This window comes from Agelaius phoeniceus, chromosome 5, assembly GCF_051311805.1.
Source record: "Agelaius phoeniceus isolate bAgePho1 chromosome 5, bAgePho1.hap1, whole genome shotgun sequence".
NCBI classification, from domain to species: Eukaryota; Metazoa; Chordata; class Aves; order Passeriformes; family Icteridae; genus Agelaius; species Agelaius phoeniceus.
Window position 1 is genome coordinate 61,107,123 of NC_135269.1, and position 288,358 is coordinate 61,395,480.

Here is a 288,358-nt window from a genome sequence, read left to right on the forward strand (position 1 = left end):
TGGCAGCTGAGAGAGCAGGAGAACCAAATTAAAGGGCGGCCAGATGAAAAAAGTGTTTGAGTATAAATTTGCTCCAGTTACAAGAATGTCTTCTCATCAAATGCACAAAAAAAGATATATGGGCACACAAGGGGTTTGCCATTCAAATTCTAATTGCTGATAACCTACTCATCTTCCCTTGTCTAGAGATAAATACAGTTTCACCTCATTAGAGCAGAACAAGACATTGTTCAATGCCTTTGGGGAAACTCATAAGGAAGAGTTTGTCCTCCTTCAACTCATTCTTGTCCTTTATATTAACATTCTAGCTGGTCTCAACATGTTTTAGCTTGGAATTAATATAATCAGTAGCTTTAGTGGTAGCACAATTTTTCTGCTGGCTGATTTAAACTTCTTTAAGCAAGTAACTAACAAGTCTGATGTTTAATTCCTGCTAGATTTAGAAAATTAATGAATTCAAAGTCTGAGTTTGCTTTCTTTTGAATATGGAACAAAGAACATGTTTTCTTACTATGTTCTCCCTTAAATTGCTGATGCAGCAGTCTCAAAAAACACAACCTTAATCTCAGAGGCTGACAGTCTTTGTATTTCAGGTGAGTAATGGGACCATTAAATGGATCCAATCTTGTGAAGTACCTACTACACTGTTTTCATGTGGTGTGAATTTTGAGGTACTTTTTTCACTTTGGCTGCAGCAGGGCATAGAAAACATTAGTTTCAAATATTTTTCTGGATATCCAAAACCATTATAATTTATTAATTTTATAAATTTTAAAAGTTTAATAATAACTCATACCTAGTAATATTGCAATGCCTTTAGTAAAACTGTTAGAAATGTTTTATATATTACTGTTTATGTTAAAAATACATATAATTTGTCATATGCATCCTGCCCACCTCATCCCAACAAGCAGTACACAGAACAATAAACAGGAAGGGGAGTTTTTAACCTCCCTGAATTACAGCAGATATGCTGCCCTTGACTCTTGAAGTCCATTAGCCAGGGGCAATTATATCTCCTGGGGAATCCTGTGGCAAAAGAAGTTAATTTCATAATGTACCATTATGCCTTAAAGAGCATACACATATATACAAAACATAAAGTCTGAATTCTCTCCTGCTCCTCACCATCCCCTCAGCTGGCAGGGATTCTGACATTTCAGCTTCAAACCCAAATTTCACTACTGCTTCTATAAGGTGCCATAGAGATGCATGGAAAGGCTTTTAAAAGCTGCATTTATTTTGCTGTGTGCTTGTTTTACAGTAACACAGAACCCTCCACAAAATCAGACCTGCCCTTGTGCAGCTTTACCTGCTTCCCTCACCTTCCTCTCTGCCTCCCAGGAGCTTTGCAGGACAGGGCTCTCAGTCCCTGCAGACAGAGCAAACCAAGAGATTCCAGCTCTCAATCCAAGGGAACACTTCCCTGCTAGGGCAGCTTCTCCTTCAGGGAAATGCTCAGGTGGAGGAGTGCTCCTCCTTGAAATCAGCCAGATCCATGGTACTTTTATTTATTTTAAAAGTTTTTTCTTTGCAGATGAGCAGTGGTAGACAGAGCTGGAGTTCTTCTTTCTATCCACAAACCAGAGGTTCAGGATGACACAGAGCAAGTTCTGCCATTTCACAGAAGTATTTTTACACTGTAAGTACTCATCACTCAGGCAGAAACTGCTCAGGGTTCAAACACCAAATGAGAAAACCACATAAGAACCACACTGAAAGTGATTTTTTCCTATCCATGATACAATTTGGTTGAAGAACATTCTCTGCATTTTGCATAAACCAGCAGAATTCCCACAGTATTGAGACATTTAATTTACAAGTAAACAGAGCTTGCAAAGCATGGCATCTTGGAAGTGTTGAAAACACTTTTTAAAATTTTTAAATGACAATTCCAAACTTTTGCTTGAAAGCTATCAGCTTTTAAACTGATATGGTAGGTGGGTCAAGTTACATGAATACTGAATATGTAAGATCATCTCGTTCCTAAAAGGCACTAAAAGTAAACCAGACTGTTTAGTACCAGCACTGTCACAGGCAAATCTTGGGTTAAAATTCTCTCATTTTTAATAGTTTCTCTTTTATATGAAGAATATTCATCCAAAAGTTTTAATAATTTTACAGAAATGTTCCTTTGTAGTTTCCTGATTTAATCTCTTTGGCCTATTTCACCTTTAAGAACTCTTCAGCTTGACAGACTGGATCCAGCTTTGGCTTTTAAGACACACTTTGCCATTTTGTGTGTCAGCCTTAATCCATTTGTCTGTTTCATCCCTTTGATTCATGTGACCTGGAAAAGAGAGTTGTCTTAGTTTAATTTGACACACAGTAAACATATCATCTTCACATTGTCATTTTTTTACAAGCTCCCTGGAAGCACTTTTAGCCCTTTGATTTGGTAGAATTTGTGTACTTTTAGCAGAGACATTTCCTTCTTGATACAGTTTTTTTTTTTTACATTAATCTGATTTCCCACAATATATCTTTACAATAGAACAGTGTTTTTTATTATATAGTACTGCACTTTTCATTCTAAGCTAAGAAATGTGTTATGGTGGGTTGACCCTGGTTGGATGTCAGGTACCTACCAAAGCCACTCTACCACTCTCCTCCTCAAATGAACAGGCCAGAGAAAGCATAACAAGAAGCTCATGGATCAAGATAAGGACAGGGAGAGTTCAATCAGCAGTTACTGTCACAGGGAAAACAGACTTGACTTGGGGAAAAATTAATTTTATTTATTCCAAATCAGCTCTGAGAAGGATAATAAAAAATAAAGCCAAATCTTAAAAACATATCCCACTCACCCCTCCCTTTGCTCCAGGCTTAATTTCACTGCTGATTTCTCCACTTCCTCCCCACCAGAGGCACAGGGGGACAGAGAATGGGGGTTTTGGTCAGTTCACACATCATCTCTGCCACTCCTTCCTCTGCAGAAGGAGAGCTCCTGATGCTCTTCCCCTGCTCTGCCATGGAGCCCTCCACAAGCTGCAGGAGGATCTCTGCAGCCCTGCACACTCCAGGGGCTGCCCCAGGGGAATCTCCTGCCCCTGCTTCTGCACTGGCCTCCACATCAGCAGGGCTGTTTCTCTCACATGTTTTCACTCCTTTCTCCAGCTGCTGTGGGATTTTTCCTCTTTAACTGTGTTATTCATCATCACTGATGGGCTCAGCCCTGGCCAGTGGTGGGTCCATCCTGGAGCAGGCTGGTGCTGGCTCTGTAGGACACAGGGGAAGCTTCTGGCAGCTTCTCACAGAAGCCAGCCCTAGAGCCCCTCCTTGTAACCTTGTAACCTTGCCACACAAACCCTACAGGTACTGGTAACCTTGCCACACAAACCCTACAGGTACTGGTTTTCTCTGGGACAGGGTTATTTCTTCTTAATAGTAGCTAGGATGAACCATATTTTAGATTTCTGCTGAAAACAGTGTTGACAATATATAAAATTTGTTATTTCTGAGTGGCCCTTCCACAGCATCAAGGCCTTTTCTTCTAATATTGCCCTGCCAGAGAGGAGGCTGGGGGTGCACAAAAAGCTGGGAGGGGACAGAGCCAGGACAGCTGACCCCAAATGACCAAAGGGACATTCTGAACTGTATGGAGTCATGTTCTGTATCAGAGCTGGCAGGAGGAGGAGCAGGGGACACTCACAGTGATGGCATTTGTCTGACCCAGTACATGAGATACAGTCCTGCTTTCCTGGGGATGGCTGAACACCTGCCTGCCCTGGGAAGTAGTGCAAGAATCCCTCATTTTGCTTGGCTTTTGTGCACAGCTTTTGCTTTATCCATCAAACTGTCTTAATCTCAAAGTCTCTTTATGCCAACCATGACTTTTCTCTCTTATACTTTTCTGCTTGTCTCCCCCATCCCATGGTGGGGAGTGAGTGGTGACCTGGTGCTCAAGAGCCAGATCTGGTTAAACCATGACTCTACATGAGATACTGATCTGGCTAAGTAATTTCAAAGATTTTAAGAGCCATGGTAAGACCTGATTGTCCAGATGCCCGGACATTTTGCAAGTATTACTGTTTCCTTATGATAATGGCCTAAAAAAGCCCCCACAAGCCTGAGGTATCTGTCTTCTTCCAGGTTTCACATAAACTTCAGGCTGTATTCACAGTCATGCTCTAAAAAGCTCACTAACAAAGCAGAGAGTTCAACTCAGTCTCATTTTATAATCAAAAACCGGAGACCCAGAGAGAAAAGTAATCTTCCAAATTTATACTAAAGATTTGTGTCCATATTGGGAATTAAACTGGGATCTTTAAAGTGCCAAATCAGTGCCTTTATCACAAGATCAACCTTCACTTCAGTTTATCTTTACAAAATATCATTTATTATTACTTCAGTGTTCATTTAATTGTGTGAATTCTAAGTTTAGAATAATTTGAGCTTGGAATAGCAAGAGGGATGGCAGGGAAGCAGATTCTGAGCCAATTTTGCAAACATGCTCTGCTCTAACCTGTAACACAGCTGAAATTAAATTCTGGCCACAGCAAGAACAGTGGCAAAACTCCAACTGACATCACTGCACTGGTTTCCACAACTCAGGCCTGTGTGCCAGAACTTTTCAATAGCATTTCAGTGCTTTAGCAGCTCTAAGTGAGATTCATTTAAGTTTATGGGCCAAACCCACAGCAATTCACAACAGGCTGAGGTATGGTTTGGAAGCACAGAGTTCTCAGAGAGGTCCAACAATGCCAGAGTCACTTCAGTGTGCCTTGTTATCAGACTACAACATGGCTTCAGGTGTCTCCATGGGGATGTCTTAATACAATTTCTGCACTCCTCACTGCTCCAGACAGCAGCAGTCTCAACCACACTCAGTGCCAGTGTCATGCCTACAGTAAAGCAGAATCCACAGATCTCTACTCATCATCTAATTGCAGACTTAAATCTGTGATGAATCACCAAGTTGGACAAATGTGTTGTATATGGAATCCATTAAAATTTGAAAGTTCAGTTCCTCAAAGCTTTCCTGAAACACTGATTTTCAATACTATTGTATGAGAGAGTATAGAACAAAAACTAAAACAGAATCTGTCTTTTAAGCATACATAAAACATACTTAAAACATTTCATCAGTCTGGTTTTCAAACAGAAAACAGCCTCCAGGTGACAAGAAATTGAACCAACAAAGAAGTACAAATGAAAATTTCAGCTGATCCTTTAACAGAACTGTAGAACACTAAAAATACATCTTTTTCTCCAAGGGAAATGCAGGGCAGAGATCTATTTCCAGAATATTGGAGTGCTTGGTCCCAGTTCCTCTCTCTCTCATGTTTTTGTGACTATGGCTTGTACTTCTGTACAAGAAACAAACACTGAAGCACAGAATCAGTGCTGTAAATAGTTTCATGCACAGCTTACACCTTGGCAAAAAAGTTAAAGCAGAGTTTAGGGAGCACAGGAACAAATTTACAAGAGCCATTTTAAAGCTGAGTTTCTGTCTGAGCTCTGTTTCTCATTTTGGTTTTGCTATGTGAATGTAGAGAAAAAAATTGTTCCTTATACTTCTGGAAATTTGCCTGTGAGGCAAGTATTAAGGTTATTAAGCCCATCACTAGTAGGAGGTTCAGTTATTTCCTATATTTGAATTCATTTGTGTATGAGGCACTAATCAAGCAACAAGGTTTAATTGGAGACCTTTTGATGACTGCTTTGGTCTTAACTGTACTCACTGCTTGTACTCCGAATACCATGAGAGCATGAGTGGATTTTGAGGAAGACTTTATTAGCCAGATTAAATCACAAAAGCACACAGCCTCCTGGACTGAGAATGGGGGGAGAGGTGAGGGAATTAATTTCAAAACCTACCAGCAGTCAAGACAGCAGCAGGAGTTCAGGAGAAGCCACAAACTATTATGCTGTGTGTACCTTTCAATTTAAAGCCCAGGAAAAAGGGGGTGGTTTTTCCCCACCCCAGTGTGTGGTGTTTAAAGAAGGTAACACCTTTGCAAAACTTTAGAGTCAAGTGCTGACTGTTTCTCTACTTGTCTTCCTGGAGAATGGAGGAGTTGAGAGCTCTATTTTCATAGCACAAAACATAAGAAGAGGATCATATTTTAAGTGTTGTTCATTGGTAGTGTTAGGACTGTGGTATATATCAAAAGGTTGTGAACAGCTTGAGTTGAATGCAAGCTGAAACCAATAAAAATCTGTAGGATAGCATCTCATCTAATGTGTTTAATAAAAGTTGGATGAACTTTCTATTTGACTCGAAGGAATGTAATCTTTTCCAGATACAACCTGGGTCTTTGTTTATTTTTTTTTAAGATATTGCTTAAGGATCAAGGCTTCACAGAGGGCAGTGTGTAGAGGGACATTATAAAACAAAGCTCTTCCCACTCAATTCTAGTGGCCAAGAGTCAATAAAAACTGCTTCTAAGAAAGAAGGAGAGTTCTGAAGTGCCTTGAGAACAGACTAAACAGGGGGGGCATGACAGCAGAGAGTGTTACTCCTGGGATTGAACTGCAATGCTGACTGCAACAAACCCAAGACAGCTGCACAGTGGGAGCACTTGTGCAGCTGGTAAGCTTCAGATAAAACCTGGAGTCTCAGCAGACTGACATAATACAAGCTCTTTCACTTATTTCCCTTTTAAAGGCAAGTTGCTTGTCTCATGTTATTCACTGCCCCTTCAGCTGTGTTTGTATTCAACCCTTGAACTCCAGGCAGCTAAAAAACACAGACATTACCTTGGAGCAAGCAATACAGAATTTCTCATAATGAAGACTCTTAACCACATCCATCCATGTGCTTTGTGCAGGGTACAAGAGACTGATGCAGTCAGCACCCTCTGGCACATTGGCCTTAAAGCAATCCTAAAGGGAAGGCCACAGCATTCCATAGGCTGCTCTCCCAGTACTACTGTGTGAGGGACCACTGGGGGAATAATCACAGTGAGAAGTGATTATTCCTGATGGCAGGAAACATCTGCCTAGATCCCCTTTGCTCCAGCAGGGAACATCAGGCAGATGTCAAAGTAGTAATATTTCAGTGCATGCCTGAGTGAATGACTGTTGTAAGGAGAAAGGTGCTTCTCACCACCACCTATGGGGAGAACCAGGCAGGATGAGAAGACCTGAAGCATGTTAGTAAGAGAAACCTGAGAAGTCAGAGATAGGACAGAAGTGTCAATGCCCATCTTTTCAAAGGAATCTGGTAATTACAGACAGGCTGACTCTCCAGAGGCACAGCAAGGCCAGCTAAGAAGTTCTGCAGTATTAAAAGAATAACTGGATACTTAACTCATAAGGTAGAGGCAATGTGAAAATTTTCACAGGGGAAAAGGAGTTAGAGGAGTCAATGGGGGATTTCCTCTGCATGTCCTGTTTACACACCTGAGGAAAGGCATGAATTAACATGGGAGATTTCTATTACCTGCAGGGCCACCAGAGGCATGGCTCAGGGGAACACTGCTCTCAGGTGGCTTAGCAAAGCTCTTGTGCTGTAGCCAGGATGGGATTAGTACCAAAACCTAAAAGTCCTGTTAACTGCTGCAATTGCTGTCATTCTGACAAGAACTGGGAGCAAGTATGTCTCAACTTGGGAGAAAACCAAAACTCTCAAAGCATATGCTCCTTGTGTAAGGACAGAAAACCACAGAGGTTTGCCCGTTGAGAAGGTAAAAACAGGGAGACACAGTAATAACAGCAAACACCCACAGCCTCTGAGGAGCACCTGGGACATGGTGGGACATTTACCATGGAAACACACAGCTGCTGCAAACCAGATGAATTGCCTGCAAAGTTAAAAGACTCCTCTGCACCAAGCAGATGGCATCAGGTGAAAGGTTGCTACTGGATATGAACTTGGCACTAGGACTGGGGCAGGGATGGAGAAACATCCAAAATCAGGTGAGTCCCTGGCATCACTCAGAGATGAGATTTACATGGTTTATTTTCCAGACAATTAGGTTTGGAAATTGACACCATTTGCTACAAGGATTCAAATAAAGTCTCTGAATGACTGCAAGAGTTTTTCCACCAAGTCACAGTGGTCAACACACAAGTTGGCAACCAAAGTGGCTGAAGTGATTCCAGTGTCTGCATTTCATTTAGACCCCATCCACCCACATGCCTGATAACCTTCCTTTGCTGCTGTGGAGTGGGTGGGAGCAGATGGTCACATCAACCTGAGACAAGAAAAAACAGGGCTGAAGCCTCTCCTGAGGAAGCACTGAATTTAGTCTGAGATGCTCACATCACCTGGTCTTCACAACCTGCAGTACTGACAGTCCTACTGCCCCCCAGACAAGTGCTACAATCAAGTTTACCTTGCTATTTAGATAAGTTTCCTTTACCATAAGGTCAAGTTATAATTTTTAGTCTTATTGCCAGTCAACAGAACAATTTATTTCCTTATTTCTCTGTGGCAACTTCTTATGCACTAGAAAAATGCATCTTCTCTTCCCTTTATCTTCTGAGACAAAACCAGAACTTTTCAGTCTTCTCTTGTTAATCATGATTTTAGGACTCTGCTCACATGTTCTCCTTTAGAGACTCTACAGTTTCAAAGCACAGATACTCAAAACTGGACACATTCCAGCAAAGTATTACTAATGCCATGTAAAGCCAAAGGATTATTTTGAGTTTTACAGAACAATCATGTTAACATGCTGTTTGTTTTCAATGGTGTAACACTATTGTTTCCTGACATTATTTAAATATTGCTCCTCTCAGGACTACACAGGTAATTGCTCCTACCTTTGTACTTAGAACCTAACTTATTGGAAAATGGCCTAAAAAGCATGTAAATCAAAATTATATGAACTTTAACCTTGACCTTCAACATGTTTGCAACCCCTTTGACATATTCAAAGTTTCTTTTCTGCTTAAATATTTGATACCTTTTAGCCTCCTATTCTTTCTCTTACCACATGTAGTGTCTATAGCTAATTACCTCCACAGGCATAAAATTTAAGAACACAGGCACACCTGTGAGACAGGGAGGAGGCAGACATTGAGCAGGAAGGGCTTCTCTTCTTGCCAGGGCAAAGAAAGAACACCTTGACATGATTACAATCAGAAATTACTGGAATTACTCAAGCACTGTAAAGGCAGCCAAACACTTCCACTGATGGAAGCTGGACCAGTGCTTAGCATGAACTCTGCTTTTGTAGCATTTCATTATAGCATACATACTGCTTTCCAGACTGCCAATGGAAACAGATGCCTTGCCCTTGAAAATTACTTCAAAGAATAAAAACTCCCTGTCACTGCTCTCCAGTTCCCTCCCTTTTTCAGCAAGTGTCTCCATTTTGCAGGAAAGTCCCTTCTTTTCCTAAAAGAGCAAACCCATTTCCCACTGTCATCCCTCTGTCTCTGGAGCACTCACTCCAGACTTCCATCATCTTGCTTTCACTAAATCCCACTCTCTGGCTGGCTGGCAAACCCTGGATGGGGATGCTTGTGGGGCTGTGGTGCACTGACTGCCCTCAGGGTGCAACTGGAGGGTGATGGTGCACATGGAAACTGCTCCAAAGCAGCAGGGAAGGATTTCCTAGAGCAGCAAAGTGCAGGAAGAAGTGACTGTTGACCCAAGTCTGAGTTACCCAAGAACTCTGCCCTGTCTTCCCACTGGACAGCCTTCTCTAACACATTCACATATTCCCAGAGGCAAGTACAACTTCCTAAAAGGTCACAGTGCCTGTGGTATTCACGAAAACTGGATTTTCTGAAAAATCATCTGGTTTTAAACTAATCTTTGAACTCAAAAGCATAAAACTCCTAAACTGCCATGCTCTTGTGATACAGTTTTTAACCACTTGGCAAAGCTCCTCTTCACTGTCTATTTTGCCTTTCTTCAGTCACAACAGCAGGACAGCTATGGACCTTGTACCTGAAACCTCAACAATGAATAATGGTCCCAGGATACAGAAATTGTATTAAATGATTTTCAATTATTTGAAAATCTACTTGTACAAGAAAATTACCAAATATCACCTTTAGGAAGAAGCAATTGTTGATAGTGAGGGATCAAGTGCAGAAAGAATACACTGTAAGGTGAAGAGAAATAGAAGGAGGAAGTATCTCTCTTTTTATGTAACACTGTAACTTCTTTAAACAACCGATAATCATTGGCCTACTGCTGCTGCCTCTGCATAATTCTTGATGATTTCTGTGCCTTTGGGACTTGTCTATTTGAGAGTTAACTAATCAGAGTTTCTGCTTTTGGCCTCAAGTGCCAAGATCATTTCCATACAGAACAGTGGTTGAAAAATTGCATCTGCTTCAGTGATGACTGTCCCACACAAACACCGACTGGGTTGTGAAACCAGAGAAGTCATTCAGCTGTGGATATTTGAAACACCATTCTTATCTTTAATGTTGCCAAAGTAGCAGATGATTAGAGGCTGGTGGTCCTCATTCACTGAGAAGTCTTGTTTTACTGCTGAGGTGGTTCATTGCCCCAAGTCTTGCTAGAATCTGGGGTCCTTCCACGGATTTCTAGCCTGACAACCTCTAATTGTGGTTTTTGTAGAAACTGTATTTAATAACCACTACTAAATTTAAGTGCTAGTTACTGTTCCTAGGCAGGAAGAGATATATAAGCAGGCTACATACTAAAATTATATAATTACACTTCCAATGTTTTCCTGACTCTGAGATCCCCATCTTACATGGGGGAGAAAGAGAGTTTTTGTGCATATTTTCTTAGGTTTAAAACTCCAAGCCTTACCCCATCTGCTGCCACAGCAGGTCACACTGACATAACATGTTCAAACACTGAGCTGGAGCCCTCAGACACACTCAGTTGATGTTTTCTCTAGGGCAAACTGTGTAACTGGTAAAAGCAACAGCCTTAACTTTTAGATACAACATCTGGAGTGGGGGAGAGAAGTACACACCCTGCCAGTGAATTGTAAAACTCTTTTCTAAAGCAGGAAACAGCAAGACCCAGGATTCTAAGCTCAGTTTTAAATGCCTTACAAGAATAGTTCCAGTAATTGCAGGTACCTCTCCACGTGCTGTCTCTATTCCTCCAGCTCCAGCTTCTTCTGCTCTTCTCATCTCCCCCCATCATTTCTCAGCCTATCCTGCACTACTGGACATTATTTATAAATATGCCATAGACCCCTTTTATTTCCCCCCTTTGACTCAGAAACAGACAGATTTTTAAAAATTATTATATTTTTAATATAATAGATTGCCTAGGAAAGTCTATGTGAGTTTCTAAGCCAACAAAGCAATGGGTCAAATTCAGCCCTGGATTATCTCCCACAAACTCACTGGACCAACACTAAGGAGGAATTTGGCTCTAAGGCTTTTGTTAGAAGAAGTTGATTACATTCACAAGTCATTTACCAAATAAAATTTTCAAGTTATCCAGTAACATGGGGAGTAGAAGAGCACAAGCAAACATCTGAAAGTGAAGCAGATTAAACAAGCAGCTGCCAAGGGCAATAAACTAATAAAGAAATGTAGATGCCTTTGACTTAAGCCAGACAGACATTTATTGGAAGCCAAGATTAGTAAGCCTTACCACTTAGTGTTACATGATCATCTTTGGAGGCACTTTGTGTTTCTTTTAACTGGATCTCTGAACTCACATCCACTTTTCTTCCAGACAGCTCTAAATAGGCTTTGAGAGATGCAGGTACCTTGACTGTAATTGAACCTGGTATAAAATTAAGTGCAAGCTAGTTAGTTTAACCCTGAAATAGTCCATTATTTCACTAACTTGATTCAAATCATCATTTGGCTGTGCTTGGTTGGTTTTTTTTTTAAAGTCTTCAGAAACAGTAACCTCTTTTTTTTGGTCATTGAAAGGATAAATGAAGGTATCTTCATTTATCATAAACAGAATATGTCACATTTAGAAAATGGTATCACAGAATTTCCTTCACAGACACGAAAATAAATAGTGACATACACTACAAACAATATCTTTTGGTAGAGGATCTTATTACAGGAATGACCAAGGGAAGCAAATATGATAGATCTCACAGGTATCATGACTTTAAGTTCATCTTCTAGTTGCATATTGATATTCCAGAGCAAGGACAGGGCATCAGACTTGACAAATCACCCAGTCACTGCATGGTGAATGAAATGAAAGAATACATGAAAGAACTGCTCCTCTGGAAGGATGGGGTGCTGCTCACTTGCTGTGAACACTGGCAATTGTCTTTGCTTTACTGCTTAGGGCCAGCTGTTCACATCCTCCAACAGATGCAGTCTCAAAACTGACTTACCAGTTTAGACTGTGCATCACCAAAATGTAAACTAGTAGCAAAACTGCAGCTTTGGTGGCCTGAATAATTCTACTTTGAGATTAAAACCAGAAATTCTGACTTCTGCTTCCCCTAGATATGTGCATCTATGCATCAGACCAAAGGCAGACACTGGGCCCCCAACCTGGCCACATTAGTCATTTTGGAATAACTCAGTCACAAAGTCTGAAAGCTCTCTCCTACACATTAGATCAAAAACATGAGAAATTCAGAATACACTTCCTTTTTATGTGTTGTTTAAGTTTTTGCTTAATTTCAACATTTACTGAGGAAAACATAAAACAGTTTCTTGACATCCATCCCAGAAGCTTCAGCAGAACATGGTAAGAATAACAGCAAAGAAGCACCAGAAAGCAACCCTGGTTGAGCAATTTACACACAGCAGAATCACTTGCCTGTGACAGCTCTGATGAACAAATAACTTCCAGTATAATTTAGGCCTGCATTTTGCTGGATACACAAAAGCCTTAGAATAAGAAAGGGAAAAGGTCTTCATCTTTGGGTCCTCTTTGGAGAGTTGCTCAGTGATGACTCACAAAAACCAGCACACATGCAGCTCATTTAGCACAAGTGGGACATTTTCTACACTGCAGCTGTCGGCAGTTATTCTGAATTTACAGGGTAAACAGAACCAGAGCTTCAACTTTGCCTTTCAACTAAACTGTGCTGCCAGAAGAGATGTTAGAAAATATTTTGAAAATAACATTAATTAGCTTTTATTAAATACATTCCTCTTTTCTTCTAGCTCAAAGAGACATTAACTTAGCAAAATAAGTGATACTAAAGGTAACCAAGAAATAATATAAAAATAAACTTCTTTGCACTAATGAAGCCAAAAGAGATTGTACAGAAAGATGCACAAATTCAATTTCAATTCATTGACACCATGAGTCCCATTTTGAGTAACTGTTTGGATTTAACAGGGCACAGGCTTTGTTTTACAGGAGACAGAAGTGGACCAAACCACCTGAAGTGTCTGACATGACATTACAGTCAAGTTTAGAAATGCTGTGTTGTGTTTTGGCTTGTTTTGGATTTTTTTTGTCTGTCTGCATTTTGGGTTTTTTGGTTTTTTTTTTTCCAAACTAGGATTAACAAGATCTATTCAGGGCTCTGTAATTTACAGTATCAAATCTTCAGAATAGCAAAACTACGAATTCAACTTTAGGTGTGAGCTTTTAACTGAGAAGAGGAATTTAAGTGAGTAAGCAGGAGAGAAAATGAAGGAAAATGGTAATGTAAAGCTCTCCCATCTTTGCTTTTCTGCCTTCAAATTTTCATAGTAGGACATTTCAGTCAGATGGCAAGAAAAATAAATGTATGTGTGTCAGTGATCACTGCACATACAGCATCAGGGAGAAAACTGTGCTCAAGGCAAAGGAACACTGTAACCCTAGTCAACCTTGCAGAATTCTGCTGGGCATATTGCCAGACCAAAAAGAAAAACATTGAAAAACACAAACACATTTAATCCATCTTAAGTATTCTTGTCCCTGACACAGCTTATTGTGTTTTAAGTATTTATAGATATCTTCTAATAATGATGCAAAAAAAAAGTAAATAACCAACAATTACAAACTATTCTTTACAGACAGATAAAAACCAAACCCTTATCTCCTTTTCTTTTACATCAAAATCTGCCAGAAAAAAAAAATATTTAATTTATTTTGCTAACCTTTCTGGGATTTCAGATCCACTTTTCTTAATTGACTGACATAAACATCTATTGTCCCATGATATGTAGAAGCTTTTAGACTTCCATCTGATGAATCTAAAAAACAAAAGAAAAGAACTTGTGTATCATTCACTCTTTTAAAGTAAACATTTGCCAGAATATTTCTTTATACCTCAAACTGATTTTTATCAATTCTTTTGTGTTTGAGAATAATAATTATATTTATTAATATTCATAATAATTTACAGATTATACATCATATACATAAACATAATAATTTACACACTGTCAGCCTTTGCTTAGGATTTTTCAGAAACCTCTTATTCTGTCTCCCCACTCCAGAACTGGGGCACACTCTGGTCCTCAGGCTCTGCAGTTATTCTACATTACAAGGGCCCAACTGCAGTGCACATCTTTCTACAGGAATGTCTTGATCTTTGTGTGAAAATCAAGCATGAAACTTGAATACTAAGATCTCTTTTAGCTTCCAAAAGAGTTCATTTGCTCAGACCCTGTGCAAGGAGAACTTTACCCAGGAAAGGTACCCCATGCAGAAACCAAGCAGCTGTGCACTGCAGTATCTGGTTACACAGAAAAACTGAACACAGGCTTTGTGAAATCTGATTCACTGCATCTGCACTATCAACAAATGTTTAATATGTGCAGGAAAGCAGCACTTGTTCTGTGCCCTGGAATGGAGAGGTCTAAATTTTCTTTTGTACCTTATTAGCAGAAATTTATGATCATACAACTTTGCAAAGAAACATTTTTACAAATAGAAAGCCTTTAAGAAGCTTTAAGTGTACACTTGAGTAGTCTTTATTTGCAATGTATTCCAATTTTAAACACACAGACTTCCAAAATATTAAGTGAAGTCCCAAAGAGTTCAACTACTTTCAAACTACTGAGTTCAAACTACTGAACAAGCTCATACCTAATAAGAATTGCAAAGAAATTATAAAAAAAAATAAATCTAGAGGAGCATAAAAAATTACCTTGGTATATGAGGAAAAGGCAGTTCCTGAGAGGTATTTTTAGAGACAATGCTAGAAATTAAAGTATTGGCAAGAAATCCTGAGACACTGACAGAGACTGGTTTCTGAATATGCATAGGAAAAAACCCAACAATCAAATTGTTAGAAGTAGCCAAAGAAAAACTGAATGAAACTTCCCATTTTAAAAAGTAAAAGCATTAATGAGAGAATGAACTTGATTAATTAACAAGGATGTCTCATATTACCATTTTGTGCTTGCCATACAGTTTTAGCTCTAAGTGAACTCATCTGGAGCTTTTCTGATCCCGGGTTTCAAGCACAGATGCCAAAGATCAGGGCATTGCTTACAACAGCAAAAACACAGAAAAGAATCTTTATCCCACAGCTAAAGCTGATTTCTTTGGAGGGGAAAGTGATCAAAAAAACCCAGCTAATCCTTACTTAGTCAGCTGAGAAACTGAGAAGGGCTTTGGCTAAAAAGAAAACATTAATAACTAGAACTGGATGCGAATGCTTCTGCCATTTCAAGACTGTACTAAAGAAAGTCTGTTCAAAATCTGAAAAAAGAAAATTAACTCTTCATTAATAATGGAGACTTTTGCTTGTCTAAGTAAAAATGAAATATTGATTTTAACTGGTGATTTTTTAAAAGGTTATTCATAATAGTTGAAAAGTTAAAGTCATTAGAACTGGAAAATTTGACATGCATCAACCTTTTTAATGCACTTTTTAAGCAGTGATCACTACAAGTTTTCATGCAAAGGCTGTTTTTGCAGGTATTCCCCATCAAATTTAGTAAGAGCCAATTACCAACTCCACATAACCTTGACAGAAATTTTGCTGGCAACAGATCCAGGAAACATCCAGCCTTTGACTCCTCTGCTTTAAACAGAACCTATAATAAGTGCCTTTATCTATTCTAGGAAGGAAGAAGAGTCTCCTGTGACAGAGGGAGAACAGCTACAAACAGCCCACATCCCACCAGCTGAGGGTGCTTCAGAGGGACAACATTTATCCACTGAAGCCTTTCTCTTTCCACTTCCCAAATGCAAAAGCAGCTCCTGTGTGATTCTGCCCAGCAGGAAGATAACTTTTGTGAATCTGCAAGACTGAACAAAGTGTTTTTTCCAAGATCTTCAATTAATAAATATAAATAAATTAATAAATATAATTATAAATATAATATAAATACATGTGAGAGACTGGACTGTGTTTGCAGAAGGCATCAGCACAAATAAAGGATGCAGGAGGAGGGCAGGAGGGACAGGCTCCCCAAGGCACAGATTTACCAGGAAAGCCAAGAACAGCCTGGAGGGAAATGGAACACTTTTCCATTGAGGAACACTGTTTTGGGAGGATGACTTGCCAGATTTTGCCTCCCAGAGTACCTCACTAATACAAAGTTTCCTGTGGCTGAAGAAACTTCAGCAGGGTTTCAAAACCACCAAAAGCTTGGCAGCACTATCCAAACACTAAACCTGACACTACAATACTGCACAGTAAACAACTGTTAAGCTTTGACCTATGGAAGTAACATGAAATATATTTTATGGAAACAAAAGAATATGATTTATGTAATGAATGTTACAGATTTGATATTAAATACAAGTGTGCAGATATCAAATTTTGATAAATTAATAATACCAAGAAACACAGGATCGTTCACCAGTTCTGCAAAGTCCATAAAGATCCTGTTTTAAGTTTGTGTCTCTAACTCTTAACAAATAAAGGGGAATAAAAGGAAAATGGATTTAAAAAAACCCAAAAATAAGTGCCAACAGAGTGCACAAATATAAATAAATATTTCAACAATGAAAAATTACCCTATACTAAGAAGCATAGGCTGATAGCATAAAATACATAACAAATAGCAATGGAGACAACACATATTTTATTGTTATGACAGATCAAACCTAAGGCAATTTATTTTCAAATATATACCCAGTGCTAGCTGATATTAATGTGAATAACTGAAGGTAAAAATAAAGAAAAAATGTATAGTTGAATTTGAGTTTGCTAAGGACCAACAGGGAAAAGGTTTTCTCCAGGTTTTTCAAGGGGGAGAACAAGGACAAAGCCTTTTACTGGAAATAGAACAGATGGTCAGTCTTGTGCAGCTTTAGCTGTTTAAGAATTTACTGGTACTAGAGAAAAAAAGATTTAAAAAAAGGGCACAGTGAAGCAAGATGTCCTTGGAAGGACAAAAGTCTCTGTTAAGTTTCATGGAAATAAATAGAGCTTGAAGAATAAAAGAATAAAATAAGTCACATAACTTGACTGCACAAAAAGATCAGTGAAAGGCCTACAAAGGTAATACTTAGCATCCCTTTATCAGCCTGGAACTAAAGAAAGGATTAAACACAAGTGATCTTTACTTAAATCTAAGCAAAACCATGCTTTTCCTAAGAACACCTAAAGACTGATTTTGGTCACTGATGTTACCATGAACAAGGTCAATCTCTATAGGAACACAAAATATCTATTATTATTTGATTATAGACTGGAGGAAGCATGAAATTCCAAGGTATCTGAAGTGTGATGAAGATTGAATTCCTGCTCAGCTAGCTATCTAGTATTTCTTATTGATAGTAAACTGGCAAAAATTCTTGGTTAATTTTTTGTTCTAAAACTGTGATATGAAAAGTATTGTAAGAAACTGAAATGTATTTACTAAATAGACTTCACTATTATTTATTATTTAGAATTCACTAAATTGCACACACAACTAAAAAATCCTTAGTGGTCCTGACCATACTTACCATGGGGACCTGGCAGAACAAATGATGCAACACAAAGCAAAGAAATCTCTCAAGAAAACAATTCTTTTCCTAACTAAATTATCCAGGCTATCCTTTTACCTATTAATGAGCTATTTTCTATCCCAGTTTTAAATTATACCCATTGGTTGTAAAGGCTCTTTTTGATAAATTACTCTGCTCCAAAAAAGCCCAACCAACCAATCAACCTGGCTTGCCTGGTTTGGAGAAAGGAAGCTGGGGTGAGCTCATTGCTCTCTGCAGCTTCCTGGGCAAGGGAAGGGCACAAGGAGGTGCTGAGCTTTTCTCCCTGGTGTCCAGTGAAACCTTGCATGGGAATGGCTCTTTTTTAGGAAGGATTTTTGTACAGAGAGAGTGGTCAAACACTGGAGCAGAGCTGGTGCCCCAAGCCTGTCAGAGTTTAAGAGGCCCTGAACAAGACACTCCAGCTCTTGTTGGACTGGATGGGCACTGTGGGTCCCTTCCAACTGAAATAAGGGATAAGGCCTTCAGCAAACTGGTTGAGTAGGAAGTGCTCTCACATTTTGAGAGTTGGAAGTCTGGATCTTCAAAGACTTCTACCTTTAGAAAAATCCATACAAATACCAGGGATATTTAGTGCTCTTTAGGAAAAGATGAAGTCTATCCAGTGCTGTCAGAATTGAAATCTGAAAAATAAAGTTTCTTCAACAGTAAGAGTGTCTCAATGCTTAAACTGAACCTGGTTAGTTAAGGAAAATAATCATCATCTGTTGATGGAAAAAGCTACCTCCTATATTAAGAAACCTTTCTTTAAACACTCTTCGTACCCTGTGAGTTTATTTAAGAGAAGGAAAAACAGCCTAGCAAGTTGAATTTAATTTTGTGGTTTAATGACTAACTCATAAGAATGTGTCTTGCATTCATTTTCCAGGAATGTTAATACAGAGCTCTTAGAAACATAAGAAGAGTTGTTAACAGTCTCTGAACACATCTTAGAGATGGTCCCTGAAACATGCTGAGTGAGTGACTACACTTAAAATCTTCAAGATCAGGGCCTGAGGAAATCCTTCTACATTCAAAAGATACGCTGAGCCTTGTCTAAGATTCTGTTACTTCAATTTCCTGCCATATCAATAATTAGAATCTGAGTTTCTCACTTTGTGTGCTATCAAATGCACTGCTATAAGGTACACCATAACACATAACTCTGTTATCCTGTCATATAAATGGCCAGGCTCCCAACAAAAGGTTTATGAGCTGTTTTCATTTCTGAAGGGAAAACTATTGGCATAAGAGTTTCAAAACACTGAAATTATCACAAGCCTTCCCATCACCTCCCCAAATAAGTAATACATCAATGATTAGCTTCCTGATATAAAAATTAAACATAGTTAATCACTGATAGCAATAAGTGTAAGAGAGAGAACTACAGTAAGGGCACAACTGCATTTGATGTAGACTTAAGCATTTTCTTGTGTCCTTTTATCCCAGCTATAGCTAAAAGATGACAGCTAGACTCAGTCTCATTTTGTGCAAAGTCCACTGAGATCTTGTGCCTTGCCCAACCACAAAAGGCTGACTTTGGAAAGGGTCTTATTCAGCCACACTTACCAGTGCTACTCCTGAAAAGGAGGCAAAAACATCTGTGTGAAATAACCTCCTTTTTACCTTACTTAAATATGTGAATATTTAGCCTTTAGCAAGGAGAAGGGAAGAGCAAAAGACACAGAGAGAAGGCAGAACCTACCTACTGTGATACTCCCTCTTTTGGTCTGAAGGTTGGTATTACCTATAATGAAAAGGGGAGAAATGTTAAAAACTATTATTGAAACATATTATTTATTTATTATTAATATTGTTGCTTTACAAACAAAAGTCTCAATATATATGAGTTATAATTAAGTGATTCCAGACAAGAAAAACATTGAGTGAATTCAAAGATACCAGCTGGATTTGAGGGAGAAAAAAAATGTAGAGAGGCATGTGCAAGGCTAATGCACAATATTACCTTAGTTTACTTTGGGCAATTGTTTGTTGATTGCTCTGATGCCTGCAACAGCACTAGAGATGATTTCAGTTCAATTGCATGAATAATAAACAGTTTCTATTTTCCTCTTTTATATACCTGTACTCCATCTCTGCTGGAGGGAATCTTGTGTCATCTGCAAAGGCAACTTCCTGGACCCACTGAACATTTCCTACTCCCTCCAAACCTATTCTTTTGTAAGAGTACACAAAACTCTTACATTTTGTAAGAGTTTTGTGCATGGCAACCCCTTGTCAACATTTCCATTAACTTCAGCTGGAGTATGTTGGACAAAGTGGAGAACATCAAACAAAGTGTGTAAGGCACAAAATGTAGAATGATCTTCCACTGAACTTGCATCACTTTAAACAGGCACAAGTGTTCCAGCCTTAAAATTTCAAAATACTTATTCTGCTCTTTCACCTACAACATCAAGAGAATCTGGAAGGACAACAGATGTACCTCCTAACAGAAGAGACATCTATCCTATTAACAGTCTAACTAAATTGTACAAACTTCTCATTTCCATGCATGAACGTGTCACAGAAAATGCCCTAAATTAAAAACTAAAGCACACCATGTCATCCCTGCCATTCTCTCATCCTCCCAAGAGGAAGGCAGAATGAAGACTAAGGCTGATCACAGAAACTGAGTGCAGTTTAGCAATACACAGTAACCATAATTTTCAGATCTTTCAGAAGAGGTTTTAAAAATTGCAGATGGATAAAGCTCTACCCTATCTTGTGTAATTACACCATAGTAAATAACCATTAGGGCAGAGTGCATTCCACTGGATATGACCTGTATTTTCCTTAGTGGTTCATGGGCTGAAAGCTAGAAAAGCAGCCTATCATCAACAGTCTTAAATTCATCTTTTCAAGCACATACTGTACAAAATACTTTGGAGTTCTAAAAATCAGAGCAGAAACAAAAGCATTTTTCAATGACCTTGAAAGATGTTTGGTTCACTCTTTGCTGTTTATAAAAGCCATGCTATAATCATCCCATCCTTTTCCTCATTTTATCACGACTGGCCCTTAGTTTGGTACAACCTACAAAAACACCCAGGGTTTTATCAGCCAGCAGCTCCCATGGAGCAGCTGAAGTTAGATCATTCTGTCAGCACACAGCCCCTGGGTCTGTTCTTTGTTTTTCTGGGGGTTTTCTTACCTGTTTTCATAAGTAGATCCTTGAAAAATATTCAACATATGGAAATCAAATTGCATGTAGATACATACTCATATGGCAGAATCACCAATGCTGCACAATGTCAACACATTCTGTGAGGCTGCACTTAGAATATTGTGTCCATTTTGTGCTTTCAAGTCAAGAATGACACTGGTGTCCTTAACTAAGGCCAGAGAAGGCTATTGAGAAGATCAGGGACCCAGACCAAGCTAGAGATGCCCTGAGAGCATGTTTGTTTTGCTTTAAAAGGAGACGGCTTAGAAGGAGTCTTCTTGTGGCCTTCAACTACCTAATGGGAGGGTATAGAGAAAAAAAGACATTCTTCTCATGGTGATGCAGCAAGAAGGAAGAAGTAGCAATAATAGATACCAGTAGTAATGGAAAGTATGATTAAAAAAGGTTTTTTCCCCATCAGAAATATAATTCAGGAGTGGACCAAGATGTCCAGAAAGTTCATACAAACTCTGGACTTGAAAATACCCAAAGCTCAACTAGACAAGGCCTTGAGCAAGCTTGGTCTAACAGAGCCTACTTTAAACATTAGTTGGGAAGGAATTTGATATCTAATTCAAATTTAAACTGGATTTATAAAACAAATTAATAGTTAATGCAACTCAACCCAAGACTTTGGGACTGCTGCCAAGAGGGGTTTCCTGTTCCTCCCATGTGCCCCTTGGTAGAGAGGCTTCACTGTAATGGTATTGGCTCTCATAAAGAAGAAATTCCTCAAGATCAATTTCTTCTTCAGGTGTCAACTCAAAAGCTTAATAGGGCACCTGACATCTCTAATGCCTGTACAAAGGCTGATGAAAATTACCCAAAACAAGCTTCTTTCAAAACAATGCATTCCCATTTGCCAGAGGAGCATGAAGCATGCAAATGAGCAGTTGTGAAAGCTCTACCAGTGTCCTGATATTACAGCCTGAGTTTCAACCACAAAATGTGCCTCAGACAGGTTTGTAAAGTCTGTGCTGCCCTAACTTCAATTTTCCCAGTGCAAAAGCAGTTAAATCCAGCTTAGTTTTGTGCAGGATGTGCTGATTTGATGCCACCTATGGTGTCAGCTGCAGGGAAATGGTGACTTCAATTGCCCAAGAAACAAATAATCTGTCCAGGTGTTTTCAGACAACCATTGCAATTGAGCTACCTCATGAGCAAAACTCAGAAGTCACCATTTTTTCCTAGCAGAAATTTATAGTAGGAGTTATCTTGTCTGCTCATACATGTTTGTGTACTTCAAAAGCCTTGGCTATTAAAACATGATATTGTACAGAAAATATTTTTCTCCTCAAAAAATAGGGTAAAATTACCAAGCAAATGTTAATGTGCAATTTTTTTAAAAAAAAAAAAGCTAAAATAACATTAGGTGTTCCAGGCCTATTTAGTAGAGAGGTCATAAAAATAATCCTGAAGTAACATAAGAAATGGCTGCATAATTTGGATACAATTCTATTTGTTTTCACATTGTTCTTCAGCTTAATGGCAACAGGCATTACTGAAGAAAGTAATTTATTAGCTACAGCAGTTAGGATTTCATTTTTGCAACAAGAAAATAAAAATTAACTCTTGAATGTGCACAAAGACTGGGCTTGCTCACAAACTGACCACTCCACAATATCATTATACTGTATAAAGTTAGAAAAAGCCAAACCAGCACAGTTTATCAGACAGAAGTTCCAGAAATAATACAAGCCTACATGTTAGAAAAATACAATAACAGGAGAAAAAGCAGCTTATTTCTCTCAGTGCCTGCTAAAATTAACTTTACCTAACAGGTTTAGAAACCATTCTCACATTTAATATAAAGGGACAGAGCAGTTGCTCCCTTCAAGGAAGAAAGAAGTAATTTCTCAAGCAAGATGACAACATAATTTCTTAGCAATTGTAGTAAATTCTTTTTAAGGGATATAGCTGAAAATCTGGAACTCTGACAGAGCTGAGTAATTTTCTTTGTGCATCTTCCAGTTTGTTTTACTCAATGTTAAACCACCACAAATGCATTATAGCACAGTCTGAATTCAGTGGGAGTTTTGTTAAATTAGAAGACCACACCAGATTTGAACCTCAGCTGCTGCTTGAATAAAATACTCTGTAGTTTATTAGTTTTTGATCTAGGGAAAGGACACCAAAGGGTGAATGGTTTAGAGACTGCTAAGAAGTTCTAAGAACTTCTTCTAAAAACAGAAACTGTCACCACTCTTAACATAAGATGCCAGCAAACACACAGGGTATTTCTAATAAAAACTTCTAATTACGACTCTCTCCTACAATAGCTCTTAGTAGATGATCTGTTTAAGAGTTGCTTTTCCTATGAAGCAAATAAAAGATGGAGAGAGGAGAAGAGAAGCCTGCTGACAACTTTTAGTATCATTTTCAGGGCTGAATTTTAGAATATTTTTATGTTCTTAGTATGTGTTATTATATGAAAGACATTTTTTTCAAATAATATATGCTTTTTGCTATTAATAAGTGTGCTTATGAAACCATTTTCAAAAATACAGTCTGCTAGGTGGCAAAAAATCAATTGTCTCTAAGAGATAGACCTGTTTTACTTGCATGCTGTGCACAGCTGATTTAGTGCTAGTCCACTGCAATGGTGCATTTGTTACTGTGAACATTACTGAACACCTTCAAAGCAGCTTAATTTGTGACAGACTTCCTTCTTACCATGAACACTTCCCAGCATAATATCACCAGATTCTGAAGAGAGAGATGCTGATTCTGCATAGAGATATTTCGTTTTCAGCAGCCCATCTTCAGTAGATATATTGATGGTTGTCCCCTGCAGCTTCTCTATATTTACACTCTAGGAGAAATAAACACAATCAACAATTTGTCATCACAGCTTGAAAAAGCAGTGGAAGTGACACTGTTAAGACACAAAACAAATAGAAAGCAGTTGTTGGTGCAGGAAAAATGGAATCAGGTTCTTGGCTAAAAGCTACACAAGACAAAACAAAAAAACTTTCCATCCAAGAGCTCTGACTTAAGAACTAATGATTCTTCACAACATTCCTAGGAGTTATTACATCCATAGTTTAGGTGAAGAACCCAAGTAGTCACAAACAGATGAAAGAAAAGCTTAATTTAATTTTCAAAATTAAACACTTCATTGTGAAAAGCAAAATGAATTATTAACTTTAATTATGAAGACTGAATCTTCATACAGCACTATGATGCTTGGAGCATTGATGATCGATTTTCTGCCACCACAAATTGAAACACCCTCTGTCTTTGTTACACACAGCTATTTATGAAGACTTTTAACTGGTTTACTTTGTAGATATATCTTTGGTGAAGGTTTGCAAAAAAGCTCCACCCAGCTGCCCTTTTTCTCAGCATAATTTTCCTATTACCTTGGTTACTCAGGCTTCTATTCTTGGACTTAAGCCTCAAGACATACCAAGCCTTGAAAAACCAGGGATAAGATCTCCATTTCTACTTCTTTGCAATAGAAACAGAAAGGATAGAATACAAAAAGTTGCACTATGGATTTGGGAAATAAAAGGTGACAGATGAGATTATCTATGTAAAAGTGGTGAGCCACATGATAAAACATCAATGTATTTGAACAAAACAGAACAATTGACATACTTGTGCAACAACCATATGAAACTGAATTCTGTTCTGTTCAGTTAAATTTGATTTATGATGGAAGAATGCAATAGTTCATACCTGAACCCCCACTAAATTTGCTTTTATTTTGCTTATGCAGACTTTCAGTGAATTGCACAAAATCCTTATTCATTACATGTAACAATACATGGCTTTCCAGATCAAACTGTGCCTCACTCAAATTATTTTGAAATCCTCCTTGTCATTTTAGCATTGCCATCTTTTGCAAAAAAGGTTGATATAAGAAAATAAGTCTGTCAAGCCTTCCAGTCAAATATTATGATAAAGAACAAGTTATAGATTAAGCACGAGATAATCTGACAAATAGTGTTGCACAAACTCAGTGCTGCATTGTATCCCAAAAACTGAGCTGAAGAGGCTGGGTTACTATGGACTATATGACAGCCAAATTATACTGTGGCCTTAGCCATCCATTCATACTGAACTACTAAATTATAAGATTACACAATGGACTACTGGCTTGAGACTTTTGCTATGATGCTACAATACTGATTAGATCCCCAATAATTTAGTAAGATACATTAAACTTTAAGAAAATCAAAATGCTATGCATAACCTATGGTAGAATTAGAAATATGTGACATTCAATGCCTACAATCACTGCAGGTGCAGTGCTACAGACAGAAATAAAATCCAGTAACAAAGGCACAACTTGTCACTACTGAACAGAAGCTTTTCATCTCATACTGCTTGCAACAAGATAATAACCAGAGATTTCAAACATTAAATTCCATTGCATCTGTCCTAGGGATGCTTCCCAAAGTGCTGCCCCACGCCCCAGCCCTGCATGGCAAAGTGCAAACCTGCTCTGACACGTGGCCACACAGCAAGCAAAGGGAAAAACACTCTTGTTTTAGGCTCTATGATCTCACCTGTTCTAAGAGTTACATGACTTGCAAAGAACATTTCCCATTTGAGGGACATCACTGATACCAGCACAATGAAAACAATGCAAAGCACACTTTCAGGGAGAGAAAGAAAAGAAAAATATCTGCATAGTTTGGATACAAACTGGCTGCCTTGTGGCAGTCCTAACCAGGCAAAGGTTACCTCTCTTCCTATAGAATGCAAGTTTTAACTCTGTTTAGATATATTACTTTGTTTACAATAAAGCACTTAATTCTTAAATAATCTCACATACCAACTCTTTTACCAGCCTCAACTGCCTTTCTTAAAATTGCACAGTAACAAAAAGAATTGTCTCAGCTCCAGATCAAAAGAAGTTACTATAAACAGTAAAACAAAAACTACCAATACAAAGGATGTTTGTTTCAGAATAACCCAAATCAGGGTAGGGGCATGGAGGAAGGGGAAGTCAGATTGCTCAAGTATAAGAATAAAAAAGTATTTTAGATGGGGAAAGCATGGAAAAATAGGATTGCTTTTCAATGAAAATAAATATGCTTTCAATCCCAAATTCTTTAACTCTTGTGGAGTTTTGGCAGAACATAGATGTCTGGCTCAACAAAGCCAAGTGTTATAGAAAAGTCTCCATGGCACAGATTAGCTAATAATTCCCCAGGCAAACAAATTTCTTTATTTTTGTCCATTGAACCACCAGATTTTCGGGAAAAAATTCCTTCCCTTGGGCATAGAGCCTTGGGGGTGGCAGTTCCTGAAACTGACCACATGCTCAGGTTTCATTGGTCTCATCTGCACAAGTCAGACTGAGAAGGTTTTACACCTGAACACATTTTCAAGATAAAAACTGACATCTTGCTATGTTTAAATAAGACATATATGGCTCCTTCTCCACATATTTCTGCTCTTGGCCTTCCTTTTTCTGCTATCATTGCTCAAAAGCTTTACTAGTGTCTTCTCCCACTTCCCCCCACTAAAAAATATTAATTTTCCAAGTGCTTAGTGCCTTTTACCACATCCTCTCCCTCCCCACCTCCAGGAGGGGGCTGGAAATGCTGACAGAGCCATAATTACATAATGATGACTGTAACTGATGGAAGAAACATCTCATACAAACACACAGAGGAGACATAAGGCTGACTGATTATTAACAGAAGTGGCCAGCTGAGAACAGAAATCTGTCCTTCCTAACCACACTACAAAGTTTGTTAGTGAGAAGTTCAGTAACATAAGCCAAAATATTGTTCTGTAGCTGTGAATTCGTGCTAAAATGACTCACTTCACTCAAGTTACTACAGCTTTACAACTCTAAGATTGACTTTTTGTAATATTACATACTACATACAAATATTTATGATCACAAAGAAGGACTTCAACTTAATCTGCATGACATTTGTTTTATTGTTTCAGAAGGATGATGTTTCTGAAAAGAGCTAATTTTTTAAAAAGCATTTAAAGCCTCAAAGTAAAACTATTTTCTGAACTATATTTTCCCATACAGATACATTATTACATTTATTACATAAAAGGCATTCTAGCACCCACTTCCACAGAAACACAGATAAATTAATGCTGGGAGTTTTTGGAAAATCCAATGGCAAGTTGCTTAGTTTCCAGCAGGACATCAAGAACAGCTCACAGCTGGCTCTAGGTGAGTGAGCTGACCTGGGAACCCACAAGGGGCACAGCAGTGCCAAACAGCACTTCACAGAGGTGACTTTGGGTGCCTGGAACTCACTAGTTTGGGCTCAAATCTATCCTGGCAAGGCAGGGTTACCCCACTCTGGTTCTTCCCAGTGCTGCTGGTTAAAGGGTGTCCATGGATTCTGCACACAGCCAAAGCCACCCCCAGCCTTGGCCTGGCTCCCCATGCTCACACAGCAACACCTCACACCCAGTGAATCCTAAGGCAATTTAGGTATTGGGATGGACATTACACTGCCTAAAACCAAGACTGGCTGTGAGAACTGCAGGGAGTTTGGCTCTACATTCCTTTAAACAAAGGAGACTTGCCTACTTCTGTCAAGAAACAAAAGCAGAGTGCAGTAGTTTGTGGTTAGTCTCATACTGCCATCTACTGAAAAAAACCAAGCTAGTTCTCAACAAAAATGTTCTCTTTGTGATTCTTCCCACTGCATCTCACAGCAAGATTACCTGTGATTACATTTCCTCAGCCACATGAAGTCTGCCAAACCTTCTACTCTTCCAGTCTTCCATAACACTAGAAGTGTGCAGCATTTGCAAAGATCAAGCCACTATCCATGAGACATTAAAACTCCTGAGCCTTCTGCAGAGTCCAAATGCCTACATATTAGCCAAGGAGAAAGTTTAAGAATGTCCTGAGGGGTCTATATAATTAAACTGATGGGTTGTATCAGTAGAACAATCTCTGTACTGATGGAATGATCACACACTTATTCCTGCTTTCTGTGGAGCCTGTTTATCCAAATTAAACACAGGAAAATATAATTTAACAGACAAACCTAAGAAACAGTGCAGTTACAATGAGAGTTATTTACATATTCTTCAGCACATTTTTTTAATTCAGTCCTTTTACAACAAATGAGGAGGATAAGCCATTGAAGAGAAAGTTTTACTTCCTACTTACCCCCTTTTCTGTTGCACAAATATCTGTATTTCCATAAAGTGTCCCAAGACCAATTACTTTGCCACCATTTGTCCTTATATCAATTTTATGGCTCTGAAAAAAAGTTTAAAAATCATACAGTTAGGATAACTGGTTCTCTAGTTATGGTTATCTTGTTTTTCAAGTTGTACCACATTAACCACTGGAAGCCTCCTTAGTCCTGCAAGCAGAACCAGATTCTACAGTGTTTCACTGCACACAAATTCTAATTCAAATTGTTTTGCTTAAGGCAAATCTCCAGTTTTTAACAAATTAGCCAGGTTTCAAGTAACAACTGTTCTATAGCCCTTATACCTTCCAGCTGTTGCTGCATACAAACAACAAGAGAAAAAAAAAAAGTACTGAAATACACATAAACCAATCTCAAAAAGCCAAAAAACCCCACCAGGTCTTGAGAATAAAATACAGCCATCTGTAAAAGAGAAAAAATCTTTAAAAATTAGATTTAAATAAATAGATTGTTCTCTCCTTATACAGTAAGATGATGAATTAAATGTTTCAATCTGCCATCACAGTTCCTTTGAGGCAGGTACACCATGCTTGTTTCAGAATAATGGTTAAACAGCAAATCCTCCAAATATGTAACTTGAGGAGAATATGGGGACTTGCAAGATTGGAAAAATTAGTGTATAGCAAGGGCTCACCAGTGTGGCCACTGATAGATCAGTAAAATAAAACCACAACATAGACACTAATTCTCCCCATCCCAAATTATTAGAATATCTTCCTTAAAAAAAAACCAACCAGGCTTTCAGAAGTAGATATCTCTGGAGACCCCTAACAGGCAGAAGGATTTGCTGAGAGAAGAAACCAGTTACAGTGGTGAAGCAGCTTTTTCACTAAGAGGAAATATTCCACCAGCTGAAAGAAAAAAGCACTAATTTTTCATAGGGCTTCTGTAAGCAAGGGAGAAAGGTTGGAATAAGGAAGAGGCAAAAGGATGTCAAGACCTTAACAGATGGCAGAGGAAAAGCAGAAAAATTTGTTCAGAAGAAGAAAAGGACACTGGTGCTGGATGAACCAGGCTCAGACAAGGTGTGTGGGGAGGAAGCATGGCAGGTTTTCTGCCAGTGTGAGTGAGATGCCTGGAAATTCTTGTTCTCACCAGCCCAGCCAAGGAGTCAGGAGTAACTGAGGAACATGGAAGCACAATTAAAGGGTCTCCCTGGTGGCATTGTCATCATAAGAGGCACAACAAAAAAATTTAAAAAGAAGAAGTACTGCCTTCTCAATCAAGAATTTGTGAATAATTCATACTCTGAAGAAGACCAAAATGCCATAACTCTGTTTTGGAATTACTATTGCTATCAGTTGATCTAGAGACTTGGAAGGAATAGGGTAAACTGGACTTCAGCCAATTAAAAAACAACCACCACCCAAACAAAACAAAACAATTTAATAAAATTACCCTCAACAAATCTCACTGGCTGGGTAATGTCTACCACAGCAAAACTGTGTGTAGTTTTAATTTAAAATCCATTAATAAGCCTCATAGAGACTCCTCCTTTCTGTTCAATTACTAGTATACATGGTTAAGCAAAGTAGAGGTCAAATCATTAAGTCTTTTGTAAAGACTCTATAGACTGTATATAAAAAAAGCTTTGTATATTGTATAGAAAAAAGTTGTTTTAAATTACAGTTTATACTAACAACTTCTTGCAAGTTAAGAAAATGAGCAGTTGTGAAGGTGTTTGCTGGTGCTCTTGAATAATACCTACATGACCAGATTTTTTCATTTCAAGTCATTTATCAATAATCTTTTCTCTCTCCTGTAAAGAAAGGCTCTCCTGCTTTGTTAGTTAATGAGGTTTGTTAGTAACAGCAAACCACCATTAAAACAGCTTTAATCCATCCAGGGGAGGGCACTATCACTTCAGTTTGCTCTGTAAAGCAAATTCCCAGAAAGGGAATCAGCTCTTATGCTTCTCTACAGCATCTGGTCCATAACATTTTTAGTAGTTTTGGAAAAAACCTGAAGGCTAATAATTCTGTTTCTCCCAAATAATTCTGCTTCTCTGATAACACAGATTATAATTCCTGAAGCTTTATTAGAAAAAAATTAGTTTGGTCACCTTACTAGAACTACAATACTTAAAAACAAGATTAGACTAAAATCCAGCTCTTAATTTTTAAAATTCAAGATATTTCACATCTTGGATTGCATTTGAGAGAAGATTCCCAGAAGATAAGTTAGTGGTCTTTCCTCAAAACCATCTTTTTCCATGACACCAAAAAATTCTTGATGTGATGGCATACCACGATTACTGTCATTATTACTGGCTAAAACCACTTTGTTTTCTCATACTATGCAGTTTCTCATGCACTGTTGTTGTCATTATTACATAATAGAATAATTTTTAATGCAAAGTTTAGGTGGGCATCACATAGTGCTATTAACTTCTGTAAGATTTTAGGTATCTTTATTACAGTAAAATGTTCAATTACACAGAATCTGGAAGGTTCAAGTTATCTATAGTTCCCCAGCTGCAGAGCACACCTACCTCTATTGTATATTACACCCCTCCCTAAGCTCAGTTTTCCCTACATCTAAAATCATCTCTTACCACAATACAGAAAAATGTTAAAAAATTTCTCATATCTCAAAAAAAAATTGACCCTTGTTTTGAATTTATACCAATTCCTGCAGGTTCAATCCCAAACAATCAAGTGAATTTGATTCCAAATAGCACCTAAGTCAGATAAAGTGTGATTAATTTTACAACAGCTTAAGTCAGCAAACTTGAAGCCTCAAGACTGAAAAAACAACCTCATGCCTATGATACATACAGTATATACCAGATATATTTCAGTCAGGTATTTTGGACATGTAATGTCTAACTTCTGATTGAAAATTAACTTAAAGGGATTGTCAATAGCTCTGATATAACAATTATTAAAAAATAAAAAAAAATCCCACACACATACAAAAAAAGAAATCAGCAGCAAGCTGCAAAGTCTTGATTGAGCAGGCACAACTATTAACCTACTAGACAGGAAATCCCAGTCTATTATTTTGCTTTGAGGGGCAGGGGAGACAGGGATCAGGCTCACTGCTGTCACTGTTCCTGCTGCCTTTGGCTATCACAGGTACATGGACTTCTGACTCCTCCTCATTCACTGGTTTTGACTTTGTGCTGCAGTTGTATGCAGTAATTCAAGGTGAGGTGCTGTATACAGAGCAATAGGAGTGCTGCAATGAGAATTCCAGAGTACTTCTCATCTCCAGAGCTGGTATTTAACACTATATCCCACCACACAATCCCTTCTCAAACAGTGGGGGAGGGGTCTTTGTACCTTTATTGACTGCAAGACACTCGTCCCCTTCTCTGTTTCTATTTTGCAGTTATCACATTCTATTTTCTGAATCTTCACACAGCCAGTCCCTGATGTTTTGATATCCAAATCTAGAATTAAAAGAGTTTTATCAGCAACAGAAAGAAAAAGTCAGATATCTTTAACATAGTATTTGATCATGTTACACAGTGTAAGAGCCTGAATGAGGGATATGGGACTCCCTGCAGCTCTCCACAATGCAGTTTATTCCATCCAAGAGTTACAGCAGCCCAGGGTGGTGGGTGACAGAGCCTGTGCCCACAGCTGTCAGCTCCAGCTGCAGGCAGCCCTGGAGACCCTTTGGTTTTGGTTACAATGCATTATAGACTTTTCTTTGCTGAGCATCTTAATACAGTAGAAGCAATCTATACCTTAACCTTTATCTATAGCCTATCATAATTACTATAATTACCATATTCATGTTACTATTCTCCAATCACTACAAGTTAGTACATTACAGTTTAAGCTGGAAGTTGTTTTTCAATTTTCTTGCAGTGGAAAATTCTGAGACCTTTTTTCTACTTGCAGCATTTGCTGACTTGTTTGCCTGGGCTATCTTTCTGCTTGGTAAAAACATTTTCTTGTTTGAGGCGGGTTTATCCTTTGCTCTAAGCCATAAAAACCCCTTCTAACTAACACACCCTTTGCCTCCTTGGTCATCCAGTAAGACTGGCTCAGCAATTCTTTTCTTCTATATCAAAACTTGCTTTCATTTCTATTCCTTCATCAGACTCAACATTTAAAAATCTTTCTCCTAAGCATACATATCTGTGAGACTTTCTTGTCACACTTTCATCCTTCCCAACAACAGAGTAACCAAACACAGTAAGGAAAAAAAGCAGCTTCTTTGTTACTAAAAACCTGCTTGCTGTGTCTGGCCATGCACTTTGAACAGCCTGAGTAGCCACTATCAGCTATGAACACTGAAAGTTTAGTAAGTCAGAAAGTTTGAGCCATCCAACTCCAAGAGAGAACATTAAGAAGAAGAATTACTGTAACCTGTGGCAAGGAATCAGCAGGGTGTGAACCTTTAGTGAAGTCTCATCTTTTTTCTTTTTCACTCCATCTCCTATCTCCCCTAGCCACCAATTCCATTAGAAATTCTACTTATGCACTTGGGCACCCTGACACCCTCTTTGGGGTAGAAGGCTGGCAGGTGTCTGAGGCCACAAGTGAGAATAATGAGGTTCAACAGCACAAATACCCAGGCCTTGCTGCTCCACTATCCAAAACCAGGCAGAGAAGTATTGGTGTGTGTCATTCTCCCCAGCCTTTGCAAAGCCTGACATTCCCCTGGCATGAAGAAGCACGTTTGCCTCTAGCCTGAGTCACCTCACCTTGCTACTGTTCATAGACTCCCACAAAGAAAAATCACCAGGTCTTGTGGATAGGATGCAGGGGCAGGAAAAGCAATTTTCTGCTATTTGTCTCACCCTTGGGTTTAAGGAATGGGAAGAAGTTTTGACAATGTACAGTCTGGGGATTCTGTCTATATTAATTTCTATTAATGACCACTATAGTGGCTGGCAAAAGGTAAAGGCAGGAGAGGAAAAATGTGATTTTGTTCTTCTAAGGATAAAAGGTAAAAAGAAGAAAAAGAAGAATTGAACAGCAATCAGAAGAGTTTGCTGCAAGACACAAGTGAAGAACTGACAGGATCAGATAGTGAGTCCCATCACTTCCTAAAGGAAAGGAGATTATTTAGTAAAAAAATCTTCATTTAACCAAATGTGAAAAGTGTTTCGTTCACTGCCACTGCCTGCTAAGGTTATCAGAAAGACAAAAAGAATAATCAGACTGTGCAAAACAAGCTCTGCCCTGAGGAGATTCCCAAGTCAGAGCTGTGAAGTGTCCTCCTGTCCTGCCTCCTGGAACCATGACAACAGTGAGCTTGCAGACCACAAAGATGAGAGACTGAGAGCTCCAATTAACAACAAGTGGAAGTTTTCTCACCTGACAAAACCTGACTAGGAGAATCCAAGAGACAGACTTGAAGCACAACATCTTTGCAGCAAGCATCCTCCTTATGGCTGCAGTAAGCCCAGAGGTTAAATTTAGTGAAGATGTAGACCACATTCAAAGGTTAACAATTCCTTAAGGAAAAAGGCTACAAGAGGTAGACTGGGAAGCAATGTTGTTTTGGAACAAGCTGTCTTGCCCAGACTCTCAGTTCATCCACTGGACAACTGCATGGTGCTTGGGAAGGTCTACAACCAAGACTTCTGCTGCTTTGCTTTCTGAGAAGAGAGTCCCAAAAGCCACTTTGCTTGTGCAAATCTTCAAATTCAATCAGCTTGAAACCCTCCTGCTCTTACAAGGGACAAGGCAAAGGCTTGAGAGTGCTCAGTTTAGTCATGATACAAACACACTGAGACTTTTACAAGAATAGAGTTAATAGAAAACCTTCTGATCCTGCAGAGCATACTATTGCCATCATTTGAAAAGGTGGGTTAGTAGTGTAATCCTAGCTGTCAAAGATGGGTGCTAAAAGAGGACCTGGAAGTCTGGAAATTCAAAAACAAGTCATTAAGAAACACCAGGGACTTCTGGAATATACTTTGTGCCTTGACTCTCTGCAGTCACACCACTTTGGTAGCCTCTATGTAACAAAAATTAGTGGACAAGGAATTGAGCTCCTCTGTCTCTTTCCTTCTGAGTTCCCAAACCAAGGATAAACAACTCCATAAAGAAGCAGACTGAATGCTGGATAATATTGCCAATGAAATTTTAACAAGGAGGAACAAGATACAATCTGTTTCAGTGCCAAAACTCCAAAAATAGCCAGTTTGATTCCTCCCTAGCAAAGACAAGGGCTGAAGCCAACTTTAGCCACATAAACCACAAAGAATGCATGAAGATCTTTGTGGTGTAAAAGACTTGTATCAGAAATGAAGGTATTTAGGAAAACAGAAACACTTTGGTATCAGAATGTAAGCAGGGGTACCCCAGGGTATTTAAGCAGCCCAGTTATCAAGCTGCCTTAAGCTATAATACTTGAAATAGACTGGATAATTATGTCTTTTCTGATGACTCAGCAGCCTTAGAATTATCTCAAATTATGGTTATGCAAGCCCTCAGTACAGTTTACTTCTGCATACTCATGCAGTCAATGTATAGTAACCAGAAATCAAAGGGCTGGTTTCAGGTTTAATTAACACATGCCAAAATAAATAAGCCTGATTAAACAGAAATTCCTTGACATCTGCCATCAGTGAAGGTTAGATGTATCAGAGAAGATTATCAGATCATGTATGGTATTGAAATCCTATAGAGCTCAAAAACAGACACTAAGACAAACAGAGGATCTTTTGGTACTTGCCCCACTAAGCTGCTTAGAGGTTGCCTTGGTTTAAAATGCATATTCAAGCTCAGCATCTTTCACACATGCTCTTCATTCAGGCTCTAAGGAGCTTTAGATAACTTGCAGCTTCCTGGATAAGCTCCAAGAAAAATTGTGAAAGCTGTTATGAAATGCCTTAACTTCCAAAGTGAAGAAAACAAGCAAAAGCTGAAAAGAGATTCACATCAACCCCTCAACTTCTTGCAACTAAGTGATTGAGAGAGCTCAGGCAAAACCACCTGAGCAGAACAGAGCTAACATCTTCCTCATGCATCCAAGGAAAGGCAGAGAAAAGCCAAAGTGTTTGCACAGCAACAACAGTTCCTTTCTGGTTTGAGATGTGTTTTTACAAGAGATAAGATCCTTTGTTTATGCAATGGAATTTAATGGATAATTATTTTCTAAATGAATAAACTGAGCTACTCAAGCACAAACTAATGCTCAGAAGATAAAAAAAACCCAAACTAGAGCTGAAAGGACACTTAAAAGTAGAATCTAGACACTTAAAAGTAAAATTCTACTTCACTGAGTAGAAACTTAAAACACCCAAACCCCACACAGTTACATTTCTGTAAATATATCTCTAGATGCACCTGGATGACAACAACAATACATCATGCTAACCATGGGGTGACAAAGAGCCACTTGTGGAAGGACATTACAACCCACAGATTGTCCAGGGAACCTGAATTGCATGAGCTTACCACAAACCCAAGTGGAACAGCTTAGAAACCTACAAAAAAAAGAAAACCTGTTTCAAGAAGAAAGCCCCTAAGACTGCCTGCAGTGTTGGCTGAAATTCAGAATATAGTAAGAATCTCAAAGACAGGAAAAAAGTGAAATTATTGTTTTCCATCAATCAGGATTTATTATCAAGACTTTCAGGAAGATTCCTCACATTGCAACCCTTTATGAAGGCTGAAATTCTTCACATCTTAACACAATGAATTCTGCACCTTGAGAATAACCAGCTCAGGAGTGACTTGTAACAGTCACTCAGAGATCCTGGAGAGACCAAAATAGTAAAGGACTGCAGTAACCAGACACACCTGAGAACTGAAGGGTAATAAATGAGACATTGGGTTTGTTTCATTCTCAGCAATTATGGGATGGACTCTGTGAATGTGCTACAGACAAGCCAAGGTAATCTTTGTGCTTGCCAAGCAAGGGAGGGGAAAAAATAAAAAGAAGAGCTGTAAGATAGCAACTGAAAATTCTCATGTAAGAGTCAAGGCTACAAGACTCTTGGAGAAGACAGTCCAGCTAGAGTTCAATGACAGAGTCAATGAATAAAGAGGTAACAGCTGATCTGTTTAAGAGAACCAACTCGGGTTTTCAAATGTCTTTAACAATTCCTTAGTTCCCTATTGTCTTTCAGCTATAAGCTGTGCACCACCTTCAACAGTACAAGAAGCTGGAAATCAGCACAAATAGCAAGGCTGAAAACTTGTATCAATGGCATCAAATTATTCAGACTAGTTAAAAGCTCACTGACAAATTGCAGGAGGACCTTGGAATACCACATACTCAAATGATAAAGTAGCAGGAAATTAAACTGTGGGACTCTGACAAGAGTTTACCAGGAAGCTCTTACCCTGAAACTGTTTCTATACACTCAGCAGAGACCCACTGAGGTGTTCAGCTGTATCAGGCTCTGAAAATCCTGTGATGAAAACAGTTGACAGCTAAGAGAGTGCTTAGATGAAATATCATTTACATTTGTTCTGTTCTTACCCTTCCCTGAGCATCTGTTTATGACCAGAGGCAGAGCAGTGGTTGCTGGAGTCATGGTAGGAATCAGCACAGCCATTCTGACAGAGCAAAGCACACTGAGGGCAGGAAGGCTGAGATTATATGCACAAATATTCTCTATTTAGTTACAGAATATTTGTGCATATATTAGTTGCTAGGAAACAAAACAGACCCTAAGTTGTGATAAACATATGTAAGAAACACCCCTTCAGTTATAAGCAGTGTTTAAAAAAATTAAATTATAGGGATGAGTAAGACCGGAAAATGTGAGAATGATGCTATGTCAAACCCATAGAATTTCTCCATTTTGAATTATGTACAGTTCAGGTCCTTGTAAAAGAAAACAAGAAGAGAAAAAAAGCACATTGCAGAACTTTCCCTAAGACAGAGGGTGGGAAAAAAATAAAGTAACATAAAAGGTGCAGAATGCCTTTGCTGTATGTAACATCCTATTCTACAAAAGTCATAGATTACATGAATGAAGTGTAAGTAGGGTGGGATTATTCATCATTTCTCATATCACAACTGCAGCAGGGCATTAAATAAAATAAAGCAGCAGTCTTCAATAACTTTAAGAAAACAACACACCAGATGCATTGTACATCAAAGTTCTTCCACCATGATGAAACATTCTGCCCTGTATAGGAAAATTGCCCAAATGCACAGGAAAAAACCAAAACCACATTAGTGACTGAACACAAATCTCTGAGTCTGTACTTCCTAAACTCAGGGAAACTGTCAGAACTTTACCATCAGTTCAGCAGAGATATTTATTGGCTTCAGCCACTATAGCTGCTCTCCCAAACTGTGTTCCACACAAGAAACCCTGCACAGATTATAACCCTGTGCCCAAAAAGATAATGCAACGTTTGTACCGGACAAGGGAGCCCTCCTTTATTTTATCTGCACCGTTACCTCCCAGGCTCCTCTTTCGATCCTGCGGAGAGCCCTCCACACACAAACCCTGCCGGAGCTGCTGGATGCTGCAGCCCTGCTCCGTGGAGCAGGCCCAGGATGGCAGGGGTGCCCAGGATGCTGCCCAGGGGCCGGGTCTCTCTGGAGCAGCCGCTGCCAAGCACAGATGTCAGCGAGCGCTCCGAGTGCCCCTCACCAGCTCAGGTTCCAGCACAAACCACTACTGGCAAAAAGGTCACCAACAAATCGCGTATCCCAACACCCAGGAACACTCCAGAGAGCTCAGGAACCACAGCGGGGCGTTCTGAACCAGCCAGGGCGCGATGCCGATTCCCAACACCGCCTTCCAGCCAGCCCAGGCCAGGCCCGCTCCCGGTGGGACCGCCGCGATCCGTGCACCTCCCCTGCCCTCACCGAACTTCACCGGCGTCCGGACGTCCACGGCGGTCTTGCTGTCCACGCCGTCCGCCACGATCGCCACCTGCCCCAGCGCCTCATCGTGCTCCACCCGCACCGGGTCCCGCTCCCGCTCCCGCCCGGGGCTGCCGCCGCTCACGGACACCAGCACCCGGTCCGCGCCCGGGTAGCGCTGCGGGTCCAGCGGGCGGACGCTCACCTGGCACGGCAGCCGCACCCGCAGCCGCCCCCGCGGGCTCACCGACAGCGCCCACTCCCGCGGCGGGGGCGGGCCGGGGCCGCTGCGACCGCGGCGGGGCACGGGCGGCGCCCACTGCCCGCCCGCCGCTCGCACAGCCAGGGCCGCCCAGCGCGGGGGCAGCGCCCTCATTGCCGCCGGCAGGGCGAGAGCGCCCGGGAGCCGCGTCAGGAGCGCCCGGGACCGACGGGACCGGACCTGACGGGACGAGGCCGCTCCCGGCGGGCGGCCGTGACCCCCGGCCGGTCACGTGGCGGGGCTGCACGCGGGGAGCGGCACCGGCACGGCCGGTAAACAGGCGGTGGCTCCGCCGCGAAGCCTCCTGGGAGTCGTAGTTCTACAGCGCGCGGAAGGAACTACAGCCGTGCCCACGAGCCTATCGGAGAGCGGGGAGGGCGGGGCACTGCCGAAAGCCTGCTGCTATTGGGTCACAGGGCGGACGCCGCAGCCAATCAGAAGCTGGGGTGGCTGAGGCGGGCGGGAGGCGGTGCGCGGGTCGCCATAGTGACAGGGACGCCACTCGGCCGGGCCGGGCCGGGAGGGAGCCGAGGGAGCCGGGACTGGGGCCAAGAGAGGCAAAGCCGCGGCTCCGACGTCGAGGGGGGAAGTAAGTCAAGCGGTGCCGCCACAGCCTTTTTTGAGGAGTCCCTGAGGGCCGGGGGTGCGACCCCCAGGCGGGCCCGTATCGTGAGGAGATGGGGTCCCGCGGCAGCCCGCCCCTCAGGGCACCTCAGCCACAGCCAGCCTGCCTGTGCTGACATGTCCCCGGCCAGCCCGGTGTAGGAGCAGTTTGACAGATGTGTTGGAAAACCAGTTATTTGTTGTTGTTTTTTTGAAGTGATAGCACAAAGCACCAGAATCGCTCTGTCAGTAACTTTTGGTCAATATGTTAGGTGTTGTACTGCTTTTTAGCAGTTCTGAAGCCAAGCAATTAAATATTTTCCTGAGATCTCAAATAAGCCATAAGACAATTGTCCTCATAGGATTTATAAACAAGCAGGGAAGCACTTAATTGAGTTTAAAAGACTCCTCTGGACTTCATACCCCACATTATCATCGTATAACAATTTTAAAAAATGAGGTGGGGCATGTGGGCATTGGATGATGTACAGTCAGGGGCTGAATTCTAGTAATAGTTGTTGTTTACTGCCAATAATGAGAGAAAAAATGTACAGCAAGCTGCATTGTTTTAGCAAAATTGCAACACAAGTAATAATGAAATCTGGGCCTGTTACTTAATTCCTGTCTCCCTTTTGCATTCCATGTGTTTCTTTTTCATAAATAACCATGCAAGCATGATACTTAGTCATCAAATACTTTTCATCTCATTAGCCCTATTTCTATTTCTGTCACCGTCTGGCTTTGATTATTTATGAATATGAACTGACATCTCAGTGTCCAAGAGGCAGGAAAATTGCCCTATTTTTTTGGTCCATCAGTAATTTTCACTGCGGAAAGTTTAATGAAGATTCACATTCATCAGTTAAATTATTGCATTGGTTTATATTACTCAGTCTCAAAAAATCATTAGGCTAAACACAAAAAGGGGCTAGCCTGTTTTATGACAGTCTAATATACAAAAATTGAATTCTAGAAAGTCAAAAAAGTATCAAAAATATCTTGGGACATGATGGAGGCTGCAAGGTTGTTTTTGGTTTTTTTTCCCAAGTCTTCAGAAATAGTGGATTTGGGGAAAAAAATCTACAAAATTCTCACCTTTGAGACCAATCCCAAATGTGGATGTCAGATTGTTTGTCAGGGGGAAGTTGTTACAGATGTGTAACAAGTGCGTTGCAATGCGCTATAACCCCGCTAGATGACAGCCAGTTCAGCCGATAACTCGCAGAACTCCGTGCTCCGATTGCTCCGGGGAATCCGGCCCCGGGTACCGTGGGGTCACTGCTGCCCCCTCTCTCCCTGGGTCAGTGCTGCTGCTCCTGACCCTGGACTCCCACCGCCTCTGAAGCGGCAGTGCTGCCTTCCTAAACTCCTTTCCTCCAGGAGCTTGGTATTTGGTGCTCCTCACACAGGCAGAGCTTTATCAGTACCCACAATCTGCACTAAGCTGGGCTCTGCATCGCCTTTAATGCTGTCAAGCTTTGCATAGTTGAGAAGTTAGTTCAAGAAACCATTCCAATATGTTTAAGCCTCGATTATGTTTATATTTCATTGTTGCTGCTGGGTTTTCTCATTAGATACAGTGTAAGCATGCATGGTTAAAAATACTGAACAAAACAGATTAAAAGTAATTGCCAGGAAGAGGTTCTTTCTCCATACATCTGAAACCTCATGTGTTTAATGTTTTATTTATGTCATCTATATTTTTTCCTATATTGATTCTGTTTAACTTTCATGCTTTTATTTGGATCAGCTGTATAGCATGTAGCAGACTCCAACAGTGAAAGAATATTTATTTATTCATTTATTCATTTACTTACTTGTTTCCCTTTTTCATTTTTTGACTTGTCATTTGCAGGAAAAGAAAGCTATATCAAATTTATAAGTGAAGATATAATTAGAACTCTGCTTTTGATAGCTACATGATTTCTTAGTGAATTACAATCCTTATTTGCCATTTTATTGGTGTTGTATGCCAAAGAATATTCAGTATTTCATGCAAAAGACCAAAAAACCCTAGAACTCATGGAAGTTCTATAAAGTGATTTAAAATAGATTTTAAGCCAAAGTATTATCAGATGCACTTTTAGGCTAAGGTGAAAGAGAGATTTCAAGGAAAGAGAAATTATTTACAGGGGAGGCTGTAGAAGGAATGCATTTTTCTAACTTTTGTGTTTATCACAGAATAATCACAAACTGCTGCAGGTACCCAGAGGGTATAAACTTAGTCTGCCTGGGCAGGATTAATTTCACCCATTTGCTATAATTGTAATGCAGAAATAATGTGACTTGACTTCTCAGGAAAATAGGGCCACCTGTATTTGTACTTTGAGGTTTTTTTAGTGGTGCATTTCTGAACTGCTTCCTTGAATCTTCTTAGTTCTTAAGGTCTAGAGTTCAGTAAGTAGGCAAATTATGTTTTGTTTGTTTCCTCCTCTGTACTTTAGCATTGCAAAGCACACAATGGTTTGGATTTCAGGGATTTTCTTGTTTGTCACACTACTAGAAGTTTTCTGAGGAAAGTTAGTTCCTCATGGAAACTATGTGAAATGACAAATCTTACCATTCAAATTCTCCTTATCTTAGCCATATCTAATTAGAACTCCAGCAGATAAAGTCTGTGTGTGGCTCAGGGTGGTTCTTTCCCAAATAGCAGAGACTTGAAAACAAGGGAAAACAGCAGAACTTACGAAGGAAATGTTGAGCAGTTTAGGTAGAAATTGTTATCAGTTTATGGTGTGCTCTCATTTCCCCAAAGTGGTGAGGTTGTACAGTCTAATCAAACAATCCATTCTGATTCACATGCCTTTGATAATGTCCTATTGTACATGAAGTAGTTTTAGATTCAATCATTGTTTAATATTGTTTAGCATTGTTGGCATGGCTTTGTTGTTTCAACTCATGCCCATTCATGCTGAAGCCAGACTCTGTCCAGTTAAAACAGAAGGTCTTCTACTTTAACATTAGGGAAAAGGCATTAAAAATAATTTTAGGGGGTGGAAAGAGGATCACTGTGTGATAGAATAAATCTATGGTGCTCCTCTTATTAATATTACCTGTAGGTCTCATCCCTTCTCTTTCAAGAGGATATGGTAGAACTGAAAAAGTTTTGGAGAAGGATAAGGACAGTGGAAGGCAGAGAAGGGCTTTCATGCCAGTGACAGCAGGTGGATTGTCTGCTTCAGCCTAGAAAAAGGATTATCAAATGATGATTCAACATTAGAAATAAACCTACTGGCACAGAAAAGTTGTGATTATTCAGTGACTCATCCAGTAAAAGGACTAGGTGACATCAAGGAGCCAGATTCAACAAGAAGTACCATGTCATGCCAAGATAAAATGAAAATCTCCATCCCCCTGGATTTTAGCAATACTGAAAGTTTTCAGTGAGTTCAAGGAGAAAGGGGGTGGGTTCATAGAAGCATCACCACACCATGACTGGTGGGTACTTCTCTCCCTCCCCAGGCATCCAGTTGTAGGCTGGAATTGTGCAGAGATGTAGGGGGATAGAATATAAGAAAAATAAAGATAGTGTAGAAAGTAATCTTACCCCTAAGGAGTTGCAGCTGGGCCAATTATCAAAGATTAGGAACAGGCCTGACTTTAACAGGCCACAGCTGTAGCCAATGAGAAGAAGATGCTATAAAAGAGTGGGGTGGCTGGGTGAGAAGGAACTGGAGTCAGTGGCTGCTTTGTGAGGAGGAAAGAGGGTGTGCTCTGAGGAGCTGCCCACGAGAAACACCAAGAAGGTATGGAACCTTTGTGCTAGGAGACAGCAGTATGGAACCCCTGCAATAACATGACAACACAGAGATAGGTGATTCACCTTCTTACCTGGACCTGCATCTCTTTATGCTTAGAATAAAATTTTACTGCTTTTTGCATCTGTCCCTCTGAAAAGAGTAAATGCAGCTAAGTGTCGACTACCTGAATTCTGCACTGATTTGTGTATGAACATTGCTGTTTGCTAGAGAGAGGCAGAAGTAAAGAAGCTGAAATTAGTTTGGGGAATCTGAGTTCAGACTTCTATTATTATTATTATTATTATTGCTGCCCTAAAGCTGTTTCACAAGACAGTTCTCAGCCTGATTTGACCCAGGTTCCAAAACAGCCTTGTAATTCCCGTTCTCTGCAATTCTCTGTCTTGGATCAAGGCTGTGATATTGTTTGCAGTTCTGCAGTTTGAAAACATCCTTACTTGTTGGGATATTCTGTGAAGTTAGAAATTATGACAACTTTCACTCCTATTTCAGTTAGGCAGTTTATTTACCAGATCCTGCAAAGACACAAATGTTCTGCCTTGCTGTTCGAAGTTTGTAGATCTAATTTTATATAAGCTGAATAATATATTTAGTAATGTAGCAGGTAATGGAAGACTGCTAAACTTATTTTAATGTCCCATAAACCTACATATGTTTTGTTTATGTCTGCCTCCTCTTAAAAAAAAAAAAAGCTGAGGCTTTTCTAATGGTTTTACTCTGTCTCAGATTCTTATAGTTGTGTCTTAACTTAAAACTATAAAAAGTTTAGTTATAAAACTAAATTTTTCAGAATTTTTCATATTCAGAAGGTTTGGTTTTTTTTATTGCCTCCCTGCCCAGCAGACTGGAGTCTTGTAAGGACTCGTGTACTGGGAGGAGGTATATTTTTGACTGATGTCAACTGTATGTTTCACATACAATTACTGATGAATACGCCTACACCCATGAAACTCTCATATTTTGGCATTGTTCTACAAAGAGTTTCCCTCTAAGTTCTAAGCTGAGAGGAGCAAATAAAGCAACAGTAGCCATAAATACAAAATGTACATGCTAAAATGTTCAGCAGTTCTTTACAGATAAAAAATCACTTGCTATTTATAAATGTGTGTACATGTTTATGTATAGTAACTTGGAGTTTATTTCTTGGCCTCTATGATGTTTACAGTTATTTCACAATGTTTTGACTCCTCCAGGAGGGAGCATGAAATTGCTTTTTTTTCCATAAGCAAATACAGACACTGAAAACTCTCTAGAAGTCAAAATGTTCCTGAAGGAATTCCAAACAGTACTGAAGAAAGTAATAAACTTGCCAGTTTAACTTTCACTGCCATTATAGACAAATAACTTTTCAAAAGGTGCATACAAACAACCCAACACTTTTGTATCCATTTTCCACCACAATTATAAAAAGCAATTATACTTTTCTTAACTGTCAGCTTTCTGGCTGTGCAATGCCAAATTACACTGTCTGTTTCATTGAAAAGATCTGGTATATGTTATAGAAGTAGTCTCAAAATTTCTTCTTAATTTTATTACAGTTTTAATTTTGGTTGTCCTTGATTTATAGTAAGATTAAAAGAGAGCACTCTTTTAAAAAAAGAGGAAGGTCTCCCACATATTATGTGAAATGCTAAATAATGTCAAGGCTGCCTAATTTGAAGAGGATTCTGCAACTTTGGCAGCTGGTATGGGTTTTATTGTGATGTGGGTCCATAGCAGAATACAATAGCCTCTTCATAATAGCTAATGTAGAAAGACCTGCTGGTATCAGGTGAACATTTGCAAAAGTCAGTTATCTTTCTCCCAAAATTTTGCACTAAAATACTGTGATACTGATCTGTCCTTTTCTGTCATCTAAAACAACTTCAGTGAACTTGTGAAGGAACTCTTGAACTCCTCCATTTCCACTTTGAACTGTTCCTTGCTCTACAAGTGCTCCATACCTCCCCTCTCTCACAAATGGCAAGATTTCTGTGTCCCTCTTCCCCTCTCCTCCCTCTGTAAGATGCTTATTGCCTCTGGTGGATCATCCCATGTCTCCTTTATCTTTCTCTTGTGATGTTTTTGTCACCTTTCACATTTCTTCATGTAAAAAGTTGGTATTTTACAACTCTTTGGATATACAAAACATGCTGTTATGCCAGAAGATGGGTTTTGCAGATATTAACTCACATTTGATGTAATGATGAAGACCTAATTGATGGACATTGCTGATTTATCAGGGTACCAGGAGCATTGTATCCCCTTGTATTCTGCCTCCTATTTCCCTTGCCCACTCTGGCATTTTCACACATCCCAAAGAGTTCTGATGATTGAAACTTGGGAACATAATTCTCAAGTGCTGGACCAAGATAGTAAACACAAAGTGAAATTATAGGAACTTTATGGCATTAAGTCCAATCTTGCTAAGTAAGTACTGAATGTCCTTATCTGTTTCTAATGGAAGTATCTTAGAGATTTCTATTCCTATATGACAGATATTAATATGGTATTTTTCTATAATGTAGATATAGCAAAATTGTTTTCCAACAACCCTGCTTGCTCCAACCTTCTTTAATTTCTCTGTCTGTGCATTTATTAAAAGACTGTGTTACCTAAATGGAATAAGAGCTTTCTTCAGGATATTTTAAAAATACTCAAGGGTATGATAGAATGATAGCGCAGCCTCTTGCATGAAGTCTTTCATGAAGTTGTAAGGGTAGAGTTATCTAATCTGCTCACATGGTTTGAATGTGGGTCTGACATGTTTATGTAGTGGTTTTTACACTACACATTTATCTTTCACAATCCCTGGATCTAATGAACTGTATTGGTGTTTTTGTTACTTTCTAGACCTTTAAACAATGAGTCAGGCTGATGAAGGAAGTGCTGCTGACACAGAGCTGGCAACTGAGAATGAGTCACCTACCTGTGAGGTGACTGCAGCAGCTCCTAGCCAGGAGGAGGAGGAGGGACCCACTGGCCTGACAGCAGAGGAGGAGGAGGGACCCACCGGCCTAAAGGAGGAGGAGGAGGAGGGACCCACCGGCCTAAAGGAGGAGGAGGAGGAGGGACCCACCGGCCTGACAGAGGAGGAGGAGGGACCCACCGGCCTGACAGAGGAGGAGGAGGAGGGACCCACCGGCCTGACAGAGGAGGAGGAGCAGGGACCCACTGGCCTAACAGCAAGTCCTGCATTTCAGTGTTTAGATGAGGTACCATGTGCCCCAGATTTCTCTGTCTGTAGCAGTACAAAGTAAATTATTTTGAGGTGTATCTTTTCTGTTAATAATTGAAGGTTGTTACCACAGACTATCTATATCATCCCCATTTCTTTGACTTTTTTCTAAGTGGCAAGACAATTTTGTGAAGCAGTGTCATATTCTTGCTGGGGATGCTGTGCTTGATAGAGAACGTTATTGTTTACAGTGATCATGGCCCTAAGGGAAATGAGAATACAGAGATCTTGGTTTTGCTCTTGTAGTATTCTATCTGTAGAGGTAATTGCATCGTGATTTTTAAAAGGCTTGGTAGCTTCAGGAGAAATCGCAGGTAAGTGGCTCCTGAGGCACTATTAATTGATGATGGTGATAGAAGAAGCCTTTTGGAGCTCAGTTTCTTTTGTGATTTTTTTGTGTTAAGGAGTCTTTTGAAATACTAAGTATTTAAAAATTTTAAATATAAAATATATATCAAATGGAATCCTTATATATGTAAGGCCAGAAGAGTTATTAAGAGATAATCTAATCCAAATTTGCCACTGAAGTAGATTCTTTGCAGATATTTGTCTTATTTGTTCTTAAATCTTTAATTGGTGGAGAGAGCTCTTTGTATATCCTTTTCCAGTATGTCATCATTGCCAGGGTTTTGTAAAAAGTTTTCCCTATATCCCAGTTTAAGTTTCCTTTGTAGTGAATAATGTAGCTTTCTTCTTGTCTTTCCCACATGAAAAAGGGAGACCTGCCAATTTCTGCCCTTTTTATAATAAAAATGTATATCTCTATCTTGTATCCTTATCAGGCTTTGTTCATACTTCATGGTTTTCTTGAAGTTCTTACCTAAAATTGCTTTACCTTGGACTCTTTCCATCTTGGATCTGTCAGATCAGTTTGCTACCCTGGCTCTCACTCTCTGCCTGCAATCTAAGGTCAGGAGAAAGGACGTGGCAAGAATTTGTAGTGAAGGGGAAAATAGGGCTGGACCTTTCGTATCCTGCTATTAGATCATACTGAACATAGTTTGAAGCTGCTGTTTTCAGTCCAGTGCCAGTGTATGGGGAGCCCATAGATTCCAGTATTGTTGCAGCACAAACCCCCTTTATTCTCAGTCCAAGGCAGCAGCAAAAGTGCCCCCATGCCCCTTCTAAACTGTATTCTGCATTTTTTCTTTGTTTTCCTTATTTTTAATCAAGGTGAAAACTAATTTTTCTGGACTTAATCTAGAAAATTATTAGATTATTTGCCTGATTTTTTTTCTCAAAAAATCTTTCCAAAGAGGTTATTCTGCATATCAAATTTAAAGCTAACTTGTTTAACGCTGATAACACTGTAAGCCGTTAATGGCAAATACAGGAAAAACTTAGTATTTAGAGTTGTTCCCAACTCAGGAAAAAACATGCTGTGGAAAAATAAAGTAAGAAATTTGCATAATATTTCATAAATGAGGTCTTCTGGTCATTTTGTCAATTTCTAGAAGAGAACTATGACTCATTTATTTTACCACAATTTTTAACAGTTTGCACTTGTACTTCACTTGTGAGTTTGGCTTTTCATCCCTTATTCACATTTCTTCTCTTCCACTGACGTATTTGTTTTCTTTTGCTGAACTTTATACATAATTCAGGGTATATGGCTTTGGTCACCACAGAGGTTTCTTGCATTGATGCTGGCTTCAACTACTTGGTATAGCTTTCAGGATTTTTCCACAGAAGAAGAGTTGTATCATAGTATCTCAGTTTCACTGACTGGTCCTTTATGCCTGCACAGCATGTACTTACCAGAAGGGACACCTTTTGTTATTATAAGATTTCTTTAAAAACAGATATATACCCTCTTCCCATCAAGCCAGTCTTGTTTTTCTCATGTAAGCAGCAGATACTCAAACATACAAAGAGCGAGAATTAAAACATGTATGCTATCTCTCCTTTATTTTTAATAAAACCTTAATAGTAACATTGTTTAGCTTTGTGGGTTAGGTAGAAATATTAAGAACTTGATAGAGTTCAAACAAAAGGCACCCAATTAATCATGACTTCTTTTCACCAAGTGTTTTTATTTATTACCAAGCAGCTATCTGTTCTGCAGAATAGTGCAGCTGTGAATGAAAAGTGCTTTGCTGCTCTCCAGATCCAGTGAGTGGTACCTTGTTTGGAAGGTACCACAATAATCCCTTCCTGCTAACAGACATCATCCATTTATTTGCTAAATCTAAACATGCAGAAGAATAAACTCCTTTGGGAGATTTTCCTGACTGGTCTATTGTAAACTGCTGCACTCTATATCCTATAAAATGATCAGTGTCCCCTTTCTGATACCAGCACCAAATTTTTCATTTGTGCTGCTTTTTTTGGTGGAAATTGTCACTATTATGCTACATTTCTTCATCTCTGATGTCCAAGTGTCCTATTGCCACCAAGAAGCAGAAAGAACCTTTCATGAATATTTTTCATTACTATGTTGAAGCTCAGAGTCTTTCTGAGATTAGTGGCTTTATACTCCTGACTGCCAAAAGCGGTTGAACTGCTAAAAAAGATGCTTGCCAAAATCTCAGTTCTGGTGGAAACACAGAGCAAAATCTCAAGAAATAAACTGTATGACAAAGAATTCTCAAGCAAATTTTGTTTCTGATTATCTGATGCTGATTCATGCCTGTCTGCTATCTGTAAGAGCTTTAATGTCAAAGAATGATGCATGTGTTTGAATGTTGTTTGAGGGGAGAAAGGTGCCTCTCATTTTTCCCCTTTTTCTCATCTGTGCTGCAGGAAAGAAGAGAAAGTCACATAAAGGTTGGCTACAACCTTCAAATATAAATATCAAGAATCAATATTTCATATAATTCTTCAGTGACATAGACACATCTAACAATGCTTTTCTAGAAATTAGAGTTGTTTTCAATTTCTTTTGGTAACAAGCTAGTTTTTGTCTCCTAACTTAGGTTAAATGGTGAGTGTAAGCAAGTTTCCTTTAAATAAAAAGTTTCTTTATGTTTAAATGAAAATTTCCCTAGAAAAGCTACCTAAAAGATTAAGATAGAACTTTTTTTTTTACATAATCACCAATTTTAATTTCTGTCCCTGTACATATTCTGTAATGTGCTTTCTGCTGTTATAAAGTGTGATCATCACTATATTTTTGCATGGTAACTATAGCAGTGCATAATTTGTTTTAGTACTCACCATATATGTATGTGCTCTATCAAAGATATAAAAATCTCGACACAGCTTAGTATGTTTAAAGCAAACAACATTTTTAACTTAAGCTGATCCTGGCACACTCCACATGACAAGCTTCAAAGGCTCCTGGCCCAACAAAAAAGCATATAAATATGTTGGCACAGACAGCTGAGACAGATGTTGTCTCCACCTCCATGCACAGGAATCTGACTGCTAATGAAATAAACCTTTTGGGAAGTCAGCTAGGGATGATAATGTTTCTGTAAGCTAGAGTGTGGTTTTTGCAACAGTTTCCAGCAAGTAGGAAATAGTTTGTATTGTGAATGTTAAAGCAAATCTTTGTTGCAGGAAAGTTGACTGTTCCTAGAAAAGCTGGAGAGGAATTGGGTGAATTTACAGGTGCTTTCAAACAGCAGGAATGGGAACAGAGCTGGTATAACATGCTCATTCTACAGAGAGGTTCTTTTTACCAATAGCAGGTGATACTGAGAGGGGACTAGGCCAGGAAGTGGTTGGGTGTGTTTGAACTATCACAAAGCAGATGGTATTTCTGTTCATTTCTGAAAAGCCTGTTTGAAAATTATGATGTCTTGGTTTTTTATGCTGTTATAAAGTGAAGTGTGCAGATTTCATACCATACGGAGGAACTAGAGCTCTCCATTGTGGGGCTAGGGGAAGGAATAACCTTTAACTGTAACATCTTCTTGCATTTTGGCCTTTTCTCAGCTGTTTCTGATACTCATAAAACTTGACAAGTATATTGCTATGTTGTTTTCCAAAGCTGTCTCTCCCTCATTTCTCACTTAAAATGTGTATTTGGGACAAGGCAAATTTGTACTAAAAACTGGGTCTACCTGGGATTGTATGTCAGCACAACCATGTGATGAGGAAGCCAGAGCAATGTGAACCAATCAAACATTCAGTAAAAACTTCATTGGTGGAGAATCATCTGTTACACACATGAGGTTACTTAAAAGGTTAAAAAGGGGGTTCCTGATTTACTTATTTGAAGCACCTGTGTCCAAATACTCCTGAATGAACAGAGCCTTAAATATCTACATGAGAAAGAATCCTTGTATTTGGATTTAGCATATGGAGGTTAAACTGGAGAGTGAGGTGGAGATGCTTTTGTACTCTGTCTGAAGAAAGGTATGAGAAGTTTTGTTTCTCAAAGTGTATCCTGCTTTTCCATAAAAATCATTCACTCCATGTAATTGCTTAAAAGTGTGTAAAGCCAACTATTATTTTGTACAGTGTAATTTTAAATGATGGCATACTATTCCTGCTGAAATGTAGTCTTAATTAAACTTCCAGTTTGTCTTGATTATATAAACATAATCAGGTAATTTATGTTCTTTTTTCCTGTTATTATTTTCCAAATGGATTACTCATTTAAGATAAGAAAAAGCTTATGGATGAGGACTTAAAAAATAATACTGCTTTCATAATTTCCATGTTCTCATGGCTTGTGTGAAGGTTGGACTTGACATACCAAGTTGCATTCTTCCTGCTTTGGTTTTTTTCATGACATGTAACTCATAGAAGCTAGGTAAATTTGGCACTTTTGTTTGATTTTGATTTAATTTTTCAACAGGGGTCTGGGTAGGGACTGGCAACCACCTTAAGTTCTTTTCCAAATAAACACATAAAAGTAATTTTTTTTCCCTGCCAATTTGTCAAACTACATATTGTTCTCAACTCACTCCAAGTTTGACTGCAGTCTTTCCCAATTATCACAGTTAAGGAAACAGGTATTTGCATTTAAAAGGGAAGGGAAAAGCACCAGTGCTTTCAAACCTTCTTTAAGTTTCTTCTCTGGTTTGTTTGGGGCTTTTTTTTTTTAGTTTTGGTTTGGTTTTGTTTAAGCAATGTGTAGAAAGCCAAGACATTACAGTCTGCTTGGCTAATCACACTGAATGGATGGGCTTGTGCCTTTATATTTTGGAAACAAGCCATAGGAATTTAGCTAGCAAACCCACTGTTAGTAATTTTTTTCCACTAAAATTCACTATTTAAATATTATCAGGATTAAAACCACAAGTGTCTTCATAGGCTAATCAGTGTTATATAGATGTTTTCCATAGACTGAAAGACATGTTTTGAATTATTAAGCCTTAGGCAGAGATCAAGGGCTTTTACTTTGTACAAAAAACCGCATGATTTAATTTGGGGTATGTATTTGTATTTGTGTTCACATGCTTTGGTGATTCTTGTATGTGATCTGAAAGGTCAAAACATTGCTTTGCTTCTCCTGTTTCATGTTAAAGATGGAGGTTGTGTAAACTCTTCATTGGGCAATTACTTTTTTCTCTTCCAAAATATGTATAGCTACAAAAAATATCTGAGATTTCAGCCCTTGGTATTGTCTGGCAGCTGAAGGCTCATAAAACAGATCTCTAAGGAACTGTCATTACTAGCAAGTACTCTCTTGGCATGACATAGTCATCTGTGTTGGTTATTGGTGTTTTCTTACTGCTTTAATTTTTACAGAATATCAATAAAATTGTTTATGAGTAATTTTTAATAGTCCTTATGTACATATATGACAGTAGTACAGCTTTAACAGTGGGATGTTCTTATTTTATTACACCAAGCAAAAACAAATAATGTTTGCAACAAGGAGATGGAGTTACACTTTGTAAAAAAAACTAGTGCATATTGACAGAGATTCAGCTACAACAGTTCCAGGCAGGTAATAATCAGATTTCTGTAACAGCATTACACTTTCTTTCTCTTTTTTTTTGGTTTTTGTTTTTAAAGTCATTAGACAAAGCTTTTGCAGGTGATTTTAGTCACATTTGCTTATTCTGTTAACATTTCTGTGTTTTACAAAGTTTCCTTTAAGTAAGATTTAAGAAAGGACAGTTTCTCTTCTTACAACTTTCAAATGGAATCTTGTCGATACCATAAGTCACACTTAGCTAGTTATCATATAATGAATAGGAACAAATTGTGCATTTCATGCAAAATGATTGAATGTAATCATATGCAATTAGATATTTACTCTTCTAACCAACACTTCATCAGTTGCTTTTTTTTGTTTGGTTTAGACAACTATTTTTTATCCCAAAATAAATATTCTATAGCTTCAAAACATATTCTCAAGCAAAGATGATACATCTTGCAGTTAAAACTTTTCATTGCTCTTTAAAATTGAAATATAATAAACCAAATTACATTTGAACTCTCCTTCAAAGTATTTACTTCTTTAAAATATATATTAATATTTTACAATTTAGCTATTGCCAGTGTTCATTTGCATTACTTATAGCCATAATACTTTTGTTGTAATCTTAAAAAAAAGTAGAGATAATATTTATAAAGTATTAGGTCAGATGTGTACTTGTATTCTTTTTTTTCATGTCTCTTAATCTAAAAAGCTATGCCAACAATGACCACACTTATTTGATAAATGCATAGAGTTTTAGTGTAGTTTTTCTGCATCTCAGGATTGGTGTAAGCAAGATAGTAGGATAGCCTCTTGCTAAGATAAGTGGCACCTCCACTCAATGTTGGTCACTATCTTTATAGAGACATGGTCTAAATATGTGCAGTCAAACTTGTGCTCACTATCTACAACGCGAGATTTAATAGCAGTATCTCTAAATTGAAATTCCTGCACTATTTGACAAGTTCATTTTTTATTTTTTATATTTTAGAAAAAAATCTTTGATCATATATTCTCTTTTTTGCTTAGAACTGACAGTATGTTTTTATGTTTCTGTGGCTACAAAATGTGTAGTCTAAAGGGGAGAACAGTCTTTTCTTATGTTACAAAACATTTATAATTTTCAGTTTCATTAGAATCTAATGATATGTAGAATGAGAATTATTTGAATGAGAGCTTGAGTCTCTACAAGAGCATCTTGTAACATTTAACTTACCTAAAGGATTCAGGAGAAAGCAAAATGGCACTGGAAACTCTTTGTATGTATTTAGAGGCATTAATGCAAAGAATATGGATTCTTATTGATGTGTCTTCCTCCTGCCTGACTACCTGCCTGCATAAATGTGCCACAAGCTACATAATGGCTCCTTTCTCCTACAAATGACAAATAGGACCTTGAGCTTGGAAGGAGGAACCAAAAAGAGCAAGAATGTTGTTGTTCAGTACATACTCTCTCCATGCGTAGACGGCTTAGTGTGGACTTGGCAGTTCTGTGTTAACAGTTGGACTCAATGATCTTAAAGGTCTTTTCCAAACTAAATGATTCTATGATTTTATAATAATTTCCTCAGCTTTTATTCAATTCTTCTACCAACTTTGAAAAACCTTTGATAAAGGGATGAAATTTGAGGAATCATTAATTTTCTGTTTTCTTCAAAGCCTTTTTTGTGTGTCTTTGGGCAAACCATGTGGCCCTCTGTTTTCTAATTCTTTAAAAATAATAATTTTCAGTAGTTTTCCTAAATTATATTGATGTTGCTGTGGTATACTTTTGAAGTTATGAAGGACATATGATGGAAAAAGACTGTTTTAGAGAAACTAGGGGGTTTTTTTGAAGCATTGACAAATTTCTATTCAGAGTTACCTCTGAATTATTTTCAGGTTAAAATGTAGGTCTTCATTCAGACACAACTTGTGGAAGACAATAGAAAAGTTTTAAATCATAAAATGTGGTATATCACAGTCAGTAAAAGCACCAAAAGCAACGTTTAGAATATTTACATAACAAAACCAAGACCTAACTGGTGTTAAGTTTTAGCAATAACTATTCGGATATTTTAATTCTGGTTTTAATACATTATATGGGTCAAACCATCTCTAAAAAGATTATGTGGAAGTATGTTGTTTTGTCTAGAACAATCTTTTGCCAAACATAACTGAATACTTGATTTCTGAGTATAATACTGAATAAGTACAATTTTGAGTGCAATCCAATGCAAACTAGTTAAGAGAAATGTGTAGAATTACTGCACAAAACTTTTGGGTCTGATCATGATCTTTACTGACTTAAAGGGTTGCCTGTATCCAGTGGGAGTATCATCAGAAATGCCATGCCACGTACCCCAGAAAATGCCATTGCGAACACCTTTGTACTTCTTGTGGTAGTACTTGCCGTTGAGATTGGCTGACAAGCAGGCATCAAACCACCAGCCAGAGCTGTAGTAGGCACCACAGTTTCCTGAGGGATACCTGTCATTGTCCTTGTCTGGGGTTGTAAAGAACTTCTGGTCATGGTTGTAGTGCCTGCTGTAGTGGAGGGCGTCTCCGGCAGTGCCGCTGTAGCCGTGCACGCTCAGGCGGTACTTGAGGTACTCGTTGGCCACGTAGAAGTGCTCGTATTTGGCATATTCTCTGATCCCATTGAAATCTTCCAGGTCGATTCTCAGTTGCATTTCCTGGCTCCTTGTCAGGAGGTGAATTTTGTCATTGCCTAGCCAGAACTCCCTGCTGAGGTTTCCAAAGCCATGTTTGTAGTCATTCCAGGTTCTGTTGAAGTTAGTGCTGCCATCCTGACGCCGCTGCAGCACTGTCCAGCCGCCTCCCTGCGTTTGCATGTCACAGTAAACTTCAAAGCTCTCGTTTTTGGGATCAGGGCTAATCCTGTAGATTCCATTACTTCTTCTGCCTGCTGTGTAATGGTCAGCACAGTCTCTCTGCATTATTTGTATAACTGGTGAAAGAACAAGTAGTGTTAGAATGAACATAATTTCAATTTAAAAATATAACAGATTTTTACCCAGACTGATATGGTGTACAGAACTTGCATTGGAGAGGGTTTTACATCACAAATAGTGTTGCAACAATTTCAGTTTTAGGGAAAAGCACCTTTTCCATCAGATTTACTTTATAACTGATATCATCTAGGATCTCTGCATCAGATAGCTGACTAAAAAACCCAGCTAAACTACATTTTTTAAGCAAAATGCCTAATACAAGGGTGTTTTGATTATTTGCTTTCCTTTTGTCCCTTTCTCTACTCTATCCTTTTATTTTCTCATGTAAATTCAACCTGATTTCTTCAGTCCATATTTCTAATGCTTTGTATTTACACACTTGCTGCCTTTTGTATTTAAATGTATAACTTCACAACCTGCCTAAAATTTGCAGCTCCATCTGGCAGTATGGCAAAGAAAGAGCTTTGTCCATATGGGAATGATGTTAACCTGGCTATTGTTAAGTAAACATCATTTGATAGAGAACATAACATCACTAGGAATGCTTTGTGTGTCAATGTTGACTGTACTTTAGGAAGCAGGAAAAAAGTAATAAAATTGTTGCATCTGTTGTAATTGTGTGAGTCCTAGGAAGATGAAGGTGATGGTGCTTTCCTGTGTATGTGGCATTGCTGGGTTTACAGAAAGGAAGAATGTTAGCATCTACTGTTAACAGTGCCTTTTTCTCACCAATAGCTGATGTGTTTTATTCAGAAGAAAAATACCCCCAGGTTTTTTCCCCAGAGTGAAAATCCATTTTTGATCCACAATGTCATCCATTTATTTCATTCTGTTCAACAGCATGGTATTTGAATTCCCTATTCTTACGAGATATGGAGAGCTCTCAGAAGTTCTCAGTTAAGAGTCAAAACTATAATGTTAATTCCTATTGCAGATTTGAATGTATGGTGTATTCATGTTCAGATTCTGTTGTAATTTTTTCCTAGAAAATTTAAACAAACTGCTTCTTGAAAGGGAGGAGTGATCTCAGGCTGCAGCAGGGAGCAAGACTCAGGACTTCTTGTTTGCCAGAAAAATGGACATTTATGGAACCACAAAGTATAGGCGTCAAAGGCTTTAAAGCAAATCTAAATCCCCAATAAATTCTCATTTATTTCACTGAGCTTTGTGCAAAATCTTTGGTGGACTAAAGTTCAGAGCAGTTATTAACAGAGAATATACATTTCAGATAAAATGCTGCTATAATCCAATTCAACTCCTATTTAAATAAAGGTTTACTATTACTTTCAGTAGATGCAGGAATGGCTCCTGAATAGGAAAAAGTTGTTTTCCTTGCTAGCTTTCATAATGAATATATTGCTGCTACAAATGCTTCTAGCATGTTGTTGTAAAATATAAGGAATATCTCTATGAGCATGTGTCCTGAACACTATCCAGCAATTCAGTAAATGTGAGGAATATGAAAAACTAATTTAGTCTGTTATTTAGTCTGTTTTGAAGTACTGTACTTGAATGTGATTTATTACTCATTATTAATATAACAAAAATTACTCATTACTTTTGTGAATGTTTGGTATCTTAATGAACATAATTTATTTGTAGTGATTTTTATCTGATTTGATTACTAATATAGTAAGAGCATTACCTTTATTATTACTTATTTCCTCTTTTCAATGAAGAACACTTTCAAGAATTTCAGCTGTACATACACTGTACACTTGCAGATCCATTTCCAATGTGTGTAGATAGAAGGACAATTATTTTTTAAGCTTGGATGCTAAGCAAGAGACCTAAAGATTAGAATGCAGCCTGCTCTTTCTATGTTTTGTCTCTCAAGAGCTTTATCTTCTTATGTTTGATATCTAAGTGGTAGAATACCCTGACAATCTAGGGAGCATTTCTTGTTTTCAAGGATTGCTATATGCAATATAAAAACTTTATAACTTTAAGAAAACCCCTCAGTCTTAAATAACAACAAATATTAGAAAGAGAGCATTGGTTCTATGCCTTTATTATGAGAATTAAATATTAAAAGAAAAAAGTGGATTTTTTCAGTGATAACAGCTGTTTTCTCTTTTATGCTGGTTATATATTAAATTTAAGCAAAGGGTTTAGTGTTAAAATGATGATACATATGTTACCCAGTCGAGAAGTGCTGTTAGTAAGCTTTTTTTTAGCTGAGCCTTTCAGATGTTTGCTGTGATAAGAAAATTATTATCCATTAAAAATGAAGCATTTTTCTAGATTCACTTGATGATTGATGATGCCTGGCACCCCTTTTCAGAGTATCTGCAGTTTTGCAGTGAGAAAAAATAAAAGGCAGTTTTCTAAGAAACACCTAGAGAAAATTTAACCCTTTTCATCCAAGGAGAAAATGTTTGTAGGTCACTGATGTTTCATATCTCTAATGAAGGGTATTATGGTGTAAAATAAAGTTAATTTTTCATGTTTATTTATTAAATTGCAAAAAATTGTCCTTTAAAATTTAATGTTACTAATCCCTAAATGAAGTCCAATCCTGGGAGGGACTGAACACCTGCAGCTCTCAGTAACCCTCTAGTGGCCGCTGAAATGTTTTACAGGAGTATAAATAAACACTTAAAGAGCCGATACTTGTCAAATTAATAACACAGCTATTTGGGTAAAATATATTTTAAATTGTTTCCCTAACATTAGTGAAATGCACTGAAAGCTTATACAGCAGTAAGAATTAACAAATTACATACCAGGTTTTGCTTGCATTGCTGGGCAGTTAGAAGAACATTTGTTATCCAGGTTGTTCACAGCAAATGTCAAATTTGCAACTTTGCTGTCAACATAATGTTCCACATTGTTCATGTTTATGAGGCTCAGCTTCTCTAAACGACCCTGCAGTGTCTGAATCTGGCTCTTTGCATTTTTTAAGCTGGTTGCCATTCTGTTAACTTTGCTTTGCAGTTCCTGTACTCTGTTATCTTGGCTTTCGCTGTTTTCTGCAGTGTTGGGTAGCAGGAATTCATTACTTCTGTCTCTTTCCTGGTTGTCATCTGCTTGCAGCTTGCAATCTTGGCAGCATTTTTTCAGCTTGTTTACTGATTCTTTAAGGGTCTGTACTTCTTTGAGAGTCTTCTCAAGCAGTTTGAATTCTTTGGGTATCTGGATGGTCATCGGAGGCAAAGTTATCTGATAAGGACAATCCTCTCCTTCATCACATTTCTGATTAGTTTTGAGCTTTATGGGACAAGCCTCAGTAAGTTTTGCTTCTTTAGCATTCTCTTCTTCTTCTAAAATAACTGCAAAAACATTTGTCAAAGCAAGGAGAGTTGACTTCAGCAAGACTATGTAAATGAGGAGCTTCATCTTCACTGACAAACTAGCAGTATGAGGAAGTATGCAGAAGTGGAACAACTTTATAAGGGCAGCTCGAAGCCTGTGAGTTATCAGACAGCCTACACTGTTCTCAGAAATGGGTGGGAGTGCTTGCATCACGAGTGATTAATAGCAGAGCAAAGTTAGGTAGTGCTTGCAAGAGTAGCACATTTCAGTGAATATTTCTGACTCAGAGCTAGTGTATGTAAGCCAGATGATGAAATGCATGTGTGCTGGTAAATTATGCAGTTTAATTTAATTCCTTGTTGTACATGGATTTTCTTTTTTTGGAAAAAAAGCAGGTAGGGAAAGTGAAAACCAGCCTTTTTCCCAGTTTGAAGTTTATCACAGCAATAGCTTTACTGACAGTTAGTCCCCTTTTCCTTATTTTTTAAACTTTATAGATATATTCATATAAATTATTTAAAACCCCAAACATGTTGAAACACAGGTATAGTTTTGGTTCCAAACATTTTTCAGAATAGAGTCACAATTTCAGGAGGATGAACACTACTTTCTTCTTACTATTTCACCTAGCCCACCTTAAAATAGTTATCTGGAATATTCATAATCTCTATGGCACAGCACAGTTAAAATTCACTATTATCTAATTTGGGGTACTTCTTATTGAGCCTTTTTAAATGAAGGGAAGTGAACTTAAGATAGTTTCCCCTTTGATATTTCAGATCCTACTTGTTAGACTAATTCAAAGAAAATCCTGATGTTCTGTTTAATGTCCCAAATTTTAAATCTACAGTGAGGCAGAGACCTAGGGAGGAACTCTCTTCTGTTTGAGGTATTGCTCTTCTTTTTATTGTGCCTCATATCAACTTTCAGAGTTAATCATATACTTTACATGACTGATTGCTCCAAATGAAATATTTCTCCAGGTGACAATTGCTGTTTGCATTCTACAGCCACCTTTGCCATTCTCATGTGATACCTGTACAGTTTTAATGATCTATGTAATTTTCCTTTAACCTCAAAACAAGGCTACATGGATATGCCTTTATGCATTCACAGCTCAGTCCAGAGTCAAATAACTTGCATAAGTGTAGGGTGTTTACACCAGTTCTTGTTTAATTAGTCCAACCTGTACCCTTTCTTTCCCTAAATACTATTTTAAATTACTCATAACACAGATTAAACATTAAGCAGACATTAGTCACACTTATAATCCACAAGTTCATGATCTCTGTAAGGTTACTAGCTATTATTCACACCACATGCTTATATTGATAGTACAGGAGGGAGGCTTGGTAAAAAACCCTACTTATTTAATCCCTGCAACAATTCCTTCAGATTCTGCATAGCACATAAGTTAAAGCACTTTCCTATGAGATGGGTTTTGAATATGTCTTTCTTGTGTTCTAAATGAGCATCCCAGAACCTGCCATGATGCTTCTAGTTATGTGACAAAACTGTATCTCCTCCTGTCAGATCTTAATAGTTCCCCAGCAATGAGGTAAAAGCCACTCCCTGCCATTCAGGTGTAAGATACTGACATCACTTTGGTTTTATCAAAACTGAAATGTTTGTATAAGATAAAATGTATGATTTTAATTTGCAATCAAAATTTTTAAATTTTTGATTTGATGCTAATTTTTCATTGTATCAGTCGAAAATCAGGTGTTTCTGAAGCCTTGTTCTTGTGTATGGTTGCTACTGTCAAATGGAGAAAAGCTGTACCAGCCTCTTTGGAGGGGCTTTAGAAATAGAATAGAATTCTTAAATCCTTGTTATTTGGGAAGCCACATTCCCCCCCACACTCTTGTTTGTTCAGTTTACAGTTAAGTCTGCTATCTGCCTTGTGACTTTGTACTGGAAAAACTGTTCTGTATCTGTAAAATGAATAATAATTATCCTTGATAGACCACATTCTATTATTTGCCTTGAAATATTTAAATGTATAACAAATATTGTTGTAATTTGTGATTGCTGCACTACATTGAAAGTCTAAACTATCTTTAGAACTTTGTAACATCTAGAAGGGCAGAATTTTTTGCCTATACTGAATGTAAAAAGAAAGTTCAGACAGTAATGTGAAGAATCTGAGCTTTTCAGATATCTCTGTCTTGAGACATCTATTCCTTAGTCCCATATACATCTTCCTTTTGGGATATTTACTTCCTCCTTTGGATGATACTTCAGTAATCTTGAGTTGCTCTATTATGCTCCTGATTTCATTCTTGGTGTGATGTTCTCCTCCTAAGCTGTCACCAGTCTGCCTGGAGTCCAGAAGATCCATTTCTCCTCCAGTCTCTCTGCTTCTCCTACCTGGAGCACCCTTGTAATTGAGTAGTGACTTCCTGTTCTGTCAGGGAGTGTCCATTCCCACCAATCTGTCACATCTCTTTTCTTTCTTCAGGAACCCAAAATAGTATGACATAGCCTTTTTTGTGTTTCATGTCTCCTATCCTTCTTGGAATAAATGAAGCAAAGTTTCAAATCTGAGTTTTTCAGCAAAGAGGAAGGACACTGAGTAGTCTTAAACTGATGCAGTGTAACTAATGGCAGAAATATTGGACCAGATTTAAACTAAGACTTGCTGTTTGTTTATTAAAAAGTTTCTTCCCAGATGGGGTCTCTCTAGATCTAGAGTGTTCTGCATAATACAAAAAATTTTAAATAAGTTAAGCAATCGCAAACCCCACAAGTCAATCTATTTCAACTGTGAAAAGATCTAACTGAATAACAGCTGATGACTGTAACTGAGTCTTTTCTGCTAAGGTCTTTGCTTTTTACTTAAAGCTAATTTTCTTTTCACTTTTAATCTCTTTTAGTCTACGTTTTAGGAATCTATTTTTTTCCTGTGGACTGAAGAGATATCTTTATCATACAGACATCTTCCTAAAGACAAAGAAAATAACTGACAGCTCTGAAATTCTACTGAAGTTTTTAATGCTGTTCACAGAACTTCCCAGTGATTGCAAGGTTAAAGAAGTGATATATTTAATTTTATTAGACTTGTCTGAGATTGTTTATCCAAAGTTTATCAAAACCAGCATGAACCATTTCCCATGAATTTTTAGAATAAGGTTTTTTTCTTTTTCTGGCAGATAATGGAATGTAGGTCAAGCAGAAAACAACAAGGCTATGACTGTAGGCAGATGTTAATTTAACTAGTGACTATGGCAATTTAAAACACAACAGCTTGGCATCTGTTTGATTTCTGGCTTTGTTCTGGGAGTCAACATCTCCTGCAGGAGAATTGCTGCAAAATATCCAGGTTTTTTTTAAGCAGCTTAAATGATTGGTATGTACAAACCTGAAGTACATTGGGACTCATTCATACAAACCATTTTGGTGGCAGAGATGGAATGTGTTGAGATTCAACTGCTGCAGTAATATTTCTGATGTTTTTGTAGACTTCAGTGATTCTGTGATATATTTTGACCGAGAAAGAGAATGACAAGTAATTAGATTAATTTTCAGGTTTTTCCACAATGTGGAATGCATACCAAAATTCCATACTAGAAACAAGTTTTGATTTAGAATTCTTTCTGATTAGCTAAGTTGGTTTTTTTAACTCAGTAGTCGTTCTTCATGCAAGCAGTCCTTATGCTGTCCACTGGATTGTGGGACTACCTATTCAACTTCCTCATGTGTCTGTAAGAACACACCAGAACACAAAAGAAAAGGCAGTCCTATTCCATTTGATATATTAAATGTTCTTGTTCAGATACAGATTACATAGAAGTCGTGGCTGCATGGCTTTCCTACCTGCTTAAATTGTTCATTGCTTTATTTATAAATTCTGGCAGCAGGCAGAAAGGCACACTGACAGACCATGGAAGCAGTGGATATGATATTTATATCAGAACTGTAAATATAATGCACATCATAAAATTCATATGGTCAAAGAAAATCACTCCTTCTGTTAAGGCAAGGACCATATTTGTAAAGAAGGAGGTCCACAAAACTATGTTCTTATTAATTCTATTTATCCCATGACATCTGATTTGCCAGCTCAAAACCTCTAGTTTACTGCTGACTATTTCCTTTATCTGTAGCCATGGAAGATGCTGTAGTTAGTTCAATATACAAAGAGAATAAACTCAAATGCACTTTCAGAGTGATGTTGTACCAAATACAAAAGCCTCTCCCTCCTTTGTGTTTTCAGAAAAATTCCTTTCTGATTCTGGCAAACCTGCTCCAAGAAAAGCAGCAAGTGTAAGACTGTGCTGGTTACTTACTATCCTGATTTGTAGCCAAAGGAAATTTGAGGACAGCAGGAAAGGTATGTCCTTTCCTGAAATGCCTGTCTTACCAGTCTGCTATGCCCTCTTTTCTGAGCCCTGCAAGCCTCACTTGGCCAGCAGCATAGTCTCAGCCACTGTACCATCTTGATTGTGGCTGATGTTGATATTTTCCATGTAGGGATTGTTTTTTCCCGTGAACTGGGCAACAAAACTACGGTTATGAACTATGCCTTGGGAAAGAATTTGGGATATTATTTTTTCCTAGTCATTATTTGTTAGTTTTAGGAGGCTCTTCAGCAGTTTATTTTTCATTAAAAGATGCCTGGTTCATCCATCTGTAATTAAAAAAGTAAAATTGTAGAAGTTCAGTGTAAGGCAGTACAGTGTATCTACTGTACATAAGTGTATTTATGATTTGTGCGTATGCCATTACTCCCACCTGACTACATTTTTGCAACCAATAACCTCATGGCTTCAAGTGTTGTTGTTTGTCACCTAAATTAAATGTTTAAGAAACTCAGTGACAAATATTTTTCTACTTGAAAAGCTAATAAATAGGCTTTTTCTATGGACTTCCCATAATTATTCTGAAGTCTACTTCCTGTAATAAATGTATGAAGTTCCAGGTGAGAGGGATGACATCTTATTTTTAAACTCCACTTACAGTGTCTATTTAAAACCATCAGTGCATTTTCCTTTACTTTCTATAGTTGTAACCTTTCTCTAGAATAATGACTTGAGCAAGGCATATCATTCTCTGAATATCTGCAGTATAGCTATTTCTGTGTGTGCTTTCAATATTTCCCAATCTCCAAAATGGAATGCAGAATTGCATACCAATAACTACAATTTATTGCAAACTATTTAAAGTCTTAAATTAGTGACTGTTATCTTCTTGTTTTAAAATACTTTGAAATATGTGCTGAAGCCTGAAATGTTGTTGAGTAGAGAAATTATAATTTTGTAAGTGTTAATCTTCCATATGTGTATGAATATTTGAGATTAATTGAAAAATGCATGGTGACTGAATAAAAAGTGTACAGGTTATATTTCCTTGTGTTGTGTTTGGGATTTTTAAAGATTGCCAGAGAGGTTCCAAACACAACCTTTTAACTGTTTTTCCTTTATTTTTGGATGCTTCATCTTGAAGTAGCCAGGACATGATCTTTAGAATTAGTGAGAAGTTTTGAACTTGCTCTGAGCAGTGGGCTAAACTTAAGGAGGAATCTTCAGTTCCCTTAGTGCATTATCATGGGTCCAAGATTTTGCCCAGATAATTTGGGTGTACCAGGCACAGGCCAGCCCAACACCTGCAGATATCCCTAGCTCTGTGATTCTGTGGAGACTGGTATCCAGCAATATGGACAGAAATGCAGGAGTCATAGCATGGGTTCAGTGTGCTTGTACCTGTTGCCCTGCTCCAATGTTGAAACAATCCCTGGGAAGGTGGTGTTGCCTCCTCCCCCAAACAGGGCACACCTGAGCCGTGTGCTGTGTCCAAACTGTGTGGCTTCATGAGGATTTTGACAGAGGAGGCAGAGCTCTCTGTTTAAAGAGGAGAACTTACCCTTTCTCTTTGCTTAATGTTTAACCTTTAAATAGTATATGAAAGAGGTAAGAAAAGATCTTCAAATAAACAGCACAGAAGGAAAATTCCAAACCTGACAGAACAGACTGGGCAGAAGAGCCATATGCAAAGGGGCTAATACTATACTGAAATCCTGAGTGTTCACAAACTATAAAATATATTAATCCCTTGATATTTTTCTCTAGTCTTCTATTAGGAGGCAAAAGAGTTGTTTGATGAAATATTTCAGATATTTGAAATAGCAAGTGAATATAAACTGTTGGAAATTCTGTGTTAAAATTACGCTAAGTGTAGTCACAATCTCTTGTTACAGTTACAAAACCTACAATTTAGCATGAAGGAAGGAAAAGTGTTATTATTCCATTTGAACTTAGGATACATTTTAGTTGTTTGGCAGTAACTGCAAACTTAATTTGAAACACGTGTTAGCTACATCATTTCTCCAAAATGCAGAGATCCTAGGTTCTGCTGAAATTGAGTATTTCCTAAGAAGCCTCAAGTGCTTCACTTTAATAATGATTCTGGGTAATTGATGTTAAGTGGTAATTTCTTCGTGGTGACTTTGTTTATCTTCTGTGCTTTTTTTGTGTGCTTTATTTATCAAAAAACTGTGAAGAGTTAGACCAATATTCAGATTCCAGCATCTATTTATGTTTAATATTTGGCTGAATTTTATTCATTTCTGGAGAGTCCCAAAAGAACTTTAAGAGCCTTGAAATTTGAAATGGAAAATGTGCCTAGAGTTCTTATTTGAGTTAGAGAAAACTTGTTTTGGAATTTCAGATGAGTTCCTTGCTGCATTGTTTTGAGCTGACTGTCAGAAAGAATTGAATATAATCTGATAAAATGGAGAATGCCCACTGCACTTAATGCAGAGTGAGGGGGTGTTGATCAAGTTAGGGCCAGATTTCACTAGGTTTGCTCTCATGGATGAGTTCCTCATTTATCAGGTGGGTCCTCTCCCTTCTGTGGTTTTAATTCCCATTCCTATTCTGACATATTCTCTTTCTTACAAACATTTCTATCTACCTTCCATGCTTGGAGAAACTACTGTGGTCTTAGATCCAGGGGCTCGTGTGCCTGAAGCCAAGCTGGAAGGATATAAAAGAGGTACCTCAGATAGTGCATAACCTCACATAGTGCTCACTTTTTCTTGGAATTTTCATCAAGAGATTTTGAAGACAGGTCTGGTGGGGAACTGTTGGTAGCAAGTGAGTATGAACTTGTAGAGAGAAAAGTTTTTCATTTGTACATAACAGCTATCTGAGCATAAGTATGTTCTTCTTTTCTTATGGACTCCTATATTTAAATGAGTCCTGCTCAGAAACAGAATATCTACCTTTTTCTGCTAGAAAAATATTAGGGAGATGTCCTTGCCTTTCACCTTTTCTGCAAAATTTTCCTCCACATTTTTTTGTAATAGGATAGAATTGTCCAGCACTTTGGGACTTTTCACTGATTGAAGGGAAAAAAAAATTGCTTTGGAACTTGGATTTGGGTTTGGTTTTGATTTGTTAGATTTTGTTTTGTTTTGTTTTTCTGGTAGAAAAGCCAGACTTCAAATCACGTAGCAATATAAAAAATTGTAACAGTTAGAAAATCACAAGAGCAGTTTAAGGGTAACAATATGGTAAAATAAACATAACAGGAATTTTGCATTAAAAGAAAAAGATTCAAGTAAATCCAGTAATAAGACACATAATTCCATGTAATTGCATTTATGGGAGTATGGGGAAATGGAAAGCAGAAAGTTGCCAGGCAACCATTTGTTAAAAGACAAATCTTCATCCAGCTTTCCAGTAATTCTGCATTTAGATAAGGAAAATTTATTCTGGTTTATCCAGATGATTTATCAATGTTGAGTGTGTTTGAAAATGTATGGTGTCTCAGTACATTATAAAATGAGAAAGAAAAGCAATATACAGTTAAGTACAGCTGACATGGAATGGAACTGGAAGACTCAACAAGTCAAGAATATTTATCCAACTATATTCCAGACTCCAGATCTGAGATCACCAGTATAATAAAATTACCTCAGTTCTTACAAGGGCATTATGGTTAACACAGGACTAAAAAAAAAAAGTGATCCTCAATTGCCATTTAGAAGCCCTTTTTTTTTTTTTCTCACTTCTCCATCTTCTCACTCACTCTTTTACCTTTCAGTGTAGCAATGTAAATAGTTACACTGAGGAGACCTACATTTCACCTACCCCAACAATGTGAGAGCTTCCAAGCAATAAAATGAGCTGTGAGTGCATAAATACTGTTGGTTATTTTAGCATTAATGTGAGACATGCCACCTTGAAAGAATTACATATCTTTACATCAGGGGCATCATCTCTTGTCTGGTTTTATCATCACAATGAATTCAATTTTTCTAGAGTAGGATCACATTTGCTCTCTTCTTCCACAAACTATTTCTTCCCCTAAAACAGTTGCCTCTTTCCCTTCTGCCCTCCCAAGAATCTTGGAGAAAATGGTATACCAGACTTTAATAACAAATCCTGGGACCAGGGTAGCCCAGTGCTGTCTCTTTGATGGCTCTCCCAAAAACACTGTGGTAATGGGAACTATCTGGTAATGAAACTTTCCAGGAAAGTGAGACCACTGCCTTTGACATGCTGGTATGCCATCCATGCAGCCTGTCCTGTGTAGTGCTCTATGCTGCACACTGCATAGGACCAACCTTCTTGAAATAGGGCTCTTAGCTCTGAACTGAACTGAGAAATTAGGTGTGAAATCTGTAAGAAGTTTATGAACATAAAGAAGAAGACACAGCCTCCAGGACAAGCAAGTTTATTTCTGTGGAAGCATTGTCAAACATGGTGTAGATCTGCAGTGAGAACCTAAGCAGTAAAACAACCTGTAATTCACAGGTGCAGATCAGAGGAGTGTGGAGAGAGCACATTAGTGACATACCACACAAACAGGGCAACTATATCTATGTGTGAGGCTAAGAAATAAATGGGTTGAGAAAGGGAAATATTTTCTTTCTCACAGAAGACCTAGATAGTATTTTGAACTTAAGTGAACAGTATCTTTGATCATACAGAATGCCAAAATAAATATTTGAGAGCTGCTTATCTTTAATTTCATGCAAATAAATGAAAGGCAGACCTTCTATTCTTGGGGTCTCAGGGAGCAAAGATTGTCTTTGCTACGATGAAATATTTTGAGACAAATCTTAAAAAAAACTTGAACAATCATCAAGAACATATATACTTCCTTTGACATATTGACATATATTCTGCTTCTTGGCCAGAGGATTAGTTCTAAATGGTTTCCTCTGAATATTCTGAAGATTGAATTATAACTGGTAGTATTTTCTTGGTGCTGCAGTAATTTCACTTCTTATTTCAGGAGATCTGCATAATCACATTTCTTGGCAGGGTCCCATAGAAGCTGCAGGTTTGACTTGCTGCCCGACCAGGGTAGCCATGGACTTTTATAGAGGTGGATCAGCTTACATTTTTTAATTGGATTTAAACTGGTTCTCCTTACTTGTGACCAAAGGAGGGGGAGAAAGGTTTTCTAAAGCAATATCACCCAGGAATAGTGTGGCCAGCAGGACCAGGGCAATGATTGTCCTGCTGCACTCAGCACTGGTGAGGCCACAGCTCAAATCCCATGCTCAATTCTGAGCCCCTCACTACAAGAAGGGCATTGAGCTGCTGGAGGGAGTCCAGAGAAGGGCAGCAGAGCTGGGGAAGGGTCTGGAGCACAAGTCTGATGAGGAGTGGCTGAGGGAGCTAGGGGTGTTCAGCCTGGAGGAAAGGGGCCTCAGAGCAGAACTTACTGTTCTCTACATTACCTGAAAGGAGGTGTAGCCATGAGATCAGTGTCTTCTCCCAGGTAACAAATGATAGAGCAGAAGGAAATGGCCTCAAGTTGCACCAGGGGGGTTTAAATTGGGTATTAGGAAACATTTTTTCACTGAAAGCGTGGTCAAGTGTTGGTACAGACTGCTCAAAGAGGAGTTTGATTCACTATCTCTGGAGGTATTTAAGACCTGTTTGATCTTGGTGTTTGCTGAAGATCTGCACAGGCATGTAAGGCAATGTGTTCTGTTGCCTGGGGATAATCCAGCTTTAGCCTAGCTCCTATATTTTTTTACAACCCTATTGCCAGCAGAGACACTTTAAACCTCAATTTTGCCTGTGTGGGCCAGTGGGTTTATACCAAAACTGAACCAGTTAAGCAATGAAAAGTTACTTAGAGCCTGAGTTCAAAGTCAAGACAGAATTACCATGAAATATTAATACAGACAGAAAGTCAGAGAAGAAATGGTACAGTCCAGGTAGCCCTGCAGTTGTGATAGAAACATTCTTTATGTTCTTATGTTTATGTCTTGAATTTTTATGAAAATAAGCATTTTTTGTCTGTTTATTTGATTTGGTGGTGTATTAATTTTTGTTATGTTACCAAAGTCTGTATAAACTGAAAGGCTGCCAATTACAGTTATAAAAAGTTGCAGCAGAATGAAAGTATTAGTGCTTAGGAAATTTCATAACTGTCTGTTTGCCTTCCATAGCTATTTTCTGCTGGAAAAATCACAGACACCAGAGTAGCTGAGCTGAAGGAACAGTACACCCTGCTGCATGAGGCTGTGATAAGGTATAATATTCCTTTTTAGACTTTCAGTAGATAAAGAATTTGTTTTTCAAGTACTTTCTGCTCGTGCTGAAGCCTAATAATCATTTAGGGCTTTCTTAGAGTTATAGTTCGTAAACAGGAAACCAGAACACAAAGTTGAAAAACACTATTATTTAATAGGAACTTTCAAGTTAATTTGGGGTACTTAAATGCTTGTTTGAAACACATCCTTGTTTCTAATACAAACATAATAATATTGGGAATGGATGTACAGATTGTAACAGACAGCATACCTGTAATTATCAGTAAAATCAGCATCATGATATTCCTGTTACATTCTTGTAATGCATGCCATAATATCCACTGTATTGACAATATTTTATCCCACTTTCACTGACAGTCAAAATTAAAAACTTTATGGCAATTCTGTCATTAAAACTAAAGCCTAGTTTAAGTATCCTAAAACTAATTCAGGTTATAGCCCCTTATTTGGATGATGCTGGGATTTGCTGTGCCTCCTGGCAGTCTGAATAGCAACAAGTGCAAAGTAAAGTAAATTTGAAAAAGGGTTCTCAAAATACTTAAAAGTTTTTCTTGAGGATAGCTGAGTCTTATGGTTTTGTCTTAATAAAATGGAGAGTTTGCATATGGTTCTGACTCTGTGAAGCATCACGTGACTTTATTTCAGATTACTGAAATAGATAGCAAATCTTTCTGAGAAGCAGAGTTAAAAACAGCACTTCAGTGTTGTTCAGGTTCCTAGAAAATACAAGAAGACTTTCCTAACTGCTCAGATCTGAACATATTTTGTGGTGTTTGGATTAATCGATAGAGAGAGTTTCTACCACACTGGTGTTCACTGAGCTGAAGCAGAAACCAGTAGCTGCTAATTAGTTGATTTTCAGCCAGTGTTAGTTTAAAAACAGTCTTTCATAGGAAAAATACAAACATATTCCTATGTATTTTTATGTATTTATACAGTATTCTTTTTTATGGTTCATTATGTAAAGGCAATCCCTTTGTGAGTATAACAAGTGGAATAGGGCCTGAGTGTAAACAGCACTCAGCTGTCCTTTCTGTCACACTTAAAACTACCCTTAACAGAAGGTACCAAAAGCATGAAAATATTAGATGGCAGATTACATCTCTCATTCTTTCCATCATTCTTACAGGAGTATAAAATGGCCATGCTTCTGTGAGAAAGTGGATCAGAGATCATGATGCCCCATTCTGTATTGGATGTAGTTGTGTGTCACAGCAGAGCACCAATGTGTGAGCAAGCACTAATTCTCACAGATAGATTTCTCCTAGTGCTAAAAGAAAGCAAGGGAAATAGATTACCAAAAATAGATTATGATCTCCAGTATATTTTAAGGATATCAAAAGTGGGATTCAGGCATCAAAATTAGGATTCAGTTGTCCATGTGTTAACATCAGTAGACATGCTTATCTGAACAAGGTTCCAAGGGTCCCTTAATACTCTATAAAAAGAAATAGGGACCACACACCACCTCCTTATTCAGACACCTGCAAGGGTCTGGTTTTCTCCATCAGCTGTAAGGATTGTCCTGGTGGTAAGTGCAGTATGTGTGTGTATTCTCTTCCTGCATAGAACCCTTCACAGGATCAATACTGCTTTTTAATTGTTAGTTCTTCATCCTAACATGTGCTGTACAGTTCTGTGGATCAATAACTTATTTTTTCACATATTACAGTTAAATTCAATCCCTTTCCTAATTAATGCCCACCTGTCCTAGTGTTGTTGCAATGCCATGTTAAGACAAATGACACAGGATGAGGTTTTCAAGCTCTATGTGTTTTTTTCTTTCCTTTATTAGCATATAAAAATCTCAAGGAGAAAGCTTTATATATCTTGAGCAGCACAGTTCCCTTTGACAGCTGTGCCAAACTATTGCAGCTGATCTCTCTGACACACAATGCAAATTTGTCTAATATCATGAATGCAATTAGTCTGTGTGCAGGTAATTTCCAAGGCTGTTGCCAATGCACACAGAGCTATAAGTGATAAGTGCAATCCTCTGTTTAGTGGTAAATTTATTTCTTGCTTTCAGTTTGGCACAATTTGGCATTTCTAAAAGCTGAAAGATGTCATCTGGCAGATAACATCTATGATACCTTTCTTTAAAGTCTTAAGTGGTTTTGAATTTATGTTTGCTGAGAAGAAGCTGTCATCCCATTGTGGTGCTGTCTCACCCATCTATTTTGTAGTAAGGCTGCATCTTAAGTTGAAGTATCTGATCTTGTATTTGGCCCTTGAAAACCTTTTTAGTCACTCAAATATGTGGCCTAATTGTAGATTTTATTTATATTATCTCAATTTAGGAACCTAGTATGAATATTCTGTTAACCCAAACTGGAAGATATTCAGATAATAAAGAGGATTTATCAGCAGATTGGGAATCTTATTTTCTTAAGCCTCTGCTAAATCACTAATTATTTCACAAATTCAAAAGCTGCCACATCAGACTGCACAAACTTACTTTTGCAGTCATGGGATTCTGTATGTGTATATTGTGTAGATGTGCTTCTTCAATGACTTCTTCATTGTCTTTAATTAAATTCAAATCAACACATGAAAAAATACTGTTGGCATCTGTAGAGAGCAAAATCTAAATTCAACACTCAATTCTTGTTTCTGTTTTTCTTTTTTTTTGTTATCTTGAAAGAATTAATACTCAAAATTTTGTTTTTATGAATTCACTTACATGTTTATGTAACTGTATGTAAAGTGTATATGTTGTGAAAGAATTGTGTTTTAAATTGTATAGTACTACAACCAATTATATTTTCTCCCACAACTGCATACATTCTGTTAGATTTAAAGAATATTTAAATACCATATAGAATCCAGTGTCAATAAGTCTGCTTATTTTTTGCTTAACATATATGTGTAAACACATGAAATTATTTGTTCATGATGAAGGCACACTGGTTTCTCTTGAATTCTGTGGTTTTATTATTTTCTAGTTTAGAAACAGGAAGTTCTTATCTAGGGAGTAACGTTGCTTGAATCAAAACTTTTTCTGCTATATTATTTCAACTATATTTGTGCAGTATCGTCAGTTTCATATTTTATATTTTTATCATCATTTTACCATCTCACCCCTATTCTTTGGTGTGATATGTAATTTCTCTTTCTGTTTAAGCCATAAATGTCAAATTTGAGCCAAAATTTATGTCTAGAGTTTCTCAATATGAGAAATACTAAGTTCATTTGTTTACAAAAAATATTGCACTATATTTTTAATTAGCAAAACACAAGTGATAGAGTTCTTCATTCATTCTTCTACATAATTTGTGACTAATTTTAGTAGACCATTATGTTATTATTCCTCAATAGTAATATTGAGGAGGCATACACAATATTTCTGTAGCATAAAGCATAGGTTTATGTGTAATGCATTGTATATGAATTTTCATACTGTTATTCCCTTTAAGAATTTTCCATAATAATCAATGTATTTTACTAACAGCCTTTAGGATGTTTTTCAGCAATCACCACACAAGTTTTTAAGTATATTATGAATCACCAGTCTCCAGACACTGACAGGACTTAGTTTGTTGTTTCTGTGGAGCTAGTCTGGTGATACAAAGCAGATCATTGATCTACAGGCCTTATTATAAGCTTCCACAGATGTCCACAAATATATTTTCAGCTTTTGTATCATTACCTGAGTTATTTCAGGTCTTGGTGGCACTACAGCAGTAGCAAGATGTAATTCATCACTGGGTAGATGTACCAGTGTTTATTAAGAACCTAAAGTTGCCATATAGTCCAGACTGGGCCTTGTCCTGGTGGGTACTTCACTATTATAGGTCCCCACACTTAATCAGATCTAGCCTTTGGCACTTCTTAGGATAAAATGGATTCCCTCTCTCTTCATTTTTGTCCAGGAAGTGTTAGACAAATAAATTTGACTAAGAAACAGTCTGTCATCTGGTTAAAATTAGATAAATCTCACTCCAACTGTAGGTATGCAGAAAAACCCCTCTGAGACCAGATTCCACTGCTCTCATGGCGTCCTAGGATGATTTGGATTTGAACAGAATTCAGGAGGTCCAACCTCCTGCCCAAGGCAGGGTCAACTAGGAGATCAGGCAAGATTATACAGATCTTAATTCCATCTCATCTTGAAAACTTTATATTAAATATTATAGGTATGTAAAGAAGTATAAATACAAAGCTTGTGCTTCACATTGGCCAGTTCTAAACTAGTCTATTGAATGCAGTTTACAGGAATCTGAGAGCCAGCTGTTGCAGGAAGCTGAACGCCTGAGTGCAGAACTGGAACAACAAAGTGCACTGGAAAAAGCAGAAGAGCTCTCTGAAGAAGCTCCCAGTGAAGGCTCCCAAATAAGGCAACAACTTTTCAGCTGCCGAAGTGAATACAACGCTATTAAAGGAAGAGTGCATGAAAACCGGTTGAAGATAGAATGGTAGGTGAAATTGGTCAAATGCTGCTCATTTGATCATCGATAATGTAAAAAGATGAGCAATAGAATAAAAATCATTCTTCTGTACATTTTACATGGACACATTTCTTGATGGCTGTTGTTAACGAATTGCCACAAACTTTCCCCAGTCACAGCAACATGTGATGAATAAATTTACCATGGTCAGATTTGTAGATAGTTTTAAATTTAGAACATGGATGGGGTTCTTTAAAATGCTGTTTAAAATTTACTGCATTGGATGAATAATATTTAGGTGGGGAAAATTAACATGAGCAAATCTAGCCTAGAACACCTTCAATAGAAATGTTTAAAGTGTCTCAGAGACCTGTTGGCTTGGATTTTATGGAACAATGTCATAAATAGACCCAATACTATTTTTAACATCACTAGCACGGTGTGTTCAAATTTTTCTATTCAGGTATTCAAAGGGAAGTACTTGTATATTTTAGTATTAGAAAAATGATAAATTTGCTATGGAAGGAGTGAAATCTTAACATTTCTATATAAAGACAACAGTCCAGAATTAGCTTGGTATTGTATACATTTCAATTATCTGCATACTTTATAGTAAAATTACAAGCAGAAGTATTGCATTTGTAAAAATAGTGTACCTAGGCAGATGAAATCAGATTTTTATTTTGTGGGGGACTTGCTAGTTTTACCCATCTTCAATCCAGCTGTAGTGTCATTGGTGTGTATATAAACAGAAGCACACAGTGTCAGCATGTCAGCAGTTAAGATTATTATTCTGCAAGGAAATCAGTAACACTGTACACACTGCATGGAGCAGGTTTTGCTGGCAATTCTTTCTTCATTTTTTTTGGTTTTTTAGAGCCAAGTGTTTGCTCTAAGAGAAAAAGAAACTTGAGAATGAAACAAACTGGGAGTGGGAAAGAAACATGGAAAGCATCTGGAAAAAATTATTTGCTATGAGATAACTAAGAAACATGAAATTTCCTGAAATAATTATTAAATACAGAATTTATTGCAATTTCCAAGCAGTCCAGAAATGAGTTCTTCAGAACAGCTTTTTAACCATTTGTCCTCATGCTTTTTAACCATTTGTCCTCATATATCTTTTGACCATTTTTCTCTCCTTTTGCATCAATTTCCAAAAAAATTATGAGGATTTATATGTTTAGGTAATATTTTCCCATTCTATATTTTCTACCTCCAGTGAAAATGAGAACTCTATACAAAATACAGTGTAGGCATTATTCCAATTATCCTTGCACATTTACTGGGTTAATTTTATATATGAATTGAATATCTTGCTGATTAAAAATCCACTTTTTGTGTCAGTCATGCTGTAAAAAAATGTTCCTTCACTGTAGTAAGAAACTTTTGTCTTATGTATTGTCAAACCCAGCTGTACAGTCTGGCCAGAGGTCTGTGAGGTGCATTATCTAATGGAAACCAAAAGTGCAGCTCCAGCCTCTTGTGGTGTGGGCATTTCATGAGCCAAATTCATGAGTCTTCTGTGTTTGGGAGTCCTCAGCTGACCCCTATTCCTTTGAACTTCTCCTGTCTCCTCCAGAACAAACTTCTGACACTGCAACACGCTGGGCAAAGCGTTCCACAGATTAACTACGTAAGAGCTGCCACCTCCTTACTTTTTTAACCTGACCCCTACAGCTTCATTTAGTGCCCTGCAGTTCTTGTATTGGATGAGACAATGAGCATCTGTTTCACTGCTGCAGAATGGTTTGATAGATCTCTTTTGTACAGCCCTTTGCCCTTTTAATTTATCAATTTTTCAAACTCGGGAGCTACAGATTATTTAATTGTTCCCTGTTTGGAATCTGTTTCATGCCTGATGGTAGCATTGGGTCTTATGTGTGTTGTGGATGTGCCTTGGTTATATGTGGATTTGCTTACTGGGAGAGAATTTCCAGAAATATTCAAGAAATTATACTGATTCTGAGTTGGACTAGTCTAGAATGAACAGGACTAGCACAACATGTGTGAAGAATGGGTGAGTGAATGTAGTGAAGAAATGAGAAGTGGACTATGAAGAAAACCAGATTATTTGTGTGAATACATGTTTGTAATGAAGGGATGAGTTTGGTGCCTGTGAAAGAGTGAATGTCCAGAATAGAGTTGTGAGTAGCAGGTGATCTAATAGTAACACTGATGTAAAATGAAGATCCATATGCTTGTTTGTTTTATCCAAAGAGTAAAGCAAGGTTTTCTGAAATATTTGGTGCATGGACAGTTTCACAGAGGGGAGGGAGGCTCCATCCAAAGTATTAGAAGTTTGCTGTTAGGTTGCTGTTTGGTTTTCTTAATTTCTCAGGATAAAAAGTCATGGCCCAACCTCTCTTGGCCCTTGATCTCTCTGGAACACAGTTTCCCTTGCTGTCCAACTGTGTTAATACAGTCCCAGCTGTGCTTGGCACTTGCAAGTAAATTTCTCTTTGGGAATTATGACTAATGGCTGTTCAATCTGAAAACAAACATGTTGTTTATTTACTTTTGTATGTATAGCAGGCAGGGAACACGGAGGGGGAAAGGTTTAGAAGGGTTTATCTGTGTCTCTTATCTACTGCTTTATCCTTTTTTTAGAATGTCTACTCAGACATACTGCTGAGCTGGAAGTGAGAAATCTGATCTTGTTTCCCTGGTTCTGCAGATCTCTGTTCCCCTGTTTCTGTAAACCTTTATTTCTCTGAAGCATCCCTCTTATCTCTGATGACTTTATTTCCTGCCTTAATTCACTTTCTCTGGTATCTAAGAGTACTTGGCACCTTTTTTGAACTCTGATTCAAATCTGACAATGACAACATTTCTCACTTGAGGAGTCATACAGATATACCATTAGCAAAAGTCTCAAGGTCTCTTAATATTCCATACTCTTCTATCCCTATTTAATTTCTTCTTTGCTTGCCTCTGTAAACAATTTTCCAGACCTTTCTGAACAGCTGAAGATGATGTTTCATTTTCTGATTTAGTTCTTTATTGTTCCAATGAATAGTCAGCATTTCCAGAATAAATTCAATTGGTTTCAGCATTGAAGTATCATCAGGTTTTCAGGAATTTGGTGACTTTTTCATAATTTCAATAGGTGCATGAGGTATTCTGTGTATTTCTTGACACACTTCAGCTGTCAGGGAAGTCATCCTGAGGGTGACTGCATGTTTGGGGTGTGTTCCCACTGTAGGTATGTGCCTCCTCTCCCAGTTTGTGGCCTGGTCTGCCCTATGCATGTACTGGGCTCATTGCTGGTGTGTCTGCCTGAGAGCTCAGGGGGAGAACAAGGGTTGGAAAGATTTTACTGAGCTTGTAAAGCTTGGGCCACCATCCCAAAGTCAGAGCTGACTCTGGGAGTATTCTTCCTCTTAAAAAGTGCTTGGCAAGGGTAATAAAGTAAAGGGAAAAAGAGTCATCTCCACTCAGTTCTGCTAAAATTGCATTCAGAGCCATGAAACTTCTTCATATAATTGATAAGAAGCCTCAGTAAGTAAGAATATAGATCAAAAAAATCAAATTAGTGGAACAAGAAGGAAAGAATCAGTGTGATCAGCAAGGATTTGTTCTGGCTTAAGGAGACATTTTACTTTAATGTTTGTGTGAGTCTTGGAGTTCTGATTTATGAGACAAAATAAAGAAGAGCTGGTTTTCTTTGTTACACAATGGTATCAACCGTTGTTTATTGTTGAGAAATAATAAATATTAAATCTAAATATATCATCTAAACAGTTAATTTAAAAGTAAGCAATTAATTTGTACTAAATTTATCTATAACAAGAGGTTTTAGATTAAAGGTGCCTGATGCTTGAAAACTTTTATTTGAAAGCCTAGGTCCAATCTCCAGCTCTTACAGTGATTTGTTCAGGTATCAAAACAGCTCCTCACTGAAGCACTCTGCAACTGCATGCAAGTCAGGATTGCAAAACTGATTTTGTCCTTGTAGAAGCATTGCAAATAAGGAAACCTATTTCAACACTTGTAATTATTTCTGCATTAGTCACTCAATAATTAGAAAGTGAAAAGTTAAGCTATTATCCATAGCTTCTCTAGTAAAGAATTACATGCCATAAGTAAAATAAATAACACCACAGCTGAAGCTATCAGCTGGTCTTGTGACTGCATTTTCTGGTACCTACAAATTAATTACAGCTCGTAGCCTTACAGGAAGCTCATGCTGGCAGCTTGTCAGCTGGGATAACTTCTACCTGTGGTCACTGGATTAGAGTTGTGAGGTGCCAGACTCCTTCTGGGGATTTCCAGGTAATCCCAGCTCTGAGAGACAGCAGCTGAAGGAGTTCGCTTTCTTCCATGATGGGACTTCTAATGCTAACAGTGATGTGGTTATTTTGTGAGCTGAGGAAGTGAAATGGACTTCTGTTGACAACTACCCCTACATTTCTTAATCTCTCCGTCTTCATTTTTTTATTTCTGTGTCAGCTTGCAGCTGTAAATGTCTCTCAGGGAAAAATCTGGAATGTATTTCTATTAATGACCCAGTTTTCCAACTGCCTTTTCTTAACTCATTACAACTGCACTTCTGACAGCTTTTCACGGACAGTACTGTTATCAGGCTTCATGAAAATAAAAAGAGCAATGTTAGAAACATTTGCACACATTAATGCCTAGACTTAAGTGTTTTATCTTCTTTCCATTGTGTGTATCGTTAGAGGTATAACAATGGTAATAATAAAATCCACATGATGTTGAAAAATACATCCACCAGGGAAGGGCTAGAAAATAATGGGAAATTTAAATGCCTAATGCCAATTGTAGCTGTTTTGTTTGTTGTAATTGCTGTCTAAGTAAAACAGTCATGAGGTTGATATCCATATAACAAAGATTAGAAGATTCAAATGCTAAATGGAAGAACCTGAGTTTCTATGCTTACATTGAGCTTCTATGTTCATCTGTTAAATCAGAGACTAAACTTCAATTATTTGAAGAATCTTATTTGATTTCTAAATGTGTGTTAATCACCCTGCCTCCCCTTTAGAGTCCACAGAGAGATATATATTATCTTCAACTGGTAATTTATGTCACCCTAAAACAGTCACCTGGAAACTGAGATGACCTGCCCTTTGGAGGTCCCAGTTTTTATCCCTGACAGTAAGGAAGCCCTGGAGTAAGGATGCTAGCATAGGGCTGCCTGGCTTCTGGCTTTGGGCAGCTGGATCAAACTCATTGCTCAAAAGGGAGAGATTTAACTTACTTCTTTTTACCCACTTTTTCTTTTCACACTTCCACTGTTTTTTGTGTGGAAGTACTTGGTCTGCCAGCTGTTTAGGTAACTTGGCCCTTGTCATTCACCGTTGCCTTTGTTTATGTCACAGAAAATCAAGTGTTCAAATCATTTTACTTTTGCTGGATGGAAAAGTCTTTGTTGTGAAACTGGAATGGTTCCACAGGAATCTGTCCTCATGAGTGAGGAATGTGACAAAAGAAAACAGTGTCAGCTTTGCTCTCCCTCCTGATCTTTGGTATTGCTCTTTTGATCGTCCAGTGTGAAGGAGGGCACAGCACAGACTAACCACAAGCCCTGCAGTACCTCTTTAATCATTTTGCACAGGACTTTTTTAATAATATTTTGTGGCAGTCAAAAGTTATGGATATTTGTGCAAAGTGGACATTATTATCCTTAGTGTGATTATGCCAGTCCCAAGGAGTTCAATTAGAAGTACTGCCAAAATGGGTTTGTAATATGATTTTGGAATTTTTGAATTTTTTAAATTAATTTTATCCGTTTTGGAGGAAGATTGACTTAAATTCAACCTTTTTCTTTAAAAGCTTTTGTTTTGCAAACTTGTTCACTCTGTGTGTTCAAATGCTGGCATTCAAATTAGTTTTTAGTCTTTACCAGTCCCTGTTGAGGCATACTTGTGGTCTGCCCATACAAATATCATACATGCTGTATAGCAACATCTACCCTCTGTCTATTTTCTCATTGCTCTTCATCTGAGCTGGAGCTTCTAATTCATGGGAAAGATGTTGTGTTGTTTTGTTCTGTTTATATTGCAACACCACCAACCCAGTTCTCTTTTTTTCACTATTTCCTTTCCTTAACTAGAATTATGTTTCCTGAGACTTCCAGGTATAAGCTTCACTCCTTTTGGTGGAAGACTCAAATTTAAGAAAGAGTTTATTGAGAGAGTGGGAGTGGTGGCATGGAGGAGGGAATCTTAAATCAGCCCTGCTGAAGGGTTGGGCATAAGGTCCTAGGGATGATGCTCCATGAGGTTGGCTGCTGGGAGACTGATCTCTGTTCTCATGCCCACACACTTTCTAAAACCTGAACCACTACCACCATGCAAAGTCTTGCACTGCTGCTGGAAGGTTTCAGAAGAAAAAAAAAAAGAAATAGCAATCAGCTGCCTCTTTTCTGTATCAGCCACATTATGAGGTAACTGTAACAGCTGCTTTGGGTGGGTGGGGATGCCCAGGAGTCCCTTGCCATTGTTATAGCTCCAAGTGACACAACTGTTTTATGTTGTGTCCTCTTAATTCTTCCCTAATTTAAAGAGTTATTTATTTTACCGGACTGCCATGAGTCTCAACAAACATTGACCAGCACGTGCTCCTACTGGAGTTATAAATTTAAGCACTGAAGTTGATCCTTTGCTATACCTGGGACAGAGGACTCAGGGAAGTTGTTTGGCTGTGATGGCATAGAGACTGCTGTAGCCCATTTACCTACACAGGAGCACAACTGTTCTGGGCATGCCCTGGGGATGCACCTTCAGAAGGAATCATTTTTTGTATTTGGCAGTATTTACCACCTGCTACCAAGAAGCTCCCTATTGTAAATCCAATAAGCTTGTTGGCTGAGCTCCATTTTTATAATCATTCCTTCACCTTTCTCAGGGCAGTGTTACTAAACACCCACAAGATCTAAGAGCTTTCCTGTTTTTTCCTTTCTTCCTTCTTCACTTAGCACCTGTCCCGATTGTTGCCTGAAATTAAATTGCAATTTTGGATATAGGTTAAGATCACTGTGACTATTCAATTTACTTTTCTACCATACTCCTTTGGCTTAGCCTATAACCCCTGCCACTTTTCAGGACTTTTTTTTCACAGGATCCAGTCCAGATTTGAGGAGCTTCAGTTACACTTGTCTCAAGAGTAAATGTGTATGTGAAAACATTCATAGGAAGAAGATTTCTCACTAGCAGCTGCACTTTCTTTGATACTTGATGTCTTTGTGGCTATTTATTACCCATCTCCTCTTTCCTTTTGCCACATTTCTGTGTTAACATTTTGTTTTCTGAGGTTGAGAGGAACTGTGGGTGTAGGGTGCCACTGGTAAAAGCCAAGGGTGAGTGAGGCATGAATGCACCCCTGCAGGAGGCAGTCAGTCTAAGAAAAATCAGGTTCAAATTTTTAGATGTGTGCACTGTAGAAAAAGATTTGTGCACCTCCATATAGATATACCCAGTCCTTCAGGAGCCCCAGTCACTAGTCAGCAAATTTGCTTTGAATCTGAGCACCTTTCATGCTAATTCACTGTGTGTTTTAGTCTAACACAGAATAGGCTTTCATACTTTTTTACCATTTACTGTATTACAGTAATGATTATTCTATTACTAATATATTTAGTTCTGCTTTGATTTTTACTGTAGTTTGAGAGAAGAAAAAAAGCTTCTGGAAGATGAATATGAAAGAATGTCAAAAGAAAAGGTAAGTATGAAACATGAGAAAAGCAGTGTTTTATGTTCTGACAACTAACATATAAAAAAATCACAGAAAATGTTTTCTCAGTGTGCATTTCTAGAGTTTATTTTACATAGAATATATAGAAAATATATTTTAAAAGAAATAGATTCTATAGGCTATATTAGATCATTCATTTTTGATAACTAGTAAATAACTGATTCAGAAAAGATCTGGAATTTTGTTTACCCAAGGAAATGTTTACTATATTCAGCAAATAGGTACTGCATGTAAAGGTAGCTGCAGGTTTTTGGTTCTAGGATGTGAACATGAAAAATGCATTTGTAGTCATAAGTCCTGGGGAATATATGTGGCTTTGTTGGAAATAAATTCTGTTAGTATTGAGAGAAGAAACACTCATCTGGTAAAAAAAATACATTTCATATCTTGTCAATAAAAATGTTATCATCATTCAATGTTAGTGAGTCTGTGTTATCAGAAACCTGCAAAATGTAAAAGGGAAAATACAATTAATCTGGTCTTTTACTTCATTTTTAAAGAGAAATGATAAAGTTCAACAGTTGAAAGAAAGTTGTGATGAGCTCAGCAAAGAAGTAATCCAGAGGAAAGCAGAAATTGAGTCAATAAAAGAAGCTGTTTCATCCAAAGAAAAGATGATGTTAACAGATGAGGAAGAAATGAAAAAGCTTCAGGAGATGCATACTTATTTAAAAGTAACACAGAACTAATTGTGCCCATGTATCTGTGAGTGTGTGTGCATGTGTGTGTATGGGTCCATGCTTTGCCCAGAGGAGCACTGAATCTTCTGGGTGTTGTCATTCCAAATTCACTGTGCCATTATATTAAATATTAGACCATTTCCCAATAGGCATGAAACATGCTGCTGTGCCATATCCTTACTGCTCCTGTAGGAAATACTGAGTCATGATTTTGATTCAAAAGTGGTTTCTATAAAGACATCTTGGTTATGTTGTGTTGTTTTAGGTTGCTCAGATTACAGTTAATACAGATTTACACTGAGAGTTAAAAACATATCTGGGTCTACTTCCTTCCATGGTATAAATAGCATAATAAGATGTATTCATTATATTCAAGCATAATTTTTATCTTGAAGATACACTTAAATTGTAAACATCAATATTTAGTTTTAAAAGTAGGAGCTACAAATCTCTGGGAAAAACTCAAACAGTTAAAAAATGTTTCCTACTGATTTTCACAGCAGTTCTAAATTCATATTACTGCTATGAAAACTCATTAGCTTTTGAAGCTATTAATCAAACCTTTCTGTTTTGTTACTAGGCTGAGCTAGTTAGGATCCTTGGTGTTCCAAAGCAACTTGCAAAAGAAACTGAGAAGTTGAAACAGAAAAAAATGTATGTTTTTAATAAATAATTCTATATACATGAATATATATATATATGTATGACTTCTTCTCATCCCTTGGTTATAGAAATGATTGAGGATGGTTGTTGATTAAAATTAGGATCAGCATTTAAACTAACAATTCCCCAGCTGACAGTGTGGCCTGAGCTGCAAACCCATTCTCCCTCAGTCCTTCTGTGCCAGCTGTGGAGTCACAGCTGCTTTGCTGTAAGGTGCTGACATGAGCTGCAGTCTCTAATGCTTCATCAGGGGAAATGCAAGCCAGCAGCCAGCCTTTTCTTCCTCTCTCTCATGAAGTTGGGGTTCTTCTCCTCTGAAGCATGGCATGTGCTGTTTCTCTAAGTGTAAAATCAAATTAGCTCTGTGCAGTTTCAGCCAGGTCACCCACAGATCCCAGCAGTCCCATTGCCATCCAGATGAATGAGGGTTTTGTATCCTGTTTATGCACAGGGTTACACTGAAGTTTGTCTCCTGCTTCCAGTCCCTATCTGTAATAACACATCAACTGTTTGACTGGTAAATTTCTCAGGTTTAAAACTTGTATGATGGTTTTCTTCTACATTTTCCTCACTACTCTGCTTAATGCAACTCTGCCATCATAAATCTGAGAAGTTTGCCCTATAGTGTTAGAGCAATTCTAAAGCAATTTCTAAAACCTACATTGTGCAGATTGCTATTAATGAATTTTTTAAATGAGTCTTTATATTTGTGTCACATCAGAGAATAAACTAACCAGAGTTCCCAGTTCTTAGGAAGAATGTTTAGAAATGTCACACCCATGTATGTAGCAATGTTGGCAGAGATCAATTTCCTTGAACTCTTTTAATACTGTCATGGTGCTAAGCTGTCCCATAACCCCATGGGGTTATATCTGCATATTTATTGTTGGACTATATTGGAATTTGAAGGTTCTCACTGTCAGATTTAAAACATTTGACATATATTATTGTGAAACTATTTTGTATGTCCACAAAAACTGGCAACTTACATTTTGTCTTTTAAATATGCATGTGGAAAATTTAACCCTTACTGCTTTGTTAAAATATATCCACAGTGATGCAGAGAAGCAGAATGAAGCCCTTAATGACCAAATAGAAGAATTGAATAGCACCCTGAAAGCCACTGAAAAAAGGACTGAAGAGATTTTGCAAGAAAAAAAAGATGTAATGAAGGAAATGGATGAGAGACAATCTTTGATACAAAAGAATGAACGACAATGCAATAATTTGACAAAATTACTAGAAATTAACGCAGAGAAGGAATTTGCCATCCTGTCAGACAGGTTAGAGTTACAGGCATGAGCCATATGGAAAGACTGAATGATTCTCTATTCTCAAAAGTTTGTCTTTTTTCTGTTGTTGCTTCTATTTTCAAGTTTTATGCTACAATCTGTGCAAATTACAAATGTTCAGGCTTGGTTTTCACTTCCGAAATATTTATATAAAAATTTGGAATATGGAATTTAGGATCTGACTTGAAGAAGAACATCAAAAAGCATAAGCATTTGATAAAATCCTATGAGATTTTGTTCTTAAAAGTGAAATATTTTAGAGAGATTCTTTCTTTAGTGCACACATTTTCTTTCCTGTGTAACCCACTGAAAGTAATTTGAAGAAGAATGAAGTATTTCAGTATTTTCATTTTCAAATGAGGCTCATAGATGTCTTCTCTCATGTAGTCCTGAATTTCAAGGGGATTGGTCAATCGTCTTTCCTTCAATTACAATTTTATATTTACTTGGTAAAGTAAATAAACTGTTAGGTTGAAGGCAAGCTTCCAATGATTCCTCCTTTGCAGAGGGAGATGTATAGTTGTAATTCTGGCCATGTGCTCAGCAACAATGCTCTTGCTTTTCAAGCTTTGTATTGAAGGCCCATGGCATCTTATTTTGAAATGCTCACTTAAACTAAAAAATGTTTTCTTCTTCCTATATGTGTTAGATTCACTGATATTTTTAGCATATTTAGAACAGACTGTGGGACCTCACTGACATAATTGATTATAGTTATAAAAATGCTACTTTTTTAGGTAATTTTTGTATGTAGTTTACAAGTTTGTCTTGCTGAGCCATAGTAATGAGGTACTCAAAACCATTAAAATAGTTGTGCCTGTTTACACACATGTCTTGATTAAGTTACCTGTTTCTAAAATTCTGTGTCTATCTGTATAGACAAATTCTGGAAAATAATTTAGATAAATGTGTCTCAGAGAACAAAAATCAACAAGATATTCTCAGTCACCATCAAACAAAGAAAGATAAAGAACTGAAAAGTTTAAAAAAGCTAGAGTTACAACTGAAAAGCATTTGGGATTCCTTGGAAGCAGATAAGGCAACACATAAAAGACTCAAATCAGAGGTTTGTATGAATGTATTGATCATAATGATTGTAAATTTTCTTGTAAGAAATATTTCTATGAAATCTCTTGACAGTCCTACAAGAGAAAGGGGGGAAGACCATTATTTCATCTTCCTCATTTCCTCCTTGCTTTAGTATTTCACCCATTCCTCTTTCAATAATGCATTACTCTTTTCTGTTTAACTCAGTCTTTTGACAATGATAAAGGGAAGTGCTATTCTGCTTGTGTATTCAAAGCATTTTCTTTCTTTTCCGCTTCCAATTATTTCTTAAAAATTCACTTTTTTAATATTTTCTTTCTCTTATCACTGGTTCTTCCATTCTCTCTTTCCTAGATATATTTTCTCCTATACTTGCTCCTTGCTCAGTCTAAATTCTGAGTCATAAAAAATTAATCTTGTTTAGTCAGGTGAATGTTTTTTCACAGCATTGATGTTTCCTACCTTGACACTGTCCTTCAAATTTTTCTTGGTCCTTCTAAGCAATTCAGGGCAGAAAAGAGTCTTACACAACTGTAAAGTTTTAAAAAATAGCTATACATATCAAATCTCTTATATACTTAGCTTTGCTATTTAAACAACTCCAATTATTACTTGATAATATTTAATATTGTTGAACAATATTTTTTGTCTCCCTTGAAATTCCTCCTGAATTTACTTGTGTATTACCTTGTAATATAAGCTCACCTGGGAGAAGGGAGGAAAGCTCTGGAGCTACACAACAAAGTTTTGTATTGAATTTCCTTGAATAATGATTAAAGGACTGACTCATATTCCAGACTTTGATCTTAATGCTTAAAGAGTTTCTGTTCAGTATCAGCTAAGAGAATCTGGGAGTTGATATTTTTGCATGTGTTCCCATTGAGGAACTGTTCCTGGATGGAACATTTGTTTGAACAATTGTTTAAAAACATGTAATGCCAAAATCAAGTGCCATAACTCATCAGCAGCTGTGGTTAGAGTTCACAGTCTGGGGTGAGATCCAAACCCATCCTAGCCCAATTCCTTTAACCTGTGGAAGGGCAAGACCTTATATGTGTGTTACAAAAAGCATCATCATGAGGAGTAAAGGAAAAGGAATGCCATGAGAGACAGAAATGGAATTCTGATCAGTATTTTACACCAGCAGCTGCAGGACACTACTCTAATGCAAATAGCCACAGCAATAGAGTTGTTTTAGCCCATCCTCCCATGCTCCATATTTTCTTTGATTCCTTTTGATTGCTCTGTTAGAAGAGCAAATTTGAAATCACTGCTTCTCTGCATTGAAATACAGTACTGCAGGAAGGAAGAGTCAAGTGGCCAACTTGATTCTGCTTGCCTTTTGCTATATTGGGACAATTTTAATTTGTAAGACTTGGGAGCACACCAAGCAAAAATAAAAACCAGCATTTTAGGTAGATAAAATTTCTTTAACTGCTTAAACCCCCAGATTTACATTTATTCATTGTTATTCAAAATGAAAAAAAAATCACAAGAATGAATTGTTTGTATAAATATGTGATTGCAGAAGCAACAGTACATCAGTGTGGTTCCCCAAATTTCTTCTTTTGAATCATATGCTAAGTGCAGAATGACTGGTTTTGTAGAATAAGGAAATTACAGGAACACTTCCTTCAAATGTGTTTTTCTCGTTAGTACGTTGTGAAAGGTCAGCTATTGCTAAACACCAGAATTGTGTGTGAAAGAGAACTGCTGGTCCTGCTGCCTGCAGCCCGGGGCAGAGCTGCTGCTCCTCTCCATCTGGGCCTTCTCTTTGCTCAGGCCAGCACAGACACAGCCTAAAGTGCCTAAGTTTAGCCCTGTCCTATGTGAACCTTAACAGATTAAAGATGTTTATATGAGCTTTTTATTTTTACACAGCAGAAGTGGTAATTAATATATGCTTCACAGGAAAGTTATTTTTGATCCCTACACAAGACCAAAAGTCACTTTCTTAGGACAGGCTTTACTAACATTTTAGTAAATCTAAGTCAAATCAAATCTCAGAGCTGAAACTAAAGTAACTCCTCACTTTGACCTGTACTGTGTCTCTTGTTTCCCTTTGCCATAATGGAAATGAACAGAATTTAATTTTACAGTACTATCACAGAAGTGAAAATAACAAGTGCAAAACATCTACCTATCAGTATTGATTTATAGTGAACTCTAACATCTGCTTGAGATCTGAGCAAGATATCACAGGGTTGTGAGGATTATCTTTGAATATCTTCCAGGTGCGTTGTTCAATGTAATTTTTTCCCATCCATATGAATTACAGATTTGAAATTAAAATCATTTGGGTTGGAATGGATCTTTAAAGGTTATTTGGTCCAAACCCCTGCAGTAGGCAGGGACACCTTCATCTAGATCAGATTAGTCAGACCTCAGTCCAGCCTGGCGTTGAATGTTTCCAGAGATAGGGCATCAACCACCTCTCTGGGAAACCTGGGCCAGTGTTTCACCACCCTTGTTGAACAAAATTCATCCTTATATCTAATAATCTCTCTTTTATTTAAAAATTAATATCCCTTTTCCTATGTGAGCAGTTCCTGCTAAATTGTTTGTCCCCATCAATTAAACAGAGGCAATATATTCCATCATAGTTAGACTGATGCATTTTTTTCTTGCTTTCTTATAACCATAAAGAATTTTTAAGTGAAGTTAATTACAGTGAGGCTAGTACAGCTTTTTGTCTTACAAGTTATATCATGTAAGTAGTTATAGTGAGATTGATCAGATATATTTTAATCAGAGGTAGTGTTTTTAATGTATTCCTTCCCATACTTAGTGTTAAAATCTGATTGAATGGATTAGAATAGAATAGAATTGTGTTAGAATACTGTTAAAAACTGACTGAATAGATTAGAATAGAATTTTACCATAACATACATAAAAAAATAGTACATCAATGTTTGTGTTATTAGATTTGACTTTCTAGGGTCTAATGAAAATCCTAATGTAGTGATAAAAAGAAAAAATGTGATATCCATTTTATGTTGATGTGAACTCTTTATTCCCTTTAGTAAGCTCAGAATTTCACTCTGAAAATCCTCTGTTAATTTAGGTTATATTTTTATATATTGTCTCTGTGTTTATTTTTTTAATGACAATTTAGTTGCTGAAAAACATAAACCTTCTAAATTTACATGAACTTTAGTGTTCATAGTTCTTGAATGAAAAATTTGAGAAACTTCAGTAAGTTGCTGAGGAACTCTACTCAATTAAGTATTCTTGTACTAGCAATTATAAGAAGGGAGAAATTTAATTTCTTAATTTGTGTCGCTACTTCTAACACAGTATCAGCAGTTTAAATTTTCATCATTTTTTGTTTGCATCATAATGTGCTTGGTTTATTTTTGTAGGCAGAAATCAACTCAAAGAACAATGCAGCATTATTAGAAAGACGACAAGAACTGCAGGACGAGATTGAAACGATCAAGAGAGATTTAGCTGAACAGGTGCTGAATTCTGCTTTCTCATATTTTTTCATTTTGACAGTTGGTTTTCTATCATGAGAATAAAGGGACTGTTTGAAGAAAAAAAATAATGGAGTTTCTATCTGCAGCTTTCTGGTGAGAAAATGCAATGGTATTTCTTCAGTTTTAAAGACCACTTGTCTTTCATTTTTAAAAACATTTTTTATGTTACTGGCCATTTAATAGAAGGCAGAAAGCAAATCTTCTTTCTAAATGTTGTTGATGACACTGCAGTTAGAAATATATTGTTACACATTTCCTTTGGATATGAAACCGTGTCTTGTTGCAACAATAAAAATTCAGCATTTGTGCATTAAGATTTTTCATCTTCACAGTTCTGTCATTTGTAGATGTCTGTCTGTATGCAGCACAGCCATACAGAGTGTGGCAATGCAGATACCTGGGTTACAAGAGCATCAGTACTTGCCACTACATAAATGACCTTCTAAGAAGCCATCTATTTCAGACATACCTCCTTGGTACCTCCAAGGTCAAACCTCCTGTCTTCTTACCCTTACATCCATTTTCTTTATGTGTTTGGTTTGAATTATTAACATTATCGAGTGGGGATCTGCTTTTATTTGGATACATGTGCCTTCCAGTACTTACCTGGCATTCTCTGGGATATGCACCTTGTGTGCCACAGGCAGGCATGCAGTCAGGGGAGCCTGGGGAGCTTCCATCACCTCCTCCTGAGCCCATGGCACTGAACTTACTTACAGATTATACAGCTGTAAATATCCATTCTGTCCAATGGACAATAGCTGGGAGATGTCAGACTGAGGAACAGAAATGCTCCTAGGTGATAATATATTCTGAAATGTTATTACAGGGATTGTGGATGGTGTTTTAAAGCAATAATTATTATAGGTTTTAAATCTGTGTAGTCTGTATATTTGTTTACATTGCAGAGAAACCCAAAGTATTTCCAGCTTTGGGTTTGCCAACACTGATACATTGTTGCATTGGGATTTAAATTTAATCTTCTCTAGGAAACGATATCAGAAATAGATGCCCGCGTGTTAGAAGAATGCATTGCTGCAGAACACTTGCTTTTCAAAGAGCAGGAAAAATGCAGGAATGAGTTATCCACACTTACACATCTGACTTTGCTCAGAGCTGATGAGAAGCAACTGAAATGCAGGGATGTTCAGAAAGCCAAGGTAAAAAATTATATATTTGGAAGATTGTTCAAAATACCAGCTGGTATAGGGAGAAATTAAATTACTAGTGAGGGGAGTTCCACCAGAACACTGGAAACTCTCAATACTCTCAATAAAAAACTCTCAAAAAAACCCTCTCAATACCAGTGGGAGGGGAGAAAAGGCCTCTCAATTTAAGATTGATGGTCCAGGCTATTGAGGACTGAACACAGCTGGAATCAAAAGATCCAGAAACTTAACAGAATGCAATTCTGCTCAAACATCAGTGACTGCTTAAAAGTCAGAATTGAGTAAGAAAGAAATTTTATTTGTAAAGATACAATTTCAATGTTTCATATGCTATATAATTATATAATGATGGACTTGACAGGCTGATCAGTAGAAAGAGTGGAACTCCAGATAGAGTGAATCAAGCATTTAAGATGCAGCATCAAATTATGCAATAATAATTACAATTACTAATAGTAATTGTAAGCTTAATATAAATGGAAAAACTGTGCTTTTTTATGTTGTTGTAATAAAAATGTTCCATTATAATAAGAAAAAGTTCTTATAATAATGTCCTCTCACTGTCTTTTTCTCATCTAAGAGTTGTTCTGGGTAATTTCACTGAAGACATTTCTTTAGTATATCTAAAGTGCTTACTAAATTTTATTTGAATTTCAGATTCAACTCCAAAATCTTGTTAAAGAACTGAAAAGAATGGATAGTGAACTAATCATCTGCAAAAAGATGAAAAAAGAAAACGAAAAAGAGTAAGAAAATAATAACAATACATTATTTCAAAAAAATCTTCTAAAGCAAATTTTATCCAAGTAATGCAGGCATAAAATGCTAATAATTATTTCTTTCACATATCTCATTTCTTCAGACTCCAAGGATTTACTAAGATGTGTGATCTTATGCAAATTGAAAAGGACAAATCTATAGATTTGATGCGTATTGCTCAGTGGAAAGCAAAAGAAGGTGAACACCGGGTAAAATTGCTAGAAAATAATATAGAAAATTTAAGACATGCTGTTATGACCAGAGAAAGGTGAGTTTAAAATATGCTGTAGTTCACAATTACAGAAATTTAAGACTGGAAAAAATCTTAGGAGGGAATCTATTCCATCTTCAATTGTGCCTATATCATCCTTGATAGTTATTATCCTGACTTTTTAAATCTGATTAAAACAAAGGCATTTAGAAACACCCCTCTGTAATCTGTTCCAATTTCTTATTCCACTAACACTCTGCAACTAGCTTGGGCATCAGTACTTGTCAGAAAGTGGTTTGGAAGTTTGTCTGGCTACTCTCTCATTTCTCATCCTTTATATCAGAGTGTTTGGATCTCAGGTTTTGCATTATCATGCTGTTTTGTTCAATGCAAGCATCACCCTTGCACTCATATCTGCTGTCCTTAGAGAAAAGGAGGTCTGACACAGATGATTCCCTGATGAAGGGGTGCATGGCACTATTAAATGAGTCACTAGCTAGGAATATGGCTGTCTAATTATGAAATCAGATCAAATTGGGGATTTTGGTTCAAACTCACACTGAAGTTTATTACATAACATTTATTTCAGATAAAGTGTGGTTTCAATTTCCAAACAAACTTCGACAAAATGAAAGGTTACATTCACAGCAAAGATAATGAGGCAGAACAGCTGATACTTGTGACTCTCTTTATTCCTAGACCATTATTTAGTGAGGATATCTTTTTGCCATATTTTTGTCATCCTAGTGATGAAATTCTGCAATATAGACAGAATTACAATGTCTTGGAATTCTGTCCTTGGGCAAGTAGGGAGACAGTGAATAGCCAACTTGGTAAGCAAAACAGGAAAACCAAATCTGAGTTACAAATAACATAATTTTCAGTTAAAAATAACATAATTTTCCAAAAACTTCATTATTTGGTGCCAAGAAATTGTTAAATCAGAAAAAAAACACACTAGATATTTTTGTGAATCTCCTAGTAGTTTGGTTTCAAAGTCATGCTAGAGATAGCTTAAAAAGAGGTAGAACTTCAGTTATTGAAGCAATTTTGTCAAGATGTACAAGCTGACATTTTGTTGTAAAAATTTCGAGGCCTTCTCAGTTGATGAAAGAAGGTGGGGAAAAGGCTAATAAGACAAAAATTTTGTATAGATATCAGAAGTATATAAATATTATAATTGATGTCCCTACTCAGTACAGATCCAACAGATATTTTGGGCTCTGCAAAACTAGATTTAAAACTAGTCAGAGGTATTGAATTTTCAGTAACTCTCTTGCCTATGAAAAATATTTTAAATCCCAGTAATAGACTTTAGTATCAGTACCACTGACTTCACTGCAACCTATGCTATTTGTAGGATAAAGGATCAGTCCAAGTAAGGGAAGAAATTTTCAGAAAATATTTAAAACACATTGCATTTCTGCAATTCTGTTGTACTTTCAGTCTGAAACTTGACTTACAGATGTTTAATTAAATTCAGTAATACCCTGTGGTACTCAAAGTGTTATACATGTGGGGGAAATGAAAGAAAGCAGCTCCCTGCCCTGTATACAGCAAATCAGCAATTTAATGCTGGAGCCCATGAGGGAAGGATATTTCATCTGCAGGTCTGTACTTTAACAGGAGACTTTGCTTCTCCTTTCACTACCTCTTTTGCATGTTGACATGAATATCTATCACCTTGGTGTAGATAAATTTGTGTCTTGATCCAGAAGTGATACCACAGATCAAATGCAGTAACACTAAATACTGTGCTGTGAGATAGTAAATACTCCATTTGGTGACAAGAATCTGTTTTTTAAATGAGGGGCCATCATCCAGTGATCAAAAAGGATGCTGGAAATAATATCTGTTCTTTATTTTTATGTGATCTGGTCACTAACCTCCCACTATGTTTTAGTTTCTTTTTTCATCTGTCAAATGGGCAGATGAAATAATAATGGGCAATCTAATAATTTTTTTCTTGTGTTAATATTGTGACACACTGTTTTATAAACAATAGCTTTGAAGAACTTTGAGTTGCAACCACAAAATAATTTAAATATTGTTTTTTAAATAGAATGGCAGGATTTTGACACATTAAGACTTTTCATTACAGTTTTTGTATATGCTCTTAAACTTTATTATTTATGGCTACTTGGGCTACCTAGTAGAGAATAAAAAAGCTGTAAGTGCAAATGTAAAAGCATTCCTAAGTGCAATGCTCCCTGCATAGCATTTTTCTTGTGCCAGAATCCAGTTGTTTTCAAGCTGGAAAGAACTTGCAAAAAAACCTGCTCTCAGAATGTCTTTCTTCTTCTCATAAAGCTTCTGTGAAGCACAGACATAGAGGAGCCCTTGTGGGCTTGAGATATACATTTAAGCTCTGCTTTTAATTGCTGAAATTGGTTTCAAATTGAAAGAACTAAAAATATTCCCACATTTCTGTTACATTAAAGAAAATTGCAGGAGAACTATTTGAAGATTAAAAAGAATGAGAGAATGAAAGAGTTCATCAAAAATGATTATGTCAAAGTTGAACAAGAGATGCTAGAGAATAAAGAAAAGGAAAAGTATTTGCATGTTGACAGACTTAGTGCTGCAGCCTCACACATGGAAAAGGAAATTTCACAGCTACGCAGAAATTATGAAAGGGTTATTGAGCAACGAGATGAGAGGTATGGTTGTAAATTTGATCTAAGATTGATTTTGACATTCATGAAGCAACAATACTTTTTAGCTTATGAGCACTCCTCATTAGGATTGCTAAAGGTCTGTGGCACTGCAGTGTTGTGCTGAGCAGTCCCCCTCACTGCACTGCTAGTGCTGCTGTGCGTTATGTAGATTTTTCTCCAGTGGTGATCATGGTCATGCTTCAGAACTTATATTCAAAAAATATCTCTTAGCTACTGAATGCCTTGAGAACTTGTAGCCACCTGCTCAGTTTGTGCATTGTGCACAGTTATGGCATCTGCAAAAATGCAAATTATCTAGATTTCTGTGATCTTAATCCAGTTTTAAATGCTGTGAAAGGCCAGAAGACCTTAAAAATTATGTGAGAGACAAGAGTCACCTTTCCAAGTGTTTGTTTTCTGATTTTCACATTGCAATTATTTTGTTACTTATTTAAAATGCTGTCATTAGATTAAAATGATAATTGAGAAAGCTTCATACATTGTCAAGGATTATTACTATCTTTTAAGATAACTTTTTAATGTTCTTGAATGGAATATACTGAATATGACTAATTTTTCTAAAAAATTATCTTTAAATTTTGGCTTTATTTCAGTGGTCTTTTGCTCAGAGAACGAGAAGAAGAACTGGGCATTTTGTATGAAAAAATAAACAGGCAAGAGGTGTTGCGTAGGAATGGAGAAACTAAGATGCAAGTTATGGATGAAAAGATCAGTTTTCTGAAGCTGAAGTTAGTTGAGAAAAAAAGAGAGGTTAAATTGTGTTTTAAAGAGCTCTCAGTGAAGAATGCCCTGGATGCACAACTGGTGAAACTTCGGATACAGGTTGGTGTTAAAGGAAACCTTTTTGACTATTGCTCTGTATTTTAAAATTTAAGGTGATTTCATAGGAAAAAAAATATCTAGATGTACAAGGTTAATTAAAACAGCAAGTTTAGTAATACACCTGTCTAGCAAAGCACTGATGTTTTGACATGTTTTAGATGTTTTTAACTTCACATATGTGAGTTTTTATGCTCATGTGTAACAGGCTCATGGTCTTTGTTTCACACATGCCAAATGTTTCCTGGGTATGGAATTCCAGCTAACCCACCCCACAGCCTGAAATGTCAGTATGACTAAGCTGGAGAATAGGAGTCATGGGGGAAAAATGAGACTGTAGATAAAATTTGTTAAAACTGTATTGATGGAGTAGGTGGAGGGGTGGGAGATACACTTAGACCATCAAATTCTAAAATAATAACTCAATTCACACTTGACCCTGAGCCTACTCTGGAAACTCTGCTGCCTACAATGATATAATCCACATATATTTTCTTTTGCACAAAAACAGTGTAAGTTTTAGTCCTAGTTACAAAATAGCATTAAGCAGCTAACAAACTGCAGTGCTTGGGACATTCTTTCCTGGCTTTCTGAAATGGCTCATTTACTTTTGACCTTATCTCCAGATGGTAATTTTTCCCATACATACTCTGTTAATGCCTCTGTTAAAGGCACAAAATCATAAATTGGCTGTTCCATTGCCTTTCAAACTTGCATCAGTGGGAGCTGTGGCTCACTGTTTAATAGTGCTTGCACTCTTCTCTTACTTCTGGCCTTTTGAAGAAATTGTATGCTCTGCTACAAGAACAAAACATAGTACATGTTTTAATACCTCATGCAAATCATACCCCAAAGACCTTTGCAGGGCCATCACAGATTTAAATGATGAATCAAGGCAGTATTAAAAAAAAAAAATAAGAAGGCGGCAAAATGAAAAAATCTAGAAAGACTCCAAAGTTTTCAGGTAAGATTTAAAATGAGACTGAGAGTCACTGAGTCAAATACAGTAGTAGCAAAATGCCAATGATTTTTGTGAACTGACAGAATCAATCATGAAACTTTGCCTTTTCTGTTCTGCATTCCTGCAACTTTCTCCTTTATGATGATAGTTCATGTGAACCTAAAATCACTGTTAAAGGGAGGCTATTGTTGGAGCTGTTTTAAAATGTCAGCATTTTTGCAATGTTGACATAAAATCAAAAAGTAGGAAAATACAGAGTGTTGTGATATTATGCATGCAGTAGTCTTAATAAATGTTCCCAAATGAGGAGTTTTCCAGTGAAGAATGGCAAATAATCAGTTATCAACCTTTAAAATTTAACTAGATACTGTGATTACTGAATATTACACGGCTCAAACTGGCTGTTAACTCGTTCATCTCCTTATGCTCCACCATTCATCATTAATGCTCTTACTCACACTGCCAATAGGAATTAAGTCCAATGAGAAGCAGTTTCAAATTGTTTGGCTTTATCTGCATGATGTAAACAAAATCCGTGAGCCCAAATCTGAATTTTGGTGTTGATTGCCAAATTCACACTGCTGGTTCTTGCACTGATTACAGATTTGACCCCATGTTGCAATCTGACTCAGCTGCTGTTCAGTTACCATGGTCACAGACTGTCTGGGTTGGGCAGGCTGAATCCTGTACCTGTGCCTCTTCTCCCCTTTTCCTGCCCTTCCTGCCTCCTCCTGTCTTCAGCAATACCAGACCTCTTTGGAGCAAATGCTAGTAACATGGACTAGGTATTTTCATTATTATCTATGAAAAAGATTAAATCAGAAATACTTACAGACTGCAAAAACTGACCCATAATCTCAGCAGCTGTAGTGCCCATTGGGAAGGGGAAAAGCCCATATCAGGGCTGTGTGCCAGTTCAGCAAGAACAAACACTTTACCTGGGTCCCCTACATTCCACATGAGCTGCTTAATCATCAAAGTGATGCATGTTCCACTTGCATGCTTTTCATCAGAAGCTTCCTATTTCCACAAAACATTGGTGAATAGTTAAGCTAAAAAAATACCATCATCTGAAGCAAGACCTCTTCTAAGCAAGTGCAAGTAACATGGACTAGGTAGGCTTGTTAACATCAAGGTAAAGATTTAAAAATAGAAATATTTACAGGCACTTCTTTATACAAAAAGTACCTGGTGAGACTGTAAGGTGGTTTTCTCTGGGCATAAAACTATGTAGCTTTTAATTGGGACTGCACATCAAGGGACTGCTCCTGCTGACTGAAGTGACCCATAAAAACTAATCTACCTTCATGCATCAATGAGAAATACTTAGCATTAATCATTAACTAGTCCAACATGCAGACCTGCTGAGCTGTCATGGTGCTGTAGATGGGACTTTCATGCCTTGGAGCTCAGGCAATATACAAGGATTGTCAGTTTATTTGAGGCATTTGGCAACAACATTTCTCCAGGTTTTAATACATGAAAATCTTCAGACCATATCAGCACATCATAGAATAATGGGACTAGTAGAGAGATAAAGAATTTATCTAAGCAATCTGCTCCCACAGCAGCATTGGATTGCCTGAGAGGGCTAAGCTGTGGTTTCAAGCCACCACTGAGAAACAAGTTCTCCCAAGCAAGCTATCCCTGTCTTTCCTTAACAGTGGAAAAATTTTCTTGAGCTTTAGCCTGGATCTTTCTTGCTGTGGTGTAAGAATATTGGTTTGTATTCTGTCCTCCAGGGACATTACAAATGAACCATTCTTTTCCTTTCTGTAACATTTCATGTTACTGGAAGGATGTTAATCATGTTCCTCTCCCATCCTTTTGCTAGGCTACACAACCTTGTTTCTTTCAATCAGCTCTAAGAGGTTTTTCTTAGATCATTCTTCTTCTTCATTTCTTCTATTTTTGGCAATACAGTCTTTATTTTTCTTGAGGGGCAGTGCCTGGTACCTCTGGTTGATAGTGAGAGGATTCATTCAGGCATCTTGCAGGTTACCTTCCTGCTTATGCATCCAGCTATGGTGGCACCTTTCTTGGCACATGGCATGGTGATTCATCTTCATGTTCATGTGTGTAACAACCAGACCATTTTTAAAGAAAGGGCATCCAACCAGTTGATTTGATTCTGTGCTTGTACAGGCAATTTTTCCTGCCTACATGTAACTACTTACATTTTTTTTATTTACTGTCACCTTTTTGGTTCAGACCTTTTTATCAGAGAAAGGTAATTTTGCATTTTAATCTGTTCCAAAATATACTTGCAGTCTCTCTGAGCTTAACCTCATTCTACTGATGAGGTATTTACTGTATATTTTAATCAAGAACCCATTTATGTTGCTTGTTTATGAGAATATCATATGAAATGTTGAAGCTATATAAAGATCAAAATGTATTACACCTACTATTTGTCATCCATAGACCTGTGGAATTATCATAGTAGACATTGATCTGGCATGACTCAACACATCTGTGGTGGCTGTTATCCCTGTCATTTTTATCTTCTTGATGCCTACAAAGAAAACTTAATTATGTGTTCCAGATTTATTCTTCAGAAAGAGAAGTTATCATGGTTCCAAAGCTCCATCTGCACGCCCTTCATTTTTTAAAGTAGGTCTTGTATTTGCCCTTTTTTAGTGCTGTACATACCTCACCTACCTTCTCTGAGATTTCAAAAAAAGAACCTGATGTCCACTTTTTCAGACCAGTTGCTTTATCTAGACATGTGTTCCCTCCTTCAACCGTTCCTCCTAACTGATTACAGTTCAATGTAGAAAAGCCTTTCTTGTACAGTTTTTTCCTGTCCCCTGTATCAAACCCACCCTAAGAAAGGGAAAAAGGATTTTTTAAAATTTTAAGACTTATAATATCTTATGACTCAAATGGTCTTTTCCAAGGAAAACACTACAAATTAGTAAAAAAATTAAGATGCCTGTAGTCATGTTACTTAAGCAGACACAGAATAGCAAGGTTATCTCTAAATGCACTTTGAGGCTTTTGGATTGGCTTGCATCTGATCACTTCCAATTCATATTGCATTTAAAAGTGAGGCTAGTGTTTACATTTAACATGAAACTTTTTAATGGCTTTTGGACTGTGGTTTTGCTGCAATAGTCCTTCTCTAAATTAACTATTCAGTCCTGCAAAATTTTCTTTTGTGAGCTGCCCCTAATCTCATTAAGATACCACTGCCTCCAACAAGGCATTTTCCCCTGAGTTAGTGTTGAGAAATTTGGCCCCAGATAGAAAAGATCACTGGAAGCATAGCTGCATCCTGCTGTTTGTGCTGGCCCTGCTTTTACATTCTTCCATTCTGTATATTTTTGGGCTTGAGTTTTAGCTATTTGTTAGCAAAATGTAACTTTCAGTACCTAGCTATATTCAGAATCATGGTTTGCTGAGGAAATTGTTCATTACACTCATCTAAGGTTTTTACTTTAGCTGCTTTTAGATAAAGTGTACAGGAGTGAGTTGTGTGGTGCTTTTTTTACTAGGAAAAGAAGTATATAAGTGTTCTGGTAATCTTCCACTGCCACCTGAGAATATCTGTCTCTTTTCTCTTTCCTAGTTAAATATGACTTGTTAACTTCCAGTGAAAAACCTCATCCTGGCAACATCTAAACATTTACTCTATATTTTGGTGACTGTTCATAACTTTGAGAGCCTGGGACCACTTATTTCCTTAATCACTCATCACCTGCAGTGGATGGTTAACATTTGCACTTGGGTAGCTGTGTCAGTGCTAACAGCTCACTGACAGCCAGCCAGGTGCACATCAGAGCACACAGCCCCACCACTGTCAGTTTTGCAAGTCCAAACATGAAAAAACAGCCCCCTTCACTCGTTCAGTGAGTATTCAGGCTGAGCCTGGATGAACCTGTAGCATATTCTGGGAAGCATTATTCCATGGGAAGGTCTCTCATGGAAAGGTCAGGGAACACCTGCCTCTGTGAGTCACAAGAGTACCTCATTGCTCAGTGTCACCACTGAGTCACTTCAGGACACATGCCTGGGAATGTTAGTGTACAAAACATGGATGTCTGTAGGGATGAGACCCTCAGTACTGACCAGCAGGGATGCAGGGCTTTCTATTGTATTCCTGAGGATAAAAACCAAAAAGTAGCCTGAGCACCAAGAAACAGGTAGAACTCAATTTCTGTCAAACAGGAGGGTTTCCTCTGTCCTGCAACTCACACTGTAGTCCTCTTCTAAAAGAAAACTTTTAAATGGCTCATAATTTTATGTTACCCGCCCTCCGTCCCAGTAAAAGGAATCCTTCTCTTTTGAAGTCTCCAGACCAAGGGCTGGGGATGAGTTTGGTGGGAATAAACAACTGTTGAGGCTCTTTGTTTGCTAGTATTCCCAGTGCAGGGACAAGATTAAAAAGCTGGAGGAAAACTACGGTGATGCCACAAACGAGAGTAGAAAACAAGAAATGGGAGGGAAGGACCCATCTCCACCTGAGCTGCTAAAAAGGATTGACAAGGTAATGTCACTTCTCATATCATAAGCTATCCTGCTGTGCTTGACCTCTTTTAGAAATTGCAAATAGTGTCTTTTATTTTTAAAATGAACCTTCTGTAAGAGGAATCAAAATAATTATGATTGGCCATTGTGAACTCCAGCCTAGCATCTGCTTTCCAGGTCAACTGAACATGGGACATTTGACTTCTTCCAGGACATGTGATGGTGTTCACAGGGGTCTTAGGATGAGGGAAGAGACAAGAATGTTGACTCCATGTTTCAGAAGGCTTGATTTATTATTTTATTATATATATTATATTAAAACTATACTAAAAGAATAGAAGAAAGGATTTCATCAGAAGACCAGCTAAGAATAGAAAAGGAAAGAATGATAACAAAAGCTTCTGTCTTGGACAGAGAGTCCAAGCCAGCTGACTGTGATTGGCCATTAATTAGAAACAACCACATGAGACCAATCACAGATCCACCTGTTGCATTCCACAGCAGCAGGTAACCATTGTTTACATTTTGTTCCTGAGGCCTCTCAGCTTCTCAGGAGAAAAAATCCTAAGGAAAGGATTTTTCATAAAATGTGTCTGTGACAAGGACAGGCTGGGGAGGGGGAGCTCTGTGAGGTACCCCTGGCTCTGCAGCATCCTCTGCTCACTCCCTTCCCATCATTGGCACTTCATTGCAGGCCCACCTCACTAGGGGAAGGCACAGAAAAGGCAGCAGAGGGAGAGAAATGCAGAATAATAAACTGCTAACAAATAGGATTGTCAGTCTTTGCTAACTGGCCAGGAGCTGCTCACCACTATCCACGGGCTGTGAGCAGGAGGCAGACCTGCCAGCCTTGTCACAAAGCCTGCATGTGTGACACAGAAGCAAACACTGCCCCTTGGCAGGGCTGGGCCCTACTGCTTTCCTTCCCTGATGAAAAAGGAGCCACCAAAGAGAGCTTGGTGGAAGCAGCAGCCAGGCCAGCCCAGCAGCTACACCTGACTGCAGCACAGCTGGTGACTGCCCCAAGGGACTCCAGGGGGAAGAATTAGGTCCAATGGAAAGCCACTTTCAGAGCCCTCTGGCTGGGGGAGGAAGGCAAAAGAACAGCATTTTCTTATACAGTTTTGTCTGTCCCGTTTATAGAAGCACAAAACTCTTCCCACAGTGTTCAGTATTTGGAGGGGATTTGCAAAGGTCTCTGAAGGTGTGAGGGCAGTAGCAGCAAGCTCTGAGCACACCCCAGAGTCCTTCTTTTGAAATCCAGTTTGTAAAGACAGACCCTGAACACAGCTGCTTGAATTACCTGAGCTGTTTGCTTTACTGTCCCATATTCCTTGACAGGAGGAAGCTCTGCATAGCTGAGCAGGCCACAACAGAGCCTGCTACCACCAGCCTACACATTAAGAAGAAGGTTTTCTTGGAGTTGTGATAAGTTTAAATGTCTACTTCAATCTCCATGGGATTTAAAGTCATTGTAGTTATAATTTGTTTATGGAACCCATACTTTTTTTAGCATGGTAGCCTGCTACCACCAGCCTACACATTAAGAAGAAGGTTTTCTTGGAGTTGTGATAAATTTAAATGTCTCCTTCAATCTCCATGGGATTTAAAGTCATTGTAGTTATAATTTGTTTATGCAGCCCATACTTTTTTTAGCATGAGGAGGGGAAAAGTATTTAAAGCAAGAGCTGAAAGCTTCCATTGTGGTGTGACTCAAGGAACTGGAAGATTAAAAAAAAATTATTACTAGAAAAAAGCCCCATTGCTTTCAAGAAAAGCACAGCAAGGCAGTAACAGTGGTGTAACCCCTGCCCCCAAAAGGGCCTGGCCTGATATGGAAGAATGACAGCAACCAACTGAAGCAATTTGGGCCTGATCCTTGGCAGAGAAGGTGTAAGTTTTGAGAAATCTGACAGTGAAGGTATTTGTTTATGACTGTTCACAGGTATTATTTCAGCAGCTCGAGGCATTCACAGAACACTTTGTGCTGCACCTTCCCCTGTCCTTTCCTTACACTGTGTTCTCCTCCTTGCTGCAGATAGAGGCAGAGCTGGTGCAGAAGGAGCAGAGGCTGCTGAAGATAGATTTTCTCTGTGAGAACATTTCTGATCTGACGGACAGAATGCGCGCCGTGGTGGAGAGCGGCAAGCAGGACATGCTGCTGTTCGCCAGGAGGGTAAGAAAGGCACTGCCCGCTCTGCCTGCCAGCCTGCACAAAATGAAACACTATCTGGGCAAGAGGTGATTCACTTGCAAATTACAAAAGTGGCTGGAAATGTTGAGAGGCAAGTCAGAAGTCAGTCTTCAGAAATTACAGACAGGAATAGCAACAGTAATACAGATAAACCAAAAACTATAAGGCGAATGTCCTCTCTTTTAAAAACAAAGTTGCACCATAAATGGTACCTTCCACTAAAATATAGAATTCGTTCTTTCTGAAGTAGATGCTTAGAAACTTTGTAGGATCCTCCTTTTGCAATGTACTTGACGGCCTTTCCACAAAAAACAGGTCAAAGGCTAAAAAGAAATAAGGGGAAAAAAAGAAATAAAGGAAGGCCACGCAAATTCTATTCCAACATATAAAAAAAGGTGAACTTGGTATCTGGCTCAAAGTTCTTTTATTGTTTAGGTAGGGAGAATCACACAGGAAACATTTTTTCCAATACAGTTTTTAAAATATAATTATAGCAATTTGCTTTTAACTGCAAGTAATATTGTTTGGGAAAGACCAAAAATGCTCCTAGCCCCCATATTCCTAATGAAAAAGCTGCAAATTGAGCAGAGCTGAGGGAAAGACAGAAAAAAAAAAAAGCTAAATAATTAATGTAAAATAAGGCCAGGGTAGAAATTTATCTTAGATGTTAGGTTTGGCACACATGATGGCTTAAGACAGTTTTTTATAATTTATTTTAAACACATACAGAAATATCATAGTTGTTAACTGTGTTTGTGAAATGATGGCCGTGGGCTAATAAACTACTGTAAAAATGGCAGTGTGCCAAAAGTTGCATTTGCAAGTGCTCTGGCTGTCCCAGTTCCAATTAGTCACTTAAAGAGTATTAAAGCTTTTTGGTTTTTTTTTAATTCATCTGCAGTGAGACTCAGGGATTTCTGTCACATTCCTTTTCTGTTCGTCCCCCTTCCAAGGATAATGTCACAACCCACAGCCCCTGCATGAGCATTGTCACTCAATTATCTCATAGGAATTGGGCTTATTCCAGCTTTATTATGAAGCTAATTGTGTATAAACTCAAAAAGAATTGGGATCCCAGGCCTTTGAGGGCTGGGGGAGTTTTGTTGTCCAGCTGAAAAGGTCAAGAAGCAAAGACAAATGTGCTTTTCTTTTCTTGTACTGGAGTAAATGTGACTCCTTGAGCAGCCTTTTGGGGTTTTTTTAAGTGTTCACAAAAATTAAGTAATTTTCAAGAATTGAACTACTATTTAAAACCTTCTCAAGGGGGATTTATTTTCAGTGCCTAATGCTGACCCAACTGTCATGCCCAGTGAGTGTCTAAGGGGAAGCCCTAACTACAATGCAGCTGTTTTGCATTCCAGAGCAACGAACTGCAGAGGGAGATAAATCGCAAAACCCAGGAGATAAGGGCTCTTTTTGCAGAGTTATCCATGAAGCAAGCACTTGCCCTTAAACTCCAGCAGGAAATCAGAGACAAAGAACAATCTGTGATGACTGCTTCATTGATGATAAGTCAAGACCTTTCCCCTCCTAAAGCAGAAAAGGACGGGTGGAAGATCCTAGACAGTGAGAAGATACAAAAAGCAGCAGCTGAAGCCAGAGCTGAAGTAAGTTTTTGTCATACATTGCAAGAGCTCCAGGAGCCAGTGCAGATGATGGTACAGAAAAAGACAACTGACAACCCACTACAGTGGGTTTGTGGAGTTTTAACTCTAGTTTGGCACCACCACTTGGAACTGGTCATTGAATCTTGGGGAGATCATATACTAAAAACCTCACCTTTGGTTATTAAAGTAGTTTGTGTGACCATGCTGTGGCTGAGGGGCAGGACAGCCATCAGTGGAATACTGCTTTTCACTGGATTTCAAGGTAAAGCTGCAAAAGGTGGAGTGTGGGGTTCAGGAGAAGTAAGTTTAATGCCTCCTGCATACAAGATCCAATGAGCAGCAGATCAGAAGCAGCAAGAAATCAGATTGCTGAGCAAGATACTGAGGGTAGGCAGGGCAGCATGGCAAGCAGCACTTGAAACCTTACCCTGCTGGACACTGCCTCTGTCCTTGAGGTGGTCAGTGATCCCAGAGCAGAAAGCTCCTACATAATAATGGTTTAGAATAAGAAACTTCTGTCATGAAACTTCTCCTCATGCTGTGACTCAAGTTTCCTTTCAGTGCTGGGGCTAAAGGCCCACTCTAGTAACTCTTCAGGAACAGAATTATTGCACAGATGTTCGGTGCATAATTACTACATCTTTTAAAAGTTCATCTAATCTGTTTTCTTGACAAATAACAAAAGCATGGCAGGATCAAATTGTCTACTATAAAAGGACAAACTTATATCTACATGGTGAAACCTCATGCTTTCCTTTCAATAGCCCTTCAGCTTTGCTGGCTTGCCAGGGATTAGGCAAGGGTGTTACCTTTGTCACGGGTTCTGTGCACTGGCTCGGGGCAGCACTGGAGTTTTAGAGCACACGAGCCCTGTGTGACCAAGCTGTGCTTCTCTGACAGGAGCCTGCAGAGGAGACAGAAGGTGCACTGCCCAGCCACCACCCCACTACCCCCGAGGAGGAGGAGGAGGAAGAGGGACTCCCTTCAGATCCAGTGAGCCCCGGCCAAGACATTTAAAAAAGCCTCCTGCTGAGCCATCTGAAATCTGAACAGACAGCACCTGAAGCAGGAGAGACCATTACCAGCTGCTGGATCACAAGAGTCAGCTGCATTTACACTGCACTGAATAAAGATCTGTTGGTGTTCAGCCAAATTCCATGCTGAAAATGAAGTATTTGTTCATGCCAAAAGCACAGCTTACTGGTCAGTGATCCAGAATCCTTTCTCCTGGTACCCCAAATGCAATGCAGTATTTCCAAGTGTCAAGAAAAGTGAATGATCCTCATGCTATACTTACTTTTTATCCAGGTGAAGTTTTATTCCAGCAGAAGGTATGTTAAAATACATTCATTAAAAAGAAAAGGCTAGGAAATCTTCTCCTGTTACTAATATAATACAAAGAGGCCATCACTTATAGCCATACACCAACATGGCTTTCTGCAGTCTGGGACTGGAGTTTACACTTGGCAGAGAAATTCTAATTATATTTAGAAAAATATTCCTTCTCACTATGCAGTTACTAAGAAAGCTAAAGCTTCACTGGTGGCAGTGACAAGGCAGTGACAATGAACTTGCCAAGTCACTCCCAGGAACTGGATCTTTTTATCTCACTGGTAAGGAACAGGGAGCATCAATGGAGACCTCTCAGAGAGAATATCAGAGGTTGTTTTGAAAACCTCCCAAATATATAAAATATTAATGAGTTTCTCTAGTTTACTAGTCTGGAATTTTGTAGAGGTTTTTTAAAATCCAATAAAGGCTGCAGAAATCCTGCATGGCACAACTTGGCAATTTTCTCTGTGTAACACATTGCTATTCCTATTTGAAATTAATGTCACAGTTCAGAACTTAAAAGAGCAAACAATATTGGCGCAGTTACATACAAACAGAAGTTGAAAACAAAGGAAAAACAGCCTGCCTAATTTCTTTCTGAAGCTGAAGCTTGAACTGTAACACTAAAAGTTGTAAGAAAGGATTATGTAAAACTCTGTCCAAGCCACTGTTAAGATCAATTTCTAAAGCTTTTTTCTTATCCTGTTTACTTACAATATATTATACATATCTTTAAAAAACAACAAAAAACCTCTCAAATAAACAAACAAACCCTCAACAAAATCTGTCATGTGCACTTTAAGGAGATTATATTTTGTGCTAATTACAAAACTGAAAATATTAGAATGCAGCTCTAGAAGCAGAAGTACCATAAGATAATTGATACCACCACAAGGAATGACTATCTCTTCACTCATGCCTGACATAAAAAGTCACCTGTCATTCTTACCTGCTTTACACAATCACACCAAGAAATCCTTTTATTAATCCAAGTAAACAGTTACTAGTTCTTGTAACCCTGCTACTGGACTGCCTTTTCCAGCATTGTCTTGTTAAAAGAAGTGCAACTTATACCAATTTTCACAGCATGTTTTGACACTGTTGTTCTACTTTAAAATGAACCCACAGATATGTTTCAAACCTAGGGTTATGTCACAAGCATTTCTCTAGGATTATCTAGAAGTCAGTAATTTCAACCTCAGTTTGTTGGACCAAACACTGTTTTAGTAGCTCATGTCAGTACCAGTGACTACTCAAAATGCAGGTTATTTGGGAAACAACATTGCATTTAAATAAATACTTTTACAGAGGCACCACAGTTTGACAGCCTTCTTCTACAGCATGTTATTTCAGGAGTATTTGAGGCCCAGAAGTGTCATAGTGTGCTTGAGTGCTGTTTCCTCTACAAATCTTGCATTTACATGGTCTTGTTTTTCATATGGATGCACACCTAGAAAAACATGGTGAAGAAGTATTTACAAAATTGTACATGCTCCTGTACACTTCTAGTCCTGCTGTCTATTAAACACCTTCATCACCAATAGCAAAAGATAAGGGGTAATAGAAATGTGTTTTCATGCACCCAAAATACTTACAGATTTCAGTAGTGCCCTTTGGATGCTCATCCATGGCAAAAACTATCCTATTAGTTATAACCCACACAGAGGGAAGCCTCTCTGGAGGCTGGACTTCCAAACTGGAGGTCCAAACCCAGCTTGAAGCAGAGTGGCTGTGTTGGTGCTAGCCCATGAACTGGCCCAGGGCACATGCTCACAGACTGCTGCTCCATGGTCCAACTCTTTTTTCTCCCCAAACAGGATGATACCCATACATGGAAGCTCTTAGTCCCTGACACCTTCCTTCAGCAGAAATATGACCAAACCTATGTGTTCAGACTTCACTGGAGTTTTAATAACTCAGTAATGTGAGTATAGGCAGGATACATCTGAGTGAGCATCAAAGGGTAACAATCACTGGTCTTCCAAAGTACAGAATGAACACTACCTTGATTCTCTATCTCTGCCAGCATATTAGTCAGGTAGTTCAGTGGCAAAAACTCCACGGGGAAGGAAAGTCTCTCAGGGACAGGCCTGCTGCACTGTAAGGGAGAACATTCCATGTTACTTCACAAAGTTGCACAGATGCACCAAGGTTTCAATGTTTCTTTAGTGTGTTACAGTCCACAGAAAGCTCAGGAATCTCAATACTGTCCAAGCATAAGATTTTAAAACAGCCTCTGTGCTCTTACCTGCCTGTTTCCCAGCTTCTCAAGCAAAAGTTTCACATATTTCTGTGCTATTAAATTTGCATTTATTGGATGATTCCAGTACTGGCGGACCTTTTGACCAAGAGCCTAGTAAGCAAAAAACAAACCCCAAAACATGAGAACATAGAATGGGACAGTGGAAACTTAGAAAGAAGAAAAGGGCAGGAAAAGCTGACACAAAATCCAGGCTGCAATGCAGATGTGCTTTGCTTTCAGACCCCAATGACAAGGCTAAGAGCTCATCATGTTCATGGAGCCATGGAGCCTTCCTTTTGTAGTCAGTAACTAAGAGATCACACTGTGCTCTCAAAATGTGGGAAATCAAAATCTCCTCACTCAGTCCTCACCTCAGCTGGTCTGTCCCAGTGCCACTGTCCCACTTGACATGTGTACTTAAGTACTAATTGAACCTTTATCTTTTACTGTGTTTGATTTCAATGTATTCTTCCCCCAAAGAATAAAGTAGATGCCCCATTCCTCAAAGCTCTTTCAGGACAGGGCTTCTCAGGCTCAGTCTTAAGGAACTTTAGACAAGTAGAACACTGGCAAGGAAAGATACTGGGAATGTAATTTTGGATCCCATTATTCAGGTCATCATCCTGGAAACTGATAACATTGACTCATATTCCCAGAGCCAAGAGATTCAAAACCAGGTTTCCCAAAGCTTCCAATCCCAACCAATAAGCAAAAGAATAGGAACACACTGTGAAATTAGCTCCACCTTCTGCTAATTTCCCTGTGTAGATCTTCCCTTGCCCCTCCCCTTCAGCTGTATTGCAATGCAGACAGCTGTTCATTTTAGAAAATGCTGTACAGTTTAATTGGAGCTTAAATCCTTGCTTCTGATTAAACTGAAGTCATCCACTGCATGTAACCTGCTCAAAATAGTCCAAGTCACCCCAAAGTGACCTTTCTGTCAAACAGACTATTCCCAGCATTTTTTCCCAAAGCTGTAAATAGATACAATAAAGCACTGAGTCTACTGTGCATAGCTAGCAGCAGTTGTTCCCTAACTCTCTCCCAGCTCAGCCCTTCACGTCAGAGCGTGCTTGGAATGGAGTTCCCCACGCACCAGGCCCGGGGCTGGCAACTCAGGGCCCCGTGCTGACCCCAGCTCACCAGCCCTGGCCCAAAACAAGACACAGAGGACAAAGAACATCCTGTGGAGTTCTCCTCCTCTACCCCTTCTCAAAACTGCTGCCAAATAAAGAAGCCTTTGTTGGAGGAAAACCCAAGCAGCACTTCTGGCCATTTGAACTATAAGTGACAGCACATAAAGAGCAAACAATGGGCAACTCATGTGGAAAAAGCCTGCTCTGCAGTGAGGCATTCCCCAAAGGGGATCCCTGGTGTTCCTCTGCCTCTTGACTTCTTGTGCTTCCCCTGCAGTCCTGTGCTGTGCACTAACAGCAAAAGGGGAGAGGGAGAAATACATCTGCCATCCTGCTGGAGTGATTTATGGAGGACCAGTAACCAGCTCTTGTGGCTACACAAGTCAGCTTGTCAGTGGGTGAGACTGTGAGGTTTAACTGAGGGGAGATCTTGCAATCCATCCCTACCACAAAGCTGTGGTACAACACAACTTACCAGCTTTTACTGTACCAGCTTTTGAGCATATTTTTTCAAGTGTATAGAACCAAACAGAGGTCACAAGTGAGAAAGATGCTAAAAAGCACACACAAAACCCCCATAAACCCCCTTTTAATAACCCTCATTGACTTATGCAAGTGAGTAGTCAGCAGAATAGTGTCAGTCTTGTTAAATTCTGTAGGATACTGGATACTCTGTTAAACACTACGGACAAATCTGTAATTTAAGTTATCAAGGTAACCTACAGTCCAGGAGCAGCAGATGGTGAAACTGGCTGTTCTGGTTATATTTGAATCAGGCTCTATTTGCATCACAGCCAAGTCTTTCATTGGTTTGACCCTATGCACAAGGAGTAATTTCCTATCAATTCCAAAATCCAAGAAATTACATCTAAAGCCATTAGTTACCTCTGGAAGTCTCATGACAATACTAAACTTCAGCTTTTCATTCTGTTCAGTGTCATCCAGATCTATAAGCAACAGGGAAAAAAGAAAGTCAAACAAATAGTAATCACATAACAAACTTTCAACTTTCACTGAAGGCATTCTGCATAAACATCACCTCCTTAGTGAAATGAAAATTTCAGTTTGAAGACTATTATTTATAAGTTTATCATGTGTACAAATACATTTGTGTATATTTGTCCATAACTTCACTGTTTTATGTAACAATTTATACTGTAATTCAAATGCACTTTGATTAAGCACAACTCTTCAAGTTTATAATATTTAATTTATCAAGATCAAGCACAGATTGATACAGATACAGCACATTTTGCTGTCCCTTCTCTTGGACACTGGAGAAATAGCACACCACTGGGCACAGCTGGCTCACATTCAGCTACCACGGACCAGCACCCCCTGGGTAGCTTTGCAGCCACTCTGCCCCAGCCTGTGATCCTGTCTGGGGTTGTTGTGACCAAAGGGCAGGACCCAGTACTTGGCCTTGTTGAACCTCACACAATTGACCTCAGCCCATCAATCCAGCCTGTTCATATCTGTCTGCAGAGCCCTCTCACTCTCCTACCCAGCTTGGTGTCATCTACAACATGGCTGAGGAAGTGCTTGATCCCCTTGTCCAGATCATTGATAAAGACATTAAACAGGACTGGGCCCAATACTGAGTTCTGGAACCCCACTGGGGACCAGCCACCAGCTGGATGTAGCTCCATTCCCCTCCACTCTCTGGGGCCAGCTCTCCAGCCAGTTTTATCCCAGTGAACAGTGCTCCCATCCAGACCACGATCAGCCGGTTTCTCCAGGACAATGCTGTGGGAAATGGTGTCAAAGGCTTCACTAAAGTCCAGGCAGACAACACCCAGAGCCTTTCCCTCACCCCCTGGGTGGGCCACTCAGTGACAGAAAGAGCTCAGGCAGGACCTGCCTTTCACAAACCCATGCTGGCTGGGTCTGACCCCCTGGTAGTCCTGCACACACCATGTGATGGCACTCAAGATGATCTGCTCCATAAGCTTCCCCAGCCACGAGGTCAGCTTGGCAGGCCTGCTCTTCTCTTTCCAAACATAAGGCAAAAGCTGAGGGCTGAGTAGCAGACCAACTTCCTCACACACAGGTGTGCACTTTCACAGAGTCACAGAAATTCCCCAACATTCCCCAACAAACCCTACTATGATCTTTAGTATTTGTTTTTCTAAGAAGTCTTAACTGTAAAAACAACAAACTCAGATTCTCTCCACACAGATATTTCTTTGATTGCTGTGGTAAGGCCAATCACATAGCTTGAGCCCAAACTTTCTCTTTTCAGGTAGGCAACACCCTCAGCTACAGCCCCCACTGAAACAACACTCTAAGGAGAGCTGAGTGTCCTGGGCAGTAAAACCTGTGTCCAAGGGGAGTGGCTCAAAGGATAACACTGCCAGTTAGCTGGCTGGTAACAAATGAAACACCATGTTCACTGTACCTTTCAGCAGCTGGCTGGTAACAAATGAAACACCATGTTCACTGTACCTTTCAGCAATTTCCTGACACACGTTTCTGTCAACTGCAAGATGCCATTGTCAATATAGTGCAGGAGGGTGTGCAGAGGCAGACATCGAACACCAAGACCCAGGTGCAGAGTGTGAAAACCTATGCAAGAGACAAACTTGTTTGGTACAATATGTAGTTTTTCCTAATTCTCTATTTAAAACTAGAATTACTCTAGCTAAAACCATCACTTCCCTTGACTTCCGATTGTTTATAATTGGTAAGGAAATCAATTTATCAAGTCAGGTCATCTTATTTAGACATCCTTTAAGTCCTCTCAAGTACAATCTTGTCAGAAAGAAGAAAGCTAAGGGGACTGAAAACAGTCATTGAAGTCATACACAGTCCCTAAATGTCTCCAAGCTGTTGCCTAATATCTGAATTGCTCTATTAATTTGTCTTTTATCTCCCTCTCTCCTCCTAATTAATCAAAATCTGAGGCCTCACCACCCTCAGGATGTTGTTTCCACGAAGACACTCCCATGGGCAGCATTAATACTTTCCTTTGACATCAGCCTGATGATGGTCTTGTTATCATGTAACACTACTGTGTGGCAGCATTTGTGCCCACACAGACTGAGGGACAAACTCATACCAAAAGCAGTTGCAATGACCAAAGACAGATCAGGAAATAAAACCCAGAAAGATTCAAACAGAACTGGAAAGCATTAAGATATTAAGATGTCAAGATGTCTTTCCCCAATGAAAATAAGCAAGTGCTTTGAAAATGCTGTAAAGAATTATGAGGAGCTCTAGGAAATGAGAGTCTACTATCAAGACCAGCTTTTCCATCAAGGCTGGAAGTAATCCCTTCAGGAAAAAACAAAATTATTAGCAGGGCAAGAGCATGAGAAAAAACACTCTATCTGCTACAGGATAGGAGTTTCCCTTGTGCCTCTTGACACTGAAGTCCAGTTGTCTCAATCTTAGTTCTGAGATAAGACTGCACCCACACATTCCATTGGAAACCTCTGTTTAGTTTACTCTGTTTCTAGTAACTATTTAGTTTTGCTTCATTTCACTTGTACAGGTTTATCAAGACTTGAATAGCTGTCAATACTGCCAAAGCTAACTTGACACACAAGCTGCAACCAGTGCTGTGCTGGGAGGAATTGATAGCACTGCTTTCCTCACTCATGATAAAAACAGCAAAACACAGAACTTACCAGGAGGTAAAGGCATGCACATGCCATTTGCTGCTTCCAGGATCCGACTCATGATATGGAACACCGCAAACTCTGCTGCACTTCCTCTCTCATCACTGAGATAACAAAGTAGCAACACATTAATTGCCATACTGGGAGTGCACTGGATGCCTGCCTTTGGGATGCAGGGCCATGGGATGCTGCCTTGTTTACTGAGGTGTCTCAGCCAGCACCAGCAGCCAGTGCTGCAGACACACAAAGTCTCTGTGGTGTCCCCATGTCCTCCCCCACTGATGCACATTTACAAGGCTCTCAGCAATACCTGGAATCAGCAGCAAAAGGTAAAACAGTGCTGGTGTGAGTGACCTGGCTTTTATAGGTGTTTAATACCCACCACCCAGCTTAGGACCACTGCAAACTCAGCAAGTTTGAGCTCCAGCCATAACACTGCCTGTGTGGTTAATATTCACTGGCCTAGAGAGGGCCAGCAGGATCCTTAGGAAGAGCTAGTGACAGTAACATTGACACTGACAGCAGCACAAGCACTGAAGAGTTAGTGGCAGTGACATTGACAGCAGCACAAGCACTGAAGAGTTAGTGACACTGACATTGACACTGACAGCAGCACAAGCACTGAAGAGTTAGTGACACTGACATTGACACTGACAGCAGCACAAGCACTGAAGAGTTAGTGACAGTAACACTGACACTGACAGCAGCACAAGCACTGAAGAGTTAGTGACACTGACATTGACACTGACAGCAGCACAAGCACTGAAGAGTTAGTGACACTGACATTGACACTGACAGCAGCACAAGCACTGAAGAGTTAGTGACACTGACATTGACACTGACAGCAGCACAAGCACTGACTGTTCAGAGGAGTACTGCTGATGAAGACCAAAATCATTATGCCCATATTTTAAAAGGCAGGCTGAAAACTTTAACAAATCACTTGCTCACAAGCAGAAGATACAGGAATGAAGCTGGTATCTCCTCCAAACTTCTTTCATTATTCGATGCACCAGATTCAGCTAAAACAAAAAAGAGAAGACTGGATGTTTCCAGGAGCCTGTATACAGCAGCCTTTTGGCCTTCATTCATTCCACACACCAGTTTATGTTAAAAGCTTCTCATGGGACTCCTACTAAGTCTTCATTTTTTTCTCTAGGGCCTTAAAAGGAAGACTTATTAAAATTAGAATTGTAACAGAATTGCCCTATTCCAGCTGTTTAAAGTGTTTCTAGCTTATCAAAGCATCATGCAAGACATACAGCAACACACTGTGCTTCTTGGAGATAACTGATCTCAGGCTCTTGCAGCAAATTCTCAAAGATCTGTTTGCCATGAAAGCAAAAACAGCATGTCCAAGTGGGTGAGCATTTGGCAAGGAACAGTCTCAAGGGCTCAGCAAAAGTGGATAACGTTGAAGACAGTGGAATGTTCAGTTTGCCAAGAAAAGCATGCAGGAGCAATGACAGATCTAGTCCTGGAAAGGAGGAAAAATGAGACAAACAAATGCCTCTCCTCATCTATTTAGTTTCCTTTTTGTCCCCAGTGAAGTGAAACAATCCTTTGGCCCATGTTGTTGTTCTTTGTGCACTCACACTGACATCCACCACACAGTCAGCATATACCAAAGCCACAAGCCCTGTTCTCACTTGGGCCTTCTCAGCTTCTGCAGCTCAGAGAAACCGCACACGGAAGAGCTGAAACAACTTCCTCCTGGTTGTCATGTGTACCCAGTTCCACATCTCAGTAACACAACTGAGACACTTCCTCTGTGCCTTTTATCTCTGGCCCTCAAAGCAGAGCAATCAATCAATCCCAGGAAACTCAGGAAACTAGTCTGAGCCCTGTTCTGCAAAGAGGTGTCACAAGAAGTTAGGAACACTTTTCCTCCCTCCAGATGGGCAGAATCCAGGAATGCATTTTCCCTACTCTCTTTTCTCCTCATAGGCCTTGCCCTCTCCATTGTCTGACTCATCACAGGCTCTGAGCAAGAGAGAAACAGGGCACACAGGAGAGATCTGCATGCAAAGGCCAGAATTGGAATATTCATCTTCAGTAATGTTCCTGAGTGTTCCTCTGTGCCTTGGCCAGAAAGCTCTACAAGGTAGCACCTTTCCCATCCACCACAACTTGAGCCAGGCTTGCACAGCTGCCTGATGCAAAATAACTACCTAATACTTGCCATCTCCACACTTTCTAAATGCAATGGAAAGATCCAATTTGATCTTTCTGGAGTACAGCAAGTTTTCTAGGAAATGAGTGATTTCCAGTTTCCACAGAAGGGTCACAAGAACCACACCTGCTGCTGGAATGAATTTCATCTCTGGCCAGCACAGAGAGTGCAGCTAAGGCCTCTGCACCAGGAGCTGCAGCTGGATCTGAAGGATCACTGTTGAAGTGAAGGCTCTTACAAGCTCCAAAATCACCAATAATTATTTGTGCAACACGGATGGTTTTCAAGAGTATGCTACTCCAGAATAAGCTTTTTTTGCTTAACAACACAGCAAACTGTACAGTTTTCACAGGGCACAGAAAGCTTAACAACTTCTTAAGTTACAATCATCCAAGCTATCACAACATACTTGCATCTTAAACACATGAATGTTTGTGATGTGACACCCACACTAACAGCACAACTCTCTTTGGAGATTAACATCTACCCTTGGCATTGTAGGAAATACATACAGAAAGATAATCCACGTCTCAATCTTTTTTTCAGAACATAACACACAAAATAATGTGCATGAGAGGAAGGCAGCATTATCTGTCTGATGGAAGGAGCACAGGCTGCTTCCTGTCCAAGGTTAGCAGTGGGTGTCTGGGGCAGCCAAGTTAACAGCTACACTCACAGCAGGGGAGGCCATTTTTCCCTGAATAACAGACACACAATAAGAAGTGTGTCTTCTTATTTTGGGGCACATCCATGAAGCCATTTCCCTTGGAGTGCTCTAAACTAACAAGAGAACACATGACCATCAGCAAGACAGCACATGCAGGAGGGCCTTGGCTGACAGTGCTGTCACCTTGTCTTCAAACATCTACAGTTCCAGGCAACAGTGCCAAGGAAACTGAAGCTCCCCTAAAGTAATTGGGAACCACAAGTGCTCAGCTCCCTGGGCTGTTTCAACAAGAAGGACTTCAAAGCCAAAGAAAAGTCAAAGAAAAGAACCAGGAGCAAAGAAGAAAGGAAGTGAGACAAGGTCTTGTTGTCTTTCAGATCCCCTCCTGTGCAGTAGTATGACACAGTCTTCCTCCTCCCAAGGAAACTCAAATCCAAATGGTGTCTGTCTGTCTTCTGTTCCTCTGCAGCTGAACCTACAGACATCAGGGGAAATGTGCAGCTACTGCAGGGACTTGCAGAGAAATTTCAGCAGTTTATTCAGGTCTGCCTGTTTCCTGGGCCACAGGCTGCCTGCTCACCCTGCCTCCCCTTCCACTTGCTGTCAGGGCAGCAAATGTCACACTGCTTCTCTAAGACATTTCTCTCCTTTCCTGCCTCACTGAAATGAAAAGAGTGAGAAAACCAGATATGGAGCAAAGCTAAGGTAAAGTGATTGCAGAGGAGAGAGAGCCTATGGACATACAACAGCCACTGCAGGAAAGGTGGCACATGGACTGGGACCAGGCACAACCCAGCTCTGCAGAGCTGCTCAGCAAACAAGGAATTCCCACTGAGGTGTGTTATCTACACTTCCCCACTTTACTACTCTGTATACAAGAACACACAGTTCTCTGACAGCAACCAGCCTTTGCCTGCTGTTTTACAAGAAACTCTCAGTGTTCCCAAGTTTTGGATTCTCTGACTTCTTCTGCAATTGATTTACACAGTGACTACACACCATGGAGCCTAATCTCAGCCACTCCTGGGCTCCTGAATGTAATGCAAAATATCTTATGAAAGCAAACAGACAAACTTCAAGTCTCTTCCTGTTTCATTAGTTTCAATAGCTCTGCTACTCACTGCTGATGCTACAGAAGAACTGCAGGAAGACTCAAACCAGTTCATTCCCCTGAACAACTCTGAAACATTTAGGATATGGAAAGGTTTGAGAGATGTAAGAGTTTCTAATTAGGACGAGGGGAAATGTAAGGTTAAAAATGAAATAATTTCTAAAGATTTCCAAACAGTGCCTAAGATGCACCAACAGAAAGCAGAAGCAACTTTTAGAGGCATGTTATCTTCATTTATAGTAGCTTTTCTAAGAATAAGCCTGTCAATTGAGAGAATTAGTCCTGAGAGCTTGCTTGTGGGGAGGGCTGAGATTTGTTTTGCAAGATTTAGTCTACAATAATTTAGCCTTGCAGATCAAGGTCGAATAGATGTTTTCACATTTTTTATCTTAGTTTTTACTAAAAGTGAACAAATTGTTATTAGAAATTGAATAAAAGGAGAAGAAATGTTCCACTTGGGCTTTTTTCAGCACCATTTTCAGGTACAGAGCTTTGGTTCATGTTGTACTGTTCCTGTTTTAATCAACCACTAGTTTCAGTTTCTTTCCTACACAGATACATAAAAGTCTGCCAATTACCAGTGAAACAACTGGTGAAGTTGTCAAAGTGAGGCCTGAAAAGTCGGGAAGGGCAGTGGGGCTGCAGGGGTTCAGAGTACGCTGTGACAGTGACAGAGTAGCTGACTCACACAGGACTTTGGAGGACATGCAGGCATCTGTAGCCTCAAGGAAGCTGCCCAAGGTTTTCATCCCTAGAACACAGCACTGTGGGGAGTTTCTACTGACCACTGGCACAAAGAACAGGATTTACAGGAGCCATGCAAGCTTTTGAGAACTCTGCGTTCTGCACTTAAAGGACATGATCTTGAGACAGACAAAACCAAGTCAATAACTTCTTGCACAAGTTATGGTTTTTGTGGCTTTTTGTTTTTAAAAGGTCTCTTAAGAGGATGAAAGACAGAAAAATAAGAATTTGGAAAGCAAATTTTCACAGTAGTTTACAAAGATTTCTTCATGCAAAACTGTCTCCTGTCACACACACACTACTGAAGGCACTGTGTAGGAGTGGTGGTGATTTACCCACATGTCAGATTGTAGTGACAGCTTTTTTTGTTCATTTTTTATTTCCCCTGGTGGCACTTTCATTATTCAAGATTTGCAGAAATGTGTTCTACAGGAAACCAAATTGATCTAACAGCTTTAAACTTTCAGGATGAGTTCTCATTTAAATTTCTGGGAGTAGACAAGCTGTAAATGGAACCCTTTCTTCTGTATTCTGAGTGACTGGTAATACTTTTTAAATAATATTTAAATATTATTAACTTTCTTTATCCATTTATACAATATTAGGCTGAAAAATATATTTAAATATCTTTTAAAAAATCTTCCCACCAAATATATGCTATATACAACTGGTACACACCCAAGGACCTACAATCCAGCAAATACACACTTGCTCACAATAGTGACTATGAAATCAAACTAACCAGGTTTGCAACATAATCCAAAACGATTTGGTCAATCTTCTTTTTTCCAACATATTGTAGATGTCTCATAAGGTGATCCTTCAGCTGAGCAACCATCTAGAAAAAAAGCCAACAATTTGTTGTTATTGGGCATCTTCAAAGAAACACAAAAGCTGCAGCAGGTGCAGGGCCTGATCAATAGGCACTGGTGCAACAAAACATTTCCCCATTACAAAACTCCAGTTCAGAGTGAGATCCCAAGCTGCTGTACAATCTTGGTAAATGCATCAGCAGATGTGAACATTCAAAATGGTTATTAGTATTCATTTTGCTGAATTTGCACCAAGTTGAACTTTCCATGATACTGAAAAGAAAAAGCTTACAGTTCTCACACCTCTCTGTGCAAAGCCAAGAGAACAGGATGAAAGAAGGATTTAAATATAACACTGAATTCTAAGAAGTACTTATTACAAACAAATAAACCTGAGAGATTTTATGACAGACAAAACTAGCACAAGTACAATTTGTGGTAGTTGCCAAGAACCTGAGAACCAGAGTGATTAACAGCAATTTCAGGTTAAACATTAATTGTGAAGTCATTACAGTTGAGTGTTTGTGAACATACAGCCCATGCCACTCCCTACTCTCTCCTTTCTGAAACATTTGCTGACCTCATGTAGCTTCAGATTGCAACTCAAGTCCATGCTGGCTCTTTTCTGAGAGTAACTAAGAAGCTCAGAGTGAAACTGGAGCAAATAAAAATCCCTGTCTCAAGGAACTTGTATACAGACTAATCCCACTGTGTCAATACAGCAATACAGGTATGAGGAAGGCATAGACAAACTGACCTGCTTTTTGGATCTGTCTGAATAATCAGAGGGGAAAGAATATAGAGAAGCTGCAGAGAATGAGAGGCAAAACTGGGAAACAGGGAGACCACTGCAAAGAAGGAAAACTTGCCTCAGATGTGGACAGACAGAACAGTGTTGATCTGCTCTTCACTGCTGAGACTTTCCAGTGCATGCTGAAGAGTTAGTTGATTTTAAAAGTAGAAGAACAAGGGATAAGCCAAGACATGTATTTAGACAGAGATCAGGTAGGGATTTGAGACAGGATTTATTGCCCAGAAGCATATAGATGGTAGATGCTTTAGGGAGATCACTGGCAAAACAATGGAGAAGAAGAAAGGACCTCAGAATGGCCATAGGAGTCTCAGAAGTGACATAGAAGGAAAAAGAAACAGTAAAAAGGCTGTTAAATTGAGAAGCAAGAAGACCTCTGCTCATCACATTGAGAGAATGGAGGGGGAGGAATTCACTTATATATGTTTTAAAGGCATAAAGAAGTCACAAAATAGCTGACAGATTAAATGATCTCCCAGTTTCCAGCCAAAGTTATATTGGGAAAAAGCATTTTGACAAATCAACTTTCTATTGCTGTTTTTCCCCTATGCCTTACAATAATCTGCTAAGATAATATCATTATGATGATATTATCATGATATTTTAGATGAACTCTAAAACTTAGGAAATGCCATGTTTGCCCCATAGCTGCCCTGAGTGAGCTTCCACTCAGCACTGGGATTGGAAGGTCACTCCTGACACATCTGTGGAGCGTGTGCGTCCTCTAGTGCACACTGACAGAAGCACAACATACCAGTCCCATGAGCAACTGCTGCTGATAATCCTCCTCTTCAAAGAGAGGTGCCAGCCTCGCCTCTGGAACAAACAGAGCAACAATCAGTCAAGGACATGGCACTAGGGAATATCACAAACATTCAACCAGCTGCAAAAGGACTTAGGAGCAGACGAGCAAACAGAAGCTGTGGTGTGACCTACTCTGCTGCAGAACTAAGACACTGAAGAACCATGGACTGGATAGGAGGATAGAAAAATGGAAAATAACCCTTTATCTGCCATCCACTTCTTCTTCTTCTCTTTGATATTTAAGTAAGAGTTATCACAGAGTGGTGACTCCTGAGAGCAAAGAGGCAGAGAGAACATTCTGGTAACACCAGCACTGATGTGCTACTTAGATCTTGTCATTTACAAACAAACAAACTCTAGCAGCTGCATGGGTTTTCCAAGAAAATGGCTAAACAGAAAGTAAATAGTTCAGGGAATCACCTCCCACTGATTCTCTCCCATGGTCTGGCTGCTTCTGGTACTCAGATTTGTAGACCACTATGAAAAGAATACAACTTCTCTAACTAAATGGAAGGAGATCACAGTGTCTGCTGAAATTAATAACCTATATTTCCTAATCAGTGCTTCCTGTCTACTAAAACAAAGGAAGAAAACCAATCTTCTATTTCATGACACAGATAAAACCAGCTCAAGATAGTATGAAACTAAGTGGTGAACTCTTTCAAAATTGTCCTATTTTTGCTCACCTTCAAATATATTTACATCACCACTTAGCAGCACAAAGACTTGTGCTACTTGATTTTAAAGGACTCAAGGACAAATCCACAGGGAAACACTACATAGATGTTTGTTACTGGATGGAAGCTATTTAGAAATTATCTAGTCACAGTTAAAACACCTGACCTCTTTATCAATAAGCACCTTTGAAAACACAAAACTGAGGTTCACAAAGTTGATACAAAGTCTCTCAGAGTCAGAGCCCATTGCAATAAGTAGCAGTGACACAGATGACTGCTGTCAGGGGCTGGGAATGTGTACACTGAGAATTCTTGGTAATAAAAGGACCAAGCAGCACTCACATGAGCATCATGTCACAGCACACATGGCAGGGCACATAGAAGGCACTGATGTGTGAACATAATACACCACTAAATTCAGTTTTACTTATTTGTGACAGAGGAATGGAGCATCTAAAAATCTCAAGTGTTTCTTGCCCAAAGAAATTCATTACACCCGGTCTCTCTACATGTTTTTTAACCAGCCCCAATCTCCTGCACAAGTTCTGATGTTGCAAAGGCAGCTACAAGTGGAGAAGACTCAACAGTAACACTGTCATTGATACCCTGCTCCACAAGAAAAATCCTGAAGATGTCCTTTAGCAGACCACATTTTACTGCTTATGTTGTTAGATCTAACACGAACTAGGGACTTTATTTTCAAGCATTTCCTAGTCAGTACATGAATGTTTTCTTCTCATCTTAAATCTCAAACTCTTCTGTTTGAGATTTAAGATGAGAAGACACATAGCAACACACATAGCAACTGATTTTTAGCAAACAACAGCTGGATGGAAATATTCTAATAAACCTAAGTCTTACATCAAGAAAGGTTTCACTTACCAGAGTCCCAAGTGTCCAGATGAGAAAGCACCCTAGGGTTTGAAACCAAAATCAGTGTGTTTCATATGCAATATTCCAAAGGCTTTCATAACACCACTAAAAACTCAAATGAGCCTTTGATCTTTCAAAGATACCTAAAGACATCTGAGAACAGTAATGTGACTAAATGTAGTAAAAATACTAGATAGCATTAAAAAAATTCTATCTGTCTAGGTTGCATGAGCATGTCTTCACATCTACCATAAACTCCCTAGCTCTAGAGGCCTGTATTTCAGATCATGCTGTAGTGATTACAAGGATTTCAATAACTGATTTTCATCAGGATAATCTTCTTTAAAGATATCTAATCAGATACCTAAACAAGGAATTAAATGGCACATTAATTCCTCCAACATATTTGTGCAAAATAAGAAGGGGTAAATTTAATATAAACCAGTACGTACTTTTTGGCATTTTCAAAAATATTCCTCAAATATGCTGAGGTTCTTCTCTCCTCTCTCTGGTTTGTAAAACAAACAAAATTCCCAAAATTAACAAAACAGAAGACCAAATGAAATACTCCCTGATGGAATGAAGATCAGAAATTAATTTGGTTTTCTCTTTGAATGGAAATAAAACATAGTGGAGCCTCACACCATCTTCCAAGTGCCCATGCTCTCACACACTCACACACATGTAAACCTCACAACAATACAGAGTAAGATCTACTTTTCTTTAATTTCATGCATTATTTTAAGAGAACAAAACTTACAGGCAATCACCTTAGGTGAAATGACTGCAAGTCTTTGCACTCCTGATAATCAGATTCCCATTTACTTATCTTCAAAATAAAAAAGGAACGTGTTCATGCTTGACTTTAAAACCCCCATTTCAGAGGCAGCTCTGGGGAGTTCCAGTGCCTCAGCTCCAGTGCCTCTCACTCACCTCTTCTGAAAGGTTGTGCCATTCCCTCCTGAGCACCTTACTGTGGTAGTGCAAGTGTGGCTCTGCATACTTCACACTCTCCAAGTTTGAGTTGAGTTTCTCCCAGAAGCCTTTGGAGTTTTGGAACTGCAAAGTGTTGCACAGGAAGCATGAATATAGGCTGCCCTCTTAGAGAAATACCTCATCACCCTCCCACTAAGTGACTGCAAAGACATGAGATTAGTGTAAAAACAATCTAAGTGAAAAAAGTTAACAAAGCATCAAAACTAATTTCTTGTGATGGAATGGCAGTGGTAGCACCCACTTGACTTGAGGTCAAGATTTGGTGCCTGGGAAGGAACAAGTATTTCTGGGTCACAATTCATCTGACCTACTTACATGTTTGAGATGGGAAGAGCTGCACCACAGACTACACTGGCCATATTGTCTAGACTTCCTCTGGCTGTAAAAAAGGGCCTTAGGCTACTAACTTAGATGTAAATGTTTACATTTGGTCAAATAAATCCCATTTGAGGTTTCTAGCAGTTCTAAATAGAGGAATAACACCATGGCCACGACAGCTGCAGGATGCCACTAGTTTCAAGCTGCATTAAGACTTAGATTGCAAACATCCATTTACCATCCTCAAGTAACAGTGCTTCATCCCAGAAAAGAAACAAAATCCAAAAATTTCCATAGGAATTCTAAAGCATTTTACTCTAGTGCTAAAGGTAATCTAAACTCAGCTGTGAACAGAGAGGAGGATGAAAATCTAAACAAAACTACACCAGTTTCCTGAGCTAGTTCTTGGACTGGGTATAAAAATTTGAAGCTGCTGTTTATAAGGGGGGCAAGATGCAATGGGGGGCATTGCTGAGGAAGAGATGAGATTAAGGCAATTCTTTTTGACAGTTTTAAAAAACAAGAGATGGTACAAGCTTTTCTTGCCCCTCTTAATAAACATTATCTCCCAACACAGACACTACAGTAACAACATTTGAATAAAGAGAGCTTTGAATTCACAGTATTCCTCCACTTGCACTAATATACTGGATTTTGCTTCTCCTCTCAACTATCCTACAATAACAATAACCTTAAAAGAAAACCTCAAAAGGAAGAAACCACTTCCTACTATAAACTATAATTTGTCAAGGAAAATAAATTTCAAAGATTCAATCCTGCCAGCCACTTTCCTCTTGCTGCCAGTGCCTATTGTCATTTTATTATTGTAGCTGCAGCAGAGACAATAAATCTTGGGTTTGCTTCATATTAGTTATACTTAGCAACTGCAAACTAGGGTCACATATGGCACCATATGTTCACTCTGTTGGACCTAACTCATGAGATCTACAACATACTACTGCAGAATGTTGCCTAAATGTTACCAGTAGGAAATCAGAGAAATGTTAAATACAGCATAAGGGTATCATCTAGTGACCAATCCATGCAACAGCACCACCACTACAAAACTGTGTTCAGGCCACACTGGACTTGGATATGTGGCAGGGGGAAGCAAGACAGCAATTTTCTTTCATATAAGAAATCTCTAACAGGAAGTGGTAGGCTTGAGTGTTGTCTGCTTTTAATCCCAAAAAAATGCACTGTATTAGACCTCATTAAAAAGTCAAAAGTTTAAAGTAAGGGATTTTTTCAATTAAATCTATTCTTTCTTGAGGATCACCAGGGTAAGGACTAAAAAGAGAAGGCTTCTTCATCTTAGGTGTTTACTTGGGAGACACTTCTAGAGAGGCAAGAAATAACACCTAAGCATGACACTTAAAAGACATTGTATTACCAGAAGTCAAAGCAAGGCCTCATCAGTTTGCAATACTCAAAAAGCTCCCATGAAGCCTTTCAAAGGTAGTGGGCTTTTAACTGAAGGTAGAGAGCTCTCTGCTACACCCCTTGGAAAAGATGTGGGGTGACAATTGCCTTCAAGAGGCCATGTCTCTCTGGACTGCAGTGCAGTGTCTCCCCAGCAGGGATGGCATTCAGGGGGTGTTGTAAAGCATCATTCTGCACCCCAGGGGCTCAGCACAGCACAAGGGAGAAACTCTTTCCTGCTGCTCTGACAATTTCTTGCACTATATATTTTCACTCTTCCCCTGGACCTCCTCCTATTTTCTTTATTTCCCTTCTTCCCCCTGCCTTCTCCCTTTCCAATTGAACTTATCTGCACCCTGCAAGTTTAGTTTGTGCTTAAAAAGGGGGGGAAAATTAGACTTATTAATTGCAATCCTTATGTAGAGCTTTTGGACAACTGGACTAACTGTTCCCCCTTTCTAAGAATATCTTAATGAACAAGAATTTAGTCATAAAAACTCCTGATACCAAACAGAACAATTCTTTTCATGTGAATATGGACATAGCCCTCCCAAAAGCTCTCAACAACTTATGGACTTGAGAACTCCAAAAAGTTCTCAGAGTAACAATTAGGCATTTTTTTTTCTGAAATGCCATAAAATCTCTGCAACAAAAATACTACTTGTAGAACCAGGTCTGTCACCAGGGTCTGACTCCTGATGCCAACAACATGCACCAACTGAAACACCAACTGACCACTTAAACTCGAGCTCTGGTGGGTTTGTGACACTGGTGTGCTACAAAACAGCCAGAGCATTAAACTTTACCCTGGGCATTAGCATCTTTGTCCTCATGCAAGAGTCACAGCAATTTGCCATCAAAAGTAGCAGGAAATATTTGTCTTTTGCTCAACTCTGACCTTTTCAATCTGTTTAGGTTTCAGACAGAAATAGGAAATGAGTTCCACAATCAGGAAGTATAGCTGCTAAAGGCATGTGCCCCCAGGGGCTTGAGGTTCAATCTCAGACAAATTAAAGTCCTGCTAACTTTGACCTCAGTGAATTACAGGGATTATCTGCACACAAATTTTCTCAAGATCTGATTTCCCCAGGTGTCCCAGTTCTCAGGGCAGCCTTTCCAAGCAAAGCCATGCAAAGCCCTATTCCCTGACAGCAACCCTATGGATGTGTGCAGCACAACTATGATGCACTGCTGCAGAGTGAGAGAGCAGTGGCAATTTCACTGATTTTTAAAAGGTTTTGTGAACAGTGATGTTTTATGACTAATTACAAGCACATCTTTAAAGAGCTACAAGGAACAACATTGTCATGTATCCAGAGTCTCATCCTATGTGTTGCTGGTGTGTCTAAACTCCTCGCTCTTCCCCTTAGCTCTCCACAACAAACTGCTTATTAAAATTCTCTTTCAGATTTTGTAGGGGAGTGCTTAGGAAAATTTCAAGAATTTCTCTAAACTGGAGCTGAGGGAGTGGAATGGGAAGACAGGAAGAATCATTCACGCTGTTTTCAATGGAAAGGACAATTTCCTACCCAAACAACCTACCCTGCTCTCCCCATCCAGCCCACTGCCCTTTCCAGGCTGGGAAAATAGACTCTATTTGTCTAGATTGAGTAGCCAAAGCCCTGACATCAGTGCAATCACACGATGCTCTGGACAAAACAAAATGAGAGGGTCATAAGCCATCCACACCAATGGGAGCACAGTGAAATTGCCATCAAAGTGGGCATATGTAGACATGTGGAAAAATCCTACTTGTCTGTTATGCCACCTCTGCCTTCAGCTACCAAAATCATAAAGTGAAGCAGTATCAATCTGATTAACAAGAATTAATTTGTGGATAATCCTCCCTGCTGAATAAAGGTGTCTTCAGAAAGGGAAAAAACCCCACCATCTTTGAGTCTGATTAACTGATATTTTAGTAAATGCATAAATCCTTTCTAACAGGGCAATTTTCTGTTCACATCTATTTTTGGATAGGTCTGTGGGGATATTGCTGCATTAATATTTAGCACACCCCCAACCCACAAAAAAAGCAGCTACTAATCTGCAAGTACAAATGTGGTTTTATACTGGAACTTACCTCTAACACAGGTAGAGGAATAATGTCTGTGGCACATATTACTCCAGGGACAGACTAAAAATACAGAAAAATTATTTATAGTCTTACAATTTAGCATAGAACATGGGGCAGCTAATCTCCATCACCCATTTCCTCCAGGAAACTAGCTAGCTAGCCAAAACTGTGCCCTTATTTTTAAGAAAAACAATATATTAGAACAGTGTCACAGCAGAGAAATTAAGACACTATTTGCTCTAACTGTAAAGTCTGGCTTGAAGTTATTTTAATTCTTCAAGCTTACTTGTAAATCTTAACTCCACTGATTCTGTTTGCCCTGGAAATAAATGCATGATTTTGCTGGTTAAATTTATTCTGTATTCATTATAAACCTCATGTGATAAGGACTAAATTAATACTTCATTATGAAAACTGAGATATTTAACTGTCCATTCAATTAAAATAACTGTTCTTGGTTTTGCAAATGCTTTTATTTGTTGACAAAAAATTTGCCTTATGGAAAACACTAAAAAGGGTAAGACTTGGCAAACCAAAACAGGCATAAAGCACAGGCATAAAGGTATCAATTTGTAGCATATCCATGAAAAGGTAAGACACACAAGCTATAGGCTGTACTAAGGGATAAAAAAACCAGACCCTCTACCTATTAATTAAAGTACCAGCTGTTATCTCACCCCAATCCAGTCATGCAGTGATGTGTAGGGCAGGAGTTTATCCAGGTTCTGAGTTTCTGGACACATTCTGCAGTACAGGGAGGCTGAATGTAATGTGAAAAGATTTATAAGGGCAAGATTGTATGAACTATTGGTTAACAAGAGTAGCCTTCACTGTTCCTTATCTGACACTTCTTTAGGGACAAATCCTGCTGCTGTCTCTGAAACAGCTTCCTCCATTGTGGAACTGGTCCCATTCTGTGCACAAAAGGAGGAAGAGAAGTCCAGATGGCTGCAGGGCTGGGTCAGCTGCTTGGCTACAGCTCAGCACTGCAGGGGTCCTTTGTACAAAGACTCTGCACTGGCTCGACTGAGAAACTACCTATTAGAAGAGAGTACCATGATAAGCCAAATCCTTCTGAAAAAAATGGTTTGGGCTAGAGCTAGAGGAGAATGGAGCTGAGGAGACAATCTCCAGAGACCTAAAATAGTGATAAATCCATTTGTTCCATTAGACAGAAGAATGCATTTGAAAAGCTTTACTGCCAATCTGATTTTGAGATGTCTATGCATCTTCTAAACTACTGATACTGTCTCTTAATGCACAAAATGCAGGTTAGTTAATGCAAATCATAACCAAAAAGTTCAGAAATAAGAGTCAGTTTGTACTGCCATGGCCTCTCCTTAGTGTTAACTGGAGTATGCAGGAAAACTCAGAATGCAAGAAAAGAAATACCTACCGATGATAAATTCTTGAATGGGGTCAAAAGAGTGACATGTTGACAGGTTCTCAGAAATCCACCGAATAATCTGTCAGAATGAGAGCAGGGAGCTTGTCACATCTCTCTGGTTAATCAAGTGTTGTAAGAGAGTATAGAAAATTTGGTTCTGGTAGCTGACACTTTGCATGGAGTAGTGATAGGGACACAGATGTTTTCAGGACAGCCTGGACTGATAACAGGGTTTAGGGCAGCCCAGCTGATGAGCCTCTTGGCACTGCCAGGTGAATCAGGACCTCTCTTTGGCTGATGCCATTCATGCCCTGCTCCTGCCTTGTATAAGATGCCAGTCACTGGAAAAAAATTTAGAAGAAGTTCTTTTCCAACCTGCATTTCCAAGTCTTCTGTGTGTTGGAAGTAGAGCAGGGCACAATGCAGAGCTGCCAGTCTCTCACAGTCTCGTTTGCTCTTCTGTAGGAGCTGCAGCAAGGCACTGTCACTGATGCTCACTTGGTACAGGCTTCCTGCACTGCAATCCAGGACTGCTGACACCCATGGGCACCGGATGGAACAGTTTTGTAGGGTGTCAATTCTTGCATCCTCACCTGAAGAACATTGGTTTGAGAACAAAAAGGAGTAAGAACATAAAATTTGCCAGCTACCAGCATTTCTCCTAAGATTCCTAGGCCCCCAGCAGTAAGAAAGAGTCTCCCTCTTGCACTACCTGCCCTGGTAGTATACTGAAGAGGAGTAGGAATGGTGCTGGCTCCATAAAGAAAGCAGATAAGGAGTACAGTCCATACTCAGTTCTCTCCTTCCCTATTGCTGACACAGAGAAGGTGTAGAGATCTCAGGCTCACAGTGCTGCTCCAAGGCAAATCAGAGTACCTTTGATGGAACAGAGCAGGGCACAACAACAATAGCACAAGTTGAACACTAGAATTAGCACCTATTGGTACAGCTTGTGCAGGTCAGAACTGCTCACGTGCAGAAGCATGATACAAACTTCTAGTGGTGGATCTCATGCCATCAATCCAAATGGCCAGAACAGGCAGGTTCTGCTCTACAATTATTCACTGAAGCCTCAGACCAAAACCATTTTATTTATGTACCGGTGTTTGCCACCCTGGTACCATACAGGTACTGTATTTCAGAGCCCTTGCATCAGAGAAATCAGGCCCACCATCCAGCAGTGATGCTTTCCACTCATTTTTAGCAGGACAGTATTTCATTACACATACAAAACAGGTATTAGCTTCCTATGATGCTGCCCCTGCACCAGTTTCCACAATGTATGTCCCCTTCACCCAATCAGAACAACAGATTTCTGTTTTCAAACAAAGGCACCCCGCTTCCAAAAATAAACCACTTCCCACAAAGACGTGTTTGTTGGAAATGCGTTGGAAATGAAGTAACACGGATCTCAGATGAGACTCTAAATTAAATTGCATCAGCCTGATCAGGTGAAGGAAACACAGATTTCCTTTCCCCACACCCTCCAAACACACACATTTAGAGCAACTCAATTGGAGGAAGGAAATGTAAAATCAAATTTACATCTCATGTGAAATTTGAAAACAGTGGAGGACCAAGAACATGGGCAAAGCTGGGGGAAGGGAAACTGTGAAACCAAGACAGAGAATTTCAAATGCAGTGAAAGGTCTTCTTCCATTTCATAACAAGCAAGAAGTATGAAATACATAAAGTATGAAATGCCAGTTCAGCTTCTCTTTCTAAAATGGAAAGTAGCAAAAATGTCATTTTTTGAGTATCCTTCCTTTGTCAGAACACTATGCAATAAGGAAACATTGAGAAACACAACTTTCATGTAAAGAAATATGAACAAGTTTCCACAACAACAATTAAATTACTTAAAGCAGTTTTACTGTACCTGTCAGAAACAAACTATAGCACAGCATGTCAGGATGTTGAATGTTCAGGAGGTGCAGGAACTGGCCAGGCAAATAAGCAGCCACATAATAGTCTATTTAAAGAAACAACAGTGGTCAATTTAGCACTTGATCACTTATTTGCTTTAAGAGGCTCTTTCACATGATTGGCTCACTTCTCTGTGAGGAATTGATTATATCTAGGAAATACAAAAGGAGTTAATTAAAAGCTGCTGTTGTATTAACACAGGAAACACTAGCAGTACATTTGGGTTTCCAGGGTAGGATTCAAGAAACTTGAGATACTCAAGAACTCAGCAGCTGGTGTCCAGCACAGATTTTGAGGCAATTTCAGAGGAAGCTTCTTACTAATAGTGAGGCATTGCAATATCAAATGCCAAATACAAAAGGCAAGCAGAAGAAAAGCAGCAAAATAACACTGCTCCCTAAAGCCAAGGAAAAAAAATCCTTTCCTCCCAGAGAAGAGTTAGCCATTTGTCTCCACACTACACAGAGAATGGCAGTCACACAGGAAAGTAACACAAGTAACCTACCAAGATTCATAAAAGCCACTTCCTTCAATTGATGAGATTCTGCTCTTTCTAGAGAAACTGTAAAAGTTTTGTTGTAACCTGAGGGGAAATAAAAACTTTAAAAATCTCAAACAATAAACACCATTTGTTACAATCCACCTACGACTTTATAGCTAGAAACTTCTGCAGTTCCCACAGATGCAAACAGGGATCTTTCAGACTGCTTTATGGGGTTGTCTGCACAGACAGATTTAATCCATCCTGAACAGAGTTCCTGCACACTTAGTAGACTGGCACCTACACAATGCAGTTCTTTAGTGTGTGAAAACTAGCCATGCACTGCCCAGCCTACATTTGTGTTTAGAGAAGCACTCCATCCCAGAGCAGGCTTGTGCTCTGGGATAATAAATACCTTTCTCCCAGAAAAACCCAAACACAAATCCTTTATATAGCTGTGTTTCACATTTTGGTGATCTTTCAATTGCTTTAAAGAATTTCCACTTTGTTTATCTGCATGCCTTATTGCTCTAATTTAGTTCAGCTCAGTTTATACAAAGGCCAATTTCAGACCTGCTGTGTTTGCATGGGCTTTGCATCAGCACAGCTGTTGTTTTAATCTAGACTTTTACCACACTTCTGGCACCCAGTAAGAATGACACAATGCCCTCAAATTTGCTCTGAGAAAAGGTGAAGATTCTACTAACTAATGGTGTCATGATCAGGATGCTACTTAATAATGCATGGAAATTCAATATAAGATCCACAGTTTACAGAATCACCAAGAAAAAAATCACCAACAGCAACACTACAGAGGCAGAGGTGTCGAAAGACACAGTTTTTCATACAAAATACTGACTGAAGTTAGCTTGCAATGCATCAGTACACTCCCCATCACCACTTTGTCACTTGCCGGCATGAGCACATGCAAGCTAAAACCAGCACTGCAGAATTCAACTGCAACATCGTGACTTCTCTGTTTATGCTGCAGTGACTGTTTTAACAGGGGTGGGAAGCTTCCAGCCAAGATTACAGAGGCTGCAGAATAAACTGAACTTCTTAAATGTCTTCAAAATATGGTTTATGAACTGCAAAATGTGAAAAATGGACCAAATATACCATTGATTCTGTGGGTCACTGCAGGACCATTACTAAAATTCTCTTGTACAACTGATGAATCTTACATGAACCCACAAACAGCTCTGCACCAAACAACTCCATTCCACAGAGGTCATTTCAGACTTAGCTAGTCAGTGTCACCATATTTATCCCCAGGTTCTTCCTAGTACAGATCAGGATGTACAAGGGCATGGTTGGCTCCAAGCAATCCAACAACTCCTTGGCTACATGTCAGGTGTGTCTGGGGAAATCAGCCCCTCACAGCAGTGCAGTGCAGTGTGTCACACCCAAAAAGGACTTTTCCCAATTTGTTAATGCCTTCAAGAACACAAAAAGGTACTTCACTCAATCCCACAGTATTCCAGCAGCAAGCAAAGCAATATGTATGTGCAGCTATGACCTATGAGAAGCATCCTGACACAAGAAAGCAAAGAGTTAAGGTAGAACAGAGACACAGTGTGCACTTGAACACAGTTACTCCATACTATGCAGCTTCTGCAGCTTCTCAGTTGAGAAATAATTTGCCTCTCTGTCCATGCATCAAGTAAGAAAATCTTGATAACGAGAACTTTTATTCTGATTGGAATAAAACAATGTCCTTTATTATTTTAAAACAAAGGTCTTAACTTTAAGAGCTTGAGCACCACTTACACAGCAACTATTCTTAGAGTCAGTGGGTGTTGCACCTCTTGCTGTGAAAATGACACATTGAACTGGAATTCTAAACAGACATGCAAGCTAAGAGCTGTTGGCTCTATTTCCCATACAAATGCCTTATGGCATAAGTACAACACACCTGCAAGCTCCCACAGATTTCATTGATGTCTGGGCTCAGCATGCCGGAAAGTCTGGCTAGAAATAAGGGACCAAATTAATAACCATTTACAAGGCCACTGGTTTGAAGCTACTCACTCAGCATCAGGCAGGAAGCCTACAGCAGGAAAGCCAAAGCTAAAGGCAGCTAAAGGCAGCTGTTGTCTTGAAACGCCAGCCACAGTAGCTTATTGTCTGCAGACTATGGTGGTTATTTGTTTTGAAAGGCATTCTCTGACTCTTTCAGCACACTGTCATTCTCCAAAATAAAGCACAGTAAGTTAACAAGTTAGTCTTACCTTTATGTAGAAAATATATGGAGTATATGATCTCATGAGGAATATCAGAGACTAGACTACAACACACACACAAGCCTCCTAGAAAGACAAAATAGGGAAAGAAAATTAACTTGTCCAGCTGAATATCCAGACATCTTTATACCGCACAAAACCAAATCAAGACTGTTTCAAATTAGGAACTAAAAATAATCTCTCAAAAAAAGGTAAAGATTACAGGAATATCTATTATGGACTCTAATCATCATCTACCTAATGAAACAAAACCAAGAAAGAACAGAGGAGGCAATCTGGCACAATGGAAAGCTGGGTCCTGTCATGGTCAGCTCTTTCTTTTACAGGAAGTACATTTTAGCCCTTTCCAGGAGAAATCATGCTTGCAGCCAGAACACTGATCAACCCTTTCTCTCCACAGACTGCCTCAATACAGATATTTTGTGTTCAGGAGCTGTCAGATATGCTCAACAATATAATAAAACACCATTTCTTTTCTTTTCAAGTAATCTCATATTGGCAGCAGCATGAATACACTACCAAAGCTTTCTCACACTAGAAGTGATAGCCACTTGTCCCCTTTCCAGCCCAAAGAACTGCTATTACCTTTTTTAGGAGAGAAGTCAGTCCTTGAGGCAAGTTTATTTCAGCCAGGGTTCTGCATACAGGAAGGTTTCCCACTCAGAATAATTCTATATCAGATTGCTCCTGTTTTGACCCACTGGATGGTAACCCTGCTTTCATCTCTCATAAAAACTTTAATCCCCTTACTCTGATGCTTTGGCATTCATGTTAAAAACAGCTTCCAAACCACATTATCCCAATACAGCTGGGATAGGTCATCCACAAATACAACCATTCACCTTTTACCTTTATTGGAAATTTATCATTTAAAAGAAGAAAAGAAAGTAATACTAATACAGGTACTGTTCTGTAAAAAATAAAAGGCTGTGTATAGAAGTTATGCAGAAACTGGCACAGTATGGAAAAAGCACAAGTACAAAAAAAGCACAGGTACCCAGTTACTTTATTTGATTAAATGCCTTGGTATTTCACACCACAAGGCTGTACCATAGCTGTGATACAGATATGGCTGAGACAGTTCTTGTTTCTGCCTTCTGGTGAAGGTAACTGCTTTCTTAAGGTGCAATTTTTCTTTCTGCTTATTCTTAGCTGACTGAACATGGTTTGATACAGTTTTGCTTGGATATTTGAGTCATCCAGACAACAGACAGGGCATTTTGCCAGAGCCCTTGGCTTCTATCAGAAAATGCATAATTTTTAAAGTAGCAGCATCAGGACTCATGAGGAAGACTGGAGAAGTTCCAGCAACCCACTGGATTGCTGTTTTATTATCAAACAGCTCCCTTCCAGAACTGCAAATTTCCTTCTTGTATGCTGGAGTCTTCTGTGTACACTGCTCTGTAAATTGCACAACAGGCAAGTGAGTGTGCTCAGACTGAAGTGTCAGTGAGCAATGTGCAAGCTGACCACAGAAACTGCAGCTCTGGCAGACTATAAATAGGATGTGCATCTTTCAACTCAACAACATTGCTCCATGTGTCAACAAACTGAGCTGCAAACAACCGGAAATAACAAATGGTGCTTTGTTAATGCAGACAGAAACATGGCAGCCTCAGACCAACAGGTGTCCGAGCAAAGTTATATCTGCCACAGTCCTGGCAATCCCAGCAGAGCAGCCAGACACTAGGAATACATCACAGACTCCTTTCCTACCCTTAGCAGAGCTCTCTGCAAATTAGAGCTGGGTTGTGCTGCTGCAGGGAAAGCTTATTAGCCAATTGCAACTGTACGCAGAGCCAGGTCTACCATACTACCCATTTCAAAATCATTTGCCAACAGTAAAGCTGTAGCTGAATGCTGCAAGGTGAGAAGACTCATGTGAGGATATACTTGGATGGACACTTATCTTTCCAGAAATAAAAGGGAAAAAAGATCTTGACCACAAAGGTTAAAAAAAAAAAAGAAAGGAAGAATTTAAAAATAAAATTCTACTCCTATTCAGGAAAGAGCAGTTACAACTCTGGCACTTGACAAAGTCAGCCCATTGAGACTGTAAGAGTGTAAGAGTCACCTATGATATACAGAAATTAAATTTTCCCTATGAAACTTTAACTAAATTCCTCATTTCTGTTCAAGCAAAAACTCAAGACATGAGGCTGTAACAGCATCTCAACAAAGCATCCAAATGTCACAACTCAAATACAACATTGCACCAGGGCATTTTTGTCTTCTTGTACTGACTTAGGAGGGACTTGCCTCATTTAACCTCAGCCATCCAAACATCTCTCATTTAGACTCCTGTTCAGCAAACAAAGAAATATGGATTGAGGCATCCTCTGGAGATGCCTATTTCTTGAAACATAGTCCAGATGCCTAAATTTCAGGGGATAGTTAGCTGATGAGAATCCAGTGTCTATGACCTCTTACTGCTGCATTTTTTTAATATTGAGCAAATTTAATTGAAAAATATTTCTAAAGTACTAAGAGAAAACATAACAGTACAGTGTTTATCTAATAACCACTGAATTCTGGGCATGCCAAGTTAATTGTGAGACTGGAACTGCTTGATCTCAGCTATTCAAGAATTACGTGGGGGTTTTTATCTGGAGAGATTTTGTCTGTGCTGAGTGTAAGGAACAGAGCTACTTTTTTCTGCCTCAGAAGTTTGAGAAAGGAGAAGTGATTTCATTCAGAGTTCAGACTGGCAGGAGCCAATAAGAGTTTTATTAAATGGGAAATTGTATGGAATATTCCAGTTGAAGTTTTGCCAATTACAATTTGCCAGGGATGTCTGAATGGTACAAGCAGGGATACTGGCATTAATATCAGAGCTGTGCTAGCAGGCCCACAGCAGGCACAGTCTGCTCCACAAAGAACTTGCAGTCCACTTTTGCAAATCACCCCTGAGGCACAAAAGGGAACCTTTAGTGTGATTACCCATAGTGGTCTTCAACAACTAGATATGGTTTTAGCACCAAAATAGCTTGGTCCAAACTGTTAGCTACCAGAAATGGGTTATGCAAGGTAATCCTCAGTTTTAAGCAATATTCAAGGCCAAGCCACATACAGTAATCTCATTTAAGTGCAATTGTCAAATTATCTGTTTTACCATAAGTGCAATGAAAAGCACTTTTGCTTTTGCTTTAGAAAGGTTCCACACAGACTTTAAATACTGTGTCGCCAGACAGAAAAAAACCATTTTACTTCACAGTAACTAAACAAGAGTCTTGTTGGAGGATGACTGAATTTCATCCTAAACTCGAGGAGGTACTTCAACCCTAGAGGAGTATAGGTTTTAAAAGGAAACATATATATAAATAAATAATATTTTCTATTATTGGACTGGCTGTTTATATAAGAAATTGTCTTGCTAACAGAGAAAAACCCTAATCTACATTTGAAAGATAGAACCTTGGCTTTCTCTTACTTCTAATTGCTTCCCTCTGATCTTTATAAGCATGCAGTTTGCCTTGGTAAGAAAAAATTTCCACGTAAGGAAGCTGTACTTCACTTGATTTGCACTAATGGTCATTGCAGTGCAAGTGGCAGACAGCTCAGCAGTTCACTGTGTGCACAGCAGGCTTTGGGGAGGGACAAGTACAGCCTCTCCTGCAACACTTCCCTGTACAACTCTGCTGACCAGTCACAGGTCAAACAGACACCATCTCTGCCTGCCTGGATGGTCTAACAGAAAATGATTGTGATGAACAGACACCTCTTGAGACCAGTTTTTAATCCAAAAAAGCTCATGGCATACATTAGGATGGAGGAACACTCCAAAATCCTGAAGGTTTAAGAAACATTTTAGGTATAAGTTTAAGCAATCATATATATACCAAATCCCTGAATAGCACGTCGTGTTTAGTATCACATACTTGGACCTTCTAAACACCACACACTATCAGCAATCCAAAGCTCTTAAAGCCTGCATTGCACATGCTCTGTGTACATATGTCCCCTCTGTAACACAAATATACACTAGATCAGAAACCCAGACAAAACCTTCCTTGAATTTACTTTCTAACATAATTGTGGTCAGCTTTAACATTAGATTGCTTTAATGTAACACACAGCCATGCTTTGGTACCTGCTGGGTTCTGAAACTGCCAGGAAAATGCTAAGGTGTTCTTACACTGAGATATTTCACTGGTATCAGTTCTTTGCAGTTGGGCTACCAAAAGGTTTCTGGGTGACTGTTTTTTTATTGGTAGGTTGATATATAAAATCCTGGGTACTTCAGCTCAACTTCACTGCAGCTTTCAGAAGGTAAGAAATTTATTAATAGTAATAAGGCACAGTTGCCTTTTCCCTCTCCTCACAGTTACCTGCCAAGTATGCTCTAAAGGAATACAAACCTCACACTCACATTATAAATTTTTCTATTTTTGTGTGTTTTCTAATATTTCATGAATAAATCCAGTAATCAATTAGGATTACACTGCATGATAATTACTAGTGGAGGTAATTTTGACCATACTTGTATTTATTCATTACCTGCTTTACTTGTGAAAACCTGAAGGTTTTTCAAAGATTTAGATGCAACATCTTGATCTTGACAGTAATCATATCCAAAATTCACAAGTCTATGAGCAAATAAAGATCACTAAGTAAATCACTTCATCCACAGAGATTTATCACAACAAAAAGACCACCAGAACAGTCACTATGTAACCACAATATACTAATTAAATTATAATCAAATGTTCTGTAATACAAGTTAAATTGGGCTTTAACCAATTTGCTCAATGCTGTTAGAAACAAGAATCCCAAGACTGCACACTGTTATCCACCAATTTTGAGCATGCCTGACAACCATTCCTATACTTTGAAGTGAAAGCAATTGTCATGACATGCTGGAAATCCAAATACTTCTGACACCTAATAACTCAAAGGTTTTGCAGACTAACTGTACAGCCCATGGCTGTAAAGCTACATTTTAATCTGTAAAAAGGACACTACTTTCAGTGGAAATACTGCAAAGGAAAAGCTCAAAATCACACTCACATGGACCTTGTTATACCATGATATTTTCAGTCTCATGCTGCCTGTGTTTCAATTGTTTTACATATTTTTAAATCTACAAGGCCTATTTTCCCCCTGCAAAACATGCAGCAGAAGATTGTAGTCAGTCTGCTTTGGTTTTTTTTGTTGCTGGGTGTTTTTTTTATTTGGTTGTATTTTTTTCAAGGAAGTATTTTGATCCTGTAGGGATTTTCCCCTTGGTCTTCTGCAGTAATTTTGAAAACCAATAGAATGAAGTAAAATGCAGCATTGAAGCTCTTACAAGAGCTGTGTTCTTTCAGCACCAACTGTAAGAGGACACAACCTGCACATGCAGGAGCACCACATTGAGCCTTATGCACAGCACTGAGACATTCTGAGACTGCAGTTGGGGCAGGGTGGAACTAAAACACCTTCAGTTACTGACACCTGGCCTGGCAGCTCTGCCCCCACTTTTTATTCACAAAAATAAATGGGCCCTTTTGGAATGTAAAGACAGATGAGGATTGTGACAGAGTTAAACCATCCTGACTAGTTTTTTCATCCAGTTAAAAGGGAGCCCTCAGGAGACAGGCTCAGATGCAGTCATGTGCATGGCAGACACAGAATCAGACAAATCTTCATCTTTGGAAGTGCAGGCTGCTGGAAGGAGCATGCTGGAGGAGAACAGAGTACAGGCAGTGTCTTCACAGGCCATAAAAAGGTGCTACTGGTTTGCTTAACTGCCCAATAAAACTTGCAACAGCAATTAAAATGCAGAGCTTCCTTTGACAGATATTTTAACATCACCATTAAAACCTGCCCAAGGTTAAAGCAAATTAATTTAAATAGGTTCAGCATACTCAGAAGGTTTAACCTATAGCCAGCTCTTCAGACAAATAATTTTTTTAAATGGCACTAAGAAGCAGTCAAGGATTAAATTACTTTTTACAGTTGACCCCGATGAGAATAAGAACTGGAGGTCTGGACACAGTTTTCATGTTATTCTCATGTTCCAGTGCCATGTAGGCAACTGCAAACAAAGATATTGTGGTTTGGACAAATTTTACTTAGGTTTGTAAAATGGAGCATGTATAATAAATTACCATGTATATTGAAAGGAAAGCAAACCAAAACATTAAAAAAACAAACAACTTACTTTAATTGTGTGTCATTTACAGCAATATCCAGGTGTGATTCCAACTGTTAAATAAAAAGGAAAACAAACTTGTTCTTTACAGAGGTCAATATACTATGTTTAGTATTTCAGACCAGTAAAATGTGTCATAGTCACATTTCACCAGATTCAATATTTTAACAAGTTTATTTATCCTCCTCTAATCCTTACAGTCATTAAAAAACCTCCATAAAACAGATACTTAAAAAAAAAATAGAAAATAAAAGCCACTGGAACAAAGGTCTAGTAACAATCACATGTTGTAATTTTTATGTTCTGGTTTTTGTATTTTGGCTGCAACAAATGTTCCTGTCTCACTTAAAACTGACAGAAAATCACATGGTTTCTTTGTCTAGTGCACTTGCTAAGCCTGCTTTTTCAATAAGTGAGTATAAGTTCAGTACAGTCATGAATGTCACTTACTGCCTTCTAGGTCAAAACAAGTGTAATTCCAATAAAGTTACCTTACTGTGGGGAAAAATCTGAGTCTCACTGAATATATTCTTGACAAGAAAATAATGCAAAAAAATCCTAAAAGACTCCAGCTTTCCTTTGAAAAAGTTTCAACAATGAAAAAGACAAAAGATCTCTGTACCAGTACCTGGAAAACATAATTACATCCCACTGTAAATAATAAATTATTATTTATAATAAAATACTCAGAACTTACTATTGAATTAAAATTTTCCTCAGGATAAAACTGGACACACCTTAAAGTACTCTTTGATTCCTGGAATTAAAAAGAATGTGTTTTGTAAGTAAGAAAGGATATTATAGAGACTGGGAAGTGACTGGATACTCAGCACCATTCTTCACACTCAATCTGCTTTGCTAACAGATATGCAGAAGTTAGGGGACAAAAGAATTTAAAAACCACATATAACCCCTCACAACAGCACTGTGACATGCTTCCTTCCTGTCCCAGATCATTATCTGCCAATCATAGATAATTGCTCTTGTGGGCTCTCATTTAAGCACAGCAATAGGCGTCTCACACATTTTAGAAAGTTAAAAAAATGTTTTTCCATATCTACCTATATGGCAAAAAGAATTGCATCTTGCTTTAGTCAGTTCAAAATGGGTATCTCAGAAACAAAAACATAAATATATTTCTCCATCACAGTTCACTTCCTGTTATTTCCTAACATTCACTCTTCTTGTGGCTAAGAAGAGTAAAAAAATTTTTTTTATTTTATTTACAGAGAATGCATCAAGTGCAATTAGTCCCTCAGACAAAATAAAAAACCCAAACCCTGGGTTTTTTTGAGAGTTTCAAAGCTTCTTGCCAAGAACCTGTCCTCATTTGGTCTCTCAGTAAGTCTGCACACAAATTACTTTCTAGATGTGAATTCTCTAGAAGACAGGCATTATACTCACAGCAGTTTTGGAAAGATTTAGATACTTTTGAATAAAAGACCTTTCTAAAGCAAGAAAAAAAAATTACCAAGCCCACCTTTTTTATAGAAAGCACTAAGACCAGTCTTCTTGTAATGTACCAAGCACAACAGCAGCTACAGCAAATTTGGCTTTTGCTTTAGGTTATTTGAGGCAAGAACAAGAAAGACCATCCTAATGAAAACAAACCCCTACTTGCTACTCCACACTTAAAACTTCACTGTCACTGGACAGGCAGGAAGAAAACTGCAAGAATGACTTTCAGCTCACCTTTGGAACAATGTAGAAGAGTCTTTGCTCCATCATATCCCACTGTGCCCAAACGAGGTCATCTACAACTTTGGCTCTTGGAAGCTGACCTGACTTTTGAATCACCTACAGGGAAAGAATAAAAATATTAGAAGCCATCAAATAAAGTTTTGCAACAATTATGCACAGTCTGTGCTTTAAAGAGAAAAGCAGTGCAAGAACACACACAGAGAGCAAGGAGGTTGGAAGGAACAGGCTCCTTGTCAGCAGCATGAAGTCCACTTTTGTTGTGTGCAAGGTGCTCAGTTTAAAGAGATCAGAAGCACAGTTTTCAGAGAACACCTACTAACAAATCTCTTCTTTCAGTCCTCCTTTGCAAGAAATTCACCACTTAAACTGCTCAAAGTGAACAAAGAATAGCAGAGGCACCCTTCCTCAGAGAGGAGGGAAATACCACAGGCAGTTCAGAACCAGCTACATTAACTGCTGAAGGGAATGTGTCAGCTCCAAAAGAGATTTCTGTCTGAAGTCTCAGCCATGTGAGAGAGAGGGCTGGAGTAGAGCAAAGGCTAGTACTGTGAAAACTCCTGGGATTGTATACATGCACACTTGCATGATACAGGGAGATCTCATGTCAACCAAAACAAATCTGTTTGTCAGAAGGACATCAGATCTGTTTTCTGATTGTACTTAAGTCTTTACTCCACTACTGTAGTCTAGCATATAAAATACATCTGCTTGAAGGGTCATGACAAACTGAGAAAATCACCAAAGATTGCAAAGGGACAAAAATCAGGTCCCTAACTTTTCCTTCAAAGCCTACATTCACCTCCATAACACAAAACACTGGCTTTCCTGACACAATCATTTACAATATTGGACATTATTTTGTTATATTATTAGACAAGTGCTCATTAACAATAAGTCTTTCAAGAAGAACATTCACAATTTGTTGACAAATTCATGTTAGAAAAAGAGATGAGGGGAAACAAAGATTGGAACATTCACTGTACTTGGGCTGTATCTAAGTTTTACATCTTCTGTTCATTTGTTTTTTTAAGTAAATCCTCTACTGGGTTCACACAGAGTCACAACAGACAAGATTAGGAAGGCAACTCTAAAAATATTTTAAATGGTTGCAAATATTTAAAATAGTTTTAGAATTAATAAACACTATATTTACTCCTAACTTCTAACACACAGAAGCATTCAGCAACACATAACAAACCCAGTAAAATAAAAAAATTTCCTCAGAGATTACAAGGTGTAAAGTTTTTCAATCAGCTTTGTGGTCATCTGCATAAGCTGCCATAGTAATCAATGCTTTCTTTAATAAACTTTGTGTTGCCCAAGCATAAGACAAAAAATTTCAAAACTTTCAGCTAAACTAATTAAAGTAAAAAACCCCTCAAAATCAAAGATTTTTGGATCTTACCACTTTGTGTTCTTCTTCTGCAACAACATGGATGTCAAATTGTTCAATATCTTTAAAATAAAATTTTAAAAACTCATTACAAAAAAAATTTTATAATGCTTTTATACAGCTTATTAAACAAGCTCACCTCTTAGAATTCTGTAAGAACACTTCAGGGCCAGGAAAGTTCAACTCCAGTGCAAGAGGAAATCTGTGACACATGAGCACAGGTGCCTACACAGAGACCTGGAGTCTCTTCCTTTCCTGAGCTGAGAGTGGCCTCAGTCATAACCCCTCATGGAAAGAGCTCCCTGCCCACCTCAGCACAGCCCAGGCCTGAAGAGCAGTGACTCTTGGCACTGCACTGAATGTGCCCAACCAAGCCAAGGAGCACCCATGGAAAGAAAGAGTCTGCAGAGCTGCCTGCCCATGCCCAAGACCATCCCTGACCTGTTTCACCTCCTGCCACAAACAGCCCTTCCCACACCAAACTCCTGGAAGTTATGCACAGCTGGCCTGCATGAGAAGTGCAACACCCACCCAGCAGATGTTGTGTTTCTGATTTAGCTCTGTCCACCTAAGGCCACCTCCCCAAGGTTGGTGTCTAGCTCAGGGAAGATGGGTCTCTCCAAGGGGATGGAATAAGAGATCTCACTCTGTAATAAGTTGGGAAAACCCAGTCTTTTCCAAATGTCCATTTTATCCATTCCCTGCCATTAGATTAGGCTGAACATACAATGTTATCTGAATCCAAGGAACTATTGCTCTATTCTTGTCCCACTTCCCATGTTAAATGACATCTTTCGGTCAATTGATTTGCTCTGGATTTATGTAGGCAGCTATAAGGAGTCTATTTTAGCTTTTTTAGAAATAAAGATAACTGATGAATGCAAGAGCTAAGCAACTAATTGTAGATAAAGATGGTCATTCTGTTAACATTGGAAAAAAATCTGGTAAATGATACAGTTTTTGAACGACCTTTGGAATACCTAGAATAACTCACACCCTTCTTTTTCCTGGGTTTTTTCCCCCCAGTAAAAGTCTACCAAAAATACAAACTAGGACAATCATCTTGAAGTAAAAGAATGACAATGTACTTTGAAAATATTAACTCACATTTATCTTCTGAAACTAGCAAGAGACGACTTTCTCTAGAAGCATTTCTGCCTTCAACTGGATAAAGAAACTAAACAGAAAATTTCACAGAAGTAAGTAAAAACCAAAGTAGTTTAGAACATTTATCTAAAATGTTTGGGGGTTTTTTAGCTGGGTATTTATGTATTTTTCAATTTAATCAGACACACTAATGATATTTAATTAATAAAAATAGCTGTTATTACATACTAATAGTCACCAGTCACTATAACTGCAAACTTTGGAAGACTGAAGAGAAATAAAAAAGTAACCTTCATGTTGGAGAAATATTCTATACCAAACATTTTATGAAGTTTCATTTTATGACATTTTTTTATTTCTCTGAAGAAACAGGGGACATTATCTCTGTAACAGCTGCAAGATAACATGAGATATTTCTGTGGTTTCTTCTAGCATAGCAGATTAGAAAGGCTTATCTTCAGATTAGTTGGATACTTTACCTGTACTCGAACACAGCTATCCACAGCCTTTAGCACTCTCACATTATTAATGGGATGAATTTCGATTAGCAAGGTTAAATACTTGGACACTGCAAAAAGAACATGTTTTAGATAATATTCTTTGATGTAAGCAAGTTTGTTTTTTAAACAGAAATACCTGAGAAAGAAAGCAAAAAGGCCCAATACTTCAAACAGCATTAAGAAATCCACTTGCAGTACCTGACTGTAAGAGCTGAGCTGCTCTTTCTTCCTCTGAGTATTGACAGAAGCTGACTGCTGTGGGAGGAGAAAACACCAACACAACCACAGTGAGTGTGCATATTGGACAATAATCTTATCAAACATCCTTGAAGAATGAGCATCACAATTCTTTTACCAAAACATGTATGTTAAAGGAACATCAGAAGCTCTTCTAGATGTAGCAGGTATGCACAAATGCAGGAGCAGAAAGTGAACAGAGGGGCAGTGTGTCTTAGATGTTTTAATAAAACTGCAATATTGTCACAGCTGTGTCTTTATGTTGTTACCTACATTATCTGATTTTGGATCCACAGAAATTAATAAACTGCTGTGGGCAACACATAGGTTTAATTAACATTTAATTACATTTAAGTAATTCTAAACCCAAATGTATCATCCTACTAAACTAAATCTTGACCAAAAAAATCTAATGATAAAGCACATATTTACCCAATAAGGTCCTTTCATTGTTGACTGAACAGCTGATTATGTGCAGATTCTTCTCAAACATATAGAGGTGCTGCAGAGAAAAACACAGTAATGTTAAAAACTGTGCTTTTTCAAACTCCATAAAGGAAACCATCTAATTGCTTCTTAGGAAAACACTGCTGTCCCACAGATTTTAACTTTAAGCCCAGAAGAACCACATTTCAAGTTTCAATTGTAATAGTTCTCCTTTTTCTCATGTTTTTTTTTTTTAATGGTTCTTTTGAGCTCTATGTTGCCACTAGAGCAGCATAGCAGACCTTTATATAAATACAAAATTTCACTCATTTCTGACTATTATGGGGACAGCTTCAAAAACTTGTTGTCGTGATTTTAGTTACTGAATTGCAGTGTGTTCAGTTTTAGAATAAAATAATCTCTTAAAATGGTATCACCAAACAGACCAAGAATAAACACACATAAAGAAAACTCCAAACATTTACTTCTTGGCACATGTGTGCAATATGAAGAGAAGTGGAAAGGACTTGTTTAAAAGGTTGTTTAGAAATGAAGATTGCAGACATGATGCTTTACTACTCTCAACCTTTCAGATGTTCTGCAAGGTGGTGCATTTTAACACTACTGAGAATCATTCCAACACCTCATCTTTTCTGTTTCCAACAAGGACACACCCCTTAAGCACCTAACATACTGTGTTGCAAAGCATCAGAATCTGAAACACTGCAGCACTGTTGTCACCAGGGAGAAACCTGGTATTGCTCTCACCTCGTTTTGTTTGGTTTGAAGATCATACAATCCAATGTGAGTGTTTCTCTGGTTTCCCTATAGATAAAAACAAATTAGCACTAGCAATATAAATATACACAAAGTTAAGCACTGGGGGTTTTTTCCTACCTCCCTGTTCTCCCTGCCCCTTGACACACACCCTCACACACTTCCTTGTCCTATATATAAACAGGCAGTTAATTATCTAATTCCAAGAAAGCAAATTCTAATTCCAAGAGAACAAAGATTTATTTTTTCCTTTTAGAACTAACACATGGGATAAACCTGAAATGTGGCCAATCCACAGCCCACAAACCATTGCATAAACCTAATGCCTCTCTCTCACTTTGCTTCTAAACTGGTTTTAGTCACAGGCAATAGGGCCAGGAAGAGAGATGTCTGTACAAGAATCAATAGGGATGCTCTGGCCCCTGGAGATTTAAGGCTGGAATTCTGAACTTCACCAAATTGGTGGGTCAAAAGGGAGCACAGAAGCATCAAACATCACCAAAAATCAGCTCCCAGTGATCTGGCTGTAGCCTGGAAAAAGGATTTCAGGTCTGCCTTAGGAAGTCAGTTTTTGAAGGCTAAGTATTTTATAAGCTCACCATTAGCTTTCTGCCTTTGAAGAGTAACATAATATATATCCTTTCCAGCTTACTGATAAATAATATATGATGATTTTGTTTGAGGCACTTAGAAATGTTTGGGACTACAAATCAAAACTTAATTTTTACCATACCTTAAATTTTCCAATTATATTAAAAAAGAAAATTCTCCTTTTCAGCATATACTAGATAGCAAATCAAACTGATGTGTATTAATGTACTCTGGGTATGGGCACTAAATTGCTAAACTACTGACATTAAATCCAGCCACACAGGCTTCTCCTTCCACAGTGAGCTTCATTGTTTTTAACAATTGCTTAGGGGGAGAGGGCAGAGATCTGTGGTTATTTACAAATTTATGGCATCGTGCTTTGTGAAGTTGAAACAAAAGCCTGAGTATTTGCTTCCTAAGGGGTCTATTTCTGAGTGTGTCATTATTGTTGTAGCAATGACAAAAGTCTTTGATTTCTGATTTAAACAAGGAAAACAAAATGTCTTTATATTAAGACACAGGCTCTAGGCCTCCTAATTTAAGATTAAGCAAGTGGTTTCACAAATAACTATTTTTTTTCAAGTGTGTTTGAAATGTTAACACCATCTTACTCAGAAACTGAAAAATACATTTTACAGGACTGGTAACAGAGCTACATCAATGCCCATGACTAGCACAAACTAGGACACTTGTTTTCAAGTGCCCTCTGAAGATACTTACATTACCTTGCAAATGGAATTCACTTCTGTTAAAAACATCTTCCTTTACATTAACTATTAATGTCACAAAATATAGACACTGTCAAAACCACAGTACAACACAATACTCTAAAATAAGCTTGAAAATAAAACTCAGCGTCCACTTTCCCCTGGTTGCACACAGAATACACTTGACTGTCTCTCACTTAAAAGACAAAGGTTGTTTTCTATTTGTATCCATGAGGAAACAAGGCAGGCCAGCTCAGTCTAGTTTACATCCTCCCAAAGAACAGGCTACAGTGGCCAGTTACCCTAAGCTCCACCAACTGCCTTGGCCACATCCCTACAGACTACAGTGGCAGCTGAAACACCCAGCATGCAGGCACACACCTACATTTAGACATGTGAACCTTGAGCTACAGCTCATCCCTCGTGCCAGCTGCAAGAGCCTAAGAGCACACAAGGCAGTTACGCTGTCAGAGGCCCCAAAAAGCTTCGTGTGAGATTCCACAGGTGCTACAAATCAGCAACACCACACACACAGAGTACCAGCTCTCCTGCTGAGTTACATGTGTATTTGTATTAAGTCTTCTAGGGTCTTAAGCAATGAAAAAACCCCAAACTTTGACACACTCTAGAACTGTTTTTATGGTTATTGTTGCCTTGTACACGCTCCCCTCCCTATGCTTGTACTAAAGGAAACATCCACCCACAGTGAAAGCATATTAAAGTTAAAGCCTTGGTGAAGCCTCACCTCTTCCCTTAACCCTAGGGAAGCTGGAGAGTTTTAGCATTGTTGAGCCAGAGAGGAATGAAAGGCACCCCTACTCTACTGGAGCTGCTCCTCAAGAACCAAGATCCTCCAGGATCCAGCTGGATCTACAGAATCTTCTGGACTGAGCTGCACAGTCAAGAAGCACAGCTTGTCTCATCAGAGGAACAATGAGAAGAAGACAAAGTCTCACTTTCTAAAACCATTAGAAAACCCACTTGGAAGTAAAAATAAAACATGTACCATGGAGAGCAGAATCCAATGTTAAGAAGCCAGCTCTAGATACTTCAAGGCATCAAATAAACAGGGGTTACTTCAGACTACTTGCAATAAAGTGTTATAGATGAATCTTAAAGACAGGGATATGCAGAAACAGTGCTAGATAAATGGTATCTTAAAACATTTTAGTAGGAGAAAACATTTAACTAAAGCAATGCACATGAATTTAATAGGCTTCACTAAGAAATTGAGTGTGAAATTATGTGTTTATGAAGTATTTTAAAGAAATTGCATTTCATTCATGGGGAGATTCTGGGCCAGCAAAAAATCAAGGGCAAAAACCCTATTGACTTAATTAGGTGAATACTTTAGTCTCCATTTCATCATTCTTAACCTTTGACTGAAGTGGAGACGGGTATTTTCCCACTGCCCAACCCCCCCAGGTTGTAATCAGTTGTGTTTCCACGTTCTAATGCTTACTTCAAAAAAAATTAAACTACAAGAACTCAACTAGATTCACATAGAGTATTATTCTCAACTATTTTTTTTTAAATTCCAAGGTGGACTTACCTTCCAGGTATAAATAATTTTTCCATTTCTTTCAACATTTACAACGTAGAGTGCTGATGAATTCTCAGAAGTGTCTGAAATAAGAAGTACAAAGAGATACAGGATTTTTGTTTTATATAGTTCATCCTATAATTTATGCACACTTTAAGCAAATATGCTAAATACATTTTTACTTGTAAATACTTATTTGCATATGCCAAAATTACACCTTTCTGGAAAAAGAGGGAGTACTTCTTACACCATGATTTAAATCTGATAAACTTCAACACAGATAGTTAAGGGACTTCAAAACATGCAAGAAAAAAATATTTTTGTAAACACCTACCTCTTCATTAGAATTATGATTCTAATTACCTCTACCTTTTGTTATGAAAATGGAATGTGCTTTTGCAAAGAATAAGAAAACCAAACCAAACCAAAATGACCCCCTTGCATTCATTTACTATACCCAACATAGAGTTCAGACAGTTAAGCCATACTCCAGTCCTGTGGCCACTACAGGAAGAGAGAACCAGCCCAAGGAAAATATCATTTGCTCACACCTGCCCCTTCAGCATCTCAAAGGAAAGCCTGAAAATAAACTACATCTTTAGACATTAGTTCTACAACACCAACAGCACCTCTCCTGTGTCATTCTTAGCTCCTCCTCCTCCAAAAAGAAATTAAGGAAAAAACCCACCAAAATCCAAAGAACCATAAGGTCAAATACCATATAGAGAGACATACAACCTACCTACAAGTACAGGGAACTAAACAATGCAGGACACAAAATTATTTGGGATGTGAATGAAAGAGTACTGTTAAAATAGAAACAGATAAGCAGGAAGCTAAGATGGACACAGAAAGAGAAGAGCATATCTGGACAAAGCAGTACAAATTAAAAAGAAAACTACCAAAAAAAAAAAAAAGATCAAATATGGTACAATATGGTACTCAAGGTGAGAAAAATGCATGCTTTCCTGATGCTGCTTTTATGTTTTCTCATCACCACAGCCATCAAAAATGTCTTTATCTGTGATGGAATTTTTACTAGAAGTGGAAGTTTTGCCCTTAGTAAGGTTGAAGCTGTATGATTGGTCTCAATTATATAATAAAGGTGGCCTGCAGTTCAGTAAGCATCAACATAAAGAACTCTCCTCAACCTTCTGCAAGCATTAGTCAAGTCTAACACTATTTACTTGGCAGTTATCACAAAGTTTTGATAGAAGGAAGACACTTAGTGAAACTTAGTTTAACAAGCCTGATACTATAAACTGGCTTGTACAGCTTGCAGTGATAAGAAAAAAAAACTGTTTTCAAGTATTATCAGAAGAAAGTAAATTTTCCATTTGATTGTGGGAGGACAATGAAAACCCTTCCTGTACAATGAGCAACACATCACTTTCTATTGGTTTCAGATCACTCAAAGTACATTATAACACCACTATATTAGGGCTAGATGGTGACAGCTGGGACAGTCTAAGATAACATGATCTCTTTTTTATCTGAAGCTTCCTGGAACTTAACAACCACCTCAAACTTTCAAGATGAGTACTACAGTCTCCACATTTTCTCATGCAATATTTCCTCGGCACAGAATATTTGTAGAGAAGAAGGTCCATGTCAATGAATTTACCTATCACCAGACAGACATCTTAAAGGAGCTGAAAAAGTTCTGTGTCAGAAAAGAGTTGCTCTTTTCTAGAAAACAGTCAGTGGGAATATGGAGGCAAAGAAGTGGCAATGGTCTCTGCCCCTGGAAACCCCTACAGTAAAACCCTGCACACAGAATTACAAATCCTTCCTCATGCCCACAGCTGAGACCAGCAGATGAAGGGCTGCAAATGAGCCAACCCAGCCTGCCTGCCCAGCACACAGCTTTTAGCAACATAATCAGGAGGAAGCAGAGTTTGATTTCCTGAAGACCATTATATGCAGCTCCTACCAAATTAAGTGGAATAAAGAGAACAAGGCTGGTTCACTTTGCCTGCCGCTCCCTTCCTCTCATCACAGCTACTCCCAGCTCTCACGCAATTAGCAGTTCTCACATGCTATCAAGTGCTTTCAAGTCCTTAGGAAAGAAAATAATAAATATGAATAGGTAACATCTGAAAACACTGACAGAAAGTACCGTGACTCCTAAAAATTATACTTGCTTTCTGTGATTAGATATTTCTTTGATGTTTAAATTAATCTTTTCAAATCCCTACCTCCCACCTTCACATTCCTAATACGACAGCACTGCATGAGGAGGAAGTCACTATACACAGATAAGTTTAAATGCAATACAGCAGTACTGGTATTTGATCAGATGCACCCTCCAAACTAGAGTCTTATGCTTCTGTATTAACAGGGACATTATTGAAGGAAGACTCCATTACATTTTAAAAGACTCAACACAATTTTTTCCTTCCCAAACACAAGTCAGTGCCATTTTGAGACCCTTATTTCATTAACATATAGATTGACTTATCTTTGAATTCATCACTGATGAACTGATAAATTCATAGATTAATCAATTATGCATGGAGAATTTCAGAATTTTACCCCAGATCCCTTCAGTATACCTTTCAATAATTGTTCAGTAAATATAGAAAATGTGAAGTATTTTTTAACAGATTTTTAAATGATAGCTTGCTAAATAACTCCCTTATTCTCCAAGCTGACACTTTCTGGTTTGTCACCAAACAGCCCCTCAATGAGGGAAGCAAGTTAAGTATTTTAAGTAAAAGCAACTGAAGGCGTTCAAGTTCATCACACTTGCGTATCAATGGTCTTGCTACTGAAGCAATAACTTTTACTGTATTATTATTTTATTAGAATAAGTTTTTCATCAGTTTCTGAAAAGCAGAACTGAGCCAGCTGCTCTGCAGACGAATAACAAGCAAACAGCCACAGTGCCAAGAACACGGGAGGTCATTTTTTTCCAACCACCACCCCGAGCGCTCGCTATGCCGGCGATCGCACGGTGCTGTGACAGCTGACGCTGCATCTAATTTTAAACCAGCACTCGTTTACCAGGCACACCAAAGCGTTCAGGCTGTGGGGCTTTTCCCACTAGAAAGGGGAGTAGCGTGGGAGAGAGAGTAATGCTAACACTTTTTCTTTTTTTTTTTTTTTTGGCCGGGGTGCGGGGGGAGGGAGGAAGGGAGAAGAAAAAGAGAAAGCCCCAAACGTGTTAAGAAGCAGGAAGAAAAAACAAGTGGAGTGTAGCAGATGTGTAGAAGTGTTTTCGGCATGTCAGAAATTCCTTGAGTACAGCGAACTTGCCCACCTCAAGTAACCCCGGCACCCGAGGGTCGCTCCCCTCGAGCCCCGGCACCTGAGGGGAGCCAAGGGGCCGAGGGGACCCAGGGGGGCCCAGGGGCCGCTCCCCCGCCGCCATCCCCCGGCCCTCGCGGCCGGAGCTCCCTCTGCGGGCCTGCCCGGGGTTCTCTCGGGGACCCGCACCCGGGGGCCTCCCCGCAGCCCGGCTCCTCCGCGGGCCGGGAGGGTGGCCGGAGAGAGGGAGAGACGGCCGGCGGGAGGGATGGGGCTCTCCTCGGCCTCCCGGAGCGTTACCTAGAGCCGCGGCGCAGCCCCGCTCCGCCAGCCAGGGCAGCACGTCCCTCTGCAGCTCGAACTCGGGCACCAGGCGCAGCAGCATAGCCCCGGCCCGGACCGCCGCCGCTCCGGCTCGGCTGCCCTCAGCCCGCCCCCTGCGTGGGGGGCGGCCCTCGGGGGTTCCGGCGGCTCCCGGCCCGCTCCCGACGCCGCCGGCCCTTCCGCTTCCTAGCGCGGCGGCACAGCGCCTCCGAGCCTCCCGCGGCCGGCCGCCTCCGTGCTGCTGGCCCGCCGACTCAAAGGCTCTCGTTTTCCCCATGGAGCGGGCGCACAGGCTCCTCCTCAGGCCGGCTGGAAGAATCACAGAATCACAGACTATTCTGAGCTGGAAGGGACTGACAAACATCATCCAAGTCCCGCTCCTGGCCCTGAGCAGGTCAGCCTCAAGAATCACACCATGTGCCTGAGAGCGTTGTCCAAACGCTTCTTGGTGCTGTGACGGCTTCCCTGGAGAGCCTGTTCCAGTGTCCCTCCCTCCTCTGGGTGAAGAACCTTTTTCTAAAATCCAACCTACACTTCCCCTGACACAGCTCCAGGCCATTCCATCCTGTCACTGGTCACCAGAGGGAAGAAGGGGCAATCCTTTAGGAAGCTTCACCACAGAGTGACTCCAGGGGCCTCGGGCAGCAGCCTGTCAGTGAGGCCTGGAGTTGAGCTTCAGTCACTTGGTGTTCACAAGCCAGGAGGCCCCGTGATGAGTTGCCCTGCTTGTGATCCCTCAGGAAGCATTTGATGTTTTCCAGAACTTCAAGTAGCATCCCTGTTTTCTGAAGCTGTTCACTCCGAAATTGCTTGTTGAATAGATGGAGTGTCTGTCTGTAAACTGCTTGCAAAGCTTGGGATGTCCTCTCAGACTAGGCCTGGCCTGTTTGTGCTTTTCATCTGCAAAGGAGGTAAAACTTCATGTTATCTTAGGGGAGGTTGTGGTTTGTTTGCTTGGGGTTATTTTAGCTGTTGAAAATATTTGTAGCACTGATAAGGTGCTACTCCATGGCTATCTATAGCCTGCCTAATTACCATTACCCTTCTGAAATGTGCTGGCTGATATCAGCCAGTTAAAGGTGGTATAAAAGTGGGGAGGGGCTGTGAGGACACACACCAAGCTCAACATACCCAAATACAGAACAGCTTGAGCCTGTTCTAAGAGCTAATCCCTGTACCAAGTTTTCCTCCATCACTGCTGAGATCTGGAGCTATAAAAAGACCAGATCAGAATCAGGTATGTCTGCAAAATGTGGATGAAAGGCAGGTTGATAATCAAAATGCAAAGCAAACATGCTCTTCTTCTCAATCTTCATATTGCAAACTTTTACAATTTTACCACAAATTTTGTATTCAGCATTTTTCTTAAAGCTCCCTAGATAAGTGGTTGTGCAAGAATTTCAGCTTAAATTTTCACTGTTGTGAAATAAAGCTTGAAAATGTGACTGGAGTATTTATTTCAGACTTGAAAGTAGAAAACAGACAAGAGGTCCTGAATGGGAGCGTTTTTTAAGATAAAAGATGGGGCTATTTCATGAGTTTGAGAATGACACAACTGGAGAGGCAGGCAAAGGAGGGAAACAAAGCCAATGAAATGACTGATTCTGTAAGTATGTGCAAAAGGGGAGATTTTTATGTGGAGAAAGTCTCCTGTACCCAGATCTATAGTTCATGTTTATTATGTAAAACTCTGTATTCCTTGAGCCATCAGTCTGGCTATGCACATCAGAGGCCATATCTACAGGCCCAGAGCTCCAAGTTGACTTCCTAGAAGCACAACACATTCCTCAGGAACCACAAAGCTGACTCATTCAGAGTTCAAGTAATAACTCAGTCTAGAGTATCAGGCCACCTTAAACCTGATACATGAAATTAAACAGTTGATGAAAAAGCCATAAGCATCTAAAAAAACCCTTCAGCAGTCTTTGAATTAAGACAGAGCCTGATATATTTCTGATAACATCTCCCGACTTTGCTAGATAGAGAAAGAAGCTCATGGTTTAAAGAAACAACCCATTTTCTTATCTCTGTCAGGTGAAATTAATGTTATAACCCATTTGTCACTTTTGCTTGCATTATGAAACTAAATTGTGAATTTTGCTCTCAATTGATACTCAGTTTCCTATTCTGATTATCTGACTCACTTAATTTTGGTTTTTAGTTCCAGTCTGAAGCTGTGCAGGCACAAGAGCTGATCCCAATGGAGCAACTTCCAGGAGTGGGATGTGAAATTAAAGCTCCCATAAAAAAAGAGCCAAATTAAATTTCTCTATTTTCTTTTTAATTTAGAAATCTGTTCCTGCCTTAGTAACTGGAGGATCTCCCTTGAATTTTTATCTGGATTGAGTCTTGACCACAGGGAAATCATTAGAGAGCAGTGATGGCCCTACTGAAAACCATCATCAGCATTATTTTACTGCTAATAACAATTTTTGTGCTAACTTCCTGTGTCCCTATAATCCCTTTTCCCACAGTTCATACTGCAAGAATTACAAAATTATGCCATGACACAAGTGTGGGTCTGATGAAGCATTGCAGCCTGACATGGCAGGGATGGGTGTAAGGCACCTTTCAGCTCTCAACAGAAAAAAGCTTTGTTCATGGACAAAAACACAGATCCATAAACCATCGATGTGTTCCACTTTGGGAAATTATACATAGGACTTCTTATGAAGAATGAATATCTGAAATAATTATTTGAGCACATGACAGCCTGGCAAACAGTTCATGACTTTTTTGGGAAGTACTGCTTACTGAGGGCAGCCTCTTCTCCCACCGTTCCAGTAATAGAGGGTTTATTGTCATCATGTCTAGACAGTTGTTTCCTTGAATGTTTTCATCCACTCAAACACAAAAAATATACACAAATTTTCTTCCTGAAGTTGGTGCTTAATGTGTTTACTAAATCCTCTTGGCAACACAAATAAGATGCAAATTGAAATCAATATTTTAGTAGTAAAATGTGCAATTCAGAGTTAGTAGAATAAAGTACCTTTATTTCAGTGTCTGAGATTACCTTTTTGAGTCTCTTTAATCACTGAATATCAACATAGATCTGAGTTATTTCACTGAAATCAGTCAACATCTGTTATGGAATCCAGTGCTTCATGGAAGTGCTTTTGTATGCTTTGTTTAATAATTCATCATAGGAAATAGTCTTTCAACTGCTAATGAAAAAATAATCTGGCTATTCATGCTCATGTTGAACAGCACCTTCTTTTAAATGGCTTTACTGAAGTCAGTAACATGCTCAAGCCAGGAACATGAGTGAAAGAGGCTCCTGAAACAGTTAAGGTATTGCTCAAAGTGAGGGAGGGGAAGAGAATGGGACTTAGGGATGTCTCTGACTGTCATCCAAGTGGGACTTAGGGAATTCTCTGACTGTCATCCAAGTGGCATTTTTGTTTCCGCTGCTTCTCCCTCCATGGCCCAGGCTCTGAGGCTCCTTTGTTCTTTCCAGAGACTGACCCCTGCTAGTGCTGATGAAAGCCCTGTGAGCACACACTGTCTCAACAGCTGTTGGAGGAGCTCTTGGCTCTATGTTTATTCTTCAGCTCCAGCCTGATTGGCATTCATCAGTAGAGTTTAGAAACTTGGTGTTTTTCCTTTGTGATGTTTCAGTTTTGATTTCACTTTGCAAGAGGACAGTGTCAATACTTTGCAACAGAGTTGCAATTCTCCTGGGAATTAGTATAATAATGCATATATCAGCAGATCAGTTCCAATTTCTTAGACTTTTTAGATGTCTTTCCATTATTATTTTTATTGTAAAATGAAAGAAATATTTAACACAAATGCATTCCTTCAAAATGTAAGGTTGCAGTGCTATAGACAGGGACAGCACAGGATAAGCACATCAGTCTGACTTTTGTCTCACTGAGCTTCAGGCACTTTGAATATAGTGTTCTAGTGTGAGTTTTTTTGTCTAGGGTCCTTCTGGTTAATGAGGAAATATAAGAACTCCAGAGGGTAGCTGATACCATCTGGTTTTAGCAGTTAATTTGAGGTGCATTTTATCTGATTGTGGATGCTGGTTCTCCTGTCCCCTCAGTTCTGCTCCCCTGCCTATTGGGAATGTGCAGCTGAAGGCCTGGAGGAAAGTCCCTTCCCATGTCTGCCTCCAATTAGATCATATCCAGTGTAATATGGAAGGGGGCCCTGAGGGTGCAGTTTGATGGGCAGCTGATCTAACAGCTCATGACTGTTGAAAGGATGGACCCAGGCTTCATTCCCTTGTTTTCTTCTCCCTTCCTCATCCCCAGGTCCCTCAGCCTCTTTCTTCATTTGCCAGCTCTCGTGTCCATCTAAAACCTCTGTAATCCAGCGTACTGGCTAACACACTAAAATCTATTTACTTTTTTTAATGGTTTAATTTTCTACCAGTTTATGAAGGTGTCTCCAGTCACAAAAGGCCTTTACAAGTCCACATCCATTGCAAAGGGAAGCAGTGGTTGTGTGGCCCTGGCAGCAGGGAGGGGAAGGGAATAGAAGATCTCCCTGTACTGGTGGCAGTGAAGTGTTACACTCACATGGCTCATTCAGACCCTTTGCAAAATGCCTTTCTCTGACATTCAACTTGAAAGAATCAGTCATTTTTGCCCAGCGTTGCTCTGGTCCATTGCCCAGCCACTGCTGGCATAGTTTCCAGACCAGAGAACTGATCCAACTGAAAAGTAACCTTGAGGGAGGAAAGAAGGAGGTGGAAGAGGATGGTTTCAGTAATGTCAGATGTCTATCAAGGTTACTGAGCCCTTATGTCAACAAAAATGAAGTTGCTCTACAGAACTGGGAATAAACCACTCATTCTGGGCAAAAGACCTTGGGGATACTGCTTTTCCTGATGCTGGTACTCACGTAGGTCAGTGTCAGTTTCTGCCACACTGCAGCCTTAGCATGGGGTTAATGGTACTAGAGGCACCTGCTTCCCCTGACTTACTGTAAAAGGAGTCTAGGTATGAGCTTTTAGCTGATTGAAGTCAGGTGAGTAAAACCTACTTTTAGCTTGCTTGGCCTGCTTTTCTGTTGCCATCAGGATCAATCCACTGCTTTTTAATACCTTATTTGTGTACTCTAACAACCATTTCTTTGATACTGTGCAGCACTTAAAATATACTCAAATTATTCTCTAAAAATCTGAATACATTTCCCTAGCACATCCTAAAAACATCTTTTATTTATTATATGTTGGTTCCAAACAAATGTCACATTAATAAGCAGAGAGGCTTGGGTAGGTGTACGTCATCAGTCACACAGTGGTTTCTTCTTCCAAAATACTTCCAGAATTAGGTCTGACCTCTTTAAACAATGAGCTATTTATAGGATTCATAAGGGCCTTATCCTCCAACCCTGACTCAGCCAAAACTCACCACTGACCTTGACCTCCTGTAGTCTATTCTTGTAGCCTTACTCATGTGAGGAGCTTTTATTCGCTGACCTGACTTGGGGAGAATATTCTCATGAGTATGATTTTGCAGGCTTGCTTCCCAGCTCAGTGGGACATGGTCAAATGCCACAGAATCAATTCCTGCTATGCATGTGTTATTTCTACAATGTTATAAGTACAAAAATAAAGGGGAAATATGCAGCTAAGTTCTGCATTCAGTAACTGCAACAATAAACTGAGTGTTACTACATTAGGTGTGTACAGCTACAAATGAAAGCATTAAATTCTCATTTTGGAAGACAGTACATGTCTTTTTAGAAGAAAGCAGTCACTAAATTTCTCAATCATAAGAATTATTACTGAAAGTACTTGATTTTTTTCTCAGGAAGATACAACTGTTTTTAAGTAGAATATTATTGCAGTGTTAGGTGATTACGCTAGCACAGTATGACAATGGCAATCTTTTTTCTGTATTTTTTTTTGTCTTTTTCTAAAAACCCTTCTAACTAGTGTTGATTTTTTTAATACCCCAGTCTGCCCTGGGTTCTAATCAAAAAGGCACCTTTTACCTTCCTCTTCTTCTTTCTCCCGTTTTGGGTCATTGACTCCTCATTCCACTATAAATGACATCAGTCCAAAACTGAGGAATGCTGCAACTGGGCTTGATTCCACCTCTTCCCATAGCACTATTAATTGTTCTTATCACAACAGGAGTACAGGAACCAGAATTTTACTTAAAATTCCATATGGCTGCATTGTTGTACCTTCAAAAGTGGTCAGTTCCAAATGCTTCTGAGAAAGGTGCAAGTAGCCCTGTGGCTGTCAAATAACAATACTGTGCACCTGTCTTCAAAGTTTGATTTCATTCTGATCTCTGATAGTCAGAGACTGATTTATCCTCAAAGTGTAACATTTAATATTCCAGGGTATTCAGATTAATTAGAACTATACATATTCTCAAAATCCATAGAAATGTTTAATTCCTTTTTAAGTTTTAGGCTCAATGACCTTTTTTATCACAGTCTAATTACAGAGTAAATGAGAAGTAAGAGAAAAGTAAGAGAACTATTTAAGAAACTTCCATCATTTAATTGCCTTGAATTAATTCCAAACTCCTGCTCCATCTTTCCTATAGCACATTTAGTCTTCTGTGCTCTTTCCTAAGTCAATCATAATTAATCTTTAAAATTTTTCTTCAGAGAAGCTGCTTTCCATGCTCTAGATCATGCTTGTAGCTTTTCCTGAACATCTTCTGAAGAGGCCTTTGAAAAACCAACTTTAAAACCCAGAAGCAAGGTATATGCACTGGTTTTTCCATTTTGTCAGCACACTCAGGAGTGTGGTTTTCCTTTGCATGGGCAGAGGTGTTTGGCCTATCATGATCATGGTTAGGCCTTTCATAAGTCTGTCATTAGAGACTGTGTCAACCACTTCACCTAGTAATAAAGATCCTTATTTTATAATTCCTAGAAATCTTTTTTAGCCTTGTTTTTGTGGATATATACACATGTTACTGACTTAAAGTACTATTAGATAGTTAGATGATTTTAATGAGAAGGTTTGTATGCTAGCCCATGAACATTCTCATTCTTACAGTGTTGGATGTACCCTGCCCACGTTTTATTTTAAATTTATCACTTTATAACATCTATGTTATTTCCTCTGTAATCCTTCTGCTGTTTTTGTATTTTTATTACAAGAAAAATATTATTGTAATCAATGTTCTCTACTGGGGAAAAAAAAAGCTAAACAGGGGTGATTATTTGTTTTGTGTAAAACGTCAGACTGACTAAGCCAGTCAGATCAAAGGACCATCTAAATAACATCTTGCCTCTGACAGTAGCCAGTAATAGATACTGAGAGAAAGCATATATCAAAACATAAAAGTTTTTTTTTCTGCTCTTGCAACTCTTCCACATTATAAAATTAAGGAATCAAGACAATCTGGAATATACTAATTTTTTTTTTGGTATCCAAAAAATCTTATGATAATTTGTTTAATGATTTAATAAAGGGAATAGAGTACATCTATCTATTTAATTCTCCTGCCTGATAATTTTATGTGGTGTACTGTAGTTTTTAAGTTAAGAAAAAAGTGCATTATCATTCTCCACTCAGGATTTTATATACATTTATCACATTTTCCTTGTTCCAAGGTGAGGAGTGTATTTAATATCCTTTCATGTAAAATATATGCCCTACTTCTTACAATCCTTATTAAACTTCTTTGTGTTTTTCTGAGACTTGTATTTGAATAGGCATACAGAGGCTTTATTCTTTGTAATTGTTGTTTTTATTTTCTTGGGAGTGCCATTGATCCATAATTTGCATTTTTAATATTGTAACAAAGTTCCCTTTAATTTTTCTTACGTCAATGACTATTTGCTTGTCAAATTCTCACCTAGACCTTCTAATTTCCATTTTACACTTTATTTTCCATAAGTATCTTTTTGAAGGCATGTAAATGAGTGGTTTGCTTTTCACAGGCACAAAAGCCATCTAATGTTAATTATCAGCTGTAGCTCACACATTGCTTTTAGCTTTGGCCCCAGGGCAGGAAGCAGCTGTCCAGGACAGCAGACTGGTGGGGACAGTTCAATTGCTGCAGAAACAGTCTGTACTTGGCAATGTCCTTCAGAAGACTCAGGAGACCCAGATGAACCCATAAGGTTCACCAAGGCCAAGAGCAAGGTCCTCCCCTGGAGTGGGACAATCCCCAGTATCAGTCCAGGCTGGTGGATGAAGGGATTGAGAACAGCCCTAGTGAGAAGGACCTGGGGATGGTGGTGGATGAGAGCAGGACATGACCTGGCAATGTGCACTCTCTGCCCAGACAGCCACTTGTGTCCTGGGCTGCATCCAAAGCAGCGTGGGCAGCAGGGAGAGGGAGGGGATTCTGCCCCTCTTTCTTTGTTCTCATGACACCCCACCTGGAGTTCTGCATCCAGGTCTGGCATCTTCTGCACAGGAAAGAAACAGACCTGTTGGAGCGGTGGCAGAAGAGGGTCACAGAAATGATCAGAGGGCTGGAGCACCTCTCTTGTTGAGGACAGGCTGAGAGAGTTGGATTTGCCCAGCCTGGAGAAGAGAGGACTACAGGAAGTTGATATTGTGGCCTTTCTTCATTTAAAAGATAAGGCTTATAAGGCTTGTATGAAAGTTGGAGAATAACTTTTTACTGAGGCCTGTGGTGATAGGAGGAAGGCCAATGGTTTTAAACTGTAAGGGAGATTGCTTGTAAGGAAGGAATGTTTTATAATGAGGGGTGGGTGAGGAACAGGTTGTCCAGGTGAAGCTGTGGATACCCCATCCCTGGAGATGTTCAGGTTTAGATAGGACTTAGTGCAACCTCCCTGCCCATGGCAGAAAAGAAGTCCCTGACTGTGGCAGAGGGTTGGACTAGATGATCTCTCCTGATGCAGATTGATTCTGTGATCACTACTTGCCAAACCCATTTTCTTACCTACTCCTTGCCCAGTAGGAAGAGAGTGGCCATGGAAAACAGCAGTGCTTTGCAGTTGCAGGAGGTTTTACATGTTCACACATTCCTAGTGGGGACTGTGGGTAGGGAAATGTGCAGGGTGGTGCTGGGCACCAAAACAGTGGGACTGTGGCTCTTGGTTATGGGAACAAGAAGCTTGCTTAGTTTTCATGCTCTAAATTGCTTAAGAACCTCAGATTAGATGCTCTGTACTGCTTTGTGGACTGGGAGCCTAATGAGGTTAGCTAATGAGTTGTATGTCCCTTATTGTGCAGAATGAATGTTTCTACAAAGTTTTGTTTTAAGAACTCCATGAATAATAGCCTTGAGTGGTATTCTCAGGCTGGGAAAAATTACATAAAAATGTAAATACATCTTTAAAAACTGGTTTTAATTACTTAAAAGCTAAGTGAACCAAATACCTTAATTCTAATTTTCTGATTGTTGTGTGACTTTTCTCTGAAGTGAGGTTACAATTATTTAGGTACCTTAAGAACACCTCGATATTTTACTGTAAACACCCTCACTTCTGTTTTCTACATTTTAATTACTTGTAAATATATTTTTTATCAAAATCCTGAAATAATATTTTTGGTTCTGAATGAAAAGATCAGCTTCATAGGTCACTTTAAATATCAGGACATCTCAGATTGCCTGAACTAAAGGCAGTGAAGTCAGTTGAAAGTAGTATAGCTTGCTGCTGCTCTGCCTTTTGTCATTTCTGGAAAGATTTGAAGTAGGTGAATATATGGAAAGTTAGAAAAAGAGCAATCTGGCTTAAAATCTAGGTGGAGGTAGAAAATTTGCTCCATTAAACAACCTAATGAAGTAATCATCAGAGTCACTGAGGAGGGCAGGCAGCATCCTGCAGAGCTGCATTTCCAGCTCACTGATCAGGCTCTGTTCCTTCCACTGAGAAACTCACTGAGGCCACAGGATGAATGCACAGCATGCAAATCTAACCAGTTGTAGGTGCTTTTTGTAGTTCTCCCATGACTAAGAAGCTAATGATCATGAGTAATTTATTTCAGCCTTTTATCCTATGTCTTTTTATCTAAAGATGGGATCCCCAAGACGTCACCTCCCCTAAACTGTGGAAAGCACAGAGCAGTAATTTGTAACCTCCTCTCAGGGCTTCATTTTCAGCTGTGCTAGTCTGTAAAACCACCACTTCTCCAGCACATCTGATGGGCTCACCAGGCATGCACAGTACAATTTTCACTTTCAAATGCCCAGTGCAAGAACATTTGTTTTAGGGGACTGCAAACATCCTAAGACCAGCTTTCAATTTGCTCAGGCCTGCAATCCTGCTGTAATGACTGCCCTCTCACCATCCTTTCCATAGGATCTGTCACTACCAGGAGAAGCTGAGTGTTTTGAAATGTGCTGCTGTTCCTGGAAGAGCAGTTTGATCAGGGCAGACTGGTCCTTTTCAGGTGAAAGGTCATGAATTCACTTAGGAATTCACTTTTGGATACACAAAATTAGAAGAAAGTATGTGATTCCTTCAAACAATGAAGTAAGAGTCATCCCCGTGACTGAAGAGGATGAGTGTGAGGTGGAAGGCTTGGTCTTCTCCAGGGGGGGATACAGAGTTTCAAAGCAAGACTGATAATAAACACATCCAAGTCTTTATAGAGTTACCTAAGAACCCAAACTTGTGCAACTGTTTAGTGAGTGGAGGAAGATGGGTAAGAGTGGTCTGTCTGCCCCTAACCCCACCACCTCAAGGTGCTTTGTAACTACAAATACAAAGTAGTACAAAGCAAGGAATGTGTAAAAATAATTAACTCAAAGAGCAAAGTTATTAGAGCCACGAGCTGGGCCTCCTAGTGAACTAGATCAGGCTTAATAGTCTGTGAGGGTGAATTGTGTTCATAAAGTGGGGAAACGTGTGGTTTTTTCTTACAGGTTTGTTGGGATTGGCCTACATGGATGTATAAAGGTTGCAGAAGCAGGAAAACACAGGAATTACTGCTGGACCTGAAAGATAAAGCTGCAGATTTTAGGACAACTGTGTTCATGTAAGGCACGTATCATTTTTCTTAAAATGGGCTGTCTTTGAACAGTAAAAGTAGGTATGCTAGGGTGTGTGAGGACCACAGTAAGTTTTTGCTGGTAGGTTGGTTTTATACATACATACAAATATATATATATATATTTATAAACAGAAAAGAGAATCTTGTTATAAATTAACTGGCTTATTGGTGTCAGACTGTCCCAGATGCTAGATTCATATTTAGCTGCTGTGAGCCCATGAAGATATAGCTGATGCTACTAAGAATTACACTTTTTAGCATACTTTCTGAACCCTGTAATGCAGCCTTTCCTACCTGGACTACACCTCTCACAGCCCATCTAGAATACAAAATAAATGAAAAAGAAACTAGAGGCAGGTATTAAAATCTTGGAAATATAACTAATAAATATAAAAGCTGGGAAAAAATTCTGTGTAGCAAAACCAAATTAACATAAGTAGCATTGCATCTTTAAACTTTTTTTTTTTAAATTGAAACAATTCCAGAATTAAAGTCACTTAAGGCTTGTCTTTAGGCCAGACTGACTGGAAAATGTTTCAATTTCAATGAACCACTGTTTGGTTTAGTCTGAAACTGGTAAGACCTGAAAAGCTTCCACAAAATCTCATTTAAATATAGCAATGCCCAATTTTGGTAATGTAACATGTACAAACAAGATGTCCATCAGCTTAGTTGGCAATTTTGAAAGATTTCCACTAAATACTCTGCAATCTTCTGAAGCATTTGAGAACCACAAATACTATGGACTTTTTCCCCCTGCTATTTAGAGAATAAATGTAGCTTACTTTCTACTGTTTTTTTATGCTAGTATTTTTTATTCCTGCTTCAGTGTGGTTGATACAGTAAAGCTTTTTCTCAGTGCTCACCTTTTATTCTGTTGGGTGCTAGTTGTGCCTTTTGACCTGTGCTGGGGATTTACTGGTACAAAATAGGAACATAATTTGGTTTGGACCAGAATTTGATTTAATATTTTTAACATCTGTATTCCACATGCATCTTTACAGATTATACTTATGGGCAAAGTATTGGTGCACATTTGAAAATCAGCTTTCTAGACACTAGCTAGACTTACTAGCTAGTAATCTTACTGTGGGAATAAGATTGGTATTTAAAGGAAAAAATTAGTGAATTCTATCTCATGATTTTTTCGTTTTGTTTCCTCTAATATGAATTAGAATGACTATATATTCTTGAATGTGTCATTTCAGCTTTCAGTTTCTAATTTTACAGTATTAGATGACCAAGACTGCATTCAGATCATGGTTTGTATTTTTACAGACAAATGTAATTTTTACCATAAAAAAATACATGTGAAAACTCAAGCTGCAGTTTGAAAAACTAAAGAAAGCAAAAGTCAGGTTTGCACAGATCAAAGGAATTACAGCAGTGAAGAGTTTGGTTCCCAGGCAAATCAAAATGTTTTGCCCACCAAGACTGCAATAGGGCATCAGTTTACAGTTTGGTTCATTTAAACTATTTCTTTACCAGAAGTGCAGGCAGTCAGCCATAAAAGTGGCCAAACCAGGAATGTATTGTTCTAATGTTTATGAAGTCAAAAAAACCCAAGCAGAAACCCTTCAGCCATTCTGTCCCACTTTGTCAGCTCTTTTAAAGTTTTGCAAAAACAGGGTGATATGGAATATGTTTCATTTTCAATAAAACCTTGCCAGAGAAAATTCTGAGGGCATAAGCCACATTTCTGGAAATTGCAATGACTCAAGTGACCTCTTGTTCTGACAACTACAATTTTAAGCCTGGACTACTCTGATCTGTAATCAAGATAGGGAAAAAGAAACAGTGATGTGGGCAAAACAGACAGGACTGGATTGCATCAGAATATGATGTTTGTTTTCTTGTCTGACCCAATTTAATACCTAACTTTGAGATAAAGAGTAGTAAGAAAATTGTGAGGACATTTCCTTTCTCTTTAATTTAGTCAGTTGTACCATTGTTTCAGGTTGGTCATTTGCTTTCAGGATTGTTTGTATTGTGCCAGGCTAAGGGCAGCTGTACCCCTATGGAATCGTGGTACTGAGAAGCTGTCTGGGAATTCAGGAGATTGGTGCTTCATCCCCCACTGGGCTGATCAGCTGTATCCTAGACCATCCTAAATGCAAGTATGCTTAAGTGCTCTTAAAACTTCCCATTTTCTAAAGCCTTTCTAGTCCATGGCCTTCCAAGCTAACCTGTTTTGGTATTTAACAATCCTTTACGTTGGAAAGCATATTCCTAATGTGTATGCTAAATCTCCCAAGCTATAAAATAACCTAGTTATTTCTTGGTTTTCCTCTTGTGGCCATGAGTAGGAATTAATGATCTGCTCTTTGTCTAAGGAGAGACTGTTTCATTTTTTTTTTTTAATGTACAGTTATTTAAATATATATCCAATATGCTAAAGTGCATTAATACTGGAAGGGGGAGGATTTACTTTATTGGACCTAGTTAGTGGTGTGTGCTCAACTCTTCCTCAGCAGTAAGAGAAACCCTCCCTTTTCCCTGTATTTGCACTGGTGCAGCCAGGTGGAGATTCAGTAACCTCTTGCCCTGCTCTGAATTTTTGCACTTGTAGTGCAGATGTGGCAAGGGCCTGTGGTGTTGGCAAAAACCTCTGTTCAGTGAATTTGTCTCAGGCATAAATTTTATCCCTTACACAAACATAACCTCAAAATGAGCAAATCCTGCCATTGCCTAAAACTGTGGAATTCTGTAGACCACAGCAATAGCTTTGCAGATCAGGACAACATTTCATTCAATGTTTTAACCTCTTTAAAATATTTGTAATTACTAAAAGCCAAATTATATTATCATGTAATGCTGAAGAAGCTGAATTCTGCTGAGTTAATCCTGAGTAATACTGCAGCCCATAAAATCAAGTTTGACCTCAATGTGTATGACAGACTGGATTAATCAATTTAAAATGTTTTCAGTATTTCAGATATGTGGAATGCTTTATAAATGATAAATATTAGTTTCCCTAGCTGAAAATGAAAAAAAGCTTTTGCCCCAGTAACCAACATTTGATCACAGTTTAAGTTATTGGCTGTGGTCATCCAGCTCTTAGTCATGGCTGTGTAGAGGGATCTTAGTGGAAATATGGGAAATGGGACTAGTAAAAAGTCTGGGATAATAAAAGGTCAAGAGCAGCTCAACAAATCAAAATTAACCCCAAGAAGTAACAAGTACATTTCAGCAGGTCCCTTTTCTTCTGTCCCCCACCTCATGCTTTGAAACAGGATTATCACATAAACAGACTGTACAGTGGATCTGTGACATTTTAAGAAGAATTTATGGGGCCTACCAACAAATTCATAATCTGGGCTACCAACTGTCCAAAATTTCAGGAATCATTAACAAAAAGGGATTTTTCTTAGCTCATGGTTACAGAAAAATCTCTAATGTGACATCTGGACTGCAGAACTGATGCTGCACTATCTTATCTAAATTGCAGAGATACCAGAGGCTTCCAAAGTGTGAATATTTTTACTTTTCTTTAGGTCATTTTTAGATTATAATAACACCTTTATAGCACTTCCTATTCATCCAGCTAGTTAAATGCTGGCTATAGTCTACACTTGGTCATTGTACAAATCATCCTCTGGTATTAAATGAGAAGTGATGGGGCCAGTGTGAAGTACAGGCCTGGAAATTCTGCTTTCCCTTAGCCTTTGTGTAGCTCCCAACATCCCTGGTGAGATCCACCACCATATTCCTGAGTGTGAATTAATGATTGCTTCCCTAAAGGCATGCAGCCAACACAGTCTTATTTATTGGTTTCATGCAACCTTAAGTCTTCAGCTGAAATTCATTTGGAAATTTACAGAAAATTCAAAGTAAATGGGTATTTCCTTGTGGCTTAGAAGAACAGAAGCCACACAAAAATGGAAGCAACTCTACATCTTGCACTCAGTACTCTAATGGAAAATATAAGCACTTAGTTTCCCAGTAAACCTTCTCAGAGCTAATTTTAATGTAAACAAACTACTGCTTAGAGTGCTAATGGGTTTTTGCTGTGACTTGTGAGACATGTTTCACTGTTTTATGATATTCTTTTGTAGGTGCAATAGCAATCTATTGCCTACCTAAGATTATATTTTCAAAATGCAGTATTTTAATGTATGTGCCATTGTTCTGGGAATTTGAATTGCATATAAAAAATTAACATGAAATTTTGCATTGTAAATTGGCTTTCGATGTGCAAATTTTGGTGCATGTATGGAAGTTTTGCATCAAAACATTGGGAAAATAGAGATAAAGTGCATTTTTTCAAAAATGAGCTGATAAGGAGTTATTTGGAAAATGTAAAATATGTAAGAAAAGGAGGAAGGGTAGATAAAATGTCAGTACTGACATTTTTGTCACTGCTCATTTACACATTTTACAAATGAAAAAAAAGTTCAATAAAATGCCAGACCAGCTTTTTCTTTCCTTACCTTGATGCATCATTTTTAATACTTAGATACTTACTATCTGGTGCAGAATTGATTTAAGCTGTTACTTCAGATGAAAGTTTTCCAGAGGAAAGACTTTGAGATTTTTTTCTCCCAAAACATGGCATAGGATTCTTCTCCATGGAAAAATTCCTTCTGCTTGAAACGGGCTTTGCTTCCCAAAGCAGCAGTGGGATGGTGTAGCTTTATTCTGTGCTCACTGAAGTCAGTAGGAAGTTTTGGAAGTCTACAGAAAGCATCAGCCTCATGGGGATCTTTATAACCAGTCAGAAGCCTTTTCTACAGCAGATTTCTCTTTGCATCAAACACACAGTGACCAAGACATCTAAATGCATTGGAAATCTTTGGAGCTGCAAAAAGATTCAGTGGGCTTTGAACTACTTCCAAAAGGCCTCTCTCTACAGTTAAACTTGCCCTTGAAGCTCTGCAAATGTGTTGTATTAATTTTTTAATAAAGTTCCCTTGGCTTGTTGTACATAGAGTACAAAAAATGAAAAGATGTTTCCCTTATAGATGCTGTTCTAAAACAGAAAGGGCATATGAGAAGAAAGTACATGTGAATATGTTGGTGGAAACTATACAAAAGAATACAAAAAAGGAAACACTGCATTCAGATTGATATGCTGGAGAAAAATCAACAATATCTCTATATCTGATGTGGTGTTTCACAAAGCTACTGGAGATGCTAGAGGTCAATGGGCAAGGGTCACCCAGTGTTTACTGTAAGTGTACTGATGGTTTCAGATTGTTTTAAAGCTTAATTCCCTCACCAATGTATTTGAAATACATGGAGGTATCATCTAATGAAAGAAAAAGTTCTCTTTGGAGTTCTTGTCTTCACAATCAAGGATGTTAAAAAGGAGACTCTGAAAGCATCTCTACTGAGATGGACACTACTCAATTAACTGGCCATAAACAATCTTGGATATGTAGAGATCAGTTTGGGAATGGCAATGAATTATTCGGGATAGTCTAGTTTAAAGATGACAGCTGAAAATTTCAAACATTGAGCAGATCTAATAGCTTCTGCTTGAAGAAACTCAGAATAGTTTTGGACTGACTGGCTTGCAGAAGAAAATTTAAGGAAGGATTTGAGAGAGAACTCTGAACTTGTTAATACAATGGGTGTTAGCCATCATTTTCTGGTACATATCCTGATACAAGGACTTAGGAGGAACCAAATGAAATCCTGTTGGGCAACAGATTTAAACCGAGCAAAGGGATGTACTTTTCCAGGTAACATATAGTTATGCTACAGAACTACTAGATACCATAGAATGTTTTGGACTTCAAATGGATCATGTCAAGGAGCTGCAACACTCACAGATACTGTTTATAACTGTAGCACAGGATGTCAGTGTATCAACTCCAGGATTTATTCCAGGATGTCCTTAGCTGCAAAGTGCCGGTGCCTGTGGATGACCTGGCTGTGCATCTGTCTCATCTCTTGCATTCATTCACCCAACATCCACTACTGGCCACTTTAGAGATAGGTTAAAGGGGGCACTGACCCAGCTGGACTGTGACCTGACCTGCTGTGATCAAAAATGTTGTAATACTTTTTTCGTTGAAATTTTGGAAAGAAACAAAAAAAGTCCATTGAAATTCACTCTTTGACCTCTATGAACAAAAATTACCAGCACAAAAAAAAAGGTGTAAAATCAGTCATATTTTTAATGTTAAGCCTTTTAGTTACTATTACTGAGCAATCTTTAACCTACCATTATGGTGAGAGACCATTACCTATAAACTGCCCACGTTGCATTTGAGGGGAAAAGGAAATGGGGAAGGGTTTTAATGTATGTTGCTTGCAGTTGGATGCACATTAATATCTCAGGTTCATGCATCAGACCTGTACTTTTTACACTCAATTTCTAACCCTTATGATTTTATCCTATTTCAACTGGTATTGTTGGAAAAATTCCAGTTTTGTTGAACTCTTTGTCCTGATAGCAAAATTAAATTTTAAATGTTCTCTTCATCTGTCTAATAAACAGTTGTTTTAAAATGTAGAAAGATTTTTTTAAAACATCTGGCTTTTTATGACTTGAGTCAAGAAACTTTTTATTCAATTTTAGAAGTTAAAGCCTTAGTGAGTAAAAATACTCATTTAGCAATCACCAACCATAACCATAATCCATTGTGAATGATAAAATCAAAAGGCGGCAACAAAATAATAGTTGAAAATATTTTGTTGTAAACATTGCTGAAAGGTAGGCTCTTCTGAGAAAAACAGTTGAGATCACTGTTGGGTCAAAAGGAAGAAGATTGCCTTAGAGAAGTGTATGATGAGCAATGTGCACAAAAATATCAACAAAAGGACTGAAAAGATCAAGTATTTGATATTCATAGGCCATAATCTGCCTCTAACTAAATTATGAGGTAACAATGTGTAAAAAAATTACCTGACCTCCAGAAAAGTATTTAAAAACCCTTTGTTTTTTGTTTTGTTTTTTTTTTTGAAACAGATGCTTCACAGATTTCCTTGTGGAAGCTGTAAGTATTTTAAAATGTTAATGCCTTCATGTGCATTTTCTGCCAAGACGGATTATGTTATTTATGAGATTGATTTTGTTCCTGCCTTTGCAAATTATTGGTAATGACAGAATAAAAGTGCATATCAGAATCCCCTAACATTAATGTTCTTAAGCTTAAGTCCTAAGCCTACACTTCTTGTGGCTGTGCCACAAAGAGGAGATTCCAAATTCAGCAGCTCTCAGTATGCTCTAAATAAAAAACACCCGAAGCAAGGGCCAGCTAAACTCCAGCAGCACCATCCTGTACCCCTTTTGTGGTGGTGGATCCAAATGAGTGTTCATGCTGGCAACCCCCATTCCTCCTCACAGGGTTGGTGGGACAGCAAGGGCTGATCTCCTGTACAGGACACAGAGCCACGAGCACCTGCTCCCACACTGTCCCCTGTCCTGGTGGTGGCTGCAGAAGGATCTCCCACAGAAGCTGGATTGCAGCTGCTACTGGGGTGTCTGCAATCAACCCATGTTGTCATTCAGGCTGTTTTTCAGCTTAAAATGTGACTGTAAAATATAAAGGAGGTTATTCATTACTGATTAATTGCTTAAGCTTTTAGGAGATAGAGTGAGAGGAATCAATAATAAATACCTATATCCATGTATATTTCCCTTTAGAAAAGCCAAGCAGCTGAAATCAATGAAGGCTCCAGCTTTTTGGTGATTGACTGCTTCTGCTGAGCTGGCTACTGAAAGCAGAGTGTGAGCTGGAAAGTCTGATAATTCATTAACATGTGTGAAACAGGTTTCTGAGCTCCTTCACCAGCAGCCCTTGGAGCAGCCTTGTGGCAGGAATGGAGCAAATGGAGAACACTTTACTGGGAGAGCTAAATTTATGCTCAAGCAGAAAAAAAATTATTTCATGTTGTCATTAAGTTTAGAATAGTCAGAAAGTTTATCTGTGTTCTTTCAGAAAGAGCCAAAACACCAGCCCTCCTACCCCCCAGGTGAAAGTCGCATTAGTAACAGTAAGAAAACTTTCTATATTTGTTTGTGAGACACATGAAAATCATAATGTGTCTACAAGAGCTTTGAAGTGAGACACAATGATAGGACAGCAAGGAAAAACATCTGGACAAGCTCTGGAGAGGTACATTGTATAAACAATTCCTGGAAAATATTCTTAAGGAAGGTTTGGCGTCCCTGCTGCCAAATCTTCTGTGAGAAAACCTTTCTCTGTGAAAAAATATGGGAAAATATAGCTTGTAAGTGAATGTCAAACTGGAGGCTTACATTACTTTTTGTCAAACGGGTCTCACTTTGTTTCAGAATATGAGATGTAGGACCAGGGCACAGCACAATACACTTAGCATAATCTACAAATAATTCTTCTGATACAAAGGGAAGTAATACAATGTTTTAAGAAAACAAAAATCATCTGGATAGCTGGTAGAAAACTTAATCAATTCTTACAGACATCTAAAATAAAAACAGAATTGTCTGCAGGAAGTGAACTAGTCCTACAAGAAAAGGAAACAGTTCTTTTGAGGAAAATTTGGAGATTTGAGAAAAATCCCACAGAACTCCTGCTGGTCTTGTGCTGACCAAAAAACATGCAAGAATAATTGAAAAAAAAAATTCAACACAAGGCAGAAACAGAAGAAAAAAATAATTTAATTGTACAGAGAATATTAAGGATAAACTTACAATAAGCTTGTGCTAATTTCTGAGGCAGAGCCTGAAAGCATTTGGTAATGGAATTATTCAAACACAGAGGTAACCAGGACATGCTTGCAGCAACTATTGCACCAGTTTTATTAATGAAATTCAGCTAAATAATTAGTCAGCAAGGCAATCAATAACAACAGGATAACATTAATCAGCAACATTTATGATAAAGTTGTTTCATATAACAGAACACATGAAATATCCCAGGAATTTCAGATATTTGAAAGCTATGGAGGTCTCATAAATGCACTTGCAGCCTGTATTATTTGGAGGTCAATGGACCTAGAAAACTATGTTGAAACAGCAAAGCAAACACTAAGGCAAATGAACATGATTAAGACCCTATCTTGGTTTACTTCACTATAAAACCACACCTCTGCACCCAAGAGCCTCAGTCACATGTGCAAAGGGACCAGGAAGATCACTTTGGCAAAAAGAAATTTGAGGGTGTTCTCATGAACTCAACCACCTCTCATTATAGGACTGTGAACTGTGACAACAAAAAATGGTGAGGGTAAAGAAATGTAGCTGTCTAGCAAATCTTTAGGTGCCACCTAAAGCAGAGACAAAGAGGCCTCATTTGCAGACAATAAAAAAAAGGACCACCAAATTATATAAAACCCGTGGTTCAAGTCAGAGAAGCCACATTCACTCCAGATAAAATAAGATATTCCAAGCAGGATTACCATCTTTCAGTTTTCTCATGAGCACAAATTATCTTTCACTGAGAAATTGTCTGGCACAGTATAGAGAAACTGTGTATTTGTCTAAGATTTGGAGGTATGCAGCAACCCTTTTCCTGGGAAATCTGACAATTGTGCAATGACAGTGAGCATGCACAGTTGGGAGGAGAGGTGTGGCATACATCAGAAACCTTGGACATTCACAACACATTGGAGATTGTGGCTCCATGTGCAGAGCAGGCTTGGTGTTTCTCCAAGAAGCACAGCTGTGTGTGCAGTTTGATGGCACAGCCCAGAAATTCCAGTTTCATTCTGCAGGTGAAGCACAGGTTACTTCTGTGCACTGTGACTCAACACTGACAGTGCTTAACTCCAATTCCAACTTGAATAATTGCATATGGGTAAGAGCAGTTTCCTTTAGCTCTGTGCCTTGTTTCCATTAGTTACTACCAAGTAAATTTCCTTAGAAGGCTATAAGGGTCCTCTAGAAGCCCTCCCCAAAATAGGTTTTGAGTGTCTGCTGATCAGTAATTCCATGACTTCCTAAACTATTTGATGTGGGTTTGTATTGAATAGTCCTAGGTGTCCTTTTGTTCCATGAATTTGTCAAAATCTTATTTTGAATTCAGGTACATTTTTAGCATCCACAATGTCCTGGCACAAGTTCTATTGGTTAATAATGTGTTGAGTGAAGACACAGGTCCTTTTGTTTGCCTGGAGACTGGCAGCTTCTGGCTTCATTTGATATCTTCCAGATTTTGGGCTGAAAGAAATGGTTATTTCCTACTCACCTTATTCAGGCCACTCCTGATTTTACTGTTCTCTAGTATATTATTTCTTTTTGCAAACAAAACCCTTAATCTATTTTATTGTTCTTCAATAAAAGAAGAACAATAATCACTCCTCTAATCACTCCGTATCTTTAATCATACTTGTTGCACTTTTCTGCATCATTTACAGGACTTCTATATCTGTCTTCAGATGGACACATAACTATAAACACTGCTGAAGATGTGCATATGTAATGCATTTATACAACAGAAAAAGAACATTTTATATTCTTGATTCCTTTTGTAGTGATTTTCTAGCAATGTTTGTCCTCATTTAATATTCCTCTACAGTGAATTTTTGTTGCCTAGTCATTACATGGTAGGAAGTTCTTATGTGAGTCTGCAATCAGCCTCTCACTGACTAATTCAGTGCCATCAGCAAATATTTTCATCCCTTTTTGACACTGTTTTCTGATCCCTTGTGATCTGTGTTGAACAATGCAAACTTCAACACAAAGCCATGTGGGACTCCATGTGTGATCTCTTTCTACTCTGAGAGGCAACTAATACTTAACCTCCTTTCTTCCCATCTTCTGAACATTTCTTCATGTCTGATTAGCTTCCTCAAGAGCCTCAAGGGAGGCAACTTTTTAAGTGCCTTCTGGAAATCCAGACAGATGGTATCAAACAGATCTGTGGTGCCAATGTTTTATTGAAGTGTCAGAGGATTTTGGTAGAGAGGTGAAGCACAGCTTCTCTTTAGAAAAATTGTGCTGACTACCTCATTGTACCATATTTATCCTGGTGTCTACCAATTCTGTTGCTTATTATTGTTTCTTCTGTTTGAATCAGGGTATTAGTTCAGAATATTGAAGGTCTGCCCTGCAATCCTGCTTAAAAACTGGTGTCAGGGCAGTGAGCAATAAGTTTAGCAATGGCTTCTCTGGGCTGTCTCTAAGGGAAATGAATTAAATGGATACACAATTAGGCAGCTGGATCCTTGCCTTTGAAGTACATGCAGGGGACAACCCCAAGATTCTGTGCCCATGCTCTGGCATAGGCTGAGCAGTGCTGCCAGGATCACTGCATTTGAGAAGCTTCTAAATAAAAATCCTGATGAGTGCTTGCTCTCCTGTGGATCTCCATTTCTGTGAGCAGTATAAAAGACAACCATTCATATTTCACTTAAAATGAAACAAAGCAAAACCAAAAAAGCAACTCAGGCAACATGTAGATTTGCACTTAACCAGAGATCAGGCTTTTCAGGAATAGTGGATTTTGCTGAGCATATTAAAAGGCTGTTTATTTGGTTATACCAGTTTTACAGAATGTGACTGTCGACTTGACTGGATTTGTATAATGCAAGTAAAGGCTAAAATTAAGAGCAGATTTAAAACATGAGTACAGATAACTTTGTGAGCATTCCACTTTAGCAGTTGTGTGTGGACCTGAGAATATTTTGGCTTTCTCTGTTTTTATTTTTAGTATTCAAGGCATTCAGACACACTATTACCAACTCATTGACTGCCAGATAGATTATGGGGAAAATGGTGTGCTTTACTATGTTAAAGGCTCCTTGGTTCTCGGTTGTTTGGGAGAAAAATAATGTAATCCAAAGAGTTGCTAATGGATTCTGCAGGTATTTTCAATAAGATAGCCTGTATGTATATATAGCAGATTTGGTCTATTAAATGTTTGTCAATTATTTGTCTTGTTCTGGGAGACTTCCTGGCTGCTTAGCAGGTATATCCTTCCAACTGACACCATACTAATTTGTAAAAAATACTAATGGTCCAGGCAGTGTGTCTTTCACAGGGCTGCAACTTCAAAAAACATTAGTGGAAGAAATTTGCCTCTTATCATTTTTGTACATTGCCTATGATTATTGCTGTCATAAATTAGAAATACTCAGGTGTGTTCTCCATCATGCATACCTTCGATGCTTGATGCTCTCTGTAATGAAAGGCACAACTCTGATCTTTGTTGCTCTGCCCACATGCTTATGCCATTGTTTCCTTGATATAATAATTTACATCCTGTTAAATTCTTTGACACAAATGCTTTGAAAATGCTTAGTATATGCTATAATACCTGATGGTGATTTTTATCTTGCTAGTTTTGTTTCTGAAGTTGCATCAGTAAAGGAGGGAAGGCCATTCTCCATTTGTAAACACAAAGTTTTTGGACAATACTGTCTGGGGACTTTGTATTTACAACCATCCAGATGGCAAAGAGTGTGAATTTTGCATTTTGATTCAGATGGTCCATATTGATGTGAAAACAACAAACCCCCCCATGTTTGCAGAAGATTGCCTACTGACTACGTATCTGGCAATGTAGCAGGTATATAATTTATTCCATGTACAGAGAACATGTTGCACTTAGAAAATAGAACCAAATAGAATGGTTGCTGACTCTAATCAAGTAGAGTTTCTTCTCTGATGAGTAGAAATTAATGCTTGCCAGAAGTATAAATTGGTAGAACAACCAGGACCAATAAAACAGTTTCACAGTTAAATAATTAACCAGTAAACATACATGCAATCAATACTGCAAGCAAGTTCTGTTAATGCTGAGGTCATAGCACTTTCAAGAGTGCATTTATTCAAGCAATTACTGCATTTTTGTACATACAAGCTAAATAAAAGGAAGAAAAAAGATAATTTTAAAAGAGCTTGATATTAATTTTCTTCAATAAGTGATGCTGAAATGTAACAGCTGCATTGTACTTTACTCTCATTCTTTGTGCAGCTTTCCTTTTATCACAACTGAATCCTTCTTGTCTTCCTCTTTCTATTTTAGTTCATATTTACTGATTTTATAATCCACTTTAGTTTGCTATGTAGCTAAGAAGCCTGAGGTCTCTACTATGAAAATGGAACAGTTTTAACTACTGAAATTTGCATGCCAGTGTTTTTGGTTTTCTGGATTTGTTTGTTTTGCAAGTGGAATTTCTCAGAATTCAGTCGTGAGCACAGGATCATTCAATGGTGCTATTCATCACCTTCATTAATGATCAAAATAAGAATATGCTGATGAACTTTTTGGTGGCAAAAGGCTAAAGAAGGAAGAAAGGCAATCCTTGGGGACCTGAGGACTAGGAACAGGGTGGAAGTTAGAGCAAAATCTATTCCACTGGAGGGCAGTTCCATTACAAGCCTTATCACAGAGTTTGCATTTATACCTTCTCATCAACATCTAGATGGTGTAAAAGTCCTTTCCTCTCAGAGCTTGCACATGAATGAGAACATGCACCACCTCTACTAAATGTGATTCCTCTTTCTAATGGCCATCACTTAAATTCTACCTCTGCCATCCAGGATATCCTTTTTGTGTCTCCAGGTCAGAACTATAACTCCTGAACCAAGATGTTTGTCTCAGGGCCAAGTTTCTCTGGGCTCTTCTTCTTCCACAAGTTTCTGGGGAAGTTCCATATTCAGGGGGAGAAAAAACTGAGCATCTTATTTATTTACTTATCCAACATTTCCAGTGGGCCTGAGGTGACAAGATTGGATGATGTGGACTGTTTTCTTGAGAAAGAGCCCTCCTTGAAGGCTGGGTCAGTTGGCTTACGTGCTTTCTGGGTCCTATTCCAGTGTCATATAATCTGTGACAATGCCAAGGCCTTGGTTAGCTGTTAATGGAATGTGCTCTGAATGGTTTGGGTTGGAAGAGACCTTAAGGATCATCCTGTTCCAACTCCCCTGCCATGGACAGGAAGACTTTTCAGTAGATGAGGTTGCTCAGAGCTCCATCCATCTTGGTCTGCCCCAGGGATGTTTCTTTGGGCAACATGGTCCAGTGTCTCACCATCCTCATAGCAAAGAACTTCCTTCTAATATCTAATCTAAACATAGTGTCTTTCAGTTTGAATCCATTCCCCCATATCCCATGACAACCTGGACTTGTAAAAAGCCTTTCTCCATTTTTCTTGTAGGCTCCCTTCAGGTACTGAAAGACCACAATTCGATCACCCCAAAGCCTTCTCTTCTCCAGGGTGAATAAACCAAATTCTCTCAGCCTTTTCTTGTATGACATCCTCCATCCCTCTAGCCATCTTGGTGACCTCTTCTGGACTCACTCCCACAGGTCCATGTCTTTGTTGTGCTGAGGACCCCGGAGCTGGGTGCAGTACTCCAGGTGGGAATAATGACAGCCAGGCATTAGAGAACCTTTGGCCATTCCTTGCTGTTCTCAGGCAGCAAGCATCACTCTGGGAAATGACATACTGCCCATGCTTAGCAGCGGTGAAACTCTAACCAAAAAGCTTCCTCCTGTGTTTCCTCATTTTCCTTCAGAATTACATCTACTCCTTGTGCCTTGTAGCCTTCATCCTCAGCAAGCAGATGCAGAGGTTAGGGAAGTTTTTCAACAATCTGGAACTTGGCACATACCTAATCTTCCCCATCCAAGAAAGACTGATTCATCTTAAAGAATTAATTTGACTCTCCAGCTATGAAGAAGACCCTGTTAGAAATGATGAACGGTTTATGGCATAAGACTAGAGCAAATGCCTAACTTATCTAATATAGTAAAAGAAGATGACTCTGTGATAAAGAGATATTTTGTGCTGGAAAGAATATCCTTGAAAAACTGAGGCTGAAAATAAGAAAAACCTCCCAGAGTTATAGCACTGAGGTTTTGGAATACTCTTCTTGTGTGGCCAGTGGAGGCAAATAATGTGATTTATTTGGAGATGAAGCTTGACAGTGTTATTAATTGGATTATATTCAGGTTTATATGTAATGGCAGGAGCTTGGACTTGGTGACTTTTGCTGGTCTTTTCCAATTCTTACCTTATATTCACCTGTTCCTAAAATAGGAGAGCAGTTTGGCCTAATTTCAACAGTCAGAGAATTCATAAAGAAATTCAGGACTACAGAGGAGCTCCCAGGTGAACTCCACGTGATGGTTTTGAAGAGGCAGTAACATTAGATAATACTCTTACCAAAAAAAAAAAAACCAACCAGCTTCTCCTCACTCTGTGTGAGCTGCCTTCTCAGAATGTTCTAGATTTCACAGTCTGTGTTTATTTATTCTTATGATTACATTGTCTTTCAGCTGAAGTAGAACTTCTTTCTCCTTGATTTTTTTAATCTGTTGGTACAGTTATAGATCAGTTGTATCCCTTTTCAGTCTTCAAGTCCTTATTATTCTCTGGAAAGAGACTTTCCATTGCCCTTTTCACACTAATAGTCCCTCTGAAAGTTACTGCAATCTCATTAAAACATATCGATAGAGCAACACTGACACTCATTTTATTTGCATTTTTCTACTACGTCTTGAACAATTCAAGTTGAAAAATGAGTTTACAGAGAGGATTGGCTTTCCTACCCCTATTTAAACTGTTTATTTTTAGCTAAATATTACTGAATATGGAAGCAGTCCAGTTTACATCCTGGTTTGATTTCCTGTTTACATGAGCCAGTCTGGTGTCACCATCGTATTTCTGGACCACTCTGGAAGCTTGTGTGCAGCCTTCCTTCCACCTCCAAGGAGAGCTGCCCTACACAATGGAGCTATTGTTGTGCTCTCTGATAATGAAATATGAATATTGTTGGACACAGTATATACTGTGCTTATGTCACTTTGCTATAGTGCACAGATATAACAGCAAACCTTTCACTGAAATGTGGGGAGGAGAAAACTCATGTTAGAGAACAAAGTCATAACTGTATCCATATTTTTTGAAGTTAATATATAAACAGATCTGGTCACATATAGGGTGGCTCCCTAGAGTATAATTTTTGTGGACTTGAGGGGGAGGAGTGTCTTTAGTGTTAATTTTTTCCCCCTTCCCATCTGGTTTTGTTTCCCAAACTATAAAGCTTACTATTTCCCTTAAGAGACTATTAAAAATATTTTTTTTAAGTCTACAAAATAGTTGAGAATCTGAACTGGCCATTATGACTACTAATGGTCATAACAGCAGGCCTTTCATAGGAGGGACTCAGGGAGCTCAGTTTCACCAGTCCATCTAATGCATTAGCAGTCCCTGTCCTTGTTGTTATTTTAATAGGATTTTCAGAATAAAATGGAATAGTATGTGCATCCAGAGAATGCTCATGCCAGGTAAAAGAGCAGTGTTTTATAATTTTGGCTTAGATTTATCTAGCAATTTTTTGTTTTATTTTCAGTAAAGATGCATTTTAGAGAAGTGGGAATACTTTAATGTGTGCTGATGAGTGTAAAACTAGAGGTAAACAAGTCTAAGATTTGTTTAAGGATGATACAAATACTGCTATGCTAATGGATAAGAACCCTGAAATAGAACTGGTTAATTCTTTTGTTCTCAAGACTGATTCACAATAACTGAACAAGATAAATTGAGCAAAGCTCATTCAGTTTCTAGTAACCTTTTGTATTCATCGATGCAAAATTTCATACCAAAATTATTTTTTACAAGGGAATACTGAAAACTTCCTTTTTATTCAATTACCCACTTTAACATCACATTTTGAATGAATTTCCTCCCATTAGAACATCCAGACTCTTCCCTGGTATCTTTTCAACGCTCCAGTTTGTTAACGATGCTCTTTCTGATACTTGCAGGCGAAGGCTGGAGAGCACAGCTCCCTAGCACGGCCTGTGCACAGGCTTACCTTCTGCTGCTGCCATTTCCATCTCAGATGTGCTGTGCCTGTGCCTGGGGAATACCCTCGAGGAAAGCTTTGTCACAGGGAGGCAAATGAGGCTCCCCGGGGCAGCCCACCCTGCAGTGTTGCAGCTGGCCCGCAGCAGCCCACGCCCCGGCACCTGGCCCAGGGGCACTGCCGAGGCACAAGACAGGGCTCAGAAATTCCGTGTCCACTTTTAACAAGGTCAAAAGATGCAGATGGAAAATGGCTCCTGATTGTCCTGATCCAATAGCACAGAGCAGGTCCCCTAATGCACTGGTTGTGACATGTATAAATAACAGCCATCGGGTCTCTCAGGGATGGGTCTACAGTGGGGCTATCAAACAGCAGCTATCAAAAGGGGACACAGCAATTCATTTGAAACCCATATGCTATTTATTTTAATACTGTTAAAAACTTGCAGAAAATCTTGATTGTATTCTGAAACTTTTGTTTTTCCACTCACAAAAAAATCAAAGAAGTACTTCAGTCAACAATCTTTAATTAAATGAAATTTAAAAAAATAAAAAAAAAAGCAGAAACATTTTAAGTCTGGACAATATTTCACAGCTATTTTCTTTTTAAAGGTGGTCATGGTAGAATATTATGCTGATGATCATAATGCACACTTTTATTTTTGTTTCAGTTACATACTAGCAATACCTAAAAACCACTTTAAACCTCAATGCTGCTTCAGTAAGTGCTGCAGCAAGAACAAAGTTTCTTCTGTGTACTGAAACTCTGTTTGTATGGGGTTGGGAGGTGTATGTTACTCTTAGATAGGATTCCAAAATATGCCCTGATCATGGAACTCAGTAATTCTGGTCTAAAATATTTATTACCTGCATAAGAAATGTCACATATAGAGGGTTTCAGCAATATCACACAATGAATCCCAGAAGATGGAAATAAATACATAAAAACTAAGCAAGCCAGGTAAAATTAAACTGTAGTAGGAGTATTTTCAGTGGTAATTACAGGAGTCTGTCATTGCTGAACTTAGAGTAATAGAGGCAAATGTCAAGAAATTCAGCAGTCACATGGTACTTAATGAATATGAATGGAACATATTATACAGACACTGATCAGGTCTTTATGACTCATTTAAAATAAGATTCGTTTCAGGTTTAAATCAGAAATTAAATTCATTTGTAGTATACAAAGGATACTATGCATCTTATTCAGATCTATTGTCCACAATTCCTTTTGTTTCCAAAATTAGAATTTTGAGACTCCATGGGGGTTGCTGTCTTTTAGTTTGTTACTTATAATCTAAGTGGTTAAATTGTAGCTGAAGATCAGCCAGAAAACTCGATACAGTATTTTTATCCTCTTCAGAAACAAAAGTGACTAAATACTGAAATGTTTTGAGCATATGAGTATACAAAAAGTATGTGATCCTGATATTCCTGAATGTTTCATTTAACTATTTTCAACCAGCATGAAACATTTTGACATTTGTGGAAAGACACATTGCATTTCAGTTTGTCAGATCAAAGACAAATGTTTCGCTTGGACTTAGTTTTTATGTGTACCCTTGAGCTGTTCAACAGCTTCCTGGCATTTATACTCCATGCTCCAGTTCTTTCATGTGCTGAGTCCCTAACCCAAGTTGTGCTGACTTCAATGGTAAAGACATTTCTGCATCTGTAAGTATAACAGTGCATTGTTTTTGTCGGAAAGCAGAAAAACATTGGCAAAATTGTTTCCTGTGGAAAATGTAACTTTTACAGAAACAGCATTTTCCATTGAAACACCACATTTTTAGAAAACTTCCAACTAACTGCACATAAAGTATATTTCAGGAGTGTTATTATGAAATCTATAAATGCTAACATCTATTTTTTATTCTAAATAATTTTGATTACAAAAACTTTTCAGACACCCAATATAGATAAAATCAATTGGGCTTTCATGTATAGGATATATTTATCATCATTTAATTATAATTTCAGTATTACATTATTAATTATACAACAACATAAAGTGTTATGGTGCATTACAGTTCTTTTGCATCCAAATAGTGAAAGTCCATGGGTCTGCAGATTATTGCAAAGGGGAGAAGAAACCGGTGACAAAGTGAGCAATCATTGTAATGTAGTCACACGAAATTACAAGGAATACACAAGGTCTTGTTTTGCTGGACAAAGGAGGTATTAAAACTGTCAGAGGTGATGCCCTTACTCAGAGCTGTAGGGTCCTTTCACCCTTCCCTCCCACCCCAGTTCTTTGATTTCTTTCTGAAACATACTTTTGGGTAGATATGTGCTGGGTTTTGAACACAGCTCCAAGCCACAGAGGCACTGAAGCCAAACAGCTTTGATGTGAGCCTGTGCTCCATCTCAGCTGGAGGGAAGACTCTGAAGGCTGGTGAATGGGATGTGTCCCACCCATTGACTGGGCAGCACCATGGTATGCAGGCCAGGAAGCACATTTACCAATTTACACCATGTTTACCTTGTGGGAATATGAGAAGCCACCTTGGAACAGAAAAAAAGCAGCTGTCTGCCTTCCCTGCTGCAGCTGGAGTAGTGCACAGGAAAATGAGATTTTAGCAGAGAAGCTGTAGGTGATTTACTTGCTTTCCTTCAAGGACCATACTTATATGGATTATTAAGACAAAACTAGAATTTTCTTCTACAGATCTGGGTTGAAACTTCCTGTTCTATGTCTAGGGTGAGTAATTCACGCTGTGTGTCTGTTTTTCCACCTCTCTCCTACAGCTACACAAATAGGCACTCATGCACACATGCTGCATTGGTCAGATGTCTGGGGTTAACCCAGATATTGTGAGCCTCAGATCAAAAGCCTGGGTTGAAATGCTATTTTTGCTGCTGAGGCTTGAGGTGTCTGTTCATAGCACAGACATGAGACAACTTCATGCACCATTTGCAGGGCTGTGGGAGATAAAACTGGTGCTATTTGGTTTGCAGCTCTCCCAGGTACAGGTACACATGCACAGGCAGACAATGCCAGGCACAGTTCTCCACGCTATTCCTAATTTCTTTCTTTCATATTTACCTTTGTTCTGGCTAGTGACACATGCCTACTTTGGGGGCTTTTTTTGTCTTCTGAGACTGATAACCTTCTTATCAGTTAAACCAAATGAAAGGCCATGGTTACACTCGCTGGTTCACAACAGTTTGTTACAGTTGAGTTGCAGATTGTGAATGAGGCCAGAATAACAGCTGGGTCCTTTCCATGTCAGGCAATAACGACATCAGGTTCATCATGATATTTCTTTTCCTCCTCTATAACTCAGTTGTGTGAATAAATGAAGAAAACCATATAACATTCCAGACTTCCTTATTTGGCTGTGTAGTCTCAAGTATCACTTTTCTGAAGTTACCTGCCATCTGGCACTGGGAGCAGGTTTACCAGGACAACTGCTGCGCAAACAGCAGCCTTCCTAAGCAGATGGAAATCCAGCAAGGTGGCATAGAAAAATTATCTGATGATCCAAGCCCCAGCTATCCTTGTGGTCTCAGGTCTCTCTCTAATTTCTGTCTTTCCCTTTAAAGCTGCTTTTTTGTATTGTAGAAAAGGAGGTTTGGAGAAGGAAAAGGAAGAGAAGAATTAAAACAAGAAAAGCAGATATCCTTGTGGCTCTTCAGGGCCAATTGATTAGCTTATTATGGAAGCTGGTGCAAAGGACGTGGAGAGGAGACTGAGCACTGACAGCTGATGTGTTTGTGTGGAGTGCTCACTAAAGGCTTTCAATAAACCTCACCACAGAGCTGATGCCCTTTCCCAGCTCCTTCATGTGTCCTTATGTCTCTCTCCTCTATATTAGCTGACGAACATCAACAGCTAAAACCCCCAACCCCTTAATAAGATGCTGAAGTCTGCAGCAAGTCATGTGAAAATGCTAAGCCTCTCAATTTTCCAGCCTACCCCTCTGCCAGAGATGGCTGTGTCTGCAGCAGATGCAGAAGGAAATGTGTCCATGCATCAGCAGCTGCAGTTCAGGCTCCTACGCCATATCTCAAAATTTGCCTCCACTAGGAAAATAGTGAGTTAGCGGGCAATGAATTGGGCTGAGGGTGGTAATGTGCCATTTTACTCATTCTGGTGTAGAAGTGATATTCTTTGGCAGCCTTCTAAAACACTAATATCTTACAACCAACACAGGAGGATCAAGCTTTCTGTAGGTTCCTTTTGGTAACAAAGCCAGATTAATGGAATGATCAGAGAAGAAAACACACTGATTTTCTATGGACTTATATTGCAGCTGAGTGAGTTCCCTGAGCAGGTTCGATGTCCTGTCCGACAGGGCTTGTGTTGGTGGCACTGCAAGCGCCACACGCTCCCGGGACAGGGAACGAGCAGGAGTGACTCAGCCGGGTTATCCTTCTCAGCTTGGACCTTTATCATCTGCCGGTGTGACAAACTTCTACTGGATCAACAGCATCACTCAAGACTGTGGAGATCTTCATCAATGAAACTACATTTTAAATTACTTCACTCGGAATATTTATTAAGCTATAAGGCTATACATATGCACATCTCCACAACTGCTTTATTTTGCTTAAGCAGAAGTTATAAATGTCATCAGGACACCAAACATGAAAGAGTTTAACTTTTCCATATAACATTAGGAATGAAATAGCACATTGTCAAATCCTCCGACACCACGTAAGGCAGAGATTTTAGGCTATGTTTAAAATAGGAGGGCGCGGGGTGCCTGAGCCCTCTCGCTGCGGTGCCGAGGGTGCGGGACCCTCTCCCCGCCCGGCACCGGCCAGCAGACACCTGCCGGCGGCACTTCCATCAACCAGCTTCGCCTGCGGACATTTCTATTAAGTAGATCTATCTGTCTGTCTGTCTGTCTATCTATCCGCACACACATACATATATATACACACACACACATATATATACACACTTCATAAAGAGTGTGTGTGTATATATATATATATATACACATTTACATATATATATATGAAAAATTGATATAATACACACATATATATACGCTTAATATACATACATACAAATACGCGAGGAGCAGTCCCCGGCCAGGTGTCCGCGCCCGTCCCCTGTCCCGCCCCGCCATCTTCCCGCTGCCCGGCGTCCACGCCGCCGCGCCTCGGCACCGCCGCGGCAGCGACCCCCGGCACGTCCCACGGCTGCGGGCTTCCCACCCGCGGCGGGACCCGTCTGATCCGGGCGTTTCAGTAGGATGCTGCGTGAGCCCCCAGCCCCGGGACGCGACGCTGTGGCGACTACATGTCCCGACATGCCGCTGCCTCCCGGCGCGGCGCCGCGGGCACCCACCGCCGCCCATTGTGCTCCAGCCAGGGGAAACGGAGCTCCGCTCCGCCTCCCCCTCGCGCACCAAGTGGTCCCTTCCAGCGCTCCATGAGGCTCCCTTCGGGCGGTCCCATCCATGGGAAACGGGGGGGGGGGGCGGGGGGGCCGGGGGGAGAGGGCGAGGCGTGGAGCCCAGCGAGCGCTCCCTCGAAACCCGGCCGGCTGGTGATTGGCATGCGCGGCCGCCAATAGGGCGAGGCGACGGTCGGGAGAGCCAATGGGCGCGGCGGAGCGCTGCCGGGTCGGGGCGGGACACAGGGAAGAGGGCGGGGCGGGGCGGGCGCCGCGCGTGCGCGGGGCGGGAGGAGGAGGGGCCGTGTCGTGTCCGTGTCGGCTGCTCCAGGGAGGGTCGGGCGGAGGGAGGGGAGGATGGAGCGGGCGGCCGGGCGGCCGTGAGCGGGGCGGGAGCGGAGCCAGAGCGGGGCCATCAGGCCGCGGGCAGGCCCGGGCGGGGGAGAGGCGAGGCAGGGAGGGGAAGGAAGGCAGCCGGGTGACGGGTCGTGCGGCGGAGTGGGCTCCGGGCGAAGAGCGGGCGGGCGGCCGGGGCTCCCGCTCCGCAGGGCGGCCGGCGGGGCAGGATGAGCCAGGAGGAGATCCTGAGGAAATTCATTAAGCGAGTCCAGGCCATGAAGGACACGGACCACAATGGGGAGGACAACTTCGCCAGCGACTTCATGGTGAGGGGCGGCGGCGCGGGTGGGGCGGGCGGGGCTCCTGCCGCCCCCGGGGCGGAGGGGGGTGACCCGCAGCCCCTTCCCCATCCCCCGCCAGCGGGGGGGTGCCGGGGCGGGCGGGCTCGCATCCCCGGGGGTGACCGGCTATTGTGTGCCCCGGGGCTCGGCCGGCTCCCTGTGCCACCGCCGCTTCGGAGCTCGGCGGGGGGAGGGAGAGTGTCCGCCTGGATTCAGCTCCTTCCTGCCCTCCAGCCCCGGGAGGTTTGTCACCGCGGCCCCGGCTCTTCCCCGCTCCTGGGCAGCTGGTGGTCATCGGTTCTTGCAAAATTCACCGGGAGGCTCCTCGTCCGCCCGCCCCGCTGCTTCCCTGAGCGCATAAAGGGGACGGAGGCGAGGCGGGGGGGCTGCGAGCGCTTCCTCGCCCCGGCAGCCCCTTTTCCGCAGGGTCGCCGTCTGTGATGGCAGCTGGGGATAATCGGGCACTCCTTCCCCTTTGATTTGCCCCTGTAGCTGCCTGCTTGAGATTTCTCTTCTTTCCGAGGAGATGTGTTAAACGTATTGCTAGTCCTTGGAGGAATATTCATCTTCCCTTCGCTAACGTCTCCCATCCCCCATCGCAGCCCTGCCTGTATCCCTCGTCCTTTCTTCCTTCCAGATCAGTTCACCGTCAGCCTTTGGTTAACGTGTGCGCTCGGGGAAAAATTCTCTCGGAGAATTAATGCTTTTCCTGGTTTATTTTAGCTGTTTAATAGGGCTGTTACAATATATCGGGAGTTTTATCTTTTGAATTGGTCGTCTGAGCTGTGAACAATAATTTTGATTGGGCAGATGTTGCTGGCACTTTTCAATATCATTTAAATACTTAATATCAAAATGCAGTTTTCATATGCAGAAGAGCTGAAGGAGAGCGGGTTAGTGCCCTCCGTATCTGTCTTTGTAGCTCGTTTTATTATGTGTGGCTCTTTGGGATTAAAAGCACATCGTTAGCCCTTTAAGCTGTCAGTCTGTGCTAGTGCTCTGAGAACAAAAAAAAATAAATAATAAAAAAATAATCTCAATGTAAGCGTCGCATCGGAGATTGTCCGAAATGTGGGGAGGAGGCCGCGGATGTTGCGCAAGGCGAGGGGCGTTGGGAGCGCTGGCAGGTCCAGGGCTGGAAGAGGAAGTGGACTTTGGGAAGTAACGAGTTCATCCAGGGTGGGGAGGGAGCCCGTGGGAAATCGGCCACGCTCTTTGGGCAGGATTTTGCAAATGCTAAAAGTATGCTGCTGAAACATCTGAGCATGTGGGAAAGGAAGAGAGAAAAGTGTGAAGTGAAGAACGCCATTGGAGAGATAGGACCCTTTTAAATCTTCACATGAGAGCTTAAAGGTTACAGAATTTGACAGAAGCTTTTCATTAAGTCATAGTTTTAGTAATAGAATTGCTATTTAACACGAATTGACATCTTGCCTTGTACTGATGAGCCTGTCTTGTTCATGTAAATTATATATACTTTACAGAAAGGCTGGCCTAGGCTACTGCAAAATGAGGGACATTTTTAATAATCTCTATGTTAAGATCTCCTAATCCACCTCTACCATTTCATATCTGATAATTATCCTGATGTTTTAGTTTTGTTGTAGTCTAAAGATATATATAAGATATTTTTATCATCCTTTCTTTGAAGCAGTGGTGCACCCCTGTATGGAAAATAGCTTTTGTTTCAATTTCTCTATTTGACAGCATGTTGTTTTTGTGGCTTTCAACAGCATAGACAGTGAATTTTCCCATTGCTTTCCTGTAGCAGGAAGAAAAGAATACGGGTAAAATGGGAAAATAGGATTTATAGGAACTAATGGGCAAGGCATTTCAGGAGAAAGATGTATTACCCGAAAGAGTGTTGAATGTTTTGGGGAGAATTGTGTTGAAATTTTCTTCTGTCCTTTAACACTTTGTATTTCAAACTTTCATATTTGATTTTTGTATCGGAAATTAAAGGAAAACCAGGAAATTAGGATCTTCAGTTCTAATATTCACCTTTATGTAATAAAGCAGACATAGATTAGTGTGATGACAAGAATTATAATTGCTGCTTTTTAAGGGGTTTTTTTTCACTATGAATGTTCTGGGGTATTTAGGGATTTTTGGGGTATGAGTTTTCGGTGTATTTGGCTGTCTTAACAGAGCTATGCCTAGGTCCTCTTTGAAATGATGGAAAAGGAAGAAGGAAAGAGAGGTAAAGGGGATTTAAGTTTCAGTATTCTGTTCAGTTAAAGAATGAGTAGTTGTTTTTTGAGGGGTGAGAAGGGAGGAAGTTGTGTTATCTCATTTAAGTGCAGGATGTTCTGTGGCTGCTAAATAGTGGCAAGTTTGTGGAATAGGAATTGCTGTTACTCATCGCTTCATTTCCAAGTCAAAATGGAATCTAAAATATGAATGGAATAGTGGGTGAATGCAAATGAAAAGAATTCTTTACTTTTAGGTCTTTATTGCCTTGGAATAATTGGCAATAGTTGAGTAATAGGCTTGGAGAGTTGTACATAGGCCTGAGAGAGTGAACTGAAAGTACATGCTGGGTGCCCAGGAGTGCTGGAGGACAGGGTAGAGAAGCTCGAGGTGTGCACAGGTGGGCTGATAAGCTTGGCTGATTGCTATTGAAAGTCCAGAGTGTAGATGACTAAGGCTGCAATTTAATAATGCCATTGACATACCTGGAAACAACTTCCTCCTGGAAGGTGGAAAGTTGATTATTACCCACTCCACCAGTGCCTCCTCACCTCCCCTCAACAGCAAGATAAACTCTATGATCTGGGCACCAGTGGCAAGTTTGTTACTGGAAATCAAATGCAGTTAATTAATTTGCACTAGGAAGTAAGCAGGACTTATTAGTAGATCACTTCAGTACTCTGGGTGTGCACAGTTAGGATTAAATGAAGTGGATAGTTTGAAAACAGGACAGACATGTCTGTAAGCCTTGCCAGTAATCATGTGGATGTGGATATGGGGCAAGTGGGCTTTTTCCTAAAATAATGTAGGTTAGGACTTTGCTACCATGGTTGTAGTACATCCAGGAGTATATTTTTTCCTGGGTTTTTGCTGACATTGCTATTTGGGTAGAAGGAAATAAGTATAGATTGCTTCCTCTTGGTGTTTCATGCTGTATGAATACAACCAGCATGGTCCAGGTTCTGATTTTTTTGTAATGAACATGTGTATTACATCAAACAAAGGTTGGAAGTCAAAGTTCCATATGGAAGAACAGAAAACAGCTACTCTAGAATTTAGAAAGACCTTGATAAATATTATTTGCTGATTTATTTTTAAATTTTAATCTACCTACGATTAACACATTTTTGTTTTCTTACATTATAGTCATGACAAAAGCATCCTGACACTCATTTCTCTTGTTTGATGTAGACTGCCATTGTTATAGAAGTGAAATATGAGTAGTGTGAAGTTTTACCTTCAAAAATCAGATGTTTCTATTGTTTTGTAGTATATGACAGTCTTGCTTCATCTTCTGAGTTGTATATCTGGCTAATCTGTTGTCATGGAATACTGTGTGTGGCTGAGAATGGGTTTTTTTGTGATGGATACTGTGTAGGAGACCCTCAGCTGCTGTTTGGAGGAAGTGGTGTCAAAATGGTCTTGTTTTCAATCGTTGGTCTAAATAATAATACATTTTTTTAACAGCTTCATTGCACCTAGTCACAGATATCTGTATCTTTCATTCAAGAGGGCACAGGTAACTAACTCAACTGAATATTGTGTGTCTGTGTTCTGTTCAGTCTAAGATGAAACTTTTAGGTTTGGAAACAGTAAAGTACTCAAGTTGCTGTTTTCTGAAGTATGAAAGGGAATTTGAATGGTTTGAAACAGGTAAAAAACTAATTTCTATGTCTTTTACATCTAGTTAGTTTTGGTTTTGACATTTTTATATTTAAAGACTTCTAACTGATTGTTTTGTGAAAATGCTATTTAAAAAAATGGGAGATGGAATGTGCTTGACTTGTAAGGATAAAATGTAGCTGCTCATAGGAAGTGCTACGCCAGATGCTATAAAACTTGCTTTGTGCATTTTTTAAGGCTTTTGTCTTTGTTTTGTTTTTTGATCAGTTTTCTCAGGAAAAGGCACAATTTCTAAAATGCCTTAAGGCTGCTGAAAATGAATGAACAGTCTACACTATACTAAATCACTGATTAAAGCTACTAAGATACATAGTGAAAGTCCACATACTGATGCCAGTCATGACATAGATTTTGTTTTGGTCCTGGAGCAGCATTAGGGATACCAGAAATACCTATTCAACTGTAGCACTTCAGAAATGCCCCTCTTGAAGCTTCTCTGTGTATTAATGTGCATTTGCATAAGCCTTTCTGATTCAAATGCTATTAGTGCACCTCTTGAGTATCTGTGAAGATACTTTTCAAATTTATAAGACAGGCATATAATCTGGAAACTTAGAAAACATTTATTTTTTTTAAGATCCCACCATATAGACATTTTTGGAAGTGATGTTTTCTAGTATCTATTTAATGAGTTTGGTGCTTGTAATACATTGGTAGAAACACTAATGCTTTGTCATATGTGTTAAAAATACATGCTGTCTTTTCAAGAGATATTTGTATCTGTAAAGGTTAAACTGGGAAAAATGGTTTGGTAGAATCAACTACATGGTAAACTGTTTCTTGAAACTTCAAATCCAAGATTTAATTGGTGTAAGCGGAGGTTTACATGGAATTCTTGTAAATTGGGTTCTTTTGAAAAATCTATTTGGAGCACTTGTTTTCCATAGAGTGTGGCAGAAGGGGTAATTGCCTTGGAGAAAATGACCCCAGGTGTGTTGTACAGCTGATCAGTCATAAGGAACTCTGCTCTTAGCAATCAGTTAATAGGTCGTAGGCAACTGTCACTTCAGATATGCCTTGTGCATTTTTATCATTTCAGGGTTAAATAATGGATCTGTTAGTAATCACCTTTCATATTATGCTTACATTTTTCTCGTTAATGTATTTGTAAAGTTTTGTTTCCATTTCCATATTTCAGCTAGATGCTGTTAATTCATCTGTGGGGGGCACACCCCAGCACATGACTCCATTGTGTGTGGTTGTAGTCATCCAGGCCATTCATAAAGCTTCTTTTACATGGACCAAATCTGGTTGGAGCAATGTCACTGAATAGTCATTTCAGTAAGCCCAGACTTTAGAGGCTTCTGAAAATTTGTGAAATACTGGTCATTCAATGTTATATGAAAATACAGTTTTGCATGAACAATCATTCAGTTTTAATATTCAGCTTCTTTGTCCCCTTCTGAGGAAATGAGTGCTGTTTTTGTTGCTTCAAAGATGCCATTCTGAATTTTCACAGAGGTGGTTGAACACAGCCACAAAGCTGCTGTAGTGGCCCTGGGGTGTAAGAACTTGAAAACTCTGCCTAAAATTGCTGTTTTTTCAGCACATGAAACTAAACCAAGTCAGTTAGGCAATGCTCTGGGTTGTGTCAAATAGCTTGTGTGGTAATAAGTTCTGTTTGCTCATTTTCAAAAGACAGCAGTGTGTAAGTCTACTGTTCTCATGGAATAAAGAGTTGTGGATGGATTTCGTAGAATATTAAAGAATTGTTCAGGAGGAGCAAATGGTAATGTTGACCTTGCACCTCATGGCATACTGCATGCAATCCAAATAATTTAAATAGCATGTCAAATACATACTTTGTTTTTATTCTTACCTCAATTCTGCAGCACCTTTTGCTGTATTTAGTTATATATATATAGATAGATACATCTCAGTAGATACCTATATATGGATATGTCTCATGTGACCATAATTCATCAACCTTAGACCCTAATCTATCATTCTGTAGCTCCATGTATGTGCTTATGTATTTGTATAAGCATGGTAGTAAAGTCTGTGTAGTACTCTGCATGTGTGTCACTGATCTATAGCATGAATTTCTTGGTTTGGATTGCATGTAATTTACTTTAGAATTGCAGTAGGTTCAGGCTGTTTTTCCTTGATGCTGTTATAGCCAAGTGTAAGTTATCAGCTCTGCAAGCAGGGAAAGGGTAAGCAGATATTCAGATTATCTAATGTGTATGCATTTGTTGATCATGAATGCAACAGAAGTCTGAGGCTTCTATATTAATCTCTTAAAGCCATTAGTTTGTAATGAACAGAAATTATATTCTATCTTCTTCGCTGTTACTGTTTAAGATTTGTGGATTTTCCATTGTGTACTGCTACAGTTTGACTGTAGTATGCTTAGTACAAAGAACTTTTTGACACAGGGAAAATAGTAATGCATTTCTTCTTAGTGTTGGGAAAACGTGAAACTGTAGGAGTACTTTGGGTGTGCATTTCTAGAACTGAAATCAGATGGTAGATGATGGTTTTTTCTTGGTCTTATATAACAGCCCTTCAGTTAGGGAGAGGTATCAGTGTTAAAGGTCAGATAAGGAACTGAGTAAAGCACAAGTGAGTTAGGTAGAGCAGGAGCTCTTTGTGCCATTAGGAAGTGCATTGTTTGTATCCTGGTGTTTTCCTCAAGCTGTCGTACTCCACAATTGCTGTGGTTATGCCAGCACAAGCCTGGATAGCTCAGCTGTGTGTGTTTGCCCTTAATGAACCATGGACCTGCATTTCTGTTTCTTTTAACTGGCATGTGAACGTTGCAGAGAGATAAGCTCTTTGGTTTCCTACTTCATCTGACAAAAAAAACCTTGCTAATATAAACTTAACTCGTGAATTATTTGTCCAAATCTGAGCAATCACAATGTGTTTATGAAAAGAGAGCACTCTGGTATGGCTGTGGAGTTTTGGATCTGGAACCTGGAGCACAGAGAGCAGCTGTATTGTTGGAACTGTGTCTGGAGTCCCTCTGCACCTTCAAGAAACCAGATTGTGTTCAGACCCAATATTGGTGAGACAATATGAGTGCAAAGCCAGTAGCTTTACTAGGGAAGCTGAGAGTGCAGCAAGGTAAGGGAAAAGTTGTAAGAGCAGAAGAGCAGAGTCAGGACTGGCAGGCTTTAGGACTGTCATTCTGGGTTGGAAACTTGTTTAAAGTATCTTTGAATGTCAGAGATTTCAGTCACTGAGGTTTGCATAGGAAGGTTACTGCTTGTGTCCCTGAGGGCCTTGTTCTAGCTGCTGTTTTGTCATCAGCTTTAGAATGAAAAAAATCTTACACAGCTAAAAAGATCAAGTAGAGAGAAACGTTTCCCAAAAGGTACCAGATAAATAGAGGTATAAATGGATGACCTAGTTTAGTTGACCTAATTTTTGCTCCTATCTGTCCTCCTACAAGCCAATACTTTTAATTTCTTTAAAAGGCAATTTTATTGGTGTTAATTTATGGGAAGACTTAAAGACAGTATTGTCCTAATGGAAGTGTCTTGTGAAAGTAAAACCTAGAAGAATTGAATTATCAGCTCTAAAATGTAGCAAGGCAGTTACTTCAATGGGGGAAAATATCTGGCTATTACAAGATGACTGAAGCTATGAATGATGTTGCCTCATGGGCTACATATGTCATTAGGAACAAAGCAAATAAAGAAATATGTTTCATTCATTCATTCAGATTTCTGTAAGGAAGCATCAATAATTTTGAAGGAAATACTGCCATAATTCTTTGGACAGTTAATTTTCTAAATTAATTTTATTTCTTAGCTCCCTTAGTTCTGCAGAAAGAATTGAGTTGCCTAATGTTAGGAATGGGCCAAGGGCAACTGCATGAGTTGACTGAAAGTTTTAAGTGCTGTATGGATTGGTTGGATTGTGCTATTTTTAATTTGCTGTGATTTGGAGCAGTCTTTACACAGTTATTAAGGGTATCCATATAACTTGTGTTCTTTCCTTTTTGGCAGAAAGTCTATCTGCTTCATGTTTTACATGTTGGAGAGCAGGCCTTGATTCCTAAACATTATTGAAATCTATTTGTTTTAATTGCCTGATCTTTGCTATGATTTTTGGTGTCTAAAGTCATGGTCTGGAAAGCACCAGCCTCTAAGGGGAAGTTAGCTTAGTTAAAATCATATTGCTTTAAAGAATGTATGTACTACTTTAATCTCTTGCATTTAGTTATGACACCGGACTTGTCATTTTAAAACAAACATTTTACATTAATTTCCTTTTTGTGTAGTCTCGTAAGGTGTAGCTGAGTTTGTTTTTCTAAGCTCAGAGTACAGTGGTGTCCTCTTAAACAATTTTACATCTTGCTGCATTTGTCCTGCTGTCTTGTCATTCTTGCTGCCTCATGTGGATGACATCTGCTTTTTGTTTGCCTCTGAAAACACACAGATGTTTTGGACTCTGTGATCACTAGAAGAACAGCTTTCATGTGGATCAGTGGAAGAGTGGGGTTTTTGGGGGGCTGGAGAGGTAAATGACCACCTTTCAGCTGGCAAGGCTTGTCCCTCTGGGCAGCTCATACAACCAGAGAGAGGCTGAAAGGTCATGAGTGATGTCTGATGCTCCTGCTTTTATTGCCCTTGAGCAGTCAGCACCTCTGCTGTTGTTGCTATCCTTGCTGTCTGTCTTATTTGCTTTAGGGTCAATATCATGGATGAGAAATTAATTTCTTGTGCTGAGCTAGACTAGTTCTAGGTTCTGGTTCATGCACATTTTTCCTGGACTTACTGGCATAAGTTCCAGCTATTTGTCACATTTGAGAGTCTTGGGGGCCTGTTCCAGAATTTTCATATTGTTTTCCATCATTGATTACATTTTAAAATACATTTTGTCTTCCATTATGAGAGTATGGCATTTTTTTATTCTCCTGGTAGTTTTTGGAGGACACAGCTATCTTTGAACAACTTGGTTCCAAACTGAAAGGATGTTTCATGGGTTTCCTGTCCAAGTGTTCAGAGGACTTGTCAGTGTAGATCATGCATCCTGTTTAAATGACTGATTGCTGTGGGAACTGCACTGCTCTTGAGAAGCCTGAAGAGTGTTCTACTCTGTCCTAAATGTTTCACTTCTTATTTGATTATGTTTGACTCTGTAATGCATGACCCTGTGATGGAACAGTGTCTTTTTTTCCTCAAGTGTGTGGGTAGCACGTGTGGTACTTGGGCATAGCTTCCTCCTTAGACAAATGTTCATATTGGATTAGTTGTCTAGTTGTTTCACTATTTTTTATATGTTTTATGTTTTATATTAATATATTTTATGTTTTATATTAATTGATCTCACAAAACTGAGAGATCAATTAATATAAAAAAGCAGAACAGACAGAAGAACAAGTGATAGGAATAGTGCACTGCTCTCAGACTGCGGGTAGGCTGGGTTGGAAACTGGTGACTGGCTGCTCTGTGACTGAGTAAAATTAATCATGGAGATGTCTCAGTGGTAAATGTATCATGTTCTACATGTTTGCAGTGCACAGCTCTTTTTTTTTACTGTTTTTACACATGTAGAAAATAAGTTTTAATTCTTCCTATATTTTCTACTTGAATCTTTACCTTCATGCATGGGAAGCAGGATAATGCTTTCATTATTACTTACTCCCTCTTGTATATTCTGTTTCTTTTAGCCAATAGGTAATTGTTAATTGAAAAGAATACAGTTGTCCAGTAGGAATACTCAGGGGAAACATTTAGCTCAAAATAAAGCTGGAAAAGGAAACACTGTTCTGGAGGGAAGGGTATATGTAGGTTAGTTGAACTGCTTCAAGAAACTGAGAATTCCTGCAGAGTTGAATTAATTATAAATTGTCTATAGGGCAGCACCCCTATTGCACAAACTGCTAAAGGAAGGAAATAATCTCTTAGATACTGTGAATGTCCCCAGATAGCTCTAAGTATTCAACAGTTACTTCTAAGATTTCAAGTTTGGTAGTTTAGGTGGTTACACAAAACTGTGTGGATTTTTATTATGACCAAATTAGACTGTAAAATCAATTTTAACTCATTTTCTTTGAGATTGCATAAACAGAACTGTGACATTAATGGACATATAGGGAACTATATGAAAATGTTAATGGAGAAAAATGACTGGTTTTAGGCAGGTAGAAAGGACTTGGAAAGTACTATAGGCACACACTGGAATTTACTTTAGTAAAGAAATATGGTGTTTTATAGATGCTTTATTCTTCTGTTATTTCTACTTGATGAAGACTAGGCCCAGAAGGAAGAAATAGATGTTCTTTCCTTTAATAGCTCTTTGCTACAGAATTGCATTAAGTGCTACACAGGCACTTAAAGCTTTGGACATGAGTCTGCTTTTCAAACTGAGTGTTCTAAGTTGTTATTAAGCTGTGGGTTAAGCCCTATCACAACCTTTTATATTTTCCTTATAAACAGAAGAACTTTTCCAGAGGCTATTCTGCAGAACTACTGTGGAAATTGCCCTGGCATTCTGTAATAACCCTGCTACAGTTGCTTCTTCAACTGGTACCATCTATTTTCTTAATGTTTTGACTAAGATGATGAAATAGGAGCTTTCATTTCTTTTCCCTTTTGTGGTTGCAAATGCAACCAATGCAACTTGCAAATTGTCAACTTCCTATTTTTGTTGTTCTGAAAAGAGCAGGTAAAACCATGGCAGAGAAGCCTAGTTGGTTTTTTTAACAAATTACAGAAATCTATAGCCTGCTGATAAATGATTTAAAATGTGAGACCAATAACACTGAAAAAAAATGTGTGTATCCCAAAGTCAGCAAGCTGTTGCCATAAATCAGTGTGATTTCCTAAAGGGAAAGAATATTTCTTTCTAAAATGCTAGCTAATTCCATAACTAATTCTGCTATGGATTATCCTGAACGTGAGCTTGCATTTGGTACCTTATACATGATCAAACACCACAGTACTTTTGGTGCAAAGCTTTAGCAACCTGTCATTCTGGCATGGCAATTTAGAAAGCATTAGCACTGTTTAAATTGGTGATCCTGTGAAAATGAAGCCAGCATCCTGTTTCTCCAGCCTTACAGCATACATAATGGGCTTCCCTTCCTGTATTCATAGAAAAAATATTCTCTGTCTGGTACAGTAAGATGATCTAATCATCCAATGAAAGTATGTGGGTATAAAAAATTTCAATGATGGTGTCTTTAGCTCTTATGGAGAAAGGCAACTTCCAGATATATTAAGAGTATCTGAGGTCAGGATGTGTTTAGAAGTGAGAAAAGCAGCAGTGAAGTAACAAGGGAATGCAGTGAAGGGATATAAGTAGGTAAAGAACTTATTTATTTCTAGAGACTTATTTATTTCTATTTCTAAGTATGTTTTGAGCTAAAACTGACCGTGAATTTTTGCTAGGTAGAGGATCTTGTAGGGCATGTCAGGGAGGCACTGGAATTGGCTTTTGTCACTAAATGCAAAAATTAGTTTCTTCTATTCTTTGAGTGCCATGTGGTTTATTTTTTATGGGGCTGTTGTATTACCTACCACTTTAACACCCCCACAACTTGATGCTGAAGTCAGCAGTTTCCCAGGTTGTGTACTGATGGTGTAGATGAAATAGTTTGCATGGAACACCTGAATAAGAAAAATTATAACAAAGCAGACAATATTTACCTATTATCTTGGGGGGTTTTGGCCCCTTTTTCCTCTGCTAACAGGTTCTTTTTAGTGTGGTACTGGAATCTGGTGTTTACTGGTGACAGCAATGAACTGACCATCGCTCCCATTCCCCATCTCCCTGCCTGCTCTGCTTGGGAGGAGAATGTAGAGCCTGGGAAGGAGGCAGTTTTGATTTGTTTGGAGGAAGGGTGCTTTGGTTTGTTTTTAATATTTGTTTAACCTCTCATTATTTGTTGGTAATAAATTCAGTTAATTCAAAGTCGAATCTGTTTTGCCCATGTTGGCTGTCAGTGAGTGATCTCTCCCTGTCCTTATCTCAACTCATGAGCCTTTCATTATATTTTTCTCTCCCCTGTCCAGTTGCAGAGGACTGGGGTAGAGTGGCTTTGGTGGGCACTTGGCACCAGCCAGGGTTAACCCACCACAGCAGCTTACCAACTTCATATGCCTGAGCTGCAGATCTGTTTGGATGGAGATCCCAACCTTCTCTCCTTCCTGTGGTTGGTAGTTTAGTGGGTATAGGATTGTCATATTATGTGAAGACTTAAGTACATAAAATCTTTTAATTTACCAGCTGGGCTTGAAAAACTCTTAAAATTCACAACACATTTTGCAAAACTGAAGTTATCCAACTTGCTTCTGGGCGTTATCTCAAAGGCCATGGGGGAAGGATTTTTGTGAAAGACAAGACAGAAATGCTTGCTCATGTGAGCTTCCTCTTGTATTATTCATACTCTTGTCTTTGACTTGTCTTTAGCTTATTGGATCTAGCTTGTGGACATTGTATAAACAAGATATCCTTCAGGAATTCTGTATTTATGTCAACTAGTTGTTGAATCATCCTATGAAGTGTGTAGTTTTCCACTGGGCACAGTACTTCTGTCAGATCTTATGCAAATTCCAACATGTGTTTTTGAGCCATATCAACTTTGATCTGTCTTGAATGTTTTAATTATGCTCCTCTCTTTATGTTGTGATTGGATTTTACTAATTGGTTTTTTTTTTTCATTTCTGTTTGTGATTTCCTTATTTTTTTAAAACCTTTGGTTTTTACTGGTTTTGGATGACAGAAGCCTTTGCATGATGAGTGGAAAACTGTGAATAAGTTTCATACACTTCTTCAACTTTGCCTCACTTTTAGTCTAGAAGGTCTTCAGAACAAGCTTTAGCTTCATGCAGGTTTGATGAACTGAAGGTAAATGATTATCTATAGTATACTTTGGTACCCTTTTAAGCTTGTGAGTATTGCATGATTAGTTGTTGGGATATAAGAAAGTATGGGGGGAATGTTGGAATATAAGAAAGTACATGTACGGGGGCTTGGTTTTTTTTCTTAATGGTCAAAGTAGAACTGGCTGGTCTATTTGGGTCTTGGTTTTAAATTCAGAGCAGAGTAGCTTAGCCACACATTTTATTGACCTTGTTATCCTCTTAAAGAGCAAGGATTACATTTACATTTATAAATGTTACCTGCCTCTGGTAGTCACTGTTTTTTTAAGGACTGTGGACAATGAGATTTAACCAGACTGGTTTAAATGGTCTTTGTAAGAATGTTCATGCAGTGTCCCTTATGAATTTTCTTGTTGTGGTTTGTTCATTTCACCAGGAATAATATTTCAGAGTTGGTATTGAACCAGGTCATATTGCTTATGGATCCCTTTCCTCAAAAGAGCCACTGTAGTGTTGAGCTGTTGTCTAAGCTTGCTTATTACAGAGATTCATGGAGACCAAAGCCTAATTTGAGTATTCAGAAATAAATATTGAGTCCTGACAGCTACAAGGAATGCAGTCAGTATTCAGAGGGAGCAGCAGTGAGGCTTGCACTGGGGCCAGGATGCAATGTTCTATAAGTGGTGTACTTCAGCACGCTCACATCCTCTGCTATTCACCATAATGCAGCTATAAGAAGCACTTGCATCCTGATAAGACATTGTGATACTTCACTGCTCCTGTGAATTAATTTGCTTTGGCTGTGGAGTATGTGTTTCTGTATTTTGCATTTTAAAGCCAGGACTTAGCAATCCTGTATGTCTCATCCTATTACTTGTCATGCAGTTACTGTCTCTTTAGAACAAACGTGTATTCCTGTCTGGGCTTATTAGCATTAATAGCTGTTCTGGGTGCCCAGTGGAATACTGATGCACAATGCTAGAAACTGGGAATTAGAAGAAGGTAGCCTGTAAGGGAAGTCACAATGGAAGGATTAAAGAGGGCACTGCTTTAGAAAAATGCTACTCTTCTTTAAAGTCAAACTGCAGCAGCAAATTCAGAAGTTGAGATTGGATTTAACTGACGTGCTGAAAATTAATTGAGGTCTTTTAAAGGTATGGATTTGGTTTGGAATGCTGCCACTTCCATTAAGGGAAAATAAGATTGAGAAATTTTGAGTCCTATTTAACTGTGCTTAAATAATTCTCCTAGTAGTAATTGTAGGGAATTCTGATATTTGGAAAGGGTCATTGTTTCTCCCCAGTCCAAATTTCATGCTATATCCACAACCTGTTTTCTAGGTAGAAACACTGCAGTAGGCAATCCTCAACATCTGCAGGAATTTACAAGTCTGGGTTTTTTCTGACTAAAGGCACATGTGTGTCTACACTGAAGAGCAAGTCACATAGTTTTCATGGCTGTAAGCAGCAATGCTACTTGTTCCTTTTAAGCTGTTTAGTGCTACATAGCCTCATTTTTCCCAGTTGCCTTTTTTTTTTTTATGTCCCACTTTGGTTTAATATTTGCTATCTTTGTGAAATTTTAAATTCCTTTCTTCCTTATTTAACTTTTCCCAAGAGTGGCTTTGATAGATTGGAGGAAATAACTTTGTTAATTCAACTTTCTTCCTTTCCTGTATTTTATCTACTTATTTTGTCTTTCTGAAGAGCTGTGACTAGCAAATTTGGAGATTGGAGAAATGACACCTACATTACAAATAATGGAAATGTAAGTTCAGTAGTAAAATGCTAAAATGTGTATGTTTCTTGAGGGAGGTAAAACAACATTTTGATGGAGAAGACAGCAGAGAAGAGTAAAGGTTAGGAGGAAGCTGTTCAAAATGAGAAGTTTGTGGAGATTGCATTGCATTTTAGTGACCTGAAGCAGGAAAAGTGTTCATGGCTTATTTGTGTGCAGGTTGGCAGCCTGTTGCTCTCTCCATGACTAATGTATGTTGAGCAATGTACTGAGGTGAAGGAGACAGTAAAAATGTGGAAGAAGTTCTGCTTGTGCCAGGAGCTGTCACAGCATTTTGCATTCAAACAAGGCCTGACTCTGGTCTCTGCAGGCAGTGGGGCTTTGTGATGCCAATCCAGTGGCTGCTGCTCTTCCAGAGTGTCCTCTGACAGTGTCTCACCAAGTCACATTGCTAATTCTGTGGCTTTGCTGAAATAGGTTCTGGTTTTCCAGAATTAGAATGTGAATTTGACCACAGCTCAGAATTTTTTTTAACGTAGATGTCAGCCAAGAAAAGAGCAGCTTTCCTGTTCCTAGATGGGCAAGTGTGGGCTGCAGTCAGTGTCCCTAGCAAGTTCCTGTACAGAAAACATTTGCTCTGAGATGAGGAAGGAATGAAAATAAAGGAGATTAGTGGTTTAGGAAATAAGATTAAAGTGACAGAATTGGAGTAAAAAGCTAAGAGGTAAAATATTGTAAAACTTGATGCAACAGTTCGAGGAAATCTCAATATATATTAGCTGTTGTCATTGATATTAACTATTGCCTCTGGTAGAGGAAAGACAAAGCAGCTGACCCTTGTCTTTAGGGTGGGAGTGAAACCCTGTCCTTGGGTTAGTTGATTGTACCAGAAGCTGAACAGACTTGCATTAATGAAGCATAGCTCATACCAAACTTCAAGAATCCCAAAGTTATAAAGAAAAAAACCACTCTGTCCTTATCTTCTAATCATGTAGATCATCAAAACCTGTCTTTCCTGTATTCCATTTGTTAGCTCCTGCAATATACGATGGAAGGAAGCAGATAAATAGCGGTTTATGCATTTGTGGTTTTAGCTAGAGGGGAACTTCTTTAAAATCAGAAGTATGCCTTAGAATTGGATCCAAGGTGGTAACTTGCCATTTTCTTCAAGGTAGAAAAGCTTAGAATCTACTTTAGCTGCTTTTTCTTTATTTTTGAGGTTTTCTTAAAATAAGAAACCTGTGGTTTCCATTCAGTCTCACTAACCCTTTAGCATTTGTAATCTACAGGGTTTGGGTGGTAGCTAAACATTTAGGCACATAATTAATAATAATGAAATCAGAATCAATAAACCATGAAAGAAGTATTGCTTTGTAAAAGCTACTTGTGCTGAGGTGTTGGGCTTGTTACTTGAACAAGTAAATTAGTTGAATATATTGAATATTAATAGTTGTTGTGTTTGGTACAATTGAATAATATGAATGGGATTGTCTTATGCTGCCTGGCAAGGATCTCAAAATGTTCTAAACATTTTGAGTTTTTTGGGGGGGAGGTGTGAGGTGTCTGGGTTTTTTTAAGTGCTGTTGGAATTAGGATCTGCTACACATGGTACAATAGTTATATTCATAATAAGGAAAGAAGATGAGTAGATAAATCCACAGGTCACTGTGTGTGACCAACCAATAGTGTTAGCAAGGTGGATGAAGACATGATCTAAATAAGGCTTACAGGAAGTGCTGAAGAGTTGGAATTTGGCCAAGATGTTCCCCTGGTTGCCTTTTTTTGCTGTTCTCAAGTACTACTTGTTCATTAAGATTATCAAAACAATTATCTTGGAAAGAGATGGACTAGCGAGCACAGTGTTATTGTAAGGCATACATGCACATGGGAAATAAAAGCTGGAGTTATTTCTGTATTGAGGGCAATTTTCTTGAGATTTCTTTGGATTTGCAGCATAAGAGCAAAAGGGTAAAACTGTCTTAGACTTGCTTGGGCAAATAGAATCTGAGTAGAAGACAGACAGTCCCTTAAAAATAACTTGGTTAGAAAAAAAGGAACAGTTCAAGTGATCATAACTGCAGTTGTGGTGGTTGGGAGAAAATAATAACATGAATTGGATTTTTTTTTAATCTTTTCCAGGCAGTGCAATGCAGTCTGGTGTACATAGTGCAATAGGTATATTAGTAATGAGGAAAGAAGATGAGATAAACTTTAGGATCATATGATACTTTTCAGGTTCTTCATCGTATTAAAATGATGTAATGTGTCAAATCAAATATGCACCTAGTCTAATACTTTACTGTGACTGTAGGATACTATGGAAATGTCAGGAATGAAATGGAGCCATCCTCCCAGTCTTTCTCAATGGCAGATTGTGAGTAGAAGCTCAGACTGTGTCCATAGTAGCAGCAGGTTGATGAGCACAGGACACCAGAGCCCATCCCTGGTCAGGACAGTGACAGTGCCAGGTACTGCTACCTGGCAGGTTTCAACAGGCCCTGGACTGCTTGCAAGTGTTTCACTTTTTTGGTTCTGTATAATTTCCTTTCATTCAACTTCCCCCATTTTCTTTTTTTTTTTTTTTTCTGTAAGAGAAAAAGTTGTGGTGAATTTTTTTTTTAGCCTTTTCCTGTCTGGCAAGAATAACAGATGTAAGCATGCAGTAACTATAAGTGGTTCTTCAGGATGTGTCTTTATCCAGGTCCTGTGCTCGTTCAGATTGGCTTCAAGGTGTTTGTCTTGCTGGGGGATTGAAAGATTGTCTGGCAAACTGATCCAGTATCTTCAAAAAGAAAGAAATCTGTACTTTATAACCCTCTGAAATACTTAATTTCTTTTTTTTTTTTTTCAACTTCATAGCCTTCCCAGTCTCCTCCACAAGAACCAAGAGGTTTCTTGCATCTCTACCACTACAGTGATAATTTCCTTGTATAGGTTTCTTAAAATCCTGGGTGCATTAAAATATAGCATACAAACATGGCTTGTTTTTTCTCACCTTCCTTGTTTGTCTGTCTCCTTTTGTAATGCATGATGCTGCTTCCCCTCTGGCATACCCCTGCCCATCAGCCCAACATAATTCGTAGAGGTGTCATTGGTTTACAAGTATGGTCCTGCAGTCAAGTTCAAAATTCCTTTTATATCAGTATTCTCCTTTTAGACTTAAATTTAGACACTGTAGAAGAGGTCAGGCAGCTGGACTAGATGATAATTTTAGGTCTCTTCCAACTGAAATATTCTATTCAAAACTTAGTTTGCCTTGATATCTAGATGTAGTGCAGGTGAATAGAAAGTTCTACCCTTTTCCTCTGACAGCAGTCACTTAATGTGCCTGAACTTTGACTTTGGCTTTGCCTTTTATTTAGGGTGTGGTGTTTCTTGCCTATCTCAGAGGATTTCACACTGTGCTGTAATAATTTACAGTATTGCTTCCAAGTCTAAGCTTCTTTAAGCCTGACTTATATTTTAGTAGAGGTGGAACCCATTCTTGTGGTTTGGGGTTTTTTTTGTCCAAAACCACTGGTTGGTGTTTTGGAGTATTTCAAGAAGCAGGAAACAGAAATAACTTTATCTCTCAGGTTTTTTTAACACCCATGTTCAGCATCCTGAAAAATGTCAGTAATGTTTAATTAAAGAGTTCTCAGTCATGAGGTTCTCAACTTTATTGGCTGAGCTTTGTGTCTGGTGCTGTATTTGTCTGTGTCTCTTACCCACAAATGCTGCTGTTACTGGCTGCTTCTGCTGTGGCCCAGGGATGCTTTGTAAGAATTTCCTCCTGTGCAGTTGGCCTGATAACCAGGGACTGCCAGCTGCCCTCTTTCCATTGGGATCCAAGGTTTTCCTCTGCCCAAGAGGACACTGACATCTAGTGGATGGGTTCCACTGACACAGGGCAGGAGAGCTGCTGCTTAGTGGCTGTCTTTCTTCTAAACTTAATTTTTCTTTCATTTAGATCCTTGGGGTTGTTAGGGAAAAGGAAAAAAAGGAAAAGCCCAGTCCATTTTTATGTAACTTCTGGAGTTTAAGGAGGGAAGTCTGTGCAGTCAAAGTAGTTAGTTGTGTTTTGTTGTTGGGTTTTGGGGTTTTTTGTTCCTTCAAGTCACCAGCATATGAGCCTTGGCTGTTTGTAATAAAATGATTCAAGTTAGGGCATTGGCAGTTGTCCTCCCAGCCTGTGAAGAACATAAGGTTCTCGTGGAGCACAGCAAAAGGTAGATCATAAAGTCATTGAGTGGTTTGGATTGGATGGGACCATAAAGATCATCTAATTCAATGGCCCTGCCATGGGCAGGGACATCCTGCTCAAAACCCTACCCAGCCTGGCCCTGAACACTTCCAAGGATGGGGCAGCCACAGCTTTTATGGGCAACCAGTTCCAGTGTCTCACCACCCTCACAGTAAAGCATTTCTTCCTAATATCTTAGGTAGAAATAGATCTTCCTTATAGAAATATATAAGGAAGGAGAAATCTATTACCTTATATCTACACCTGCCCTCTTTGAGTCTGAAGCCATTGCCTGTGTCCTGTGGCTGCATGTCCTTGGAACAAGTCCCTCTCCATCTCTGTGCTGGCTGCTCTAAGGTCTCCTTGCAGCCTTCTCTTCTCCAGGCTGAACAACCCCAACTCTCAGCAGGTGTTCCAGCTTCTCACCTCTGACACAGACAGTGCCTCTGAGTTGCCTCCAGTTCTGTGCCTGTTCTTTCTAGGAAACTTGAAGCCTAATAATTGCCTAATAGCTGCCTTGCAGCTTGTCCTGGACATGTTAGCTTAACTGGGAACCAAGTAGCAGAAGATTTAACAAAACCACAGATTTTCCAGGAATGTTCCTAAGCAGAGAACAGTGCTTAGAAATCAAACTTATTGAAAATATTCATCAAAATGTTTGTATTTCTTTAAAGACAAAAATAGACATTTTGTTTCTGAAGTAATAAAATCCACATATCTTTATCAGAGAAAATAAACACTGCTTAAAGCTTGACAGCAGGAGATGTCATGCTTAAGTATTGCTGCAGATTATTGTTTGATCTCTCAAGTGTTTAAACTATTCTGCACATTAGTACTCATTAAACAGTAATGTACTGGGTTTGGATTTGTTTACCATCTGGTAACTTTGTACATGTGGTTAGAATGAGACAATTTCAAGGAACTTCAATTAGGACTTAAAATCAAAGAAAAGTCTTTCAGGCCCCTTTAATGGTACAAGGGTCATAGAAAGCATAGACTGACATTGCTTAGGATGAGGGTGTTAGGCTTAAATGTTCAGGGACTGTTTTTAAAAGGAAAATATTGCTTCCTTATCCAGAGTAAACAGTATCCAGATTTTTTTTTTCCTGAAAGATGCTAATATTTGCTAGCATTCTTTGGTTATTTTGAAAGTATCCCCAAATTAAACCAGACTATTACAACCCAAACCCTTGCCATAAAAAAGAATTCATGTTTTATATGAGTTACCAGGAAACAAGTGTAAGAGCTATTAACACTTTTTGTGTGCATTTAGGCAATGCAAGCAATAGTAGAATATGAATGCTTCTGTCCTAAAAGGAAAATTTAATTAATTTCAAGTTGAAATAGTTTTACTAATTTCAGACCACAAAGAAAATCAAAAGCACAGTCCATTAAAGCAGAAGAATCACACCTGTAACTAACCTGTTGTGGTAATTAAGAAGAAAAACTTTTTTTTTCCTGTGGCCTGTTGTCTTTTGAGAATTTATATTGTTCCATCTATACCTTGCCAATATGCTGGACTAACTACTGAATACAGGTTATCCCTGTTCTGTGCCTTTTTTCCTTGGTTACTTCTGTAACTCTTGAGTTGCTACTTAGTTATTTATTTTATGCATTTCTAGCCTACAACTTTATTTGGCACTTTTGAGGTTTTTTCTTTTACCCTGAAAGTTGGTTCACTTGATTAATGTTATATTCCCATCTTCATCTCTTACTGTCTTCTGGTTTGTCATCAAATGTTTGTTAGTGTGCACTGCTTTGCTGGAGAGGTCATGAAGGAAAATGCCTGCTTGGTCTGGGAAGTTCTTTTGAGAAACTCTGCTTGTGAAATCCCTTCAGTCAGATGATTTTTTTTTAAATTTTTCCTTGTGAAAACAAGCTAAAGAGACTAGTCTGGACTGAATTCCTGTAGAAATTCACATACTCTTCTTTTGAATTGGCACCATATCAAATATTTATTTGAAGCTCAGATTGGAACAGTTTCCTTTTCCAAGAAAGGAAGTGGAGTCACATATTCCACATAGATGAGAATTATAGATAAAGATCTTGAGGTGGGATCTGAAGGTGTTCCTGTGTGTTTCTGAAATACCTGGAAGTAAATCTGTCATCCAGAACCTGGAGGTGTTGAATAAAGTTGTTTGTGGATCAGATAAAAACCCCGTGCTATTGTTTACCAAACAAACTATCAACTTGTACATTTTGGATTGTAAATATTAATCTTTTTAAAGCAATGGCAGCTGAGGTTTATTTTAAATTTATCAGCAGCTTGATTGACAAGGCCCTTGTCTGAACCAGATTCCTTCTACCAGTTGACTTGAGGAACTTTGTATTTGTTGAAATTTGGCAGGAAGGACTGTATTTTGCAGATTAACTGTGTAGCAAATTTAAGTTGTGGAGTACTTAAAAATCTTTAGGTGATTGTGCATATACTTCATATGAGGTAATTTTTTCTTTGCTCTTCAAGATATAAAAATTACAGAAATGATTGCATTATAAATGTAAAAAAGTCATCTTACAACAATTTGGAAAATAATTTAAAATTTGAACTCCTGTTTTGATGTACAGAATAAAAGATATATATAAAGGCTTTATTGTAGAAGTATGAGGAGTATAGTGGTATAGGTTTTCAACATTGGTTTTAAGAGGATGCACAATGAATGTCTTTTACTTGATCCTTTAGGTACAAGCTTTTGTGAGTCTTCAGAATTAAAAATTTCCTCAAAAATGTTCATGATTTTAAAAAGGTTAACTTCAACCTGTTTGATTAGAAGAGTGCTTTGATTTGCTTTCTGGTAACTTCACTGTAGTATTCTTGTCTTTGTATCTTGTCAAGATACAGGCCTGCCACAGGGACAACTGTTTCCTTTGTAGCCACTTTTGGATTGGCAGGGCCTGGGAATACCTGGGTTAAGGTTACCATGGAACTCCAAGTGTTAATGGTATGGCAAACAATAAATGGTTGTGTTGGAGAAGCACAGCCTTTTCCTTTTCTTGAAGTGCTTATTGAACAAAATATGAGGCAAGCAAGACACATTCTCCTTGAGTTGTAACTCTATATTAATACTACAATATCTTAATGGTAATACTGTGCAGATGACTGTGGTTTTTTGTAGGAGACAGTTGCATACAATATAGCATGAATGAAGAAGATTTAAGGAGCTTTAAGGAGCTTGCCTTGAATTCAGCAGAAACAAATTAAATGACAAAGTTCATATTGTTCAAGCATTTGAACATTTAGCAGTTCTACTTGAGTGTTCAGCCATTAAAGCAAGAACTGTAAAGGAGAGAAATAATCTAAAGTCATGCATGGAAATAACTGATTGTCTGAATTTATTGTTTCTGTACTAGCCATTACTGCCTTGGTTTCATTTCAATAGTTGCTTTGTAGCTCTTTCTGCCAGAATTATGAGAATTTTGTTGGCCATTGGATTCCCTCTCCTGTCTCTTTTTGAAACCAGAATTATTCTTGGAAGGCGTGTGCTTCTGAATTGTTGGGGACAAATTTGTTAGGCAAAAATTGACAGATACAACAAATATAAATTTGCAGTGATTACAGCACAAAATTACTTTGTCTCTCTGTAAATATTGTGCTGGTTATTAGCTAGGGTTATTACTGTTGGAATCTTAGTACAAGTTTGTGACTTTAATGAGGCTACTTCTTTCTAGCTCTTAAAATGCTATTGAACTCTATCATAAATGGCCTCTTTATGACCAGCACATTCCTTGGCTTCCAAACACAGCCTCAAAGAAAGGGTGAAAATAGTTGTGAACGTGTTTTCTCCAGATAGTAAAAATATATTTTCTATTTGATGTCTTACCTTTTTTTTACAATCCTTTATATATTCCCTGTGTATGAGTTGCTGCATGGGAAGTACTGATTCAGTGTTTGTCAAAAATGTTCTTATTTTTATTTATTAAATAGTGGGGGTTTTATTTGCCAATCATGAACTGGCATAACTATCAGTATTATCAGTATCCTAGTCTTATCTGCTGAATAGTGGGGATTCTAAACTGCTGAAAGTCTCTAAAAATACTGTGTTTCTATACAAGGTTCAAGCTTGCTTCAAAAAAAAAGTAGTTAAGACTTGTGGTGAAAGACAGAATTGGCATATTTTTATATGAATTGTATATTAAACACTAAATTTGTGTCATTGAGTAGCAATTCAACTGTATGCCAAAGGATGTCACTGAAAGGAACAGCACCTCTGAGCTCTAGAGATGTTTCAGTAAGGTAATTTGGACTCAGAACTGGATTGCAGTTACAGTGTTTCTTGAGTGCACAAACAGTTCTGCTTTTTACCCAGAGCAGTTGTTAGGCTCCAGCTTTTCAGCTTAAAATCATTCTCAGTGCAAGTCTTACAGGGCAGGATCTGTGTTTCAGATAAATTTGCAAGACATGGCTGTTAAAACCCTTTTGGGAAGGCAGGACATAACTGCTATGGCAGACCTTTTTTGAGGGAGTGCGTGCAGATTTATTAAAAGGCTTAAATAAGGTTTTTATAAGGCTCTAAGACTATTCTCCTGTGCCCTTATTTATGGCAGCTTTGGTAGTGGGGGACTAGCAGGTAGGAAATTCTAGTTTACTTCTGTTGGAGTGAAAGCTCAGAGTTTCCTGTTTCAGTCATAGTGCTTTTTTTTTTTTTTTTCCACCTTGTATGAATTGCTTGGAAAACAAACACTGACCTCAAGGAAATGTGTTCCAAGGCGTGGGAAAAGAGGAAGGGTTTTGCATCTTGTGAAGGAAGAGGGAGGAGAATTTGGGTTGGTTCTCCCCCTTTTCTTTGGTGCTGAGCAGAAACAAATGCAAGATACATTCTCCATGGATCTTAATGTTCATGCCATATACTATGAAGTCACAGGCAAGGGAATGGTAAAGACTGTGGGGAGTAATAGGAAGTGATAGATAATGAAATAATTCAGGGAGAATTTATATGGCTAAAACCCCTCAATATTCTTCAAGGATAGAAGCTAGTACTCATTTAGATCCTCATGCTGTTTGTTGATATTAATTGTACCTCATGTGTATTTGCTGTGCAGGTTTTCCTGTGAATGCTTCTCACAGGGTGCTTTGGAGTGTTTCAGGATGCTGTGTTGGTTGAGACACAAGCACTGAAGCTGAAGAGCCACAAAGCTGTCACAAATAGTGACTGGTCCAGCCCCTCCTGTGACCATGAAAAATATGGCTTTTGTTCTGTTTAGCTACCTGATTGACCTGGAATAAAACCTCTTGCCTATGGGGTGTTTCTTTGTGGAAAAAGTCTCAACTCACCTTTAGATACTTTCTTCTAGGTTTCCAAGGGTTGGTCCTGGGACATTGTTACTTTGGTATCTGTTCCTGTTACATCAGAGCTGCTGGGTTTTGAAGTAAATCTGGTGTGTGTAACAGAGAGGAGGACCAGTATCTACTTCATCTCTATTTTGGGTGAAGGACATGGTCTGTTAAAGTTTTCACTCAAATGTTGCACTCACATGCAGGATGCCAATTTAATTTACTTCAGAGGCAGAGTCTGGGATAGATTGTAAAGATGGAGTAGACTTGTAGTGTGGTAGCCTCTCCTGGATAACTCAGAGTGGCTCTTGAAAAGAAGTTTACTTAAACCTATAACCATTTTTTGTTTTAAGTAAACATTAAATGTGATGCTTTTGATACACCTGTGCTGTCAACATGCATAAAGCCTAATACTGAACAAATAAGAGGAAAATAACCCAGTAATTTGGAAATTATGATTTTAAACAAGGGAGTTCCCTGGGTTATGAGTTTTATTTCTTTGTTTCTTAACTGCTTTGCTTCCATAGACTGTTTGGGTTTATATTGTGAAGACAAAAAGTCATCTTGTTGCAAAAAAATGTGAGGCTTATTTCTGTTTTGAGTTATCAACAATTGTTCTGGAATTGCTCTAACACTCAAGAAGCTGCTAGTTGTAGTGTGCTAATGTTAATCTTTTCTGGTTTTGCATCAAGGTTCTTCCTAGACTTGAGTCCAAAGCAGTCAACCTTCTAATTGTGTGCTTTCATAATAATAGAAATTTTCATGCTCTTCACTCATCATCTATAAAGAAATGTTACTGTTTCACTGTCCAGCACATTTTCACTTCTTCTAATGTGTTCACAGTAATCACTTCAATAATGTGAATGTGCTGAGGAAACAGTATGGTTCAGAGAAGGGAAGTTATAATCCTAATTCTTAATGAGTGTGCTGCAGGACTTTCTAAAATATCTCAGGACATGCATTAGCAACCTACTAGCTAAAACCAGAATATGCTTTAGTAATTTAATGTTCTGTTTTGCTCAATTATCTCCTTGCTTGTTGCCAAACCACAGATCTACTTAGTCGTCTCCAACCTTGTAAAATGGGCAGTAGGTATGTGGCTTAACTATAATGCTGAACATAAATTAATTGTAATTGATAGTACTGCTGGTTTAGACTAGGATTAACATGCAAATAATATAAAAATAGTTTTAGAAATGAGGGAAAGGAAAGGAGACTTGAAGCAGTCAGCCCACATTTTGATAGTGTCAGTGTAAAGCTGTCTTTATTTATTAGTAGTGTGGGAGATGTGTCCGATTCTAACATTTTTCTTGGGGAAAATATAAGTTTAGAAAGATGGGAAATGTTGATCTTACTCTGACAGTACCTAATTCTGGAGAGTAATTCTGTTGGAGTTTTTTACCTGATTCTGGTTTTAATGTGATACCAGAGAATGTGAGATGTAGGCCTTAACAGGATTGCAGGATTATCATTTTGCCTTCTCTGCATTATCTACCAGCATTGTCTGCATTGGCTGATACTTCTTTATGGGGTAGAAATCTCCATTTAGTGTAGTAACATGAATTCACCTCTTTCCTGAGAAAATAGCAGAGAGTTAAGATAATGTAAAATCATTAAATGTCCTGAGTTGGAAGGGACCCACGTGGATCACTGAAGTCCAACACCTGCACAGAACACACCATACAATCTAATACTGCAATAATGCTGTTTTCAGCTGTCTGGGTAATTTTGGAAGAATTTTTCTTCTGGAATGCAGTGGGGTTTGTTGGACTCATCAGAGTCCTGCTCTGAAATGCTGAAGACAGAGCTCCCAAAGGAGTGTAGTTACCTGTAGGCCTGTGTATTAATCACTTCAGCAGAGATTCCCTTGGAGCACCCAGGGTGAGTTGGTGCTGCCAGAAGAGAGTGCCAAGGCAATGAAAACTCTTCCTTCTGTCAGTTCAGCCTGCAATCTCCCTTCAGGGCTTTCTTTCAGAGATAGATCCAGTGCAGACTGCTAGCCTGGTTTTTATGCAGCCAAAGCCATTGGTGAATGTTGAGATACAGTGAAGTTTTACAAAACCAAATCATTCTCCTTCCACTGTTTGTTTGACTAGTGTTTGGGAAGGCTTTATCCCTCCATCACAAGGGCTAGGAATTCTGGCAGACAATTGCTGTTTGAAAGCTGACAGGAATCAAGGGGGAGATACTGACATGGGTCCCAAGTGTATGCTATTTTACAAGTACTCCTGAGACAAAGTGCTGTTCACTGTGTTCATTTATTCCTTGCTATTGCAGCCTGGAGCTGCTCTCCTGAATAGTCCATTCTCCACCCGAGTTCACTACCACCAGCAAGTCTTGGTGTTTCCCAGACACCTCACTGGTGAGAAGGTGGGATAGGAAAACTCCAGCTGGATTTGCAAGGCATTGAACTTGAAATATTTCTGGAACCAAAGCAGTTTTAGGAAGTCAGAGCCCCATTTGAGCACTGATACCAAAGTCTGCAGTGAACTCTCTGTTGCCAAAGGCAGCTCTGGCATTTTTTCATTCCTAGGTACAGAACCTGAAACCTGGGTTATCTGACTAGAGATAACCAGAAGATAGTAATTTTGAAATTTTTTGTGGTAATTTAGTTCACATTGCTCCATACAGGTACATTTTTTCACTCTCTAGGTATTAGGGAAGGTATTCTGCCCTGCTGAGCTTTATCTAAATTATTTGAATGAAACCAGAGTTGCACATAATTCTTGGGTTTTTTTTCTTCCCTTCCTGTTAGTAAGAAAAATGCAATGCCCACCTTATGATAGAAACAGCTCTTATTTAATGAAATGAGTGCATTAATACAACATTTTTGAAGTGTTTCCTAGCATCTTCTTTATGCTCTGATTTTTAAGGAAACTTTTATGGGACCTTTTCTTTAATTTCTTGTTTCTTTGAGTATTTCTTAATGCACTTTGGCAAATTTTGCAGAACAAAATATGTTCCTTGTCATTGGCACAATGTCAGGAGACCACTGCCAGAGCTGACTGTGTAGAGCTTGCTGAGCCTGGTTGAGTATGGCAAGTGGGTGTTGTGGAATACTGTAGCACCTTACTTCTGGCACTCTGATATGTCCTGCTCCTCAGGAATGGTCAGAAAGCAGAGTCAAGAGAACATCTCTGTTGTATTATCTCTTGTTTTGCCAATTAGAAATGTCAGACAAGGCTTGGGAGGCAGTTTGAAGACTTGAGATAACAGAAACTCTGATGAAATATTTGTCTTGTTCTCCTTGAAAAGAAGCCCAGAAAGGAGTCAAAGGAACTTTTATATCTTAAATAAAGTTTATGCTTTTGAAGTGAGTTCTTTAAATTTCAGTAGGCTATATAAATGCTTTCTTTAGGCCACAAACAGCCCTTCTATGATATTAGGCATTGTGTCTTTAAAGGCTTTCTAAAGTGTTAAATAAATAAATAAACTGACAATGAAAGTCAAAGCTCTGTATTTCCTGAACTGATTGGACAAAGTTCTTCTTAATATGGTAGGATTCCACAAGTTGATCTTCAAAAGCTGATTTGTCTTTTTGTAAAAACTGAAATAGATTTGTAGTACAGATTGTAAAACCACTGTGGAAGTTGGAAGTATGTTTCTGAAACTTAAATTGTTTCAAAGACTCATCTCCTTACTGTCACATGTGGTGTTTGTCACCACCCCACAAACCACTTCTGTCATGCAATGAATAAGCAGAATTAAAATTGAGCTTTTCTGATAACTGGAACTAAAGGCCTTGTGAATGCAGCTCTTAAAGTGTATATTTCTGACTCATCATGCTTGTCTTTGACCATTTTGTTTGTTGTTGAAAGGACATGCCAGTGAGGATTTCCGTGGTACCAGGACAGCAGCCCCACTGAGCAGGGTTATCTGCAGAGACACCAGGCTGGGCCTGCCATGTCCCTGCTCCTGGATCTTCAGGGAAGCATTTTGGTGCCCAAGTGTCTTCAGGGAAGCATTTTGGTGCCCAAGTGTCTTCAGGGAAGCATTTTGGTGCCCAAGTGTCTTCAGGGAAGCATTTTGGCAGTTGACTGACTTAACCCAAATGAGTGCTGCCTTGTGCTCTAGACAGTTGTTTATTAACAATTAGCTGCTTGAAACCAGGCTGAGACAAATCTTGCTGCCTGTCCTGTCAGCTTAGTGTGCTCTGAACAGAATTCTTTTCTCTTCTGCCCTGTCATTACCCCCATTCTGCTATTGAGTACATTCTCCTCCTCCTGGTCACTCTGGGCTGTAGCCTAGGAAGCACTGGATCCTTTGCATCCCACAGCAGGCTGTCAGCACACACTGCAATTGTCTTCTGCAGGAATTTCCTATTGCATGTAGGGCAGAATCCTCTGCTGACTCTGGCACTTTTCCATTCCTCTGGTACTCTGTCCAAGCTCAGTTTTAAAAATTCTTTCCTTACTCTTTAGTCGATACTTCCTCTTCCAAAGCATGAAATAGATATTATTCTATGTAGCAGATACTACTATAAATTGTAAAGAGTGCTCCTTGCTCATTTTGATTGCTCTTAGGACTGTACTTAGGTATCTTCTGTTACCCATGTCACAGAGCAAGTGGCAAACATGCATTAAAAGCATGGATCCTGAAGTATTTTAGGAACAGATGTGTGCTAAAATCAACCTGTGTTTCATTTCCAGGCTTTGCCTTGGAGCTGAGCTAAGCTAATCCTACTTTCTGATCTGTTTAGCAAACTGTAGAGCAGGGGAGATTGAATCATGTAGGGAAGAAGACTCTGCTGGATTCTCATAGCATTGTTTTCTAGAAAATGAAAGTTGGTAGTAGGCACTCAGGCCTTTTTGGCTTACAATTTGTCCAAATTGGGTGGGTGAAAGTGCATGCCTTTTTTACTTGTGTGCTTTTAAAATGGGCTTAGCCAAAAAGGATCATCTTCCTACTTTTTGGTATCTAACCTGACTTCCCAGAGTGTGTTCTTTCTCAGGTAAAATACCTTCTGCTTTTAGTCATGAGTTTGAAAAGTAGTTTTTCTCTAAACTTCTTTTAAGCAGAATCACGACATTTGCCCTATAATAATCAGTAAGATGGATGGGAAAACCCTTTAAAACTCACAACCATGTTGGAGCAATGCACAAAATCATATTAATGACTGTTCTTGAAAACTATCATTGTTGATCTTTGCCTTTTTTCCCCCCCCCCCTTCATTGGAGCTTCATAGCCTATTTCAAAGTATTTCTCAGCCTTGCAGTTCATAGCTGGTTTAACCAAATTATGTGCATTCATTTGGCTTTTTCTAGACTCCTGGGTGTGTTCAGTCTTAGCACAAGTGATATTTTTTGACTTAGGAAAGGTCAATGTTATGTAGGACAGTCTCCTGCATGCAGTGCTATTCTTTGTGTGTGCTGTGTGACAAACCAGGTTTCTTTGCCTGCTGTGTGTTCAGGTTATGCTGTGAATTTATTTTTAGTGTTGCAAAGATGAGTGTAGTCTACCATGAGGGCTTCAGGAACTGTGTGTGTCTTTTTAAGAATTGAATCTTCCTGTACCTCACTCTTACAATACTTTGAGGTTGAATATTTAGCAGCTTGGTCACTGTGTGGTCAGACACTAGCACATCTCCAGATATTTATTGTTTTGCTTCATTGGTTAATATTACAGATTTCTGAAGAAAATTCATTTCATTTATATAAAAAAAAAAGAGCTGCAGGCTAATTCTGGTGCACTTTTTAGTGTTCATTGATTGAATCTGTGATGAAATTCTTGCAGAAGAGAAAAAAAATTGAAAACTGGTGCTTCTTGATTTGCCGTTTTTTTGTTTTACTTTATCATTTGGTTTTGCTCTGCAAATGTCACTTTCTGGTTTATTAGATGTGTATTCAATTAAATTAATGACAGGTTTTATCCACATTTGCATAGGTAATTTTTTTTTCTATATCCATATAAATTTCATGAAAATGTTTTCCTCTATGTAAGAGAGATGCTAAGTTTTATGTGATTTTATTCTTCAGGTTGAGGGTGGGACTAGGACGATTTTGGACCTAATATGCATAATTAGTCACCTCAATTGCAGAATAAATTAGGAGGAATTATTGAAGGGCTTGAGTTGCCAAAACATGTTTTTAATTAAAGTGTGCAGTGAGTGTCCCAAGTGTTTTCTTCTTCAATTCTTCTAAAGCTGCTAAAACTGGCTTGCAGACAGATCATCTTTGTTATCTTTGTTATGATACCTTTCTGCCTGTAGGTTGTTGCATAGTCAGTGACAAACAAGATTTACATTTTTAACTGGCAAAAAGCCTCTCCCATTGTCCCTCTTCCCCAAAAGAATGCAAATCATGAATATTTTGAGTCTTCAAGTGTACAGTGATGAATTGAATATAGAGGGAGGGAAACATGAAGGGTGTCTGTCCTTCTGCCTGGGCAGAGCACCCTCCACTGGGGATGCTAAATTTGTTTGCAGCTACTTTCAGTCTTCCTCTTGGCAGTCTTGTGCAGCACCACCATGTCAGTGTCAATAGAATGGCTGGGTTTGCAACCACCAGAGTTACATTTCTTAGTCCTTTGGTGTTCTTTTGAAATCTATATGTCTACACAGTTTAAAATAACAAGGACTGCTGGCTCCTCTTGGATTTATTTTTTTCAATGAGAACTTTTACTCCTCAGTTTTAAGGTTGCAAAGGCCTAGCTTGTTTGGAATGATAAAAGCTGTACTGCTCTTTTTATTTTCTAGGTTACTGCAAGGCAGGGGCTGGATTTTATTATTAGAGGTTTTGACTCTCTTATGTTTCTAGGGTTTGAAATAGATGGAGGGGGAAAAATGACAAACTGTTGGGAGTACAGCAGACTTCCTGTCACTCATCTTAATTGTGCCTGAGAGACAGGGACCTTCTTTCTTCCAGCTTGAAACTCCACAGGAGCTGGGTGTTAGGAGCTGGCACTGGTTAAATGTAAGATTTTGCTTTCTGTTCAGTTGTCAGTGCTGGAAGCTTGGTGCCTCAGAGCCAAGTAGCAGCTGTTCCTGAGCCAGCCCATGCTGTGCTCTTCCTCCAGGTACCCTGAGATATTTCTGTTTCTCACAGGTATTCTTAATTCAGTTGTTACTCAACAGGGCAAGGTATTGTCCAAGTAAAATATGGCCATAGTTCATGCTGGGGCTGTACTGGCTTTTCCAAAATTATTCCATGTCTCATAATGCATAGAGCTGGCATCAACTTGGGCATAACCTGTTGATGTGCTAAAAGTACTGAAATAAAGTACTAAACTAAAGGTGTTTAAACTTCATTGTAGTGAATATCATAAAAGGAGAGATTTTTTTTTTTCCAAGTGATCATCTTCGTCAATGAAACTAGTCCCTTGTGATGTTTATCTTAAGGCTTGGAAATTTATGTTAAATCTTTCATTCCAGAGGTTAAGAAGATTATCAACAAAATACAGAACAGAGAAGATCTACCCAACAGCCACTGGAGAAAAAGAAGAAAATGTTAAAAAGAATAGATACAAGGATATATTACCATGTAAGTCTGATTTACATGTTGATAGAGGACAAAGGAATGGACTTGTTATTCTCCATGTATTTTGAATTTTACTTTTTAGTTATTACTGAAAGGCAAAATTAGAGATAATTTGCTGAAAGATGTTTTTATTTTTATTTTTAACTGAGAAGACAAAGTGACTGAAGATTCTTATATTTTATCAGGAGAGGTATCACTCAAAGATAAAGATGTTCTGGTTCTGAAGCTGTATTGAGCTGACACTTTCATTTTATCTCAGAGTAGCTGATAACTTTACTAGGTGCTTAAATGTATGTTTTCCTTAGGAGCATGTTTTCATGGCAGAAAACAAACAAATGTCAGCATATAGTCTAGGTGAAATTCTAAGGAAGCTTAAGGAACCTGTTTTGATGTAAAATAGATCTTTTTTTGCCTGTTTGCATCCTGAAAATGGTGTTGAAGGACTTTCAATGCTGGATTGGCTTTGGTTTCTATTTTGCTAGAGTCCAAATGAAATTCTTTTTACTGTGTGGACAGAGAAAGCAAGAGTCAGAGCACAATTTAGATTTTAAACCCACCACCATGTGGATATTACAGATACACATGCAATTACAAGACTGAAATTACAAGACTGTTTGTTACATGCTAACTTTGTGGAGCTCCTGGGGTACAGCTCGCTGTGCCTCTGGATCTGAACAGCTGACAGTGGGGTTCAAGGGTAGTGTTGTGACAAATGCCACTTCTCTTGTCCCAGAACACATATTTACATATTTACTCTGCTTATTGGCTGGGAGGAAATGTTTAGTCAGTAGAGTGAAAAAGAGAGAGGAAGTTGTTATTGTCATCTTATTAACAGTGTCCTGGCATTTTGGTGGATTGTGAACAATATAGTGAAATCTTGGTAGCAGCCAGGCTGAAGTGGTTTTACTTCTGTGGAAATAAAAACTGAGCCACTGGGATCTGGGAGGGAATAAAGCTCAGAGTGGGGAAATGAGTGAACTTCAAAGCTGACATTGAGGAAAACTGAAGATGTATTTTCAGTTTAAGTGAATATCTCAAACATCCAAAGTCTCCAGCAATGAAGTGATGGGAAATCAGCTTGAAATGAGAAGCAGGAGAAAGGCCAAGTATCCATGTCTGTCTCTTGTAAATCCAGGAAATGATGTACATTTATAACTTAATCAGAGATGAGTATTTATCAAAATTGTTACCAGAAAGTTAAGAACCTCAGCACTAACTCAACACTGGCTTTGGAGTAGGGTGCATGTTCCCCTTACAGTTTACTCAGCCATCCTAAATGGTAGTTAAATGCAACATGGGGTTCACTGCTCACCTGAAGAACCAATTAGTTATTGTGAACTGAACCTTTATAACAATATAAAACAATATCCAAGCACTTAATCTAGAGAAGCTGAGAACTGCAGTGGATTTTTGGGGGTGAATGCTATTCCAGACCTTAAGCTCTGTAACAGCTGAGCTGTGTCACACAGAAGCAGGATGGCAATGTTGGCATTTGGAAACTGCTCTAGAATTTTGGATCTACTGTGCTGGGAAAATAGGATCCCTCATTAGCCTGCTTCTTTAACTAGTCTGTTCTGCCACTTCAAAGCAGTTTTTAGTATAAAGTCCATGACACCATTTCATGGTTAGAGAATGTTCTTGCTTTTGGTGTTCAGCATGGAACACCATGTCTATGTGTCAGCATGGAACAGTGCAATGTGGTTTAAGGGTGTTTCTAGGCATTTATATGAGTGTGTTGTCTTTAGATTTGTGATCTAAAAGTCTCCTAATTTACACTTGTGCTTTTTTAAGAAGCATTACATGGTAACAGATTTTTTTGCATGTTATGGGTACTCTGGCAGAAAAATTTCACAATTTTGCAAGCTTTTTGGGAGAGCTTTCTGTATAGAAATAACTCTTAGCATTTACTTCTTCTAGGCACAGTTCCTTGTTTTATTATCAGTGATGTTTTGACAAAACAAAAAACCCAACTAATTGTGTTTTCTCTTTTGAAATGTATTTGTTCTTTGTCTTTTTCTTGAATTTAGGTCTAATCAAAGGTTTAGCAGCTGTTCTGTGGTTGAGGAATTGACCCTGGGAGCAAAAAGTAACAAATTGCTTGAGCAGCTGCTGTTCCTACCTATACTTCTGTTGCCCCATTTAAATATAATTTCCTTTTTGATATGGATTTTCAACTAAAAGAACCTCTAGTGTAAAGATAGTCTGAACAATTTTTATATTGTAGCTAATAAGTGTTGTTATCAACAAGAGCTGGAAGGACTGGCAAACCTGCCAACCACCTACACCATTTCAGTAACAATCAAGTTGTTGTATTAAATATGCATTTTTTTAGGCCGAAAAGAATAACAAACTGTTTAGTTTATTCTGTCAACAAATAATAAAGCTATTTTTATATTGCTGAGGATTTTGGTCTCCCAAGAGCTGCTGGTTTTGTCAGAAGCTTTCTCTGAGACAGCTGGTAATGTTTGAGGCAGAAATTTGACATGTCCAAAAGCCCCTAAATGAAGGAATCTGCTGCTTTCTAGTTCAGAAGTGCTCCAGCAAGAGCCTAGCCCAGTATTGGGGGACAGGGGTCAGTGTGTGCCTGAGCAGTAAACCCTGGTCCTGTGTCCTGTTGTGTACCTGATGGAATCCTCCTTGGCAGAGACTGTGAGAGCTGCCACTGCTTTAACTGTGCTCTGGTGTTTTGTGTTTTCTGCCTTCTCTAAGTGTCTCTTAATTCTGACCACCATGCTCCATGTTAAAGCTGTGTAACTGCAGTTTTGATGGCTTCTGATTAATTGTATTTTGCCTCTTTGTAATTAATTGCTCTTGGAATTCCAGGGGGCGATACCCTGTGAACTTGAGTATCAGAAGCACAGAGCAGTAGGAGCTGCTCTGCTTGTCACTCACTACCTGAGCTGGTTTACTCTTAAATCAAATGTATTGGCTTGCATGTGTGACTCACCTTTGGAAAATGTTCTTTAATGAACTATATATATTATATTTTGTACTATATATATATTATATTTGCTGTTCTATATTGATTTCCTTGTGTTGTAATCCTTGTTCAAAAAATATTTTGGTCTGGTTTTTTTTAGTTGATCACAGCAGAGTTAAACTGACCTTAAAAACTCCTCCACAAGATTCAGATTACATCAATGCAAACTTTATTAAGGTATGTGCTACTAGTTTAACAGTTCTTCTATTCTTTTTAAGCTTTTTCTTCTTGTCAGTGCAGTTTTAATATTATAATCTAACATAAGACTTTAAAGCTATAAGGGAAGATATTATTTTACTATGACTTGAATAAAATTGCAAACATGATGCCATTTATAACACAATCTTTAAAGCTTTGATTTTACTCCTAAGTGGAAATATAATGTAAAATACTTAATTTTAAAGTGGCAGGCAAGTGCATTGGAGATTTTATACCATAGGAAAATTCAGATGCAGTTGTTTTAACAGGTGATGTTTTTAGGGACCATAAATGAGGTGTTTGACAATTTGTGTATGTTAATGTACCTTTCACTCTGTTCATGGAAGAAGTGTGGCAAAGGAATGAATATTCTAACATTCTTAATCTAATAATGGCAATGGAATTAATCCAACATTCTTAAAGAGAAGCCAGAATTTTACTAAAAGCCTGTTACAGTTTTGTTTCAAAGTCTTAATATCTTTAGCTGTCTTTGTAGCTTTATTCTGGTGCTGCTTCTACACAATATTTATTTTTCAGAAACAGGTAAAATCTAAATCTTCCTGCAGTAAATCTTCTGTCATGGACATTTAGCTTGAAAAGCTGAATATTAATGTACTGAAAATTAATATAATGAATAAAATAAATGTTAAATTGCATTTATTAATATAAATTATAAAATTTTATATTTTTGAAATGCATTACAGGGAGGGAGGAACTTAAATTTGTTCAAGAGGATGCTTTTGTACAGAAAGATTTTCAATTTTTCATCACTGAATGTTTGAGTAACAAAGAAAATGCAGACTTTAAGGGAATACTTATTTCCTGCAACAGTCTCTGGCAGTGCTGTAGCTGTTGTGATCTTGGCCTCCCTTGAGATTACCAGCTCAATTCCCACTCATGTAATGAGGAGTCACGTTTCGTATTCGCCCTTCCTGTGATATATATAATTTTAAAAAAGGATATTCTAATTTTACACCATTGTAACCCAAAATCTTTTTTAATTCAGTGCAGATAAATGTTCTTTATAAACATTAATGGTTCCTTTCTGCAATCCCAGGGAGTACATGGGCCAAAAGCATATGTTGCTACCCAGGGTCCTTTAGCCAACACAGTCATAGACTTCTGGAGGATGATATGGGAATACAACGTTGCTGTAAGTACCTGTAGAAAAATTCAGTGTTACCTTATTTCATGGCACTGTGATTGTGTAGTTTTTTGCTTGAGCTGGCTATTATTATCAAAATATTGACAGTGATTTAGATTATTTGCTTCCCAAATGTTGCCTTTTGTAGTTAAATGCAATTAATGTTGTTTATTCAGCTTAATAATGTAAATTTAAAGTAATAATTTTGTTGAATGAACGTTAAGTCCTTCATATTTATGAATAGGTTCTTGCTTGTTTTATCTGTAAGGTAGAGACCTTACAATTCTGACTTAATGTAGACTGACAAAATCAAATACAGAACCAGCATGTGAAACAACAAACAAACCCCCAAACCAGTTACCTTTCTTTTTATGCTAATTTTGGGTTAGTTATGGCTTTATATATTCTATGTGTGTTTAAACAGCTTTTGTCAGGAATTAACTTTTAAATACTTGTGGAAATTAGATAGGTTTGACAATTTTTTTCTGAAAATTTATTTTTGGGGGGGAGTAGTTTTTTAACACTTACCTGTTTGTGCATTTTTATTGTGCTACTCATGCTTTCTGATATAGCTTCACCTAAGAAATTTGATTGATGGTCAATGGGTTTTTTTTGGGGGGGGGAGTTTGTTCATATTTTATGCATTCTATGTCATTTTAAGCAAATATAGCTATGTTTCTTCCAGCTGGTAAATAGTTCTCTATTTTTATAAATTTAGACTTTATAGTCAGACTGAATAAATTAGGTATTTGTGCAGGATTACAGTGAATTTGAATTAAGTAGCCTTGAAGTGTTGTATTAGTGATGTAGATTTTGTGAAGGATGAAACTTGGTTAGTGTTTTAGAATTAGAGGAGCATGTGTATGCAGGAAAGAAAATATTCTTCATAATTAGTCTCTTCCTTAGTAACCACTACAAGGGTATCAGTATCTGCCTGACAGAAGCAAGGGGTGAAGTGTGGGTTTAAGTTACATGATCCAAAAACCTCTAACTTGGAGCATCTTTTTTTGTCTTTTCAGATAATTGTAATGGCCTGTCGAGAATTTGAAATGGGAAGGGTATGTGTCCTAAATACAAAAATAAATGAGCTTTGCCCATATGGGGCAATAGCTGTGAAACTTCATCTGCCAAATCTGTAGCTGTGATAATAATACCAGATGAAGTGAGAATGCTTATCCTTACATTTCTGTACATAGGAAATGGTTCATGAGACTGCATTTCTCTGCCCCATTTGTGGGGTTTCATGATTATTTAGGTGTCATCTCAGTGGAATATGTGTTTGTGTACAGCACTGTACCAAGGGTTTGTTTCTGGCTGTGTCACTGTGGAAAAAGTGTCTTGCTCTTTGTGGGATGTAGGCCAACTATGAAAATCCCAAGTCCTTCAGAATTTCCTGTCAATTCATACAGCTGCAAAAACAATTTTTTTTAAATCTCTCTTCTTTATTCTTATGACCTTAGAAGGAAATCCAGAATTGTGAATTCTCAACTTCCATGAAAACTAAGCTTTCATTGCTCCCCTCTGCATGATGCTTAGGCATATGGTACAGGCAGACATGAAGTTTGCAGCCTAATTTGCAAAGTGTCTTTTGCCTGTATTTCTGTGGGTTGTTTGAGGTCTTGGTTTTGTTTTTCTCTTCTTATCCAAAAGAAAAGTTATTTTTTTATCTTAAAAGAAGTCCAGAATAAGGCATTCAGGGTTGTGATTTTGTCTGCTCTGTTTCTGTTAATCATCTTCCAGTACCATGCATGAATTAAATTTGGCTTCTTTACTTTAACAGAAAAAATGTGAGCGTTACTGGCCTCTGTATGGAGAAGCAGCTGTAACTTTTGGACCATTTCGTGTTTCTTGTGTAAGTATAAAGCTTTATAAATTAATTTTCAAGTATTTAGTGGGTTTGTCACTTAAATATTCAATGAAATGTATGTGGTGGGCTTTTTAGTTGTTCACAACTAAGTTTTACACAAGGACTCTCAAAGGAACATGCACATCTAAGCTGTGTGGTTTTTTGAATCCTCCATGATTGTTTTATTTTTTTAAAGAAGGGAACCTGTGTCCCTTGCTCTTGTATGTTTTTATGTATTATTTCTTGAGCCTTATATGCTGCTTGAATGTCTGCACCAGACTCAAAAAATCAAAATCTTGTGCAGTTGTTTTGTGTGATATGACTTGTGTGTTCTGAGTGAGCTGAAAGTACCACTGGAACAGGTTATTTTTATTAAGTTAATTATCATGACATGTTTTTAGGTGTTCAGAAAGAGTTTTCATGCCTGCTTATTCAGCTATTAATACTACTTTGAAATAGTCTAACAAGAATTAAGTACACTTTGATTCATCTTGTCAGGAAAATACATACTTGCAGATTTTAGTCTATAAAGATTCTGAGTAACCTTTTCCTAGGGTAAATTGATTCAAATTTGGCTGCTTTTTGCCCTGTTCCTTGGGATACTGGGGAAAGGGGTTTGTGTGTTTGCTGTAATTGCCTTAGCTACAGCAGAATCTGTTACCTTTGGGTACTCTGGTGTATGTGGGCTGCATAGCTTTAAAACCTGCAGTGTTGCAGTTGTTGATGGGAAATGGTAAATTCCCAGGGGGACATAGAAACACATTAAAGCATATATTCAGTCTCCTAAATTCTCTGTGGGAAGCTGCAGTGCTAAGTTTTTAAGGGCATCTTCAAATTCTGATGTTACTGATATTTAAAGTACAATAATATTGTTTGATTTCTGCAGTATAAACTTTGCTTGATATTCCAAAGGAAGATTTGAAAATTCTGTGAGCTAGAAGCTAGATTTTTTTGGCCACAACCAAGATAATTAGTGATTCTTTTAGATGCACCCTTAATTGAAAACAATGGAAAAGGAAAAAATAAAAGGAGACATCACAGGATAGAGTGGTAAGAGGCTGAAGTTTATACAGCAAAAGTGTTATAGAGGGATGGCTGTGAAAGGCAACCTGTAAATTAAAAGTATGGAGAAGTAAAGCAAAAGAGGTACTTAGAAATATTCTTATGTGGCTCATTGATGACTTGGGAACAGACAATTTCAAAACTCACACTTTTAAGTAAAAGTAACCCATTTTGCACATCCTGTGCAGCAAGCTGACTTGCTGGTGTATTAATCTGTGTTTTGATTGCCCCTCTCTTGAGGAAATCATAAATACAAAACAAATAAATTAAAGAAAAAAACCCTGAGTTTCAAGTTTGATGTTTTAGTTATGCCCTGTGTGTTGCATATTGATTTTTAATTTTTTTTCCCAATGCATTATTGTTTTCTCATGTTTAGGAAGCTGAGCAAGCAAGAACAGATTATTTCATTAGAACATTATTACTTGAATTTCAAAATGTAAGTACACAGTCACTTCTGGTCTCACCTTCAATGATTGTTCAAAAGTCTCCAAAATGATACAATGTCAGAAACTCGTGAAAGTATCTTCACTTTTTTAGGTGCTGATTATGGATGTAAATGATAAAGTTTGGAAGAGATGTTAAAATCTTAGTGTATAAAGGAGAAATAGTGAAACTCTTTGCCTTTTCTATGTTCTTGTTTACCCAAATGGATTAAGCTTTTCTTGTAAACTTACACTGAAATGTCAGATGTCAAATGTCAAGTGTTAGACTTCATTTGACGGAAAAACAGCTACCAGTAAATAAAAACTGTAGAGCCCTCCTGTAAAAACACAAAGTATGATAGTCTATTTTACAGAATACCTTTCATTTTAATTGGCAATCAGCATTCATAAATGATTTATTACAGGTTAGTCTCATTTGTGGTTATGTTTTCTTTATCAAAGTTTTGTTCCATTTCAACAACAGATACCACAGCAGTTATGAGAGCTGCTTAATCATGAGGGGAGTGATTTTGGGGAATAATTTTTGTCTGCAGTATTTGCTGGGAATGCCTGAACTTAATCAGTTTCTGTTAGTGCTCATAACTGACTGGGCTGTGAGACAGTTTAGATAACAGAAATTCTGTGTAATAATGGGGGTTTGTGGCCTTGTTTGAAGTGGTGCATTTCAAAACAGAGCTGGATACCAAAAACCCCAAAGCAGAACCTGCCTTCCTTTTAATACCCAAATATTGTATGAAGCAGTTAGACCAGAGACTGTGGCTGATGTAGATTTTGCTTGCCTGTACTACCCATGCAAATGATGTTTGGCTGTTGTCTCTGGGGAGTTCTGTCCCAGTTAGAAGCCTGTGTACTGCTTAAAAACTGAGCAGCAGCAAAAAGTTACAGTTTGTGCTGAGCTTTTGATCTTAGCAAAGAAACAAGCTTGTTCCTGTGAGGAGCAATTTAACTGAAAGGGTTAACAAGATGTGTTGATATTTGATCTGTGCATCTGATAAAGTGGTTCTTCTTCAGATTTATGTAGCCAATTTGCTTGAGGATTCCTGTAAAATTAACTGCAGACTTTTCATCTTTCTTTGAAGTATTCTAAGCATAGCCTTGCACTGGGGAGGAAAAGTGTATTTGTGGTATAAAGTAATATCCTTTTAAGTTTGCTTACAGGTTTTCCAGAATAATTATGTATTTTGTCACTTCTGTAGCATTTGCAGTGGATTATCATACAAAAGGAAGCTATGCAAAAGGATTTAAAATTTCCATAAATCTACAGAGTTACTTTAGTTTCTAGAAGGAAAATCAGTTTGACTGAAACTTGATTATTTTCAAGAACTTTGGTTGTTTAGTATATAAGTGGCAGTAGAGAAAAAGGACTATAAAGGTTCTTTTAAATGTTTGATTTTCCTATATAAAACAAATCCTTTTTTTTTCCCCTGACTACTCTGCTTATGTGAAAAATCAATAGTCTTTTTAAAAGTAATTAAGTGAAATTTAATAGATAGCTGTAACTCTATGATGTTTTACTTTTTTTACTGATGACCTTGATTTTACATAATCATGTTGATTTTTAAATTTGTGCTTTCTTAGGCTGTGTTTTCTCTTGTTTTAGCTAGCCATGGTGTTTTCAGAGAGCTGGGAAAAGTCAAGCATCAAAAATAGATAAATTTCCATGCTTAAAAGGCCTGCTATGTTTCTTCTCACATAATGAAACAGAAGGTAGTGTAGGTCTTGAAACCTCTAGACTATAATGTGGATCAAAACCTTCATGCTGTCCAGTACATTACTTTGAGGAGGATGCTGAACCCAGAGGTGAACACCAGCATGGGAAGGTGCAGTAGAACTAGCTGCTGGTTCTGCTGCTTGCTGCAGATGCTTTGGATAGTGATGAAAGGGAGGATTTTCAGGGATTCAGGGAGCTGAGTAACTAAGCTGTTCTAAAGCCTGCTTCTTACCTTGTCTTTAGTGCTATTGTAGCTCCTGCTGCTAGAATAAAGTGCAAGTGTGATCCATATTTAGGTATGGTCTCGATTATTTCTGTTGTTTTCTTAATTTCCCTCTGATAGCCTGTGCACATGTGCACACTCTTTATTTTGCAGTGTGACAAAACAACACCTTTGCCCCCGTTTTTTTCCCTCAATGAAAGTTACTGAAGTACAAATAGAAAGCTGAAAGATTCTTTCTCCATTTCCAAGTTCTAGCTGTAAGGACATAGAGCCTTTTCATGTGGTGCAGCATTGTTGGTCCTTTACCCATATAATAGTGAGGGGCTTCTGAACTGTCCCTTAGGGCATCTTATGCATTAGCAGCACTTCAAATATGGTTTCAGAATTTCTCTTTTCTTTTTTGCAGTGGTATAAGCTATAGGGTTTTTAATCCAGTCAATTACTTGTCAAAGCAAAGGTTCATAGAGCTGCTCTGGTACAAACTGAAATGTGTGTTGTCTTTCTCCCTGCTCCCCTCAGGAGACTCGTAGTGTCTATCAATTTCATTATGTTAACTGGCCTGACCACGATGTCCCTTCGTCTTTTGATTCTATTCTGGACATGATCAGCTTGATGAGAGAATACCAGGAACATGAAGATGTTCCTATTTGCATACACTGCAGGTATCAAATGGATTTATCTTTTCATTTGAAGCATTTTCATTTTTTGAAGTCTAGACTTTTTTTATAGGATGCACTAGTTTTAGTTTTGAGTCCAAATTGAGTTATTTATTTTCGTTGAAAAATTCTCATGACAAAATTTAATTCAAAATCATCCAGGCTTCATTTTCTTAAAACTGATGTCACAGTGAAATTTTGCTTTTCCTTCAGTTTAAGACAGAATATCAATCAGAAAAGAATGAGCCTTTGAAAGGGGACCTGTTTTGAGGTTCTTAAGACATAAATCCTTGTGAGGACAAAATAGACTTTGAAGATCACTGCAAATCAGCTTGAGAGTAAAGGCTCCATTCTCAATAGGAGAGACTACATAGCACCACTAAGAACTCTGTCTGTGCTCTAATATGACAGAAAAGATCTTTAATGAGCAGGTTGTAGTTTCCAGTTGGGAAGTCTTTGCTTCTAAACAAGAGTTTCATCCTTGACCTGAAATTTGGCTACCAGAACTGTTGAGACTGAATTGCTATGAAAATGTTTGGCTACATTGACACTTTCTTACAATTTATCTGAAAATCTTGCCTATTGTTTTTAATGCTTTTTAAATGAACAAAGGTTCATGTGTTATGTCAGGAAAAATTGAATTCAGATTGATAAGCCAGGACATGTTAAATTCATGGGAGTTATTAAGTCCTTAGAGCTTCGTTATTCTCTTAGGGCTGCATCCTTTTTTTGAGTTGTCACTCTTCAGTGAGGTCTAAAAACATAAACTGACTTAGCACTGGAATCTATTCACTTTGTCCTGTTCTTTTTGAATGTCAATATAATTCTGAATGTTGATTCTTTACAGCAGTGTCATTATAATGTAATAAATATGCATGAATTATAACTCTGCATGTGTAAAACAGAGGAATTCATACAATTAGGAAAAATAAATAAGATACTTTGCTGTCATTCTTAAACTTTCAGATTTATGTTTTTAGCTAAAGAGGAAAAAATATGGATGTGATACTAAATCAGAATAATGTGGCAAGTCTTTCAATGTCTTCTGTTCTGCCATTTTACATCATTTATCATTAAACTTGGAGAAGACCACACCTGATGAAGCAGTAGTAGCTGGGAATAGTGTGACAAAAGGAAGAGACAATAAAATTGTCAGCTCTGAATCATCTTGCATGACTGCAGTTCCAAATGGCAATGAAAACTTGCATTAAAAAATTCAATGCTGCATCTTGCACTGCTAATTTTATTTTTAAGACACTATAGTGTCAGGCTGAGTGAAATTAAAATGATAGTTGAAGGATTTGGATTTTTTTTTTTTAATTTTGGACTTCCAAAATATGAGGCTTATAGTGGTTTTTTATCAAATTTAAATAATATCTAACACCTATCTTTTTATGTTATAGTGCAGGGTGTGGAAGAACAGGAGCCATCTGTGCCATAGATTATACATGGAATTTGCTTAAAGCTGGGGTAAGGAATCCTAAAAGAAGTTTAATGACATTCTGTAATTTCATAGCAGGGATTGATTGAGCTTCAAAGTGTTCAAAAATAGGGAAATGTTTAGGACATTCTGGAACTCTCTACAGGTTGGATGTTTAGTTTCATTGCACTCATGCTTTAGTATGAACTTACTGTCATTTGACAGCAAGTTTTTATCTAAATAGGTCTCTATATAATTCTAATTAAAAAAATAGATTTCAGTATAAATTGATTTTTAAATTTAACTTTCTCAGTCTCTCTGATTTATCATGCAGCTAAAATATAAAGGGGTAACTTCATTCTGGGATTTTTAGATTATGAATCACTGTTAACATTGCAGTGCCATATTCATGGCATTGGTTATTTCATTTCAAAAATGCTTGAAATGCTCTCATCTGATCTAAATCAAAGGTAAATTTGAAGTTGCTTTGAAAAAAAATTTAATAGTTGCAGTGTGGAGAGAACAGATTAACTTTACCTATAAAAGTTAGACTTTTTTTATGTTTAACAGCTTTTATATTGTTGTTTTGACAGTTATGTCATTGTAATCAACTTGCTTCTGTGTTTCAGAAAATACCTGAAGAATTCAATGTATTTAATTTAATCCAGGAAATGAGGACACAGAGGCATTCTGCAGTGCAAACAAAGGTATAGGTTTTTTTTTAATAAATGTGATAATATATTGCTATTCTTTGAAAAGATCTTGTGCATTAATTTTTATCTGGTACCTTACAGGAGCAGTATGAGCTTGTCCATCGAGCCATAGCACAACTGTTTGAAAAGCAACTGCAAAAATATGAAAGTTGTGCAGACTGGAAGATTGCAGATGGAGTGGTAGGTGTCTTTCCCATATGTAGCTGTTAGCTTCTGATGGAAATTCTCCTGTGAAGTTGTTTTTAGTGTTCAATGGTGTGATCTTATTAAGCTCTCATGTTTTTTTCAAGTACTGCTTGCATTGAAATAGGTTAGGGGAGAGAAATAAAAGTTTAAAATGCTTTTGTCAGAGATCTGCATGCTCTATCCTTTTAACAAAGGAGAAGGAAGTGGAAAAAATATTCTTCATTGGTATTTACAGTATTTGAGGATTTTTCTGTCTTTCTATCCTTCCCCTTTAAATTCCATGTGCCCTATATGTTTGTTCTCTTTTTTTTGTTTAGATATGTTTTCTTGGCTGCTGCTGGGCACTGTGTGAAAAATGGCTTTTGGATTAATATATTCTTTCTCTCCCACAGTCCAGAACTCTGTACCACCCTTTGTCCCTGGATTGTGTTTTGTTTATTCAGTGATTTTCTGTCCCTAATTGGTGTAGATTCCATAGCTCTCTAGAGGGAGTATGAGTGGTATCTCCAGGACTCTGAAATATCTGGAAGCAATTTTAAAAATGCTTTTATTAATAAGCATCCCATTTATTTTAGGGATCTAGCTATCCTATATGTGCTTTCTAGGAAGTCTAGAATGTTTTCAGTTCTTGGATTAAATGTATCCACCCTTCTGCTAACTCCTGAGAATTTATATGGTTCATGCAGTACTTATGAGGTCTTTAGTCATGACAAGGAGCTTGTTGACTAAATGCAGTATGGAAGTATGGATAGGACTGGCTATTTTTATTTGTTACAGGTTTGATTAAGCTCATGTGTGATTTTTATTTTTTTTTCCTGAGAAATGAGCATGGCAGGGTTTGGAATATGCAGCTTGATTTTGTACAGAAGTGATTTCTAAGTACTTGAGTTTTGATTATAAAATAATAGGTAGATCAGTCTACTGTATCTTCTGGTTATTTGCCTTAAATCTGACCTGTGTCTGTGCTCTTGTATAGGATGAAAAATGTCTCTTATTAACTTACTCCTATTACTATATATACATTAAATGACTTGCATATTCCAGAAGATGAGTAAAGCTGTGGCAGATTATGGTGGTGCTCTGTAACAAAGGCAAGTGCTGTCTTTAGCACAGCTTGAGAGATTTGCTGACTAATAAAACAAGACCAAATAGAAAATGGATAGGTAATGTATATGGGGGTGAGAGAGGGATGAATCCCAGCTCTGAAAAGGCAGTGATGGAGTGTGAGTTTTGAGTTTTACTTGGATATGATCTTGGTTTATGATCAACAAGTTGTAAAGGAAATTGAATTTCAGCAGTTACTTGGAAACTGGTAAGAGCAGAGACTGTAATGTCCTTGTGTGGGTACTTGCAGTTGGACTACTGACTGCATGTCAAGTCTGCTTATCTCAAAAATATGTTGCAGAATTTGAACATTAAACAACTGGACAAGGATCAAAGGTGTTGGAAGGCTCAATCCAAAGAACAGCCAGACTGAGATGGAGAAAAAAATGGCTGAGGTTAAATACAACAGAGGCTGACTAACAACAGAAAGCTGATGACTCTTAACTTTTTCTAAGGAATACCAGTGAGACCTGAAAGACTTAATAAAAAAGTGACATTTGTCTAAAAAATGCAACATGAAGCTGCAGAGCTCCTTGCAGCTGAAACCTGTATCTTTGGGGTGAATATCTCACCATCTTGGAATCTTCCATGAGTTTCACTGACCTCTGACCTATCAAATTCCAGAGTTGCAATCTGTTGGAAAACATTCTAGGGAAGGATCCCAGTATGCCTGCTCTGATCTTGTTCTTCCCTGAAGTTCCCTTCAGTCCCTGCTGGAAGCAGGGCCAAGTCAATCTTTGTCTGACTAGGCATAGCCTGCTTTGTGGTGGGAAATGATGCTTCTGCCTTTTGTTACTTGAATAATTCTGCAGAAAGCTTGAGGGGAACCAAGTCTCATAGGTGGAGAATTTCTGTATCTAAAAGTTTGGTACTTAAATTTGCTACTGTCCATTTATTACAAAAATTGCTTTGAATGAATTAACTGGTATAGGCTTAGCTTCTGTTCAGGATTTATAAGGGAAACTTCACATATCCAGTTAAATATTTTCTCAAAACTTTGAAGCTCACTTGAGACATCACTTTGATATTCTGACAAAGCTCCTTTTTTTCCTTCAGGAATGTAGCATCTGTTGTATATAATGTCTGATTTTCCCCAGAAATTTTCTATTTTGCTTTCTCTTAAAAAAACAAACAACCATTCTGGGATGTATCCTGGTTAAAAAACTAAATCTGAGGCAGGAATTTTTCAAGTAACTTTATTAAATACAATGTAGTATTCTAAGGCTCCTTCATGTATGTTACTCTGCCTGCAGATGCTACAGCAGCTATGAAATCTTCAGTATGTGAACAGTTTTTATTATGCCCAATGAAAAATAATTCCAAATAATTCCAAAAAATACATGTGCCTACTTTGGCTATAATACTATTAGTTAAGTAGGAGATGCTCCTGGGCTGAAGAGGAAATGTCAGCTGTTCTATTTTGATAATGCTGTGAAGAGCTGGAGTGCTCCATAGGGTCGATTTCATGGTTTGTTTTCCTCTTGCTGTTCTCATTTCCAGCAGTGTTGAAATGGGTTGAGTTCCAGAGGCTCTGTGAGCAGGGCTTGCCAGCAGCATCCCAGTAAAATCCCAGTAAAAGGTTAATCTGATTGGCACTGAGGGGCAGCATTCATGGGGAAGTGGCTCAGACACAATCCCAAACGTGTGTTCCTGGGAACTTGCCAGCTTTGCCCTGCTGGGAACAATACTGTAAAAAGTCAGCAGCAAGGCATGCAGGGGTTGAACAGAGACTTAGGATAGGGTTAGAATTTCCATCAGAATTTGATAGATCCCAAACCATGTCAAAAATACATGATGTGCTTTAATGTAGGAAATGTATACCATGTAGTTATACCTGTTGTGAATGTGTAGAGCTGCAAATGTTTAACATAGCACTAAGTATTTGAATGAATTGAAATAAGGAAAGCTCTGCTCAGATACCAGTAATTTCAACAGTACCCCAAGCAGCCAAATTTCAGGGTGAAGAATTGCTGCTCAGGAGCCATTTTTTTTTGACAAGGAAAGAATTCAGATGCTAAATTTGATAATCAGAACTATTCCCTTCCCCTACTTAGTGGTACTTTCCAGTTACCAAACAATTAAATTGGAACAGAGTCTTGGACTGAAGCCCTTCTCACTGAAATTCTTGGTCATGTTGTCATGTATTTCAAGTCAATAGCTGTGCTTCTCACCATCACTGGCTTTGTTAGTACTGCTGTGAAAATATTACACTTGATGTTGTGTTTGGAAGCTTTGAAAGATATGTGAAATCATTAGTCTTGGTCATCTGATAAGGTATCAGTCAGATTTGTATCAGTTAAATATTTTATGAGTTATTTGAGAAGGTTCTTCATGAGCTGAAGTGAACTGGAGCTGTGAATTGTAGCTGTCTTGGAAAGTCTGAATCATATGGAGTTTCATCAAGTTGGATGTTGTGTTTGGAAGGCAGTAAAAGAAAATTGGTTAAAAGACAACCAAGCTCACTCTCAATTCAGAAATGTTTCTTTGAATTTTTTCTCTTGACAGTACCAAGCATGTTAGGACACTGCAAGTCCTTGCTTTGCCCTTCTCCATGAGCAGAAGCTTGTGTTAATAATCACTTTCTCCAAAATCTGGCAGTGCTGGTGCTCTCAGTGCCTCTTGCATTTCGTGCTGTAAAAGCAACAGAGTTCTGTTGTGGTGGTTGACTGCACTTGTAGAAGTCACGGAGGAATTGGATGCTCTAAGAAGAATGTTGTTATTTGAAACATTAATGGTTTAGAAACTGTAAGTGAAAAGTCTGTGCTGTTCATATTCTCTTTGGTGTTTGGCTGCTTGGAAGGATATTTTTTGTCATTGCAGCCTTCTAAAAAATCATGTATTTCTTCAGAGACATTGATCTCGTTGCCTCTGTTGGAATGTTTTATTTAATCTGAGTCACTTGAGTGTATCATTTCAATCTGAAGTATTTCTCTTTTTATCTACTGATGCTCAGTGATTCCCATGCTGCTTTATAAAAAGGGCAAAAAGGAATGCCTCAATTCCTTTTAAGGGAAAACATGAGATTACTTCTGGAGGAGTCTTTGCAGTAAATTTGCCAGTATTTTACTGGTACAGAAAAGTTCTGAATGACATTAAATATTTCCACAGTGAGTTTCCAAAAGAAAATGATACATTGCAATTCCTGGGAAAAAGGTTTTGAATTGTAGTCAGTGTGTGTGAAATCTCAGTCTAAGACTGAGATCCTCTATTTGCCTGAAGTTAGTGCCAGCAGTTTGGTGACTGAGAGTGGTGGAAGCAGGTGGAGGAAAGACTCCCCTTGGGAGGTGATAGCACAGTTTGTGTTTCCTTAGACAGTGGGAAATCCTTGTTTCTCTGCATTACTGCAGGAACACGAGTTACTCTGCATTTTAGTAGACCAGGGGCAATCTACACCAAGTATTTGAGTTTATGGCCTTGTCAATTATTAATGTAGTCTTTCATAGGTAGGTATGCACTCGTCTGTATATCTGCAATTTAACAGAATACCTAGAAATTCCTAACTATGAGCAGTTTCACTGATCTCAGTAGCTGCTTCCTCAGGGGAGCAACTCCAAGGGAGCTCATGAACTGTTGAGCATTTGATGCAAATAGACACAAAGGCTGGGGAAAGATCCTGTTTTTTCCTTTACCCATGTTGCAGTGAGAAGACAGTGCAGTGAGACAGTAGGGTAGTTGTCTTCTGTGAGAAAGCAGAAGACAACTGAACACTTAGTGAACTGCACATTTGTAAATCCATTTTTAAAACATGATTCTGTATGATAACCCCTGTGAGCTACGTGTGTTGTCCTGGTTTGTCTAAGCTGATACTTCTAAAAATTGTGCTCTGCCTGAGAATGCAACATCTGTCTAGAGAAGCAAGGGAGTGCTGGCTGATGTTGATAAGCTGTGCTTAGGAAGGCTGTGGAAGGCTTTTTCTTAATACCACCATCTGCTCCTCTCCACAGATGCAGTCATCCCAGTGAGATACCCTATATTCACTTTCAGAGCCAAGCTCCCTCCTTTCTGCTCCATGCTGGTTTTTCTGCATGTTTGCCTATTCACTTAGTTTGATGTATATGACAGGGAAATCTGTGTCACTCAAGGGTGAGAAATACTCAAAATACTGGTTATTCCCTATTCTTGTAACACAGAATTGAGAACAAGTGACAGGGAATGACTTCTCTAAAAGTAAACAAAGCCTTCACAGAAACATCAATCCATGGAGCTAATTAAGGAAAGTAGCAAAGTACCTCTTTTTTTTGGTGACAGTAAATCCTGTAATCATTCTTGTTCCTCATTCAATGTAACTAAAACAGTGAATGGATCTGGAGCTGAACCTGATGCACAAGTGAAACTTTCAACACTTCTCTGTCTGAAGCCTTCCCTGTGTACAAAATTGGGGTAACCACTGGCTTTTCTGGTGTTAAATTTAAAAGTATCATTTTGTGTGTGCAGATTTTCTTGTTGGGTTTTGTTTGGGAGTTTAAATGGTTCTTTTTCAAGGAATTGTTTTTGTAAACTCTGTAGTTGTGCATGTGCCTTGGACATTTGAGTTTATATACATTTTTTTAGGGCTTATACATATATTTTGTTACCAGTAACAAAAATAGCAGCGCCCTTTCAGCTACTTCTGCCTGTCTCAACTAGAAACAGCTTGTTAGTATATGTGGAGTTTAAAAAAGCTTTGACATATGTTAGCTTCTCTAATAAGCTTTTTCTTCTGCCTGTGAGAAAAGCATATCTCAGGAAACATTCTGTTCACAAACACTTCACTTTACAAACATAGAAGGACAGGGATGCAGCTGCTGGTTTGTTTTCTGGACAAGTTAGTCTAGAGCCAACAGGCACACCCTTTCCCTTGCCAATACCCTTTAGAAAAATGAGTGCATAAATAAGAAATGTGTTCCTGAAAACTTCTGTGCTAGTGGAACTGAACTGGGAGACTTTTCTGCTCTGTTGTAGGATGGAGAGGTTGGTGGTGAGGGGGAGGAACTCTTGTGGAGTCTCTCTCTTTCTAGCATCTTTCTGCCTTGTGAAACTGGGATGGGCTGCAGTGCTGAAGCAAGGCCAGCAGCCCACTCTGTGCTCAAGATGCAGTTGTTCAGGATGCATTCATTTCTAGCTTTGGTTGTTAGTACTTCTGAGTAAGGGGAGCCTTTTTAGTACAATACCAATGCACTCAGTGCTATCCATAGTAACAAATACATAAGGGAGAGACTCAGAGCTTGCATTGCACAACTGGGGGAAGCAGGGAGGAACATGGCACAACCATTGAGCAGGAAACAGAGTTTATTGTGGAATACTGGGAGCCTCAGCATCTTTGGCACCAAGCTTCAGCATGGTCCTCTGCCTGAATGAGGCAGTAAAATTAATGTCCATATTTGTTACAGGCAAAATGATCTGTATGGTCACTCATTACTTGATGTCAAGAGGTAGGAAATTGCTTTTTAAAATTTTTGAGAGAAGCTGATGGAGGGGTTGGATGTTCATGGCCCATGGTAATGTTTCCAGTGCTGGGGACCCCAAATCTGGATGCACTGTAGACATACTAATTAAAAAAACCCACAACAACTCACATTCATATTTTTCCTCAGTCATTAGTTGCATCCAAAGCAGGTGAGGGGAGGTGAATCTGCCCCTCTGCTCCATGCCTGAGACCCCACCTTGGGTTGTGCTGCCAGCACTGGATCCCCAGCACAGGAGGGACCTGTTGGAGTGAGTCCCCAGGAGGGACACAGGGATGAGGAGGTCTCCTTAGAAGATTGAGGGAGTTGTGGTGGCTCAGCCTGGAGAAAAGAAGGCTCCAGGGTGACCTCACTGTGGCCTTGCAGTACTTCCAGGAGCTCATGAGAGAGATGGGGACAGGGTTTTTAGCAGGGCCTGTTGCAGGAGGACAAAGCATCATGGTTTTCAATTCAGACAGTACATTCAGACTAGATGGAAAGAAGAAATGTTTTGTGATGAGGGTGATGAAACACTGGAACAGGTTGCTCAGAGAGGCTGCAGATGCCCCATCCTGGCATTCCTGCCAGCAGCCAAGGCCAGCTTGGACAGGGCTCTGAGTAACTTGATCTTTTTAAAGATGTCCCTGATCATTGCAGGAAGGTGTGGATTAAATGGCCTTTGAAGGTCCCTTCCTACAGAAACTGTTCTATGATTGTATGAAACCAAACAACCTTGATTGACTGCAGTGGTGTTCATTTAAATGTGAGTGGCTTTTATCTGCTAATTGAATCTTACTCCAAAAAAACCCCTGATAGCTTGAGCTAGTGGTCAGCAGGACAATGAACTCCCTGTGCAATTTCCCTGAAAGGGCTAACACCATCCATTCATTAAGGAACAATAGGGTGTTTCTACTGGAGTACTTGTGCAATATTATATTTGACAGCAACTTAATGGGGGTATTTAGGGAAAAACAGTAAGAAAGATCAAAATAGTTCATTTTTTTCTGCACAGGTAAAGCTCCACTTAGTACACTGAGGAATAGAATTTGATAATAGACTCTTCACAGTAGCCAGCAGCAGTATGCTAACTTGTAAGACAAGTAATGGAAGCTAAAAACATATAACTAATTAATCTGAATTTAAGTGAAGGTAGTTAACTGTTGAGGCAACTTGTAGTTTATCTTCCAAAGCAAAAATTGCTCACTGAATTCAAATGCAACTATCACATCTGAAGCAGAAAATTAACAGGGAATTGCCTTTTGTTCTGTAAGACTGAGGAGGTCAATCCCTATCACCAGTCTCAGCAGGCAGGCTGGCAGAGAGCAGACCCTATTGCCTGAACGTGGTATTGGCCTTTGAAATCTATTACACCCATTTGGGATATTGTTCTTTTTGAAAGGGAACCTCTGCAAGAACAGCCTTTAGGTAAAATGAACATTAAAGTTAAGATAACACTAAGGTCCTCCTTGGTTTTGTTGGGTCTTTGGCTGTGGCACATCTTTGGAAATAGAATGTCAGCTTTAGACTGTTGCATGTTCTGCTTTGATTTTTAATCATATATGGTTTTTTCCTTATTTTTGCCTAGGGGCTGGGCTGTAGTTAAATAAAGTTCATGGCCAGTCTTGGGGTGCTGTGTTTTAGATCTGTGGTGAAACCAGTGCTGGTTGTTTGCTGCAGCTCTTGCTGAGCAGTGTTTGCACAGTCAGGAACTGGCAAAGGCCCACCTGTGCAAGGTTAGGAGTGATTGCTTTTGCATTGCTTCTGTGATTTCTTTTTATCTTCTCCCACTTCTCCTTTGCCTGCTAAACAATTTTGTCTTGACCCACAAGTTTTCCTGCTGCTCCTCTTTCCCCCCCAGGGGTGGAGTGGAGCAATGAGAGAGAGAGAGAGAGTGGCTCTTGTGGGGTTTAGCTGCCTGCCAGGGTTAACACACAGCAGTATTTTACATGTATATACATGTAAGTCTAAATACCTGCATATATAAAAAATATTTTATATTTATGGTCCTAAATGGAAATGAAAAACTTCATTCTTTGCTGAGTAAATTAAACTTTCTTGTACACAAATGGGAGGTTATTTGGAAGTGTTTTAGATCAATGCATTAGGAGACAAGTGGTTAAGATCTTTCTCATTTTCTCACAACACTGTAGATTATTCTTATCTTCATTGGAGTGATTGTACAAGTGAAAATAACTAGACTGACTGGAAAATAAATGCTTTATTTTCCAATTATTCATTTAAATATTCAAGTGATTAATTGGGAGGGTGTATGAGAGCTTGCTCACTACTAAAGAAAGATCAGCTTTTGAGTATTTTCTCTAGTGGATTGTTCAATGACAAACAGACCAAAATCTTCAGTCAGAAAAATTTGAAGTTGGATACACAAGGTGAAGAATAATTTTGTACATTTAGAAGAGAGTTTTCAAAGTGATCTCCATATGGCAGCCAAAAATAGATCATAATGTTATATATTACTGCCAAGTGTCATTACAGATCTTTGGACCTCACAGTTCAAATATTCTATGTATCAGCTTTACAGCCATGAGTAAAAATATCCTTTTTTCTTTTAATCAGGATGAAAATAATACAGAAAATGCTGTCAGTTCTTCAGATGCTGAGAAACAGGATTCTCCTCCACCAAAGCCTCCACGGACCCGCAGGTACTTAACTGTGATCCTCTACTATTTTAGGCTGAAAGATAAATAAAAAATAGAATAAAGCTACTGATAGCATAAAAACTAAAGATTAATATGTTGTGTTTATAAATAGAAATATACATAATGCAAATAGAAGTCTTATAATTGACTCTAAATATAAGCTACAATATTTTTGTGAAGTCTGTGTTTAAATATACCAACCTTGCAATGATTATCTGTGAATAGACATGTTTACTAGTCAGATATGTTAGATCTACTTATGTTTTAATTCTGCTAGGTGATGGTAGCAAAACAAACTTCAAATAACCTCAAATAATGACTGAATCCTCCTTTTTGGAGACAAAACCATAATGACACATACCCATTTATTCTAGAAAAATCTCAGACAAATACTGCTTTTGACTAGAGTATGACAACCAAATGCTGCTGTTGTTGAGAAGAGTTGGTCTCACGAATCCTTTCATTCAGCAGAGGAAAATCTTCTCTAGCTTTTAAAATGCTTAGGCATAGCTTTGCAGAAGCCAAAATTAAATCTGAACCAACAGATTCATCACCCTAAAACAGGTGCCCAACCCAAGTGACAGCTAAAGATGCAGCTCTCCTGAACGGGGTGCCCAAGTCCCCCAGCTGGTTTGTAGCACTTACAGTGGCCTTTGGCCTTTGGCAGGTGATCTGGCCAGTGTTAAAACAGATATAAGGGCAGCACTTGGGTTTCCTAAAGTTGTTGAATGACATAAGAAACCACCAGCCAGGTGATATTCTTGGATAATATTTAGGCAGAAGTAAAGTATAATTCCATTAAAATAAAGGAAGAGATGGAAGTAGGTTAGGGCTTTTTACTAACAAATGATAGGTTGGTGCTATGTAGGCAATATATTTTTTACCTTATTTGCATTGATGGTAATGGGACTGTATTCAATGATGTAGATTAAGATGATGACAGAGGAGTGTTAACCTGTGTTCATGATGAGTTCCAAGCTCTTGAAACTTCATCACTGAGCTTAGAAATATGATTTTGATCCAATAGAGTATTTCCTTACTAGTGTTCCTTGAAATAATCTTAGGTGAACCTTAGTTTTATCATTTTTATATATTATTATAATATTAACATATGTAAAATTCATGTAATTCATGTTTAAGCACACATCTGTCTTATCTGCACTGCATTGTTCTTTACTTGCTGCATTAAGTTAAAATCTTTTAATCTCTCCTCAAGGCCTGGGGTTTTTTGGGCCTGTTTCCATGAAATCATACTTTCCCATCTGCCAGCAGTGGCAGGCAGATTGATTTCTTAGAGGTGAATAAATGGAAGCTTTTAGCAAAGCTGTCGTCTTTCTAAAATGGAGATTATTTTTGAAAAACAATTAATTAAACTCCTCCTGGAAGATGCTTCTGAGGAAAGACTTCATTTGCTATTAGTCACATCTGCTCAAAATACCCCCTAATGAGCATGTTTTATTCTTGATGTGGGGGGTAATTTTACAAATCTACAGCCTGACTCAGGACATAGAGCCAGGTTTTGTGTATTGTGGATGTTTTGGCATAGATTAACATCCTTTTCCTGGGGAGGATGGGAGAGCAGAGTCAGTGAAACATTTTAATTTAATCCCCATATGTACAGGAAAACATTTTTAGGTTGCCAGCCAAATGTGTACTTGAGTTTTGCATGCACTGTCTCTGAAGAAGTTACAAGTGAGTTGCTAAAGCTACTATTTTTGAAAAGAAATAAGGCTTTTACATTCTTTATAACCTATGTTGTAAATGCCTTTATAATGTATATTTAGTAAACCAAGCTGCATTTTTTAAATGGAAGGTTGAACATTTGCTTTTTCTAAAGCAAGAAGGGCTCTAGGGACTGATAGTGCAGAGTACTTTGGGTGAGCTTGGTTTCAGGTGAACTTGCCTGAGGTGATCCTGAGTGAGCAGGAAAAAAATGGGATTTTTTTTCTAGGCCTCAGGATGCTTGTTTTCCATATTGTTACTGCCTAAGCCATGTTTGCTTTGACAGCAAAGTCTGTGATACCTGTTAGTTGTTTTCTGACAGCCCCAAATCTGCTGGATGAGATGGGGTCACCTCCTCTGCAGCCCTTTGCACTGGCTAACCATGCAGGCCATGGCAGGATTTGTCTGTGAGGGAGGCTTTCTCACTCTCTCTGTTTGTAATGTTCTAATGAAAACATCTCAGGATCTTCTTTAGACTTTAGGATCTCTTCTTCTGAAAGTGCAGCTCGTATCCTGTAGCTGAGGATGAGATGTCACTACAGACTTTTACCATGAGTGGGAGGAAGCTTATTCAGAGAGCTGTAATTAATCCTTTTAGTACTTGCTTTGGCCTGGGCATGTATTGGGGAAGGAGTGATACTTTCTAGGCTGCTTTTCTGTCTTCTTGGAAGTTTGGAGTATCTTTAGGATATTGTAATTATATTGGTATTAAATTGGTATTTTATTAGGTCACCATGAAGCATCTAGCTGGGCTTGTTCTGCAGAGGTTTGGAATTGTATTGCCTTCCAAGCTTTTATCCCCTTGTAGTGCTTTAGTGTAATTACACTTGCTGTACATTATGTGAGTGTTATCATTTAGCCTAATGTCTCTCTCTGTTTGATGTCAACATAAAAAATATTCTAATATTACTCCTTGATTATTCCAGAGGTAAACAAGAACAACTCATTAGTGCATACACCAGCACCTTATCCTAGAAATTGCTTGGCAGTTGATGATCACTTCTTGTGGAAGTCACCTCTCTTTAGAGGACTTGGGGGGATGGAAAGTCTTTGTTAGCCGTGTTTTAATTATTTTCAGGTTAAGGTAGGAAGAGGGCATAAGTAAGGTTTAACTTTGTTATATAAGAGACTGCAAAAAACTTAAGTTTTAAGTTTACAGTTTAGACAGCACTTGATTTTAGGTGATTGATGTGTCAGAGTTCAGAGGGAGCACCTTAATGCCTTTCAGTATTAGTCTGTGAAATATTAGTAGTTGATTCTAAAGTACTGGGGAAAAGAGGTGATTTATTTTAGCCAGGCTTGGTTACAAAAATTTCTTTATTTTCAAGTTCAAATGCAGTTTGAAATCAAAGCATAGACTTAGACATAAACTCATAAAAAGCAAAGATGATTTAACAGCTTTTTTGTATGCAGTGTAATGAAGAGCTATGTGCTGCTGTCTGAAGGTGGAAGGGTAAAATACTGTAGCATTTTAACTTCTCATCAGATTCTGTTCAGACTTCAGTCCAATGATAGTAAATACATTTCCAGGGTTCTGTATTACTCTATTTCATTTCAAGCCCTGAAAACCATCTCTGTCTCCTACAAAGCTAAGATAAAACTCATTGATGGGTATTCTTAGTTAACTGTCTCTAACATGTATGCCACAATTAAAAAACCAAAAAGACTCAGTAAGTAAATTTTAAGATATAAATTCACCAGCTGGTTATTTTTATTAATTCATTGTACTTTTATTTTAATTTTTGTAGTACTTTTGCAGCAGCTTCACTTACCTGGACTGTTGATTTTCTTTCATGTGGATGGCAGTGATTTAATGCTAAAGTAGAATAATGTGTTTGTCTAGCTTCAGCCTACTTACGTTGAGTTTAATTTTCCTATTTTAATTATGAGGGAGGATGTAGAGCTTGGTATCTATTTTTGGTTGTTCATATCAGCTGCATTCCATGACCTTGGCATCACTCTCTTTTATTTGAACACCCTACAGTATGCTGCATAGAATAATCATGGATTACTTAAGGCTTTTTTTCTTTTCAACACTGGCCAAGTTTCATTTAAATCTGAACCTATTGTGTGCAGTTGCAGTAATGTAGCTCTTTTCCATCAGGAGTAGAATGGATTAGATTTTAAAACATTCTAAGAATTTATAATGTATTGCAGAAAGCAATAAATGGCTTGTTTTCTTGTATACTTTTTTGGTTGAAAGCTGTGGGAAGGTTTTTTTTTTTCCGGACAAGTTATAGTACTTTTGACAAATTTTGTGTAATTGTTACTATGAGAAATAATTGCAAAAAGGTGTTCTTGCCTAATTCATGGTTTACCTGACACCTGAGAAGGCACTGGGGCCCTGCATCAGCTGTGTGGCAATAGGAGTGTATGAAAAAGCTGCCATAATCACCCAGGGGAATTCCATTTCCAGCTGTAAATGAGGCAGTGCCAAGGTAGTGGCATTCCAAGATTATCAGGAGCTTTTGGATCTGAAGAGGCACTTGAAGGCTGAGTCATGACAAAGCTTTCTATTTTTTTATCACACCACGAGGTTTTGCAGCCCTATGTGTTTATTTAAAGGTATAGTACAGGGAAGCTGTACTATACCTTTATATATATATATATACTATACCTTTATAATATATATATATAGTATATATATATATAGTATATATATACTATACCTTTATTTATATATACTATACCTGGCTTTCTTTGCTTCACTGACTCTTTTCTGTCTCAATAGCTCCTTCATGAGCTTTCTGTGAGTTTCCTGGTACTTTAAACCAATCTGGTCTTACTTCTCCTGTTGTTTTTGAGTATTAGTAGCTCATTTTCAGATAATTTTCTGCCTCTGGGGGCAGAAATGTCTGTGGAGCACAGCTGGTGAAGGACATGCCCAAAGACAGCATTATGCTGCAGCCCAGAATGCCCAAGATTCACAAAACTTTCAGAAAAAACTAGTGCCAAACAGAGATCTTCTGAATGTGTTCATATCCTAATATTTCTGCTGCGTGGAAATGAACAGAATCATTATTTGCAATGCAGAACATGTGAAATAGTAGTATTAAAAATGTCAGTAAAATGGAAAAAATGTTACCTATTGGGATTTATTTCTGAATTTAAAGAGAAAAAAATACATTAGAGTGCTATTTGGACATCTCAATTGCTGAGGACAGATATCCTTCAATATTAATAAGGCAAAGAATGATTTTGATAAATAATTTCTCATTTCTTCACTGTAAGGTCTCATCTAAAAATGAAGAAGTGACATTTAACTTCAAATGTAATGATGAACATTGTAGTAGTTCTGTTGAGGTGTGTAGGAGGAAGGTGTTTAATCAACTTCTGGGCTGCTGATTTGTGCAGCATTTCCTTTATCATCAGTTCTACAGATACATCTAAGGGAACTGTTTGCATAGCTGTGAGGCTCTGTTTACCAGTGGCTCAAAGGGTAGAGTGATTTTATTGACCAGTAATTGGTGAAGAACCTCATGAATTTTGACTGGTATTGTGGACCTATATCCTTGTTATATCTAGTTGAATGCTAATTTGCTCCTTTAGCTTATTGTAATGCATAAGATTAGATCTGTGCCAGATAAGGAATTAGTTTTGCTGATTGTAAATAACTCTGGGTCAGGAAAATCAGGTCAATAAGGGAAAACTGTGATTTTCAGTAGGAGGATTTAGTGGAGATTACAGATGAGCACCACTGCTGGTAAAAGGGAGCATGTAAATATTTGTGCAAGTGTACCCACTGTCTCCCTCCCTATTTGGAAGAGAGGAGAGAAATGCAAGAGGAGGGAATTCTCTTGTCCTTAATGTGTATTAAATTGGAGCAAGGTTAATGCCCCTCCATGTTATCTTTACTTTCTTTACTGTCTTTTTTTTTTTTTTTTTTTTTTTACTTTACTGTCTTTTCTTTACTAATTCAGGCAAACACCTTATTCTCAACCTTATTAATTTTTCAACAACTAGAGGCAAGAATTCCCAAATTACTTCAGTTAAATTGCTTAGACATGCTTTGTATTTCTTCTGTTTTAATGTAAAGAAAAGCAGCAATATACAAGTGCTGGGAGGAGAGGAAGAGAAGGAATTTGAGACCCAAGTCTTTGTGACAGGAGTCAGGCAGAGAATGGAAGAGATCACCCAGGACTGCAAGGGGACCTGGGGTTTTCCAGATACAAAGATACAGGAACTTGTAGAAGATCATTTGGAAGCTGGGAAGCTTGCAGTACTTGAGGGGTTTGGATTTTCACAAACTGAGAATCCAAATGGTTCTCTTCAGTATGGAATCCCTTGTATAAAGATTTTAGTTCTGCAACCCATTCTGCTATAGTTTGGTGTTAATACAGTCACAATGATGAAACACATGCTGTAGCCTGTCCCAAGTCAGGTGCTTTTAGTGCTCTAGTAAACTCAGTTATGAAACAGTCTTTGGGCTTTTTTTGTTTTGGGTTTTTCCCTATATGTCATGATAGTCTCAAGTGTTTGCACTTGCTGGGTCCTTCTTAGGCATGGTTTGCAAGTAGAGGAGCCAAAGTAGTACTTTGATTGTGCTCATTATGTGGCATGCAGACAAATAATGAGAGCCTGTCCTTTGTCTTGTAGACAGAGTTCTTGTGCAACCTTGTCCTCCTTATGCTGGAGGGTCTCATGAGAGCAGAGTAGGGGCAGAGCAGAATTCCCCCCTTCCATGTGCTGGCCATGCTGCTTTGGATGCAGCCCAGGACATGGTTGGTTTTTGGACTGTGGGTTGGTTTCTGCACACTCTGGGTCATGTCCAGCCTCTGTCCATCAGCCCCCCTGTCCTTCTCCACAGGGCTGCTCCAGGCTGTTTAACCCCCAGTCTGGATGGATGCTGGGGGTTGCTCCAACCCAGGAGCACAGCACCTTGCAGTTGGCTTTGTTGAACTGATGATGTTCTCATGGGCCCAGCTCTTAAGCTTGTCCAGTTCATCCTGGATGTTTAAAGGAATGAAAATTATAAAATAAAAATGCCTTCATCAGGTGTGCTAAATGTTTGTAGTCAACAACTCTGTATCTAATCTGACCAATATGCTTGAAGAACTTCTCCTTCTAAGTAGCTTGAGATAACTGCAGTTATAAGTGCTGTGGTTTCACTAATATGCACTATAATTTGGATCATAAATTCTACTGGAATTATTTTTTATGTTGTATATACCTCATGTCGACTAAATTTGGTTTGCAACTAAGCCAAGACTATCAAATACACAAACATAAAAGTAAAATCCTCTTGAGCATATACAGAAAAATAAAATTGAAGGAAGATATTCAATGTTAAGTGTTGGGCTGTAAGGATTTTTTTTTAAAAAAGAAATCTTCCTTGGCTTTACTGAAATTTGAATTCCATATGTCAAGTTTCTCAGAGCCACTTAAGGAAAAATGTAGTGAAATGCTGCCACAAGAGGGCCTGTCTTACAATGTCTTTGCAGAATGCTTCTGAGAAAGGATGTGAGCAATCTTTTAGTGAGGATTAGTTGTGGCCTGAATGAATGTCCTTGTGATATTCTGAAAGACATTTTGAGGATGTTGACTTAATTCCTGCCTACCTCACTAGTCATATTCTATAAACATTTTCTGTGTGCAATGGAAGCTCTGTGTGGAGTTTGATATTGGTGTTACAGCATTAACTACTGCAGTGGCAGATGGATAGATAGCTGAAATCTTGTCAAAATGCAGAAAATTTAGACAATTGTGTCTTGGTTGTTTTGCAGTTGCCTTGTAGAAGGAGATGCTAAAGAAGAAATCTTGCAGCCTCCAGAGCCTCAGCCAGTACCACCAATCCTAACACCATCTCCCCCATCAGCTTATCAAACAGTCACTACGGTGTGGCAGGACAATGACAGATACCACCCAAAGCCAGTTTTGCACATGGTTTCATCAGAGCATTCAACAGACCTCAACGAGAATTACAATAAGTCCACAGAACATTCAGGGAAGAACGAACCCAGCGAACACACAGAGAAGAGGCTGGAGCGCAACCTCAGTTTTGAGATCAAGAAGGTCCCTCTGCAGGAGGGACCACGAAGCTTTGATGGCAACTCCCTGTTGAACAGGGGACATGCGATTAAAATTAAGCCTGTGTCATCCTGTGTAATTGATAAGAGCTTTAAGCCACAGGAACAGATTTCAGGGGATTCATTTGTAGATGCTTCTCAAAACTCATGTATGGAGTACAGCGTGCCACAGTCTAACACAGCCTTAATACCTTCACCAGAAGGTCTGCAGAGTCAGCAGGTGTCTGATGCCCCACCCAGACCAGACCGTCTGCCTCTGACAGAAAAGGGACACGCCACGTGGGCACTACAGGGGCCTGAAAATGCGCTGCGAACCTCCGTGTCTGAAGAGTTGTCTTCAGACACTTTGTGTCACGGTGTTCAAACTCTCTCTCTAGTATCCAACAGCCCAGCTGAGCATCCTTGCAGTGATCCTATTGATCATACTCCTGTTTGTGTTCGAGCACCCCTCTGTTTCACTAACCCTCTCCATGCAGATGATTCTGACACGGATGAGCTGGACTTCGACAGGGCCACGAGCGAAAGCGCGTCCAGCGTGTCAACCGCAAGTGCCACGGTCTCTGCTGCCACTAACACTGAAAACATTTCTGCCAGAAAAGTATTGCCAATGTCTATTGCTAGGCAAGACTTAACAGCTGTAACATGTTCTGAAGATGGCAAAGGTAGGTTTCACTGAGGTTCAGAAGTGCTGCTCTTTATCTAGCTGCATCTGTAGTGTTGGACAACATAAATTTCTTTGCAATGCAATTTTCTAAATGTAAATTTAATCCAGTGTAGTATGGCAGCTTCAGAGAGGGCACAGCTCTTTTCCTGACAGCTTTCAGTTTGCATGTGAGCTATTTTTGATATAAAGTACTACAGACCATGATTAGCTGCTTCAAAAGCTGTACTGTGAGCTTTATTGTGAGCATTTGTTTAATGCTTTATTTATAATGCATTCCTGTAGGTTTGTATGTAATTGTAGGTTTCTATGTTATTATTTGGTGCATATTTTTTCTCTATGCCCAATTTCATGGAAGTGTCTATAATAATTGAGGGTTGACCAGTCGAAGCATTTTCAACAGCCTTGTGCAAATACATAACAATTTCATGCTTATTGGTTGATGTGCTGTACATTCCTAAAAATGTAGATGTAACCTTATTCACTGCATTGGTCTTTGAAGTTGCTCATGATTTGGCTCCTGCATTTTAATAGTGTTGTAAATATTTAGCTGTGCTTTCCTCTTTTTCTGTACATGGCTGGGGGTGACAAGCTAATACAGCTGTTCATCTAAAAATCCAAGTTATGTTTTATTAGCACATTGAAAATTATTTAGTGGCTTTTTATCTTTTACTACTTTTTTGAGGGTTTTTTTTGCAAAAGTTTGCAAGTTAGAACATCATTTATTGAAGGCAAAAGTGTCCCAAAACATGCAGGTGCAGGTTTCAGTCAGGCTGGCACACTTAGTGCAGATGGAGGGCAGAGCAGGGAAGAAGAGATTAGGCCTTGGCAACTGCTTGTGCAAATCCCAACAAAACAAGAAGTAAAGCTGTGGAGCTGAAGGAAGAACATGAACCTCTGGATCCAGCTCAGACTGCTGTGCTTGGAGCTGCTGACAGTGATGGCCTCATCTCAGGAGTCTGTGCAGACTTCATGATTTTCTGAAGTGAAATAGGGCTCAGTGTGTGATGCAAGATGCAGAACCAGCTGAATTCAAAGTATTGGCTTTGTGAACTGAATGTTCACCAAAAGTCATATATCCAGAGATATGAACTGTTTTGCAGCCTTAAAAACAATCTGTTTCTGTAGATCTTGATATAGATCTATAGATATTGTGATCTGTGCCTATAGATCTATAGATTTGGGTTTAGATTGTGTAAACACAGGACAATACTCGCACATACCTGTATATGTTAAACAGTGTGACTTAAAAGATGCTCTGCAAAGCTGACAAAGTCCTTTTGTCATAGTTATTTCAACCTTACAAGCAGTTCTCCTTGGATTTGTTTCATAGATTTGCAAGCTATTGTATTTTTCTTTTTAGCCAGAATTTTTTTCTTCTTTCCCAGAGCAATCATTGTTTGTCACTGTTTGGAAATTATCATTTCTCTGTGCATCTCATTATGTAGATGCTGTAAGAACATGCAAATAAAATAAGTGATATGTCATAAATATGATAAAGAATTGGAGAAATGTCACTCTAGAATTTGTTTCATGTAACTGTGTATCAGAAACGTCTTGAAATAACAGTACAGCCCTTGTGCTGCTGGTATGTTGATGATTTCACAGGAACTGATTAAAATTCTAACATTAATTTTTCTTATCATTTATCTCTTGTTAATAAGGGTGTATCTCTTCCCCATTTGTTTAATAGTGAACACTTCCCATTTTATATCCTGCTTGCAGGTCTTGTAATTCCTCAGGGACTCAAGAATATAGGGTTAGATTGCTTTGCACCAGTGATCCTAAACCCTGTTTACAGTGGCTTTCTCATTTTCACACTGGCTCAGGACTCTTCTGTCTGAAGCTGGGAATGTGGCTGCAATCAGCAGTGAAACTTGTCTGTGAAATTAGCAGCACCCTGATTGCCTAACCATAACTGCCCTGTGCATGATCTTACCACACAGTTAAATCCTCTTTTTCATTCAAATGAAGTGAAAAGTAGTTGTACCCTGAGGTAAAAAGAAAAAAACAAAGAGAACAATAAAACAGAAACAACACAGGAACAAAACCCTAAAAACTCACTTTCAGTTAGTGCATACCTAGGGTGACTTTATTTGATAGTTTTATAGAGGCCCTTTCTGTTAATGAAGGTTTTCTTGTGCTGTATGTAACCTTGAGATGGAGCAGGTCTCAGAAGTCACTTGGAAGACGATGGCTTGTAGAACTTGATGGAATTCTGTCCCTGCAGCAGCTGGGGATGCTGGCAGCTCAAGCTTCATGGCTTTATTAGTTAACATGTGTCTTTGTATTTTTGAATCCTGTGCAGAGTACAGTTGTCAGATGACATTTCTTATGGCAGCAGCTACTTTAAATTGTTTTAAACCTTTAATTACTACTTCAAATTTCTTAGCAGGTCAGAGAGGGGCTTTTGCTGCCAGAATGGCTTTTGTTAGTACACTCCTGGGAGGTGAGAGGGAACAGGCTGGGGACAGGATGTGGTACTGGCACCAACAGTAGCCATCTCCTCTGGCTCCTGTTTACCCTTTGGCCTAGTGAACCTTGCACTAGGCTGTTTAACTGTGGTGTGGGAGCCAATGGGCCTCAACATGGACTTGGTAAGCAAAACTGAGACCTGAAAGAATGAACAAAAAGTATTCATTTGAATTACTGAGGGTTTTTTTCCCCTCCAAATTATTTAGACTGGAAATGTTTTTGTTTTCTTGCTTGCATAACACACAAACTGATCCTATGCCCTTAATGTGAAGTTAATCTTGGTAGATGAAGTTGCTCCACAGTGTTAGTGTGGTAAACAAAAATGTTTTATGATACTTGGAGCAAATTTTTCTTTTGCTTTAGATACTATACCAAGTTTAAGATTATTGCATATATAAAAAGATCAACTTCTAAAAGTCTAGGAGTAAAATCTATGTATTTTAACTTATCTAAATATCATATTTGATTTAGATGCTGATGCTAGTGAAGATTCCTCTCCCCCGCTCCCAGAAAGAACACCAGAATCATTTGTGTTAGCAAGTGAACAGAGTGAGTTTTTGATGTTTGGTGATAATTGGAGATAAAATGTGAAGAGCATGTCAGTATTGTATTTGAGTACCCCTGATTTTTGCTTAGTCTGTTGGAGCAATTTGTAAAATGGAACGAATTCTAGCATATGCAGTGCTTATTTTGGGATTTAACTTTTGCACACCCTTGAACACAGAAATTATTTTTCATTTTCTGACTAACTATGGTGTTATATGGTATTTAAGTAATTGGGGACTTCAATATTAGTAGAGCTGGTTTTCAGTCTGAAGGGTATGGAAATGAGATGATACAGTGGAGAAATGCAGTATTGTTAGGGAATTTCCCAGCTATTTTAGTTCCTACTGCTCCCAGGTAGGGAGTGGGTAGGCACATGAACACTGTTTATCTGATCCCCCTTTCTTGGGCAAAGGAAAGATGATGACACTTCATTCTGCACTGCATGTAGTGAACAAGCCCAGTTAGTCAAGTTTTCTGTAGTTCACTCTTTGACTCTGTCAAAAGGGTAACTGCAAGAGAAAGCTGGCACTTGCAGATGATGTGCTCCTATTGTCATAGTTCATTCATCAAGCTAGTAATGGCAGAATACAAAACAGATGAATTGAAATGAAGTGATAAATTAGGTTGATGCTTAGTACCTTCCAGAAAACCTAAAATGATATAGTTGTTTACTGAGACTTTTGTTTAGTCTCATTTTGAAATTTAAAAAATTTGGGCCCAAGTAGTTAATCTAAATATTTTCAGCATGAAAATGCTGAAGTTTTGTAAATGTGTTCTTTGAGCATCATAAGCACAGGTAGTTCAGAGTCAAAGTGATCCTTTCTCTGCCTATTATGGACCTGTTGCTTTTCTGTGACCACACAAGGAAAATATCCTGGAGATATTTTCTTCAAAAATATCTCCAGGACTGGAATCACTAAAACCACTTCTATTTTGTTTGTCTTTTTGCACGATGTCAGTAAAGGACAGGTGTGGCTGTCCTGACTTGGATGTTTACTTAGGAGATCTGTAAAACACATACTATTACTGCCCAGCTGATGTAACAGAGGTTCTAAATTGCTCTTGAAAAGGAAGCCAATTCCCCTGTTGATTAGGAGCCCCCAAAGGAACAAAATGAACATCCACAATGCAACCACTGCACTCTTGTGCTTTGAGTTATATTGTGGCATTTTGCCTTTTCTGGAGCACTTTTCATGTAAAGAGATTTTCATGTTTTTACAGGCATTTAATCTTTAAAAAAAAAGGTTGAGAGGTTTAGAACACATTTCTAATGGTGTGTGCTAGTGCCTCATCCTGAGGAGATGTGAAGTATGTTGAGCTGAGTTAATTCTCCCCAGGCATGCCCTTGCTGAAGCCAGCAGTGCTTGCGCAGTCGGAGTGGAGCGCGCTGCGGGACCAGCACCTGCCTGAGCAAACAGCCTCCCCAGTAAGTGCAGCTGGCAAGTCTGTACTCGGCACTCGGCTCTGCCTTGGTTGGGAGCTGCAACTGAAAGTAAAATCCATACTTGGGAGAAGTTGCAGCTGTTGGTCATCTACAACTGGCCAGGTTTTCCTCTGTCTGAGCTGCTGAGTTGATGTGAAGAGTATGTTTTCTTTCCAAGAAAATGATCTGTTTTTCTAAGGTCAGCAGTGTTTTTAAAAGGAGCACTCCTAAATATATGTTAAACTATGGCCTTAAGAGTGTAAATATGGTGCTTTTAGGGAGCTTGCTGTCTGCCCTTAATAGATCTTAGGCCAATTCAAACTGGAGGAGAACAGCAGACTCTCATCTAAACTTCTGCAGGGCCTCACTCCAGGCTAACCAGAGATTTTTCCAGCTGGGTCTTGAGAACCTCCAGGGATGGACACTTCTTATGAGCAACCTGTTTTGCTGCCTGAAAATGGTTTTCCCTTATGTCCATATTTATTTTAAACAAACCATTTTTGCCCATCAGATTTCACTTTTCTCTCATCCAGCTCACAGTCATCCTGCATGAACAGTTGGCAAAACTTTAAAAGCACAAAAGTCCTTTTTACATTTGTCCCTTTCTTTCATGTGCCCCCAATGTCTCACTTAAAAGTATGGCAAAAAAGACAGATGTGAATTTTCCAAGACTGTAAATGTAGTGTGAGAACTAACCTACCTAAATTTGCAAATAAGTTGCAGTGTCATGTTTTCAAATTTTAGTAAATGCTATGGTTCTAATAGTAAATTCTCATACTAACTACTATAGCATTTTTTGTCAATGTTGAGACAAGTCAAAAATGTAGGGGTAAATTAATATTTCCATGAATGATTTCAGTGAAGCTTTCGTAATCTTAAATTTGTCTTTCTTTCAGTTTTCTGGAAGTGGTTTGTGTAATTATTTTATATCTCTCTCATTTACAGGGTATGAAAACAACTTCACCTATACTACCTGGTAAGTAGTGGAAACTTTTCTAATTTTTGTTTTCAAAATACATTTTTCCTACTGAACAAAAACTTGCCTGAACTTGGTGTTTGTTCTGAAAGTATCTAAATATATTGTCAAATATACTTGTATTATACTAAATATATTGTTACCTATGATGTCTAAGCACCTTTAGTTTAGAAAGGACATGAACTGAAGCCTTTATGTAGATGTATCAAATGGCACTGTGAGCTTTTGCTATAAATCGATGCTATGTGGGATTTCAGCTATCCATACAAACTAATACAAATAATCCATACAAATAATAATCCAGATATGGAAAGCAGGAATATGTTGCTGTCACTGAACATTACTTCATAAGCAATTTTCAAGTTTTGCTTTTAGGAAATGAGAAATTGTCTCTCAAAGCTTTATTTTTGTAAATAATATTTGCTGCCAGTTGTTTTCTGGACTCTAATGACAAGTGTCATTGCCACAGTGGTGACTAAGTGGATGTTACAGTGAGGGGTCTGTGTGTTTTCTAGATCGTCCTGAACGAAGCAACAAAACACCAACTGACATTTTACCTCAGATTTCTTTCTCTGGTTCCACTGACACAAGAGGTCAAATTTCAGAATTTCCTGCAGAAGTAACAGATATTGGTAATTACAATTCTTTCAGAATATAATCACTAGATGACTTAAACAGGGGATTTGCTCTCGGTACTGGTTTGGATAGCTGCTACTACTGCCACCCTCCAACTCATTGAGGTGCAGAACCCAGACAAATAAACCTGCCTAGTCTCTTCAGCAGTGCTGAAGAACTTTTCCCCAGAGTAAATGATTAAATCATGTTTCACTTTGAAAAAAAGTTGAAGTGTATAAAATATAGAATTTGTCAAATGGGTTATAATTTTTGTAAAATTTTGTAAATTTTTGAAAACTTCCAGAAATAATACCTGATAACAGCTTAGGTATGCAGAAAAGGAGGGGAAAAAAATATAACAAACGCTGTATATAATGAAAAGTACTTTCCAGTGAGGTTTATGTACTGAACTACAATGGTATCCAAATTCTTCATATCTGTATTTCCTATGGCCAGAGTGCCTTCAGAATTCCTTGTATTACCAAGTTGTTTTCTAGCCCTGAGAGTAAATCTATTCTGTAGGAGCTGAAGCCATGTCTTAGTGATCTTCTGACTGCTGCCAGCCTTTGTGAGCCTGTGTTGTCCCAGCAGACAGAAGCATTAAACACATTTCTTTCCTTAGGTTTTGGTAACCGCTGTGCAAAGCCCAGGGGACCAAGAGAGCCACCCTCAGAATGGACATGATCCAAGAACCAATGGACATACTATCAATAAATTATACTGGAAAACTCAAGTGCCACTGAGAACTAGAGAAATAGAGTTCCACTTTCCTGGGGGGCGACTAATACAGAGCAGTGTAGATCTAACTATCAATGGTACATTCTTGCAGCACAGCCCACGCAAAGCCTGACACGTGGTTCACAACAGTGGATTCCAGTATCACAACAACCTTTGGCTGGGGCCATCTACCTGCCTTACTACACTTAGGAGAAAGTATTACATATGATTTATTTTGTAACTTCAAGTATTATTGCCTTAATGTCTTTTAACCCTGTTACACGCTGCTTGTAGACATATGTTAATATAGTAATACTTTTGACAGATTGTGTTTATGGACTACTTTTTGCTAACATTTGATTACCATGTATGCATTATTTTGTATATGTACAGGGCAAGTAAGTATATAATTTGATAAAGTTGCAATCATAAAATATTAACAGAAGATGTAAGAAGTCTCTGCATGATCTAAATTTTTGTGTACCTTATTTGTAAGTTATTTGCCCTGAAGTTTTAGAAAATAGTTTCTGGGGTTTTTTACAAAAATTGCTGGACACACACAGCCAGAATTGCAGGTTAGCAGAGATAAAGATTGTAATGCATTTTGTAAATTGTAAGCAAAAGGTTATTTTTATATTATATACTGTTTAATTGTCAGACCTGATTTGTTCTGGTTTTCATCTGGTCATGGAGATTCAGTAAGTGCCTTGGAACAGTATTGAATTCTCTTAGCCTGTGTATGTTTCTTCAGTGTTTTGAGTTCATCTGGAATTAGATTATCAAAAAGATTTGTATGTTTCTTAGTATATTTGACCTGCCAGTAAAAGAGAAACCATTTTACATAATCAACACTCCTTAGTTTTCATTTTAGTGTTTCATCAGTTGCAATCTTTAGAAAGCTCATCTCTGTCACCTTTCTGTGTAGTAGGATTTTACGGTTTTAATAGGGCGTGTTTCTAACTTGGGAAAACCAGAACACACTGCTAAAAGGACTGTTCAATACCACTGTCTTCTCTTACAGATGGGGAATACAATTTATGTTGTTCAGCGACTGTGTATGTAAGAAAGCAACTTATATGAAGGTTCACCTGGAGCCCTTGCAGCTACACTGTATCTTGGCAATATATTATGTCAAGAGTTAATCCTTATAAGGATTCCTTACCTAAACTTTTCTGTAATACAATCTTTAAATTAAAGAAAGTAAAAATCTCACTCTGGGTGTTTTTACTCTAAGGAAAGAAAACTGTGTCCAAAAGCCAAGTGTAACACAGTGAAGGATGGCAGTCTGGCTTAGCTTACAGATCTCATACTTGAACAGAACACTGACACTCAGACCCTTATTTTTAGTAACTACTTTAAAAGTTCTGGCTAGCAAGAATGCCAGAGAAGCAAAGAAGAATGTTTAGAAGAAAATGTTCATTTTGGGTAGTGAAACTATATTAATCTGAACTTGAGCTGGGAACATTGTCTGATGTGCTACTTGTACCTTCAGTGTCTCTGCTAAAAGAGAGCTAATGCCCCGACAGCAGCTCTGTTGTAACCTCCTGAAGGGATGTAACTGGCAATTACTGTCTCTGACTCTGGATTTAATCACCATGTGCTTTGTACATGTGACAGACTGCCAAGCTGGGGAGCTCTTTCAAAGAACTGTGTGCACTATAAATACTTTTCATGGATGTAGTTTTGCAGTTACTCATTTAAAAATAAATAATTCAATGATATGTGCCACCTGGGATAATCTATATCAACTATATTCCTGACTTGTAAACGGTTCAGACAGCTGGAATGTTCTGCAGTTGGCAGAATAAGGCTGGCCTGAACTTTGTCTTCCTTCCCTCATGTTGCAGATGATTAGCTCAGACTTTCACTCTTACAGAGCTCCTGTGGATTTGTAAGGCAAGATGGGCTGTCAGCACCCAAGGGCAGTCCAAATCATTGGAACATTTGGGAAAAAAAGTTAAATAAGAAAATTTCCAAATATATTTTGGATGTACTTTGCAAGGATCCCTTCCATATTTGTCCACCAATAAAACACAAATCTGTGCAGGTAGTAGATTTTCTGGTTTTCACAGCTGAATTTCACTTAACAGCAAGGGTTGTCCCAAATCTGTGCACTACATACAGGCCATCTTGTTATGTTTATTTAAAGGACATCCAGGTTCATCTTTCTTTTCCCCTCTTTGTTTTGCACAGATGTGGATCATATTCCAGGCTGTTTGCCACAGAAAAAAACCTCAAAGAAAGGTTGCAGCCTTTCTTTGCTTTAGTGATAAAAAACTGCAATTGTCCAGTATGGATTTCTGTTTCTTTTGACAGAGCTGATTCACAACTTGCTGTTCCCTGCTTTGAGTTTTACATTTTCACCTATTGTATTTCAGATAAGCTGGCAGTTTTAAGAGCAAGGTGGAACCTGCCCAATGTCATTACTTTGTGTATCCACAGTTGGGGGTGGTGCAGAGATAACTGCAGCTCTGGATGCTTCACACTCAGGAGGTTCACATCATAACTTTGAATTGTTATCATCTTCACAGCTTCATCAAAAAAACCTAGATCTTCACTTGTGGTTTATTTGAAATGGAGTCTAAAAGAGTTTAAGCATTACATTGGCTTGCAAATTATCACTCAAACCATTTTGTGCGTATATTGAAATCAATCCTGTTTAGTTCCAGTCTTACGCATTACTTTTTCTGAAAGCAATCTGCAACTTTCATCTCTGAAGTGCAGCTTTTCAGGCATGGACTTGATCACTGTAGCAAAGAAGCAGTAATGCTACTCAACCCAGTTATTTTTATTAATAATTGCTGCATTGGCTTGTTTGTCCTTCAGTATTTTTCTAATATACCATTTATTAATTTTTTCTAAAGATACTCATATTTAATTAAATCATGCAGTGAATTATCACTTGAAAAGAATGAGTGCTCTGTGTTTTAGAAATGTGAATTCTCAAGGCTCAGAAGAAAGCTGACCTCTACTAATACCATTGCTTATCTCTGTTACTCAGCATATTTAAGGTTGTGCATTGATTTGACAGGTAACATTCTATTTTGGTAGTAACTAGAGCATTACACCAGCATTTTTGTTTCTTATTTGCTAGGAAAACCTGCTGCATTTGCACATAATTTTCCTTAAAAGAAGTTTCTAACTTGGGAACTGGGAAGAACAATTAAAATCTCAAGGAATTACCTCTGGGTTTTTGTATATTGGAATCTTGGATTGGGTTTCTTTGGAGATAAATCTCTAAATGAGTGAGATCAAGTGCAAGGCAGTGACTGGGCAGTGTGATAACCCTGTGCTGCTGGAGCAGTTGCTTGTAGCTGCAGGTCAGACTGTTGGGAAGCACCCAAACACAAAGCTCTTGTCTGCAGCATAACCCTGACACCAGAGAAAGGGAAGGCAGGGTTGGACTGGGGAAAGAGTAGCAATGAATATTGCCTTGAAAAGGGGATTTTGAGGAGGAGCAAGACTATGGAACTGAACAACCAGATAGGATTGCACACAACTAAGGCTTTGAGAATTTTCTCAAGGCTGGAGGGAGTAGTAACATCTCTGCAGTATAAACAAACAAGTCACAATTCCTACAGCCCATTGCCAAAGAAGGACCTTTCTCACAATCTCAAAATGCTCTTCAGCTCTTGAGAAGCTGAAACAGCTTCTAAAGGAGGTTGTCCTGTGTGGCTGAAGAGCAAGGCTATATGCATGGAACAAATGAAGCTAGGACTGAGCATGGCTGGGGCCTGCCAGCACAGCACAGCGACTGCTCTGGAGCCCTCGGAGTGTCTGAAGCCTTTAAAACAGCAAGGCTGTGCTTAGTAACAGGCTTAATAACATCCAGTAATAGCCCAGGCTCTCTGATGTGACTTTTCCCAACAATTTCCATGCATGTACTTAATCAAAACACAGGTTTGTCAAGTGTTGGGTCAAACAGAACTAGAAAATAAATAACTGTTTTCTTGGCTGCAGTGCTGTCATAGCCTCAAGATCTGTACCAAATGCTTCACTTCATCACTTCTAAGACCACATGGCAAAAGCTTAGAATTTGCAGCCTTAAAGCAGTGAGTAAATAAAATGTTGTTTGCTGTTTTGATCTATTGAGTTGTAGTTGCTGTAACAGTCGATTTCTTTAAAAACTTGACTCTTGCTTCTGAAATTGTATTTTGTCTGCATCAAGCACTGTGGTGAAGCCAAGTAAGAAATCAGTTTTGCATTTTGGCTCAAATCCTGCAAAGTTACATCCCCTGTGCATGTAAACAGCCGTGGTGAGCTCAATGCAGGTATTCATCCATGGGCGTTGCGTGTTCGTGTTTGTAGCTCTGGGGCACTCGTAAGGACAGGGGTTAGCTCTGCCTCACTGTGACTGAGCTCCACAGATTTCAGCTGGTGAGGTGAAGTTGTCTTTCACATCTCTAATTCCTGCTTTTATCCACAGAGTTACAGTCCTTAATATAAAAGATCACAGGCAGGTAAAAAAATTGATCTCTTGGGTAGGTAGTGCCACAACCTCGCTGAGAGCTTGACTGTCAAGTCAAAAGAAGAGCCAGACTTGGATCAAAGATGATCCCATTTTTCAAACATGGAGTATCAAAGACTGCTGAGCTTTTCTGCTTACTCAACTCAACCTCTTCACCAGAAGACACCTGGTGTGTGGTTCCATCCCAGTATATATTCCACCTGCTACATCTCTGGCCTAATATTAAATGGACCAAGAAACCCCATCAGGTTCATAATCAAAATGTTTTCAAGTCTTTTGCTACATTTGTTCAAATTTTTCTTTGCTTTCTTGCTGTTTTCGTGTTAAATGGTATATTCATTGTTCAAGTGAGCCTGGAGAAGCTGGCAGGAAGAAGACACAAACCTTGTGAGGAAACATGCCAGCTCTGGTGCCCATTTGCTGTAGCTGTTCTTTTATTTGCTGCATCTCCAAAATGTATATGCTTTATGGTGAATATTTAACTTGGTAATGTCAATTACACATTTTATCAGCCCTGCCCAGTGCACTTCTCATCTTATGGTTCAGTCTTGTCTGCACTGAACACTATTTTGCTGTAAGTGAAGGAAGGTTGGGCCTTGTTTCTAATTCTAATTCCACATGTTACTATGGTATCTGGACACAACTGAACCCACCAGTCAAAGGCTAATAGTTTTGTTAAAAAATAGTAATGTTGCTTCTGATCTGTTTCATTAGAGACAATCAAAAGCTACAACAGCCATCCCTGTGAACTTCTGTAGGGAATCTAGGATTACCTTTCCCATTGATGTGAATGGCCTATACCATCAGGCTTTTCTGAAAAAGCACTTGTATACTGGATTTTATAAAAGTTACTTTAAAAATTACTCATAACTCAGGTCATGAGATTCATGGAGAGTAATGTGTGAGCACTTCAGAAGTGAAGCAAGTTGCCTGGACAAAGTGATCCAAAGAATGGTCTCTGCTTGGTGTGTGGTAAAAAGTGAATCTGGCAGAGGTGGGAAGAAAAAGGAGCATGTAATGCCAGAGGACAGGAGGTGGGAAGAGCTGAATTGTAGCAAGTACAAGGGGGAAACTGTCTTTGCTTGTGGGTAATAAAAGGCTGCTGTGAACTTGTTAAGCAGGTTCCTGGTTTTGTAAGCTCCTCAGAAGGGCAGAGGTGTGGTTGGGTAACAGGAATGCAGCACGAGGAAGACGCCTCTTTACATAAATTGTTGTGTTTGAGTTTCTACTCAAATCTGCAATTGAGTATGAGCCTCTTGCATTTTGACTGATCAGGCTTAGACAAAGATCACTCCAAGGTGGGAGAAAAAGAAGGATAATAACCTAATAAGATAAACTGACCCTTGAAACATCCTGGAGTGGGTGGGAAAGGTGGAGATGTGAATGAAGAATGTTTAATTCAGAAAGCAATCTCTTGTCAGGGATTTTGAGACCTCAAGGTGCTACCTGAACAAGGGCACTTTGTGATACCATTGCCATGCAATGAATACATCTTTGTCTGCCTCTTGACATGTAAATCGCTGGTAAGAAAGAAGCAATGCAAGTAATTCTTTTTATAATATAAATCAACTTGTATTATACATTAGGACTAGTGAGACACCTAACAGCTCTGAAAAGCGTTGCTGAGCAGCTCTTTCCTCTTCTGTGTCATCAGACAGCAAATTCATACCAGTTCATTGAGGCTGGAAAGAACACTCAAGTGTATTTTTTTCCCTTAAGTCTACCCTTTTTGGAAATAAATTTTCAGACCCTACAAAATATTTCTACAGATAAATTAGTTCTTCACAGTTTGGATACTGGGTGGTGGTCATAGTTGTCCTGAATTTACTTCTCTGCCACTACTGCCTTTCACATGTTTTGTTTAGAAGAAGGGAACGCTCATTTGGGCAGCTATTCCTCAACAGGGAGGGTGGTCTCAGACTCCCTGATTCACAGGAAAGGGGGTGTCCAGTCTTACAGTTAAAAAAAAATGAAATACATCGGGCCTCTTTTGGACCTCAGGCAGCTGCCAGCCTCCTCTGGGTGCTAGGTTGGAATGGCTACATGAGCCAAAAGGGCTCTCTTAGAGATCTCCATGACAGTCCCCAAGAGTGAGTTCAGCCCTGTCTGAAGGAGGGCCCTGGCTCCAAGAGACACAGCTCTGCTCTCGGGTCTGTCTGCAGTCCCCGATCACAGGGAGGTGTTCTGGGAGGGGGCAGCCTTTGGCACTAAAGCAAATGCTTTGTGTTTGTTTCAGATGTCAGGGCTCCCCTCCTCACCACTTCTGGCACATGCCATGTGCTCTAGGGACTCCCCATAACTCAGAAAATGGATAGGTGCTCTCACAGACATATCACACACCTATCTAATTTATATTTTAAACCATGAGACACATCCTCACTTTGCTAGAGACCACAATATGTGTAACAGTGAGGTCCAGAAAGAGGGCACTGGGGTAGGTCACTGCTTGGAAATTGGCTGCACACTTCAGTTACACAACTCAGAAGGCTGGCTGGAGTTGTTATTAGAATTTTTATCTTAATGATGTTTTGTAGATATATCAAGCAAGCACTTTTCAGTATCTCTTCTTTCAGTGATTAAGAATGTGTGAAGACTTTTTCCTTCTGCTTCTTCCTCTCCCTTCCCACTAACTCTGAGCATCAGAAGGAACCAGCATGAGGGAGCTGACTTGGAGCAGCCTCTGGGCCAGAGTCTGTGGTCAGATGACAAATCTGTCCTGCACACTTGCTGGAAGTGGGGCTATCCATCACGTAGGCTCAGCATTCCTGCCTCTAAGCCAGGGCAAGACTGTACAAGCAACAAGGTACAACTGTGATTTCACATGAACAGCCTGGGAGGAGCCTGCTCATCTCCCATTTCAAGACTGTGATCTGAGGCTGATAGTGATGTGTTAGATTTACAGTGAAGTTATTCCATCTATCCTGAGTGAATCCCAAAGCCACTAACTGCCATCCAGTACATATATTTAAACATTTTTGGGTGACTTTATACTGTGATATGCTTTCCTAATGCCATGGTCTGGAAATTTCAGGTGCAATTATCTTCCAGTTACATTGGTATATCAGAGAAAATCCAAGGAGATTAAGGCAAATGCATTTTTACTTTCAACACTTTGTCTTAAACTGTTTCCCAGGATCACTGTGGCCACTGATCTGAAGAGCTGCTGCTTTCACTGTGGAGTGAAATTTGTGAATAGACAGAAAGCTCTTTATTGTAGATTTTTCCATTAGGATGTTTACGTGAGCAAGAAGCTGAAGTGAGCAGTGAATGATTAGCTGCTACATATAACTAGCTGGTTGTTTGCTTTTTATATATACACTTACAAATATAAACTGCTGCTTTGCAAATAAGTGTCTGTACCTGAGGCACAAGACCTTAATGTTCTAGAACTGAATGTACTCCAAATCAAGGCCAGGCTGGATGGGACTCTGATCCACCTGGTCTAGTGAGAAGTGTCCATGGCAGAGGGGGTTGGAATGAGATGATCTTTAAGGTCCTTTCCACCCCAACCATTCCATGACCATTCTTTGAACTGTTTATCATTCCATAAGCCTTTAGGGATAGGAAAAACAAAAAAAACAGCAGGAAATCCATATGGATTTCAGTTCATTGACTTGAACTCTCTGGCAACAAGAAGAGGTGTGCATACCTCATAGAACTGCTTCTTAAGGAATAATAATGGAGGTTAACATCTCCTCCATATGTAAGGAAATACAGTTTTGCTTGGCCTACATCCTCTTGCTTTCACACTGATTTTAGTAATTATATATCTTTTGTATTGAAAAATTCTAAAGATCTTTCAAATAGTCAAGAAGCTATGAAGACAAGAGCTAAGCAGATATCCTTTAAAATTGTGCATATCAAGACCTTCCAGTTTGCTCCATTGTTGTGATTGTTACTACACTTCAAAAAAGAAATATTGGAGCTGGGATGTTTCACATGTTAAACACAAGTGAGAAAAGCAGTTCTAAAGACTAAAGAGCTGTTACAGCAGTAGTCTGTAACTGTTTGAAAAAACATAAAACAAGAAACAAGTACTGTAGGTCCTCCCTAAAGTGTAAACTCCTTTTTGTGGTTTTTATGGATTCTGTAAAATGTTGGCAGAAGAACAGTGTAACAAAAACCATGAGTGTCCCCAGCTGTCTGCTCTGCCACGCTGCCAAATGTCTAACCCACCACCCCTGAGCAGTCAGCAGAGACATCTGCTGCTTCTGAGGGGAAAAAAGCCTTTTTGGGATAACTGCTGCCTTGGTAACTGGTTAGATCAAAGATGCTGGGCTGCACATTCCCATTGCCCAGGCGTGGGACACTGTCCCTTGTGAAGGACAAGGGCAGGAGGGGGCAGTTCTTATCCCCCTGCAGCAAGGCTTGTCATGCTGTCAGCAGCTCCCAGTTATGAGCCAAGTTAGTCCCCAGGGTCTCATTTAGTTCAATTGTTTGGGTGGTAATTGCAGAAGTATTTGGATGTCACTGGTTGTTCTGAAAACCCTGACTATGGAAAATGAAGCTCTTCTAAAATAAATCACACTTTTACATGATGGGATCACCTTTGTCAGTTCAGTTCTGTGTACACAAAGCTAGTTTTCACCTCCATTTCCAAAGATGAATTAGCTGACTTTCAATGTGTTTGAAGGAAAAATGAATAACATTAGAAATTACAGTTAGCTAATTTTGCAGACAAAAACCAGCATAAAGACATCTAAGTGTTTTCAAATGTTTTCAATTTACACTTGGCACAATTATTTACATGCTTGACTTAAGAGCTGAGCACATGCCAAACCAAGGAAGTAAGCACATGGAGAGTAAACAGCTGGAATTATAAAAATATTAAATAACATTTCTGAAAGCTGTTTTTTTCTTTGGAGACCTGAGTAAGGCTACAAAGCATCACTTTGGTAGGCAGTTAAGAGTACAAAGCCAAAACACTGTAACTCAACCTGTGTACAGCATTTACATTCAGCTTTTTATTTTATACAGGATGTCTGAAGTTATTCTAAGTTTAGGTGAGCATATACACTAATTTGTTTAAATAAATGCTTTGATTAATAACCATTTATATCAGCATTTCATAATTATCCTAATTTAAATGGCAAAGCACTTGCAATAAGCAGGCTAATAACATGGGAAGCTTATTCTTAATGCATGTTGGATACTGGACTGCTTTGTGTCTGACATTTTTACTGACATGGTTTTGCCTCATTTTGGACTCCATGGTCTAAAAAGTCTTCATGGATTTCCCTAAGTGCATATAAAACTATAGACAAAAGTACATTCATAAAATTTCTATAGTCAGTTTCAAGGCTTCTGCTGAAAGAGATGAGCTCTCTGGTCTCTGTGTGTGGGGTGCTGCCAACACCTCAGGGACTGATCCCCACACAGACTCCCAGTTCACACTGCTCTCTCTCTGCAGGGGACTGACTTGTGACATGAGACACTGCTGTACTTCTGTGCAGTAGTTTGGTTTGGGGCAGTGTTTTGACAATGTTTCTCAAGACTGTATCACTTCATATATATTTCACTCTTTTCAATTAGTATCAGAACAAGTTTCTGATTCTGTATTTTACACAAGCTATACTTCTTCTATTTATGCCCTTTTTTTAAAGACATTCTTTATTCTGAAGCAGTTTTGGTGTGTCTCATCTTGTCTGTCTCATTCAGCAGCATCTGCCTGGGATATGTGCACCTGCAGCCAGAGATTTAATTAAAGTAAAAACAGGTAGTAAGAAAGACACCCCAAAATTTAGTTTTAATGCTTTGGAATGTGTGCTCACCATAGGTATGGTGGAACCCTTTAATGTATCTGTGTGACTGGTGACAAAACAAGTGACAGGGACAACACCCTCCCTCTAATGCCCATACAGCAGCACAACTGCAGGAGCTGAAACAGAGCTGGCTTCTGAATTTCATGCACCCTGCAATTTCCTCTGCTGACAAATGGGTATGAGATAGCAGCAGCAAACCTCCAAACATTAGTCACACTGCTTTCCAACAAGCAACAATTACATGTAATAGGTACTCTGTCATCTCGCTCCAGCTGAATTTGGTAAAGAATTCACTCATAAAAACTTGGCTTATGCTTACAAGCTCAATATTCTTTACTTCAGAAAGCACAGGAAACAACTTCAGCCTGACCTGAGTTAAGTAGCATATTGTCAGCTGTTAAAGTTTGCTGCACATTTATAAATTTATTTGTCAGTTCTAAATCAAGTGTTGGGCTAGGAGTTCTTTCACCAGTTTTATCTTTGTATCTCTTTTCATATTGCTAGGTTGAATTTTAAATTCAATGCATTTTTAAGACATCCAAGCATGTCCAGTACAAAGGTCAGAAATATGAACTGCCTTAATTATTAACATTGATGTAAGTGCACATATCAAGATATTCATCTATTTATACAGCTGTCCAGCCTCATTAGCCTAACAGGTCTTGCTAAGGCTGCTGCCTGGAGAGAAGTGATGTACTCTTTCACAGAGGTTTGGTCAAGCTCCTTGAACCAAACCCAAGGACTTACTCTAGTTAAAGAACAAGAAACACTGCTCTTCTGTTACTCAAAGCCTCTAAAAGCAAGAGGTGAAAATATGATTGTGACTTATCTGAAGTTTGAGTGAGTTAATAAATATACTGTTGACTTGGGATCAATACTGGCATAGAAGTAAGATGAACTTGGTTGTAAAGCCTGTGAAGTTGAGACAGTGCCATGAGGTACCTCAAATTTTCACTCTGGAGTCACCAGAATCCAGTTTCCATTAGGGACTGGTATGCAGGGATACCAATGGCCTTGTGTGCATATTGTGGCACCTCTAACATCAGCTGAGACAAAACCACTGATTTGGACTAAGGTGGATGGGTCACCTTCCCTTAACCTGGGAAAGAGGTGTTCATTAAAATGCACAGGTTTTTCTCACCCACAATAATGTTTATTATACAAATAAACATTTCTGAGGGGAGCTGAAGAGGACCTTCACACTCCTAGGCCCAGTCTAGTTTACCAGCCTATGTACACATGGGTAGATTTGTACCTTGATTTCAGCCCGGGATTGGATGTGAGTTGACAATTCCTTAGACACCACAGGTGCCACTTCCCCTAGCAGGCCCAGAAATGCAGTTTGAGGATACACTCTTACAGTAGTGGAACTTGAAACATCTGAGGAAAAGGCAGAGTTGTCTGGATACAGGAAATCTGTTCTTTGCTGCTGTTGAGATGAATACTGAACTGCATTCAGCCTGGTTTACAATTTCAAAAGAACAAACAAAGGAGGAGATAGCCCAAGTGCTAGGAGCTTACTCTGAGCCTCATCAGTGGCAGCTCAAATGAAAATGCTTTGTGGAGCAAAAAAATCGAAACTTAAAACCTTGTTTGCCTGCTGATACATCGTTTACAGGACTTCTCAGAGCAATTTCATCTGGCTGCCATCTGCCAGGTTCGGTTTAATGTGGCAGCGACTCTGATCTCCCCTCGGCAACCAGGAGACCTGAGGTGTGACTGACCTGGGCAGGAGCCCGACAATACGAACGAACACTCCAATGAAATTCCATGCACTTCCACGACGCTTCCTGCTGGCACCAGAACCTGGGGGAATTTCAGTCTGCTCCTGAACCGCGGCTCTGGCAGCTTTAGTGGCCAAAGGTACGAGGGGGGGTGGTGGGGCTCCTGTTTGGGACACTGAGCTCAAACCCCTTGCCTGAGGCGCGGCGGTCAGTGATTCCCTGGTAACAGACGCCCGACCGTCCCGGCGGGCTGGCACCGGCACTCGCACAGCCGCCGGGCTCGGCAGCCTCTGCCTTCCTCCCCTCAGGCCCTCCGGAGCTCCCCAGCTTCACCTGAGTCCCTCCAAGCATGCGGGAGAGCGTGGACAACTCGGGTTCAGAGAGCACTGAACGAACAATCCCCCGGCCCCGGACCATCCCGAGGGACAGGTTCATCGCCTCCCGGGATGTACATCCACCGGGAACGGCGCTAGTCCAGACCTTCCTTATTCCCGAACAAGCGCCCCTTCCCAGCAACAGCCCGCGGGCTGCGGGGCCGCGAGGATCCCATCAGCCGCTCCCAGAGCAAAGAAGCCCCAAACCTGAGGCGTAAACAAAACCCCCAGGATGCGCCAGGGTCCGAACCTTCCTTACTCCCAAGCAAACGCCTTCCTCAGGCGCGCCGCCTCTCCCTGCCTCAGTCCCCGCCGCGCTCCCCTCACGCCGCCCCCGCGCGCCCTGCGCACTCAGCCGAGCCACCGCCCCCAATCCCCTGAGAGCCCGCCCCCTCTCCCCGCCTTGCGATTGGCCGCTCTCGCTGTCTGTCCGGCGCCACCCCGGCCCATTGGGCGAGGCCGTGGCACTGCCCCGCCCCCGGCGCTATCGGTTGGGGCGAACCGAGAGTAAATAGACGCCGGAGCCCAAGATGGCGGAGCCGCCCAGTCCGGGTCGTGGCGCGGCGCTCCCCGAGCAGGAGCTGCTCGGCGCCAGGACGGCCCCGGACGCGAAGGGTTCCCGCGGATCCCAGCCGGTCGCCAAGAAGGTGAAGGGAGCCGAGGAGCGGAGCCTGAAGGGCGCTAAGCGTGTCAACGGTGAAGGGGGCGGCGGTGGCGGGAGCGCCAAGCAGCCGCTGCCCGCGGTCGTGCCCAGCTACAGCGGCCCCGGGCCGTGGGGCTTCGCCACGCTGCCCTCGGGCCCCTCGGCGGGCGCGGGGGGCTTTGCATTCCCTTCCCCGCTGTCCCGGAAGCTGCTGCCGCCCGCGGTGCTGCTGCCGCCGTCCGCCTCCCCTTCCTCGTCCCACCCGCAGCACCAGCACCGCCACCACCGGCACCGCCTGGCGCTGGCGGCCGAGGCGGGAGGCGGCGGCAGCGCCAAGCCCAAGAGACCCAAGGAGAAGCGGGACAAGGAGAGGAGGAAGCACGGGGCGCTGCCCGTTGTGGCGGCGGCAGGAGATGGCGGCGGGGCCCTGAGCCGGGATGAGAACGGGGAGGTGAAGCTGCTGTTCCCGAAAGGTGAGCGGTGGGGCAGCGGGCGGCGGGAAGGGAGGGCTGGAAGGGGCAGCGGGCGCGGGGGCCTGGCTGGAGCTGCCCGGCGGCAGCGGGAGGCGGCTGCGGCCCGGCCCGGGGGCTGCGGGCAGCGCCGGACCCCGTCACACATCGCTGGCCCTGTGGGCTCGTGGGGAAGGCAGCGGCGGGCTCAGTCCGCCGTCAATCCTGTCAGAAAAGGGGGTGTGGAATTAGCGATGGCGTCAGCCAGAAGCTGCCAGAGGCCTTAGGTTTTCTTACCTATTAGGGAAATGAGGATGCCGAGTAATTTATTAGAAATATGCGAACAAAACTGAATTGGGGAAAAACCGAGAACGTGTTGCAAAGAATCGCCGCAATTTAAAAATTAAATCGTAAATGATCTCATTTTTTAGGCTGTTAATTTTTACAGGCTAAGTCATTGAGTACTAGTTAAAATGCAGTTAAAATTTAGATACTTAGACTTTTGAAATCTCATGTAGCTGCTGCTCCAGGCTTTCTTTATTTTTTGAAGATCACATCTCCCAAGGAATGCTCGAATTCTTCAGGATAAGGGGAGGATTGCTGGGTTAGTTCATTAGTGGTGCTGGACAAAAATGGCCATAGGAGGTAGGACAAGATGTCAGGCAAGAGTCTTGCTTGGATTCCTGCGGTGATCCACAGTAAATCTTGGGAACTAAAAGACAATACATGAGTATATGATGACAGTACAAGAATACTTGCTTTTATTTCTAGTGTGGCCTTTCCCAGTCTCCAGTGACCTTAAACCAGATGTTGATGCTTTTACATTTACATTCTTCATTGAAATATGAGGAATTTGAAATGTACACTCCATTACCTAGTTTAATCAAGTTTCTTTTATTTTAAAGGAAAGATAAATTACAGCTGTTGTGTAAATTTAGGTTACTTTGATTGTGGCCTCTACCTGTAATTACAGGATCAGCCAAGCTTGTAGAGAAATATCAATATGCTTTTTTTGTCTACTGATTAGGTTGTCTGGGCTACCTTACTTCATTTTTCCACTAATTTCCATGAGTATCTTAGTCTGTGATTGACTTACCTTTGAGAGGTTTTTTTTAATTTACTTGGATCTTGATTGGTGGTGTCCAAGTGGGTTTTTAGTATGTAATTTCAGTGTTTTCAAGTGTTCCATTTTAGGGCTTTTCCCCCCTTTGTTCCTGTCCAAAAGGTGCCTGGGAAAAAGCATTTAGAAATGATGCTCATTACCTGTTTGATGTTGGTGAAATCATTTTGTCTTCAAGGATAGCTGCTAATAAACTCATCCAAATCCTTCTTGCAAAGCTGTGTAATTAATAACCATATTTGCTCTGATTGCTGTAGTCTCCTACCAGTGTTAAAGAGTCATGTTAGTAAACCTTGGAACCATATTGCAATAACAAGATGAAATATTCTTTCACATTGCTTAAAGAAATTGACACTGATAGTGGTAACTGAATAATTTATGTGATTTGTCTTTAAAGAGATTCTGCACCTTGTATCTGGAAAAGATACTTTTCTCAGAGCTTATATATTCACAGGCACAAATTCTTTTTTTTTTTTTTCTGAGTGCTCAGAACAGATATTTTTACCTTACATTTATTACTTGAAAACTTATCTACATGCAACAAATAAATTTTCAAAGGCAAATGATACCTGTTTGGTATCTGAGTCTGCAGATTTCCATTTAGAGGAAATAGTTTCTAAACCTAAAATTTTGTGGCATATTTTCCTCTATAAAAGAAGAACTTTATTTTAGTTAAACTATATATTTTTTCAGAGAAGGCTGAGAAAGTGAAGGATGCACTGACTCTTCTGCTGAGAGCTGCCAGCCTTTCAAAAGTGATTCAGTATTTGACTGTAGATTAAAGAACAGGTTTGTGCTGTTAATCCTGTGAATAATTTACTTTGCAGAGAGGAAAGGGAAGAATGCAGTTATGATGCAGGGAGAAAAGAATGGCTGGGGGGCAGGCACATAGAATCCTAAGTACAGAGGAAAGCTTAGAATGACATTAAGGTGGGTGGATGGAATAGTCAGGACTTGTGCATTGGGAGTGCTGAAGCTACAGACTGGAAAAAGATACCAGAGGGACTGTGGCTGCAGCATATAATGAGTGAATGTGGAATGAATTTGAAATACTGACAGGAAAAGAAAATAGCAGGCAGAAGCAGTGTGGAGGTGATTCTGGTCTTGTTTTGGGGTTTATACTTAAGATTATACTTAGGTGCTGTACAAAAGGCCAGGAAGGTAGGATAGAAGGAGAATGAAATTTTAGGCAGCCTACAGGGTGGAATTGAACAGCATGGGTAAATTTAGATGATTTTGGGTAATTATGGAAAACTGAAAGGCTTGCACATACAGGATATATGAGGGGCAGGGAATAAAAGAGAACTAGGAATAAAATATTCTCCTTCAGGTGTGGTGAGCTGAGTTTGTAGAGCTGTCATCAGTGCATTTTAAAAATCGGCCTCATGCAGGCAAGTGCAGTCTCCTGTTCCTGGAGCCTGCAGTTAGGCAGCCTTTCTGCTTGTGGTGCAGTGGAGAAGGAGCAGCAACGTGGAGTTGATGGTATTGATTGTTTTTCTCTGCTAGCATTCATAACTGATACACATGCCAGTGTTGCACCTGCCAGCAGGAAAGCTGTGCCAATGGAGAGACTAGAGGTATAGAGGCAGGAATACTAAGAGATAAGCAAGTGAAATGGGTGAGAGTTCTTGGTTGTTTTGAGGCTCTGAAAATGGAAAAAGTCCATCCTCCTGTTTGCAGCCATAAATGGAGATGTGTTGCAGGTGGGTACATGGGATGGAGTGGAATTCCCAGTCATTCCAGTACCTATAAATGAGGAGGAGTTGTGTTTCTGGTCAGTGAGCTGTGTGCTCTGCTGCATGGAGCTTTCTGTGTGTGAGGAGAAAAAGCTTTACCCTTGTCAGAGAGACTGAGGGCCTGCACAGATTTCAGTATAGAGAAAAGGAGAAGCAAAGCTAGAGGAATCAGGAGGAGAATGGCAAAATTTGTCTCATGAGACTCTTTGGACTGTGGTATAGACAAAATAATACAGGGAATGAGGGTGTGCAGTGATGTGGAGTGAATGAATGTGAGATCTGGCCTTGATTTCTCAAGCAGCTGCGTTTGCAATTGCAATAGTAGCAATTGCATTTTCCTAATTTTAGTTTAATTATGGTAATGATGATAGGGGTATTGACACTGAGGAGTAAATTGGGAGGTTTTTCACCTTGCATTCAGAAAAGCTGATGATAGGAGCTGTTGTGTCCTTCACTTGCAGTAGTGAGTGCGAGGTAAGGGGGCCTAGTTCTGAGGCACTCTAATTTTCTAAGTGATAGGAAGATGTTAAGCTTGGTAGTAGCCAAGGTGGATGATGTGTTTAAAGCTTTTCAAAAATTTTTATATTTTCTTCAAGTCTTTGTTTAAAGACTTCTTTGGTCTTTTAATTAATTGCAAAGAGCTTTTAAGTTGCAGACTCATAAGCAGGCCTTACAGCTTGTGATTCCATTAAATGAATGGAGTTCAGTGACCCCTTCAGAGATGATCTAGCATGCAGAGAGCCTGAAAGAGCCTTTTGCTGGATGCATGATTTATTCTGCAGATAACAAGGTTTACGCTGTTTAAAATAAGCTTAAATTTCACTTGTCACGAACATGCTGATAGTGGAACTAAAGTTGTGCAATGTTTTTGTTTTTAAAGCACAGTGTCAGTCTGACAGAAGTGATTGCTGTTCATGCTATGACTCTGCTGATTCAGTTAGTCATTTAACTGGTACTCTGCTCTAGCAGTTCATAGTTGACATTGTTTTCATAACAGTGCAAAGCTCAGCTCAGCCACTCCCCTCTTCATTAGACAACGCCTGTCCAAATCTTTGGTTTTGGTCCCTGTACTTGCTGTAAGGTGTAATGCAGTTGCATGATCCATCTTTTCTGCTTTTCTTGCTGTTTCTGTGTATAATTTCTCTCTCCCTTTTTTCTTCAGTGATCCATTTGTAAGATTGCCTCAGTGTGCAGGCAGTTGCAAAACGAGATTGATGCCTTTTGACTTGCAGATGGGAATTCCCTGTATGAGCAGGAAAGCTGAATATGGCACTGTAGCTCTTGTTTTTAGTATTAGTCTATTTTTTTTTTAATTCTCCCTTCTTTGCCCCCCCCTTCCCACACCCCTTGTTTCTCCTGCTATCTTTGAAGGATAGATAAGATTAGATGTCAGATGAACATTTAGCAGTGATTCTTCTGGTAACAGTTACCTTGTATCATGTGACCCTTCTGGGATTTTAGCTTTCAAGAAGTTACACTTTTCAGTCTTAATAATTTTGGTCTGCATCCAGTGGGATGCTCATTTCATAGTCTCTGTTACCAAAGTAGGCTGAAGAAAATTTTGGATCTTCTTTTTCCCTTCTTTAGAACTGGGGCCATGCATCTTGCTTCTAAGGTTGTCTTTTATTTTTTCTTCTGCTAAACATTTCCTCCTTCTGTTAACTACTAATTCCCTTTTTTTCTTTTTCCTTGGACTGTGTGGCTTGACTCACTTTCCCCTCCTTTCTGTTGAATTTTTTAAATACAGCAGTCATTTTCATGCTTATGAGGCCTCTTGACCTCTCTCATCTGAATTCTTCAATATATTTCTATTTAGATACCCTACTGTAAGCAGCAATGTCTAGAAAGTGTTTAGGGTTTTAAGTATGGTATTCAGGAGGAAGAGGCACTTCTCAAATTTCTGTTTCTGTCTGAGATTTACATGCAGGTTTCAGAGCTGGTAGTGACTTTAATATGCAATGTTGGGATAAATTTGGAGCAGCGCATCTTTTTCTTGAGGGACCCTGCCCCCTTTTTGATAAGATAACTTGATGCTTGCCAGGCAGAACAAAATCTTTCTAAGCTGGAGAACCATGCCCTTCCTGTAACCCAGAATCCAGCTTTGTGTGTAATTTACACAGCAAAAACTTACTCTGGTTTTAGAATACCAAACAATTTTCCATAGTTGACACAGGATCAGGAGGCTGAATCATTTGATCTGAAACCTCTTGAAGAGACCTTGTTTGCAGCTCTCACATTCTCTGTTACTGATTTCAACTCCCCAGTGCTGGAGCTTAAATTCAGTCAGTTCTGTGTGTAGAAAGTCTCCATAGAAGTGAGAAGCTTAAAGGAACTGGGAACTGTAAAGGTCATATTTCAGTTTTTTGGAAGTGTTTTAATTCTGAAAGGGATCTGTCCTCCTTTTCATTCATTGAAGAGCTTGAGGAAATATTCTTGCCTGATAATGGAATTTCTTTAGTCATATCTTGGATTTTAAACTTAAATTACTGAAAGGAGCATCAGCCATATGTTCCTGGTTGCTGGGATGTGAAACCTGTCCCTTTTTTGATGGTTTGTATTTTATCTTGAACATACTGTGTGGGTTTTTCCATGTTCATTAAGCTGGGAAACCTGCTCTGCAGTGTATATTGTAGGATTTAATAAGTGCAGGTGTCAAGCTGTTAACATGTTAAATGTACTTCATGTACCTGCATAACCAGTTAAACATGGCTTCTGAGGTTTTATTTTTATGGATGTTTGTTCAAAGTGAAGAGAGTGCTGATGGAAGGGATGGTAGCTGACGTTCTTGTATGCCTCTCCTTATTTCCCCTTCCTTTCAGTTACACTGCTGGTGGTGTTATCCATATTGATGGTGTCCCTTAGCAGTAGTCTGTAAATATTTTGCCTCATGTGCAGTGACAGCCCTTAAATCAAACAGAGGAGAGAGAGGCAGAATACTTTGAACATAATCTATGACTGACTACTAATGTGAGTTACCATCTGGAAAATGATGCAGAGCAGCTGCAGCTTTTGGCATCTGCCAGGGCTGTACAGCTCTCCTCTTTTAGTGCTGAAATGGACTTGCTTGTTTGAGCTCCTGCATGGACTTCAAGGTGCAAATTTCCCAAGTGACAGCCACCACTTTGCACATAAGATCCACTCAAGAGCACTTCCCACTTGGTACTCACTCTCTATGCTCTTTTTACCTTTTTGTCTGTAGAAAGCTTGCAGTAGAGGCAAAGATAGGATTAGATTTCTGAAACCAGGTGTGATCTGTGAATTTATGTTCCTGTATTTACTGCTTAGGAAATCGTGGCAGTCATTATGAGAAGAATGACTACTATGAGTATCTCTTGAGTTGGGAAACCAAGAACTTTTACTGTACCCTTTAGTTGTAAATGGCTATTTAATGTATAAATACAGTGTATATCCATTTATTTTTTTTATGTACTTAACCTAACATCCAGAAAAAGTAGCTTTGGAATTTGAGGAGGAAGTATGCATATAATTCCTAATTAGTTCAGTTCATTGGGTAGAATTGTTGTAAAGTGAAGATATTTTTCAAATGCCCTTTAGAAAGGTGAGATGGCACACACCATAACTGTCTTCCTGTCTATTTTTAGCACTTCTTTTATTTTAATGTACTGCTGTTGCAGCATTTCTTTTGGGTGTGGGTGTACAGCTTTTGTAACATGCAAAGCAAAGAATATAGACTTTATGGTGACACTCCTTACTGTAAATTTGAACAAGACATGTAGAAATCTCTTAATTCCTTAGGTGTTGTATTTTTTCTAAACAGAGATACTTATTCCTACTAAGCCCTGTATTTTAAAAAGTATACACTGGTTTATTTAGTAGAATTGGGTTGGGTTTGCATGGCAGGGTACCAGGGGAGATACAGGGGTGGCTTCTGTGAGAAGCTGCCAGTGATGGTGGTAGCATCTCTGGGATTATGTATTTTAAGAGGGGGAAAAATTTACTGCACAGGACCAATTGCAGCTGGAGAGAGGTCAGTGCAGAAGGAGGGGCAGGAGATGCTCCAGGTGCCCTGGGGCAGCTCCTGGTGAGGCAGCTGTGCCCCTGCAGCCCAGAGAGGTCCCTGGGGGAGCAGAGATCCACCTGAGACCCTTGGGGGACTCCAGCCTGCAGCAGGTGGGTGTCCAAGGGAGGCTGTGACCCCATGGAAGCCTTTGCTGGAGCAGGCTCCTGGCAGGCCCTGTGAGCCCTTTGCTGGAGCAGGCTCCTGGCAGGCCCTGTGAGCCCTTTGCTGGAGCAGGCTCCTGGCAGGCCCTGTGAGCCCTTTGCTGGAGCAGGCTCCTGGCAGGCCCTGTGAGCCCTTTGCTGGAGCAGGCTCCTGGCAGGCCCTGTGAGCCCTTTGCTGGAGCAGGCTCCTGCCAGGCCCTGTGAGGCCATGGGGGCACCACGCTGGAGCAGGCCGTGCCCGAGGGGCTGTGCCACATGCAAAAGCCCCACACTGCAGCAGTTTGTGAAGAGCTGAGCCCGTTGGCAGGACTCACACTGGAGAAATAGGTGGGACAAGTGTAATGAAAAGATAGATTTCTTTCTTTTTTGCCCTGGGACACAAATTACTTCAGATGATTGGCTTTTAGTTTTAGTGTCTTTGGAGGTATGTGAAGGCCTTCCCTCCTGTGTGTTTGGGCTATGTTATTTCTGTGGAGGTTCATTTCATCCACAGCAGCTCACAAAGCTTTTTTTGTTTTTCTTTTTTATTTGTTAGGAGTAGTCTTGGTGGAAGCTAACTGCAGAATATTCTGTGGACATGGAGAGCTTATTATAAACATCTTCCTACCTTTTACTACTTTGTGATCTTGTTGCCCTGGAAGTGAAATGGAGACCAGTAGTAGCTTCTACTGGTAAATTTCAAAAAAGCTGTACAAGAGCATTCCAGGTTTTCATAACTCCAACAGAACAAGATTTTCTTGTTTTCCCTTACCAGTGTCACTCACTGCTTGTTTATTCTGTGATATGTAGGTTGTAAATTGTGTAATATTGGGGGTATTCATTTTAAAGCAGGAATTTTATGAAGAATGTTCATGTTTCTGGATGTCCCTGAGGAGAACAATCTGCAGACTTTTGTTTGAGAGTTGTGTTTGAATTCTGCAAGCCAGACTAGGAAATACTTACTCAGAAACTTAAGACAGTTCAACTGAGAATTAAGTTCAAGTGTTAATCCATGGAATAAATAACTTTTAATTTTTTTTTAATGTACAAAGTTTGTTTTTTTTTTAAATTTCATATTTATGCTTTTTTTTTTTTAAGATGAACTACTGGCTATTGTTAAGCTATTCTGTGAGCTTTGAAGGAGGAAATCAGAAAAATCTGTACATTCAAATTGAGCTTCTCAACTGTTTTTTACTTGCATCAGGCTCTACGCTGCTTTGGTTACAATACTGTGATTTCTAGAAGGGAAAGTTTGGTCCAAATTTCCCTCAGCTGCATTTACATTGTATTTGCAATCTCTTATGGTAGGATTTACTTGTGGCTGTTGCTGGGGGATGTTACAGAACACATTCATTGTTTCTTTTGTTGGGAAAGTTTCACCATTGACTCTAATTGCTTTGTAGATGTGAAAATAAACTAGAGGCTCTTTAAAAGGTTCTCTGTCTTTATGTGTTGCTTCTGACAAAACTGGGAGATTCATTGGCCTCATTTTCATGAGCTGGCAGTAAAGGGTTCTTTTCAGTCTTTTGTCCTCTTTCAGCAAGACTCAACATCTGTATATGCTCTTCAATCTTGCTTTGATTTGTAAGTGATAGCAGAAGTCAAGTGTGCCTCTTAACCATACAAAAATGTTGAGATAAAATCTAGGTCTTCCCATGATAATTGTAGTTCTGGCTGAGTTGATCATTCAGCCAAGGTTATAAATCAAGCCTGGTGTTACTGCCTGCTAGCTGAGTGTCTGCTTTTGGAGTGTTACATTAACTCCTGTTGTACAATTTACCCAACTTCATACTCAAGTTGCAGGGGATTTACAAATCAGAGATTCTTTTTTGGGGAGAAACAGGTTGGAGAGGAAGATTTATGTCAGTTTAACCTATTCCTAGAAAGGTTTGTGTTGCTTAGGAAAGCTTGTTTGGTTTCCATGGTCTGCTATACACATAAATCTGCTTTGTCATCCATCCCTTCCCACAGAGGTGCTAGGAGGAGGCTGTTCTTGGACATGGCTGTTTCAATCACTTAGAACTAAAAGATCCTCTAAGTGCAGCTACCTTATTATATTTGTGCCAGTATAGTTTCTGTTCTCTCCCTGCTGCTTGTGATCTGTGGAGAGGCAAGAGGCATATCTCAATTGCCATCTATTTTGGTTTTTATTTGACTTATTTTCTTATGACTCTCCCTAAAATGCATCCTTTGCTTCACTCTTAGAACTGTGAGGGTTTAAGTTCTGTACCCTCGTTAGAATACTGCTCAGAGGAAAGATATGAATGCTGTGGAATCACTGTTAGAGCATTCATTTAGGTGGATTACTGTCAGCTCTTTGCACCTTTATCAACATGCTTCCTGAGTAGTTTGGTTAGGGTCACTCTACATTGCCTTCTAGAATTGAGGGCTTTCTTTGGCTTAGTTCTGAAATATTTCTCATTTGTTAGTACTGAACATACTCACTACTTCTAATTTTATGTGAATGCTTAAGGAAGAGTAATTGGATTTCTTTGCTTCCACTTGGGGTTTATAATGCAAGTACCATGAATAAAACATCAGGGCTGTCTCTCAGCTGTATTACTGAAGCATAACATTATGTAGAAGCTTGAAATCAGATTTCCTCTTTCCCTGTGGAGGTTAAAAAGCCCAGTGAACTCTTTGAGCAGGTACTGGCTTCAGGCCAGGAAGTAAGGCGTGAAGTGCTGGCTGCACTGCATATAAGCCTAGTAAAATCTGACTTCTTTAATGCTTGGCCTCGTAAGTGAATCTCAACTTGGCTTGTAAAGATGACTGCTTGAAACTGAATTCCTCTAGGTCTAGTATTTTACATACAGAAAGCATGCCTAAAGGCTCTGCTTTTTTGTGTCAGGGGTTTGGAGTGACTTGACAAGAAAGTAAATGAAAAATGAGACTGCTCAGTTAAGATATTCTGATTGTAGGGAAGCAGGGGAAGCACCAGTGAATTAAATTTGCTGTGTGAATACAGCATGTCTCATATTTTTATTAATTATATCTGACTGCTATTGATGCATTAACCTGTGAATGTAATATAAAAGACTTTTCATTTGACAGATTAAACCATCTTTCCCAGGTATTTGCAAAAGCATTTAAGTTCAGAGTATGTATAGATAGTTAGGAGGTTTTCAGCGTAGATGTGCACCCAAGAAAATGCTAACTGTGTTCTTTTTTTCCTCAATTCTTATGCATGCAGTTCTGTTTTCAACAAATGAGCTGACTGCAGATGCAAAATAAGAGCAGAAGGTATAGGAGTAAGCAAAAATTACTGTACAGTTAGCTTGCTGGGTTGTTGCATACAGCCACAACATAACAAACAAAACTTTTCTGAGGTAAAGAAGCTTATGTTGGATTATGCAACAGATAAATATTAGCTTTTCATATTGTAAGTACTGGGATTTCCTTGTAACTCCTCCTCTATATCCTCTTAATAGAGCTTGCATAAGAGTAATAGGAAACATGTATGTTACAATTACTTTTCTGTTCTTGCTTAATTGTGAAATATTTGCATTTCAGGTCAAATCAAAGACAAAGTTAAAGAAAGGGAGAAGAAGCAAAAAGAAAAGAAGAAGCACAAACTAATGAATGAAATCAAGAAAGAAAATGGAGAGATCAAATTACTGCAGAAAGGTAGGTTCAAACTACGTTGTGACTTTTCATTCTAGTGCCAGAGGTATTTGTGATTGGATGCTATGTTTTAATACTATGTTTTTCATTTAACTTATGCCATTTTTCCTGTTTAGTTGGTACAAAAGTTGTGAATTAAAACCTGATATAGATGTTAATTTTTTTTTTTGTCAACTGTGCTAGGTACTGGAAATTAAAGATAAAACTATCATCACAGTGCTGTATATACAATAGTAGTAATAGGAAAGACCAGTACTTCAAGGAATAATATAGTGATTCTTCAGTAACTGCTGACAAGATGTAGGTTATCATTTTATATCTTGTGGAAAGGTGAATGCATGTTACATTTTATGTCTAACATTAATTGTACAAGACTGAGTAATTAAGGGGCTATAATTCAGGAGCTTTGTCAAATACTGGGCAATTCTATGCAACATGCAGTCTTAATTTTGGCTAATTTCTTTAACTTTGTTTTCTGTAATGAAAGGTAGTTAAGGTTACAATGTACATCCATTGAATCTTAGAACTGTACAGTAGTTGAGGTTGAAAGGGATCTAGTCCAGCTGCTCCAAGTATGATCAACTAGAGCAGGTTGCCCAGGATTGTCAGACTTCTTATCTCCAAGAGTGGAGGTAACAGTCTCACTGGACAATTACATTCAGATTATATATACAGAATTTTTTTTAATAATGATGATGATAAGAGACTGGAACAGTCTCTTATAAGAGACTGGAACAGGTTGCCCAGGGAGGTGACAGATATTCCATCCCTGGCAGTGTTCAAGGTCAGGTCAAGAATTGGGCTCTGAGCAACCAGATCTGATTGTGAAGATGTTCCTGCTTGTTGCAGCAGGTTAGACTAGATGGTCTTGAAAGGTCCATTCCAGCACAAGCTGAGTGTCTGTTGTATGGTCTGTGAAGAAAGGCAGAGACTGCTGGGAGTGATAGCCTGGAGGAGAGGAGGCTCAAGGGGGATCTTACCAGTGTGTGGAAAAACCTGATGCAAGGGAATAAAGAAAGTCATCAACCTGTGCTTCACGGGTTTATTTCTTCCAGGTGCGGGGTTTTACCCACCCCTCTGTTTACTTCATGAGTCCCCCAAGTTTTCTACATTTCTACAGCCTCTCAAGGTCCCTCTCACTGCCAGGGCAACTCTGTGGTGCATCAACTCCTTCTCCCAGTTATGGATCAGCTGCAGCTTGCTGAGGGTGTGCTCTGTCCCATGATGCATTAATGGAGAGGCTGAACAATACCAACATGATATATTAAGGTCTGGATTACTCCAGCAGTGACTGTTTCCAACTGGAATTTGTGCTGCTGCTCACAACCCTTTGAGCACAGCAGTTGAGCCAGTACTTGAACCACCTTACTCTTCACTTAGTTCATGCTGCATCAGATTTTCTGTGAGGGTGTTGCTTATTTGAGTAGACAAATGCTTTTTTAATCTGTTATTTTCCAGTCTCTGCTTTTGAAGTTAGGAACAAATTCCTGATATGTTTTTCTGTTACTTTGTATACTGTAGGATTTAATTTACAAACCAGAAAGTGAAACGCTCAAATTAAATATTGACCTTCAGGAGAGGTCAGAGGCTCAGAGCCCTTTAATTACTACATCATGTATTATACTCTACACACAAGTAACTGTATTAACAACAATGACAGCTTAAAACCTGTGTTGATCAGATCTCAAAGTACTGCTTTGAATTTGAGAATTGTGTAAGCTGGTGACTTCCTGTGCAAAGGGCAGGTGTGACTTGTCTTTGCTGAGCATGTGGAAGGAAGTTGGTGGTTGAGATACAGGACAACACATAACTGCCATAACAGTGGGTTCTTCAGGCTTAGTTTGAGTAGCAGCCTTTTTTTACACTGGGTCCTGTTTCTGTTGCCATTCAGCAGATGAGGTGCAATCTGCAAAGACAGCAAGCTGTCTTGCACCAATCAATAGATGATAACCTAATGGGGCTGTTGAGCCTAAAATAGTGCTTTATTTTCAGGTTAATGTTCAAGTACATATACTCAGGGACTCTGTTAAGACTTCTTTTGAGAAGCAGGATAGCTTATTTTCACAGCAAACAGTGCTACAAGTGCATTAGATGCTTTACCCCTATTTTATTTGACTTTTTATCACTCAAGCATATTTTATATTTTTTTTAAGGTGTTGGCTGTTAAGTGTTTTGTAGAGGATGTGTTTGGTTTGCCAGTATCCTGCAAAATTGACTCCTATTTCAGGGAAAGAAGGGAGTGAGTCAGGAGAGCAGGCAGTTATTTAGAGCAGACAGATCATCTCCACAGGGTTTGTATCCTGTTCAGAACAGCAGCTTGGTGTCTTCTGTGGGCCTCCAAATCTGACTGAATGTGCTTGTATGTGCTGTGAGGTTTGTATGACATTTCCTGAGCTGTCCTGCTGATCTAACTTTACATCCTGGGCAAGAGAGCAGAGGCAGAAGTGCTTTATGATGCAGCTTCTTGTATATACCAGTGGTCAGTGTCTCTGTGACCTTTTCAATTACTAACTCTTTATTTAAGAGTGTCTTCTTCCTGTGTAACAAAAGTTAAACTTCAAGCCCTATTGTTTTGAGCTCAGGATTTTCTGTGTGGGCTTTGAAACGAGTCTGCTCTCCATTTCTTCAGGCTTTTGCTTTTGTGGTTGTTTTTTCTATTTTTAGTGTGTTTGTGTTTAGAGACCAAGAGTACAGTGCCTAAAGACAGCTTATTTCCTTCTTCTAGGTATTATATCTATATCTTGTTGTAAAATACTGCTCTGACCATATGTTTGTGACTGCCTTTGGCTGGGGGGGGGGGTGGAGGTAACAGCCTACGTGACTTCAGACAGCTCCACTGGCTGTGCAAGGTCAGAGGTGACGAGTTCTAGAAGAGGTCAGTACTGAGGGACTGATGCCTTTTGAGGGAGAGCTGGTGCATAAGCCTAATTTTGGTGCTCTAAGCTGAATGTGGCAGAGTTTATTTATACTTGGAGGCTCTGGGTTGTGAGCTGTTCATCTGCCTAAACTTGGGTTGGCGTTTTGTTGAAAGCAGTGATAAAACTTGCCCATGTTGGAGGAGGGAGATTCTTAAAAAGGGTTTCTCTACTGTGCTTGAGGCTGCTAAAGGAAATGAGGCTCTTTCAGAGAGCCTGATGGCTTTTTTTATAAACCTGGAATGAAAAGGTTTTTTTTGTCATCCTTTTGCACTTAAAAGATGTATTCTCTGTAGATAAGGCTGTAGAATTGCCTCAGTGTCTCTGTCTGCTGTGTGGAAGGAAGAGCTCAGTTTTCAGACAAAAGCTACTTGGCACATGCATATTGTTAAAAATTCAGAAACTCTAAGTGATTTAAATTTACTTTTAAGAAGAATCTGCATTGTAAAGAGCTACTGTCTAGATATTGAGCATTTAATGCAAAATATTTGCACCAGTGTGATGTGACAAAGTTACTGGAGGTTCTGCAAAAAGGAGGATGATTAATAGGCTTATTTGTAAACAGTCCCATTTCTGTTTTTCATTTTAGAAAAAAATCAGTCTTGTTTTCCTGATTATTTATATCTGAGCACAGAAACTGCTAAAATTGCAGTAGGAGAAATTCTTAGTATGTGTTTCTGCAAGATTAAATGCCTTGCTTTATTGAATGCCAAAATTCAGGAAAGAACGGAAAATGAACATTTTATTTGCTGGTAAGAACATACGTAAATCCAAATTGTTTTCTAAAGACTTAAACTTATTCTTCTGAAAGAATTGACATTTAATTGTACATTTTTATGACCCTTTAAAATTTTTTATAGATGGGTTTTTTACATGAGTAATTATAAAATCAGTATATTGAACATGAGACATGAGTCTTCATGTATCTTTAGGGGAAATGTTCAAGTATTTGTATGCAGTGCACTTTAGTTGAGGGAATGAGTAAGACTGAGGTAAGAGTGCAGGGCACACAGTCCACCACACTGATTTGTCTTATACTGAGTTTGCTTCACAGTCCTTATGCACCAACTTACCAACTTTTACCAATAAAATATATGACTAGAGGGTAAAACACAAGATGTCAAATGAGATGGAGCAAGTGGCAACTGGAGGGAGAGCTGTGCTGGAAAGCTTTCTGCTGGAGCTGGGGATCTGGAGCTTGAAGCAAAGACTTCTGGTACATCAAAATGAAAATGTTAAATTTTGGTGGCTAGGCTCTCCTAAAGTAAGGAAGTGAAAACTAATTTAAATTACTGGCTGCTGTTAGAAATGTTTGTGCCTTCCTGCTACTTAGCTGTCAGCTAGAAAACTGTGGGAAATAAAGAGTTAAGTGTTACTAATTTTTGGCTTTTGTTTTGACATGTCTTAAGTCCCCCTCTAATAATTCTGGCTGTGACCTTGAAGTTGAGAAACACCTGGTCTGGTTGAAACAACTGAATAAAGTATTTGACTTCATGGTATCTGCTTATTTAAAATTTCAGATCAAATGATCAAGCACAACAAACGGACAAAACACAACATAAAATAAATTTCAGGTAATGTCTGACTTCTTGCAAAAACTTACATTTGGAAGGTGTCTGTAATTAGATAAACCAGATATTAGGCTGTCTAGCATCAGTTTTAATTACAAGTATGTGTCATCTTGTAATAACAGAGCATTGGCTTATTTGCAGAAAATTTGAACAGTTTTGAATGTCAATCCTTAGTGTAGTAAGTCCCCTGTCACTAACAGTGACAGGTATATTATGGCACCATAAAAAATAAGGCGTGCTGAGTTAACTTGAAAGATCTACCAGTCCTATAGATGTGTGCATGTGAGAATTATTTTTCTATTTATGGTACGTAAGGTTTGGTGCCTAGAAGATGGCTAAAAGTTACTTAGCATTAGTTCTGATACTGCTGAGTGTGTGCATGAATGAACATAATATTCTTCTGATTTCTTAATTGATACAGTGCAAATTTTGTAGCTCTATCCTTGTGCAGATACTGCTAAGCCAAATAAGAGCAGAAGCTGTTCTTTGCTTTTTTTATAGTCCAGTAAAGTGTGAACTCAGTCTACTTTTTAACAACAGGTCAGAGGGGAAAGTTCCTGTAAATGTGAATGCTGAGAGTTTTTCACCCCCTGTCCCTGTTATTTCTCATTCTTGGGGTCCTAGGGCAGTGAGTTACATTCAATGAAATGTTTTCAATACGACTGAAAATTGTTAACTTCTGTCTTGTGTTTCCAAACCATGTGGTGGAAAAAGCTTTGTGTTTATAGGTTCAGTGCCTGTTGTGTCTAAATGGATCTCAGGACACATAGAGACAAACATGCCATACATCTCAAAATGTGTGAAATATGATTCCAAGAGTCGTATGTATATGTACCTATGTACACACCTGTAGTGTGTGTGCTGGTGAAGACTCTCTGAAACACCTGTCTTGAAAGTTTTGGGTTGCCAGTGTGTGCCTCAGCAGTGAGAGGTGAATCCAGTTAGCTTGCATCAAGTACTGCACTGCTGTTCCCAAATCTGACTTAAAACAAAGTAGGTTGGATATCTCACCCTTGTGTTGGGATCTTTATTTAAACTTTTGGATTGCTTATTTATGTTTTCATGAAGTTCTTCCTGTCTGGAGCAGCTTGATTACTGCCCTAGAGAGATGTGGAAAGCTGCTTTTCTTTTTTGGTGTCCATTAGTGAAGTGTCAAAGCAGTGTTACTGGTTTTGGAAGAGGCAGCTCATTTTACTTTAAAGTACTTTGATATATGCAGCAGAGAAGTGACTGAATGAGTATTTCTGCTCCTCTCTACAGCTAATACAGAAGACAAAAAAGAAGAAATTATTTATTGAACATTGCTGATAGCAATTCCAGTATTCCAGCAAGCTAACTCTTTTTGCTCTTAACTATTTGCAGCTTCTGAGCAGCTTTAAACATCTACTTCATAGTGGATCTTTGAAATTCATCAGAGCAGAAGCCTTAGGCTAGAAATGTGCTTCCTTCTCTATCTGTCACATTCTATTCAAGCTTTACTGAGAAGTACTATTTACTTCTAGAAATCAGTTTTTCATTTTGTATTTGTATTCCTCAGGAGAACTGTCTGTACACTAGAATAGTTGAACATAAATATTCTAAATCTGGGTAATGCAGGTGTCAAAGCAGTGTGGAGACCAAGCACCACCCACACTCATTGTAAGAGGATGGATGGAGGAAATTGTAGTCTGACCTGTATTACAGATAAATGAACTAAAATGCTACCTTTAAAAGGTAAATTTTATAACTTCTTTGTTAAATTTAAAAGTTCCAAGTGTTCAGGTTACAAAAATTTCTATTAAGGTTTCCTAGGAAACTGATCCTTCTCATAAATGTGCTGTTGGGTGAGGTGGTGGGACTTTTTTAACCTGTAAAAATTCAGCTTTGTTCAGTGCTGGGGTGGATGGAGAAGGTGTAGCTGAGCAGACAGGGTGGTTTGCTGCCCTGAGGAGGAGAACCCTGCTGGTACCCCCTGTGTCCTTCTCTCAGTGGCCCGAGTGCTTTAGTTGCTGTCTGACCGGAGCCAGTTCACTGATGCAGCAGCAGAGTGAGCAGCGTTCTGCTGAGCCATTGAGTTGCTGTGCAGCTGATGAGCAGCAGTGCTGCAGGACCCTGTGCCAGGAGCAGTGGCAGAGGAGAGTGGGGGTTGGATCCTCTGGCAGTGAGCTTACACATTGCTCAGCTGTGTCATATCCATTTGAAAGCTGAATAATTAAGGGTGCCACATTGTTTCAGTCTTCCAATATACAATTTGATTTTAAATTTTTTTTTCTTTGCAATGTGGGGTGTATGAAGTATCTATACAAGTAATTTTCTGTATGTATGTCATTTGCTGCTTGTGGGGAAGTGGAGTTTTTGACAGAACTTGTGTATGCAGTAGCAAAAGCTCGTGTGAATTTTAAAAAGGCTCAAAACAACTAAGCAGTTTTTGAAGTTGTGTTACCTAATTCCTGCTTGAAGTGGTTTTAGAGATCTAAGTTTTACTCTTGATGGTATGCAATTTCTTTCAAAGTGTTTAATTCTAGTAATGTTTTGAAAAAAGCCCATTTGGAATCTTCTTTATCTTCTGATTTCTGTGTTTTAAGGCTTTTTTCTGCATCTGTGGGATCAGTAGTTCAGGCATGGAAGACTGGATTGATGTTTTGTCTCCCAAGGATAGACACTTAGCATTTTTCTCTCTTTTAGTTGCAAGTAGCAGTTCAGGGGGCCCTGCTACCTTCCATCATAGATCTTCGGTTGGTTTTTTTTGTTACACAGCCTTTTGTTCTTTCAGTGATTGTTGCTCTCTTGCTTTCCAAGTGTTTCAGAATTAAAACTGATCTCAGTTCCATCCTTCTTAAATAGAGAGATCCAAAAAGTTCTGTGGAAGAGTTGCACACAGAAATGAGGGTCTATGGGCAAATTTTCATTTTGTTCCAAATTGTGTGCATCATTTTGGAACTTGGTGTAATTTGAGAAAGTGTGCAATGATAAATTGTAAAAATTGATATATATGTAAATGGCATAACCCTTTTATCTTGTGTTCAGAAGTAAAACCAGTCTGTATTAAAATCAATGTATTAAAGCTGAGAGGAAAATTTTTCTCTATGCCCAAAAAGGAATAATTTTAACCCTCTGGTTAAAAACTTTTATCTCTTTGGAAGGTTTCATAGAGATAGTGTGGAAACAGAGGGAATGATGAATGTTCTTCATTAAAAAATGTATTAGTGTAATTCCTTCTAAAGTTTTAAGTGCTTCCATAGACGTATACCAAGCTAAATAAGAAGTACTTTTACAACTGGGTTTGAAGACAAACCCTTTTTGGCTATGCTCACAAGAACTTTGCATAATTTGAGACTGATTTACATTCCATCGATGTTGTTTCTGTCCTAAAGGCACCACTGCTTTCAAGACCATGGCTGTGCTCTTCTGAGTGCTGCTCGCTGATGATTAGAGAAAATCAATTATTTCAGTTGGAAGGGGCCTACAGTGACCATCCAGTTCAACTGCCTGACCACCTCAGGGCTGACCAAGAGTTTAACCTGTTGTTAAGGGCATTGTCCAAATGCCTCTTAAACACTGCCTGCCTCGGGGCATTGACCACCTCTCTAAGGAAGCCTGATTTATTGTTTAATAGTGGAATTGTTGTTTGGTTAGTTTTTTAAAATTTTATTGCATAGCTGCATCCTTGAAATACATTAAGTGAGGGATTAAAGAAACTGCCAACAGATACTACAGGAGATGGTATGGGTTGAAAGGGGAAATCAGATAATCTTCCTTCTTGTACTTTAGGAATGGAAGTCAGTAGTTTTTGTTGTTTTGCACAGATACAAATGCATACCCATGTATTATATAAGCACTTTACATTTCAGCTAGTAATGGTACAATATAATTTAATAGCTGGATGCTCAGCAAGAACATAGAGATGCTGATCTTTGTTTGTCTTAGGATTTTCTTTGCTGATAACAAACATGTTCAAGTGGGAGAGAGCAATTTGGCTCTCACTGCAGCAAATAGCTTCTTGCTTTGAAGTTTGTTGCCATTTATATTTCTCTGATTGAACCCCACTAAATACAAATTTCCATCCTTTTCTGCCATATATAATGTCCCAGATATGAGTGACTAGTTTCAACAAAAATCTGATCTCCATTTAAAAGCAAGTGAAGTGGGTTGGCAGGTAACTCCTGCTTCCCCCTGCATCACCTTACTGCAGCATTTGCTGCTATAATTCCATAGTTTGTATACTCAAACTAATATAATATCTGCAGAATGATTGACTTCTTTGTGATATCCATCAGCATAGCAAAAAAATTTCATCTTTAGAGTGAAACAATTTTAAAATGCTACATTAAAGCATTATTAAGAGTTTGCAATACCCATATACCCCGATGCTTTTTTGCAGTTGTGTATTCCTGCAGTCAGGAGGAGGGCAAAAAATGTCTGAGTCTGTATTTTGAGATTTGTATTGAGATTTCAAAGCCTGCAGTATGTAACTTCCCCCTGTCATAAACCATTTCTTTATTTCCCACTGCCTGGAGCTGGTGCCATAATGACCCCAATACGATACCCAGAATGTAGCAGTAGGTGATTTTTGATTGGTATCACATTACACACAAGGACCCTGGCACCCTGAATGAACCGTTTTCAGGATTCCTCTGAGGTTGAGGTACTTGGTTGCTGAACACCTGTTGCTGCTCTTCCTGGTCTTTTCATGCCCACTGGACTTAAAGACTCTGACAGAAAGAGGATATTAACAAAGAAGTGGTGAATATTGCATCTACCAGATGAAGCAGTCCTGTTGCTGAGGTTTGGTGCTGGGTTTACATTAAATTTAGCCTAAGAAAGGACAGACTTCCATGAAGATACTGGCAGTTGAACTTTTGGCAGTTGAACTTAGCTAAAAGTGAAATTGTGTTCAGAGAGTGTGCTGTGTTCAATCAGGGAAAGAAGGGAGTGAGTCAGGAGAGCAGGCAGTTATTTAGAGCAGACAGATCATCTCCACAGGGTTTGTATCCTGTTCAGAACAGCAGCTTGGTGTCTTCTGTGGGCCTCCAAATCTGACTGAATGTGCTTGTATGTGCTGTGAGGTTTGTATGACATTTCCTGAGCTGTCCTGCTGATCTAACTTTACATCCTGGGCAAGAGAGCAGAGGCAGAAGTGCTTTATGATGCAGCTTCTTGTATATACCAGTGGTCAGTGTCTCTGTGACCTTTTCAATTACTAACTCTTTATTTAAGAGTGTCTTCTTCCTGTGTAACAAAAGTTAAACTTCAAGCCCTATTGTTTTGAGCTCAGGATTTTCTGTGTGGGCTTTGAAACGAGTCTGCTCTCCATTTCTTCAGGCTTTTGCTTTTGTGGTTGTTTTTTCTATTTTTAGTGTGTTTGTGTTTAGAGACCAAGAGTACAGTGCCTAAAGACAGCTTATTTCCTTCTTCTAGGTATTATATCTATATCTTGTTGTAAAATACTGCTCTGACCATATGTTTGTGACTGCCTTTGGCTGGGGGGGGGGGTGGAGGTAACAGCCTACGTGACTTCAGACAGCTCCACTGGCTGTGCAAGGTCAGAGGTGACGAGTTCTAGAAGAGGTCAGTACTGAGGGACTGATGCCTTTTGAGGGAGAGCTGGTGCATAAGCCTAATTTTGGTGCTCTAAGCTGAATGTGGCAGAGTTTATTTATACTTGGAGGCTCTGGGTTGTGAGCTGTTCATCTGCCTAAACTTGGGTTGGCGTTTTGTTGAAAGCAGTGATAAAACTTGCCCATGTTGGAGGAGGGAGATTCTTAAAAAGGGTTTCTCTACTGTGCTTGAGGCTGCTAAAGGAAATGAGGCTCTTTCAGAGAGCCTGATGGCTTTTTTTATAAACCTGGAATGAAAAGGTTTTTTTTGTCATCCTTTTGCACTTAAAAGATGTATTCTCTGTAGATAAGGCTGTAGAATTGCCTCAGTGTCTCTGTCTGCTGTGTGGAAGGAAGAGCTCAGTTTTCAGACAAAAGCTACTTGGCACATGCATATTGTTAAAAATTCAGAAACTCTAAGTGATTTAAATTTACTTTTAAGAAGAATCTGCATTGTAAAGAGCTACTGTCTAGATATTGAGCATTTAATGCAAAATATTTGCACCAGTGTGATGTGACAAAGTTACTGGAGGTTCTGCAAAAAGGAGGATGATTAATAGGCTTATTTGTAAACAGTCCCATTTCTGTTTTTCATTTTAGAAAAAAATCAGTCTTGTTTTCCTGATTATTTATATCTGAGCACAGAAACTGCTAAAATTGCAGTAGGAGAAATTCTTAGTATGTGTTTCTGCAAGATTAAATGCCTTGCTTTATTGAATGCCAAAATTCAGGAAAGAACGGAAAATGAACATTTTATTTGCTGGTAAGAACATACGTAAATCCAAATTGTTTTCTAAAGACTTAAACTTATTCTTCTGAAAGAATTGACATTTAATTGTACATTTTTATGACCCTTTAAAATTTTTTATAGATGGGTTTTTTACATGAGTAATTATAAAATCAGTATATTGAACATGAGACATGAGTCTTCATGTATCTTTAGGGGAAATGTTCAAGTATTTGTATGCAGTGCACTTTAGTTGAGGGAATGAGTAAGACTGAGGTAAGAGTGCAGGGCACACAGTCCACCACACTGATTTGTCTTATACTGAGTTTGCTTCACAGTCCTTATGCACCAACTTACCAACTTTTACCAATAAAATATATGACTAGAGGGTAAAACACAAGATGTCAAATGAGATGGAGCAAGTGGCAACTGGAGGGAGAGCTGTGCTGGAAAGCTTTCTGCTGGAGCTGGGGATCTGGAGCTTGAAGCAAAGACTTCTGGTACATCAAAATGAAAATGTTAAATTTTGGTGGCTAGGCTCTCCTAAAGTAAGGAAGTGAAAACTAATTTAAATTACTGGCTGCTGTTAGAAATGTTTGTGCCTTCCTGCTACTTAGCTGTCAGCTAGAAAACTGTGGGAAATAAAGAGTTAAGTGTTACTAATTTTTGGCTTTTGTTTTGACATGTCTTAAGTCCCCCTCTAATAATTCTGGCTGTGACCTTGAAGTTGAGAAACACCTGGTCTGGTTGAAACAACTGAATAAAGTATTTGACTTCATGGTATCTGCTTATTTAAAATTTCAGATCAAATGATCAAGCACAACAAACGGACAAAACACAACATAAAATAAATTTCAGGTAATGTCTGACTTCTTGCAAAAACTTACATTTGGAAGGTGTCTGTAATTAGATAAACCAGATATTAGGCTGTCTAGCATCAGTTTTAATTACAAGTATGTGTCATCTTGTAATAACAGAGCATTGGCTTATTTGCAGAAAATTTGAACAGTTTTGAATGTCAATCCTTAGTGTAGTAAGTCCCCTGTCACTAACAGTGACAGGTATATTATGGCACCATAAAAAATAAGGCGTGCTGAGTTAACTTGAAAGATCTACCAGTCCTATAGATGTGTGCATGTGAGAATTATTTTTCTATTTATGGTACGTAAGGTTTGGTGCCTAGAAGATGGCTAAAAGTTACTTAGCATTAGTTCTGATACTGCTGAGTGTGTGCATGAATGAACATAATATTCTTCTGATTTCTTAATTGATACAGTGCAAATTTTGTAGCTCTATCCTTGTGCAGATACTGCTAAGCCAAATAAGAGCAGAAGCTGTTCTTTGCTTTTTTTATAGTCCAGTAAAGTGTGAACTCAGTCTACTTTTTAACAACAGGTCAGAGGGGAAAGTTCCTGTAAATGTGAATGCTGAGAGTTTTTCACCCCCTGTCCCTGTTATTTCTCATTCTTGGGGTCCTAGGGCAGTGAGTTACATTCAATGAAATGTTTTCAATACGACTGAAAATTGTTAACTTCTGTCTTGTGTTTCCAAACCATGTGGTGGAAAAAGCTTTGTGTTTATAGGTTCAGTGCCTGTTGTGTCTAAATGGATCTCAGGACACATAGAGACAAACATGCCATACATCTCAAAATGTGTGAAATATGATTCCAAGAGTCGTATGTATATGTACCTATGTACACACCTGTAGTGTGTGTGCTGGTGAAGACTCTCTGAAACACCTGTCTTGAAAGTTTTGGGTTGCCAGTGTGTGCCTCAGCAGTGAGAGGTGAATCCAGTTAGCTTGCATCAAGTACTGCACTGCTGTTCCCAAATCTGACTTAAAACAAAGTAGGTTGGATATCTCACCCTTGTGTTGGGATCTTTATTTAAACTTTTGGATTGCTTATTTATGTTTTCATGAAGTTCTTCCTGTCTGGAGCAGCTTGATTACTGCCCTAGAGAGATGTGGAAAGCTGCTTTTCTTTTTTGGTGTCCATTAGTGAAGTGTCAAAGCAGTGTTACTGGTTTTGGAAGAGGCAGCTCATTTTACTTTAAAGTACTTTGATATATGCAGCAGAGAAGTGACTGAATGAGTATTTCTGCTCCTCTCTACAGCTAATACAGAAGACAAAAAAGAAGAAATTATTTATTGAACATTGCTGATAGCAATTCCAGTATTCCAGCAAGCTAACTCTTTTTGCTCTTAACTATTTGCAGCTTCTGAGCAGCTTTAAACATCTACTTCATAGTGGATCTTTGAAATTCATCAGAGCAGAAGCCTTAGGCTAGAAATGTGCTTCCTTCTCTATCTGTCACATTCTATTCAAGCTTTACTGAGAAGTACTATTTACTTCTAGAAATCAGTTTTTCATTTTGTATTTGTATTCCTCAGGAGAACTGTCTGTACACTAGAATAGTTGAACATAAATATTCTAAATCTGGGTAATGCAGGTGTCAAAGCAGTGTGGAGACCAAGCACCACCCACACTCATTGTAAGAGGATGGATGGAGGAAATTGTAGTCTGACCTGTATTACAGATAAATGAACTAAAATGCTACCTTTAAAAGGTAAATTTTATAACTTCTTTGTTAAATTTAAAAGTTCCAAGTGTTCAGGTTACAAAAATTTCTATTAAGGTTTCCTAGGAAACTGATCCTTCTCATAAATGTGCTGTTGGGTGAGGTGGTGGGACTTTTTTAACCTGTAAAAATTCAGCTTTGTTCAGTGCTGGGGTGGATGGAGAAGGTGTAGCTGAGCAGACAGGGTGGTTTGCTGCCCTGA

General features: G+C 39.0%; 6 protein-coding genes across 12 annotated transcripts in view; 3 read left to right on the forward strand and 3 right to left on the reverse strand.

The window, feature by feature from the left end:
• Positions 1-1,217: 1,217 nt before the first annotated feature.
• FAM185A (family with sequence similarity 185 member A) lies at positions 1,218-38,268 on the reverse strand. Of its 2 annotated transcripts, none has more exons than XM_054631397.2 (8): positions 37,763-38,268; positions 31,303-31,412; positions 27,970-28,062; positions 23,532-23,670; positions 19,398-19,439; positions 13,918-14,013; positions 11,492-11,626; positions 1,218-2,290 (listed from the first exon to the last, which is right to left on the reverse strand). In XM_054631397.2, exons 1-8 carry the CDS (start codon positions 38,133-38,135, stop codon positions 2,175-2,177), a joined length of 1,104 nt encoding a protein of 367 aa, XP_054487372.2. In that variant the 5' UTR covers positions 38,136-38,268; the 3' UTR covers positions 1,218-2,174. The 2 variants fall into 2 exon arrangements, with proteins under 2 accessions (XP_054487372.2, XP_077035239.1); XM_077179124.1 differs by lacking the exon at positions 1,218-2,290 and adding an exon at positions 12,638-12,708 and having other exon boundaries at positions 11,494-11,626.
• A 210-nt stretch (positions 38,269-38,478) lies between these two features.
• CCDC146 (coiled-coil domain containing 146) lies at positions 38,479-103,881 on the forward strand. Of its 2 annotated transcripts, XM_077179125.1 has the most exons (19): positions 38,489-38,610; positions 45,215-45,576; positions 68,044-68,126; positions 72,357-72,563; positions 80,165-80,222; positions 80,756-80,929; positions 81,516-81,589; positions 82,654-82,881; positions 83,770-83,956; positions 87,300-87,395; positions 88,406-88,576; positions 89,243-89,331; positions 89,448-89,612; positions 91,997-92,215; positions 92,827-93,055; positions 98,374-98,502; positions 100,522-100,659; positions 102,039-102,284; positions 103,185-103,881. In XM_077179125.1, the coding sequence occupies exons 2-19, from the start codon at positions 45,226-45,228 to the stop codon at positions 103,299-103,301; spliced, it is 2,961 nt and encodes a 986-aa protein (XP_077035240.1). In that variant the 5' UTR covers positions 38,489-38,610; positions 45,215-45,225; the 3' UTR covers positions 103,302-103,881. The 2 variants fall into 2 exon arrangements, with proteins under 2 accessions (XP_077035241.1, XP_077035240.1); XM_077179126.1 differs by lacking the exon at positions 91,997-92,215 and having other exon boundaries at positions 38,479-38,610.
• FGL2 (fibrinogen like 2) lies at positions 51,256-57,839 on the reverse strand. Its single transcript, XM_054630837.2, has 2 exons — positions 57,101-57,839; positions 51,256-54,370 (listed from the first exon to the last, which is right to left on the reverse strand). Exons 1-2 carry the CDS (start codon positions 57,837-57,839, stop codon positions 53,664-53,666), a joined length of 1,446 nt encoding a protein of 481 aa, XP_054486812.2. The 3' UTR covers positions 51,256-53,663.
• On the reverse strand, positions 103,575-149,097 carry GSAP (gamma-secretase activating protein). Of its 2 annotated transcripts, none has more exons than XM_054630833.2 (31): positions 148,798-149,097; positions 145,258-145,331; positions 142,399-142,455; positions 141,637-141,706; positions 141,166-141,222; positions 140,947-141,035; positions 140,468-140,537; positions 139,373-139,422; positions 137,959-138,063; positions 136,964-137,023; positions 136,276-136,319; positions 134,631-134,719; positions 130,122-130,199; positions 127,915-127,992; positions 127,363-127,455; positions 125,859-126,076; positions 125,493-125,562; positions 124,774-124,856; positions 124,103-124,156; positions 120,220-120,345; positions 119,739-119,794; positions 119,296-119,327; positions 117,687-117,748; positions 116,052-116,147; positions 111,566-111,636; positions 110,624-110,718; positions 109,440-109,559; positions 107,880-107,941; positions 105,865-105,969; positions 105,621-105,714; positions 103,575-105,066 (listed from the first exon to the last, which is right to left on the reverse strand). In XM_054630833.2, exons 1-31 carry the CDS (start codon positions 148,880-148,882, stop codon positions 104,966-104,968), a joined length of 2,544 nt encoding a protein of 847 aa, XP_054486808.2. In that variant the 5' UTR covers positions 148,883-149,097; the 3' UTR covers positions 103,575-104,965. The 2 variants fall into 2 exon arrangements, with proteins under 2 accessions (XP_054486808.2, XP_077035242.1); XM_077179127.1 differs by having other exon boundaries at positions 141,166-141,219; positions 148,798-149,028.
• A 33,074-nt stretch (positions 149,098-182,171) lies between these two features.
• On the forward strand, positions 182,172-251,938 carry PTPN12 (protein tyrosine phosphatase non-receptor type 12). 3 transcript variants are annotated; one of them, XM_054630834.2, is made up of 18 exons: positions 182,176-182,428; positions 213,694-213,802; positions 216,880-216,956; positions 218,035-218,130; positions 219,141-219,179; positions 219,902-219,973; positions 221,406-221,465; positions 223,926-224,068; positions 225,466-225,532; positions 226,112-226,189; positions 226,277-226,375; positions 235,483-235,568; positions 243,011-243,975; positions 246,921-246,998; positions 248,333-248,421; positions 249,364-249,394; positions 249,910-250,026; positions 250,632-251,938. In XM_054630834.2, the coding sequence occupies exons 1-18, from the start codon at positions 182,330-182,332 to the stop codon at positions 250,691-250,693; spliced, it is 2,367 nt and encodes a 788-aa protein (XP_054486809.2). In that variant the 5' UTR covers positions 182,176-182,329; the 3' UTR covers positions 250,694-251,938. The 3 variants fall into 3 exon arrangements, with proteins under 3 accessions (XP_077035243.1, XP_054486810.2, XP_054486809.2); XM_054630835.2 differs by lacking the exon at positions 246,921-246,998 and having other exon boundaries at positions 182,174-182,428; XM_077179128.1 differs by lacking the exons at positions 246,921-246,998; positions 248,333-248,421; positions 249,364-249,394; positions 249,910-250,026; positions 250,632-251,938 and adding an exon at positions 244,086-245,607 and having other exon boundaries at positions 182,172-182,428; positions 243,011-244,027.
• An 11,599-nt stretch (positions 251,939-263,537) lies between these two features.
• The window catches only part of RSBN1L (round spermatid basic protein 1 like), a 54,009-nt gene continuing 29,188 nt past the window's right edge, over positions 263,538-288,358 (forward strand). For both annotated transcript variants that reach the window (XM_054632396.2, XM_077179129.1), the window contains exons 1-2: positions 263,538-264,170; positions 274,677-274,790. In XM_054632396.2, the coding sequence (XP_054488371.2) occupies positions 263,585-264,170; positions 274,677-274,790 (700 nt within the window). In that variant the 5' untranslated portion in view covers positions 263,538-263,584. The remainder of the gene's footprint in view (positions 264,171-274,676; positions 274,791-288,358) is intronic.

Excerpts from the sequence above, each read along its gene's own strand:
- GSAP (XM_054630833.2), bottom strand. The coding sequence starts at position 148,882 with ATGCTGCTGCGCCTGGTGCCCGAGTTCGAGCTGCAGAGGGACGTGCTG. Across the intron at positions 141,223-141,636 it reads CAATGAAAGGACCTTATTGG|CAGTCAGCTTCTGTCAATAC; the intron begins GTAAATATGTGC and ends CTCCTCCCACAG. Across the intron at positions 139,423-140,467 it reads GCTAGTTTCAGAAGATAAAT|ATATTGAACAATTTGACATC; the intron begins GTGAGTTAATAT and ends TTTATTTTAAAG.
- FGL2 (XM_054630837.2), bottom strand. The coding sequence starts at position 57,839 with ATGCAAGCACTCCCACCCATTTCTGAGAACAGTGTAGGCTGTCTGATA. Across the intron at positions 54,371-57,100 it reads AGCAATGCAAGCAAAACCTG|TTATACAAATAATGCAGAGA; the intron begins GTATGTAATTTG and ends TTCTTTCACCAG.
- PTPN12 (XM_054630834.2), top strand. The coding sequence starts at position 182,330 with ATGAGCCAGGAGGAGATCCTGAGGAAATTCATTAAGCGAGTCCAGGCC. Across the intron at positions 182,429-213,693 it reads ACTTCGCCAGCGACTTCATG|AGGTTAAGAAGATTATCAAC; the intron begins GTGAGGGGCGGC and ends CTTTCATTCCAG. Across the intron at positions 246,999-248,332 it reads TGTGTTAGCAAGTGAACAGA|GCATGCCCTTGCTGAAGCCA; the intron begins GTGAGTTTTTGA and ends AATTCTCCCCAG.
- CCDC146 (XM_077179125.1), top strand. The coding sequence starts at position 45,226 with ATGAGTCAGGCTGATGAAGGAAGTGCTGCTGACACAGAGCTGGCAACT. Across the intron at positions 72,564-80,164 it reads AACCGGTTGAAGATAGAATG|TTTGAGAGAAGAAAAAAAGC; the intron begins GTAGGTGAAATT and ends TTTTTACTGTAG. Across the intron at positions 93,056-98,373 it reads TGGTGAAACTTCGGATACAG|TATTCCCAGTGCAGGGACAA; the intron begins GTTGGTGTTAAA and ends TTTGTTTGCTAG.
- FAM185A (XM_054631397.2), bottom strand. The coding sequence starts at position 38,135 with ATGAGGGCGCTGCCCCCGCGCTGGGCGGCCCTGGCTGTGCGAGCGGCG. Across the intron at positions 28,063-31,302 it reads GTGTCTTGCAGTCAATAAAG|AGCCATAAAATTGATATAAG; the intron begins GTACAAAGACCC and ends ACTTTTTTTCAG. Across the intron at positions 2,291-11,491 it reads TGATCATGTAACACTAAGTG|GTCACATGAATCAAAGGGAT; the intron begins GTAAGGCTTACT and ends TCTCTTTTCCAG.